The 217,845-nt window shown below is 44.0% G+C and overlaps 3 protein-coding genes and 2 long non-coding RNA genes across 9 annotated transcripts; 1 reads left to right on the top strand and 4 right to left on the bottom strand.

Moving 5' to 3' along the window:
• Positions 1 to 4,070: 4,070 nt before the first annotated feature.
• On the bottom strand, positions 4,071 to 78,294 carry LOC140720623 (uncharacterized). 3 transcript variants are annotated; one of them, XM_073035456.1, is made up of 4 exons: positions 23,333 to 23,445; positions 18,246 to 18,424; positions 16,863 to 17,013; positions 4,071 to 8,260 (listed from the first exon to the last, which is right to left on the bottom strand). In XM_073035456.1, exon 4 carries the CDS (start codon positions 7,853 to 7,855, stop codon positions 6,230 to 6,232), a length of 1,626 nt encoding a protein of 541 aa, XP_072891557.1. In that variant the 5' UTR covers positions 7,856 to 8,260; positions 16,863 to 17,013; positions 18,246 to 18,424; positions 23,333 to 23,445; the 3' UTR covers positions 4,071 to 6,229. The 3 variants fall into 3 exon arrangements, with proteins under 3 accessions (XP_072891557.1, XP_072891556.1, XP_072891558.1); XM_073035455.1 differs by lacking the exons at positions 16,863 to 17,013; positions 18,246 to 18,424; positions 23,333 to 23,445 and adding exons at positions 76,568 to 76,718; positions 78,140 to 78,294; XM_073035457.1 differs by lacking the exons at positions 16,863 to 17,013; positions 18,246 to 18,424; positions 23,333 to 23,445 and adding exons at positions 76,568 to 76,714; positions 78,140 to 78,294.
• On the bottom strand, positions 53,870 to 207,909 carry LOC140720587 (uncharacterized). Its single transcript, XM_073035420.1, is given in 8 exon segments — positions 53,870 to 55,250; positions 120,869 to 122,278; positions 160,000 to 160,070; positions 179,989 to 180,318; positions 182,399 to 182,609; positions 189,123 to 190,145; positions 199,969 to 200,066; positions 206,607 to 207,909. Coding segments are annotated over 8 exon segments (5,691 nt in total). The 3' UTR covers positions 53,870 to 54,005.
• On the bottom strand, positions 105,969 to 112,161 carry LOC140720629 (uncharacterized). 2 transcript variants are annotated; one of them, XR_012097229.1, is made up of 3 exons: positions 112,063 to 112,161; positions 110,652 to 110,761; positions 105,969 to 106,312 (listed from the first exon to the last, which is right to left on the bottom strand). It is a non-coding gene; the product is annotated as an uncharacterized lncRNA (long non-coding RNA). The 2 variants fall into 2 exon arrangements; XR_012097230.1 differs by having other exon boundaries at positions 112,085 to 112,161.
• LOC140720633 (uncharacterized) lies at positions 122,425 to 147,225 on the bottom strand. Of its 2 annotated transcripts, none has more exons than XR_012097234.1 (3): positions 147,106 to 147,225; positions 145,533 to 145,679; positions 122,425 to 122,668 (listed from the first exon to the last, which is right to left on the bottom strand). It is a non-coding gene; the product is annotated as an uncharacterized lncRNA (long non-coding RNA). The 2 variants fall into 2 exon arrangements; XR_012097233.1 differs by lacking the exon at positions 122,425 to 122,668 and adding an exon at positions 130,344 to 130,457.
• LOC140720626 (uncharacterized) lies at positions 168,311 to 170,259 on the top strand. The gene has a single exon (XM_073035461.1). The coding sequence runs from the start codon at positions 168,485 to 168,487 to the stop codon at positions 169,607 to 169,609; it is 1,125 nt and encodes a 374-aa protein (XP_072891562.1). The 5' UTR covers positions 168,311 to 168,484; the 3' UTR covers positions 169,610 to 170,259.
• Positions 207,910 to 217,845: the final 9,936 nt, after the last annotated feature.

Raw genomic sequence — 217,845 nt, 5'->3', positions numbered from 1 at the left:
TAAACGCAGGCGCGGCGTATCTCCTATTCGGGCAGCGGTGAGTAAGGGGCTGATCCCGGGGTTGTGTAAATCGGGGCCGACTGCAGAGGGAAAGGCCCGGGATCGAGCTCGGCCGGACGGCTGGAAGCTCGGGGCTCTCCGGTCCCGCAGCTCCGGTTTTAGCTTTGGGCCCGAACCCTGTGGGATCGGTAAGTTGTGGTTCCCCGAGCCGGAAGGATGCTTGGAACGAAGGGGATCTGTCTGTTTGTGTGGATAGAGCTGATAGGTGGATGTATAGGTGTGGGGTGAGTGAGCGGATGAGGGATGTGGGAGCAGAGTGGTGATCGGACGTTCTGTAACCCGGGGAAGAGAGGTCCCGGGACAAAATATGTTATTAACTGGGGAGAATCTGGGCAATTGGATGAGTCTGTTGGCGTGTCCTTCCAGGAAGCAGCAATTCTCTGTTCATATTAATTACTGTGCAATCTTGCTGTTAACATTGTGTTTGTTACAAAGCCCCAGAGTTTGGGAGCCCATGGGCTGCGACTGCAGATTGGGAGGGGGGGGGGGAAGGTCAGAGAAGGACACGGGGTTGCACAGATGGTTTGGATCTAGTGGGACATCCGGTGTTTGCAAAGGGAGAGAGAGTTTTAACCAGCGAAGCATGGTCAGAGGTGGAGGGGTACAGGAGCTGTCTGATAGATCGTTTTACAGTAATTGTATTTTTATATAATCTCACAGACGGTGACTGAGGAAGAGGCTTGTTGATGGAGGGTACCCGGAGGTGAGCAGGTCAGACACGGTATTAGGAGAGTGACAGTGATGTGATTTCCTGTGTCACGGGTACAGACAGTCGTCTCAAGTGAGGAGTTTGTGTGGAGATGCAGCTTCCCTGGAGGTGGAGGAAAGAGGACACACAAAAAGGTGGAACCAGCTGTGGGAAGACATGGTTTGTCAGGTCTGACGACGAGCTGAATGTACCATAACCTTCAGACTGAATCAGAAAATCATTCTGAGGGTATTTGAAATGTCAGAAGCAGGGGAGATGTGATCATATGTGCAGAGGGCAGGGGTTATGTCTACAGACCCTCAGTGAGATGGTTCCAGTTATAACGTGCAGGGATGAAAGCACAGTGTTTGGAGTCTGAATTTCCCCATGGGGATGAATAAAGTATCTATCTATCTATCTAGTTTTGCTGTAGCGTGGCAACATTAACGGAAGAAAACACAGGAACTTCACCAATTGCCAGTTGTTCAGCAGACGTGATCAATTGGTATATTTCCTTGACAGAAACAGATATTCCCAGTGGTGACAAAAGGGTTCAGTCTGGTTTATTTCAGGTTGGTGAGGGGTGTGGAGTTTTGAAATCAATGCCTTGCGGTGCCACCATCGTTAATTTAGCATGTCCGGAGTGGTGGATCACACAGCACGGAAACAGGCCTTTGGCCGGCCATACCTGTTCTGACCATCCACTCACTGTCTACACTTGTCCCATTTATCAGCACTTGGTTCATACCTGACTGTATCTCGGCAGTTTCAATGCTCATCCTCTTCATCAATGTTGTGAAGGGACCAGCCTCCACCACCGCCTCGGGCAGTGTGTTCCAGATTTCAGCTACCCTCTGAGTGAGAAATCTCTTCCTCAGATCCCTCTAAACCTCTTCATCCTCTGCTTAAATCTATGCCCTCTGATCGGAGACACCTCTGTCCTAGGATCGTGGCCTAGTTGGACATCAGTGAGGCCTTTGATAAGGTTCAGCATGGTAAGTTGCTGTGGAAAGTCAGATCACACGGGATCCAGGGAGAGCTGGCTCACTGGATGCACAGTTGTCTTGATGGTAGGAAGCAGAGAGTGATGGTGGGAGGCTGTTTATTGGACTCGAGGCCCGGGCCTAGTGAGGTTCCCCAGGGTTACACCCCATTGCTCTCATTACCCATTGATATTTAATTATATTTGCATTTGCACAGTTCGTTGAATTCTATGCTCCACTTGATCTTTCATTGATCCTGTTACTATTCTATAGATTTGCTAAGTGTTCCTGTAGGAAAAACTATCTCAGGGTTGCATGTGGTGACATATATGTACTCTGATAATAACATTTACTTTGAACATCAACCACTGCTACTTGTCATCTGGATCAGTAATTTGGTTAAGAATGTACAGGGTAAGGAAAGTAGGTTTGCAGCAAGTTCAAACAATTACTTTTTCTGAAAGATATTAAGTATAAACACTCCACTTTGTTTCCCTCTCCACACTCAACCACCCCCTCCCCCTTACTGTCTTCCCTCTCTGCCCCGTCCTCGCTCTCACCCTGACATTGGACATACGTTCAGGGTGAAAGTGAATTATTTCTGGGGAATCTGAAGGGGGATTCTTCACTCAGAGGTTGGTGAGAGTGTGGAATGAGCTGCCAGTGGAAGTGGAGAATTTGGGTTCGATTTAGACACTAAAGAGGAATTTGGGTGAGGACATGGATGGGAGGTGTATGGAGGCTCGGGTGCAGTTAGTTGGAACTAAGCAGTAACAACAAAAACAGATCAGCATGGACTAGAAGGGCCAAAAGGCCTGTTTCAGTGCTGCTGCTGCTCTCTGTGCCTCTAACAATATTCTCATTTGTAATTTCCACAATCAGTACTTTGCTACTTCTGACTGAACCCCGAAATTTACTCAAACAAGAACTGAAAGACTCTTGGCTGGCTACAAAAAGTGTTCATAAGCTGTGATACTTGCCAAAGGGGGTGTTACTCAGTACTGACCAAGCAGGGTGCCCAAACTTTTGTTTCTGGCCCTTTTCCTTTTTGGTTATTTTGAAATTGTAAAAGATGGAAATAAAAATGTAATCTTGCTTAAAATATTAAAGAAATGTGTCATCGTTAACTTTATGCCTTTTGTAATCAGGTCATCTTTTAATCACTTAGCTATTCACAGTAACAGAAATTTTGACCAGGGGTGCCTAAACTTTTGCATGCCACTGTATATATCCTGTGCCTTCCAGATTGCTTCCAAAAATTCCAGCCATTGCTGCTCTGTTTTCATCCCTGCCCATGTTTTTTTAGATCAATTTTGACCAATTTTTCTCTCAGGCCTCTCTAATTCTCTTTGTTCCACATCGACTTTAGCTTCTCCTTCACTAATGTCAGGGTGAATTTGAACATATTAAATTCACTTGCCCCTAAGTGTTCTTCGGACTTAAGTGACCTTATTAATTCCGGTTCATTACAACACCCAATCCAGAATAGCTGATCCCCAACTGGGCTCAACCACGAGCTGCTCTAAAAAAGCATGTTGTAGGCTTTCTAGGAAATTCCTCCTCTTGAGACCAACACCATCCTAATTTTCCGAATCACCTGCATGACAATCCCCATGACTGTCCTAACATTACACTTTTGGCAAGAGTTTTCTATCTCCCATTGTAATTTGTGGACCACATACTACTGTTTGAGAATCTCGAAACAATTCCCATCAGGGATTTTGTTTTACATTTGCTCTTCCTTAATTCTACCCACTGATATTCTACATCTTCCAACCCTGTGCCACCTCTTTCTCATGTTTTTATTTAATATTTTACCAACAGAGCTACACGACACTACAACCGGCTTGTTATTTCAAGAAAAATAAGTATCTGGGAAACAAGAGGACCTGCAGTTGCTAGAAATCTAGAGAGCTACACACAAAGTGCTGGAGGAGCTCAGCATGTCAGGCAGCATCTATGGATGGGAATCAACATTTCAGGCCAAGACCCTTCACCGGGACTCTTGATACCCACATACCTGGAATATCAACAAGCAAAGAAAATAGAAAATAGTGTGAAATAGGGAGAACCTTTGACAAAATTTAGTTTGAGGCTTAAGAAAACCTGCCAAACAGAGCTCAATAATTAACAAATACAACAAAGGCAATACTTTCATCAATACAGACATTGACTTTTTAAAAATAAAAAATCTTAGTCCCACTTCAATCAGTAAAATTTACAAAGATAAATAAGAACTTTAGAAAACTTCAGAAAACATTACTTACACTCAAACAGCACCTTAGACAGGAGGAAGAGGAATAACACGAATGAGAAAAAAATCACACAACAGTCAGATAAAACTTTTAAGTATATATTTTCTTCAAAAGTAAACAGGATTCAGCACTCCAAGTGTGTATATGCAATTGTGCTAAGAAGACCAGAAAACTTAAATGAGAGGCCAACTCAGAAAAATGAATAATCAATATGGAAGAAAACATTAACCAGTGGAATGAGTATGACCCTCCATGGGAGACATCCCAACGATCTGAGCAGACTAGATGGTGACAAGGAAGCATCGAGCACCTGACTGAGAGTTGGACACCTCTTCCCAGAAACAGAGGGATTCCTTGCAGAAATACAGGACAAGCTGGTTAACAAAAAAACTCACAAATACATACAATACAAACAAACAAGGCAATAAATGCAGAAAATGCCAAGAGAAACCAGACACAATCCAACACATTCCAGGATCCTGCAGCAGTTTAACTCAATCTGATTACTTATGCAGGTACAATCAAGTGGCAAATATCATTTACCAAAATCTTGCTTTAAAACACATACTCATGAATGACCTCCATCACCTCATTAAGGCACCATAATTTGAAGCCATATCCAGTTAGGGACAGAATCTCACAAGTTATATTATAATCAATACATTATAACAGACAGGTTAATCTAAAATAACTATCCGGATATAATATTACAGGATAAACAAGCAGGAACAACTGCTTCAATAGATATCACCATTCTCAACACACACGTGCCTCAACAAATGGGGAATCTCACAACAGGCATTGTCTGTGTAGGCAGTCAGACAACTGAATTATTTTCCGTCAAATGAGCTTCCAAATCTTGCTATTCTGTCATTCGTTGCCACGCCCCGCTGCTGATTCCCTTCTCCTCATCATACATTCTTATGCCGACCATTGTCCAGAGCCCCAAACTCTGCTCTGTGCGGACCTGCCTCTGGTTTCTGACCCTGCTTCGTTGAACATCCAACGGATGGTTTCCCATTCTGCTTTCAGTCTTTAGAGGACAGTGGTGTTTTCTAACAACCCTTTAGAAGCAGGGAAAATGGCCCAAAATATGGAAATGAGCCCTGATTAAGGAGGTTAACACCCAATGTCATTCTTCGTCAGCCCAGAGATTTGAGGGGTGAAGAACATCTTAGACAGAACTGCAATCCCTGCGACTTCTTCAGTCAGTAGAAAAATTAAGGGAAACCTCTTCACCCACAGCATGGTGACTGTTTGGACAGCAGGAGATGAACAACAGGGGAGGATTTAAAAGGACTGTCAAGGAACAGAATCACTGGCAGGGTCCAGCCGGCCTGAGTACACTAGTTGTGTTGTAAACTCACAGAGTTCCAAAGACAGAGTTTAAAATAGAACTGATTTATTTGTCTCAGACCCAGAATATTAAACTCCAGTCCCATTAAGGGTAAATATGCAGCAGAAGAAACTCCTCCCATGCCCAGTGACCAGGGTGCAGAACTGGGTGTGGTGAGCAGCAGCAATAATTGCAGAGTTCAGCACCAACAGTCAGTCTTGAAGTAGAATTCAGCAATGGTGATGGAGAAATATCCAGCATGCAGCTTACTGAAACTTTCTCCCCAGTGTGAACCCGGCGGTGAGTCACAAGCATAACATGCTGTAAGATTTCACTGCTAACGTAATGGCCTCTATGCAATGTTTCACTGCTGAGGTAATTGTTTCTCTGTAGCAGCAATATTTAGGTTATGACTAGAGATAACAGGGTTTGGGAATGTGGGGCTATCCAATGGCAGAAATGTTGTTCTTTCCTGTGAGTCTGGAAGAGAGAATTTCACCACCATTTGCTGGGGAGAGATGAGAAGACGTGAATGGAGAGAGTGGGCCCTTTTTCTTTCTTTTTGTTTTCTTTACTAACCCTATAGTCAAAGTAAGAATTATAAATCTCAATTGTTTAATCACATATTGTGTACAGTTTGTTATTTCAGTGTACTGATTTGGAACGGGACACATCATGAAGCATCCACCCAAATGAGATTTCTTAAGTTAGCTGGGCTGGGGAGCTATCACTCCAAAAGTTCAGCTGCTAGCCGAAGTGAGAGTTGCATAAGGTTAGATGACTGAGTGAATCGCTTCCCACTGTCTGAGCAGGTGAACAGCCTCTCCCCAGTGTGAACTCAATGATGCACATTCAGTTGATTTGGTTGAGAGAATCTTATGCAAAACTCTGAGCAGGAGATCATCCTCTATCCAGTGTGAACTTGCTGGTGTCTCTCCAGTTGAGATGACGAAGTGAATCCCTTCCCACAGTCTGAACAGGTGATTCGCCTCTCCCTAGTGTGAACTGAACGGTGTGTTTGTAGGGTGGATGACCGAGTGAATCCCTTTCCACAGTCTGAGCAGGTGAACGGCCTCTCCCCAGTGTGATTTCGCTGATGTACTTTCAGTGTAGATGACCGAATGAATCCCTTCCCACACACTGAGCAGGTGAACGGCCTCTCCCCAGTGTGAACTCGCTGATGTACCTTCAGTTCGGATGACTCAGTTAATCCCTTCCCACAGACAGAGCAAGTGAATGGCCTCTCTCCAGTGTGAATTTGCTGATGTCTACTCAGTTTAGATGACCAAGTGAATCCCTTCCCACAGACTGAGCAGGTGAATGGCCATTTCCCTGTGTGGGCTGACTGGTGTCTCTGCAGGTGAGATGACCAATTGAATCCCTTCCCACAGACAGAGCAGGTAAATGGCCTCTCCCCGGTGTGAACTCGCTGATGTACCTTCAGTTGAACTGACTGAGTGAATCCCTTCCCACAGTCCGAGCAGGTGAATGGCCACTCCCCAGTATGAACTGACTGGTGACTCAGTAGCTGGGATGACAGTGTGAATCCCTTCCCACAGTCTGAGCAGGCAAACGGCCGCTCCCCAGTGTGAACTCGCTGATGTAACTTCAGTTCGGATGAGCGAGTGAATCCCTTCCCACAGTCTAAGCAGGTGAACGGCCGCTCCACAGTGTGAACTCGCTGGTGAGCCATTAGGTTGGATGAGCAAGTAAATCCCCTCCCACAGACTGAGCAAATGAACGGCCTTTCTCCAGTATGAACTCTCTGATGTATCTTCAGATTAGATGACATAGTGAATCCCTTCCCACAGTCTGAGCAGGTAAATGGCCTCTCTCCAGTGTGAAATCTCTGATGTGCTTTCAATTCAGAAGACCAGTTGAATCCCTTCCCACAGTATGAACAGGTGAACGGCCACTCCCCGGTGTGAACTCGCTGATGAACCTTCAGTTCGGATGAGCAAGTGAATTCCTTCCCACAGTCCGAGCAAATGAATGGCCTCTCCCCAGTGTGAGCTCGCTGGTGAATCTTTAGCTTTGCTGACTGAGTGAATCCCTTCCCACAGTCTGAGCAGATGAATGGCCTTTCTCTAGTGTGAACTCGCTGATGGACCTTCAGTTCGGATGAGCAAGTGAATCCTTTCCCACAGTCCGAGCAGGTGAATGGCCGCTCCCCAGTGTGAACTCGCTGGTGTGCCTTTAGTTGGGATGAGCAAGTAAATCCCCTCCCACAGTCTGAGCAGGTGAACGGCCTCTCTCCAGTATGAACTCTCTGATGTATCTTCAGATTAGATGACATAGTGAATCCCTTCCCACAGTCTGACCAGGTGAATGGCCTCTCTCCAGTGTGAAATCGCTGATGTACCTTCAGGTGAGATGACCAGCTGAATCCCTTCCCACAGTCTGAGCAGGTGAACGGCTTCTCCCCAGTGTGAACACGCTGATGTAATTTCAGTTTAGATGAGAATGTGAATCCTTTCCCACAGTCCGAGCAGGTGAACGGCCTCTCACCGGTGTGAACTCGCTGGTGAGCCATTAGGTCAGATGACCTAGTGAATGCTTCCCCAAAATTCAACAGATGACCAGCCTCTGCCCACTATGAACTGACTTGCGTGTCCACAAGTGGGAAGACTGACTGAATCCCTTCTCACCCACAAAACAGGTGAATGGCCTTTCCCAGTGTGAACTTGCTGATGTACCTTCAGTTGAGAAGGCCGAGTGATTCCATTTCCACTGTCTGAGCAGATGAATCGTTCCACCCTGTGCAAAATGATGGGTGCGCCAGTCGGTCAGATGATTCAGTGAATCCTTCCCCATAGTCTGAACAGGAAGGATGATCGAGTGAATCCCTTGCTCCACTTCTTAAATATCTGGACAGAGACAGCAAAACTGGTGTGTTGAGCTCCAGATTCCTGTACACAAATTCCTTGTCATTTTTGACCTGTAAAAAGATTTACAATATCTGTCAATGGGTGCAGGACAACATTTCAGATGAGTTCACATAAGTTGTCAAGGTGTGATCTGGCATCACACTGTTACAGTGAAGTTCAACCCAAGTTGGAGAGAGAAATCACCTTCTAACTGGGCACAGTGCTGGTATCTGGAATGACCATCAAACTCTCTGATGCTCTTCCTGTCTCTATAAGAATGGGGCATTTCTGCCATCTCCAACCTGTGACCTGGCTCAGTTTGACTCTCTCCATTGATATTATTCCCTGTTCCCACTGAGCTGCATGGGTTCATGACCACACAGTAACTGAAACACTCTCACACAAATAGCTGGCAGTGTAGTGCATGCACCCACCACTCTCTGGGTAAAAAACTTACCCCTGGCATCCCCTCGGTATCTATTTCCAAGCACCTTAAAACTATGTCCTCTCGTGTTAGACATTTCAGTCCTGCAAATAAAACCTCTGGCTATCCACATGATCAATGCCCCTCATCATCTTATACACCTAAAAAATGCACTAAACATAGACAAGGTAATTAAACATTGCATGAGGATTTGTTGGAAGTATACAGAATTATGAGGGTACAGATAGCGTAAAGGCAAGCAGCTTTTTCCATTGAGGTTGTGTGGGATGACAACCGAGGTCATGGGTAAGCGGGGAAGGTGAAAATTTAACGGGAACATGTGGAAAAGCTCTTTACTGAAATGGTCGTGAGAGTGTGGAATGAGATATCAGCACAAGGGGTTCATGTGGGCTCAGTTTCACCATTTGAAAGAAGTTTGGATGGGAGCCTGGATGGTAGGGGTATGGAGGGCGATGGTCCCAGTCAGGTAGTTGCAATAGATACCTTAAATGTTTTTTTTAGCATTGACTAGATGGGCCAAATAGCCTGTTTCCATACTGAACTCCTCCATGTTTCTGTGACAGAGAAGCTGGCCAAACTTGTTTGGAAAGGAAAAGGTAGGAGTGATCGATATCTGAGGTCTGAACAACATCTGACTGGTGTCAAGAAAACAAACTCTCCCTCATTGTCACAAAAACAAAGGAGCTGATTGTGTACTACAGGAGGAATGGAGACAGGCGAACCCCTATTGGCATCAATGGATCTGGGGTTGAGAGGGTGAACAGCTTTAAGATCCTCAGCATAAACATCACCAAGGATCTCAAATGCTCCGTACATACCGGCTGTGTTGTGAAAAGAGCACAGCAGCACCTCTTTCAGCTCAGATGGTTGAAGTTGCTTGTTGTGGGCCCCAAATCCTAAGAACTTTCTACAGCAAGACAATAGAGAGCATGCTGACTGGGTGCAGCACTGCCTGGTATGGGAACTGTACTTCCCTCAATCGCAGGACCCTGCAGAGAGTGGTGCAGACTGCCCAGTGCATCTGTAGATGTGAACTTCTCACTATTCAGGAGATGTACAGAGACAGATGTGTAAAGAGGGCCCAAAGGATATTGGGGACCCAATTCACCACAACCACAAACTGTCCCTACTGCCACCATCCAGGAAACGGTACCACAGCAAAAGGACCAACAGGCTCCAGGACATCATCTTCTACCAGGCCATCAGACTGATTAATTCATGCTGATATAATTGCATGTTGATGTTATATTGACTGTTCTATGTATAAACAATATATTATAAATTACTATAAATTACACATTGCACATTTAGATGGAGAGTAACGTAAAGACTTTTACTCCTCATGTGTATGAAGTATGTATGTAATAAAGTCAATTCAATTTGACTCAATTTACCCTCTCCACTATCCGTTCAGTCACTCTGGCTCCCATTCCCCCTACAACTTATTTTAACCACTTCACCCTCTCACCACACTAGCTCCAGCAAGCCTTAATACCAGGATATTAGTCCCCTCCTTGTTCCATTCCCATAACTAATGAATCCCCTAACACTTATTTGACTTTCCTCTGCCAGGTAATCCCCCCAACAGTGTCTAAAGTGGTCCACCTGCTGTTGTGTGGGATGTCCGCAAGAGTACTCTTCAATGGCCTTTTAACCTCATTCACCTGCCTGTCACCCAGTTTCCTGCGTCCTGCACCTTGGGTGTAACTCACCTCTCTTCATGTCACATCTATCACCCCCTCTGACTCCCAGCTGATCCAGAATTCAACAATTTCAAGTCCGAGCTCCTTCAAGTGCAGGGCTACAAGCTGCAGCTGGATGCACATCTTGTAGGTGAGGGCATCAGGGACACTGGAAGTCTCTGCACCTTCCCTCCAATACCCCCTCTAATTTCTAATGACCAGTGTGCACATAAATCATGTACTGTGCTTAATTTTACCCAGTGACAACATGTGCACAGTGATTTTTATATAGTGAGGTATTCATTTTAAGAGCTAGGAAATCACTGTTGATAAGAGCTATGATCTCCTCTGGGTTTGATCGAGTTCATCTGCTTTCTCACACAAACTATGTAGCAGGACTGTAACAGGTAATGAAGGACTTTCTTACCAGAGCTTTTGCACATTGTGCATATGTGGTTTACTTGCTAAATTACGCTTTAAAAAGTCAGATTTCCAAATATCACTCCACTTCTTCCCACTTGTAAGTTCTACAGCAACTTTTGCATCGCCACAATACACACAGGTGACACCAGTTTCTAGATTAGACAAAAACATTTCCCCCGAACCCTCCTGATGAATTAAGGATATATTAAATAAAATCATTTTGAACCTATGTAACCTCTGGCTAAAAGAATAATTGGGACTGAATAGGAATATTTGAACCAAAGTAAACACTGTCTTCAGTGGTTAGCTAAGACAGGCTCATTATCAGTTCTCTGTGGCTTGCAGAGTGACATACTGAGCGATGATAATATACACTGTACCCTCATTAGTTGATAACATTATACATTGTACCCTCTTTTGAGTAAAGGGAGGAGGACTCTCTGATAAGGACAGGAATAAACATCTGCTTGTAATTAAGTCAGGGCCTTGCAAAGGGAATAACTGATAAGGACTGGATAGTATATCCATCTGTAATTAAAACCTTCAGTCAGCAAATTCTCTTATTTAATTAAGTTTGGAGCCAACAGACTTAGTGCGCGTACCAGTTCAAATAACATCTTGCAATAGGAATGTATGGGGCTTACTATGTATAAATATATGGCTGTAACCTGACTAAATCAGTCCACTAGTCAGATGGTGGCAGTGCTTACGTGCCTTCCCTTTGACAACGGGGTCTCAAACTCCTGCTGGAAAATGAACTGTGGTGACGATAAGAAGCTGGTCTCCCGAGTTTTATTCAACTTCAACATTTGGAGTCACAAACACGATCCCAATATAGGGAGTGCTGAGCAGATGGGCTGAATGAAGATGTAAAGTGGAACAGTATATTATCAGCAAGTTGGAGGAATAATACATGTGACAAAGGGATAGAGGTCTGTACTGCAGAAGGAACGCCAAAGGTTGGGAGACACTAAAAGCGGAGCGTGATTGGGTGGATGGGCACTAAAAAATGAGAGCAGGAAAAACAACGTAAGCAAACCAAGGCCGGCCCAGATAGGAGAGAAGGGCAGGAATATCAGTCTGAAGTTCGAACTGATAGGGACACAAGGGATCCCAAACCCATGTCTGTCATATCGACCCTGTTTGAGGACAGTGACCATGATGAGGAGTGGGCACTCACCGTACCTCTCCTACCTTACCAGGGGCCAAGTTCACCCAGTGCTCCCGAACCCCAATCCTCCCAGTACCCAGATACGGTGGCCACTCAGGTAAAACAGCGGCATAGGGAAGGGATGTCACTACATCCTGAGATCCAGAAAGGGAATACCGAGGATTATTCCAAGACAGGGAGCGAAGAATCCAATAAATCCCCAGAGTTAGTGACTCCACAAAGACAATTCCCACATGAATGCTGCCCAATCCACGAGCAGGAGGAGGGACAGCGCTCAGTGATTCCTGTGTATGCACCCTGGAAGCCTCAAGAAATGATAATGATCATGAATCAGGCCCCAGGTAGAAAAGAAAAAGCAGCACAGTTTGCTCAGTGTGTCCACAGTACTACACTAATGTTTAACATGACCCCGCAAGATTTATTCAGTCTCTGCTGCATGATTCTCTCAGCTGCTGAGGGGAGGAAATGGAAGGCAGAATTGAGAGACCAAACCTATCAGGAGTTACAGGCGGGAAACCATAATGAGAATGAACAGACAGACCAGATTATTCAAGCCCTGGAAAGGGCTCTCCAGCAACCTGTAAACATCACTAAAGTACTTGAATGCAAACCTAAGCCTGGGGAATCGGGACCAGACTATTGGGAGTGATTTGTGGCCTGCTACGGCACTTTCACAGGAGAGCAAGCCTGTCCCCCCAGTTTAATGCCCTACTGCTCCAAAACTTACCAACTAAGCCAACATGATTAAAACAGATAATATGGATTGGCCTGACAATGAACGAAATCGAATGTGACGAGCTTTGACATATTACTGGGACCTGATTTTCGATTCCTGATCAACCCCAAAAGGAACTAATATTTAAAGTGAACATGTTCAGCAGGAAGAAGGATGTGAATGGGCTATATCTGGGGATCAGAAATGGGAACAAAATCCTACCAAGGGACAGGTGGGGACAACAACCCGTTTAGAAATTGACAAGCAAGGATGCTTCCTACCGTGAGTACCACCCCTCAGGAAGAGCCCAATGTAATATTGACAGTTGCTGGAATTCCAGTTCTGTTTATGATTGATATGGGGCAACCACAACCACTCTCGATCAGGAAATAGTATCGGAAAAGGGATTCCAGCTATCAGACGCTACAATCACTTTGTCAGGGTTCAGAGGCACGGAACGTACGTATTCACGTACCCAGCCACTGCAGGTGGAATTCCAGGGGAACTAGTGTGAGGTTTCATTTACCGTCACCACCAGACGGGGGTGTAATCTCATAGCGAGAGACTTGCTCTGTCCGTTGGAAGTCGAGATTCTATGCACGGACAAGGATAGCACGCTGGAACTGCAAACAACTGATAGCTTCCTCTGATCACCCAGTGGTGGGCACTTTTTCTGGACTCCACTGCATTTGAATCCCGTCTGCCAGCGGCCGACTCTCATGTGACTCTGTGCTATGGCCCTACATGGTGCTCAGCTGAGGAAAGCTAATATTATGCACCCCTCGAGGAACAGAAATTCCCAGTCACGGTGAATGGAGAGGTTAAAGGAAGAGACGACATTGCATTTCTGGTCGAAGTTCCAGATTTCTTTTGACGACAGACAGGACTGGTGGTTCCCCATACCACCGTTAGGGTTTGCCCTGGGTTCAAGCCAAAGAGACTAGGGCTCCTTGCCTACACCCTGACAAAACAGGCCTCCAGCACTGAGGGAAACTGGCAAGACTTGGCCGCGGGCCAACTCCGATACTGGAAGGAGTCTGAGGTGAAGACAGGACATCTGGTAAGACATTCTTTTAATAGTGACCGAACCCAAGATGTTGTCCCCCATCTCTGGGCAATTTCAATCCATGAAGTCAGCCCTCCTGTCCGGATCACAGTGAAAGAAGGACAGACTCTCCCATCCATTCCGCAATACCCCCTCTAGCCCGTCTGGATCACAGTGAAAGAAGGACAGACTCTCCCATCCATTCTGCAATACCCCCTCTAGCCTGAGGCAACGTTTTATGAGGATGGAAACTCTTTTGTGGATCCAGCAGGAAAATGATATTCTGGCTATGCAATAGTGATGGACAGTGAAGTAATTGAACAGGCCTCTTTTGAAGCAGCTGTCTCCACCCAGAAGGCTGAGCTGTTTGCTCTGACTCGTGCATGTATCCAAGCAACAGACTAAAGTGGGAACGTTTACACAGACTCCCGTTATGCATTTGGAATTGTACATGACTACAGGGCTCTCTAGGAACATGGGGATTCCTGACTTCCTTTGGCCACCCCATTAGTAATGCCACCTTTGTAAAGAACTTACTCACCGCTCTACAGCTACCTCAAGTTATTTCTTTTCAGGGAAACACCTCTGTGGAGGAGTGCAAACTGTAGTCCCATATGAGGTGCCAGAAAGTCCCTGGCCTAAGTTTTCGGATCACCCAGCAGGACAGGTTTGTGTTCCTACATAGTTTTTACCAATGTCAGTCGACCAGAAACATGATTTTACACACCTGGGAAAGGAGGGAATGGTTGGTAACCTGTACCCTGCACACCGGGTACGACTCCCTAGACAGGTGGATCTTTTTCGTGTCTACAATTTGATTTTATTGAATTCCCTAGAGCACATTGCGACAGATACTGCTTAGTTATTATAGATGTGTTTAGTAGATGGATTGAAGCTATTGCAACTACCATTAATACTGCTGTGACTGTTGTGAAGGTATTATTAAGGGAAATAATTCCCAGGTACAAGCCAGAGATGCTGAGTTCAACAATGGCTCACACTTTATGGTGAAAGCAAACGAAGGAGTATGTAACAAACTAGCTATCAAGCAACAATTCCACTGTGTATACCACCCATGGGCCGCTGGCAGAGTGGAAAGAGCCAATGGCATTCTGAAGAGTAAACTGGCCAGGCTAACAGTGGAGACTGGACTCACTTGCTTGAAGGTCCGACCATTAGCCCGATTCCACATGAGGGTTACCCCACAGGGGAAAACAGGGCTGTCACCAGCTGAAATCATTTCTGGACGGCCCATGAGGACACCCTGGGAACAAAGTCTCAGGATTAAAGGCAAAGTGAATAAGAATAAGGAACCTTGGTTCTCGATGGATATTGGAACTCTGATAAAGAAGAGAGAGATGTATGACATGTGTAAGAAACAGGGAGCAAATAAGGTACTAGAGGAGTATAAAGAGTGCAAAAAAAAACTTAAGGGAGAAATCAGGAGGGCTGAAAGAAGACATGAGGTAGCGTTGGCAGTCAATGTGAAGGATAGTAAGAGCTTCCACAGGTATATTAATAGCAAAAGGATAGTTAAGGGATAAAACTGGTCCTCTTGAAGATCAGAGTGGTGGGCTATGTATGGAACCAAAAGAAATTGGGGAGATGTTAAATGGTTTTTTTGTATCTGAATTTACTAAGGAAACTGGCATTGAGTCAATGGAAATAAGGCAAACAAGTATTGAGGTCATGGAACATATACAGAGAGAAGAGGAGGAGGGGCTTGCTACTTTGAGGCGAGTAGATAAATCTCCAGGACCTGACAGGGTATTCCCTCGGACCATGAAGGAGACGAGTGTTGAAATTGCAGGGGCCTTGGCAGATATATTTAAATGTCATTATCTACGGGTGAGGTGCCAGAGGATTGGAGGATAGCTCATGTTGTTCCATTGCTTAAAAAAGGCTCTAAAAGTAATTCTCGAAATTATAGGCTGGTAAGTTTGATGTTGGTAGTGGGTAAAATATTGGAAGGAGTACTGAGAGACAGGATCGACAATTATTTAGATAGACAGGGACATTAGGGAGAGTCAACATGGCTTTGTGTGGGGGAGGTCAAGTTTAACAAATCTATTAGAGTGTTTTGAGGAGGTTACAAGGAAAGTGGATGAAGGCAAGGCAGCGGATGTTGTCTACATGGACTTCAGTAAGGCCTTTGGCAAGGTCCCGCATGGGAGGTTAGGTAGTAAATTGGATTAGACATTGGCTCAATGGGAGAAGCCAGAGATTGGTAGTGGACGATTGCTTCTCTGAGTGGAGGACTGTGACTAGTGGTGTGCCACAGGGATCAGTGCTGGGTCCATTGTTATTTGTCATCTTTATCAATGATCTGGATGATAATTTGGTAAATTGGATCAGCAAATTTGCTGATGATACAAAGACTGGAGGTGTAGTGGTCAGTGAGGAAGGTTTTCAAAGCTTGCAAAGGGATCTGGACCAGCTAGAAAAATGGGCTGAAAAATGGCAGATGGAGTTTAATACAGACAAGTGTGAGGTGTTGCACTTTGGAAGGAAAAACCAATGTAGAACATATAAGGTAGATGGTGGGGCACTGAGGAGTGCAGTAGAACAGAGGGATCTAGGAATACTGATACAAAATTCCCTACAAATGGTGTCATGGGTAGATAGGGTAGTAAAGAGAGCTTTTGATACATTGACCTTTGTAAATCAAAGTATTGAGTATAAGAATTGGAATGTTATGGTGAGGTTGTATAAGGCATTGGTGAGGCCGAATTTGGAGTATCATGTGCAGCTCTGGTCACCGAATTACAGGAAGGATATTAATAAGGTTGAAAGAGTGCAGAGAAGGATTATGAGGATGTTGCCGGGACTTGAGAAACTGAGTTACAGAGAAAGGTTGAATAGTTTAGGACTTCATTCCTAGGAGTGTAGAAGAATGAGGGGAGACTTGATAGAGGTATATAAAATTATGATGGGTACAGATAGAGTGAATGCAAGCAGGCTTTATCCAGTGAGGCTAGGGGAGAAAAAAAAAACAGAGGACATGGATTAAGGGTGAAGGGCGAAAAGTTTAAAAGGAATATAATGGGGGGGCATCTTCACAACTGGGTCAGACTGATACTGGCATAACAGGTTCTTCTGGGCACATTCTGTCTCACTCCCAAATATTTCCTACTTTCCTTTGTACTGGTACGTAATGTCTAAAGGACCAGTGTTTGAGTAAATGAGACTCACCAAACTTTCTCCTGACTGAATCACTGGAATCTCCGAGTCAGATGGGTTCTCTCCAGTTGATGCTCTCAATCCTCGGGCTGCTTCACTTGTTGCTGTTCCCTCGTCTTCAGTCATGATCTTTCTTCAAATAAACCTCTCACCACAGGTCTAACTTTAACCAGAGAGACAATGAAGCACATTAATAATGAAAAGGAGAACTAAACTTTTCTGCTTAATGTTACTAAGAACAAAACTCACTGAAATTTAAACACTGAAGGCAGATTTAATGAGCTCAGTGAAAAATCTTTTATTGTCCCTCACATGTCACAGAATGATATGGGATAAGAAGGAGCCATCATTCAGTCATGGTAAGACATAAGACACAGGAACAGAATTAGGTGATTCGATCCATCTGGTCTGCCCACCACTGAACCATGGCTGATGTTTATTCCAACACCATATTCCTGCCTTCCTCCTGTAACCCTGAAGCTACTCAGCAATCATCAATATGTTAATCTCTGTCATAAATATACCCAAATGGCAGCTTCAACCAACCTCTGTGGCAACAAATTCCACAGATCAGACATCATTTGGGCAAATTTTATTTCTCCTCTCAGTTTTAAAGGGAAGCTTCTTTATTCCAATACTGTGCCATCAGATCACAGTCTAATGGAAACATCATCTCCATGTCCACTGTATCCAGGCTTTTCAGCATTTGGTAGGTTTACTTAACCAAACATCCCCCACTACCCCCACTGTCCCCCTGAACTCCATTGAGCACAGGTCCAGAACCATCAAATGCTCCTCAAACATAACGCCGAACATTCCTGAGATTATTCTTGTAAACCTTGTTCGCAACAACTGTACTGAACACATTTCTAGGAATAACAAGCTAATTGGTACCAGGGTAATTTGCAGGGAAAAGTTGTGGTTACTTTACTGTTCTACTATCACAGAGTGAGCCATTTCCACTTCCACATTAAAAATGGTACATTTCAGGAAACATAAACCAATCCAAAGTGAATGTAATAAAAAGAAATTGTTATTACCAAACTGCTCAGCATGTAAGGAACAGCTGTGGGGAGAGGAACAATCTTTACAATTCAGGTTAATTACATTTTGTCAGGATGACTTCATTTTCAGTTTTTAGTGCAGATCTCCAGCAACTTGAGATTCTGCCCGATTTCCACCGCTTTATCCAGATCTGACTTCCACAAAATGCGAGTGATTTTAAAGGGCTGGGCTGCTGGAAGCACATTACCAGACCTGGTGTGATTGCAACTGTGTCTGACAGAGGCATAAATGGTTCTTCTGGGCACATTCAGTCTCACCAACTATTTCCCACCTTCTATTGTACAGGTATGTAATGTATAAAGGACCAGTGTTTGAGTAAGTGAGACTCACCAAACTTCCTCCTCACTGACTCACTGGGAACTCCAAGTCAGCTGATTCAGAGTTGTTCTCTCCAGTTGATGCTCTCAGTCCTCGGGCTGGTTCACTTGTTGCTATTCCCACATCTTCAGCTGTGGTTTGCTTCCAGTTGGGGTTTTTCTTCCAATAAACCTCTCACCGCAGGTCTAACACTAACCAGAGAGATAATGAAGCACATTAACAATGAAAAGGAGAACCAAACATTTCTGCTTAATGTTACTAAGAACAAAACTCACTGAAATTTAAACGTTGAAGCCAAATATAATAATCTCAGTGAACAATCTTTTATTGTCCCTCACACATCACAAAACAATCTGGGATAAGAAGGAGCCACCATTCTGTCATGGTAATACATAAGACACAGGAACAGGATTAGGTGATTTGATCCATCTGGGCTATAAACGTGCAGGAGCAATGTGTGGTTAAGTGCCATGCTCAAGGATACAACGCACTGCCTGGCCTGAGGCTCAAACTCATGACCTTCAGATTGCTTAACCACTCGGCCATGTGCACATCACAGAAACCACTCTCCCCCCTAGACTTCCCAGTCCCTCGGTAAAGCAGGCAGTGAAATCAAAGATCCCCAAAACCTGGGATGTTCTCATTACTCACCCACCCCAATCCAGGAGAAGACACAACAGCCAGAAAGCTCAACTGCAAATGTGACCAGCCTCAGGAAACGAGGCGAGTTGGGGGAAGTTAACGAGACTCAGTGACCAATGTCAGATCCCCCAACACAACATAGAGGAAGCATCCTGACCCAGCCAGGGACTCTAAGCACACACCATGTCATCTTGCATCACGTATTTGCTGCACAAATCACTCTCTCACCTAGATGGGGTCAGTTTTGCTGTGAGGATTACATTCCTTGACTTCTCTAGTGCCTTTAACACCATCCAGCCCAAGATCTTAAGGCACAAACTAACGGAGATGGGAGTAGACTCTCACATGGTGGATTGGATAGTGGACTACTTGACAGATAGACCTCAGTATGTGCGGTTGGGAGACTGTAGGTCTGACACGGTGGTCAGCAGCACAGGAGCGCCGCAGGGAACCATACTCTCTCCGGTCCTGTTCACCCTGTACACATCAGACTTCCAATATAACTCAGAGTCCTGCCATGTGCAGAAGTTCGCTGATGACACGGCCATAGTGGGGTGTGTCAGGAATGGACAGGAGGAGGAGTATAGGAAATTGATACAGGACTTTGTGATATGGTGCAACTCAAACTACCTGCGTCTCAATATCACCAAGACCAAGGAGATGGTGGTGGACTTTAGGAGATCTAGGCCTCATATGGAGCCAGTGATCATTAATGGAGAATGTGTGGAGCAGGTTAAGACCTACAAGTATCTGGGAGTACAGTTAGACGAGAAGCTAGACTGGACTGCCAACACAGATGCCTTGTGCAGGAAGGCACAGAGTCGACTGTACTTCCTTAGAAGGTTGGCGTCATTCAATATCTGCAGTGAGATGCTGAAGATGTTCTATAGGTCAGTTGTGGAGAGCGCCCTCTTCTTTGTGGTGGCGTGTTGGGGAGGAAGCATTAAGAACAGGGACGCCTCACGTCTTAATAAGCTGGTAAGGAAGGCGGGCTCTGTCGTGGGCAAAGTACTGGAGAGTTTAACATCGGTAGCTGAGTGAAGGGCGCTGAGTAGGCTACGGTCAATTATGGAAAACCCTGAACATCCTCTACATAGCACCATCCAGAGACAGAGAAGCAGTTTCAGCAACAGGTTACTATCGATGCAATGCTCCTCAGACAGGATGAAGAGGTAAATACTCCCCAATGCCATTAGGCTTTACAATTCAACCGCCAGGACTTAAGAACTTTTTTTTTTAAAGCTATTATTAATGCTTTTTGATTTAGATGCATATCATATTTTTACTGAGTCAAGTATTGTATGTAATTAGTTTTTGCTACAACAAGTGTATGGGACATTGGAAAAAAAGGTTGAATTTCCCCATGGGGATGAATAAAGTATCTATCTATCTATCTATCATCACAAAGTGAAGGGTAGGGCAGATTGACAGTAAACAGCCTCACGTGACCTGTTGGTGGGTCTCCCGTTTCAACTCTGCAGAAATAGACAGCCTGGGCTCCAGGTTTGGATCGTTCAATGCAGATTAAGTGAAGTCTACACATTTTTGACCAGACCAGATAATCGAAAAAATAAATGAGTAATTGGTCCTCAGTTCGGGGCTCACGGCCAACATCGGATCTCCCTGCTTGGGATCGGTCTCAATACTCACCGATGGGAACGCAATATCTTCAGCCCACAGACAGTGATCCCGACCCCTGGCTCCCCCACCCAGGAGGTGAGGACCCTTCCCTCGATCCCACAGATGATGCACTTCAGCACTGGGCGGAAAAGAAAACACCGCCCGGCCGGAGACAGTGAACATGCGCGAAGTGAGTGTCACATCATCCGGAGGGCAGGGCCTCGGAAACAGATGCACAGGTGCCGCCCATCTGCTGTTAAATGGGAGGGGCAAACGGGATCACGTGACCAGTCGGGTCTCCCACCCCAGGCAGAGTTTTCCAGCTACCCACCACTCTGTGTAAAGAAACAAACTTGCTGCTTACATCTCCTCTCACCTTAAATATATTAGACATTTCAACCCCCAGGAAAAATAGATTGTCTGTCCACTCAGAATCAGAATCAGGTTTATTATCACCGGTGTGTGTCATGAAATTTGAAAACCGTGCAGCAGCAGTTCAATGCAATACATATTATAGAAGGAAAAAAAACCCAAAGTAAAATAATAAAAATAAACAACTAAATTATTTACAGCATATCTGGAACCCTTACTCTTTGTGATTTTGATAAATGACCTGGATGAGGAAGTGGAGGGATGGGTTAGCAAGTTTGCTGATGACACAAAGGTTGGGGGAGTTGTGGATAGTGTCAGAGGTTACAGTGGGACATTGATAGGATGCAAAAATGGGCTGAAAAGTGGCAGATGGAGTTCAACTAAGATAAGTGTGAAGTGGTTCATTTTGTTAGGTCAAACATGATGGCAGAATATAACATTAATGGTAAGACTCTTGGCAGTGTGGAGGATCAGAGGGATCCTGGGGTCCCAGTCCATAGGACACTCAAAGTTGCTACGCAGGTTGACTCTGTGGTTAAGAAGGCATATGATGCATTGACCTTCAACAATCGTGGAATTGAATTTAGGAGCCGAGAGGTAATGTTGCAGCTAAATGTGACGATGGTCACACCCCAATGTGCACAGTTCTGGTTCTCTCACTACATGAAGCATGTGGAAACCATAGAAATGGTGCAGAGGCTATTTACACAGATGTTGCCTGGATTGGGGAGCATGCCTTATTAGAATAGTTTGAATGAACTCGGCCTTTTCTACTTGGAGCAACGGAGGATGAGAGGTGACCTGACAGAGGTGTATAAAATGATGAGAGGCATTGATCGTGTGGATAGTCAGAGACTTTTTCCCAGGTCTGAAATGGTTATGAAAAGACAGCACAGGTTGAAGGTGCTGGGGAGTAGTTGCAGAGGAAATGTTACAGATAAGTTTTTTTACTCATAGAGTGGTGAGTGTGTGGAATTGGCTACCGGCAACGGTGGTGGAGGTGGGTAGAATATGGTCCTTTGGAGACACTGGAGAAAAATAAAGAAATACTAGCTTAAAAAAATAGAGTGCTATGGGTAACCATGGTAATTCCTAAGATAGGGACATGTTGGCACAACTTTGTGGGCCGAAGGGCTTTTATTGTGCTGTAGGTTTTCTATGTTTCTGTGAATAAATTAAAAATCGTGCAACAAACAGAAATACTATACATTTTAAATGTGAGGTAGTGTTCAAGGGTTCAATATCCATTTAGCAATCGGATGGCAGAGGGGAAGAAACTGTTCCTGAATCACTGAGTGTGAGCCTTCAGACTTCTGCACCTCCTTACCTGCTGGTATCATTGAGAAAACTACATGCCCTGGGTGCTGGAGGTCCTTGATAATGGACGCTGCCTTTCTGAGACATGGCTTCTAATCCTCTGGTAATCTTATAAACGTCCATCCAGTCTCACCCCAGCCGGCACGGCTCCGGAGAAAACGACACAATTTTGTCCAACCTCTCGTTAAAGCTCAGGCCCTCTAATCCAGGCAATATCCTGGTAAACCTTTTCTGCGCCCACTCCAAAGCCCCGATATCCTTCCGAGAATGGGAGCGACCAGAACTGTATGAAACACTCCAGATGTGGTCTAACTAGTTTTATAAAACTGCAACAAAACTTCCCGACTTTTGAACTCAATGCTTCAACTGATAAAGACAACCATGCCATTTGCCTTCTTAACCACCCGATCAATCTGTGCAGTCTCTCTCAGGGAGCGATGAACTTGGAGTCTAAGATCCCTCTGATCATCAACACTGTTCAGGGTTTTGCATTTAACAGTGTACTGTCTCATGCATTCGACCTACCGAGCTGCCAACATGATCATCACTAATCAAATCTCACTGAGATTTCTCAGGTCCTGTTAAATTTATTGCCAACTGCACAAGTACGGGAAGGTACAGGGAGAGAGAAACACTGACTTGTGGCAGCATCACAGGCAAATACATTCAGATAAACACGGAACACAAATTATACATTATTCTGTCAGTAACAATACAGAAACATGTTTTACTTCATCCTGCTAATAGGACCAGAACAACAGGGGCTGAGCGCGGCTCATCTCAGACGGTTCGGTGTGAAGGTCTCACAACCCGGACCGACCCCGGCAGATTCTGTGAAGGAAGCGAGGCGAGGCTGCCAGTTCGGGAAAGTTCATCCCCTCCCCCTTCAGGTTTCACCGATCACTTTGTCTTTCTCTCTCCCTTCCCCACCCCCACCTTTTATTCTCCAGTCCTGCCGAAGGGTTTCGGCCGGTAATCTCGACTATACTCTTTTCCTGGATTCTGTCCGATCTGCTGAGTTCCTCCAGCATTTTGTGCGCGTTGCTCGCATTTCCACCATCTGCAGATTTTCTCTTGTTTGAGTTCGGGAAAGTTAACTCACCACCCAACGTCAGACCTCCCCACTCGGGACCGGCTTCAATACTCACCGAAGGGAAATTGTTGCTGCTGCCCCGCAGAGAATAATCCGTCTCCGGCTCCCCATCCAAAGGGGCGAGAATTCCCTCCCGATCCCAATCTCACCGCCGTCCCGCTTTCACAATGAACGAAAAAACAACACTGCCGTTCCCGAGAATGTGAGCATGCGCAATGTGCTTATTGCGTCACGGGCGTTGGGCGGAGCTTCGGAAAATGCTGACGATCTGCGGTAAAACAGGATCACGTGACTCGGTGACTGTTGCTCCCCCTTCACATATTGCCCGACCCACCGCCGCATTTCCCAAATTATTTCATTATTTCCCTATATCCTCTGAATATTCCCTGAACATCCTCTACATAGCACCATCCAGAGACAGAGAAGCAGTTTCAGCGACAGGTTATTATCGATGCAATGCTCCTCAGACATGATGAAGAGGTCAATACTCCCCAATGCCATTAGGCTTTACAATTCAACTGCCAGGACTTAAGAACTTTTTTTTTAAGCTATTATTAATGCTTTTTGAGTTAGTGATTTAGATGCATATCATATTATTACTGAGATAAGTATTGTATGTAATTAGTTTTTGCTACAACAAGTGTATGGGACATTGGAAAAAAGGTTGAATTTCCCCATGGGGATGAATAAAGTATCTATCTATCTATCTATATTATTTCCATATTTACACCAGACACGTATTTAGTTTTTCCCTCCATATCTTCCCCGATCCCTTTTCAGCCACCCCCAGGTCACAGAGTTCTCAGCGTTATAATTTCGATTCCCATCCCATCCCATCCCGACACACAATTCAGACCCACACAGGAAATGTGCGGGTTTCAGTTAAATCAGTCTATGTTTATAAACACTTAATTATTAGCCCAGCCGTTAAACCGATAAAGCTCGAGCACAGCAGCACGTCGGTGACGTAAAACACCGCACACGTGAGGGCACATCCCGGTGTGGGAAGCCCATGTGTGACGTCAGGCGAGTGGGGTGGAGCTGTGTGACGTCACCTGTGGGGGAGCGCTCGTATTTAAAAGCACCTTAATGGATTTTTCGGTGGGACAACAACATTAATCACGCGTTTCATCACTGAATCCAGTGTTGTGGGATGTAAAGTCCCCTGTTTTGTGTCCGGCTGTGCCGTGTTGTTGGTGGAGTGGGCAGCGTGGTGTTTGTCTCGATTCGGGTCACAACACCAGAATTGCCAGCGGGGTCCACACACAGTGTATTAGTCAACAGAAAACCTCTCGTCCCTGCAGTCTTTGTCTCCTGGTAAACTCAGCACCCTGACAGTGTGGACCATAGATACCCCTTCCTCTCAGAGTCAGGGGATCACTCAGACAGCTGATTGCTGAGAGGAATTATATTTATTGGTCATTAAAGTTCACCCAGATTCGTTTGGACGGATTTGATGTGGAGTTCGGGGTGTCACAGTGAAAGGGCCGGACGGCCGAACTCTCTCCGTTGTCCAAACATCCTTCCAGGTGAGGCGACACTTCACCTGTGAATCTTCCGGGTTCGCCCGTTGTGTCCGCTGCTCCCGATGCGGCCGCCTCTACACTGGTGACACCGGCTCCTCCGCAGTTGTGCGGGGTAGGGGTGTTTATTTGGGGGGGGCGGTCGACGATATTGTTCCCTTTTGTGCGGGAGGGGTGGGTTTTGGGGATTTGATGATCGGGATGCTATCTTTTTAATGCGGGGGTTGAGGTGGGAGTTTGATTTTTCTCTCTGAACGACTTTCATGCTCTTTCTTTGTTTCGTGGTTTTCCGGAGAAGAAAAAAAGCTCAAGAATTGTTTACGGATACCTGCTTTGATAATAAATTAACCTTTGAACTATCCGCTCCGAGCGGGACTTCCTGGTGTCCAAACATTTTCATTCCGATTCCCTCTGGGCAATCTATTGATGTTGAAAATGATCATAACATGATAAGGAATGGCTACAAGTGGCACATGCAACTCGTTCATTATCTGATCCAGAAACACGTTATGCCCAGATTGAAAAAGAATTGCTCAGCATTTTGTTTCCTTGTGAGGCATTTCATCAGTTTGTGTCAGGGCAATCTTTTGATGTTGAAAATGATCATAAACCTCTGATTGCATTGTTTTTTGCGGGAGGTGGGGTGGGAGTGTGGTTTTTCTCTCTGATAGATGCTGCCCGGCCGGCTGAGTGGTGGTGTCAGTGACCTCTGTATCAGAGAACAACACATCCTCCTGTGAGATATAAATGTCCTCACAGTGGGTTCGGATCAGCTGGCATATCTGGAGTTTGCAAAGGGAAAGGGAATAGGGAAGGGGCTGAGGAGAGAGAGTTTTAATCAGCAAACCATCGTCCGGGATGGAGGGGTACAGGAGCTGTCTGATAGATCGTTTTACAGTAATTGTATTTTTAAATAATCTCACAGATGGTGACTGAGGAAGAGGCTTGTTGAGGGAGGTTACCCGGAGGTGAGCAGGTCAGACACGGTATCAGGAGACTGACAGTGATGTGATTTCCTGTGTCACGGGTACAGAAAGTCGTCTCCAGTGAGGAGTTTGTGTCGAGATGCAGCTTCCCTGGAAGTGGAGGAAAGAGGACACACCAACAGGTGGAACCAGCTGTGGGAAGACATGGTTTTGTCTCCATCAGACCCTCAGTGAGATGGTTCCAGTTATAACGTGCAGGGATGAAAGCACAGTGTTTGGAGTCTGATTTAATCACTGATTCTGACACAGTGAGAGGGTTAGTTTTGCTGTAAGGCAGCAACATTAATGGAAGAAGACACAGAAACTTCATCAATTGCCAGTTGTTTAGCAAAAGTGATCAATTTGTATGTTACCTTGACAGAAACAGATATTCCCAGTGGTGACAAAGGGGTGCAGTCAGGTTTACTTCAGGTTGGAGAGGGGTGTGGAGTTTTGAAATCAATGCCTTGCATCGTTAATTTAGCATGTCCGGAGTGGTGGATCACACAGCACGGAAACAGGCCTTTGGCCGGCCATACCTGTTCTGACCATCCACTCACTGTCTCCACTGGTCCCATTTATCAGCACTTGGTTCACAGCCGACTGTATCTCGGCAGTTTCAATGCTCATCCATTTCGGAAATGTTGTGAAGGGACCTGCCTCCACCACCACCTCGGGCAGTGTGTTCCAGATTTCAGCTACCCTCTGAGTGAGAAGTCTCTTCCTCAGATCCCTCTAACCCTCTTCTCCTCTGCTTAAATCCATGCCGTCTGATCGGTGACACCTCTGTCCCAGGATCGTGGCCTAGTTGGGCATCAGTGAGGCCTTTGATAAGGTTCACATGGTAAGTTGCTGTGGAAAGTCAGACCAAACGGGATCCAGGGAGAGCTGGCTCACTGGATGCACAGTTGTCTTGATGGTAGGAAGCAGAGAGTGATGGTGGGAGGCTGTTTATTCGATTCGAGGCCCCGGCCTAGTGAGGTTCCCCAGGGTTACACCACATTGCTCTCATTATTCATTGATATTTAATTATATTTGCATTTGCAGTTTGTTGAATTCTATGCTCCACTTGATCTTTCATTGATCCGGTTACTATTCTATAGATTTGCTAAGTGTTCCTGTAGGAAAAACAATCTCAGGGTTGTATGTAGTGACATATACGTAGTCTGATAATAACATTTACTTTGGACGTCAACCATTATTGTCATCTGGATCAATAATTTGGTTAAGAATGTACAGGATATGGAGAGTAGGTTTGCAGCAAGTTCAATTACATTTTTCTGAAAGATATTAAGTATAAACTCTTCACTCTGTTTCCCTCTCTGCACTCAAACACCCCCTCCCCTTACTGTCTTCCCTCTCTGCCCCGTCCTCCCTCTCACCCTGACATTGGACATACGTTCAGGGTGAAAGTGAATTATTTTTGGGGAATCTGAAGGGGAATTCTTCACTCAGAAGTTGGTGAGAGTGTGGAATGAGCTGCCAGTGGAAGTGGAGGATGTGGGTTTGATTTAGACACTAAAGAGGAATTTGGGTGAGGACGTGGATGGGAGGTGTATGGAGGCTCTGGTGCAGGTAGTTGGAACCAGGCAGTAACATCAAAAACAGGTCAGCATGGACTAGAAGGGCCTGTTTCAGTACTGCTTCTCTCTGTGACTCGAATAATATTCTCATTTGTAATTTCCACAGTCAGTACTTTGCTACTTATGACTGAACCCAGAAATTAACTCAAACAAGAACTGAAAGACTCTTGGCTGGCTACAAATAGTGTTTACAAGCTGTGATACTTGCCAAAGGGGGTGCTACTCAGTAATGACCATGCAGGGCGCCCAAACTTTTGCTTCGGGCCCTTTCCCTTTTTTGTTATTTTGAAATATTAAAAGATGGAAATAAAAATGTAATCTTGCTTAAAATATATTAAAAAATGTGTCATCTTTAACTTTATGCCTTTTGTAATCAGGTCATCGTTTACTCGCTTAGCTATTCACAGGAACAGAAATTTTGACCGCGGTGCCCAAACATTTGCATGCCACTGTATATATCCTGTGCCTTCCAAAAACTCCAGACATTGCTGCTCTGTTTTCGTCCCGGCCCATGTATTTTTTGATAAATTTTGACCAATTTTTCTCTCGTGCCTCTCTAATTCTCTTTATTCCACCTGACTTTAGCTTCGCCTTCTCTAATGTCAGGGTGAATTTGATCACATTAAGATCACTTACCCCTAAAGGTTCTTTGGACTTAAGTGACCTAATTAATTCTGGTTTATTACAACACCCAATCCAGAATATCTGACCCCCAAGTGGGCTCAATCACGAGCTGCTCTAAAAAAGCATTTTGTAGGCATTCAAGGAATTCCTCCTCTTGAGACCAACACCATCCCAATTTTCCTAATCACCTGCATGACAATCCCCATGACTACTGTAACATTGCCCTCTTGGCACGCATTTTCTATCTCCCATTGTAATTTGAGGACCACATGCTTACTACTGTTTGGAGGTCTCTGTACAATTCTCATCAGGGATTCTTTTTTACATTTGCTGTTCCTTAATTCTACCCACAGATTTTACACCTTCCAACCCTATGCCACTTCTTTCTAATGATTTTATTTAATATTTTACCAACAGAGCCACACAACCCCACTACCAGCTTGTTCTTGGCTTCTTCTTTCAAGAAACATATAAGTATCTGGGAAACAAAAGGACCTGCAGATGCTAGAAATCTAGAGAGCTACACACAAAGTGCTGGAGGAGCTCAGCATGTCAGGCAGCATCTATGGATGGGAATCAACATTTCGGGCCAAGACCCTTCACCGGGACTCTTGATCCCCACGTATCTGGAATATCAACAAGTGAAGAAAATAGAAAGTAGTGCAAAATAGGGAAAACCTTTGACAAAATTCAGTTCAAGGCTTTAAAAAAAACTACCAAATAGAGCTCAGTAATTAACAAATACAACACAGGCAACAAACACTTTCATCAATACTGACATCGACTTCTTTTAAAATAAAAATATCTTGGTCCCATTTCAATCAGTAAAATTTAGAAAAATAAACAAGAACTTAAGAAAGCTTTAGAAAAGACTATTTACACTCAAACCCACTGAGATTAACACTACCTTGGACAGATGGAGGAAGAGAGATAACACACATGAAATAAAAAATATCACCGAATAGTCAGATAAAACTTCTAGGTATATATATTTTCATCAAAAATGAACTGGATTCAGCACTCAATGTGTGTATATGCAATTGTGATAAGAAATACAGACCGGAAATCTTAAATGAGAGGCCAATTCAGAAAAAATTAATCATCACTATGGAAGGAAACATTAATCAGTTGAACGAGTACGACCCTCCATGGGAGACATCCCAACGATCTGAGCAGATGAGATGGTGACAAGATTATATGTTAATCAATACATTATTTCAGATAGGACAATCCATAATAACCATCTGGATACAATATTACAAGATAAACAAGCAGGAACAACTCCCTTAATAGATAAAGCATTTCCCAACACACACATGTTCCTCGACCAGTGGAGCACTTCACCACAGGTATTGTTCGTGTCATCAGTCAAACAAAAGATTTTCTCTGTCAATCAGCTTCAAAATGTTTCTACTCTGACATTGCCACACCCCACTTCTGATTTCCTTCTCCTCGACTTCTTCACTCTGCAGAAAACTCAAAGGAAACCTCTTCACCACAGAGTGGTGTCTGTTTGGAATCCGTCACCACTGGATGATGGATCCAGTGGTGGATCTCACCACCCAGGGAGAGCAAGAGATGAACAACAGGGGAGGATTTAAAAGGACTGTCGTGGAACTGAATCACTGGCAGGGTCCAGCTGGCTTGAGTTGACTCACTACTGTACACTAGGTGTGTTATAAATTCAGTAAGTACCAGAGACAGAGTTGAAAATAGAACTGATTTATTTGTCTTAGACCAAGAATATTAAACTCCAGTCCCATTAAAGGTGAATGTGCAGCAGATGAAACTCCTCCCATGCCCAGTGACCAGGGTGCAGAACTGGGTGTGGTGAGCAGCAGCAATAATTGCAGAGTTCAGCACCGACAGTCACTCTCGAAATTGCATTCAGCAACGGTGATGAACAAATATCCAGCATGCAGCTTATTGAAACTTTCTCCCCAGTGTGAACCCGGTAGTGTGTCACAAGTCCTAAATGGTGTAAGGTTTCACTGCTGATGTAACGACCTCTCAGTAATGTTTCCCAGCTGAGGTAATGGTTCCTCAGTAGCAGCAATGTTTAGGCTGTGACTAGAGATAACAGGGTTTTGGAGTGCGGGGCTGTCCAATGACAGAAATGTCCTTTCTTGTGAGTCTGGAAGAGTGATTTTCATGGTCTTTTGCCAGGGAGAGATGAGAAAATGCAAATGGAGAGAGTGGGCCCTTTTTCTTTTTTTATTTGTTTTCTTTACTAACCCTCTGGTCAAAGTAAGAATTACAAAGCTCAACTGTTTAATCACATTTTGTTTACTGTTATTTCAGGGTACTGATTTGTAGCAGAGGACACATCACACAACATCCATCCAAACGAGATTTCTTAAGTTTAGCCAGGCTGGGGTCTATCACCCCTTATTTTAAGCTGCTAGCTGAAGTGAGAGTTACGCAAGTTTAATTCACTGAGTGAATCGCTTCCCATATTCACAGCAGGTGAACAGAATCTCCCCAGTGTCAACAGTGATACATATTTGGTGGATTTGGCTGAGAGAATTTTTTCCCAAAGTCTGAGCATGAAATCGGCCTCTACCCAGTGTGAACTCGCTGGTGTCTCTGTAGTTGAGATGTCCGAGTGAATCCCTTCCCACAGTCTGAGCAGGTGAACGGCCTCTCCCCAGTGTGAACTCTCTGATGTACCTTCAGTTGAGATGATGAAGTGAATCCCTTCCCACAGTCTGAGCAGGTGAATGGCCTCTCCCTAGTGTGAACTCTCTGATGTACCTTCAGATGAGATGACATAGTGAATCCCTTCCCACAGTCTGTGCAGGAGAACGGCCTCTCCCCAGTGTGAAATCGCTGATGTATCTTCAGTTGAGATGACGAAATGAAACCCTTCACACAGACTGAGCAGGTGAACGGCCCTTTCCCTGTATAGGCTGACTGGTGTGACAGCAGGTGAGATAACCGATTGAATCCCTTCCCACAGTCTGAGCAGGTGAACCGCCACTTCCCAGTGTGAACTGACTGGTGTCTCTGCAGGAAAGATGATTCAGTGAATCCCTTTCCACAGACTGAGCAAGTGAATGGCCACTCCCCAGTATGAACTAACTGGTGTCTCAGTAGGTGAGGTGACAAAGTGAATTCCTTCCCACAGACTGTGCAGGTGAACGGCCTCTCCCCAGTATGAACTCGCTGATGTACCTTCAGTTGAGATGAGCAAGTGAATCCCTTCCCACAGTCTGAGCAAGTGAACGGCCGCTCCCCAGTGTGAACTCGCTGATGTAACTTCAGTAGACATGACTGAGTGAATCCCTTCCCACAGTCTGAGCAGGTGAATGGCCTCTCTCCAGTGTGAACTCGCTGATGTACCTTCAGTTTATATGACCGAGTGAACCCCCTCCCACAGTCCGAGCAGGTGAACAGCCGCTCCCCACTATGAACTCGCTGGTGAGCCATTGGGGTGGATGATTGAGTAAATCCTTTCCCACACTCTGAGCAGGTGAACGGCCTTTCCCCAGTGTGAACTGACTGGTGTACCAGTAGGTAGGATGACTGAGTGAATCCCTTCCCACAATCTGAGCAGGTGAACGGCCTCTCTCCAGTGTGAACTCTCTGATGTATCTTCAGTTTAGATGACGAAATGAATCCCTTCCCACAGTCTGAGCAGATGAATGGCCTCTCCCCAGTGTGAACTCTCTGGTGAGCCATTAGGTCAGATGACCGAGTGAATCCCTTCCCACAGTATGAGCAGGTGAACGGCCTCTCCCTAGTGTGAACTCGCTGGTGAGCCATTAGGTCAGATGACCGAGTGAATCCTTTCCCACAAGTTCAGCAGATGACCAGCCTCTGCCCAGTGTGAACTTGCTGAGGTACCTTCAGTTGAAATGACTGAGTGAATCCATTCCCACTGTCTGAGCAGGTGAACTCCCATGTAAAATGAGAGGCATGCCAGTCAGTTAGATGATAGAGTGAATCCCTCCCCACTGTCTCAGCAGGAAGGATGATCGTGTGAATCCCTTGCTGCACTTCTTAAATATCTGGACAAAGACAGCAAAACTGGCGTGTTGTATTTGAGATTCCCGTAGACAAATTCCTTGTCATTTTTAACCTGTAAAAAAGATTTACAAAATCCATCAATGGGTGTAGGACAACATTTCAGATGAGATCACTTGAGTTGTCAAGGTGTGACCTGACATCACACTGTTACAGTGAAGTTCATCCCAAGTTGGAGAGAGAAATCATCTTCTAACTGGGCACAATGCTGGTATCTGGAATGACTATCAAACTCTCTGATGCTCCTCCTGTCTCTATAAGAATGGGGCATTTCTGCCATCTCCAATCTGTGACTTGGCTCAGTTTGACTCTCTCCATTGGTATTATTCCCTGTTACCACTGAGCTGCATGGGCTGCTGGCCCCACAGTAACTGAACACTCTGACGCAAATAGCCTTTGTTAACATGCAGATGGGAATCTCACACAAATATCTGGAAGTGCATTTCACGCACCCACCACTCTCTGTGTAAAAAACTTACCCCAAAATCCCCTCAGTATCTATTTCCAAGCAGCTTGGATGCCCCCTCATGTTCGCCATTTCTTCCCTGGGAAATTTCAACAACAGAACCATGGAACATTACAGCACAGAAACAGGCCTTTTGGCCCTTCATGGCTGTGCAGAACCATTTTTCTGCCTAGTCCCACTGACCTGCACCTGGGCCATATCCCTCCAAGCCCCTCTCATCCATATATCTGTCCAAGATTTTCTTAAATGTCAAAAGTGAGTCCGCATTCACCACTTCATCTGGCAGCGGATTCCACACTCCCACCACTCCCTGAGTGAAGAAGCACCCCCTAATATTCCCTTTAAACTTTTCTCTCTTCACCCTTAACCCATGACCTCTGTTTTTTTTCTCCCCTGGCCTCAGTGGAAAAAGCCTGCTTGCGTTCACTCTATCTATACCCATCATAATTTTATACACCTCTATCAAATCACCCCTCATTCTCCTACATTCCAAGGAATAAAGTCCTAACCCATTCAACCTTTCTCTGTAACTCAGTTTCTCAAGTCCCAGCAACATCCTTGTAAACCTTCTCTGCACTCTTTCAAACTTATTAATATCCATCCTGTAATTAGGTGACCAAAACTGCACAGAATACTCCAAATTCAGTCTTACCAATGTCTAATACAACTTCACCATTACATTCCAACTCTTATACTCTATACTTTGATTTATAAAGGCCAATGTAACAAACATCTGGCTATCCACACGATCAACATCCCTCATCATTTCATAAACCTTAAAAAGGCTCTAAACATAAACAAGGAAATTAAACATTGCTTTGAGGATTTGTTAGAAGTCTACAAAATTGAGGGTATAGACAGGGTAAATGCAAGCAGCTTTTTCCACTGAGGTTGGGTAGGATGTCAAGCAGAGGTCATGGGTAAGTGGGGATGGTGAAAATTTAACAGGAACAATTGGAAAAGCTCTTTACTGAAATGGTCGTGAGAGTGTGGAATGAGATGCCAGCACAAGTGCTGAATATGAACTCAATTTCTCAATTAAGGGAAGTTTGATAGGTACCTGGATGGTATGGGTATGGAGGGCGATGGTCCCAGTGCAGGTAGTTGCATTAGACAGCTTACATTTTTTTTTTGGCATTGACTAGAAGGGCCAAATAGTTTGTTTCTGTACTGAACTTCTCCATGTTTCTGTAACAGAGAAGCTGGCCAAACGTGTTTGGAAGGGAAAAGGTAGGAGTGACAATGGAGCAGCAATGGCTGGAGTTTCTGGGAGTAATTCCGGAGCTGAGTGACAGATACATCCCAAAGAAGTGGAAGCATTGGAAAGGCAGGAGGACACAACCGTGGCTGAAATGAGAAGCCAAAGCCAACATAAAAGCCAAAGAGAGGACAGACAAAAGAACAAAAAACTACTGGGAAGCTTTTAGGAACCAACAGAAGATGACTAAACAAAAAGTCAGATAAGCTCAGGGCTTGGACTGATGATTAATGAGTCAGTCATTAATGAGTCTTGGTAGCACCCAGCAGTCTGAGACATTTAGAGGAACAAAATATCCGAGCTCTCAATATCTCTTGAAACCCAAGTTTCCCTGCACCAGTTACCTTACAACTTTTATTTTGGCAGGCACATACAAACTCTACACCCTCACTTCCGAAGAACTCACACTTACAAGTACTCCTTTGCTAGAAAAACTGCCAGTCCCAATCCACACTTGTTAGATCTTTCTGATACCATCAAAATTGACCTTTCTCCAATTTAGAATCTCAACCCATGGTCCAGCCCTCTCCTTTTCCATATTTACTTGGAACCTAATGTCATTACAATCGCTAGATACAAAGTGTTCCCATACACTAATTTCTATCACTAATGCTGGATCATTTCCTAACAGCTTATTGCACACCTCTATGTTGGGAATACTACGTCCTGATTAAGGGCACATTTGACAAACTCTACCCCATTTAGTCCTTTTACAGTATGGGAGTTCCACTCAATATATAAAAAGTTAAAATCGCTTACTATATCAACCGTTGTTTCTAAGCATAGTCTGCGACCTCTACAAAGTTTGTTTCTCTAAATCTCTCAGAGTGTTGGGAGCAACAAAGTCCCAATAATGGCTACAATATCACAATTCCCTGTCCTGATCTCATCTGGATTTCCTACGATGCTTCGTGCATTGTGATAGACACAACTCAGCACAGTCATTGCACCACGTTCAACCTTTTGTCTGCTGACTCTATCTGAGCTCTGAACAACGTCTGTCACAGGGGCACAATTGAGAGCATTCTGACTGGCTGCATCACTGCCTGATATGGGAACTGTACCTCCCTCAATCGTAGGACTCTGCAGAGAGTGGTGCGGACAGCCCGACGTATCTGTAGTTGTGAGCTTCCCATTGTTCAGGACATTTACAGAGACAGGTGCGTAAAAAGTCCCAAAGGATTATTGTGGACCCAAGTCAACCCAACCACAAACTGTTCCAGGTGCTACCTTCCAGGAAATGGTACCGCAGCATAAAAGCTGGACGAACAGGCTCCTGGACGGCTTCTTCCACCAGGGCAACAGACTGATTAATTTATGCTGATACAATTGTGTTTCTGTTATAACCACTGTCCTATGTACAAACCATTTATTATAAATTACACATTGCACATTTTGATGAAGAAGTAATATGAAGATTTCTGCGCCTCATGTATATGAATGATATAAGTCAATTCATTTCACCCACTTCACTATCTGTTCTGGCATTCTGACTCCAATTCCCCCCTGCAAATTTAGTTTCACGACACACCCTCCCCACCACACACTAGCAACAGCAAGCCTTACCACCAGGATATTAGATCTCTGCTAATTTTAATCCCCAAACTAACAAATCCCCTATCAACCATTTGACATACCTCTGCCAGGTAATCCCCCCAACAGTTTCTAAAGTGGTCTACCTGTTGTCGTACGAGATGGCCTCAAGAGTACTCTGCGATGGATATTTAACCTCATTCCCCTACCTGACTCTCACCTAGTTTAATGTGTCCTGCACCTTGGGTGTAACTCACCTCTCTTGATGTCATATCTATCACCCAGATGATCCAGAATTCATCCATTTCCAGCTCCTTAAAGTGCAGGGTTACAGGCTGCAGCTGGATGCATATCTTGTAGGTGAGGGTATCAGGGGCACTGGAGGTCTCCCCACCTTCCCAGCAATGTCCCACCTACTTTGTAATGACCGGTGTGCCAAAACACCTTGTGCTGTGCAATTTTTACCCACTGACAACAACATGAGCACACTGAATTTTAAATAGGGAGGTATTTCTTTTAACAGCTAGCAAATCACAATTGATAAGAACTTTGATCTCCTCTGGGTTTGATCGAGTTCATCTGCACTCTCACATAAACTATGCAGCAGGCCTGTAGCGGGCTATGAAGGATTTTTTCACTGGAGCTTTTGTACATCATCCATATGTGATTTGCTTGCTAAATGATACTTTAAAAAGTCAGATTTCCAAATATCACTCCACTTCTTCACACTTGTAAATTCTCCAACAACTTTTGCATCGCAACAATACTGTAACACCAGTTTCTGTGTTGTACATAAATATATCCCCTGAACCCTCCCCCAAGTGACAGATGGTGGTGAACTCAGTGATGGCAATGCCAGTGAACATAAAGAGAAGGGCAGTAGTCTTTCTGTCTCATTGGAGTCTGGCACATTTGTGATGTGAAAGCTATTTGTTGCCCAGGACAAAGGTGCTTGATATCGTTATGTACCCAGAGAGAATGGGACAAAACATGTTCTCCCCGGTAGAAAAGTGCAGACCGAGAGGAGGTAGCTCAAGCAACACACACAAAATGCTGGAGGAACTCAGCAGGCCAGGCAGCATCTATGGAAAAGAGTACTAATGCTGAGTTCCTCCGGCATTTTGTGTGTGTTGCTTGGATTTCAAACATCTGCAGATTTTCTCTTGTTTACGATTGGAGAAAGAACAAAGGTGATTTTCTCAACTGATGATGTAAAAGATGTTTCTTCCCTTTCTCCGAGTTCCTAATCCTTGCATTTAGATAGCTGGAGCTCAGCTCTGTCCGAGAGATCCATCGGTTCCCATTCCCTCATCAGCCGGAAGCTCCCCGGGGCCCGCGTACGGATCGTGGGGCTGAGAGAGAGGGAAGAGAGCAGGACTGTCCCAGGATTGCGGACTATGATGTCCAGAGTTCACAGCAAATGTCCCTCAGTCGGTGTTTAAAATAGCAGCCCGGAAAATCATTCTGAACTTTCCCGATCCTCCTGAGGTCCTTTGTGTACGGCGCGCATGCGTGCTATTCGGCGACGTCATCGACCTTGATGCCTGCGCATTTGATCGTTGCTTCAGAGGCAGCGAAATTTTAAACCCAGGGGTTTATGGGTAATCAAGCTGCCATTAAACATTCCTGCTAGCAACGGTTTCATGTCCACACCGCAGGGTTTTTACTGTGTATCTGTTTTAACGTAGAAAGCGGCTCCAAAAACCAATATACTCAATATCAACAGGCATTCCATTTATTTGATGCTTCTTGCAAAGGCAGATATAAAACACAAGAGATTCTGCAGTTGCTAGAAATACAGACACACACACACACACACACACACACACACACACACAATGCTGGAGGAACTGTGCAGTTCAGGTAGCAACTAAGCAGAGGAGTACACAGTCTAGGCGTGCTGAAGGGGCTCGGTATAAACGTTCTCTATTTATTCCTCTCCATAATTGCTGCCTGATCTGTTGATTTCCTCCAGTATTTTGCAGAAATTAATCACCTTTTTTTTCCAATCAACCAGTTTCCAAATGTGTCTGATCTTTCATTTGTAGCCACATCCTGCAGGTTCGGTTTCTCTTCTTCCTCCTCCTTGTAAACCCCATCTCTTTCTGGAACCCCAAACCCCTGACTGGCAACTTGGTTTCTGACTCTGCTCCATCGAAGATTCACTCGCTAGTCTGCTGTCAGACTTCAGAGGTGCATTGTAACAACCCAGCAGTTCGAAGTGAAGACCTTTGAAATTTGTGAGAGTGACCTAAAACATTGAAAAGAGCGGAGAAGAAGGAGTTTAACCATCTTCGTCCAGAGCCCTGAAGAACGTCACAACCACAGTGAGCTCATCGTCTTATTCAGCCTGGAGAAAATCATGCAGGAAATTCATGCATGTGTATAAGATGATGAGAGGCATTGGTCGTGTGGATAGCCAGAGGCTTTTTCCCAGGGCAGAAACGGCTAACACGAGGGGAAATAGGTTTAAGCTGCTTGGAAGTAGGTGCAGAGGAGATGTCAGAGCTAAGTTTTTTTTAAGCAAACACTGATGTGTGTGTGTGTGTGGAATGCACTGCCCGCGATGATGGTAGAGGCGGATACAATAGGGACTTTTAAGAGACTCTGAGATAGGTACATGGAGCTTAGGAAAATAGAGGGCGATGCGGTAGGGTAATTCTAGACAGTTTCTAGAGTAGGTTACATGGTCGGCACAACATTGTGGGCCAAAGGGTCTGTAATGTGCTGAAGATTTCTGTGATTCTATGGAATTCAAGGTAAATCTCCTATCCCACGGAGTGGTGACTATTTGCAACCTGTCATCTCAGGGAGAGTGAGAGGGGAACGGCAGGGATAGATTTTCATAAACTGATACGGAACAGAAACATGGGCAGAAACCAGATGGGCCGAGTGGCCTCTCTAGTGCACATAGTGAGTGTGATAGAGACAGTAAGTACCTGACACACGGGATTTGATACAGAACTGATTTACCTTTCACAGCTCCACAATATTAAACACCAGTCTAGTTTAAGACTAACATCAGCAGATCAGACTCCTCCAATGCTCAGTGACCAGGGTTCAGTCCTGGGTGCGATGAGCAGCCGCAAGAACTGCAGAATCTGACAGTAACAGTCCCTCATGAACCTGCAGCTGCCTTCAGTCACCGTGATGGTTAAACATTTAACACGGAGCTGATTTGAACTTCCTCCCTGATGTGAAGTTGCTGGTGTTGCAGCAGCTGGGATGATTGAGTAAAACTCTTTGCTCACTCCGGACAGAAATGTGGCCTCTATTTATTGTGAACTCACCGGAGCATCACATGGTGGGTTAACCGAATGAGTCTCTTCACACACACAGAGCAGGTGAACGGCCGCCTCCCAGAGCGAAGCTGTCGGTGTATCTGCGATGGCCGACTGAATCCCTTCCAAAATGAGAGCCAGTGAATGACGTCACAGTGCTATCAACGTCATGGCGAAGTATCCAAACAGATCGCGGACATGGTCACGTGTTCGGGCTCTCCTTGTAGCGAGTGGGGCGCTGTCTTCTCCAGCATGTCCGCCTCCACATTTAAGCATTGGCCGCATTCAAGCGCTGGTGAACTGACAGATACAGCAGAACTAACGTGCTGTTGTGTCTGTGATTCCCATACACAAATCTTTTGAATTTTCTACACTGTTAAATGTTTACAAACTACGTCAGTGGGTGAAGGACAACATTGTCATCAAGATGGCGGCGCGACGACGCAGGGCGCAGCGGCCACTCCAGTAAGGAATATCCGTTATCTGTAAGTAGGGGCCGTGCACAATCCTGATTTGATTGAGACGGATGTGTGAAGCACGGAGGAACATCTGGCGAAACTTCTGACATGCCTGTGCTGCTGACGCTGCTACTGAGCGATCGGAGAGATCTCAAGAGAGGAAGGCCCCGAATCCTCGGCTTTGCCTGTTGCTTGGTGGCCGGAGCCGGGGTTGAAGCACTCGGCAGAGATGGTGCTCGGTGCTCGGTGTCGGAGGGCTGGTCGGAGGCACGAAGTTGTCGGAAGTTTTCGGACGGACTCACAGTTGGCTGTGCTCGGGTGCTTCCAGAGGCTGCATCGGGAAGTTTTGCCACGTTGGAGGTTTCTTCCTTCTGCCATCTGCGTGAGATGATGGGCTATCTGGGACTTTGAGACTTTTTTTTACCGTGCCCATGGTCTGCTCTTATCAAATTATGGTATTGCTTTGCACTGTTGTAACTGTATGTTATAATTATGTGGTTTTTTGGTCAGTTAGTCTTGGTCTGTCTTGTGTTTATGTGATATCATACTGGAGGAACATTGAATTTCCCCTTGGGGATGAATAAAGTATCTATCTATCTATCTATCTATCTATCTATTTCAACTCAGATAACTTTAGTCTCCTTGGTGCCTTCGGATAAAAACTCTGTTACAGCTCAAAACAAGTGGGAGGAACAAGATTTCATCTTCTAACTGGCTAAAGTTCCGGCATCAGGCACAATATCAAACTCTGCTTCCCTCTCTGTATCAAAATGGATCATTCCTCCCCTTCATCAGTCTGTGACTTGGCTCAGTTTGTCTGTCTCTTTCGCATTCTGAGCATGCGCCACACACCCACTGAGATCACATTTTATTTACACGGCTCTGACTGGAGACTTTCTGATTGTTATGTCCCTCCCGGCATTTGACGGTGGTAAACTCAGAGTCAGCAATGGTATTGAACATCGGGAGTAGGTGATTAGGCTTTTTCGTTGGAGATCGATAAACTGCCGGTAGTGTGTGTCTGGATGAGTGGGTCGTTTTCAGACTGGAAGGAGGTAGCGTTTGGAGTACCCCAGAGATCAGTCCCTGACCACAGTTGTTCACAGTTTAATGTCCTGGCGGAGGCAGCGAGATGTGAGATGTCCCAGTCTGCTGGTGAGGCAGAAAGAGTGGAGTTGGGGGAGGGGAGGCTATTCACATGCAATTCCGTATCTTTGCAATCAGTACATAGTGCACTGTGGGGCTGCAGTGGCGGGTTCCAATCTGCTAATTAGATTTGCTGACGGCACTGCATTGATCCGCCGGATCCCAAATAAAGAGGCAGCCTACAGAGAAGAAGTCATCACCCCGACACTATTGTGTCAAGAAAACAACCTCTCCCTCATTGTGACAAAAACAAAGGAGCTGGTTGTGGATTACAGGAGGAATGGAGACAGGGACCAAATTCAACATTTCCAAGACTGTTATTGACACAAAATGCACATTTCAATATTGATCATGACACAATGTATTTTATATATTGTTAATGACATAAAACATATTTACAGATTGTTACTGACAGAGAATCGTATAATTTATGTTCCGGGTGTTATCTGAATGTACTTGCCTGTGATGCTGCCACAAGTCAGTGTTTCTCTGTACCTGTACCTTCCCGTACTTGTGCACTTGGCAATAAATTCAACAGGACCTGAGAAATCTCAGTGAGATTTGATTAGTGATGATCATCTTGGCAGCTCGGTAGGTCGAATGTATGCGACAGTACACTGTTAAATGCAAAACCCTGAACAGTGTTGATGATCAGAGGGATCTTAGACTCCAAGTTCATCGCTCACTGAGAGAGACTGCACAGATTGATCGGGTGGTTAAGAAAGCAAATGACATGGTTGTCTTTATTAGTTGAAGCATTGAGTTCAAAAGTCGGGAAGTTGTGTTGCGGCTGTTACGAGCCTGCGGTCGTACTGCGACTGTTTCTTTAAGAGCGCCGGCGTGAGGAGGCGGGGCTATGACGTCAGTCACAGGCTGACAGCGGTAACTGTGGACTGAACCATAAGAGAGAGAGAGCGAGATAGATAGATAGATAGATAGATAGATAGATAGATAGATAGATACTTTATTCATCACCATGGGGAAATTCTACATTTTTTTCCAATGTCCCATACACTTGTTGTAGCAAAACTAATTACATACAATACTTAACTCAGTAAAAATATGATATGCATCTAAATCACTCTCTCAAAAAGCATTAATAATAGCTTTTAAAAAGTTCTTAAGTAGTTTACTTAAATACATTGAGTCTTAGCCCGGCACTTTAACATATCTTACTCCTGGCGGTTGAATTGTAAAGCCGAATGGCATTGGGGAGTATTGATCTCTTCATCCTGTCTGAGGAGCATTGCATCGATAGCAACCTGTCGCTGAAACTGCTTCTCTGTCTCTGGATGGTGCTATGTAGAGGATGTTCAGGGTTTTCCATAATTGACCGTAGCCTACTCAGCGCCCTTCGCTCTGCTACCGATGTTATACTCTCCAGTACTTTGCCCACGACAGAGCCCGCCTTCCTTACCAGCTTATTAAGACGTGAGGCATCCCTCTTCTTAATGCTGCCTCCCCAACACGCCACCACAAAGAAGAGGGCGCTCTCCACAACTGACCTATAGAACATCTTCAGCATTTCACTACAGACATTGAATGACGCCAACCTTCTTAGGAAGTACAGTCGACTCTGTGCCTTCCTGCACAAGGCATCTGTGTTGGCAGTCCAGTCTAGCTTCTCCTCTAACTGTACTCCCAGATACTTGTAGGTCTTGTAGGTACTTGTAGGTCTTCTGCTCCACACATTCTCCATTAATGATCACTGGCTCCATATGAGGCCTAGATCTCCTAAAGTCCACCACCATCTCCTTGGTCTTGGTGATATTGAGACGCAGGTAGTTTGAGTTGCACCATATCACAAAGTCCTGTATCAGTTTCCTATACTCTTCCTCCTGTCCATTCCTGACACACCCCACTATGGCCGTGTCATCAGCGAACTTCTGCACATGGCAGGACTCCGAGTTGTATTGAAAGTCTGATGTGTACAGGGTGAACAGGACCGGAGAGAGCACGGTCCCCTGCGGTGCTCCTGTGCTGCTGACCACCGTGTCAGACCTACAGTCTCCCAACCGCACATACTGAGGTCTATCTGTCAAGTAGTCCACTATCCAATCCACCATGTGAGAGTCTACTCCCATCTCCGTTAGTTTGTGCCTTAAGATCTTGGGCTGGATGGTGTTAAAGGCACTAGAGAAGTCCAGGAATGTAATCCTCACAGCACCTCTGACCCCATCTAGGTGAGAGAGTGATTTGTGCAGCAAATATGTGATAGCATCCTCCACTCCCACCTTCTCCTTATACGCAAACTGTAGAGGATCCCGGGCGTGCCTGGTTTGTGGCCTCAGATTCTGTATTATCAGCCGCTCCATGGTCTTCATCACGTGCGACGTCAAGGCAACAGGTCTGAAGTCATTCAACTCCTTTGGTTGTGGTTTCTTCGGTACCGGGATAATACAGGATGTTTTCCACTGTCTGGGTACTCTTCTCTGCTCCAGGCTCATGTTGAAGATGCGCTGTAGTGGTTCTCCCAGCTCAGTCGCACAGGCCCTCAGTAATCGTGGGGAAACTCCATCCGGTCCAGCCGCCTTGCTGGTACAGATCTTCCTCAGTTGACCTTCCACCTGTGCAGCCGTAATCCTGGGCGTGGGCTGTCGTGGTTTTTCGTGCTGTTCAAATGACCAGGAGACGCAGAAAATTCTTCAAGAAGGGTTAAACTTTAATTTGCAAATCAAAGTTGAGACAGTCATTGAGCTAGTCGCTGAATGCCTCCCGATTCTCGGATACAGCCGCTTTTTAAAGCAAACCTGGTTTAGCTGCATTAACATATCCAAGCGGTGCATATCACAGTTACTATTGTTTTTACCTATTGACTTATTTGTTCTAGTCGACTATATAGTTTTAATTACACAGCAGACATGTTCAAAGCAAAATATCCCTACATATTGTCTCTACATTGCTTTAGTTACACAGCCGACAAGTTCAACGCAAAATATCCCTACATATTGTCTCTACATTGCTTTAGTTACACAGCCGACATGTTCAAAGATCCCTGAGTTACTGTTCATTAACACATATTGTCTCTACATTCAATTGGATACCTGATTAGCATATATTGACACATCATTGTCCTTTAGCATTTCACACAGTTTTGGTTACACAGCAACTTCACAGCTGGCGACCGCTCCCAGCCACCTCTCCCTAGCATATACCAACACACCATAGTTTTTAGCATTAAGTTTTATACTCCATAATATTCATATTCTCCAATATATTTCCCCTTTGAGACCCCTCTGGGTCTCACACTCACACAGAGAGAAGACTAAGAGTCTGCGCACAAAAACCCCAATAAACTCAAGCACTTATTCCCAAATCTCGGGTTAAACTAAAATTTCCTGCGCCAAGACCTCAAAGTATTCTCTCCCTGTTACCCTGGGCCGCTGAGCCAAAAACCTGTCCCTTTGTACCTGAGACAGGGAAAAAGACTCAAAAGCCCTTACAATCTACTCCCACACTGTCGTTCTGCTCCTGTTCATCCTGCAGGTGTTGTAGGCTGTAACGATACATTTCCGGTGTTTCTGTCTCCAATACGCTAGCTTCGGCAATCGTCACGAGCATCGGAAACTGTTTGGTTGCAGCACGCACTACAAAAGATTTGAGACAAGGAAGAAAACAGCACAGCACAAATGCACAACTCAACAACACAATACTGACAGTTATTGCTACTTTAGTCATCCATGCTCCCCATCCTCCGAGTCTACTTTCCAACCAATCAAAGAACTGATGTCCGAACCCTGCATTCTGTTGGACCTCCATCCGCAGATTCCTTAACTTATCCATTGCTCGGGTGAAAGACCCTTCTGGGCTAGTATTGTTCGGTATGAAAGTGCAGCCTTGGTCTCCAAACATTACACACACACCCCCTTTCTCTGCCAAAAGCCAAACCAGTACCTGTTTTGCCACGCCACCCTGCTAGTTGCAGCTAGCTGTTGCCTTAAGGCCTCCAGTGCATCATCGGTGTAGTTGATGAACCTCTGTTGATTATAGTATATATAGTTTATCCATTCAACAGTTTTGCTTACCCCTATCACAGGTATGATAGCTTCCCAGTGAGCATCTCGTGCGGTGTCAGGCATGTTATTCGATTGGTTTGCATGCGGTAACTCATCAATGCTAACGGTAAAGCATCGACCCAATTAAGTTTAGTATCTGCACAAATTTTGTTTAATTTGGCTTTCAGGGTTCCATTAATTCTCTCTACCATGCCCTGCGACTGAGGGTGGTATACACATCCAAACCTTTGCTTTATCCTCAGCGCCTGTAGTACCAGTTTGACCACTTTCTGGATAAAAGCTGAACCATTGTCTGAGCTAACTTCTGTAGGTATTCTAAACCTGGGGATTACTTCATTTGTCAGGAATTTCACCACTGTCTTTATCATGTCTACGTAATCGATCATTAAATGTTTAAATGGTCCTTCAGGTACGGGAATGTGGCCTATTGGGGTTGTAATTCCCTTCCGAACATTATTTTGTGCACATACCTCGCACCGTGATAAGACAAAGTCCACTGAAGCCTGTAAATAAGGTGACCAAAAACCATCCTTCTTTATTTTCCTTATCACTTCCCCCTTTGCACAATGGTCAATCCCATGTGCTTCTGAAATCAGAATCGTCAGTAGAGGGGTGGGCGCTACCAACAAACCGTCTTCTGTGCTCCACAAGCCTTCCGGGTTCTGCTTGGCCCCCCTTTTTCTCCACATTGTCTGTTCTGCCAAAGTTGCCTTACCTTGTATTTCAATTAGGTCCTCTACGTCAGGTTCTGGAGTTAGGCTTACCTGGGGGGCAATGACGGCTGACGTACATCCAGACGCTTTTCTAGCTGCCTCATCTGTAGCTTGATTTCCCTTTGCTATTACATCGTTTCCTTTTTTACGTGCCTGGCATTTTACTATAGCCAATGCTTTAGGTTTCATTATGGCTTTTATCAAGTCTAGAATTTGCTGACAATGTTGTATGGGATCTCCGCTACTTTTTTAAAAACCTCTCTGCTTCCACACTGCCCCGAACAAATGGCATACTCCGTGAGCATATGCTGAATCAGTATAGATGTCTACTTTCTCACCTTCCATCATTTCACACGCAGCTGTCAGGGCTTTGAGTTCTGCTAGTTGGGCGGAACACGGTTGGGGACAGGACTCCATCCTAATAATCTTATAGCTCGACTGATCCTGCTGCACCACTGAGAATCCTGCGTGATTTCCATCATAATCCCTATAACAAGAGCCATCTACGAACAGAACCTTTTTATCTATCTCCTCTAGTGGTTCTGACCGTAAATCTGCTCTCAATTTGGCAAATGCCATCGTCTTCCCTACACAATCATGGGGTTCTCCTTCATAGTCCAAAGGGACAAAATCGGCTATATTACTGGTAGTGCATCTCTGTATAGTTATGTCAGGAAATGTCAATAGCATCTGATACGCTGCTATCCTGGCTGGCGTCAGCACAAATTTCCCTTTTTCCAGCAATTCTGCTACTTTGTGGTGTGTGTACAGAGTTACAGGATAGCCCAGGGTTACCGATGATGCTTTTTCATATGCATAGTACAGCGCCGCCAATCCCTGATAACAGGGTGGGTACCCCTGAGCCACCTCATCTAGTCTCATACTGTAGTATGCTATCGGCTGCTTTGCTTTTCCTGTGCCTGTCTCTTGTGTTAGAACCGCTGTAACATAACTCTCCTGTCGATTGGATACATACAAATAAAAAACCTTCTTGTAGTCAGGCAAAGCTAATGCTGGTGCTGACTGCAATTCCTGCTTAATAGTATTGAAAGCTATCTCCGCCTCTCCATTCCACTGTAAGCCGTTCTTCAAATTTGTATGTCCTGCTTCTTTCATTATCTTTCTTAAAGGTGCCACAATCTCAGCATATTCTCCTATCCAATACAGTGTCCTGCTTACACTGTTCCTCGCTGTGGGAGCAAATCAACAGGTCATCCACATACTGTAACAATGTACTTTCCAATGGCATGCCCTCTAGGTCTGCCTTCAATACCTGATTAAAAATGTGTGGTGAATGTTTAAATCCTTGCGGCATTCTGGTATAGGTATACTGAGCACCTCTGTAGGTAAATGCAAACAAATACTGACATTGCTCGGCCAGAGGAATGCTGAAGAAAGCCGAACACAAATCGATCACTGAAAAGTAACTTGCTTCTGGTGGAACATTAGTCAAAAGCGTGTGTGGGTTGGGGACTACCGCTGGCCAGTCCTCTACCACATCGTTTACCGCTCGCAAATCATGCACCAATCTCCACTTAGATTTATCTGTTTTTAAGACCGGCAACAACGGGGTATTGCATGGACTGTTTGTTCTTTTAAGCACTCCTATTTCAAGCAACCCCTGCACTGTCGACGCTATTCCCTCTTCTGCTTCTGGTCTTAGTGGGTATTGTGGTCTCCTGGGTGGAATTGCTCCCCTTTTTAGCCTTATTTCCACCGGACTAGCTGTTTTTATTTTCCCTACGTCCGTGTCATGCTGTGACCACAGAATAGACGGCAACTCATCTAACCTCTTATCTTTCTGCTGACCGCTTTCCTTTCCCAGCACGGGCATGTGTGATTGGGGAGTTATTTCGACCTCTCTCACTGTCCCTACCATATCTACACTTACCATTATTTTAATATAATTATTGTCTTCTGATATCCACACCTCTGGCGTGATTTTCCTCCACACTGTTATGGTTTCAGCACTCTTAACTAAACTTTAAACTGATATCCCTTATTTACCAACAACGTTACGTGGGGCGCCGCCTCCGGTATCCTGTATCATTTTTCTAAAAAGGTGTTCCACTTAACTTGTAAAGCTGCCCCTTGCTTTCCAATTATCACAGCCTCCCCTTCCAGGTTCTGCTGGGTACATGCCTCCAGGTGCCATCTCTCCTCTAAACTCCCTGTTCTGAGTCTCGTCAAAAATCACTGTACAATGTAGCTCAGATCTGGGCATTACAGCCCTGGGTAATATAGCCTGCACGCACTTTTTCCATTTTTCCCAGGTTTCCTGAATCTGGTCTGCGATGTCTCCTATCCAAAAGACATTAGCCTTCTTGTCTTCTCGCATTATCAACTGAGCCCCTGCTCTTTTCACACTCAGCCCATTTCTGGTGCATTCTAATTTTAATTCTAGTTTCAACAAGGCATCTCTGCCTAACAAATTAATCGGAGTTCCTTTAAATACTAGCACCGGCAAAACAATTTCTTTATTTCCCATTCTCAACCGCACTGGAGCCGTGCACTGTGTTAACTGTGTTTTCCCCGAGAACTCTACCGTCTTAATAAACTTTCCTGACATGGGAAGGTGAAGGGAATACTGTGGCTGTACACAAGTGTATGTGGCTCCAGTATCTATCATCATTGGTGTCAGTTGCCCTTCTAAAATAACCTGAACAATGGGTTCCTCATCTGCCTTCCCTTTGCCCATAGCTCCTCTGTCCCCCTCCTTGGGACTTCCAGTCCTGTCTGGGCTGTTTGAATTTAGTTTGTTCCTGATAGAACATTTGTGGGGATGCTCCCTCAAAGTTAATTATTGGCATGGGGTTTTCCAGCCCTTGTCTTACAGTATGATCGGTCCCTCCATATAGCGGTGTTTTGTCCAGCTCGATGGCTGTACTCGAACCGGCGGTTGTTGGCAGCATCTTTTTGTTTTTCTCTTTTTCCTTCTTTTTGAGTTCTTCGAGCTGCATTTGTATTAACCTTCTTTGCACCTCTTCCTGCTGCTCAGCCAACCTTTGTTTGTCTTTCCGGTATTTCTCAACCGCATGGACTACGTGGTCTCTAAATTCTTGTGGGATCTTTGACGTTAGCCCAACCATCTCCTCCAGTTTGGATTTTACTTGTGGTGGCATTGCATCCAAAATGCAATGTCGGAACAGTGAGGTCATAAATAAGCTATTCTCCACCTCTTGCTCAGTCTCCAGTCTCCACCTTTTCAACTGGTTTTCTACGTAGGCTGCTGGGTTTTCAGTGTCTCCCAGTGGATCCCCTTTTAAGGCTTTGGGGTCCACCTTGGGCGGATAAAGCTTTCTGAGGGCCTGCCATACCCTCTGCCTCACTCTGTCAAACCCGTCTCCATCAGTTCTCGGATCGTTCGAGCTTACTATGCCAGCCATTTCCATTAGTTCGTTAAATTTGGAGGTTCCCATCAACCTTATCAACAGTGCCTTCAAATCTCCCATAGCCAATAATCGTCCCGCTGTTTCTTCTTCAAAGGCTCTAATCCATTTCCCTGCTCCTTCATGTAAATTGGGCAGAGTGTTTTTCAGCCCTTCTAGGTCCTGCCCCAAGGGATATACTGCACTTGTCCTGATCCTTTAACTAACAACGGCATCATTCTTCCTCCTCCTTCCCACCTGCCCTTCTCCCTGCATGTTTACTGTTCCCGTCAGCAGGGGGCACTGCTTAGGGGTTCCTTCCTCATTATAGGGAGGGGGTTTTTCTGTTTCTTTCGCATCCGGGTACGGAGCCGAAGCCAGCTTCTCACCGTACCCTTCTCTCTCTCTAACAGGCTGTTTCTCCAGCACCTTAGTGTTTTCCTCGTTTGTAATCAATATTCTACCTGTCCTCCTCAGCCTTTCCCCCTCCGTTCTGAAGAGTTTTAGCACTTCCATCTCTCGTTCTCTTTTTTGCCCTCTTTTCTTAGATTTATCTTTTGATTTGTAATTCTTAACTAGTCCCTCCATTTCTTCGCACAAACTTACATCAAATGTTCCTTCTATTGGCCACTTTGTGATCAGGTTTTTGGTTCTTTTTTCCCATTTTTCTAAAGTTTTTGTGATCTCATTTTGAAAAAATGGGAATTTTTTGCTCAGAATCTCTAATGCTGTTCCTTTACCTGTCATGTTGTTCTCTATGTTAATGTATTTCAGAGATTCACAGTTTGTTTACTGGATAATATTATTTACTCTAATTCTATTCTAACACCTCGCCCGAGCAGACCCTTATCTCTTAAGGCGGTAAACACGAGGACTTTCTATTCTAACACCTCGCCCGAGCAGACCCTTATCTCTTAAGGCGGTAACCACGAGGACTTTCTATTCTAACACCTCGCCCGAGCAGACCCTTATCTCTTAAGGCGGTAACCACGAGGACTTTCTATTCTAACACCTCGCCCGAGCAGACCCTTATCTCTTAAGGCGGTAACCACGAGGACTTTCTATTCTAACACCTCGCCCGAGCAGACCCTTATCTCTTAAGGCGGTAACCACGAGGACTTTCTATTCTAACACCTCGCCCGAGCAGACCCTTATCTCTTAAGGCGGTAACCACGAGGACTTTCTATTCTAACACCTCGCCCGAGCAGACCCTTATCTCTTAAGGCGGTAAACACGAGGACTTTCTATTCTAACACCTCGCCCGAGCAGACCCTTATCTCTTAAGGCGGTAACCACGAGGACTTTCTATTCTAACACCTCGCCCGAGCAGACCCTTATCTCTTAAGGCGGTAACCACGAGGACTTTCTATTAACGTATTAACTTATTTGTACTTACCCTCACTGCAGTGTTCTTGAGCAATCCTCTGAGCCTCCTCCGTTAACCCCCAATTCTGCCAGATTCTTTGGACCGAAGAGACCCTTTGGCAGCGGTTCCACACTTCCGAGACTCCAAGACCTCCTCAAAGCCAACAGAATTCTTAGTCCAAATTGTCGCAAAAAGCGCTTTCCTTTTGTTTGGGTGCACCCTTAATTCTGTTAGCCTTGTGGGGGTCCCTAGCGGACCGGGAAGCGTTCCCAATCTGCCGTTTCCCTTCCGCGGGTCTCTATCCGATCCTGTTCGTGACGCCAATTATGTCGTGGTTTTTCGTGCTTTACAAATGACCAAGAGACGCAGAAGATTCTTCAAGAAGGGTTAAACTTTAATTTGCAAATCAAAGCTGAGACAGTCATTGAGCTAGTCGCTGATTGCCCACCGATTCTCGGACACAGCAGCTTTTATAGCAAATCTCCAGTTGCATACTGAACGTATATTATGTCCCTTTTGTTCCTATCAATTGGCTTAATCATGTTTTAATCTACATTTCTTAGCAACCTTTCTTTAACACACCATTGTCATCTTAAGACTGCAGTCTCCTACGAAATTGGGTACATGCATAGCAAATAATAAACTCAGAACTGAGCAATGTTCTAATCTGCATTTCTTTAGCTCTTTAGCTACACCTCTACATTCCTAAGATTTCATTCTACTAAATTGAGTACATGCATGGCAAATAGGAGCAAGCTCAGAACTGACTTCATAGTTTTGGTAAATTTATACTTTTATACTCCAATAATAGCCATCTGTTTTTGTTACTCATTTACCTTTCTATAATCAGTGCAAAATCTAACACTACCATCGGGTTTGGGCACAATAATGCAGGGTGACTCCAATCTCATTTTGAAGGCCTAATAATACCATTCTCCAGCATATACTCAATTCCCTGGTCAGCCAATTTACACTTTTCTACGTTCATGCGATATGGGTGTTGTTTAATCAGTTTGGCTTGACCAATATCTACATCATGTACCGTGACCGTGGTTTGCTTGGGGACATCGGGAAATAAATCTTTAAACTTCAGAATTAATTCCTTCAGCTGTTGTTGTTGCTTTGGCTGCAGATGAGACAACTTGTTAGCAATGTTTTCTGGAACAACCGAGTTCATTAGCCTAATTGGGACCATGTTTGGCTTGTGAAAAGTCTCAGACAAGTCAATTGTTTCATTCTCAGGGTTGCCAGATTCATATGTTTTGACAACACACAGATGGTACCTGCTTGTCAAAAAAGGCTTTATCATATTTATGTGTACCACCTGTGTTAGTTCAAGTCAGTTGGGTGTTTTAATAACATAATTCACATCATTAATTTGGGAGACTATTTCATACGGTCTATTGAATTTCGCCTGAAGTAGATTCGTCAGCATAAGGCAAGCACCTTATCTCACACCTGGTATTTTCTTTCGCGAGCCCTGTTATCAAACCAACACTTCATTTTGTTTTGAGAAATCTTTAAGTTTTTTCTTGCTAGACTACAGGCTAGGTGTAGTTTATTTTTGAACTTCAAAACATAGTCTAACGAGTTAACATGTACATTCCCATCAATCCACCGTTCCTTTTAACAAGGTCAAAGGTCACTCTGCGACCAAATACAAGTTCAAATGGAGTAAAGCCCAGTGATCCTGTACTGACTATCTTTCTGTGGACAAAAGCAAATGTCTTCCTTCATCCCAGTCTATTCCATTTTCAACACAATATGTCTTAATCATTGTTTTGAGGGTAGAATGAAATCTTTCTAAAGCCCCTTGTGATTCTGTATGGTACACAGATGATGCAATTTGTTTTGCTCCCAGTTCAGAAATTACCTGCTGGAATAATCCATATATAAAATTACATCCTTGATCAGACTGGATTTCTTTAGGCAAATCGAATAAAGTGAAAATCTTGGTAAGAGCCTTCGCCACAGTTTTAGCTTTAATATTTCTGAGAGGTATTGCCTCTGGGAATCTGGATGCAGTACACATAATAGTTAGCAGATACTGATGGCCAGCTTTAGTCTTTGGCAATGAGCCAACACAATCCACTATAACTTTGGAAAAGGGTTCACCGAATGCAGGTACAGGCCACTGGGGTGAGCTCATTAGGTTTACCCACAACTTGACAAGTGCCTTTTGGAAACTCTTATTCAGGGTAAACATAACTTTATGAGTTAAAGCAAACTGATCTGCTAATCCAGCAGATTCCTGCATAGTGGCAGCATTATTTCCATCTAAATACGTCTTTATGCCATCAGGGACTCACCTTCTGAATTCTTCAATTAAAACCAACTCTCTCAAGCTGTTAAAATCATCATTTACATGTTCAGATGTGCACCAGCGGTCAATACACACAAATTTCTCATAAGCAAATTCCGTATGTCTGGTTCACAGATTTCTTCAAATTTCTAAACTTTTGCCTGTCTGCTTCTGGGACCAACTCGTAAGCTTTGAGCACAGCCTGTTTCACTATGTCATAATGTGTGGTGCGTGACCATGTGGTTAAGGTGTTGAACTAGCGATCTGAAAGTCATAAGTTCGAGCCTCAGCCGAGGCAGCGTGTGTGTCCTTGAACAAAGCACTGAACCACACACTGCTCCTGCACATTTATAGCCCAGTGGCGATGATTGGGGCAGCATAAATAAATAAATAATAAGCTGCTTCAGCAACTGTCAAAGCAGAATAGGCTTGCTAAGCCTCCCTCTTAATTACAGTTTATAAGAGAATTTTCTTTCTGCTTTTCTGCCTCTCCAGCCTGAAACTGCCTCTGCCTTTCCGGAGCCTCCATCTTTAATTTTTCTAACTTGTACTGGAGCTCAAGCTCACTAGGTTTACTTTCAGGAAACACCTCCAACTCCTCCACTTTAAATACACCCTCAGATATATAATGTTCAGCTATTATCCTCTGCATCTGTGCCCTCCTCATTGTCAATTTCACCTTAGCAAGTATTGACGTTTTAGCAATACTCAACAACTCAATCCTTCTAGTGTCCTCTAATGCCTGAGAGGTTCACACTTCCAGATATCTATCAACATCTATTGCTGCTGATTTTCCACACACAAATAAATCAAAAGGGATTTCCCCAATGAAATCGATATTAAATCAATCCTTAAATTTGTTCATATCCCAGAAGCAGGCCCCATTTTGTTACAAACCGTAACACTTTAGAAACGAACCAGCAGCAACAGACTACTCCCAATGGCCACACATTTTAATTCCACGTCCCATTCCCATTCTGATATGTCTATCCATGGCCTCCTCTACTGTCAAAATTAATCCAAACTCAGGTTGGAGGAACAACACCTTATATACCGGCTGGGTAGCCTCCAACCTGATGGGATGAATATTGACTTCGCTAACTTCCGTTAATGCCCCTCTTCCACTTCTTACCCCATCACTGACATATTTAATTGTTTGCCTGTTTTCCATGTCTCTCTGGTGCTTCCCCCCCACCTTTCTTTCTCCCGAGGCCTCCTGTCCAATGATCCTTTCCTATCTCCAGCTCTGTATCACTTTTGCCAATCACATTCCCAGCTCTTAGCTTCATCCCACCCCCTCCGGTCTTCTCCTATCATTTCGCATTTCACCCTCCCCCCACTACTTTCAAATCTCTTAGTATCTTTCCGTTCAGTTAGTCCTGACGAAGGGTCTCAGCCTGAAATGTCGACAGTTCTTCTCCTTATAGATGCTGCCTGGCCTGCTGAGTTTCACCAGCATTTTGTGTGTGTTGTTTGAATTTCCAGCATCTGCAGATTTCCTCGTGAGTGTTATGTGTATAAATATAACTCTCAAACTATTGAGCTCAGGGGTAACAAGGCTTGGAGTCTTGAGATGGTAAAGTATGAAAGTTCAGTTCAACCACAGAATAGGTGATGAGAGAGAGATAATTGTAATCCAGGGTAAATGTTGAGAGAAGGCAATTATGTCGTATTCCACAGGTTCCATGGTGGTAAAACGAGCCCAACAGTCGCTGTAGATTTTATCTGTCATCCTTCCAAATCCACATACTAATAATCACCCGAAGTGACTTGTCATAAGGGGTATCGTCTTCAAATGAATTACCACACCACAGCCAGGCAAGGGTTGACACATGTGGTCTCCGCAGGATACCCCAAATCAGATCCACTCCTATGGATCAAATGAGGTGACAACCACACATTCAATGTACGGTGAATCGATAATTAGCCCACCCTTGTGGGCAAAGGAAAGTTCCAAACAGTGACCCTTGGCCACTAGTTCCCCGGTTTCGATTCTTCCATTTTTCCTCCTTCGTCTCCGTCTGACTCTGAGTCTGTGGATTTGCCTTCTTAATCTCTCTCTCTTAAAATGACAGTCTACAGCAAACAAAACCTAGGGATTCATAACAATGGCCACTCCCCATTGTGAGCTGACAGGTGTGCCAGTAGGTGGGATGACTGAGTGAATCCTTTCCCACATTCTCAGCAGGTGAACGGCTTCTCCCCAGTGTGAACTCGCTGATGTTTCTGTAGGTGGGATGACTGAGTGAATCCCTTCCCACATTCTGAGCAGGTGAATGGCCTCTCCCCAGTGTGAACTCGCTGGTGTCTCTGTTGGTTAGCTAACCGAGTGAATCCCTTCCCACAGACTGAGCAGGTGAACGGCTTCTCCCCAGTGTGAACTCGCTGATGTACCAGTAGGGTAGATGACTGAGTGAATCCCTTCCCACAGACTGAGCAGGTGAATGGCCTCTCCCCAGTGTGAACTCGCTGATGACTCTGTAGCTTAGCTAACTCAGTGAATCCCTTCCCACAGACTGAGCAGGTGAACGGCTTCTCCCCAGTGTGAACTCGCTGATGTACCAGTAGGGTAGATGACTGAGTGAATCCCTTCCCACAGACTGAGCAGGTGAATGGCCTCTCCCCAGTGTGAACTCGCTGATGACTCTGTAGCTTAGCTAACTCAGTGAATCCCTTCCCACAGACTGAGCAGTTGAACGGCCTCTCCCCAGTGTGAACTCGCTGGTGACTCTGTAGGTGGGATGACTGAGTGAATCCCTTCCCACAGACTGAGCAGGTGAACGGCTTCTCCCCAGTGTGACCTCGCTGGTGATTCCGTAGGGTGGATATATGAGTGAAGCTCTTCCCACAGACTGAGCAGATGAATGGCTTCTCCCCAGTGTGAACTCGCTGGTGATTCCGTAGGGTGGATAAATGAGTGAAGCTCTTCCCACAGACTGAGCAGGTGAATGGCCTCTCCCCAGTGTGAACTCGCAGGTGATTCTGTAGGTGGGGTATGTGAGTGAATCCCTTCCCACAGACTGGGCAGGTGAACGGCTTCTCCCCAGTGTGAACTCGCTGGTGACTCTGTAAATGAGATGACCGAGTGAATCCCTTCCCACATTCTGAGCAGGTGAATGGCCTCTCCCCAGTGTGAACTCGGTGATGACTCCGTAAACCGGATGACCAAGTGAATCTCTTCCCACATTCTGAGCAGGTGAACGGCTTCTCCCCAGTGTGAACTTGCTGGTGTCTCTGTTGGTGAGCTAACTGAGTGAATCCTTTCCCACATTCTGAGCAGGTGAACGGTTTCTCCCCAGTGTGAACTTGCTGGTGAGTCATTAGGTCAGATGACAGAGTGAATCCTTTCCCAGAAATTCAGCAGATGACCAGCCTCTGCCCGGTGTGGTGTGAACTAATTGGTGTGTCAACAGGTGGGATGACCAACTGAACCCCTTCTCACACACAGAACAGGTGAATGGCCTTGCCCAGTGTGAACTTGCTGACGTACCTTCAATTGTGATAATCGAGAGAATCCATTCCCACTGTCTGAGCAGGTGAAAGGCCTTTCTCCTGTGTAAATTACAGGCGTGCCAGTTGGTCAAATGACCAAGTGAATCCCTCCCCACAGTCTGAGCAGGAAGGGTGGTCAATTGGCTCCCTTGCTCCACTTCTTAAATATCTAGACAGAGACAACAAAACTGCTGTGCCATGTTTGAGCTTCCTGGAGATGAATTCCTTCTCATTTTTAACCTGTAAAAAGATTTACAAAATCCATCAATGGGTGTAGGACAACATTTCAGATGAGATTACTTGAGTTACCAAGGTTTGATCTGGTATCACACTGTTACAGTGAGGTTCAACGGAAGTTGGACAGAGAAATCATCTCCTGACTGGGCAGAGTGCTGGTATCTGGAATGACCATCAATTCCCTGATGCTCTTCCTGTCTCTATAAGAATGGGGCATTTCTGCCGTCTCCAATCAGTGCCTTGGCTCAGTTTGACTCTCTCCATTGGTATTATTCCTTGTTCCCACTGAGCTGCATGGGTTCCTCGCCCCACAGTAACTGAAACACTCTCACACAGTCTTTTTTGACGTGCAGCTGGGATCTTCTTTTATGTATTATTAACTTAAAGTGCCACAGTTTTAACGCCATATAAAAAATTCTGAAATGACTGGTTGGTTCGCACAGCTGTCAAAAGGGGTTAGAGTGAATTTTTGTATTATTTCAGGTTCTTGTCACAATCATAGAACATTTCAACACAGAAACAGGCCCTTTGGGCCATCTAGTTTGTGCTGAACTATTTAAACAGCCCACTCCCACACCTCCAGGTACCAACACAAACCTCTTAAATGTTGAAATCGAGCACGCATGCACCACTTGTGCTGGCTGCTCATTCCACAGCCGGATAACCGTCTGAGTGAAGAAGTGTCCCCTCATGTTCCCCTTAACATTTCACCTTTCACCCTTAACCCATGGCCTCTGGTTGTCGTCCCCCCCCCCCCCAATCTTCATGGAAAAAGCCAGCTTGCATTAACACTATCTGTGCTTCTCTATCACAATCAAATCTCCACTCAATCTTCTGCATTCCAAGGAATAAAGTTCTGATTTGTTGAATCTTTCCTTATAACCCAAGTCCTCCAGACATGGCAACATCCTTGTGAATTTTCTCTGAAATCTCTGAACTTCTTTTACATCTTTCCTGTAGGTAGGTGACCAAAACTGCACACAATACTCCAAATTAGGCCTCACCAATGTCTTCTAGGAGTCAACATAACATCCATCTATTGTTATCAGTACTTTGGTTCATGAAGGGCAATGGGCTGAAATCATTCTTCCCATCCCTATCTACCTGTGATACCACTTTCAGTGAATTAAGGACTTGTATTCCCAGGTCCCTTTCTTCTACAACACTCCTCCATGCCCGACCAGTCACTGTGAAAGACCTCCCTTGGTAGGTCATACCAAAGTGCAACAACTCACATTGGTCTGCATTAAATTCCATTTTCCATTTCTAAAACCATTTTCCCACCTGGTCCAGATCACACTGCAAGCCATGATAGTCCTCTTGCAGTCCGCTAAACCTCCAGTCTTGTTTTCATCCACAAATTTGCTGATACAGTTAACTACACTATCATCCAGATTACTGATATAGATGACAAACAACAACAGATCCAGCACTGATCCCTGTGGCAACCACTAGTCACAGGTTTCCAGTCAGAGAGGCAACCATCTGCTACCACACTCTGGCTTCTCCCAAAGACAGTGTCTCATCCGATTTACTGTCTCATCTTGAATGCTGAGTGACTGAACCTTCTTGACCAAGCTCCCATATGAGACTTTGTCAAATGCCTTGCTAAAGTCCATGTAGACAACATCCACTGCCTTGCCTTCATCCACTTTCCTGATAACTTCCTCGAGAGACTCTATAAGATTGGCGAGAGCCATGCTGTCTATCCTTTATCAGTCCACACCTATCCAAATACTTACAGTATATACTTGGTTCCTGCACACACAGTCCAATAACTTTCCCAGTTCTGATGTCAAGCTCACCAACATATAATTTCCTAGTTTATTTTTACAGCCTTTCTAGAACAGCAGAATAATCTGTCCTCCAATCCTCCAGTACCTCACCTGTCACTAAGGATGATTTAAATATCTGTGCTTAGGCCCCAATAATTTCTGCACTTGTCTTCCGCAGGGTCCTAGTGAACAACTTGTCAGGCCCTGGGGATTGATCCACACTAATTTGCCTCAAGACAGCAAACCCCTCCACCTCTGTAATCTGTACAGGGTCCATGAAGTTGATGTGGCTTTGCCTCACTTCTATAGACTCTGTGTTCATCTCTTGAGTAAATACGGATGCAAAAAAAATCTCCCTAAGTCTATGTTATCCCTTCATATGGATTACCATTCTGATCTTCCAGAGAATTATTTTTTTCCCTTGCAATCTTTTTGCTCTTAACAAGTCTGCAGAATCCCTGAGGATTCTCCATCACCTTGTATGCTGGGGCAACCTCATGCCTTTATTTCTTTCATAAGTGTTCACTTGAATTTCCTGTATTTCATAAGTACCCCATTTGTTCCTATCTGCCTGTACCTGGTATGCACCTCCTTTTTATTGATCTGGGAGAGGAAAGCCAAAGGGGTGATAGATCTGCATGGTGGGAGGTGGGGGTAAAGAGGGTTAAACTAAAGTTGCAGGGGGAATGGGAGCCTGAATGGTAGTGGAGAGGTTGTGGAGACAGATGTTGTTCAGGCCTCAGACAAAGTCAGGAATGAAAAAGTTGAGCATGGTGCAGTGAATATGCTGAGCCCTGTATATTTCAATACAAGGAGCAGCGTTGGAAAGGTGGATGTGTTCAGGGCATGGATCAACACCTGGAATTAAGATACTAGGATCTGGCAACTGTGGATTGGGACAGGCTGCTTTATGTCAAAGGTGTGCTTGGTAAATGGGAGGCCTTCAAAGCGAAATTTTGAAAGTAGTAAGCGGGTATGTCAGAATAAAAGGTAAAGATAGAAACTGTAGGGAAACTTGGATTGCAAGAGATATTGAGACTCTGGTAAAGCACAAAATGGAATTGCATAACAGGGATAGGCAGTCAGTTTCTTATGGAGTATAAGAAATGCAAGAGAACACATAAGAAATAAATCAGGATGGGTAAAAGAAGGCATGAGGTTGCTGTCACAGAAAAGGTGAAGGATAATCCTCAGGGATTCTAGTGATAGATTAAGAGCAAAGGGATTGCAAGGCACAAAGTTGGTCCTCTGGAAGACCGGAATGGCAATCCACGTGTGGAAACAAAGCAGATGGGGGACATCTTAAATATTTTTCCATCTCTATTTACTCAGGAGATGGACAAAGGGTCTATGGAAGTGTGGAAAAGCGGCATTAACCATTTCAACCCTGGGAAAATAAAAAAACACTACTCTGGCCACTCACACGCTCAATACCCCTCATCATTTTATACACCAAAAAATGTCTCTAAATATAAACAAGGAAATTATACATTGCACAGTCTACTTTCCACGATTCAGTACATTTACATGGACAGGTGTGTAAAAAGGGCCCAAAGAATATCAGGGACAAACAGGCCCAATTCACCACAACCACAAACTGTTCCTGCTGCTACCATCCAGGAAACGGTACCACAGCAAAAGGACCAAAAGGCTCCAGGACATCATCTTCCACCAGGTCATCAGACTGATTAATTCATGCTGATATAATTGCATTTCGATGTTATATTGACTGTCCTATGTGCAAACTATCTATTATAAGTTACTATAAATTACACATTGCACATTTAGATGATGTAAGGTGAATATTTCTACTCCTCATGTTTATGAAATATTTATCTAATAAAGTCAATTCAATTCACCATCTCCACTATCTGTTCTGGCATTCTGGCTCCCATTCCCCCTACAACTTATTTTAACCACATCACACCCTCCCCTGCTCACTACCACTATCAAGCCTTACCACTAGGATATTCCTCCCCTCTTGTTCTGTTCCTCTAACTAATGAATCTGACTTTCCTCTGCCAGGTAACACCCCCCAACAGCTTCTAAAGTGGTCCACCTGTTGTTGTGGGGGATGGCCACTAGAGTACTCTGCGATGGATATTTAACCTCATTCCCCTTCCTGACTCTCACCCAGTTTCCTGTGTCCGGCACCTTGGGTGTAACTCACCTCTCTTCATGTTATATCTATCACCCCCTCCAACTGCTGGATGATCTGGAATTCACCCATTTCAAGTTGCAGCTCATTGAAGTGCAGGGTTACAAGCTGCACATCTTGTAGGTGAGGGCATCAGGGACACTGGAGGTCTCCCCTCCTTCCCTCCAATACCCCTCTAATTTGTAATAATCTCCCCTCTAATTTGTAATAACCAGTGTGCAGATAAATCTTGTACTGTGCATTTTTTACCCAGTGACAATATGTGCACAGTGACACACTAGCAAATCACGTTCTGATCTCCTCTGGGTTCGATCCAGTTTATCTGCACTCTCACACAACCTACGTAGCAGGCCTGTAATGGGTAATGAAGGATTTTCTCCAAAACTTTTGCACGTTGTCCACAGGTGGTTTCATTGCTAAATTACGCTTTAAAAAGTCAGATTTCCAAATATCACTCCACTTCTTCCCACTTGCAAACTCTCCAGCAACTTTTGCATCACCACAATGCACGCAGGCATCACCAGTTTCTGTATTCTACATAAATATTCCCCCTGAACCCTCCCCCAATGACTGACGGTGGTGAACTCATTGAATGAAATCCCAATGAGTATGAAGGGAAGGGCAGTTCTCTGTCTCACTGGAGTCTGGCACATTTGTGATGTGAAAGCTACTTGTTTCCCAGGGCAAAGGTGTTTGATATCATTATATACCCAGAGAGAATGGGACAAAACATGTTCTCACCGGTAGAAAAGTCCAGAGCAAGAGGAGGTAGAGGAAGCAACACACACAAAATACTGGAGGAGCTCAGCAGGCCAGGCAGCATCTACGGAAAAGAGTACTAATGCCGATTTTCTGCTGATGTAAAAGATTTTGTTCCCTTTCTCCGAGTTCCTAATCCTTGCATTTAGATAGCTGGAGCTCAGCTCTGTCTGAGAGATCCATCGGTTCCCATTCCCTCATCAACCGGAAGCTCCCCGGGTCCTGAATACGGATCGTGGGGCTGAGAGAGAGGGAAGAGGGCAGGACTGTCCTGGGTTTGCTGGTCACGGTGACCGGATTTCACAGGAATTATCCCGAAGTCGGTGTTTAAGATAAAAACACGGAGAAACGCTCTTACCTGCAACCGACATTTTCAAGGCCTTCTGTGTACTGCGCGCATGCGTGATACTCGGGGACGTCCTCAGTCTGACGCCTGCGCATTTCATCGGCGCTTCAGCGCCGGCGAAATTCTTAACGCATGGCCTTATGGGTAATCACGGTGCCATTAAACATTTCTGCAAGCACCGGTTCAATGTCCATACCTCATTTTTTTTATCTTTTGGGTATAGAAAAAATCTGCAGCTGTTTTAACGCAGAAAGCGGCTCCCATAAGCAATATACTCAATATCAACGTGTATCCAATGCCAAAGTAAAATGCAGATATAAAACACAGGAGATTCTGCAGTTGCTGGAAATACAGAGACGCACACACACAAAACGCTGGAGGAACTCTGCAATTCAGAGAGCAACTAAGCAGCGGAGTACACAGTCTAGGCATGTGGAAGGGGCTCTGCCTAAACGTTTTCTATTTATTCCTCTCCAAAATTTCTGCCTGATCTGTTGATTTCCACCTGTGTTTTGCAGAAATTAACCACCTTTTTTTTCGATCAACCAGTTTCCAAATGCTTCTAATCTTTCACTTTTGACCACATCTTGCTGGTCTTATTCGTCCTCCTCCTCTGGACCCCATCTCTCTCTGGAGCCCCTGACTCAGGCTGGCAAATCTTCGGTTTCTGACTCTGCACCATCGAAGATTCACTCGCTAGTCTGCTGTCAGACTTTAGAGGTGCATTGTGTTGCGAGACCGCAGGTTCGTTTACTGTGAGTGTCGCTTTAAGTGCCTGAGTGAGGCGGGGCTGTGACATCAGACACACGGAGAGAGAGAACGTCACAACCACAGTGAGCTCATCGTCTTATTCAGCCCGGAGAAAATCATGCAGGAAATTCATGCAGGTGTATAAGATGATGAGAGGCATTGGTCATGTGGATAGCCAGAGGTTTTTTCCCCAGGGCTGAAACAGCTAACACGAGGGGGAATAGGTTTAAGCTGCTTGGAAGTAGGCACAGAGGAGATGTCAGAGCTAACTTTTTTAAGCAAAGAGTGGTGTGTGTGTGGAATGCACCGCCAGTGACGGTGGTAGAGGCGGATACAATAGGGTCTTTTAAGTGACTCTCAGATAGGTACATGGAGCTTAGGAAAATAGGTGGCTATGTGGTAGAGTAATTCTAAGCAGCTTCTAGAGTAAGATACATGGTCGGCACGGCAATGTGGGACAAAGCATCTGTAATGTGTTGTGCATTTATATGTTTCCATGAAATTCATGGGAAATCTCCTATCCCATGGAGTGGTGACTATTTGCAACCTGTCATCTCAGGGAGAGTGAGAGGGGAATGGCAGGGGTAGATTTTCATATTACTGATATGGAACAGAAACATGGGCAGGAACCAGATGGGCTGAGTGGCCTTTCTAGTGTACATTGTGAGTGTGGTAGAGACAGTTAGTACCTGAGACACGGGACTTGATACAGAACTGATTTATCTTTCACAGATCCACAATATTAAACACCAGTCTAGTTTAAGGCTAACATCAGCAGAACGGACTCCTCCAATGCTCAGATGAGCAGCCGCAAGAACTGCAGAATCTGACAGCAACAGTCCCTCATGAACCTGCAGCTGCCTTCAGTCACCGTGATGGTTAAACTTTTAACACAGAGATGATTTGAACTTCCTCCCTGATGTTGGAGCACTCAGACCGAAGATGTAGGGGAGAAGGAAAAAAGAGATAATAAAGTTGTTTGCACCATTAGGGATAAACAGAGAGAAAGGGGTGGAAAGTTTCTTGAATGCATCTATTTTAATGCTAGGAGCAAGGTAAGAAAGGTAGATGAGCTTAGAGTATGGACTGATAATTGGAAATATGATGTTGTATCTATTAGTGAAACATGGTTGCAGGAGGGGTGTGATTGGCAACTAAATATTCCTGGATTTTGTTGCTTCTGGTGTGATAGAATCAGAAGGGCAAGAGGGGGAGGTATTGCAATGCTTGTCCGAGAAAATATTACAGCGGTGCTTTGAAAGGATAGATTACAGGGCTCATTTCGGGAGCCTATTTGGGTGGAATTGAGGAATGGGAAAGGTATAGTAACACCTACAGGGGTGTATTATAAACCACCTAATTGGGAGCGAGAATTGGAGGAGGAAATTTGTAAGGAGATAGCCAATATTTGCAGTAAGCACAATGTTGTGATTGTGGGAGATTTTAATTTTCCACACATAGAAACATAGAAAATAGGTGCAGGAGTAGGCCATTAGGCCCTTCAAGCCTGCACCGCCATTCAGTATGATCATGCCTGATCATCCAACTCAGAACCCTGTACCTGCTTTCTCTCCATACCTCTGATCCCTTTAGCCACAAGGGCCATATCTAACTCCCTCTTAAATATAGCCAATGAACTGGCCTCAACTGTTTCCTGTAGCAGAGAATTCCACAGATTCACCACTCTGTGTGTGAAGAAGTTTTTCCTCATCTTGGTCCTAAAAGGCTTCCCCTTTATCCTTAAACTGTGACCCCCTCGTTCTGGACTTCCCCAACATCGGAAACAATCTTCCTGCATCTAGCCTGTCCAATCCCTTTAGAATTTTATACATTTCAATAACATCCCCCCTCAATCTTCTAAATTCCAGTGAGTGTAAACCTAGTCAAACCAGTCTTTCTTCATATGAAAGTCCTGCCATCCCAGGAATCAATCTGTTGAACCTTCTTTGTACTCCCTCTATGGCAAGAATGTCTTTCCTCAGATTAGGGGACCAAAACTGCATACAGTACTCCGGCTGTGGTCTCACCAGGGCCTTGTACAACAGCAGTAGAACCTCCCTGCTCCTGTACTCAAATCCTCTTGCTACGAATGCCAACATACCATTTGCCTTTTTCGCTGCCTGCTGTACCTGCATGCCCACTTTCAACGACTGGTGTACAATGAGTCCCAGGTCTCATTGCGCCTCCCCTTTTCCTAATCGGCCATTCAGATAATAATCTGTTTTCCTGTTCTTGCAACCAAAGTGAATAACCTCACATTTATCCACATTAAATTGCATCTGCCATGAACTTACCTACTCACCTAAACTATCCAAGTCACCCTGCATCCTCTTAGCATCCTCAAAGCTAACACTGCCGCCCAGCTTCGTGTCATCCACAAACTTGGAGATGCTGCATTTAATTCCCTCGTCTAAATCATTAATATATATTGTAAACAACTGGGGCCCCAGCACTGAGCCTTGCAGTACCCCACTAGTGACTGCCTGCCAATCTGAAAAGGTCCCATTTACTCCCAGTCTTTGCTTCCTGTTTACCAACCAATTCTCTATCCACATCAATAACATACCCCCAATACTGTGTGCTTTAAGTTTCCACACTAATCTCCTGTGTGGGACCTTGTCAAAAGACTTTTGAAAATCCAAATAGACCACATCCACTTGTTCTCCCCTATCCATTCTACTAGTTACATCCTCAAAAAATTCTGTAAGATTTGCCAGACATGATTTTCCTTTCAAAAATCCATGCTGACGTTGTCCGATTATTTCACCTCTTTCCAAATGTGCTACTATCACATTTTCACAACCAACTCTAGCATTTTCCCCAACACCGATGTCAGGCTAACCGGTCTATAATTTCCCGGTTTCTCTCTCCCTCATTTTTTAAAAAAGTGAGGTCACATTAGCCACCCTCCAATCCTCAGGATCTAATCCAGAATCTAAGGAGTTTTGAAAAATTATCACTAATACATCCACTATTTCTTGGGCTAATTTCTTAAGCACTCTGGGATGCAGACCATCTTGCCCTGGGGATTTATCTGCCTTTAATCCCTTCAATTTACCCAACACCACTTCCATACTAGCATGCATTTCCCTCAGTTCCTCCATCTCACTCACCCTCATTCCCTTACTATTTCCAGAAGATTATTTATGTCCTCCTCAGTGAAGACAGAACTGAAGTAGTTATTGAATTGGTCTGCCATGTCCTTGTTCCCTATGACCAATTCACCTGTTTCTAACTGTAAGGGACCTACATTTGTCTTAACCAATCTTTTTCTTTTCGTTATCTATAAATCTTTTACAGTCAGTTTTTATGTTCCCTGCCAGCTTTCTCTAATAACCTTTTTTCCCTTTCCTAATTAATCCCATTGTCCTCCTCTGCTGGACTCTGAATTTCTCCCAGTCCTCAGGTGTGCCATTTTTTCTGGCTAATTTGTATGTTTCTTCTTTGGACTTGATACTATCCCTAGTTTCCCCTGTCAGCCATGGGTGCACTACCTTCCCTGGTTTATTCTTTTGCCAAACTGGGATGAACACTTGTTGTAGTTCATCCATGCAATCTTTAAATGCTTGCCATTGCATATGAATGTTGAGGAACCAACTAGAGAGCAGGCCATTCCACATTGGGTATTGAGCAAAGAGGAAGGGTTAGTTAGCAATCTTGTCATGCGAGGCCCCTTGGGCAAGAGTGACCATAATATGGTGGAATTCTTCATTAAGATGGAGAGTGACATAGTTAATTCAGAAACAAAGGTTCTGAACTTAAAGAAGGGTAACTTTAAAAGTATGAGACGTGAATTAGCTAAGATAGACTGGCAAATGATACTTAAAGGGTTTACGGTGGATATGCAATGGCAAGCATTTAAAGATCGCATAGATGAACTACAACAATTGTTCATCCCAGTTTGGCAAAAGAATAAACCAGGGAAGGTAGTGCACCCGTGGCTGACAAGGGAAATTAGGGATAGTATCAAGTCCAAAGAAGAAACATATAAATTAGCAAAAAAAAGCGGCACACCTGAGGACTGGGAGAAATTCAGAGACCAGCAGAGGAGGACAATGGGCTGAATTAGGAAAGGGAAAAATGATTATGAGAGAAAGCTGGCAGGGAACATAAAAACTGACTGTAAGAGCTTTTACAGATATGTGAAAAGAAAAAGATTGGTCAAGACAAATGTAAGGACCTTTACAGCCAGAAACAGGTGAATTGATCATAGGGAACAAAGACATGGCAGACCAATTGAATAACTACTTTGGTTCTGTCTTCACGAAGGAGGACATAAATAACCCTCTGGAAATAGTAAGGGACCGAGGGTCTAGTGAGATGGAGGAACAGAGGGTAATACATGTTAGTAGGGAGTGGTGTTAGGTAAATTGAAGGGATTAAAGGCAGATAAATCCCCAGGGCCAGATGGTCTGCATCCCAGAGTAGCCCAAGAAATAGTGGATGCATTAGTGATAATTTTTCAAAACTCCTTAGATTCTGGATTAGTTCCTGAGAATTGGAGGGTGGCTAATGTAACCCCACTTTTTAAAAAAGGAGGGAGAGAAAAACCGGGGAATTATAGACCGGTTAGTCTGACATCGGTGGTGGGGAAAATGCTAGAGTCGGTTATCAAAGATGTGATAACAGCACATTTGGAAAGAGGTGAAATCATCGGACAAAGTCAGCATGGATTTGTGAAAGGAAAATCATGTCTGATGAATCTTATAGAATTTTTTGAAGATGTAACCAGTAGAGTGGATAGGGGAGAGCCAGTAGATGTGGTATATTTAGATTTTCAAAAGGCTTTTGACAAGGTCCCACACAGGAGATTAGTGTAGAAACTTAAAGCACACAGTATTGGGGGTATGGTATTGATGTGGATAGAGAACTGGTTGGCAGACAGGAAGCAAAGAGTGGGAGTAAACGGGACCTTTTCAGAATGGCAGGCAGTGACTAGTGGGGTACCGCAAGAGTCAGTGCTGGGACCCCAGTTGTTTACAATATATATTAATGATTTAGATGAGGGAATTAAATGCAGCATCTCCAAGTTTGCGGATGACACAAAGCTGGGCGGCGGTGTTAGCTGTGAGGAGGATGCTAAGAGGATGCAGGGTGACTTGGATAGGTTAGGTGAGTGGGCAAATTCATGGCAGATGCAATTTAATGTGGATAAATATAAGGTTATCCATTTTGGTTGCAAGAACAGGAAAACAGATTATTATCTGAACGGTGGCCGATTAGGAAAAGGGGAGGTGCAACGAGACCTGGGTGTCATTGTACACCAGTCATTGAAGGGAGGCATGCAGGTACAGCAGGCGGTGAAAAAGGCGAAAGGTATGCCAGCATTCATAGCAAAAGGATTTGAGTACAGGAGCAGGGAGTTTCTACTGCAGTTGTACAAGGCCTTGGTGAGACCGCACCTAGAGTATTGTGTGCAGTTTTGGTCCCCTAATCTGAGGAAAGACATTCTTGCCATAGAGGGAGTACAGAGAAGGTTCACCAGATTGATTCCTGGGATGGCAGGACTTTCATATGAAGAAAGACTGGATCGACTAAGCTTATACTCACTGGAATTTAGAAGATTGATGGGGGATCTTATTGAAACGTATAAAATTCTAAAGGGATTGGACAGGCTAGATGCAGGAAGATTGTTTCTGATGTTGGGGGAGTCCAGAACGAGGGGTCACAGTTTAAGGATAAAGGGGAAGACTTTTAGGACCGAGATGAGGAAAAACTTCTTCACACACAGAGTGGTGAATCTGTGGAATTCTCTGCCACAGGAAACAGTTGAGGCCAGTTCTTTGGCTATATTTAAGAGGGAGTTAGATATGGCCTTTGTGGCTAACGGGATCAGGGGTATGGAGAGAAAACAGGTACAGGGTTCTGAGTTGGATGATCAGCCATGATCATACTGAATGGCAGTGCAGGCTCGAAGGGCCGAATGGCCTACACCTGCACCTATTTTCTATGTTTCTGTCCACTGTCAACCCTTTAAATATCATTTGCCAGTCTGTCTTAGCTAATTCACGTCTCATATCTTCAAAGTTGCCCTTCTTTAAGTTCAGAACATTTGGTTCTGAATTAACTATGTCAATCTCCATCTTAATGAAGAATTCCACCATATTATGGTCACTCTTACACAAGGGGCCTCGCATGACAAGATTGCTAATTAACCCTTCCTCATTGCTCAATACCCAGTCTAGAATGGCCTGCTCTCTAGTTGGTTCCTCGACATGTTGGTTCAGAAAACCATCCCGCACACGTTCTCAGAAATCCTCTTCCTCAGCACCCTTACCAATTTGATTCACCCAATCTAAATGTAGATTGAAGTCACCCATTACAACTGCTGTTCCTTTTTTGCACGCATTTCTAATTTCCTGTTTAATGCCAGCCCCAACTTCACTACTACTGTTAGGTGGCCTGTACACAAATCCCACCAGCGTTTTATGCCCCTTAGTGTTACGCAGCTCTACCCATATCGATTGCACATCCTCCAGGCTAATGTCCTTCCTTTCTATTGCGTTAATCTCTTCTCTAACCAGCAACGCTACCCCACCTCCTTTTCTTTCCTGTCTATCCCTCCTGAATATTGAATATCCCTGGATGTTGAGCTCCTATCCTTGGTCACCCTGGAGCCATGTCTCTGTGATTCCAACTATATCATATTCATTAATAACTATCTGCACATTCAATTCATCCACCTTATTACGAATGCTCCTTGCATTGACACACAAAGCCTTCAGGCTTGTTTTTACAACACTCTTAGCCCTTATACAATTATGTTGAAAAGTGGCCCTTTTTGATTTTTGCCCTGGATTTGACTGCCTGCCACTTTTACTTTTCACCTTACTACTTTTTGCTTCTACTCTCATTTTGCACCCCTCTGTCTCTCTGCACTTGTTCCCATCCCCCTGCCACATTAGCTTAAATCCTCCTGAACAGCAGTAGCAAATGCTCCGCCTCGGACTAGGAGGAGGGACAGCCCTCAGTGATTCCTGTGTATGCTCCCTGGAAGCCTCAATAGAAAAGAAAAACCAGCACAGTTTGCTCAGTATGTCCACAGTACTATACAAATGTTTAATGTGACTCCGCAAGATTTATTCAGTCTCTGCTGCATGATTCTCTCAGCTAATGAAGGGCAGAAATGGAAGGCAGAATAGAGATACCAAACCTATCAGGCGTTACAGGTGGGAAAACATAATCAGAATGAACAGACAGACCAGATTATTCAAGCCTTGGAAAGGGCTCTCCAGCAACCTGTAAACATCACTAAAGTACCTGAAGACAAAACTAAGCCTGGGGAATGGGGACCAGACTATTGAGAGCGATTTGTGGCCTGCTACGGCACCTTCGCAGGAGACCAAGACTTTAATGATGGGAATCTGTCCCCCTAGTTCAATGCCCTACTGCTCCAATGCTTACCAACTAAGTTAGCCAACATGATTGAAACAAATAATATGGATTGGCCTGACAATGAACGAAATTGAATGTGACGAGCTTTGACATATCATTAGGACCCAACTTTCGAATCTCGATCAACCTCGAAGGGAACTAATATTAAAGGTGAATATGCTCAGCAGGAAGAAGGATGCGAGCGGGCTTTATCTGAGGAACAGAAATGGGAATAAAAACCTACCAAGGGACAGGTGGGGACAACAACCCGTTTAGAAACTGACAAGAAGATGCTTCCAACCATGAGTGCCAACACTCAGGAAGAGCCCAATGTAATATTGCAAGTTGCTGGAAATCCAGTTCCGTTTATGATTGATACGAGGGCAACCACAACCACTCTCGGTCAGGAAACAGTATCGGAAAAGGGATTCCAGCTATCAGACGCTACAATCACTCTGTCAGGGTTCGATGGTACGGAACGTACGTATTCACGTACCCAGCAACCGCAGGTGGAATTCCAGGGGAACCAGTGTGAGGTTTCAATGACAGTCACCACCAGACGGGGGTGAAATCTCGTAGGGAGAGATTTGCTCTGTCCATTGGAAGTCGAGATTCTATGCACGGACAAGGATATCACGCTGGAACTGTGAACAACTGAGAGCTTCCTCTGAACACCCAGAGGTGGGCACTTTATCTGGACTCCAGTACATTTGAACCCCTTCTGCCAGCCGCTGACTCTCATGTGACTCTGTGCTATGACCCTACGTGGTGCTCAACTGAGGAAAGCTAATATTATGCACCCCTCGAGGGACAGAAATTCCCAGTCATGGTGATTGGAGAGGTTAAAGGAAGAGATGGCATTGCATTTCTTGCTGAAGTTCCAGATTTCTTTTGGCGACAGACAGGATTGGTGGTTCCCCATACCACCTTCAGGGTTTGCCCTGGGTTCAAGACAAAGAGCCTAGGGCTCCTTGCCTACACCCTGACGAAACAGGCCTCCAGCACCGAGGGAGACTGGCAAGACTTTGCCGCGGGCCAACTTCGATACTGGAAGGAGTCTGAGGTGAAATCGGGACATCTGGTAAGACATTCTTTTAATAGTGACCGAACCCAAGACGTTGTACCCCATCTCTGGGCAATTTCAGTCCATGACGTCAGCCCTCCTGTCCGGATCACTGCGAAAGAAGGACAGACTCTGCAATCCATTCCGCAATACCCCCTCTAGCCTGTCCGGATCACTGTGAAAGAAGGACAGACTCTCCCATCCATTCTGCAATACCCACTCTAGCCCGTCCGGATCACAGTGAAAAAAGGACAGACTCTCCCATCCATTCTGCAATACCCCCTCTAGCCTGTCCGGATTACTGTGAAAAAAGGACAGACTCTCCCATCCATTCTGCAATACCCCCTCTAGCCTGTCCGGATCACTGTGAAAGAAGGATAGACTCTCCCATCCATTCTGCAATATCCCCTCTAGCCTGTCCGGATCACAGTGAAAAAAGGACAGACTCTCCCATCCATTCTGCAATACCCGCTCTAGCCCGTCCGGATCACTGTGAAAGAAGGACATTCTCTCCCATCCATTCTGCAATACCCCCTCTAGCCTGTCCGGATCACTGTGAAAGAAGGACAGACTCTCCCATCCATTCTGCAATACCCCCTCTAGCCCGTCCGGATCAATGTGAAAGAAGGACAGACTCTCCCATCCATTCTGCAATACCCCCTCTAGCCTGTCCAGATCACTGTGAAAGAAGGACAGACTCTCCCATCCATTCTGCAATACCCCTCTAGCCAGTCTGGATCACTGTGAAAGGACAGACTCTCCCATCCATTCCGCAATACCCCCTCTAGCCCGTCTGGATCACTGTGAAAGGGCAGACTCTCCCATCCATTCTGCAATACCCCCTCTAGCCCGTCCGGATCACTGTGAAAGGACAGACTCTCCCATCCATTCTGCAATACACCCTCTAGCCTGTCGGGATCACAGTGAAAGAAGGACAGACTCTCCCATCCATTCTGCAATACCCCCTCTAGCCTGTCCGGATCACAGTGAAAGAAGGACAGACTCTCCCATCCATTCTGCAATACCCCCTCTAGCCTGTCCGGATCACAGTGAAAGAAGGACAGACTCTCCCATCCATTCTGCAATACCCCCTCTAGCCTGTCCGGATCACAGTGAAAGAAGGACAGACACTCCCATCCATTCTGCAATACCCGCTCTAGCCCGTCCGGATCACTGTGAAAGAAGGACAGACTCTCCCATTCATTCTGGAATACCCGCTCTAGCCCGTCCGGATCACTGTGAAAGAAGGACAGACTCTCCCATCCATTCTGCAATATCCCCTCTAGCCCATCCGGATCACTGTGAAAGAAGGACAGACCATTGCAACCATTCCACAATACCCCCTCTAGCCTGTCCGGATCACTGTGAAAGAAGGACAGACTCTCCCATCCATTCTGCAATACCCCCTCTAGCCCGTCCGGATCAATGTGAAAGAAGGACAGACTCTCCTATCCATTCTGCAATACCCCCTCTAGCCTGTCCAGATCACTGTGAAAGAAGGACAGACTCTCCCATCCATTCTGCAATACCCCTCTAGCCAGTCTGGATCACTGTGAAAGGACAGACTCTCCCATCCATTCTGCAATACCCCCTCTAGCCCGTCTGGATCACTGTGAAAGGGCAGACTCTCCCATCCATTCTGCAATACCCCCTCTAGCCCGTCCGGATCACTGTGAAAGGACAGACACTCCCATCCATTCTGCAAAACCCCCTCTAGCCCGTCAGGATCACTGTGAAAGAAGGACAGACTCTCCTATCCATTCTGCAATACCCCCTCTAGCCTGTCCAGATCACTGTGAAAGAAGGACAGACTCTCCCATCCATTCTGCAATACCCCTCTAGCCAGTCTGGATCACTGTGAAAGGACAGACTCTCCCATCCATTCTGCAATACCCCCTCTAGCCCGTCTGGATCACTGTGAAAGGGCAGACTCTCCCATCCATTCTGCAATACCCCCTCTAGCCCGTCCGGATCACTGTGAAAGGACAGACACTCCCATCCATTCTGCAAAACCCCCTCTAGCCCGTCAGGATCACTGTGAAAGAAGGACAGACTCTCCCATCCATTCTGCAATACCCCCTCTAGCCCGTCCGGATCACAGTGAAAGAAGGACAGACTCTCCCATCCATTCCGCAATACCCCCTCTAGCCTGTCCGGATCACAGTGAAAGAAGGACAGACCATTGCAACCATTCCACAATACCCCCTCTAACCTGTCCGGATCACTGTGAAAGAAGGACAGACTCTCCCATCCATTCTGCAATACCCCCTCTAGCCTGTCCGGATCACTGTGAAAGAAGGACAGACTCTCCCATCCATTCTGCAATACCCCCCTAGCCTGTCGGGATCACTGCAAAAGAAGGACAGACTCTCCCATCCATTCTGCAGTACTCCCTCTAGCCCGTCTGGATCACTGTGAAAGGGCAGACTCTCCCATCCATTCTGCAATACCCCCTCTAGCCCGTCTGGATCACTGTGAAAGGACAGACTCTCCCATCCATTCTGCAATACCCCCTCTAGCCTGTCAGGATCACTGCGAAAGAAGGACAGACTCTCCCATCCATTCTGCAATACCCGCTCTAGCCCGTCCGGATCACTGTGAAAGAAGGACAGACTCTCCCATCCATTCTGCAATACCCCCTCTAGCCTGTCCGGATCACAGTGAAAGAAGGACAGACTCTCCCATCCATTCCACAATACCCCCTCTAGCCCGTCTGGATCACTGTGAAAGAAGGACAGACTCTCCCATCCATTCTGCAATACACCCTCTAGCCCGTCTGGATCACTGTGAAAGGACAGACTCTCCGATCCATTCTGCAATACCCCCTCTAGCCCGTCTGGATCACTGTGAAAGGACAGACTCTCCCATCCATTCTGCAATACCCCCTCTAGCCTGTCCGGATCACTGCAAAAGAAGGACAGACTCTCCCATCCATTCTGCAATACCCCCTCTAGCCCGTCAGGATCACTGTGAAAGAAGGACAGACGCTCCCATCCATTCTGCAATACCCCCTCTAGCCCATCTGGATCACTGTGAAAGGAGGACAGACTCTCCCATCCATTCTGCAATACCCCCTCTAGCCCGTCTGGATCACTGTGAAAGGACAGGCTCTCCCATCCATTCTGCAATACCCCCTCTAGCCCGTCCGGATCACTGTGAAAGAAGGACAGACTCTCCCATCCATTCTGCAATACCCCCTCTAGCCCGACCGGATCACTGTGAAAGAAGGACAGACTCTCCCATCCATTCTGCAATACTCCCTCTAGCCCGTCCGGATCACTGTGAAAGAAGGACAGACTCTCCTATCCATTCTGCAATACCCCCTCTAGCCCATCCGGATCACTGTGAAAGAAGGACAGACTCTCCCATCCATTCTGCAATACCCCCTCTAGCCCGTTCGGATCACTGTGAACGAAGGACAGACTCTCCCATCCATTCTGCAATACCCCCTCTAGCCCGTTCGGATCACTGTGAAAGAAGGACAGACTCTCCCATCCATTCTGCAATACCCCCTCTAGCCTGTCCGGATCTCAGTGAAAGAAGGACAGACTCTCCCATCCATTCCGCAATAGCCCCTCTAGCGCGTCCGGATCACTGTGAAAGAAGGACAGACTCTCCCATCCATTCCGCAATACCCCCTCTAGCCCATCAGGATCACTGTGAAAGAAGTACAGACTCTCCCATCCATTCCGCAATACCCCCTCTAGCCCGAGGCAATGTTTTATGAGGACGGAAGCTCTTTTGTGGATCGAGCAGGAATACGATATTCTGAATATGCGATAGTGACGGACAGTGAAGTAATTGAACAGGCATCTTTTGAAGCAGCTGTCTCCATCCAGAAGGCTGAGCTGTTTGCTCTGACTCGTGCCTGTATCCCAGCAACAGACAGAAGTGGGAACATTTACACAGACTCCCGTTAAGCGTTTGGAATTGTACATGACTACGGGGATCTCTGGGAACGTGGGGGTTCCTGACTTCCTCTGGCCACCCCATTAGTAATGTCACTTTTGTAAACAACTTACTCACCGCTCTACAGCTACCTCGAGTTTTGTTCTTCTCAGAGGGACGCCTCTGAGGAGGAGTGAAAACTGTGGTCCCAGATGGGGTGCCAGAAAGACCCCGACCTAGGTTTTTGAATCACCCCAGTGGGACAGGTTTGGGTTCCTACACAGTTTTTACCAATATTGGTCGATTATATACATAATTGTACACACCTGGGAAAGGAGGGAATGGTTGGTAACCTGTACCCTGCACACCGGGTATGACTCCCTTGACAGGTGGATCTTTTTCGTGTCTACAAGTTGATTTTATTGAATTGCCTAGAATACATTGCTATAGATACTGCTTAGTTATTATAGATGTGTTTAGTAGATGGATTGAAGCTATTCCAACTATCATTAATACTGCTGTGACTGTTGTGAAGGTATTATTACAGGAAATAATTCCCAGGTACGGCCTGGCAGAGATGCTGAGCTCTGACAATGGCCCACACTTTATGGTGAAAGTAAATGAAGGAGTATGTAACAAACTAGCTATCAAGCAACAATTCCAGTTTGTACACCACCCACGGGCTGCTGGCAGAGTGGAGAGAGCCAATGGCACTATGAAGAATAAACTGGCCAGACTAACAACGGAGACTGGACTCACTTGGTTGAAGGTCCGACCATTAGCCCGATTCCACATGAGGGTTACCCCACAGGGGAAAACAGGGCTGTCACCAGCTGAAATCATTTCTGGATGGCCCATGAGGACACCCTGGGGACAAAGTCTCAGGATTAAAGGCAAAGTGAATAAGAATAAGGAACCTTGGTTCTCGATGGATATTGGAACTCTGATAAAGAAGAGAGAGATGTATGACATGTATAAGAAACAGGGAGCAAAGAAGGTACTTGAGGAGTATAAAAAGTGCAAAAAAATACCTAAGGAAGAAATCAGGAGGGCTGAAAGAAGACATGAGGTAGTGTTGCCAGTCAAGGTGAAGGATAGTAAGAGCTTCCACAGGTATATTAATAGCAATAGGATAGTTAAGGGATAAAATTGGTCATCTTGAAGATCAGAGTGGTCGGCTATGTATGGAACCAAAAGAAATTGGGGAGATGTTAAATGATTTTTTTGTGTCTGAATTTACTAAGGAAACTGGCATGGAGTCAATGGAAATGAAGCAAACAAGTATTGAGGTCATGGAACCTATACAGATAGAAGAGGAGGAGGTGCTTGCTACCTTGAGGCAAGTAGATAAATCTCCAGGACCTGACAGGGTATTCCCTCGGACCATGAAGGAGACTAGTGTTGAAATTGCAGGGGCCCTGGCAGATATATTTAAAAGTAGTTATCTATGGGTGAGGTGCCAGAGGATTGGCGGATAGCTCATGTTGGTCCATTGTTTAAAGAAGGCTCAAAAAGTAATCCAGGAAATTATAGGCTGGTAAGTTTGATGTTGGTCATGGGTAAATTATTGGAAGGAGTACTAAGAGATAGGATTGACAATTGTTTAGACAGACAGGGACTTATTAGGGAGAGTCAACACGGCTTTGTGCATGGTAGGTTATGTTTAACAAATATATTAGAGATTTTCGAGGAGGTTACAAGGAAAGTGGATGAAGGCAAGGCAGTGGATGTAGTGGACTTCAGTACGGCCTTTGACAAGGTCCCGCATGGGAGGTTAGTTAGGAAGATTCAGTCACTAGGTATACATGGTGAGGTAGTAAATTTGATTGGGAATTGAGAATGGGAGAAGTCAGAGAGTGGTAGTGGAGGATTGCTACTCTGAGTGGAGGCCTGTGACTAGTGGTGTGCCACAGGGATCAGTGCTGGGTCCATGGTTATTTGTCATCTATATCAATGATCTGGATGATAATTTGGTAAATTGGATCAGCAGGTTTGCTGTTGATACAAAGATTGGAGGTGTAGTGGACAGTGAGGAAGGTTTTCAAAGCTTGCAGAGGGATCTGGACCAGCTAGAAAAATGGCAGATGTAGTTTAATATAGACATGTGTGAGGTATTGCACTTTGGAAGGAAAAACCAAGGTAGAACATACAAGGTAAATGGCAGGGTGCTGAGGTGTGCACTAGGACAGAGGGATCTAGGAATACTGATACAAAATTCCCTAAAAGTGGCATCACAGGTAGATAGGGTAGTAAAGAGAGATTTTGGTTCATTGGCCTTTATAAATCAAAGTATTGATTATAAGAGTTGGAATGTTATGGTGAGGTTGTATAAGGTATTAGTGAGGCCAAATTTGGAGTATTGTGTGCAGTTTTGGTCACTGAATTACAGGAAGGATAATACTAAGGTTGAAAGAGTGCAAGAGAAGGTTTACAAGGATGTTGCCAGGACTTGAGAAACTGAGTTACAGAGAAAGGTTGAATAGTTTAGGACTTTATTCCCTGGAGCGTAGGAGAATGAGGGGTGATTTGATAGAGATGTATAAAATTATGATGGGTATAGATAGAGTGAATGCAAGCAGGCTTTTTCCACTGAGGCTAGGGGAGAAAAAAAACCAGAGGACATGGGTTAAGGGTGAAGGGTGAAAAGTTTAAAGGGAAAATTGGGGGGGGGGGGGGGTGCTTCTTCATAACTGAGTCTGACTGGTACTGGCATAACTGGTTCTTCTGGGCACATTCAGTCTCACTCCCAACTATTTCCTACCTTCCTTTGTACAGGTACGTAATGTCTAAAGGACCAGTGTTTGAGTAAATGAGACTCACCAAACTTTCTCCTGACTGAATCACTGGAATCTCCAAGTCAGATGGGTTCTCTCCAGTTGATGCTCTCAATCCTCGGGCTGGTTCACTTGTTGCTGTTCCCTCGTCTTCAGTCGTGGTTTTTCTTCCAATAAATCTCTCACTGCAGGTCTAACTTTAACATGAAAGATAATGAAGCACGTTAACAATGAAAAGGAGGACCAAACGTATCTGCTGAATGTTACTAGGAACAAAACTCACTGAAATTTAAACGTTGGCAAATATAATGATGTCAGTGAACAATCTTTAATTGTCCCTCACACATCACAAAACAATACGGGATAAGAAGGAGCCATCATTCAGTCATGGTAAGACACAAGACACAGGAACAGAATTAGGTGATTCAATCCATCTGGTCTGCTCCACCACTCAACCATTCAATCATGGCCAATTTTTATTCCAACACCATATTCCTGCCTTCCTCCTGTAACCCTGAAACTACTCAGCAATCATCAGTATATTAATCTTCACAAATATACCCAAATGGCAGCCTCAAACAAATTCTGCGGCAACAAATTCCACAGATCAGACATCTTGTGGCCAAAAATTTTTTCTCATCTCAGTTTTAAAGGAAAGCATCTTTATTCTGAGACGGTGCTCTCAGATCACAGACTCTCTGTCTAATGGAAACATCCTCTCCATGTCCACTGTATCCAGGCTTTTCAGCATTCGGTAAGTTTACTTAACCATACATCCCCCCACCACCCCCACCGTCCCTCTGAACTCCATTGAGCACAGGTCCAGAACCATCAAATGCTCCTCATACATAACACCGATCATTCCTGAGATTATTCATGTGAACCTCATTAGCAACAACTGCACCGGACACATTTCCAGGAATAACAGACAAATCGGTTCCAGGATAATTTACTGGGAAAAGTTGTGCTTCCTTTACTGTAATACTATCACTCCATTTCCAGGTTAAAACAGGACCATTTCAGGAAATTTGTATTACAGATCCTAGGATACAGATCTTGTCTTGTCTATACTGGACCGACCGCCGTCGCTGGACTATAAACGTGCAGGAGTAATGTATGGCTCAGCTCTACTGCGTGGAGCTGAGGCTCGAACCATTCTCCCCCTAGACTTCCCAGTCCCTCGGTAAAGCAGGCAGTGAAATCAAAGATCCCCACAAACTGGGACGTTCTCCTTTCTCACCCACCCACTCCGGAAGAAGACACAACCGCCATAAAGCTCCAGAACAAATCTGAGGAGCCTCAGGAAACAAGGCGAGTTCGGGTAAGTTAATGGGACTCAGCGACCAAAATCACACCACGTGATCTGGCGTCACAAAGGGGAGGGCGGGGCGAATCTGCGGCACACAGCCTCACGTGACCTGACGGCGGGACTTCCATTTCAATTCTGTGAAAATAGACAGCCTGGGCTCCTGGTTTGGATCGTTCAATGCAGATTAAGTGAAGTCGACACATTTCTGACGAGCCCAGATAGTTGGGAAACAAATGAATTCCTGGCCCTCAGTTCGGGGCTCACGGCCAACATCGGATCTCCCCGCACGGGGTCGGTCTCAATACTCACCGATGGGAAAGTGATATCTTCGGCCCGCAGACAGTGATCCCGACGGAAGAGACGAAAGTCTTTCACGAACACACAGCCGACCCACTTCAGCTCTGAACGGAGAGGAAAACACGGTCCACCCGGAGACTGTGAACATGCGCGAAGAGATTGTTACATCATCGGGAGGCGGGGCCTCGGAAACAGACACGCAGATGCTGCCCATCTGCGGTTAAATGGGAGGGGCAAACGGGATCACGTGTCAGGATTCATTGAACCCCCCCCCCCCCCCCCCCCCCCCAGGCAGAGACTCCGGCTACTCATTAGTCTGTGGAAAGAAGCAAATTTGCCGCTCATATCTCCTCTCACATTTCAGCCCCCAGGAAAAATATATCCACTCTATCTATTCCTCTCGAAATCTTAGAAATGTCCATCCAGTCTCTCCCCAGCCCGCGCCGCTCTGGAGAAAACAGCACAAGTTTGTCCAGCTTCTCGTTATAGCTCATGCTCTCTAATCCAAGCAGTGTCCTGGTTAACCTCTTCCCCGCCCTGTCCAAAGCCCCGACATCCTTCCGAGAATGGGGGCGACCAGAACTGTATGAAACACTCCAGATGTGGTCTAACTAGTTTTATAAAACTGTGTTACGAACTGTAGCGTTTTAGAAACGAACCAGCAGCAATAGAGTTCACACTGGAGTCTGGTTTTGATGTTAAAACCACTCTCTTTATTAGTATCTACTTATAGTAGCTTAATGAAATAAAGGAAAGTTAACAGTGTTAGGTGTATACATGTGTAAATATAATTCCCAAACTATCAAGCGTGAGGGAACAAAGCTTAGAGTCTTGAGATGGTAAAGTAGGAAAGTTCAGTAATCCACGGAATAGATGATGGGAGAGAGATATTTGTAATCCAGGGTGAAACGTAGAGAAAAGGCAGTTACAACAAAATAACCGCCGACGAAGTTCTTATCTGTTGAATCCGTCCACATACAAGTTATCAGCGAAAGTGACCTGTCACAGGAATACCGTCTTCCGGGGGTTGCCACACAACATACCCAGGCAAGGGATAACACAAGATATTCCAAAACTCACTCCTCTGGATTATACGAAGTGTCAGCCACACACGTTCGTTGTGGGTCCGTGTACCGATGATCAACCCACTCTTGTGGGCATAGGAGAGTTCCAAGCCTCAGCTGCGACTAACTGAAGCTATCAGCTTTTCCAGTCTCTCTCTCTCTGTCTCTTTAGACTGGCCGACTGCCTGTCTGCAGATCGCTCTCTCTCTCTTATGGTTCAGTCCACAGTCAGCGCTGTCAGCCTGTGACTGACGTCATAGTCCCGCCTCCTTGGAGTCTGAGATTCCTCTGATCATCGACACTGTTCAGGGATTTGCATTTAACAGTGTACTGTCTCATACATTCGACCTACCGAGCTGCCAAGATGATCATCACTAATCAAATCTCACTGAGATTTCTTAGATCCTGTTGAATTTATTGCCAAGTGCACAAGTACGGGAAGGTACAGGTACAGAGAAACACTGACTTGTGGCAGCATCACAGGCAAGTACATTCAGATAACACACGGAACACAAATTATACGATTCTCTGTCAGTCACAATCTGTAAATATGTTTAAGTCATTAACGATATATAAAATACATTTTGTCATGATCAATATTAAAATGTGCATTTTGTGTCAACAACAGACTTGGAAATGTTGAATTTGGTCCCTGTCTCCATTCCTCCTGTAATCCACAACCAGCTCCTGTGTTTTTGTCACAATGAGGGAGAGGTTGTTTTCTTGACACCACTGTGTCGGGGTGATGACTTCTTCTCTGTCGGCTGCCTCGTTATTATTTGAGATTAGGCCAGTCAGTGTAGTGTCGTCAGCAAATTTAATTAGCAGATTGGAGCTGTGGGTGGCGACACAAGTCATGAGTGCACAGAGTAAAGTAGGTGGCAAGAAGCCAACCCTGTGGGGTATGTGTGCTGAGGGTCAGAGAGAGAGAGAGAGGTGAGCGAGCCCATACTTACCACCTGCCGGCGATCTGACAGGAAGTCCAGGATTCAGCTACACAAGGCAGGGTGAAGGCCGAGGTCTCTGAGCTTCTTGTCGATACTTCACGCCTTCGTATGGCTATTGCTCTGCCCATGACTGCAAGGAACTGCAGAGAACTTTGGAGAGCAGAGAACATCAGAGAAACAAGCCTCCACTCCATGGACTCTTCCTACACTTCCCATCCCTCGGAAAAGCAGGCCATGTACTCAAAGATCCTCACAATCTGGACATTCTTGCTGCAAACACGCTCCCCCATCGGGAAAGAGATACAAAAGCCTTAAAGCGCGTAACACCAGGCTCAAGGACGGCTTCCTGTCTGTGGTTATAAGCCAAATGAATGATAAAATGTACTCAGCCTCACAATGTAACTCGACGTGACTCTGCACCATATGTCTTGTGATTGTTTTGCCAGTTTCATTTTTCATTTTTGGAATCTTTTTTATTGATACATAATTGTCTACAGCTATAAAATGATACAAAACTTCAATAGATTAATATGTATACCATAATAAAGCTGAAAAAAATGATCGTAAAATATAAAAATGGAAAAATCTATATACAGAAAAATAAGGGAAAGAAGTACCCCATTTAACTCGGAAAGAAACCCACTAACCACAAAAAGGGGGGGGGGGGAATCCATTAGGAATGAATCCCCCGGAGCAATACGTTTGACCATCATCTAAATTTTTTTAAAAAGAATCATCAACCGTCATTTCATATTTATAAAAAAAATAAAATTGGACGGAAACCATATAGCATAATTCAAATTAAATGATAATATTTGGCAAAAGAACCCCATCTTCTCTCAAAATCGAATCGAGGATCATAAGTTCTACTTCTATTTTTTCCAAACTAAGACATAACATTCCTTGAGAAAACCATTCAATTAATGTAGGGGAAGAAATATCTTTCCATTTTAATAAAATAGCCCTTCTTGTCAGTAGTGTAACAAATGCAATTACATGTTGATCTGAAGATGAAATACCCTGAATATGATGTGGAGCTATTCCAAATAGAACAGTCAATCTATTAATTTGTAAATTAATTTTCAGAGCTTTAGAAATTGTAGAAAATAATGATTTCCAAAACGATTTTAATGAAGAACATGACCAGAACATATGTGACAAAGTAGCTACTTCAGTTTTACAACTATCACAGCATTTGTCTATACTAGGAAATATTTTAGATAGTCTCCCCTTTGTTAAATAATAACGGTGAACAGTTTTAAATTTAATTAAACAATGGTCGGCACATACAGAAGAAGAATTTACGTTTTTCAAAACTCGAAGCCAATCTTCATTAACAAAGGTCATATTAAGTTCTCTGTCACAATCTTGTTTAATCTTTAGTGATAGGTTCTCGTTTTGTAACAAAAACAAATGATAAATGCTGCCAATGGAACCTTTCACGAAGGGATTCAATTTCAAAATGGTATCCAAAAAAATCAGATTCTTGTAAATATGGAAACTTAGGTAAATATCGTAAAAAATGTCTAACCTGAACATATTGCAAAAAAATGTGTATGAGTGAGAGAAAATTTGTTAATTAACTCTTCAAAGATCATAATGGACCATCACAAAATAAATCTGTAAAAGAATGGATCCCTTTATTTTTCCATAGGAGAAAAATGGGGTCAGTTTTTGAAGGTTTAAATGAGAAGTTTCGATGTAAAAAACTAGTCATCTTAAATTGTTTAAAATTTTTAAAAAAACGAAACTGAACCCAAATCCGTAGGGATTGTTTAATAACCGGGTAAAGATTTAAATTTGGAATTTCAGAGAGCTATAAAGGGAATGGAGCTCCTAAAATTGAAGTTAAATAAAATTGTTCAACAGATTTTAATTCCAAATCAACCCATAATGATTTTTGGTTCTTATCAAGCAAATATAACCAAAAACATAATTGTCTAATATTCACAGCCCAATAATACAGGCTTAAATTAGGAAGTGCAAGTCCCCATCGTTTTGTAGATTTTTGTAAATGATAGCTATTAATTCTTGGTCTCTTATTGTTCCAAATAAAGGAAGAAATAAGAGAGTCAATTTGATTGAAATTTTTTAGTTAAAAAGATAGGTATATTTTGGAAAATATATAAAAATCTAAGTAAGATCATTTTCACAGCATGAATACGACCTATTAAAAAAAAGTAAGTGGATTCCATCTAGAAAATTGTGCTTCATGGAGTCCATTAAAGGAACTACGTTCGCTTTATAGAGATCTTTATATTTTTTTAGTAATTATAATACCTAAATATCTAAATGTATTAACAATTCTAAAAGGAATATCATTATATATACTAACAGGGACATTTAATGGAAACAATTCACTTCTTTCAAGTTGTTTATATCCAGAAAATTTAGCGAAATCTTTAAGTGTTTCCAAAAGATTAGGAATTGATTCCTCAAAATTTGAAATAAAAAACAAAAGATCATCTGCATAAAGAGAAATCTTATGTATGGTTCTATTCATAGAGATACCAAGAATACTTTTAGCTTCACGTAGTGTTATAGCTAAAGGTTCCGATACAAGATTAAATAATAAAGGGCTTAATGGACATCCCTGTCTAGTGCCACGAGAAAGTGAGAAAAGAAGACCTGCAGTTATTAGTAATGACAAGCTCAAGGACGGCTTCCTGTCTGTGTCTATAAGCCAAATGAATGTTAAAATGCTCTCGGCCTCACAATGTAACTCGACGTGACCCTGCACCATATGTCTATCTGCACTGCACTTTCTCTGCAGCCATAATGCTTTGTTACAGTTATTGTTCTGTCGTATATCAGCTCACTGTACTGTTGTAAAGTAGTGATCTGTGTGGATGGTACGTCAGACAAGATTTTCACTGTAGCTCAGTACATGATGAGAATAAACAAATTCCCCACTTTAATTGTGTGGAAATATTAGACAGACGGAGCTTCTGTTCTGGAACCTCAGAAGGAAACTTAACTGTTGTCATTTCTGTGGAATACAAATATATGGAAAATGCTTCAATCTCACATTACGGTCTGCGGTAACTGGGATCAGGTGACCGGTGGTGGGTCTCCCATATCAATATCAGAATCAGGTTTAATACCATCGGCATATGTCATGAAATTCGTTGTCCCTGCGGCAGCAGTAGAACCTAATTCATAACAATAGATTTTAACAATTGTGATTTAAAATAAGAATATGAATAAGAATAAAATAAGAATAGTACAAAATGAAAAAAAAAAGATGTAATAAACTATTTTAATTGTGTGGAACTATTTGACTGACCGGGTTGTTGCTTTGGAAATTTTGGAGTGAAGCATAACTGAACTGTAGACATTTATGAGAAGTGCAGATAAATACAAAAGGTTAAATTCTCACATAAATGGGTCAGACACCCAGAAACATCGGCAGCACTTCAGCAGGTAAAAACAGTGGAATGAAACATGCTGAAAATATTGCAGAAAAAAACATATTGTCCACCACAACGAGAAAACGTGACAGATCTGGATCTCACTGCCTTGTCTGAACGGGGAAAGATGAAGCTACACGTACACGTAAAGTGACCCGCAGATGCTGCAGATCTGCGGAAAAATGTCAACAGGAAACGGGATCAGGTGACGGTGGAGGGTCTCCCACCCCCAGACGGAGAGCCAGCTACCCACCACTCTGTGGAAAGAAGCAAACTTGCCGCTCACATCTCCTCTCACCTTAAATGTATTAGACATTTCAACCCCCGGGAAAAATATATCGTCTGTCCACTCTATCAATTCCTCTCGTAATCTGATAAACGACCATCCAGTCTCACCCCAGCCTGCGCCGCTCTGGAGAAAACAGCACAAGTTTGTCCAGCTTCTCGTTATAGCTCATGCTCTCTAATCCAGGCAGTGTCCTGGTTAACCTCTTCCCCGCCCTGTCCAAAGCCCCGACATCCTTCCGAGAATGGGGGCGACCAGAACTGTATGAAACACTCCAGATGTGGTCTAACTAGTTTTATAAAACTGTGTTACGAACTGTAGCGTTTTAGAAACGAACCAGCAGCAATAGAGTTCACAGTGGAGTCTGGTTTTGATGTTAAAACCATTCTCTTTATTAGTATCTACTTATAGTAACTTAATGAAATAAAGGAAAGTTAACAGTGTTATGTGTATACATGTGTAAATATAATTCCCAAACTATCAAGCGTGAGGGAACAAAGCTTAGAGTCTTGAGATGGTAAAGTAGGAAAGTTCAGTAATCCACGGAATAGATGATGGGAGAGAGATATTTGTAATCCAGGGTGAAACGTAGAGAAAAGGCAGTTACAACAAAATAACCGCCGACGAAGTTCTTATCTGTTGAATCCGTCCACATACAAGTTATCAGCGAAAGTGACCTGTCACAGGAATACCGTCTTCCGGGGGTTGCCACACAACATACCCAGGCAAGGGATAACACAAGATATTCCAAAACTCACTCCTCTGGATTATACGAAGTGTCAGCCACACACGTTCGTTGTGGGTCCGTGTACCGATGATCAACCCACTCTTGTGGGCATAGGAGAGTTCCAAGCCTCAGCTGCGACTAACTGAAGCTATCAGCTTTTCCAGTCTCTCTCTCTCTGTCTCTTTAGACTGGCCGACTGCCTGTCTGCAGATCGCTCTCTCTCTCTTATGGTTCAGTCCACAGTCAGCGCTGTCAGCCTGTGACTGATGTCATAGTCCCGCCTCCTTGGAGTCTGAGATTCCTCTGATCATCGACACTGTTCAGGGATTTGCATTTAACAGTGTACTGTCTCATACATTCGACCTACCGAGCTGCCAAGATGATCATCACTAATCAAATCTCACTGAGATTTCTTAGATCCTGTTGAATTTATTGCCAAGTGCACAAGTACGGGAAGGTACAGGTACAGAGAAACACTGACTTGTGGCAGCATCACAGGCAAGTACATTCAGATAACACACGGAACACAAATTATACGATTCTCTGTCAGTCACAATCTGTAAATATGTTTTAAGTCATTAACGATATATAAAATACATTTTGTCATGATCAATATTAAAATGTGCATTTTGTGTCAACAACAGACTTGGAAATGTTGAATTTGATACCTGTCTCCCATTCCTTCTCTAATCCACAACCAGCTCCTGTGTTTTTGTCACAATGAGGGAGAGGTTGTTTTCTTGACACCACTGTGTCGGGGTGATGACTTCTTCTCTGTCGGCTGCCTCGTTATTATTTGAGATTAGGACAGTCAGTGTAGTGTCGTCAGCAAATTTAATTAGCAGATTGGAGCTGTGGGTGGCGACACAAGTCATGAGTGCACAGAGTAAAGTAGGTGGCAAGAAGCCAACCCTGTGGGGTATGTGTGCTGAGGGTCAGAGAGAGAGAGAGAGGTGAGCGAGCCCATACTTACCACCTGCCGGCGATCTGACAGGAAGTCCAGGATTCAGCTACACAAGGCAGGGTGAAGGCCGAGGTCTCTGAGCTTCTTGTCGATACTTCACGCCTTCGTATGGCTATTGCTCTGCCCATGACTGCAAGGAACTGCAGAGAACTTTGGAGAGCAGAGAACATCAGAGAAACAAGCCTCCACTCCATGGACTCTTCCTACACTTCCCATCCCTCGGAAAAGCAGGCCATGTACTCAAAGATCCTCACAATCTGGACATTCTTGCTGCAAACCCGCTCCCCCATCGGGAAAGAGATACAAAAGCCTTAAAGCGCGTAACACCAGGCTCAAGGACGGCTTCCTGTCTGTGGTTATAAGCCAAATGAATGATAAAATGTACTCAGCCTCACAATGTAACTCGACGTGACTCTGCACCATATGTCTTGTGATTGTTTTGCCAGTTTCATTTTTCATTTTTGGAATCTTTTTATTGATACATAATTGTCTACAGCTATAAAATGATACAAAACTTCAATAGATTAATATGTATACCATAATAAAGCTGAAAAAAATGATCGTAAAATATAAAAATGGAAAAATCTATATACAGAAAAATAAGGGAAAGAAGAACCCCATTTAACTCGGAAAGAAACCCACTAACCACAAAAAGGGGGGGGGGGGGAATCCATTAGGAATGAATCCCCCGGAGCAATACGTTTGACCATCATCTAAATTTTTTTAAAAAGAATCATCAACCGTCATTTCATATTTATAAAAAAAATAAAATTGGACGGAAACCATATAGCATAATTCAAATTAAATGATAATATTTGGCAAAAGAACCCCATCTTCTCTCAAAATCGAATCGAGGATCATAAGTTCTACTTCTATTTTTTCCAAACTAAGACATAACATTCCTTGAGAAAACCATTCAATTAATGTAGGGGAAGAAATATCTTTCCATTTTAATAAAATAGCCCTTCTTGTCAGTAGTGTAACAAATGCAATTACATGTTGATCTGAAGATGAAATACCCTGAATATGATGTGGAGCTATTCCAAATAGAACAGTCAATCTATTAATTTGTAAATTAATTTTCAGAGCTTTAGAAATTGTAGAAAATAATGATTTCCAAAACGATTTTAATGAAGAACATGACCAGAACATATGTGACAAAGTAGCTACTTCAGTTTTACAACTATCACAGCATTTGTCTATACTAGGAAATATTTTAGATAGTCTCCCCTTTGTTAAATAATAACGGTGAACAGTTTTAAATTTAATTAAACAATGGTCGGCACATACAGAAGAAGAACTTACGTTTTTCAAAACTCGAAGCCAATCTTCATTAACAAAGATCATATTAAGTTCTCTGTCACAATCTTGTTTAATCTTTAGTGATAGGTTCTCGTTTTGTAACAAAAACAAATGATAAATGCTGCCAATGGAACCTTTCACGAAGGGATTCAATTTCAAAATGGTATCGAAAAAAATCAGATTCTTGTAAATATGGAAACTTAGGTAAATATCGTAAAAAATGTCTAACCTGAACATATTGCAAAAAAATGTGCATGAGCGAAAGAAAATTTGTTAATTAACTCTTCAAAGATCATAATGGACCATCACAAAATAAATCTGTAAAAGAATGGATCCCTTTATTTTCCATAGGAGAAAAATGGGGTCAGTTGTTGAAGGTTTAAATGAGAAGTTTCGATGTAAAAAACTAGTCATCTTAAATTGTTTAAAATTTTTTAAAAAAACGAAACTGAACCCAAATCCGTAGGGATTGTTTAATAACCGGGTAAAGATTTAAATTTGGAATTTTAGAGAGCTGTAAACGTAATGGAGCTCCAAAAATTGAAGTTAAATAAAATTGTTCAACAGATTTTAATTCCAAATCAACCCATAATGATTTTTGGTTCTTATCAAGCCAATATAACAAAAAACATAATTGTCTAATATTCACAGCCCAATAATACAGGCTTAAATTAGGAAGTGCAAGTCCCCATCGTTTTGTAGATTTTTGTAAATGATAGCTATTAATTCTTGGTCTCTTGTTGTTCCAAATAAAGGAAGAAATAAGAGAGTCAATTTGATTGAATTTTTTTTAGTTAAAAAGATAGGTATATTTTGGAAAATATATAAAAATCTAAGTAAGATCATTTTCACAGCATGAATCCGACCTATTAAAAAAAAGTAAGTGGATTCCATCTAGAAAATTGTGCTTCATGGAGTCCATTAAAGGAACTACGTTCGCTTTATAGAGATCTTTATATTTTTTTTGTAATTATAATACCTAAATATCTAAATGTATTAACAATTCTAAAAGGAATATCATTATATATACTAACAGGGACATTTAATGGAAACAATTCACTTCTTTCAAGTTGTTTATACCCAGAAAATTTAGCGAAATCTTTAAGTGTTTCCAAAAGATTAGGAATTGATTCCTCAAAATTTGAAATAAAAACCAAAAGATCATCTGCATAAAGAGAAATCTTATGTATGGTTCTATTCATAGAGATACCAAGAATACTTTTAGCTTCACGTAGTGTTATAGCTAAAGGTTCCGATACAAGATTAAATAATAAAGGGCTTAATGGACATCCCTGTCCAGTGCCACGAGAAACTGAGAAAAAAGACCTGCAGTTATTAGTAATGACAAGCTCAAGGACGGCTTCCTGTCTGTGTTTATAAGCCAAATGAATGATAAAATGCTCTCGGCCTCACAATGTAACTCGACGTGACCCTGCACCATATGTCTATCTGCACTGCACTTTCTCTGCAGCCATAATGCTTTGTTACAGTTATTGTTCTGTCGTATATCAGCTCACTGTACTGTTGTAAAGTAGTAATCTGTGTGGATGGTACGTCAGACAAGATTTTCACTGTAGCTCAGAACATGATGAGAATAAACAAATTCACCACTTTAATTGTGTGGAAAAATTAGACCGACTGAGCTTCTGTTCTGGAACCTCAGAAGGAAACTTAACTGTTGTCATTTCTGTGGAATACAAATATATGGAAAATGCTTCAATCTCACATTACGGTCTGCGGTAACTGGGATCAGGTGACCGGTGGTGGGTCTCCCATATCAATATCAGAATCAGGTTTAATACCATCGGCATATGTCATGAAATTCGTTGTCCCTGCGGCAGCAGTAGAACCTAATTCATAACAATAGATTTTAACAATTGTGACTTAAAATAAGAATATGAATAAGAATAAAATAAGAATAGTACAAAATGAAAAAAAAGATGTAATAAACTATTTTAATTGTGTGGAACTATTTGACTGACCGGGTTGTTGCTTTGGAAATTTTGGAGTGAAGCTTAACTGAACTGTAGACATTTATGAGAAGTGCAGATAAATACAAAAGGTTAAATTCTCACGTAAATGGGTCAGACACCCAGAAACATTGGCTGCACATCAGCAGGTAAAAACAGTGGAATGAAACATGCTGAAAATATTGCAGAAAAAAACATATTGTCCACCACAACGAGAAATCGTGACAGATCTGGATCTCACTGCCTTGTCTGAACGGGGAAAGATGAAGCTACACGTACACGTAAAGTGACCCGCAGATGCTGCAGATCTGCGGAAAAATGTCAACAGGAAACGGGATCAGGTGACGGTGGAGGGTCTCCCACCCCCAGACGGAGAACCAGCTACCCACCACTCTGTGGAAAGAAGCAAACTTGCCGCTCACGTCTCCTCTCACCTTAAATGTATTAGACATTTCAACCCCCGGGAAAAATATATCGTCTGTCCACTCTATCTATTCCTCTCGTAATCTGATAAACGACCATCCAGTCTCACCCCAGCCTGCGCCGCTCTGGAGAAAACAACACAAGTTTGTCCAGCCTCTCGTTACAGCTCATGCCCTCTAATCCAGGCAGTGTCCTGGTAAACCGCTTCTGCGCCCTCTCCAAAGCCCCGACATCCTTCCGAGAATGGGGGCGACCAGAACTGTATGAAACACTCCAGATGTGGTCTAACTAGTTTTAGAAAACTGTGTTACGAACTGAAACGTTTTAGAAACGAAACAGCAGAAATATAGTTCACAGTGGAGTCTGACTTTGATGTTAAAACTACTCTCTTTATTAGTATCTACTTATGATGTAGTAAGTTAATGAAATAAAGGAAAGTTAGCAGTGTTATGTGTGTATGTGTGTAAATATAATTCCCAGACTATCGAGCCTGAGGGAACAAAACTTAAAGTCTTGAGATGGTAAAGTAGGAAAGTTCAGAAATCCACGGAATAAATGATGGGAAAGAGATATTTGTAATCCAGGGTGAAACGTAGAGAAAAGGCCGTTACTTCAAAATAACCGTCGACGAAGTTCTTATCCGTTGAATCTGTCCACAGACGAGTTATCAGCGAAAGTGACCTGTCACAGGAATACCGTCTTCCCAGGGTTACCACACAACATACCCAGGCAAGGGTTAACACAAGATATTCCAAAACTCACTCCTATGGATTATACGAAGTGACAGCCACACACATTCGTTGTGGTTCCGTGTACCGATGATCAACCCACTCTTGTGGGCACAGGAGAGTTCCAAGCCTCAGCTGCGACTAACTGAAGCGATCAGCTTTTCCAGTCTCTCTCTCTCTCTTTAGACTGGCCGACTGCCTGTCTGCAGATCGCTCTCTCTCTCTTATGGTTCAGTCCACAGTCAGCGCTGTCAGCCTGTGACTGACGTCATAGTCCCGCCTCCTCACGCCGGCGCTCTTAAAGAAACAGTCACAGTACGACCGCAGGCTCGTAACAGCTGCAACACAACTTCCCGACTTTTGAACTCAATGCTTCAACTAATAAAGACAACGACTCCATTTGCCTTGTTAACCACCCGATCAATCTGTGCAGTCTCTTTCAGGGAGCGATGAACTTGGAGTCTAAGATCACTCTGATCATCAACATTGTTCAGGGTTTTGCATTTAACAGTGTACTGTCTCATGCATTCGACCTACCGAGCTGCCAAGATGATCATCACTAATCAAATCTCACTGAGATTTCTCAGATCCTGTTGAATTTATTGCCAAGTGCACAAGTACGGGAAGGTGCAGGTACAGAGAAACACTGACTTGTGGCAGCATCACAGGCAAGTACATTCAGATAACACACGGAACACAAAATATACGATTCTCTGTCAGTAACAATCTTTAAATATGCTTTATGTCATTAACGGTATGAAAAAATACATTTTGTCATGATCAATATAAAAATGTGCATTTTGTGTCAATAACAGACTTGGAAATGTTGAATGTGGTCCCTGTCTCCATTCCTCCTGTAATCCACAACCAGCTCCTTTGTTTTTGTCACAATGAGGGAGAGGTTGTTTTCTTGACACCACTGTGTCGGGGTGATGACTTCTTCTCTGTAGGCTGCCTCGTTATTATTTGGGATCCGGCGGATCAATGTAGTGCCGTCAGCAAATTTAATTAGCAGATTTGAACCCGCCACTGCTCCCCACAGTGTACTATGTACTGATTGCAAAGCTACGAAATTGCATGTGAATGGCCTCCCCTCCCCCAACTCCACTCTTTCTGCGTCACCAGCAGACTGGGGCATCTCACACCTCGCTGCCTCCGCCAGGACATTAAACTGTGAACAACTGTGGTCAGGGACTGATCTCTGGGGTACTCCAAACGCTACCTCCTTCCAGTCTGAAAACGACCCAGTCATCCAGACACACACTACCGGCAGTTTATCGATCTCCAACGAAAAAGCCTAATCACCTACTCCCGATGTTCAATACCATTGCTGACTCTGAGTTTACCACCGTCAAATGCCGGGAGGGACATAATAATCAGAAAGTCTCTAGTCACAGCCGTGTAAATAAAATGTGATCTCAGCAGGTGTGTGGCGCATGCTCAGAATGCGAAGGAGACAGACAAACTGAGCCAAGTCACAGACTGATGAAGGGGATGAGTGATCCATTTTGACACAGAGAGGGAAGCTGAGAGTTTGATATTGTGCATGATACCGGAACTGTGGCCAGTTAAAAGATGAAGCTTTGTTCCTTCAAAATGTTTTGAGTTGTGACAGTGTTTTTCTCAGAAGGCACCATGAAGACTCAAATTATTTCAGTTGAATTGTTGTCCTTCACCCACTGACGTGCTTTGCAAAATTTTAGCAGTGTAGCAATGTCAAAGGATTTGTGTTTGGGAATCCCAACACAACAACACGTTAGTTCCGCTGTATCTGTCAGTTCACCAGCGCTTGAATGCCACCGATCCTTGAATGTGGAGGCGGAGATGCTGGAGAAGACAGCGCCCCACTCGCTACAAGGAGTGATCCATTTGTCCATGTCCGTGATCTGATTGGATACACCGCCATGACGTTATAGCAGTGTGACGTCATTCACTGGCTCTCATTTTGGAAGGGATTCAGTCGGCCATCGCAGATACACCAACAGCTTCGCACTGGGAAGCGGCCGTTCACCTGCTCCGTGTGTGCGAAGAGACTCATTCAGTTAACCCACCTTGTGATGCTCCGGTGAGTTCACAATAAATAGAGGCCACATTTCTGTCCGGAGTGAGCAAATAGTTTTACTCAATCATCCCAGCTGCTGCAACACCAGCAACTTCACATCAGGGAGGAAGTTCAAATCAGCTCCGTGTTAAATGTTTAACCATCACGGTGACTGAAGGCAGCTGCAGGTTCATGAGGGACTGTTACTGTCAGATTCTGCAGTTCTTGCGGCTGCTCATCGCACCCAGGACTGAACCCTGGTCACTGAGCATTGGAGGAGTCTGTTCTGCTGATGTTAGCCTTAAACTAGACTGGTGTTTAATATTGTGGATCTGTGAAAGATAAATCAGTTCTGTATCAGGTCCTGTGTCTCAGGTACTTACTGTCTCTACCACACTCACAATGTACACTAGAAAGGCCACTCGGCCCAACTGGCTCCTGCAGTCTGTTCCATATCAGTATATCAAAATCTACCCCTGCCGTTCCTCTCTCGCTCTCCCTGAGATGACAGGTTGCAACTAGTCTCCACTCCGTGGGATAGGAGATTTCTCTTGAATTTCATAGAATCATCGAAATCTACAACACATTACCGATGCTTTGGCCCACAATGTTGTGCCGACCATGTAACTTACTCTAGAAACTGCTTAAATTACTCTACCGCATAGCCACCTATTTTCCTAAGCTCCATATACCTATCTAAGAGTCTCTTAAAAGACCCTATTGTATCCGCCTCTACCACCGTCGCTGGCAGTGCATTCCACACACACACCACTCTTTGCTTAAAAATCTTAGCTTTGACATCTCCTCTGTACCTACTTCCAAGCAGCTTAAACCTATTCCCCCTCGTGTTAGCCGTTTCTGCCCTGGGAAAAAGCCTCTGACTATCCACACGACCAATGCCTCTCATCATCTTATACACCTGCATGAATTCCCTGCATGATTTTCTCCAGACTGAATAAGACGACGAGCTCACTGTGGTTGTGACGTTCTTCAGGGCTCCGGACGAAGTTGGTTAAACTCCTTCTTACCCCCTCTTTTCAAAGTTTTGGGTCATTTTCACCAATTTTAAAGGACTGTGCCTCAGACAGCTGGGTTGTTGCAATTGTTACGTACCAGCAGCAATAGATACTAATGGAGTTTGGTTTGGATGTTATAACCACTATATTAATATCTACTCCAAATATGAAAGATTAAACAAAATAAACAGAAGTTAACAGTATTATGCGTATATATAGCTCCCAAACTATCAAGCTTGGGAAACAATGTTTAAAGTCTTCAGATGGTAAAGTGGAAAAGTTCAGTAATCCACGGAACAAGTGAGTGAGAGGAGAGATTTGTAAATCCACACGAACATGTAGAGAGAAGACAATTACGAAGAATTCCACACCCATTCCACACTGGGTAAACGAAATATCTGTCGCCGAAGATCTTATCCGTCGATTCGTTACGAAATCCACTTAGAAATATCACCAGGTGACAGTGGCAGGAATATCGTCTTCAAGTGGTTACCACAGAACACCCCGATTCCAGGTAAGGGCCAACAAAAGTGATACCACGGGATACTCCAGCAAATCCACACATATGGCTGATACGAAGTGACAGTCACACATCCGTTGTGCACTGCGTGCCGATGATCAGATCAACCCAACCTTTTGGGCATAGCAGTGACAAGCTGAAGTCTCTCTCACACACTCTCTCTCTCTTCCTCTCCCTCTCCCTCTCCCTCTCTCTCTTTCCTCCCTCTCCTCCCACTCTCCCCTCTGTCTCTCTGACTCTGCTGCAACGCGTTTGTGACGTCACAGCCCCACCTCCCTCAGGCACTTAAAGCGACACTCACTCCGCTGTATGTGTCAGTTCACCAGTGCTTGAATGCCACCGACCCTTGAATGTGGAGGCTGAGATGTTGGAGAAGACAGCGTCCCACTCGCTACAAGGAGCGCCCGAACACGTGCTCATGTCCGTGAAATGATTGGATACATCGCCAGGACGTTGATAGCAGTGAGATATCAGTTACTGGCTCTCATTTTGGAAGGGATTCAGTCGGCCATCGCAGATACACCAACAGCTTCGCACTGGGGAGCGGCCGTTCACCTGCTCCGTGTGTGCGAAGAGACTCATTCAGTTAACCCACCTTGTGATGCTCCGGTGAGTTCACAATAAATAGACGCCACATTTCTGTCCGGAGTGAGCAAAGAGTTTTACTCAATCATCCCAGCTGCTGCAACACCAGCAACTTCACATCAGGGAGGAAGTTCAAATCAGCTCCGTGTTAAATGTTTAACCATCACGGCGACTGAAGGCAGCTGCAGGTTCATGAGGGACTGTTACTGTCAGATTCTGTAGTTCTTGCGGCTGCTCATCGCACCCAGGACTGAACCCTGGTCACTGAGCATTGGAGGAGTCTGTTCTGCTGATGTTAGCCTTAAACTAGACTGGCGTTTATTATTGTGGATCTGTGACAGATGAAATCACTTCTGTATCAAATTCCGTGTCTCACTAGAGAGGTCCCTGCCGATGTTTCTGTTCCATATCAGAATATCAAAATCTACCCCTGCCATTCCCTTCGCACTCACCCTGAAATGACAGGTTGCAACTAGTCACCACTCTGTGAGAGGAGAGATTTCCCTTGAATTTCATAGAATCATAGAAATCTACAACACATTACAGACCCTTTGGCCCACAATGTTGTGCCGACTATGTAACTTACTCTAGAAACTGCTTAGAATTACCCTACCGCATAGCCACCTATTTTCCTAAGCTCCATGTACCTATCTAAGAGTCTCTTAAAAGACCCTATTGTATCCGCCTCTACCACCGTCGCTGGCAGTGCGTTCCACACACACACCACTCTTTGCTTAAACAAAGCTTAGCTCTGACATCTCCTCTGTACCTACTTCCAAGCAGCTTAAACCTATTCCCCCTCGTGTTAGCCGTTTCTGCACTGGGGAAAAAGCCTCTGTCTATCCACACGACCAATGCCTCTCATCAGCTTATACACCTGCATGATTTTCTCCGGTCTGAATAAGACGATAAGCTCACTGTGGTTTTGACGGTTCTCTCCCCATCTCCGCCGCATCTCCCCCCTCGCCCCTCTGCCCCTCTGCCCCTCCCCGCTCTCCCCCTCCCTTCTCCTCCCCCTCCTCCCCCTCTAAATCCCTTCCTTCCTCCCCTCCCCCCCTCTCCACCTCCTCCCCTCTACCCGTCCTCCCCTCTCCCCCTCCCCTCCTCTCCTCCCCTCCCGTACTCCCCCCTCCTCCCCACTCTCCCCTCCTCCCCTCCTTCCTTCCTCCCCCCACTAACCCCCTCCTCCCCTATCCCCCCACCCTCCCCTCCTCCCCTCCCCTCTCCGTCCCCCTCCAACCCTCTCACGCCTCCCCTCCCCTCCTCTCCTCCTGTCCTCCCTTCCCCTCCTCCCCTCCCCCATCAGCCCTCTCTCTCTCTCTCTCTTCTCTCTCCTCTTCCTCTCTCTCTCTCTCTCTCTCTCTCTCCTCTCTCTCTCCTCTCTCTCTCTCTCTCTCCTCTCTCTCTCCTCTCTCTCTCTCTCCTCTCTCTCTCTCTCTCTCTCTCTCTCTCTCTCTCCTCTCTCTCTCTCTCTCTCTCTCTCTCTCTCTCTCTCTCTCTCTCCTCTCTCTCTCTCTTCTCTCTCTCTCTCTCCTCTCTCTCTCTCTCTCTCTCTCTCTCTCTCTTTCTCCCCCCCCCCCCTCCTTTGTGTTTCACGTCACAGACCCGCCTCACTCAGGCACTTAAAGGGACACTCACAGTAAACGAACCTGCGGTCTCGTAACACAATGCACCTCTAAAGTCTGACAGCAGACTAGCGAGTGAATCTTCGATGGTGCAGAGTCAGAAACCAATGAGTTGCCAGATTGAGTCAGGGCTTTGGGGCTGCAAAGAGAGAGATGGGGTCCAGAGTTGACGACGAGGAGGAGGAATCAGACCAGCAGGAAAAGCTGCAAAAGAAAGATTAGAAGCATTTGGAAACTGGTTGATCGAAAAAAAAAATGCTGGTTAATTTCTGCAAAATACTGCTGGAAATCAGCAGTCAGGCAGCAAATGTGGAGAGGAATAAATAGACAAAGTTTAGGCCGAGCCCCTTCAGCATGCCTAGCCTGTGTACTCCGCCGCTTAGTTGCTGCTTGAACTGCAGAGTTCCTCCAGCATTTTGTGTGCGTGCGTCTCTGTATTCCCAGCAACTGCAGAATCTCCTGTGTTTTATAACTGCATTTTACTTTGGCATTAGATACAGGTTGATATTGAGTATATTGCTTATAGGAGCCGCTTTCTGCGTTAAAACAGCTGCAGATTTTTCTATACACACGAAAAAAATGAGGTATGGACATTGAACAGGTGCTTGCAGAAATGTTTAATGGCACCGTGATTACCCATAAGGCCATGCGTTAAGAATTTCACCAGCGCTGAAGCGCCGATGAAATGCGCAGGCGTCAGTCTGAGGACATCCCCGACTATCACGCACGCGCGCAGTACACTGAAGGCCTTGAAAATGTCGGGTGCAGGTAAGAACGATTCTCTGTGTTTTTACTTAAACACCGACTTCAGAACGATTCCTGTGAAATCCGGACACCGTGGCCAACAATCCCGGCACAGTCCTGCTCTCGTCTCTCTCTCTCAGCACCACGATCAGTACACGGGCCCCGGGGAGCTTCCGGCTGATGAGGGAATGGGAACCGATGGATCTTTCAGACAGAGCTGAGCTCCAGCTATCTAAATGCAAGAATTAGGAACTCGGAGAAAGGGAACAAAATCTTTTACATCACCAGTTGAGAAAATCACCTTTGTTCTACCTCCAATCACTAATATGAGAAAATCTGAAGATGCTGGAAATCCAAGCAACACGCACAAAATGCCGGCGGAATTCAGCATTAGTACTCTTTTCCATAGATGCTGCCTGGCCTGTTGAATTCCTCCAGCATTTTGTGTGTGTTGCTTGAGCTCCCTCCTCTCGTTCTGCACTTTTCTACCCGCGAGAACATGTTTTGACCCATTCTCTCTGGGTACATAATGATATCAAGCACCTTTGCCTTGGGCAGCAAGTAGCTTTCACATCTCAAATGTGCCAGACTCCAGTGAGACAGAAAGACTACTGCCCTTCCCTTCGTATTCATTGGCATTACCATCACTGAGTTCACCACTGTCAGTCGTTGTCTGATGTGTGTATTGTGGCGATGCAAACATTGCTGGAGAATTGGGGGAGGCTTCAGGGGAATATAGAAACTGAGTTCACCACTGTCAGTCATTGAGTGGGGGGAGGGTTCAGGGTAAATATTTATGTAGAATATAGAAACTGGTGATACTTGTGTGTATTCTGGTGTTGCAAAAGTTGCTGGAGAATTTGCAAGTGGGAAGAAGTGGAGTGATATTTGGAAATCTGACTTTTTTTAGTGTAACTTAGCAAGCTAACCACATATGGACAATATACAAAAACTTTGGTGAGAAAATCCTTCATTACCCATTACAGGCCTGCTACATAGGTTGTGTGAGAGTGCAGATGAACTGGATCGAACCCAGAGGAGATCAAAGTTCCTATTGACAGTGATTTACTAGCTGTGAAAATGAATACCTCTCTATATAAAATTCACTGTGCACATCTTGTCACTGGGTAAAAAAAAATGCAGTGCAAGACTTATGTACACACTGGTTATTACAAATTAGAGGGGGTATTGGAGGGAAGATGGGGAGACCTGTAGTGTCCCTGATGCCCTCACTTACAAGAAATGCATCCAGCTGCAGCTTGTAACCCTGCACTTTAAGGAGTTGGAACTTGAAACGCATATGGTGATTGATGGTCATTCCAGATACCAGCACTCTGCCGAGTCAGGAGATGATTTCTCTGTCCAACTTGGGTTTAACCTCAGTGTAACAGTGTGATACCAAATCAAACCTTGGCAACTCAAGAAATCTCATCCGAAATATTGTCCTACACCCATTGATGGATTTTGTAAATCTTTTACAGGTTAAAAACGGGAAGGAATTTGTCTCCAGGAATCTCAAACACGGCACAACAGTTTTGTTGTCTCTGTCTAGATATTTAAGAAGTGGAGCAAGGGATTCAATCGACCATCCTTCCTGCTCAGACAGTGGGAATGGATTCACTCGGTCATTTCAATTGAAGGTACATCAGCAAGTTCACACTGGGCAAGGCCATTCACCTGTTCTGTGTGTGAGAAAGGATTCTGTCGGGCATCCCACCTGTGGAGAAACCAGTCAGATCACACTGGGCAGAGGCTGGTCATCTGCTGAATTTCGGGGAAGGGATTCTCTCGGTCATCTGACCTAATGGCACACCAGCGTGTTCACACCAGGGGGCAGCCATTCACCTGCACAGTCTGCGGGAAGGGATTCACTGCATCATCCAACCTACAGAGACATCAGCGAGTTCACACTGGGGAGAAGCCGTTCACCTGCTCAGACTGTGGGAAGGGATTCACTCAGTCATCCCACCTACAGAGTCATCAGCGAGTTCACACTGGGGAGAAGCCGTTCACCTGCAAAGTCTGTGGGAAGGGATTCTCTCAGTCATCCAACCTACAGAATCATCAGCGAGTTCACACTGGGGAGAAGCCATTCATCTGCTCAGAATGTGGGATAGGATTCACTCAGTCATCCCAACTACTGGCACACCAGTCAGTTCATAATGGGGAGTGGCCATTCACCTGCTCCGTATGTGGGAAGGGATTCACTCAGTCATCCCACCTACAGAGTCATAAGCGAGTTCACACTAAGGAGAGGCCGTTCACCTGCTCAGCCTGTGGGAAGGGATTCACTCAGTCATCCCAACTACAGAATCATCAGCGAGTTCACACTGGGGAGTGGCCGTTCACCTGCTCAGAATGTGGGAAGAGATTCATTCAGTCATCCACCCTACTGAGTCATCAGCGAGTTCACACTGGGGAGAGGCCATTCACCTGCTCAGTCTGTGGGAAGAGGTTCGCTCACTCATCCACCCTACAGAGAAATCAGCGAGTTCACACTGGGGAGAGGCCGTTCAACTGCTCAGTCTGTGGGAAGGGATTCTCTCAGTCATCCATCCTACAGAGTCATCAGCGAGTTCACACTGGGGAGAAGCCGTTCACCTGCTCAGCCTGTGGGAAGGGATTCACTCAGTTATCCAGCCTACAGAGTCATCAGCGAGTTCACACTGGGGAGAAGCCGTTCACCTGCTCAGTCTGTGGGAAGGGATTCACTCGATCATCCATCCTACAGAGTCATCAGCGAGTTCACACTGGGGAGAAGCCATTCACCTGCTCAGTCTGTGGGAAGGGATTCACTCAGTTATCCAGCCTACAGAGTCATCAGCGAGTTCACACTGGGGAGAAGCCGTTCACCTGCTCAGACTGTGGGAAGAGTTTCACTCGGTCATCCCAACTACTGGCACACCAGTCAGTTCATACTGGGGAGAAGCCGTTCACCTGCTCAGTCTGTGGGAAGGGATTCTCTGAGTCATGCAGATTACTGAGTCATCAGCAAGTTCATACTGGGGAGAAGCCATTCACCTGCTCAGACTGTGGGAAGGGATTCACTCAGTCATCCAACCTACAGAATCATCAGAGAGTTCACACTGGGGAGAAGCCGTTCACCTGCTCAGTCTGTGGGAAGGGATTCACTCGGTCATCCCACCTACAGAATCATCAGCGAGTTCACACTGGGGAGAAGCCATTTATCTGCTCAGACTGTGGGAAGGGATTCACTCAGTCATCCACTCTACTGAGTCACCAGCGAGTTCACACTGGAGAGAAGCCGTTCACCTGCTCAGTCTGTGGGAAGGGATTCACTCGGTCATCCACCCTACAGAGTCATAAGCGAGTTCACACTGGGGAGAAGCCGTTCACCTGCTCAGTCTGTGGGAAGGGATTCACTCAGTCATCCCACCTACAGAATCATCAGCGAGTTCACACTGGGGAAAAGCCATTCACCTGCTCGGTCTATGGGAAGGCATTCACTCAGTCATCACAACTACTGGCACACCAGTCAGTTCACAGTGGGGACTGGCCGTTGTTATGAATCCCTGGGTTTCCTTTGCTGTGGACTGTCATTTTAAGAGAGAGAGACAGAGATCAGGATGCTGACTCAGTCTGACTTGCAGCTTGTTTACATCGCTCGTAGCTTGTTTAGTTTTAACCGAGGACACAGACACTCAGCGTCAGATGGAGACAAAGGAGGAAAAATGGAAGGATCGAAACCAGGGAACTAGTGGCCAAGGTTCACTGTTTGGAACTTTCCTATGCCCACAAGGGTGGGTTAATTATCGTTCACCGTACATCGAATATGTGATTGTCACCTCGTTTGATCCATAGGAGTGGATCGGATTTGGGGCATCCTGTGGAGACCACTTATGTGTTAGCCCTTGCCTGGGGTAATTCACTTGAAGACGATACACCTTGTGACAAGTCACTTTCGGTGATAATTTGTATGTGGATTTGAAACGATGATGGATAAAATCTACAGTGACTGTTCTCTCGTTTTACCACCGTGGAACCTGTGAAATTCTACATATTTGCATTTTCTCGCCATTTACCCTGGATTACAAATCTCTCTCTCTCATCGCCTATTCTGTAGTTGAACTGAACTTTCATACTTTACCATCTCAAGACTCTAAGCCTTGTTTCCCCCGAGCTCAATAGTTTGGGAGTTATATTTACTCACATTTATAAACTTAACACTGTTAACTTCTGTTTATCTTGTTTAAATTGCAATATTACAAGTAGATTCTAATAAAGATAGATTTAACATCAAAACCAGACTCCAGGTGTAGACTATTGCTGCTGGCTTGTTTCTAAAGCATTATGGTTCATAACAGATTTGGGGCCTGCGTCTGGGATTTGAACAAATTTGGGGGCTATCGATCGATTAATTATCGATTTGATTGGGGAAATCCCTTTTGATTTATTTGTGTGTGGAAATCAGCAGCAGTGGATATTGATAAATTTCTGTAGGGTGGATGACTGAGTGAATCCCTTCCCACGTACTTCCTCATCCAGGTCATCCACTCTTGGTCTTCCTGGAATCATTCTTTGAAACTTCTCCGGACCCACTCCAATACGAGCACATCTTTTGCTCAGATAATAAGTCGGAAGTACAGGTCGGAATCTGCTCACAATACACCAACAGTGATCTGCCCAATGCGTTATAAAGCTATAGTATCGCATCCTTGCTCTTATATTGCTAACATTGCAGTTGTCATCCTTAATCAACTCCATCTGCAAGCAAACCTTTAGGGCCTCTTGCTCAAGGACTCCCAAGCACTTATGCACCTCTAATTTTTTCAAGTTTCTCCCATTTTTTTTCTACACCCAATTACTTCTACCAAATATACATGACTTGCATACACTGTATTTCAACTGCTACTTTGCTGGCATTCTCCAGATCTATCGAAGTCCTTCTGCAGACTCCCGCTTTGCTCTAAACTACCTGTCCCGTACCTATCTTTGTATCAACTGCAATGTTCGTCACCAAGGTGTCAATTCCGTCATCCATATCATTCAGATTTAACATGAAACGATGCGGTCTCAATACTGATCCCTACAGAACAGCATTAGTTACCGACAGCAAAACAGAATTGCCCACATTATTCTGACTCTTTCTCCCTTGTCAGTACAAGTTTCTTTCCTGTAATTCCATGAGTTGTGATCCTGTTCAGCAGCCTCACGTGCAGCACCTTAGAAACATAGAAAACCTGCAGCACGTTACAGACCCTTTGGCTCACAAAGCGGTGCCGAACATGTCCTTGCTCTAGAAATGCCAAGGGTTACCTACAGTTCTCTATTTTTCTCAGCTCCGTGTACCTATCCAGGACTCTCTTAAAAGACCCTATCGTGTCCGCCTCCACCACCATTGCCGGCAGCCCATTCCAAGCACTCACCACTCTCTGTATAAAAAACTTACCCCTGACATCTCCTCTGTACCTACTTCCAAGCATCTTCAAACTATGCCCTCTCGTGCTAGCAATTTCAGCCCTGGGAAAAAGCCTCGAACTATCCACACGATCAATGTCTCTCATTTTCTTGTACACCTCCATCAGGTCACCTCTCATCCTCCATCACTCCAAGGAGAAAAGTCTGAGTTCACTCAACCTGTTCTCAAAAGGCATGCTCCCCTTTCCAAACAACATCCTCGTTAATCTCCTCAGCACCCTTTCTATGGCTTCCACATCCTTCCTGTAGTTTGGCGACCAGAACTGAGCACAGTACTCCAAGTGGGGTCTGACCAAAGTCCTATATAGCTGCAACATTACATCTCGGCTTTTAAACTCAAGCCTGCGGTTGATTAAGGCCAATGCACAGTATGGCTTCTTAACCACAGAGACAACCTACAGAGCAGCTTTGAGTCTCCTATGGACTCCGTCCCCAAGATCCCTCTGTTCCTCAACACTGCCAAGAGGCTTACCATTAATACTATATTCTATCATATTTGACCGAAGAAAATGAACCACATCACACTTCTTTGGGTTGAACTTCATTTGCCATTTCTCAGCCCAGGTTTGCAGACTATCAATATCTCCCCGCAACCTAACCCAACCTTTGTGTCATCAGCAAATTTACTAACCCGTACCTCCACTTCCTCATCCAGGTCATTTATAAAAGTCACGAACGGTAGGGGCCCCGGAACAGATCCCTGAAGCAGACCACTGGTCACCGACCTCCATGCAGAATATGACCAGTCTACAACCACTCTTTGTCTTCTGTGAGCAAGCCAGTTCTGGATGCACAAAGCAATGTGCCCTTGGATCCCGTGCCTCCTTACTTTCTCAATCAGCCTTGCATGGGGTACCTTGTTGAAGATCATCTGAAAATCCGAGCAAACAACATACACTGCCTCTGCTTTATCTATCTTGCCTGTTATTTCCGCAAAGTATTCCAAGAGATTTGTCAGTCAAGATTTCCTCGAAAGAATCCGGCTGACTGCACCGAGCTGCCAGAGCAAGTGGCAGGGACGATTGTAATCTAAGAGAAGTTTGCTTAGGTGACTGGATGAGAAGCATATGGAGGGCTATGGTCCAGGTGGAAGTTGTTGGAACTCGGAAGATTAATGCTTTAGCACGGACTAGACTGGCCGAATGGCATTTTCCTGTGTTGTAGTGTTTTATGACTCTTATGCCTTCACAATCTCTTCAGCTACCTCTTTATGAACTCTGCGATGTCTTATCTACCTTCAGGCCTTTCAGCTTCAAAAACACCTTCTCTCCTTGGTAAAAGCATGTATCCTCACTTCTGCCCCAGGTACTGCTGAATGTTTGGCATTTATGTAATAAATGTAACGACGCAACTGTAGTGGGTGACTTCAATCTGCAGGAGGATTGGGAAAGTCAGATTGGCGTGAGATCGCAAAAGAGGGGATGTATTGAATGCAAACGAAATGGCTTTTTAGAGCAGCTGATGGTTGAGCCTACTCGGGGAACTGCTATCTTAGATTGGGTGTTGTGTAATAACCCAGATCTTATGAGGGAGGTTAATGTAAAGGAACCATTAGAAGGCAGTGATCATAATATGATTGAATTCCTACTGCAATTTGTGAGGGAGAAGCACAGGCAAGATGCATAGTATCTCAATGGAATGAAAGGGAATTTCAGAGGCGTGAGAGAGGTGATTCCCCAGGTGGATTGGAGAAGGATGCTGGTGGAGATGACGCTAGAGCAGAAATTGCTGACGTTTCTGGGAATAGTTCATAATGTACAGGATAGATATGTCCCACAGACATAGTTCTCAAACAGCGGGGCTAGGCTATCGTGGCTGACAAAGGAAGTTAAGGACTGTATAAAAGCATATAAGGTATTAAAAGTGAGTAGTAGGTTGGATAATTGGGTAGCTTTTAACATCCAACAACAGGCAAATTTAAAATAAAAGCTATAAGGGGAAAGGTGAAATATGACAGCAAACTATACAATAATATAAGCCAGTTATAAAAATATATGAAAGGGAGGCGAGAGTTGATATTGGACCACTGGAAAATGATGCTCATGGGGTACAAATGGGGAAGAGATGGTAGATGAACTTGATAGGTACTTTGCATCCATCTTGTCTGTGGAAGACACCACCAGTGTGCCAGAGATCCGTGAGTGTCATTGCTATTACAAAGGAAAACGTGCTAGGCAAACTCAGGTTCTTAAAGTGGATAAGTCACCTGGACCAGATGGACTATATCCCAGAGTCCTGAGAGAGGTTGCTGGAGAGATAACAGATGCATCGGTCATGACACGTCAAGAATCACTTGATCCTGGCATAGTCCTGGGGGACAGGAAGATTGCAAATGTCAATCCACTCTTTGAGAAGGGAGGAAGGCAAAGTAAAGCAAATTATAGTCCAGTAGGCCTAACCTCAGTGGCTGGGAAAGCGTGGAGTCATAATAACAGTTGAGGTTTTGGGGTACTAGGAGACTAATGATATAATAAGACAAAGTCAGCATAGGTTCTGTAGAAGGAAATCTTACCTGACAAGTCTGTTACAGATCTTCGAGGAAGTCATAAGCAGGATGGACAAACGAGAGGCATTGGATATCATTTACTTGGATTTTCAGAAGGCATCTGATAAGGTGTCACACATGAAACTGCTTAACAGGATAAAAGTCAGAAGTAATACTGGCATGGATAGAGGAATGGCTGACAGCCAAGAGGCAGTGAGTGGGAATAAAAGGGGCCTTTTCTGGTTGGCCAGCAGTGACTTGTGTTCTTCAGGGGTCAGTATTCGGTCCGCTACTTCTCACATGTTTTGTCAGTGATCTGGATAATAGAACTGATGGGGTTGTGTGGCTCAGACTGTGGGAAGAGATTCACCACATCATCTCACCTAGTGACTCACCAGTCAGTTCACACTGCAGTGAGGGATTTCACCTGTTCAGTCTGTGGGAAGAGATTCACTCAGTCATCTAACCTACAGAGACACCATCATTTTCACACTGGGGAGTAGCTGTTCACCTGTCCAGACTGTGGGAATAGATTCACTCGATCTTTCAACCTACAGAGTCACCAGCGAGTTCACACTGGGGAGAGGCTGTTCACCTACTCAGTCTGTGGACAGGGATTCACCAAATCATCTCACCTAGTGACTCACCATTCAGTTCACACAGCAGAGAGGGATTTCACCCGCTCAGATTGTGAGAAGGGATTCACTCAGTCATCTGATCTGCTGGCATACAAGTGAGTTCCACTGGGGAGAGGCCTTCGACCTGTGAATGTGGGAAGGCATTCACACGATCATCTCATCTATTAAAACACCAGCGAGTTCACACCACTTAGAGGCCGATCGTCCGCTCAGACTTTGGGAAGAGATTCTGTCAACTGTCTCCACCAAGGCTGCATCATTGTGTTCCACTGGGGAGAGGCCATTCACGTGCTGTGAATATGGGAAGGGATTCACTCAGTAATCTAACCTTGTAACACACGACCGGGTTCACATTGGGGAGAAAGTTTCAATAAGCTGTAGGCTGGATATTTGCCCATACCCGTTGCTGAATGCAATTTCGACAGTGACTGGGGGAGTCTAGTACAAGAGGGCATGACTTAAGGTTTACAGGGCGCCCATTCAGAACAGAGATGCGATGAATTTTTTTTAGTCAGAGAGTGGTGAATCTGTGGCATTTGTTGCCACGGGTAGCAGTGGAGGCCAAGTCATTGGGTGTGTTTAAGGCAGAGATTGATAGGTATCTGAGTAGTCAGGGCATCAAAGGTTATGGTGAGAAGGTGGGGGAATGGGACTAAAGGGCAGATTGGATCAGCTCATGATGAAATGGTGGAGCAGACTCGATGGGCCAAATGGCCGATTCTGCTCCTGTGTCTTATGGCCTTATGTGATTTTTTTTCTCATTTGTGTTATTCCTCTTCCTCCTTCTGTCCAAAGTCGTGTTAATCTCAGTGGGTTTGAGTGTAAGTAGTTTTTTCTAAACTTGTCATTTCAGTTCTTACTTATCTTTGTAAATTTTACTGATTGAAATGGGACTAAGATATTTTCATTAAAAAAAGTCAATGTCGGTATTGATGGAAGTGTTTATTGCCTTTGTTGTATTTGTTAACTATTGAGCTCTGTTCGGCAGTTTTTTAAAGCCTTGAAATAAATTTTGTCAAAGGTTTTCCCAATATTGCACTACTTTCTGTTGTCTTTGCTTGTTGATTTTTCAGATACGTGGTTATCACGAGTCCCGGTGAAGGGTCATGGCCGGAAATGTTGATTCCCATCCATAGATGCTGCCCGACCTGCTGAGCTCCTCCAGCATTTTGTGTGAATTTCTCTCGATTTCTTGCATCTGCAGGTCTTCCTGTTTCCAAAATATTTATATGTTTAGTGAAATAACAAGCTGGTCGTGGGTTTGTGTGGCTCTGTTGGTAAAATATTAAATAAAATCATTAGATAAGAGGTGGCATAGGGTTGGGCAGTGTGGAATCTGTGGGTAGTATTAAGGAACAGCAAATGTACAAAAAAATCCTTGATGGGAATTGTATAGTGACCCCAAAACAGTAGTAAGTATGTGGTCCACAAATTACAATGAGAGATAGAAAATGAGTGCCAAAAGGGGCAATGTTACAATAGTCATGGGGGATTGCCATGCAGGAGATTAGGAAAATCAGGATGGTGTTGGTCTCAAGAGGAGGAATTCCTAGAATGCCTACAAGATGCATTTTTTTTAGAGCAGCTCGTGGTTGAGCCCACTTGGGGATCAGATATTCTGGATTGGGTGCTGTAATGAACCGGAATTAATTAGGTCACTTGAGTTCAAGGAACCCTTCGGGACAAGTGATTTTCGTATGATCAAATTCACCCCGACATTAGAGAAGGAGAAACTAAAGTCAGATATGAATAAAAAGAGAATTAGAGAGGCCTGAGAGAAAAATTGGTCAAAATTGATTTGGAAAGAACACGGGCAGGGATGAAAACAGAGCAGCAATGGCTGGAATTTCTGGAAGCAATCTGGAAGTGACGGGATATACACATCACAAAGAGGAAGTAGTATTCTTAAGGTAAGGTGACAAAACCGTAGCTGCTAAGAGAAACCAAAGACAACATAAAGACCAAAGAGGGCACAGAACAAAAATTACTAGGCAGTTAGAGAATTGGGAAGTTTTAAAAATGAACAGAATGCAACCAAAACCATTAAGAAGGAAGAGATGAGATACATAGATGAGCTAGCCAGTAATATTAAAGAGGATACCATTTTTAATTTCAGGTACATATTGTGTAAAAGAGAGACAGAAATGGATACCAAACCACTGGAGAATGATGCTGGAGAGGGAATAATGGGGTGAGGGTGAAAGGTGATGGCTGATGAACTGAATAAGTATTGTACTCACTCTTATCTGTGGAAGGCACTGGCAGGAATATGGAAGTCCCAAATGTCAGTGGTCAGAATGTGTAAAGATACGTTACTCGGGAGTAAGTAGAAGGAAAGGCAATGGGCTGTGAATTTTTTTTTACTGGAAGGAGAAATCGATATTCATGCCTTCAGGTTGGAGCTACGCAGGTGGAATATGATGTGTTTCTCTTCAACCCTGAGGCTGTCAAGTGGAGCAACTCCAGCCATTGCTATTCTGCCATCATCCCTGCCAGTGTCCCCTTCCAATCAACTTTGGTAAGCTCTTCTCCAGTGCCTCCGTAGTTCCCCTCACTCCACTAATAATGATGCATCTTGTTTTACCTTTCCCCTCTCAAAGTGAAGGGTGGATTCAGTCGTGTTATTATCACTGTATCCACATGCTCCCTTTACCAAAAGCTCCCCAATCAAATTTGGTTCATTCCAGAATTAACTTTTCCCTAGTGGGCACAATCGCAAAGGGAAGGTAGGTCACATCCGGAATTTTCAATTTAGCGGGCGATTTCCTCTGACGTATTGGGAAATCATGTACGAGGATAGTTACAGCAATGGCTTGCCATTGTTGTATTTGCCTTCTGCCGGGTGAGATTTTTTTTTAAGAGATCAACAGCTCTTAACCCAGCACGGATGGAGAGCATGCAAGGGTGCCGGCTGGATTCAAACTCAGGACCTCCCGCCACTGATGCCACTACGCCACCAGCCGGCTGCACAATTCCAAGCTGTTCTAAAAGGCATCTCATTGGTATTTTCCAAATTCCCTCTCCTGAAATCAAGCACCGATCTTATTTTCACAATCTACCTTCACCCACCCCACTCATGGACTATTTGTCTCACTCCCATCGGGGGTAGATACACAGCGTCCTCACCAGGACTACCAGCCTCTGGGACAGCTACTTTTCCCAAGCAGTAAAGCTGATAAATATCTCTGCCCACTAACCCATACTTCCACAACACCAAACACCTCTATCATTTCCTGTCTGTCATCTTATATGCAGGCATCCTATGCCGAGCGTCACTTTATGAACATACAATCAATCCGTGCACTGTATATAAGCTGTGGATATATGTTGTTACCGTTGTGTTTCTGTGTTGCATTGGAACCGGAGTAATAATTATTTCGACCTCATTTACACGTGTCTGCTGGAAATGGAATTAAACAACCCTGAATCTTGAAGAAACATTTCAGCAGGCTGCAGCGTCACATTTCTGTCTCTCAGCGTTATTGCGGCAGAGCGCCACCTGGTGACAATGGAGTCCACAAATCAGGGGGTCCTGTTATTGTGGTAAATCACCACGATAAGAATGGGTGTAGGGGCTGGACGCCAACTGCACGTGGATGAAGTGCCAGAGATGCCCCTAACCTCTCTCCTCACCACTAGTCAGGGTCCTAAACAGTCCTTCCATATGAGGCAACTTTTCAACATCGTGCTTGTTGGGGTCATCCATCGTTTCCAGTTTTGCAGGTGTGGCGTCCTCGACATTAGAGAGACCCGATGTAGTCTCTGCATTCTGCACTCTGTCCCGATGCGATTCTGCAGATTTTGGAGATGCAGAGTAACATACACAAAATGTTGGAGGAAGTCAGGAGGTCTGGTAGCTTCTATAGAGGGGGTAAAGCCAAAGAGAGATTTCCTGCCGAGACCCTTCATCGGGACTGGAAGTGGGGAGAAGCCGGAATATGATGGTGCGGGGAGTGGAAAGAGTCCAAGCTGGTAGATGATAGGTGAAGCCAGATAAGAGTGAAGGTGAGTGGATGGGGGAGGTGGGAGATGAAGTGAGACGCTGTGAGGTGGTAGGTGAAAAATGCAAAGGGCTGAAAAGGAGGAATCTGATAGGAGAGCAGAGCGGACAATGGGGAAGTAAAGGGGAACCAGAGGGAGACGATCCTCAGTGGAGAAGAGAGAAGTGAGGAGACAGAATGGAGGAGACTGGCGTGTGGGTTGATGAAATGAAAACGTTGAGATAGAAGTTAAAGATATCGATGTTCATGCCATTGAGGTGTAAACTACCCGGATGTAATATGAGTTGTTGCTCCTCCAACCTGAGAGTGCACTCATCGTGTTAGTTAAACAATGAAACGGAAGGGAGAGTGGATTAATAGTTTTCCCCTGGGATCCCTATTAACTCAATCCTCTCTCACCTTAAACCAGTCCTCTCTGGTTGTTGATTCCACAAAAATGGGGTAAAAGAAAAAAATAAACATAGAAAACCTACAGTATAATACAGGCCGTTCGGCCCACAAAGTTGTGCTGAGCATGTCCCTAAATTAGAATTTACGAGGGTTACCCATAGCCCTCTATTTTTCTAAGCTCCATGTACCTATCCAGTAGTCTCGTAAAAGACCCTATCGTATCCGCCAGCAGCCGGCAGCACATTCCACACACTCACAACTCTGAGTAAAAAACTTACCCAGGACATCTCCTCTGTACCTGCTCCCAAGCACATTAAACCAGTGCCCTCTGTGGCAGCCATTTTAGCCCTGAGGAAAAGCCGCTGACTATCTACACGATCAATGCCTCTCATCATCAGTTTGCTGATACATAACATTGAGGTGGTGGGATACAAGGCGGACTGAGGATGACCCAGATGGGAGATGTATATCACTGAAGCGGGGTTGGGGGTTGTGAGGAGACTGGACAGAGGTTGAACAAGATGAGCAGATGGAACCAGGTGGGAGAAGGGATCAAGGACGATCTCTGATGGTCCTCCAGCAACACATAGGTACTGAATGAATAGTACATACTATTGTACAAAAGATTCTAAAATGACAGAATTAGCAAAAATAACAAGAACTTTGCCAGATATACTTTGACCCTCAGCAAAATTTTATCAACACACCATAGAAAGTTTTCCATCCGGACACTTCACGCTTTGCATGGTAACTACTCCGCCCGTGACTGTCAGGAACAGCAGAGACCTTTGGATCCAGATCAGCACATCACAGAAACCATTCTCCCCCCTAGACTTCCCAGTCCCTCGGTAAAGCAGGCAGTGAAATCAAAGATCCCCACAACCTGGGACGTTCTCCTTTCTCACCCACCCCAGTCCGGGAGAAGACACAACAGCCATAAAGCTCCAGGACAAATGTGAGGAGCCTCAGGAAGCGAGGCGAGTTCGGGGGAAGTTAACGGGACTCAGTGGCCGACATCAGATTCCCCAACAGAACATGGAGGATGCGTGACCGCCCATCTGGAGATTGTGAACATGCACAAAGAGATCGTTACATCTGCGGTTAAATGGGAGGGGCAAATGGGATCACGTGACCGGTGGGGGTCTAACACCCCAGGCATAGTCTCCAGCTTCCCAGCACTCTGTGGAAATAAACAGACACCCCTCACACCTCCTCTCACCTTAAATGTATTAGACATTTCAACCCCCAGGAAAAGTATATCGGCTGTCCACTCTATTCCTCTCGTAATCTTATAAACGTCCATCCAGTCTCACCCCAGCCTGCGCCGCTCTGGAGAAAACAACACAAGTTTGTCCAGCCTCTTGTTATAGCTCATGCCCTCTAATCCAGGCAGTGTCCTGGTAAACCTCTTCTGCGCCCTCTCCAAAGCCCCGACATCCTTCCGAGAATGGGGGCGACCAGAACTGTATGAAACACTCCAGATGTGGGCTAACAAGTTTTACAAAGCTGCAACACAACTTCATGACTTTTGAACTCAATGCTTCAACTAATAAAGACAACCGTGCCATTTGCCTTCTTATCGATCCGATAAATCTGTGCAGTCTCTTTCAGGGAGAGATGACCACTGTTCAGGGTTTTGCATTTAACACTGTACTGTCTCATACATTCAGGGGTGCAGTGCTACCAGAGCTCACCGGAGAGCTGCTCCGACACCTCTGTAAAAAAGTCAAAATAAACAAGCACGGAATTTAACAACCCCGGATATTAAATAGAGGGAATTTTACGGAAGCGGGGGTGTTGGCTGGTGGGGAAAAATACCACTATTAGCATTAGGATATTTGATTGCTTTTGGTGAAATCCTGGAGCTGTGACTGTTTTTAATTTAGGTATTTGTGAAATTCCTTCTCGCTCGATCTGTTGTCCTAGGAAGCTGGGAAATACCTGCACAGAAGTGCAAGCATTTTTCTGCTCTTTCCAATGGTTACCATTGGATTTCAGGACGGAGCTATATTAAGCAAGGAATGAACATCGAAACCTAAGTTTTAAATTCAAAAACAATGAAAGAAAAATTCACTGCTCGCTTATCTTCGTCCTGATTTTGATCAAATACACAAGCTAATCATCCAAAATCCTCTTCAACACCTGGATAAATTTAGTTTTGTTTTACAAGCCAAATGGGAAAAAAGACATTTCTAGGCTTTAAGCTAATTTTATGTCATTTCAACTATCATTAATAGCAGATCAACCCCTTAGCCTCGCTCCACCAACTGTAGCTGATGGGAAAGAGGCTCTTTTTCTCTTTGTGTTGATAGGAAAAAGAGTAATTTAGTGAGGCAATGAATGAGACAAAACACATTTCCAAACCTCCCAAATGGTTGCTCTCCTCCCCTGTTAACATTTATCACTTCCAAAATACCAAATTTTCTATTCGTATAAATGCGATAATAATTTATGTAAAGATTCAAGCTTCTTTAACTTTTTATATATTTAAAGACTAAACAGGATCTGTTAAGGTTTAACCATGTAACACTCAATGTGTGACGATATTGTGAGTATCAACACTCACAGGTACACTTCCCGTCCAACCATTTCTTCGAGAGAAACTGTACGAGGCAGAGTTGCCAACTTACCACTTTTGAGACTAATATTTACCAATATTCGTGGCTTTAGCAATAGTTCATCAGAGGTTCTTTTTTCATACTTGATTACTTGGTTCCAATTTAGGTGGCTAAAAGTGTAAAAAAATGAATTGGTTTATTTCTGTTATTTTTATACCTCTGAGGAACACTGCTAAGCGCTGCGGGCCCTGCCGTCTGCTCTGACTCAGTCGTATTAGTGAGGCTACATCTGTGGTGGTTCGTGGATTACTCGCTAATCCTAAAGTAAATTTTTCTCACTAACAACCCTTTGGCTTCTAAGCAAACAAAGTTATTTTACTTGCTTGATAATTATATTCTATGATAATCAGTTAAGTGCAACCATGCAATACTTTGTCATATTATTAAGCATTATATGCTTAATTGTACCAGTTATACACTGAAATGTCGTGATAGGCTGTAATCTTGTTAATGTCTTAACTATCACTATATTTCTGTGGAGCTCTGGAATTCATATATTTCTTTCATCTTGGTTTACTGCTTGACATTATAGGAAACCCGATATCTGTCACACCCAATTTGTGTACCTGCACGAATGGGGCAAGGCAGATGCCCAGTACATGAAATGAACAGGTACACAAATTGGGTGTCACAAACTTGGGGTGATTGATAAGTTCGTGACCCAAGGTGGAAGGAGTCAATTTTACAAAACCTAGCAATTTTCAATTATGTGAAACAGAAATACCACAAAAGTTATTAACTTCAAACTTTCTGCATAATCATTCAAAGAGTTGAACGATACGTGCAGGTACCGAGAGCTGTATAACTTCAGGCCTTCTAACTTAGGCCACGAACTTATCAATCAACCAACCTACTCCCCCCGTGCAGCTCCGGCAGCTAAAAAATTGCCACTGCACCCCTGCTCCAGCCGTCCGGCAGAGCTCGGGCCCGGCCCTTTCCCAATGCAACCGGCCCACATTTACACAACACCGGGATCATTCCCTACTCACCCCTGCTCGAATCAGAGAACCGCCAAACAGCGGCAGTCCGCACCGCGCATGCGTTCAGCAGGCGTTTCTCCGCAGCGCCACCGGTGGCCGGAGGTCTGCTAATCGTTGCCGACGGCCGGTGATCCGCACAGCGCCTCCAGTGGCCGGAGGCCGGAGGGACAACGCAGAGGTAAATCACAAACACGACAAAGTCTGCAGATCCTAGAAATCCAAAGGAACACAAACAAAATGCTGGCCGAACACAGCAGGCCGGGTAGCAACGGGAATGGAAATCGGAATGAAAATGTTTGGACACCGGGAAGTCCCGCTTGGAGCGGATAGTTCAAAGGTTAGTTTATTATTAAAGCAGGTATCCATAAACAACTGAGTTTTTTTTCTTCTCCAGAGAACCACGAAACAAAAAAAAAGCATGAAAGTCGTTCACAGGGAAAAATCAAACCTACCCCACCACCCGGATCAAGAAGTACGGGATCCCAATCTTCAAACCCCAAAAACCACATCTCCCGCACAAAAGGGAACAATAATATCGACCCCCGAAAAAAACACTCCTACCCCGCACAACTGCGGAGGAGCCGGTGTCACCAGTGTCGAGGCGGCCGCATCGGGAGCAGCGGTCACAACAGGCGACCCCGGAAGATTCACAGGTGAAGTGTCGCCTCACCTGGAAGGATGTCTGGACAACGGAGAGAGTTCGGCCGTTCGGCCCTTTCACTGTGACACCCCGAACTCCACATCAAATCCGTCCAAACGAATCTGGGTGAACTTTAATGACCAATAAATATAATTCCTCTCAGCGATCAGCTGTCTGAATGATTCCCTGACTCTGAGAGGAAGGGGTATCTATGGTCCACACTGTCAGGGTGTTGAGTTTACCAGGAGACAAAGACTGCAGGGACGAGAGGTTTTCTGATGACTAATACACTGTGTGTGGACCCCGCTGGCAATTCAGGTGTTGTGACCCGAATCGAGACAAACACCACGCTGCCCACTCCACCAACAACACGGCACAGCCGGACACATAACAGGGGACTTTACATCCCACAACACTGGATTCAGTGATGAAACCCGTGATTAATGTTGTTGTCCCACTGAAAACTCCATTAAGGTGCTTTTAAATGCCCGCGCTCCCCCACAGGTGACGTCACACAGCTCCCCCCACGTGCCTGACGTCACATCTGGGCTCCCCACACCGGGATCTGTCCTCACGTGCGCGGTGTCTTACGTCGCCCACGCGCTGCTGTGCTCGACACAGTGAAATAGTGACAGGGTTGGGAGGTGAATGGTTGGGGCAACACGGGGCTGCAGAAGATGGAAATTAATTCCATAGAGGATGAACAAAGAGGTTAGAGAGTATTTGTTATAGAGAGTGCAATGAAGATTCACCTGACTGATCCCTGGGGTGGTGGGGTCATCATATGAAGAAAGATCAAATGTGACAACCCTTTCATTTAGAGAATCGAGGACTGAGAGGTGAACATATTGAAATGCACATCATTACCGGCTGAACCAGGGATCCCAGTCTCTGAAACAGGGATGGACTGTCTGGGACTGAGATGAGGGGAAATGTCTCCACTCCGAGGGTGGTGAATGGAAAGAAACATGTGGATAAGAGCAGCCGCCATCTTGTTGATGGTTACAGGAGCCGAATGGCCACCTCCTGCTGTTTCTCCCTTGATGTTTCAGTGTTCCTGTCCACTGAGTCCAGAGGAATGTGAACAGAAATTAGTGTTTATAAACACAGAACTGATTTAAATGAAACGTGAACATTTCCTGTTTGGGTCTGAATTATGTTTTGGACCTGGATGGGAATTGAGCCGTTGACTCTGTGACCTGGAGGTGGAGGGAAAGGGATCGGGGAAGATATGGTGTGGAAAAATAATCATGTATCTGGGGTAAATATGGAATAATGTGGGGAATGCGGTGGATGGGTCGGGCAGTGTGTGAAGGGTGGGAAACGGAGTCAACGGTTCAGGTGGGAGACCCTCCACCCGTCACATGATCCCGTTTCCTGTTCATGTTTTTCTGCAGATCTGCCGCATCTGCGGGTCACTGTTCTACGTGGACGTGTAGCTTCATCTTTCCCCGTTCAGACAAGTCAGTGAGATCCCGATCAGTCACGTCCTCTCGTTGTGGGTGGACAATGTTTCTTTTCTGCAATATTTTCTGCATGTTTCATTCCACTGTTTTGAGGTGCTGAAGTGCAGCCGATGTTTCTGGGTGTCTGACCCGTTTTTGTGAGAATTTAGCCTTTTCTATTTCTCTGCGCTTCTCATAAATGTGTAAAGTTTAGTTCAGCTTCACTTCAGAATTTCCAAAGCAACACCCAGTCAGTCAAATAGTTCCACACAATTAAGATATTTTATTATATCTTTAATTTTTTTCTATTTTTGTACTATATATATATATGTATATTCTTATTTTAAATCACAATTGTTAAAAAACTATTGTTATGAATTAGGTTCTACTGCTACCGCAGGGACAACAAATTTCATGACACATGCCGGTACTATTAAACCTGATTCTGATATTGATATGGGAGACCCACTACCGGTCACCTGATCCCAGTTACCGCAGATTGTAATGTGAGATTGAAGCATTTTCCATATATTTGCTTTCCACAGAAATGACAACAGTTCAGTTTCCTTCTGCGGTTCCAGAGCAGAAGCTCAGTCTGTCTAATATTTCCACACAATTAAAATGGGAAATTTGTTTATCATCATAATGTACTGAGCTACAGTGGAAATCTTGCCTGATGTACCATCGACACAGACAGATACATTACAACAGTATATTGAGCTGATATACGACAAAACAATAAAAGTATTATGGCTGCAGAGAAAGTGCAGTACAGATAGACATATGGTGCAGGGTCACGTCGAGTTACATTGTGAGTTTGAGTCCATTTTATCATTCATTTGGCTTATAACTGCAGACAGGAAGCCATCCTTTAGCCTGGTGTCACGCACTTTAAGGCTTTTGTATCTCTTCCCCGATGGGGGAGCGGGTTTGCAGCAAAAATGTCCAGGTAATGAGGTTCTTTGAGTACATGGCCAGCTTTTCCAAGGGAGGGGAAGTGTAGGAAGAGTCCATGGAGTGGAGGCTTGTTTCTCTGATGTTCTCTGCTCTCCAAAGTTCTCTGCAGTTCCTTACAGTCATGGGCAGAGCAGTAGCCATACAAATGCGTGAAGTATCGACAAGGAGCTCAAAGACCTCGGCCTTCACCCTGTCTTGTGTAGCTGGATCCTGGACTTACTGTCAGATCCCCAGCAGGTAGTAAGGGTGGGCTCCATCTCCTCTGTCTCTCTGACCCTCAGCACACATAACCCATAGGGTTGTCTCTTTGGCCCTGTCTTTTACTCTTTGTGCACCCATGACTTGTGTTGCCACCCACAGCTCCAATCTGCTATTTAAATTTGCTGACAGCACTACATTGATTGGCCTAACCCGAAATACTGATAACAATCAATCAAATGCCTTCTGACAAGGCTCGGTCCAAACAAACTTTTCACCCTTCTTCAGGAGATTGGTCAAAGGAAGAACAATAGCGGCAAAGTTCTTACAGAACTTACGATAATATCCATCCATTCCCAGAAACCTTCTAAGAGCCTTCTTAGCAGTCAGAATAGGAAATTGAGAAATTGCCTGGACTTTTGCCCGAACAGGAGCCAACTTGCTTTGACCAACATCATAGCCAAGACAGGTCACACTGGCATGGCCAAATTCACTCTTAGCCAAGTTAACTGTAAGGTTGTCCTAGGAAAACCTGTCAAATAGCTTTTCTACTGCAGAGATATGCTCTTCCCAAGTGCCACTCCCTGTAACTAAGTCATCAATATAGGTATCTGTGTGTTCTAACTCTCGAATTACAAAATCAATCATTCTCTGGGATGTTCCTGGAGCATTTTTGTATTAAGATATTGTATTCACACAAACCAGATGGAGTCAAAAATGCAGAAATTTCTCTACCTCTGTCCGTCAATGGAACACACCAATACCCTTTCAACAGATCAATCTTTGTAAGAAATTAGCTTTTCCAGCCTTATCGATGCAATCATCCACCCTAGGGATAGGATAGGCATCTGTTTTTGTTACTGCATTTACCTTTCTATAATCAGTGCAAAATCTAACATGACCATCAGGTTTGGGCACAATAATGCAGGGTGACTCCAATCTCATTTTGAAGGCCTAATAATAAAGTATCTATCTATCTATCTACCATTCTCCAGCATATACTCAATTCCCTGGTCAGCCAATTTACACTTTTCTACATTCATGCGATATGGGTGTTATTTAATCAGTTTGGCTTGACCAACATCTACATCATGTACTGCGACTGTGGTTTGCTTGGGAAGATCGGGAAATAAATATTTAAACTTCAGAATTAATTCCTTCAGCTGTTGTTGCTTTGGCTGCAGATGAGACAACTTGTTAGCAATGTTTTCTGGAACAACCGAGTTCATTAGCCTAACTGGGACCATGTTTGGCTTGTGACAAGTCTCAGACGAGTCAATTGTTTCATTCTCAGGGTTGCCAGCTTCATTTGTTTTGACAACAACACTCACAGATGGTACCGGCTGTCAAAAAAGGCTTTATCATATTTATGTGTACCACCTGTGTTAGTTCAAGTCAGTTGGGTGTTTTACTAACATAATTCACATCATTACTTTGGGAGACTATTTCATACGGTCTATTGAATTTCGCCTGAAGTGGATTTGTCAACATAAGGCAAGCAGCTTATCTCCCACCTGGTATTTTCATTCGCAAGCCCGCTTATCAAACCAACACTTCATTTTTTCTTGAGAAATCTTTAAGTTTTGTCTCGCTAGACTACAGGCTTGGTGTAGTTTATTTTTGAACTTCAAATCATAGTCTAACGAGTTAACATCAATCCACCGTTCCTTTTAACAAGGTCAAAGGTCACTCTGCGACCAAATACAAGTTCAAATGGAGTAAAGCCCAGTGATTCCTGTACTGACTCTCTTTCTGTGGACAAAAGCAAATGTATTCCTTCATCCCAGTCTTTTCCATTTTCAACACAATATGTCTTAATCATTGTTTTGAGGGTAGAATGAAATCTTTCTAAAGCCCCTTGTGATTCTGTATGGTACGCAGATGATGCAATTTGTTTTGCTCCCAGTTCAGAAACTACCTGCTGGAATAATCCAGATGTAAAATTACATCCTTGATCAGACTGGATTTCTTTAGGCAAATCGAATAACGTGAAAAACTTGGTAAGAGCCTTCGCCACAGTTTTAGCTTTAATATTTCTGAGAGGTATTGCCTCTGGGAATCTGGATGCAGTACACATAATAGTTAGCAGAAACTGATGGCCTGCTTTAGTCTTTGGCAATGGGCCAACACAATCCACTATAACTTTGGAAAAGGGTTCACCGAATGCAGGTACAGGCCACTGGGGTGAGCTCATTAGGTTTACCCACAACTTGACAAGTGCCTTTTGGAAACTCTTATTCAGGGTAAACATAACTTTATGAGTTAAAGCAAACTGATCTGCTAATCTAGCAGATTCCTGCATAGTGGCAGCATCATTTCCATCTAAATACGTCTTTATGTCATCAGGGACGCACCTTCTGAATTCTTCAATTAAAACCAGCTCTCTCAAGCTGTTAAAATCATCATTTACATGTTCAGATGTGCACCAGCGGTCAAAACACACAAATTTCTCATAAGCAAATTCCGTATGTCTGGTTCACAGATTTCTTCAAATTTCTAAACTTTTGCCTGTCTGCTTCTGGGACCAACTCGTAAGCTTTGAGCACAGCCTGTTTCACTATGTCATAATGTGTGGTGCGTGGCCATGTGGTTAAGGTGTTGAACTAGCGATCTGAAAGTCATAAGTTCGAGCCTCAGCCGAGGCAGCGTGTGTGTCCTTGAGCAAAGCACTGAACCACACACTGCTCCTGCACGTTTATAGTCCAGTGGTGATGATTGGGGCAGCATAAATAAATAAATAATAAGCTGCTTCAGGAACTGTCAAAGCAGAATAGGCTTGCTGAGCCTTCCCCTTAATTACACTTTGTAAGAGAATTTTCTTTCTGCTTTTCTGCCTCTCCAGCCTGAAACTGCCTCTGCCTTTCCGGAGCCTCCATCTTTAAGTTTTCTAACTTGTACTGGAGCTCAAGCTCACGAGGTTTACTTTCAGGAAACACCTCGAACTCCTCCACTTTAAACACACCGTCGGATACATAATGTTCAGCTATTATCCTCTGCATCTGTACCCTCCGCATTGTCAATTTCACCTTAGCAAGTATTAACGTTTTAGCAATACTCAATAACTCAATCCTTCTGGTGTCCTCTAATGCCTGAGAGGTTCACACTTCCAGATATCTATCAACATCCATTGCTGCTGGTTTTCCACACACAGATAAATCAAAAGGGATTTCCCCAATGAAATCGATAATAAATCAATCCTTAAATTTGTTCATATCCCAGATGCAGGCCCCATTTTGTTACAAACCGTAACGCTTTAGAAATGAACCAGCAGCAACAGACTACCCCCAGTGGCCACACATTTTAATTCCATGTCCCATTCCCATTCTGATATGTCTATCCACGGCCTCCTCTACTGTCAAAATTAATCCAAACTCAGGTTGGAGGAACAACACCTTATATACCGGCTGGGTAGCCTCCAACCTGATGGGATGAAAATTGACTTCTCTAACTTCCGTTAATGCCCGTCTTCCCCTTCTTACCCCATCACTGACATATTTAATTTTTTGCATGTTTTCCATGTCCCTCTGGTGCTTCCCCCCCACCTTTCTTTCTCCCGAGGCCTCCTGTCCAATGATCCTTTCCCTTCTCCAGCGCTGTATCACTTTTGCCAATCACCTTTCCAGCTCTTAGCTTCATCCCACCACCTCCGGTCTTCTCCTATCATTTCGCATTTCACCCTCCCCCCACTACTTTCAAATCTCTTAGTATCTTTCCGTTCAGTTAGTCCTGATGAAGGGTCTCAGCCTGAAACGTCGGCAGTTCTCCTTATAGATGTTGCCTGGCCTGCTGTGTTCCACAAGCATTTTGTGTGTGTTGTTTGAATTTCCAGCATCTGTAGATTTCCTCGTCAGTGTTATGTGTATAAATATAACTCCCAAACTATTGAGCTCAGGGGAAAAAAGGCTTGGAGTCTTGAGATGGTAAAGTATGAAAGTTCAGTTCAACCACAGAATAGGTGATGAGAGAGAGATAATTGTAATCCAGGGTAAATGTTGAGAGAAGGCAATTATGTCGTATTCCACAGGTTCCATGGTGGTAAAACGAGCCCAACAGTCGCTGTAGATTTTATCTGTCATCCTTCCAAATCCACATACTAATAATCACCCGAAGTGACTTGTCATAATTGGTATCGTCTTAATGAATTACCACACCACAGCCAGGCAAGGGTTAACACATAAGTGGTCTCCACAGGATGCGCCAAATCAGATCCACTCCTATGGATCCAATGAGGTGACAACCACACATTCGATGTACGGTGAATCGATAATTAGCCCACCCTTGTGGGCAAAGGAAAGTTCCAAACAGTGACCCTTGGCCACTAGTTCCCTGGTTTCGATTCTTCCATTTTTCCTCCTTCGTCTCTGTCTGACTCTGAGTGTCTGTGTCCTCGGTTAAAACTAAACAAACTGCACGCGATGTAAACAAGCTGCAAGTCAGACTGATTTGCCTTCTTAATCTCTCTCTCTCGCTCTCTCTCTTAAAATGACAGTCCACAGCAAACAAAACCCAGGGATTCAAAACAATGGCCACTCCCCATTGTGAGCTGACAGGTGTGCCAGCAGGTGGGATGACTGAGTGAATCCTTTCCCACATTCTCAGCAGGTGAACGGCCTCTCTCTAGTGTGAACTCGTTGATGACCCTGTAGGGTGAATGACTGAGTGAATCCTTTCCCACAGACTGAGCAGGTGAACGGCCTCTCCCCAGTGTGAACTCGCTGATGTACCAGAAGGGTACATGACTGAGTGAATCCCTTCCCACAGACTGAGCAGGTGAACGGCTTCTCCCCAGTGTGAACTCGCTGGTGTCTCTGTAGGGTGGATAAATGAGTGAAGCTCTTCCCACAGACAGAGCAGGTGAACGGCTTCTCCCCAGTGTGAACTTGCTGATGTACCAGTAGGGTAGATGACTGACTGAATCCCTTCCCACAGACTGAGCAGGTGAATGGCCTCTCCCCAGTGTGAACTTGCTGATGATTCCATAGGGTGGATAAATGAGTGAAGCTCTTCCCACAGACTGAGCAGGTGAACGGCTTCTCCATAGTGTGAACTTGCTGATGTACCAGTAGGGTAGATGACAGAGTGAATCCCTTCCCACAGACTGAGCAGGTGAACGGCCTCTCCCCAGTGTGAACTCGCTGATGTGCCAGTAGGGTAGATGACAGAGTGAATCCCTTCCCACAGACTGAGCAGGTGAACGGCTTCTCCCCAGTGTGAACTTGCTGATGTACCAGTAGGGTAGATGACTGAGTGAATCCCTTCCCACAGACTGAGCAGGTGAACGGCTTCTCCCCAGTGTGAACTCGCTGATGTACCAGTAGGGTAGATGACAGAGTGAATCCCTTCCCACAGACTGAGCAGGTGAATGGCCTCTCCCCAGTATGAACTTGCTGATGTACCAGTAGGGTAGATGACTGTGTGAATCCCTTCCCACAGACTGAGCAGGTGAACGGCTTCTCCCCAGTGTGAACTCGCTGATGTACCAGTAGGGTACATGACCGAGTGAATCCTTTCCCACAGACTGAGCAGGTGAATGGCTTCTCCCCAGTGTGAACTCGCTGATGTCTCTGTAGGCTGAATAAATTAGTGAATCTCTGCCCACAGACTGAGCAGGTGAACGGCTTCTCCCCAGTGTGAACTCGCTGATGTACCATTAGGGTAGATGACAGAGTGAATCCTTTCCCACAGACTGAGCAGGTGAACGGCTTCTCCCCAGTGTGAACTTGCTGGTGTCTCTGTAGGTTGGATGACTGAGTGAATCTCTTCCCACAGACTGAGCAGGTGAATGGCCTCTCCCCTGTATGAGCTTGCTGATGTCTCTGTAGGTTGCCTGAGTGAGTGAATCCCTTCCCACATTCTGAGCAGGTGAACGGCTTCTCCCCAGTGTGAACTCGCTGATGACTCTGTAGGTTGGATGACTGAGTGAATCCCTTCCCACATTCTGAGCAGGTGAATGGCTGCTCCCTTGTGTGAACTCGCTGGTGAGCCATTAGGTCAGATGACTGTGTGAATCCTTTCCCAGAAATTCAACAGATGACCAGCCTCTGCCCAGTGTGGTGTGAACTGATTGGTGTGTCCACAGGTGGGAAGACCGACTGAACCCCTTCTCACACACAGAACATGTGAATGGCCTTGCCCAGTGTGAACTTGCTGATGTACCTTCAATTGTGATAACCGAGAGCATCCATTCCCACTGTCTGAGCAGGTGAAAGGCCTTTCTCCTGTGTAAATTACAGGCGTGCCAGTTGGTCAAATGACTGAGTGAATCCCTCCCCACAGTCTGAGCAGGAAGGATGGTCAATTGGATCCCTTGCTCCACTTCTTAAATATCTCGACAGAGACAACAAAACTGCTGTGCCGTGTTTGAGCGTCCTGGAGACGAATTCCTTCTCATTTTTAACCTGTAAAAAGATTTACAAAATCCATCAATGTGTGTAGGACAACATTTCAGATGAGATTACTTGAGTTACCAAGGTTTGATCTGGTATCACACTGTTACAGTGAGGTTCAACCCAAGTTGGACAGAGAAATCATCTCCTGACTGGGCAGAGTGCTGGTATCTGGAATGACCATCAATTCCCTGATGCTCTTCCTGTTTCTATAAGAATGGGGCATTTCTGCCATCTCCAATCTATGCCTTGGCTCAGTTTGACTCTCTCCATTGGTATTATTCCCTGTTCCTGCTGAGCTGCATGGGTTCCTCGCCCCACAGTAACTGAAACAGTCGCACACAAATAGTTTTTCTTGACGTGCAGCTGGGATTTTCTTTTATGTATTATTAACTTAAAGTGCCACAGCTTTAACGCCATATAAAACATTCCTGCTGAAATGACTGGTTGGTTCACACAGCTGTCAAAAGGGGTTAGAGTGAATTTTTGTATTATTTCAGGTTCTTGTCACAATCATAGAAAATTTCAACACAGAAACAGGCCCTTTGGGCCATCTGGTTTGTGCTGAACTATTTAAACAGCCCACTCCCACACCTCTACCATCCAGGTACCAACATAAACCTCTTAAATGTTGAAATCGAGCTCGTATGCACCACTTGTGCTGGCTGCTCATTCCACAGCCGGATAACCATCTGTGTGAAGAAGTTTCCCTCATGTTCCCCTTAACATTTCACCTTTCACCCTTAACCCATGGCCTCTGGTTGTCGTACCCCCCAATCTTCATGGAAAAAGCCAGCTTGCATTAACACTATCTGTGCTTCTCTATCACAATCAAATCTCGCCTCAATCTTCTGCATTCCAAGGAATAAAGTCCTGATTTGTTCAATCTTTCCTTATAACCCAAGCCCTCTAGACATGGCAACATCCTTGTGAATTTTCTCTGAAATCTCTGAACTTCTTTTACATCTTTCCTGTAGGTAGGTGACCAAAACTGCATAGAATTCTCCAAATTAGGCCTCACCAATGTCTTCTAGAAGTCAACATAACATCCATCTATTGTTATCAGTACTTTGGTTCATGAAGGGCAAAGGGCTGAAATCATTCTTTCCATCCCTATCTACCTGTGATACCACTTTCAGTGAATTAAGGACTTGTATTCCCAGGTCCCTTTCTTCCACAAAACTCCTCCATGCCCAACCAGTCACTGTGAAAGGCCTCCCTTGGTAGGTCATACCAAAGTGCAACAACTCACACTGGTCTGCATTAAATTCCATTTTCCATTTCTAAAACCATTTTCCCACCTGGTCCCGATCACACTGCAAGCCATGATAGTCTTCTCGCAGTCCACTAAACCCCCAGTCTTGTTGTTATCCACAAATTTGCTGATCCAGTTAACCACACTATCATCCAGATTACTGATATACATGACAAACAACAACAGATCCAGCACTGATCCCTGTGGCAACCACTAGACACCCCCCTCCAGTCAGAGAGGCAACCATCTGCTACCACACTCTGGCTTCTCCCAAAGACAGTGTCTCATCTGATTTACTGTCTCATCTTGAATGCTGAGTGACTGAACCTTCTTGACCAACCTCCCATATGAGACTTTGTCAAGTGCCTTGCTATAGTCCATGTAGACAACATTCACTGCCTTGCCTTCATCCACTTTCCTGATAACTTCCTTGAGAGACTCTATAAGATTGGCCAGAGCCATGCTGTCTATCCTTTATCAGTCTACAACTATCCAAATACTTACAGTATATATCGGGTTCCTGCACACACATTCCAATAACTTTCCCAGTTCTGATGTCAAGCTCACCAACGTATAATTTCCTAGTTTATTTTTACAGCCTTTCTTGAACAGCAGAACAACATTGTCTGTCCTCCAATCCTCCAGTACCTCAACTGTCACTAAGGATGATTTAAATATCTGTGCTTAGGCCCCAATAATTTCTGCACTTGTTTTCCGCAGGGTCCCAGTGAACAACTTGTCAGGCCCTGGGGATTGATCCACACTGATTTGCCTCAAGACAGCAAACACCTCCACCTCTGTAATCGGTACAGGGTCCATGAAGTTGATGCGGCTTTGCCTCACTTCTATAGACTCTGTGTTCATAGCTTGAGTAAATACGGATGCAAAAAATATCTCCCCAAGTCTATGTTATCCCTTCATATGGATTACCATTCTGATCTTCCAGAGGATTAATTTTTTCTCTTGGAATCTTTTTGCTCTTAACATATCTGCAGAATCCCTAAGGATTCTCCTTCACCTTGTCTGCTGGGGCAACCTCATGCCTTCTTTTATTTCGTTCATAAGTGTTCACTGGAATTTCCTGTATTTCATAAGGACCCCATTTGTTCCTATCTGCCTGTACCTGGTACGCACCTCCTTTTTATTGATCTGGGAGAGGAAAGCCAAGGGGGTGATAGAGCTGCATGCTGGGAGGTGGGGGTAAGGAGGGTTAAGCTAAAGTTGCAGGGGGAATGGGAGCCTGAATAACAGAACAGATAGTGGAGAGGTTGTGGAGACAGATGTTGTTCAGTCCTCAGACAAAGTCAGGAATGAAAAAGTTGAGCATGGTGCAGTGAATATGCTGAGCCCTGTATATTTCAATACAAGGAGCAGCGTAGGAAAGGTGGATGTGGGGGACATCACGTGATGACGTAGGATCGAGACGCAGGGACCCAGCTCTCCCGTAAAAAGTTAATAAATTAATGTTTAAATGAAGAAAAGTTAGTCAATACTTTTTAAAAGTTACTTATAAACGTCTCCGGACTGTGTCAAGCTATGCCTCAAGGAAGGAAGATGAAGAAAACTAATACCGGGAAGACTACGCAAGTTGGAACAAGAACAAGGCCTACGTCTACCGAGGAACCGCGATCTCAGGTACATTATATCACCGGTGATACGGAACAGGAGATGGTGGCAACACCGGCCACTTCCAAAGGAAAAAAACATCGTGAACTGCGCAAACGCGAAGGATGGAGCATGCGCAAACGGGAGCAAAAAGAACTACAAAGCCCAGCTACCACTGCAACTGAAAGTGATAGCGAATCGGAGGGAGAATCAAATCTCTCGGAAGGATCAGCTGAAGGAGGTAAAAGTCCTTCTAGAAATATAGAAAAGACTTTGAGGCAAATAATGCGTAAATTAGACACATTAAAAGTAATTAAAAATAATCAAAAAATACTCGAAAAAAAAAATTACCAATATGGAGGCTATGCTTGATAAAATGACAAAGAGACAGGAAAAAATGGAAAAAAGAATTACGGACTTGGAAACTACAACGGAAGACATGGTTGAAAGAATGGACAAAATGGAAAAGGAAAATACTGCTTGGACATCAGAAAGAAAACAATTTATGGAAAAAATTGATAAGCTTGAAAATCTCAGTAGACGAAATAATATTAAAATTGTTGGACTTAAAGAAGATATAGAAGGAGAAGATCCAATAATTTTTTTTCAAAAATGGATTCCTGAAAAATTGGAAATGGAAAGAGAAACTCCAATTGAGATTGAAAGGGTGCATAGATCTTTAAGGTCAAGACCTCGAGCTGATCAAAACCCTCGATCAATTTTGATAAAATGCTTACGATACCAAGACAAAGAAAAGATCCTGAAGGCCGCTGCCCAAAGTGCCAAAAATAGAAACGGGCCACTGATGATAGCAGGGAAACCAATTCTTTTTTATCCGGATATAAGTCACAACCTGTTGAAGAGAAAGAAGGAATTTAACCCAGCGAAAAAAGCCTTATGGGAAAAGGGTTATAAATTTACAATGCGTCATCCAGCAACACTGATAATTTTTTTGGAGGACGGAAAAAAATTTTTTTCCGATTATCGAAAAGCGGAGGAGTTTGTACAAGAACTTCCATCTATTCGCTAATTACACATAGAGGCTTCCAAACGTAATGGATTAAAGATGAAGATAGACCCAAGGAACAGAAGTGATGGACATTTATGGATATTACAGAAGAGAAAAGCAAAATTTTAGAAATACTAAATGAGAACAGTATTTTTTTTTCTCTTCTTATATATATACTTTTTTATGTTGCGGGGGAGCTGGGAGGCTGTGGATCGGTTACTGCGGGATTCACGTGTGTAATCATGGCGGTTGCCATGACCCGTACAGCAGAGGGGGGTAATGTTGTGTCTTTTTTCCACAACATTAGTAGGGGGGTATTTTTTTTTTCCTTTATATTTTAATTTTTTTCTATCTTTTTGCCTGGATGATTGGTGGGGACACACATAGCAACATGGAGACTTTTATAAAGATTTCCCAGGATACCACGAAAGTGGAAAGATTAGGTATTATTATAGATTGAAAAGAAAAAGAATTTTAACATATATTTTTTTAAAAAATGAGAACTCCGTGGAGCATGTGGGGATCTTCCAACATCCAGGCATCCCCTTTTTTTTCTCTTTCTGATTTTTTTTAATAGGGATGTTAGGGGGAGGGGTTAAGGGGAGGGGGGCTGGGTAACACTTTTTTTTTTCCACGCACATTTATTCTGTAACTATTTGAAAACAATAAAAAAAGTTTAAAAAAAAAAGGAAAGGTGGATGTGTTCAGGGCATGGATCAACACCTGGAATCAACACTAGGATCTGGCAACTGTGGATTGGGACAGGCTGTTTTATGGCAAAGGTGTGCTTGGTAAATGGGAGGCCTTCAAAGCAACATTTTGAAAGTAGCAAGCGGGTATGTCAGAATAAAAGGTAAAGATAGAAACTGCAGGGAAACTTGGATTGCAAGAGATATTGAGACCCTGGTAAAGCACAAAATGGATTTGCATAACAGGGATAGGCAGTCAGTTTCTTATGGAGTATAAGAAATGCAAGAGAACACATAAGAAATAAATCAAGATGGCTAACAGATGGCATGAGGTTGCTGTCACAGAAAAGGTGAAGGATAATCCTCAGGGATTCTAGTGATAGATTAAGAGCAAAAGGATTGCAAGGCACAAAGTTGGTCCTCTGGAAGACCGGAATGGCAATCCACGTGTGGAACCAAAGCAGATGAGGGAGATCTTAAATATTTTTCCATTTCTATTTACTCAGGAGATGGACAAAGAGTCTATGGGAGTGTGGAAAAGTGGCATTAACCATTTCAACCCTGGGGGAAAAAAACACTCCTCTGGCCACTCACACGCTCAATACACCTCATTTTATACACCAAAAAATGTCTCTAAATATAAACAAGGAAATTATACATTGCACAATCTACTTTCAATGATTCAGTACATTTACACGGACAGGTGTGTAAAAAGGGCCCAAAGAATATCAGGGACAAACAGGCCCAATTCAGCACAACCACAAACTGTTCCTGCTGCTACCATCCAGGAAACGGTACCACAGCAAAAGGACCAACAGGCTCCAGGACATCATCTTCTACCAGGCCCTCAGACTGATTAATTCATGCTGATACAATTGCATTTCCATGTTATATTGACTGTCCTATGTACAAACTATCTATTATAAGTTACTATAAATTACACATTGCACATTTAGATGATGTAAGGTAAATATTTCTACTCCTCATGTTTATGAAGTATGTATCTAATAAAGTCAATTCAATTCACCGTCTCCACTATCTGTTCTGTCATTCTGGCTCCCATTCCCCCTACAACTTATTTTAACCACATCACCCCCTCCCCTGCTCACTACCACTAGCAAGACTTACCACTAGGATATTCATCCCCTCTTGTTCTGTTCCTCTAACTAACGAATCCCCGATCAGCCTTTTGACTTTCCTCTGCCAGGTAATTCCCGCACAGATGCCTTGTGCAGGAAGGCACAGAGTCGACTGTACTTCCTTAGAAGGTTGGCGTCATTCAATGTCTGCAGTGAGATGCTGATGATGTTCTATAGGTCAGTTGTTGAGAGCGCCCTCTTCTTTGTGGTGGCGTGTTGGGGAGGAAGCATTAAGAAGAAGGACGCCTCACGTCTTAATAAGCTGATAAGGAAGGCGGGCTCTGTCGTGGGCAAAGTACTGGAGAGTTTAACATCGGTAGCTGAGCGAAGGGCGCTGAGTAGGCTACGGTCAATTATGGAAAACCCTGAACATCCTCTACATAGCACCATCCAGAGACAGAGAAGCAGTTTCAGCGACAGGTTACTGTCGATGCAATGCTCCTCAGACAGGATGAAGAGGTCAATACTCCCCAATGCCATTAGGCTTTACAATTCAACTGCCAGGACTTAAGAACTTTTTTTTTTTAAAGCTATTATTAATGCTTTTTGAGTTAGTGATTTAGATGCATATCATATTATTACTGAGTTAAGTATTGTATGTAAGGAGTTTTTGCTACAACAAGTGTATGGGACATTGGAAAAAATGTTGAATTTCCCCATGGGGATGAATAAAGTATCTATCTATCTATCTATCTATCTATCTAACAGCTTCTAAAGTGGTCCACCTGTTGTTGTGTGAAATGGCCACAAGAGTCCTCTGCGATGGATATTTAACCTCATTCCCCCTCTTGATTCTCACACAGTTTCCTGTGTCCTGCACCTTGGGAGTAACTCACCTCTCTTCATGTCATATCTATCACCCCCTCCAACTGCTGGATGATCTGGAATTCACCCATTTCAAGTTGCAGCTCATTGAAGTGCAGGGTTGGTTACAAGCTGTAGCTGGATGCACATCTTGTAGGTGAGGGCATCAGGGACACTGGAGGTCTCCCCTCCTTCCCTCCAATACCCCTCTAATTTGTAATAACCAGTGTGCAGATAAATTTTGTACTGTGTATTTTTTACCCAGTGACAAGATGTGCACAGTGAATTTTATATAGAGAGGTATTCATTTTCACAGCTGGCAAATCACTGTCAATAGGAACTTACATCTCCTCTGGGTTTGATCGAGTTCATCTGCACTCTCACACAACCTATGTAGCAGGTCTGTAACAGGAAATGGGGAATTTTCTCACCAAAGCTTTTGCACATTGTCCATATGTGGTTTGCTTGCTAAATTACGCTTTAAAAAGTCAGATTTCCAAATATCACTCCAATTCTTCCCACTTGCAAATTCTCCAGCAACTCTTGCATCACCACAATGCACACAGGCATCACTAGTTTCTGTATTCTACATAAATATTCCCCCTGAACCCTCCCCCAATGACTGACGGTGGTGAACTCAGTGAATGAAATCCCAATGAATATGAAAGTAAGGGCAGTTCTCTGTCTCACTGGAGTCTGGCACATTTGTGATGTGAAAGCTGCTTGTTGCCCAGGACAAAGGTGTTTGATATCATTATGTAGCCAGGGAGAATGGGACAAAACATGTTCTCACCGGTAGAAAAGTCCAGAGCAAGAGGAGGTAGAGGAAGCAACACACACAAAATGCTGGAGGAGCTCAGCAGGCCAGGCAGCATCTACGGAAAAGAGTACTAATGCCGATTTTCTCAACTGCTGATGTAAAAGATTTTGTTCCCTTTCTCCGAGTTCCTAATCCTTGCATTTAGATAGCTGGAGCTCAGCTCTGTCTGAGAGATCCATCGGTTCCCATTCCCTCATCAACCGGAAGCTCCCCGGGGCCCATGTACGGATCGTGGGGCTGAGAGAGAGGGGAGAGAGCAGGACTGTTCCGGGATTGCTGGCCACGGTGTCTGGATTTCACAGGAATCGTCCCGAAGTCAGTGTTTAAGATAAAAACACGGAGAATCGCTCTTACCTGCAGCCGACATTTTCAAGGCCTTCTGTGTACTGCGCGCATGCGTGAAACTCAGGGACGTCCTCAGCCTGACGCCTGCGCATTTCATTGGTGCTTCAGCGCCGGCGAAATTCTTAACGCATGGCCCTATGGGTAATCACGGTGCCATTAAACATTTCTGCAAGCACCGGTCCAATGTCCATACCTCATTTTTTTAATCGTGTGTATAGAAAAATCTGCAGCTGCTTTAACTCAGAAAGCGGCTCCCATAAGCAATATACTCAATATCAACGTGTATCTAATGCCAAAGTAAGATGCAGATATAAAACACAGGAGATTCTGCAGTTGCTGGAAATACAGAGACGCACACACACAAAACGCTGGAGGAACTCTGTAATTCAGAGAGCAACTTAGCAGAGGAGTACACAGGCTAGGCATGCTGAAGGGGCTCTGTCTAAACGTTTTCTATTTATTCCTCTCTCCACAATTGCTGCCTGAAATTAACCTTTTTTTTCTGGTCAACCAGTTTCCAAATGTTTCTGATCTTTCTTTTGTAGCCACTTCCTACTGGTCTGATTCCTCCTCCTCGTAAACTCTAGACCCCATCTCTCTCTGGAACCCCAAAGCCCTGACTCAATCTGGCAACTCTTCAGTTTATGACTCTGCACCATCGAAGATTCACTCGCTAGTCTGCTGTCAGACTTTAGATGCGCATTGTGTTACGAGACCGCAGGTTCGTTTACTGTGAGTGTCGCTTTAAGTGCCTGAGTGAGGCAGGACTGTGACGTCAGACACAAGGAGAGAGAGAGAGAGGGAGAGAGAGAGAACGTCAAAACTACAGTCAGCTCATCGTCTTATTCACCCTGAAGAAATTCATGCTGGTGTATAAGATGATGAGAGTCATTGGTCGTGTGGATAGCCAGAGGCTTTTTCCCCAGGGCTGAAACAGCTAACACGAGGGGGAATTGGTTTAAGCTGCTTGGAAGTAGGTACAGAGGAGATGTCAGAGCTAAGTTTTTTAAACAAAGAGTGGTGTGTGTGTGGAATGCACTGCCAGTGACGGTGGTAGAGGCAGATACAATAGGGTCTTTTAAGAGACTCTCAGATAGGTACATGGAGCTTAGGAAAATGGTTGGTTATGTGGCAGGGTAATTCTAAGCAGCTTCTGGAGTAAGATACATGGTCGGCACAGCAATGTGGGACAAAGCATCTGTAATGTGTTGTGCATTTATATGTTCCCATGAAATTCAAGGGAAATCTCCTATCCCACGGAGTGGTGAACAGTTGCAACCTGTCATCTCAGGCAGAGTGAGAGGGGAACGGCAGGGAGAGATTTTGATATACTGATATAGAACAGAAACATGGGCAGGGACCAGATGGGCCGAGTGGCCTCTCTAGCGTACATTGTCAGTGTGGTCGAGACAGTAAGTACCTGAGACACGGGATTTGATAAAAACTGATTTATCTTTCACAGATCCATTGTATTAAACACCAGTCTAGTTTAAGGCTAACATCAGCAGAACGGACTCCTCCAATGCTCAGTGACCAGGGTTCAGTCCTGGGTGCGATGAGCAGCCGCAAGAACTGCAGAATCTGACAGTAACAGTCCCTCATGAACCTGCAGCTGCCTTCAGTCACCGTGATGGTTAAACATTTAACACGGAGCTGATTTGAACTTCCTCCCTGATGTAGGAGCGCTCAGACTGAAGATGTAGGGGAGAAGGAAAAAAAAGAGATAATAAAGTTGTTTAGGGATAAACAGAGAGGAGGAGGTGGAAAGTTTCTTGAATGCATCTGTTTTAATGCTAGGAGCATTGTAAGAAAGGTGGATGAGCTTACAGTATGGATTGATAACTGGAAATATGATGTTGTATCTATTAGTGAAACATGGTTGCAGGAGGGGTGTGATTGGCAACTAAATATTCCTGGATTTCGTTGCTTCTGGTGTGATAGAATCAGAAGGGCAAGAGGGGGAGGTATTCCAATGCTTGTCCGAGAAAATATTAGAGCGGTGCTTTGACAGGATAGATTACAGGGCTCATTTAGGGAGCCTATTTGGGTGGAATTGAGGAATGGTAAAGGTATAGTAACACTTATAGGGGTGTATTATAAACCACCTAATTGGGAGCGAGAATTGGAGGAGCAAATTTGTAAGGAGATAGCAGATATTTGTAGTAAGCACAAGGTTGTGATTGTGGGAGATTCTAATTTTCCACACATAGAAACATTGAAAATAGGGGCAGGAGTAGGCCATTCGGTCCTTCGAGCCTGCACCGCCATTCAGTATGATCATGGCTGATCATCCAACTCAGAACCTTGTACCTGCTTTCTCTCCATACCCCCGATCCCTTTAGCCACAAGGGCCATATCTAACTCCCTCTTAAATATAGCCAATAAACCGGCCTCAACTGTTTCCTGTGGCAGAGAATTCCACAGATTCACCACTCTCTGTGTGAAGATGTTTTTCCTCATCTCGGTCCTAAAAGTCTTCCTCTTTATCCTTAAACTGTGACCTCTCGTTCTGGACTCCCCCAACATCGGAAACAATCTTCCTGCATCTGTCCTGTCCAATCCCTTTAGAATTTTATACATTTCAATAAGATCCCCCATCAATCTTCTAAATTGTAGTGAGTATAGATATAGATAGATAGATAGATACTTTATTCATCCCCATGGGGAAATTCAACATTTTTTCCAATGTCCCATACACTTGTTGTAGCAAAAACTCATTACATACAATACTTAACTCAGTAATAATATGATATGCATCTAAATCACTAACTCAAAAAGCATTAATAATAGCTTTAAAAAAAGTTCTTAAGTCCTGGCAGTTGAATTGTAAAGCCTAATGGCATTGGGGAGTATTGACCTCTTCATCCTGTCTGAGGAGCATTGCATCGATAGTAACCTGTCGCTGAAACTGCTTCTCTGTCTCTGGATGGTGCTATGTAGAGGATGTTCAGGGTTTTCCATAATTGACCGTAGCCTACTCAGCGCCCTTCGCTCAGCTACCGATGTTAAACTCTCCAGTACTTTGCCCACGACAGAGCCCGCCTTCCTTACCAGCTTATTAAGACGTGAGGTGTCCTTCTTCTTAATGCTTCCTCCCCAACACGCCACCACAAAGAAGAGGGCGCTCTCAACAACTGACCTATAGAACATCTTCAGCATCTCACTGCAGACATTGAATGACGCCAACCTTCTAAGGAAGTACAGTCGACTCTGTGCCTTCCTGCACAAGGCATCTGTGTTGGCAGTCCAGTCTAGCTTCTCGTCTAACTGTACTCCCAGATACTTGTAGGTCTTAACCTGCTCCACACATTCTCCATTAATGATCACTGGCTCCATATGAGGCCTAGATCTCCTAAAGTCCACCACCATCTCCTTGGTCTTGGTGATATTGAGACGCAGGTAGTTTGAGTTGCACCATATCACAAAGTCCTGTATCAGTTTCCTATACTCCTCCTCCTGTCCATTCCTGACACACCCCACTATGGCCGTGTCATCAGCGAACGTCTGCACATGGCAGGACTCCGAGTTATATTGGAAGTCTGATGTGTACAGTGTGAACAGGACCGGAGAGAGTACGGTTCCCTGTGGCGCTCCTGTGCTGCTGACCACCGTGTCAGACCTACAGTCTCCCAACCGCACATACTGAGGTCTATCTGTCAAGTAGTCCACTATCCAATCCACCATGTGAGAGTCTACTCCCATCTCCGTTAGTTTGTGCTTTAAGATCTTGGACTGGATGGTGTTAAAGGCACTGGAGAAGTCAAGGAATGTAATCCTCACAGCACAACTGACCCCATCTAGGTGAGAGAGTGATTTGTGCAGCAAATACGTGATAGCATCCTCCACTCCCACCTTCTCCTTATATGCAAACTGAAGCGGATCCCGGGCATGCCTGGTTTGTGGCCTCAGATTCTGTATTATCAGCCTAGTCGATCCAGTCTTTCTTCATATGAAAGTCCTGCCATCCCAGGAATCAATCTGGTGAACCTTCTTTGTACTCCCTCTATGGCAAGAATGTCTTTCCTTAGATTAGGGGACCAAAACTTCACACAATACTCTAGGTGCAGTCTCACCAAGGCCTTGTACAACTGCAGTAGAACCTCCCTGCTCCTGTACTCAAATCCTTTTGCTATGAATGCCAGCATACCATTCACCTTTTTCACCACCTGCTGTACCTGCATGCCTCCCTTCAATGACTGGTGTACAATGACACCCAGGTCACCTCCCCTTTTCCTAATCGGCCACTGTTCAGATAATAATCTGTTTTCCTGTTCTTGCAACCAAAATGGATAACCTCATATTTATCCACATTAAATTGCATCTGCCATGAATTTGCCCACTCACCTGAGTCACTGGTGTTAATTACAGGGGACTTCAACCATGTGACTTTGGACAAGACACTACCTGCTTTCTCCCAGTATGTGGATTGTTACACCAGGGGTAATAGGACTATTGACCTACTGTATGCAAACGTAGAGGATGCATACAGTGCATCCCCGCTGCCTGCACTGGGGAAAGCTGATCACAACCTGGTTTTGTTACAGCCCAGATATAAATCAATCGTGATGAGGCATCCCACTACCACACGCTCTTTTAGAAAGTGGACTCCTGAAGCTGAACAGGCCCTGAGAGACTGCTTCGGTACTACTAACTGGGATGTACTGCAAGGGGGGCTCTGTGGGGGTGTTGAGGAGGTCACTGAATGCACAACGGACTATATTAATTTTTGTGTGGATGCCGTTGTTCCTGTTAGAACTGTTCGCTGCTATCCCAATAATAAGCCCTGGATCACTAGTCACATCAAAGGCCTCCTAAACCAGAAGAAGAGGGCCTTTAAAGATGGTGATCGGTTGGAGCTTAAAAGAGTTCAGAAGGAACTCAGAGTACAGATAAGGGGGGCAAAGGAGCAGTATAGGAGGAAGCTAGAACAAAAGCTGCAGAAAAAAAAGCATGAAGGAGGTGTGGGATGGGATGAAGATCATCACCGGATGCGGTGCAAAGCGGGGGGCAAACATAAGTGGAGATGTGGAGAAAGCGAACCAGCTGAACAACTTCTTCAATAGGTTCGACAGCACAATCTCATCCTCACCGCAGAACTCCACACCAGGCTTATTTCCCTCACAGGAAAATAGCCACTCACAGGAGACCTTGCACACGCCCAGGATTACGGCTGCACAGGTGGAAGGTCAACTGAGGAAGATCTGTACCAGCAAGGCGGCTGGACCGGATGGAGTTTCCCCACGATTACTGAGGGCCTGTGCGACTGAACTGGGAGAACCACTACAGCGCATCTTCAACATGAGTCTAGACCAGAGAAGAGTACCCAGACAGTGGATCCACAACCAAAGGAGTTGAATGACTTCAGACCTGTTGCCTTGACGTCGCACATGATGAAGACCATGGAGCGGCTGATAATACAGAATCTGAGGCCACAAACCAGGCACGCCCGGGATCCGCTTCAGTTTGCGTATAAGGAGAAGGTGGGAGTGGAGGATGCTATCACGTGTTTGCTGCACAAATCACTCTCTCACCTAGATGGGGTCAGTTGTGCTGTGAGGATTACATTCCTTGACTTCTCTAGTGCCTTTAACACCATCCAGCCCAAGATCTTAAGGCACAAACTAACAGAGATGGGAGTAGACTCTCACATGGTGGATTGGATAGTGGACTACTTGACAGATAGACCTCAGTATGTGCGGTTGGGAGACTGTAGGTCTGACACGGTGGTCAGCAGTACAGGAGCGCCGCAGGGAACCGTACTCTCTCCGGTCCTGTTCACCCTGTACACATCAGACTTCCAATATAACTTGGAGTCCTGCCATGTGCAGAAGTTCGCTGATGACACGGCCATAGTGGGGTGTGTCAGGAATGGACAGGAGGAGGAGTATAGGAAACTGATACAGGACTTTGTGATATGGTGCAACTCAAACTACCTGCGTCTCAATATCACCAAGACCAAGGAGATGGTGGTGGACTTTAGGAGATCTAGGCCTCATATGGAGCCAGTGATCATTAATGGAGAATGTGTGGAGCAGGTTAAGACCTACAAGTATCTGGGAGTACAGTTAGACGAGAAGCTAGACTGGACTGCCAACACAGATGCCTTGTGCAGGAAGGCACAGAGTCGACTGTACTTCCTTAGAAGGTTGGCGTCATTCAATGTCTGCAGTGAGATGCTGAAGATGTTCTATTGGTCAGTTGTTGAGAGCGCCCTCTTCTTTGTGGTGGCGTGTTGGGGAGGAAGCATTAAGAAGAGGGACGCCTCACGTCTTAATAAGCTGGTAAGGAAGGCGGGCTCTGTCGTGGGCAAAGTACTGGAGAGTTTAACATCGGTAGCTGAGCGAAGGGCGCTGAGTAGGCTACGGTCAATTATGGAAAACCCTGAACATCCTCTACATAGCACCATCCAGAGACAGAGAAGCAGTTTCAGCGACAGGTTACTATCGATGCAATGCTCCTCAGACAGGATGAAGAGGTCAATACTCCCCAATGCCATTAGGCTTTACAATTCAACCGCCAGGACTTAAGAACTTTTTTTTTTAAAGCTATTATTAATGCTTTTTGAGTTAGTGATTTAGATGCATATCATATTATTACTGAGTTAAGTATTGTATGTAATTAGTTTTTGCTACAACAAGTGTATGGGACATTGGAAAAAAGGTTGAATTTCCCCATGGGGATGAATAAAGTATCTATCTATCTATCTATCTATCTAACCTATCCAAGTCACCCTGCATCCTCCTCACAGCTAACACCGCCGCCCAGCTACATGTCATCTGCAAACTTGGAGATGCTGCATTTAATTCTCTCATCTAAATCATTAATATATAATGCAAACAATTGGGGTCCCAGCACTGAGCCTTGCAGTACCCCGCTAGTCACTCCTTGCCATTCTGAAAAGGTCCCATTTACTCCCACTCTTTACTTCCTGTCTGCAAACCAATTCTCTATCCACATCAATACCATACCCCCAATTCCGTGTGTTATAAGTTTACGCACTAATCTCCTGTGTGGGACCTTGTCAAAAGCCTTTTGAAAATCTAAATATACCACATCTACTGGCTCTCCCCTATCCACTCTAGTAGTTACATCTTCAGAAAATTCTATAAGATTCGTCAGACACGACTTTCCTTTCACAAATCCATGCTGACTTTGTTCGATGATTTCACCTCTTTCCAAATGTGCTGTTATCACATCTTTGATAACCGACTCTAGCATTTCCCCCACCACTGACGTCAGACTAACTGGTCTATAATTCCCCGGTTTTTCTCTCCCTCCTTTTTTAAAAACTGGGGTTACATTAGCCACCCTCCAATCCTCAGGAACTAATCCAGAATCTAAGGAGTTTTGAAAAATTATCACTAATGCATCCACTATTTCTTGGGCTACTCTGGGATGCAGACCATCTGGCCCTGGGGATTTATCTGCCTTTAATCCCTTCAATTTACCTAACACCACATCCCTACTAACATGTATTACCCTCAGTTCCTCCATCTCTCTAGACCCTCGGTCCCTTACTATTTCCGGAGGACTATTTATGTCCTCCTTAGTGAAGACAGAACCAAAGTAGTTATTCAATTGGTCTGCCATGTCTTTGTTCCCTATGATCATTTCACCTGTTTCTGACTGTAAAGGTCCTTACATTTGTCTTGACCAATCTTTTTCTTTTCACAAAGCTGTAATTTATGTTCCCTGCCAGCTTTCTCTCATAACCTTTTTTCCCTTTCCTAATTAAGGTCTCTGAATTTCTCCCAGTCCTCAGGTATGTCGCTTTTTCTGGCTAATTTATGTTTCTTCTTTGGACTTGATACTATCCCAAATCTCCCTTGTCAGCCACGGGTGCACTACCTTCCCTGATTTATTCTTTTGCCAAACTAGGATGAACAATTATTGTAGTTCATCCATGTGATCTTTAAATGCTTGCCATTGCATATCCACCGTCAACCCTTTGAGTATCATTTGCCAGACTATCTTAGCTAATTCACGTCTCATACCTTCAAAGTTAACCTTCTTTAAGTTCAGAACTTTTGTTTCTGAATTAACTATGTCACTCTCCATCTTAATGAAGAATTCCACCATATTATGGTCACTCTTACCCAAGGGGTCTCACACGACAACATTTCCTTCCTCGTTGCTCAATACCTAATGTAGAATGGCCTGCTCTCTAGTTTGTTCCTCAACATTCATATGCAATAAAACAAATTATTATCTGAATGGCCGATTAGGAAAAGGGGAGGTGCAACGAGACCTGAGTGTTATTGTACACCAGTCATTGAAAGTGGGCATGCAGGTACAGCAAGCGGTGAAAAAGGCAAATGGTATGTTGGCATTCATAGCAAGAGGATTTGAGTACAGGAGCAGGGAGGTTCTACTGCTGTTGTACAAGGCCCTGGTGAGGCCACAGCCGGAGTACTGTGTGCAGTTTTGGTCCCCTAATCTGAGGAAAGACATTCTTGTCATAGAGGGAGTACAAAGAAGGTTCAACAGATTGATTCCTGGGATGGCAGGACTTTCGTATGAAGAAAGACTGGATCGACTAAGCTTTTACTCGCTGGAATTTAGAAGATTGAGGGGGGATCTTATTGAAATGTATAAAATTCTAAAGGGATTGGACAGGCTAGATGCAGGAAGATTGTTTCCGATGTTGGGGGAATCCAGAATGAGGGGTCACAGTTTAAGGATAAAGAGGAAGACTTTTAGGACCGAGATAAGGAAAAACTTCTTCACACTGAGAATGGAGAATCTGTGGAATTCTCTGCCACAGGTAACAGTTGAGGCCAGTTCATTGGCTATATTTAAGAGGGAGTTAGATATGGCCCTTGTGGCTAAAGGGATTGGGGGTATGGAGAGAAAGCAGGTACAGGGTTCTGAGTTGGATGATCAGCTATGATCATACTGAATGGCGGTGCAGGCTCGAAGGGCCGAATGGCCTACTCCTGCACCTATTTTCTATGTTTCTATCCACGGTCAACCGTTTAAATATCATTTGCCAGTTTGTCTTAGCTAATTCACGTCTCATATCTTCAAAGTTGCCCTTCTTTAAGTTCAGAACATTTGGTTCTGAATTAACTATGTCACTCTCCATCTTTAAAGCTATTATTAATGCTTTTTGAGTTAGTGATTTAGATGCATATCATATTTTTACTGAGTTAAGTATTGTATGTAATTAGTTTTTGCTACAAGTGTATGGGACATTGGAAAAAAGGTTGAATTTCCCCATGGGGATGAATAAAGTATCTATCTATCTATCTATATTATGGTCACTCTTACACAAGGGGTCTCGCATGACAAGATTGCTAATTAACCCTTCCTCATTGCTCAATACCCAGTCTAGAATGGCCTGCTCTCTAGTTGGTTCCTCGACATGTTGGTTCAGAAAACCATCCCGCACACATTCTAAGAAATCCTCTTCCTCAGCACCCTTACCAATTTGGTTCACCCAATCTATATGTAGATTGAAGTCACCCATTATAACTGCTGTTCCTTTTTTGCACGCATTTCTAATTTCCTGTTTAATGCCATCCCCAACCTCACTACTACTGTTAGGTGGCCTGTACACAAATCCCACCAGCGTTTTATGCCCCTTAGTGTTACGCAGCTCTACCCATATCGATTCCACATCCTCCAGGCTAATGTCCTTCCTTTCTATTGCGTTAATCTCTTCTCTAACCAGCAACACAATCCCACCTCCTTTTCTTTCCTGTCTATCCCTCCTGAATATTGAATATCCCTGGATGTTGAGCTCCTATCCTTGGTCACCCTGGAGCCATGTCTCTGTGATTCCAACTATATCATATTCATTAATAACTATCTGCACATTCAATTCATCCACCTTATTACGAATGCTCCTTGCATTGACACACAAAGCCTTCAGGCTTGTTTTTACAACACTTATACAATTATGTTGAAAAGTGTCCCTTTTTGATTTTTGTCCCTGGATTTGACTGCCTGTCACTTTTACTTTTCACCTTACAACTTTTTGCTTCTACTCTCATTTTACACCCCTCTGTCTCTCTGCACTTGTTCCTATACCCCCGCCACATTAGTTTAAATCCTCCTGAACAGCAGTAGCAAATGCTCCCCCTAGGACTAGCAGAAGGGACAGCCCTCAGTGAATCCTGTGTATGCAGACTGGAAGCCTCAAGAAATGATAATGATCATGAATCATGCCCCAGATAGAAAAGAAAAACCAGCACAGTTTGCTCAGTGTGTCCACAGTACTACACAAATGTTTAATGCGACTCTGCAAGATTTATTCGGTCTCTCCTGCATGATTCTCTCAGCTGATGAGGGGTGGAAATGGAAGGCAGAATTGAGATACCAAACCTATCAGGAGTTACAGGCGAGAAACCATAATGAGAATGAACAGACAGACCAGATCATTCAAGCTTTGTAAAGGGCTCTCCAGCAACCTGTAAACATCACTAAAGTACCTGAATGCAAACCTAAACCTGGGGAATGGGGACCAGACTATTGAGAGCGATTTGTGTCCTGCTACGGCACCTTCGCAGGAGACCAAGACTTTAATGATGGGAATCTGTCCCCCCAGTTCAATGCCCTACTGTTCCAATGCTTACCAACTAAGTTAGCCAATATGATTAAAACAAATAATATGGATTGGCCTGACAATGACCGAAATCGAATGCGACGAGCTTTGACATATCATTAGGACCCAACTATCGAATCCCCATCAACCCCGAAGGGAACTAATATTAAAGGTGAATATGCTCAGCGGGAAGAAGGACGCGAGCGGGCTATATCTGAGAAACAGAAATGGGAACAAAAACCGACCAAGGGACAGGTGGGGACAACAACCCATTTAGAAACTGACAAGAAGATGCTTCCAACCATGAGTGTCAACCCTCAGGAAGAGCCCAGTGTAATATTGCAAGTTGCTGGAAATCCAATTCCATTTATGACTGATATGAGGCAACCACAACGACTCTCGATCAGGAAATAGTATCGGAAAAGGGATTCCAGCTATCAGACGCTACAATCACTCTGTCAGGGTTCAAAGGCACGGAACATACGTATTCACGTACCCAGCCACTGCAGGTGGAATTCCAGGGGAACCAGTGTGAGGTTTCATTTACAGTCACCACCAGACGGGGGTGTAATCTCGTAGGGAGAGACTTCCTCTGTCCGTTGGAAGTCGAGATTCTATGCACGGACAAGGATATCACGCTGGAACTGCGAACAACTGATAGCTTCCTCAGTTTCTGACCACCCAGGGGTGGGCACTTTATCTGGACTCCAGTACATTTGAACACCTTCTGCCAGCGGCCGACTCTCATGTGACTCTGTGTTATGACCCTACGTGGTGCTCAACTGAGGAAAGCTAATATTATGCACCCCTCGAGGGACAGAAATTCCCAGTCATGGTGATTGGAGAGGTTAAAGGAAGAGACGGCATTGCATTTCTTACTGAAGGTCCAGATTTCTTTTGGCGACAGACAGGATTGGTGGTTCCCCATACCACCTTCAGGGTTTGCCCTGGGTTCAAGCCAAAGAGCCTAGGGCTCCTTGCCTACACTCTGATGAAACAGGCCTCCAGCACCGAGGGAGACTGGCAAGACTTTGCCGTGGGCCAACTCCGATACTGGAAGGAGTTTGAGGTGAAAACAGGACATCTGGTAAGACATTCTTTTAACAGTGACCGAACCCAAGACGTTATACCCCATCTCTGGGCAATTTCAGTCCATGAAGTCAGCCCTCCTGTCCGGATCACAGTGAAAGAAGGACAGACTCTCCCATCCATTCTGCAATACCCTCTCTAGACTGTCCGGATCACTGTGAAAGAAGGACAGACTCTCCCATCCATTCTGCAATACCCCCTCTAGCCTGTCCAGATCACTGTGAAAGAAGGACAGACTCTCGCATCCATTCCGCAATACCCCCTCTAGCCTGTCCGGATCACTGTGAAAGAAGGACAGACTCTCGCATCCATTCCGCAATACCCCCTCTAGCCTGTCCGGATCACTGTGAAAGAAGGACAGACTCTCCCATCCATTCTGCAATACTCCCTCTAGCCCGTCCGGATCACAGTGAAAGAAGGACAGACTCTCCCATCCATTCTGCAATACCCCCTCTAGCCTGTCCGGATCACTGTGAAAGAAGGACAGACTCTCCCATCCATTCTGCAATACCCGCTCTAGCCCTTCCGGATCACAGTGAAAGAAGGACAGACTCTCCCATCCATTTAGCAATACCCCCTCTAGCCCGAGGCAACGTTTTATGAGGATGGAAACTCTTTTGTGGATCCATCAGGAAAACAATATTCTGACTATGCGATAGTGATGGACAGTGAAGTAATTGAGCAAGCCTCTTTTGAAGCAGCTGTCTCCACCCAGAAGGCTGAGCTGTTTGCTCTGACTCGTGCCTGTATCCCAGCAACAGACTAAAGTGGGAACGTTTACACAGACTCCTGTTATGCATTTGGAATTGTGCATGACTACACGGCTCTCTGGGAACATGGGGATTCCTGACTTCCTCTGGCCACCCCATTAGTAATGCCACCTTTGTAAACAACTTACTCACCGCTCTACAGCTACCTCGAGTTTTGTTCTTCTCAGGGGGACGCCTCTGAGGAGGAGTGAAAACTGTGGTCCCAGATGGGGTGCCAGAAAGACCCCGACCTGGGTTTTTGGATCACCCCAGCGGGACAGGTTTGTGTTCCTATACAGTTTTTACCAATACTGGTCGATTATATACATAATTGTACACTCCTGGGAAAGGAGGGAATGGTTGGTATCCTGTACCCTGCACACCGGGTACGACTCCCTTGACAGGTGGATCTTTTTCGTGTCTACAAGTTGATTTTATTGAATTGCCTAGAGTCCATTGCTATAGATACTGCTTACTTATTATAGATGTGTTTAGTAGATGGATTGAAGCTATTCCAACTACCATTAATACTGCTGTGACTGTTGTGAAGGTATTATTAAGGGAAATAATTCCCAGGTATGGCCTGCCAGAGATGCTGAGTTCAACAATGGCCCACACTTTATGGTGAAAGTAAATGAAGGAGTATGTAACAAACTAGCTATCAAGCAACAATTCCAGTTTGTACACCACCCACGGGCCGCTGGCAGAGTGGAAAGAGCCAATGGCACTCTGAAGAGTAAACTGGCCAGACTAACAGCGGAGACTGGACCCACTTGGTTGAAGGTCCGACCATTAGCCCGATTCCACATAAGGGTTACCCCACAGGGGAAAACAGGGTTGTCACCAGCTGAAATCATTTCTGGACAGCCCATGAGGACACCCTAGGGACAAAGTCTCAGGATTAAAGGCAAAGTGAATAAGAATAAGGAACCTTGGTTCTCGATGGATATTGGAACTCTGATAAAGAAGAGAGAGATGTATGACATGTATAAGAAACAGGGAGCAAATAAGGTACTTGAGGAGTATAAAAAGTGCAAAAAAATACCTAAGGAAGAAATCAGGAGGGCTGAAAGAAGACATGAGGTAGCGTTGGCAGTCAAGGTGAAGGATAGTAAGAGCTTCCACAGGTATATTAATAGCAATAGGATAGTTAAGGGATAAAATTGGTCATCTTGAAGATCAGAGTGGTCGGCTATGTATGGAACCAAAAGAAATTGGGGAGATGTTAAATGATTTTTTTGTGTCTGAATTTACTAAGGAAACTGGCATGGAGTCAATGGAAATGAAGCAAACAAGTATTGAGGTCATGGAACCTATACAGATAGAAGAGGAGGAGGTGCTTGCTACCTTGAGGCAAGTAGATAAATCTCCAGGACCTGACAGGGTATTCCCTCGGACCTTGAAGGAGACTAGTGTTGAAATTGCAGGGGCCCTGGCAGATATATTTAAAAGTAGTTATCTATGGGTGAGGTGCCAGAGGATTGGCGGATAGCTCATGTTGTTCCATTGTTTAAAGAAGGCTCAAAAAGTAATCCAGGAAATTATAGGCTGGTAAGTTTGATGTTGGTCATGGGTAAATTATTGGAAGGAGTACTAAGAGATAGGATTGACAATTGTTTGGACAGACAGGGACTTATTAGGGAGAGTCAACACGGCTTTGTGCATGGTAGGTTATGTTTAACAAATATATTAGAGATTTTCGAGGAGGTTACAAGGAAAGTGGATGAAGGCAAGGCAGTGGATGTAGTGGACTTCAGTAAGGCCTTTGACAAGGTCCCGCATGGGAGGTTAGTTAGGAAGATTCAGTCACTAGGTATACATGGTGAGGTAGTAAATTTGATTGGGAATTGAGAATGGGAGAAGTCAGAGAGTGGTAGTGGAGGATTGCTACTCTGAGTGGAGGCCTGTGACTAGTGGTGTGCCACAGGGATCAGTGCTGGGTCCATGGTTATTTGTCATCTATATCAATGATCTGGATGATAATTTGGTAAATTGGATCAGCAGATTTGCTGATGATACAAAGATTGGAGGTGTAGTGGACAGTGAGGAAGGTTTTCAAAGCTTGCAGAGGGATCTGGACCAGCTAGAAAAATGGCAGATGTAGTTTAATATAGACATGTGTGAGGTATTGCACTTTGGAAGGAAAAACCAAGGTAGAACATACAAGGTAAATGGCAGGGTGCTGAGGTGTGCACTAGGACAGAGGGATCTAGGAATACTGATACAAAATTCCCTAAAAGTGGCATCACAGGTAGATAGGGTAGTAAAGAGAGATTTTGGTTCATTGGCCTTTATAAATCAAAGTATTGATTATAAGAGTTGGAATGTTATGGTGAGGTTGTATAAGGTATTAGTGAGGCCAAATTTGGAGTATTGTGTGCAGTTTTGGTCACTGAATTACAGGAAGGATAATACTAAGGTTGAAAGAGTGCAAGAGAAGGTTTACAAGGATGTTGCCAGGACTTGAGAAACTGAGTTACAGAGAAAGGTTGAATAGTTTAGGACTTTATTCCCTGGAGCGTAGGAGAATGAGGGGTGATTTGATAGAGATGTATAAAATTATGATGGGTATAGATAGAGTGAATGCAAGCAGGCTTTTTCCACTGAGGCTAGGGGAGAAAAAAAACCAGAGGACATGGGTTAAGGGTGAAGGGTGAAAAGTTTAAAGGGAAAATTGGGGGGGGGGTTCTTCATAACTGAGTCTGACTGGTACTGGCATAACTGGTTCTTCTGGGCACATTCAGTCTCACTCCCAACTATTTCCTACCTTCCTTTGTACAGGTACGTAATGTCTAAAGGACCAGTGTTTGAGTAAATGAGACTCACCAAACTTTCTCCTGACTGAATCACTGGAATCTCCAAGTCAGATGGGTTCTCTCCAGTTGATGCTCTCAATCCTCGGGCTGGTTCACTTGTTGCTGTTCCCTCGTCTTCAGTCGTGGTTTTTCTTCCAATAAATCTCTCTTTGCAGGTCTAACTTAAACATGAAAGATAATGAAGCACGTTAACAATGAAAAGGAGGACCAAACGTATCTGCTGAATGTTACTAGGAACAAAACTCACTGAAATTTAAACGTTGGCAAATATAATGATGTCAGTGAACAATCTTTAATTGTCCCTCACACATCACAAAACAATATGGGATAAGAAGGAGCCATCATTCAGTCATGGTAAGACACAAGACACAGGAACAGAATTAGGTGATTCAATCCATCTGGTCTGCTCCACCACTCAGCCATTCAATCATGGCCAATTTTTATTCCAACACCATATTCCTGCCTTCCTCCTGTAACCCTGAAACTACTCAGCAATCATCAGTATATTAATCTTCACAAATATACCCAAATGGCAGCCTCAAACAAATTCTGCGGCAACAAATTCCACAGATCAGACATCTTGTGGCCAAAAATTTTTTCTCATCTCAGTTTTAAAGGAAAGCATCTTTATTCTGAGACGGTGCTCTCAGATCACAGACTCTCTGTCTAATGGAAACATCCTCTCCATGTCCACTGTATCCAGGCTTTTCAGCATTCGGTAGGTTTACTTAACCATACATCCCTCCACCACCCCCACCGCCCCTCTGACCTCCATTGAGCACAGGTCCAGAACCATCAAATGCTCCTCATATATAAATCCGATCATTCCTGAGATTATTCATGTGAACCTCATTAGCAACGACTGCACTGTACACATTTCCAGGAATAACAGACAAATCGGTTCCAGGATAATTTACAGGGAAAAGTTGTGCTTCCTTTACTGTTATACTATCACTCCATTTCCAGGTGAAAACAGGACCATTTCAGGAAATTTGTATTACAGATCCTAGGATACAGATCTTGTCTTGTCTATACTGGACCGACCGCCCTCGCTGGGCTATGAACGTGCAGGAGTAATGTATGGCTCAGCTCTACTGCGGGGAGCTGAGGCTCGAACCATTCTCCCCCTAGACTTCCCAGTCCCTCGGTAAAGCAGGCAGTGAAACCAAAGATCCCCACAACCTGGGACGTTCTCCTTTCTCACCCACCCCAGTCCGGGAGAAGACACAACAGCCATAAAGCTCCAGGCCAAATGCGAGAAGCCTCAGTAAACGAGGCGAGTTCGGGGAAGTTAATGGGACTCAGCGGCCAAAATCACACCACGTGATCTGGCGTCACAAAGCGGAGGGCGGGGCAAATCTGCGGCACACAGCCTCACGTGACCTGACGGCGGGACTTCCATTTCAACTCTGCGGAAACAGACAGCCTGGGCTCCTGGTTTGGATCGTTCAATGCAGATTAAGTGAAGTCGACACATTTCTGACGAGCCCAGATAGTTGGGAAACAAATGAATTCCTGGCCCACAGTTCGGGGCTCACGGTCAACATCGGATCTCCCCGCTCGGGATCGGTCTCAATACTCACCGATGGGAAAGTGATATCTTCGGCCCGCAGACAGAGATACCGACGGAAGAGACGAAAGTCTTTCCTGAACACACAGCCGACCCACTTCAGCTGTGAGCAGAGAGGAAAACACCGTCCACCCGGAGACTGTGAACATGCGCGAAGAGATTATTACATCATCGGGAGGCGGGGCCTCGGAAACAGACGCCAGATGCTGCCTATCTGCGGTTAAATGGGAGGGGCAAACGGGATCACGTGTCAGGATTGGCGACCCCCCCCCCCCCCCCCCCAGGCAGAGACTCTAGCTACTCATTAGATAGATAGATAGATAGATAGATACTTTATTCATCCCCATGGGGAAATTCAACCTTTTTTCCAATGTCCCATACACTTGTTGTAGCAAAAACTAATTACATACAATACTTAACTCAGTAAGAACTAACTCAAAAAGCATTAATAATAGCTTTAAAAAGTTCTTAAGTCCTGGCAGTTGAATTGTAAAGCCTAATGGCAGAGGGGAGTATTGACCTCTTCATCCTGTCTGAGGAGCATTGCATCGATAGTAACCTGTCGCTGAAACTGCTTCTCTGTCTCTGGATGGTGCTATGTAGAGGATGTTCAGGGTTTTCCATAATTGACCGTAGCCTACTCAGCACCCTTCGCTCAGCCACCGATGTTAAACTCTCCAGTTCTTTGCCCACGACAGAGCCCGCCTTCCTTACCAGCTTATTAAGACGTGAGGCGTCCCTCTTCTTAATGCTTCCTCCCCAACACGCCACCACAAAGAAGAGGGCGCTCTCCACAACTGACCTATAGAACATCTTCAGCATCTCACTGCAGACATTGAATGACGCCAACCTTCTAAGGAAGTACAGTCGACTCTGTGCCTTCCTGCACAAGGCATCTGTGTTGGCAGTCCAGTCTAGCTTCTCGTCTAACTGTACTCCCAGATACTTGTAGGTCTTAACCTGCTCCACACATTCTCCATTAATGATCACTGGCTCCATATGAGGCCTAGATCTCCTAAAGTCCACCACCATCTCCTTGGTCTTGGTGATATTGAGACGCAGGTAGTTTGAGTTGCACCATATCACAAAGTCCTGTATCAGTTTCCTATACTCCTCCTCCTGTCCATTCCTTACACACCCCACTATGGCCGTGTCATCAGCGAACTTCTGCACATGGCAGGACTCCGAATTATATTGGAAGTCTGATGTGTACAGGGTGAACAGGACCGGAGAGAGTACGGTTCCCTGCGGCGCTCCTGTGCTGCTGACCACCGTGTCAGACCTACAGTCTCCCAACCGCACATACTGAGGTCTATCTGTCAAGTAGTCCACTATCCAATCCACCATGTGAGAGTCTACTCCCATCTCCGTTAGTTTGTACCTTAAGATCTTGGGCTGGATGGTGTTAAAGGCACTAGAGAAGTTAAGGAATGTGATCTTCACATTAGTCTGTGGAAAGAAGCAAACTTGCCGCTCACATCTCCTCTCACCTTAAATGTATTAGAAATTTCAACCCCCGGGAAAAATATATCGTCTGTCCACTCTATCTGTTGCGCTTGTAATCTTATAAACGTCCATCCAGTCTCACCCCAGCCTGCGCCGCTCTGGAGAAAACAACAAAGTTTGTCCAGCCTCTCGTTATAGCTCAAAGTGACCTGTCACAGGAATACCGTCTTCCAGGGGTTACCACACAACATACCCAGGCAAGGGTTAACACAAGATATTCCAAAACCCACTCTTATGGATTATACGATGTGACAGCCACACACATTCGTTGTGGATCCGTGTACCGATGATCAACCCACTCTTGTGGGCATAGGAGAGTTCCAAGCCTCAGCTGTGACTAACTGAAGCGATCAGCTTTTCCAGTCTCTCTCTCTCTCTCTCTCTCTCTCTCTCTCTCTCCCTCTCTCTCTCTCTCTCTCTCTCTCTCTCTCTCTCTCTCTCTCTCTCTCTCTCTCTCTCTCTTTAGACTGGCTGACTGCCTGTCTGCAGATCGCTCTCTCTCAATTATGGTTCAGTCCACAGTCAGCGAAGTCAGCCTGTGACTGACGTCATTGCCCCGCCTCCTTGGAATCTGAGATCCCTCTGATCATCGACACTGTTCAGGGTTTTGCATTTAACAGTGTACTGTCTCATACATTCGACCTACCGAGCTGCCAAGATGATCATCACTAATCAAATCACACTGAGATTTCTCAGGTCCTGCCAAGTGCACAAGTACGGGAAGGTACAGGTACAGAGAAACACTGACTTGTGGCAGCATCACAGGCAAGTACATTCAGATAACACACGGAACACAAATTATACGATTCTCTGTCAGTAACAATCTGTAAATATGATTTCAGTCATTAACAATATATAAAATACATTGTCTCATGATCAATATTAAAATGTGCATTTTGTGTCAACAACAGACTTGGAAATGTTGAATTTGGTCCCTGTCTCCATTCCTCCTGTAATCCACAACCAGCTCCTGTCTTTTTGTCACAATGAGGGAGATGTTGTTTTCTTGTCGGGGTGATGACTTCTTCTCTGTCGGCTGCCTCGTTATTATTTGAGATTAGGCCAGTCAGTGTAGTATAGACAGCAAATTTAATTAGCAGATTGGAGCTGTGGGTGGCTATGGAAGTCATGGGTGCACAGAGAGTAAAGGAGAGGGCAAGGTGTCACTCCTGTGGGGTATATGTGCTGAGGGTCAGAGAGACAGAGGAGATGGAGCCCACTGTTACCACCTGCCGGCGATCTGACAGGAAGTCCAGGATCCAGCTACACAAAGCAGGGTGAAGGCCGAGGTCTCTGAGCTCCTTGTCGATACTTCACGCCTTTGTATGGCTACTGCTCTGCCCATGACTGCAAGGAACTGCAGAGAACTTTGGAGAGCAGAGAACATCAGAGAAACAAACCGCCACTCCATGGACTCTTCCTACACTTCCCCTCCCTCGGAAAAGCAGGCTATGTACTCAAAGATCCTCACAACCTGGACATTCTTGCTGCAAACCCGCTCCCCCATCGGGGAAGAGATACAAAAGCCTTAAAGCGCGAACCACCCGGCTCAAGGACGGCTCCCTGTCTGTGTTTATAAACCAAATGAATGATAAAATGGACTCGGCCTCACAATGTAACTCGACGTGACCCTGCACCATATGTCTATCTGCAATGCACTTTCTCTGCAGCCATAATGCTTTGTTACAGTTACTGTTTAGTCGTTTTCATTTTTTTAAATTTTTAGAATCTTTTTTATTGGTACAGAATCTTGTACAGCTATAAAATGATACAAAACTTCAATAGATTAATATGTATGCAATTAATAAAGCTGATAAAAACTGATCGTAAAATATAAAATTGGAAATTATTTACATATATATAAAAGTATTTGGAAAAAAAGGAACCCCATCTAACTAGGGGGAAAAATCCAATAACTACACACATTTGACCATCATCTAAATATGAAAATAAGAAACATCAACCGCCATTTCGTATTTATAAAAAAAATAAATTTGGAAGGAAACCATACAGAGTAATTCAAATTAAATGATAATATTTGGCAAATGAACCCCATCTTCTTTCAAATTCGAATCGAGGATCAAAAGTTCTACTTCTATGTTTTTCCAAACTAAGACATAACATTCCCTGAGAAAACCATTCAATTAATGTAGGGGAAGAAATATCTTTCCATTTTAATAAAATAGCCCTTCTTGTCAGTAGTGTAACAAATGCAATTACATGTTGATCTGAAGATGAAATACCCTGAATATGATGTGGAGCTATTCCAAATAGAACAGTCAATCTATTAGGTTGTAAATTAATTATCAGAGCTTTAGAAATTGTCGAAAATAAAGATTTCCAAAACGATTTTAATGAAGAACATGACAAGAACATATGTGACAAAGAGCTAATTGAGTTTTACATCTATCACAGCATTTGTCTATACTAGGAAATATTTTAGATAGTCTCTCCTTTGTTAAATAATAACGGTGAACAATTTTAAATTGAATTAAACGATGGTGGGCACATACAGAAGAAGAATTTACGTTTTTCAAAACTCGAAGCCAATCTTCATTAACAAAGGCCATATTAAGTTCTCTCTCCCAATCTTATTTAGTCTTTAGTGATAGGTTCTCCTTTTGTAAAAAAAATAAATTATAAATTCTGCTAATGGAACCTTTCACTAAGGGATTCGATTTCAAAATGTTATCCAACAAATCAGATTCTTGTAAATATGGAAACTTAGGTAAATATTGCTGTTAAAAATGTCCAATCTGAACATATTGCTGAAAATGTGTATGAGCGAGAGAAAATTTGTTAAATAACTCTTCAAAGGTCATCAATCGACAATCACAAAATAAATCTGTAAAAGAATGGATCCCGTTATTTTTCCATAGGAGAAAAATTGGGTCAGATGTTGAAGGTTTAAATGAAAAGTTTCGATATAAAAAACTGGACAACTTAAATTGTTTAAAATTTTTTAAAAAACGAAACTGAACTCAAATCCGTAGGGATTGTTTAATAACCGGGTAAAGATTTAAATTTGGAATTTTAGAGAGCTGTAAAGGTAATGGAGCTCCTAAAATTGAAGTTAAATAAAATTGTTTAACAGCTTTTAATTCCAAATCAACTCATAATGATTTTTGGTTCCTATCAAGCCAATATAACCAAAAACATAATTGTCTAATTTTCACAGCCCAATAATACAGTCTTAAATTAGGAAGTGCAAGTCCAGCATCTTTTTTAGATTTGTGTTATTGATACTTATTAATTCTTGGTCTCTTATTGGTCCAAATAAAGGAAGAAATAAGAGAGTCAATTTGATCGAATTTTTTTAGTTAAAAAGATAGGTATATTTTCGAAAATATATAAAAATCTAGGTAAAATCATCATTTTCACAGCATGAATACGACCTATTAAAGAAAAAGTAAGTGGATTCCATCTAGAAAATAGCTGCTTCATGGAGTCCAATAAAGGAACTATATTCGCTTTATAGAGATCTTTATGTTTTTTAGTAATTATAATACCTAAATATCTAAATGTATTAACAATTCTAAAAAGAATATCATCATATATACTAACATGGGCATTTAATGGAAACAATTCGCTTTTATTCAAGTTAAGTTTATATCCTGAAAATGTACCAAAATCTTTAAGTGTTTCCAAAAGATTAGGAATTGATTCCTCAAGGTTTGAAATAAAAACCAAAAGATCATCTCCATAAAGAGAAATCTTATGTATGGTTCCATTCATAGAGATACCGAAAATATTTTCAGCTTCACGTAGTGTTATAGATAAAGGCTCCAATACAAGTTTCAAAAATTAAAGGGCTTAATGGACATTCCCGTCTAGTGCCACGAGGAAGTGAGAAAAAAAGAAGACCTGCAGTTATTAGTAATGACAAGCTCAAAGGCAGCTTCCTGTCTGTGTTTATCAGCCAAATGAATGATAAAATGGACTCGGCCTCACAATGTAACTCGACGTGACCCTGCACCATATGTCAATCTGCACTGCACTTTCTCTGCAGCCATAATGTTTTGTTACAGTTATTGTTCTGTCGTATATCAGCTCAATGTACTGTTGTAATGTATCGATCTGTGTGGATGGTACGTCAGGCAAGATTTTCACTGTAGCTCAGTACGTGATGATAATAAACAAATTCCCCATTTTAATTGTGTGGAAATGTTAGACAGACTGAGCTTCTGCTCTGGAACCACAGAAGGAAACTGAACTGTTTTCATTTCTGAACTGAACTGAACTGTTGTCCAGCCTTTCGTTATAGCTCATGCCCTCTAATCCAGGCAGTATCCTGGGAAACCTCTTCTGCGCCCTCTCCAAAGCCCCGACATCCTTCCGAGAATGGGGGAGACCAGAACTGCATGAAACACTCCAGATGTGGTCTAACTAGTTTTATAAAACTGTTGTTACGAACTGTGACGTTTTAGAAACGAACCAACAACAATAGAATTCACACTGGAGTCTGGTTTTGATGTTAAAACCACTTTCTTTATGAGTATCTACTTGTCATATAGTAACTTAACGAAGTAAAGGAAAGTTTACACTGTTAGACGAGTTAGCTATGGGACATTGGAAAAAAAATGTTGAATTTCCCCATGGGGATGAATAAAGTATCTATCTATCTATCTATCTATCTATCTATCTAAGTGCCTATATGTGTAAATATAACTCCCAGACTATCCACCCTGAGGGAATAAATCTCAGAGTCTTGAGGTGGTAAAGTAGGATAGTTCAGTAATCCACGGAATAAATGACGGGAAAGAGATATTTGTAATCCAGGGTGAAACGTAGAGAAACGGCTGTTACTTCAAAATACCGTCGTCGAAGTTCTTATCCGTTGAATCCGTCCACATACGAGTTATCAGCGAAAATGACCTGTCACAGGAATACCGTCTTCCAGGGGTTACCACACAACATACCCAGGCAAGGGTTAACACAAGATATTCCAAAATCCACTCCTATGGATTATACTAAGTGACAGCCACACACATTTGTTGTGGTTCCGTGTACCGATGATCAACCCACTCTTGTGGGCATAGGAGAGTTTCAAGCCTCAGCTGCGACTAACTGAAGCGATCAGCTTTTCCAGTCTCTCTCTCTCTCTCTCTTTAGACTGGCCGACTGCCTGTCTGCAGATCGCTCTCTCTCTCTTATGGTTCAGTCCACAGTCAGCGCTGTCAGCCTGTGACTGACGTCAATGCCCCGCCTCCTTGGAGTCTGCGATCCCTCTGATCATCGACACTGTTCAGCAAATCTAATTAGCAGATTGGAACCCGCCACTGCAGCCCCACAGTGCACTATGTACTGATTGCAAAGCTACGAAATTGCATGTGAATAGCCTCCCCCAACTCCACTCTTTCTGCGTCAGCAGCTGACTGGGGCACCTTATATCTCGCTGCCTCCGCCAGGACATTAAACTGTGAACAACTGTGGTCAGGGACTGATCTCTGGGGTACTCCAAACGCTACCTCCTTCCAGTCTGAAAACGACCCACTCATCCAGCCACACACTACCGGCAGTTTATCGATCTCCAACGAAAAAGCCTAATCACCTACTCCCAATGTTCAATAGCATTGCTGACTCTGAATTTACCACCGTCAAATGCCGGGAGGGACATAATAATCAGAAAGTCTCTATCACAGCCGTGTAAATAAAATGTGATCTCAGTCGGTGTGTGGAGCATGCTCAGAATGCGAAAGAGACAGACAAACTGAGCCAAGTCACAGACTGATGAAGGGGAGGAATGATCCATTTTGATACAGAGAGGGAAGCAGAGAGTTTGATATTGTCCCTGATGCCGGAACTGCGGTCAGTTTGAAGATGAAGTATTATTTCTCCAAATTGTTTGGAGCTGTGACAGTGTTTTTATCAGAAGGCACTATGGGGACTAAAATTACCTGAGTTGAAATGTTGTCCTTCCCCTCATGGCATTGCATGGAGTAGACGTGTTTCTCGAACAGCTTCGTTCTTTTTAAGTTACTGAATCCAATCTGCGTTGATGTCTCGTGCTAAAACTTCTGGAAAAAAGAAGAGGATCCTTCTGTGACTGTGGAAGCTATTGCGGAGCTAATTCGGAAGCTCAGAGCGAAACGTCTGAACCACATTCGGATGTGTGTTTAAAGGTTACCACAGAGCTTAAACGAATTGAGATTCTGCTGCAGACTATTCAAAACACTTTGCAGGAACAGACTACTCAGATTCAGGAACATGAAGATGCTTTAACGAGACTCGATACTAAGACGGATGAGTTGGGGAAGTTCGGAGATAAACAATCGAAAATCGTTGAATCTCTAAGACGAAAGATTGTTGCCTTGAGAATAGATCAAGAAGGAACAATATACGTATTTTGGGTCTTCCTGAGTTGGTCGAAGGCAATCGACCTTCAGAATTTTTTGCAAAGCTGTTGGCTCGTATGTTTTCTGATGTTTTGGAGACTCCGCCTAGAATAGCCCGGGCACACCGAGCCCCAGTGTTTAAATCCTCTTCTCAGCAGAAACCTCCACCTGTGATCATTGCGTTTCTTGAAAAGAAAAGTTACTATAATTCGCCATCTTGTCCGTTAGGTATGATTAACTTTGAAGATGATAAGATAAGGCTGGTCGTTGATTATTTGCCCGGGGTATTAAATGAACGTTTTATGTATAAAAAAAAGTCATGGCTGCGTTATATAACGAAGGTTATAAACCTTCACTAAATTACCCCGCTCGTCTCAAGAACATTTTGAAAAATGAAATGTTGTCCTTCATCCACTGACAAGCTTTGTAAACTTTTAACTGTGTAGAAAAGTCAAAGGATTTGTCTATGGGACTCACAAACACAACAGCTCGTTAGTTCCGCTGTATCTGTCAGTTCACCAGCGCTTGAATGCCGCCGATCCTTGAATGTGGAGGCGGAGATGCTGGAGAAAGCAGCGCCTCACTCGCTAAAAGGAGAGCTCGAACACGTGTCCATGTCAGTGATCTGATTGGATACATTGCCATGACGTTATAGCACCGTGACGTCATTCACTGACTCTCATTTCGGAAGGGGTTCATCCGGCCATCGCAGATACACGGACAACTTCGCACTGGGAAGCGGCCGTTCACCTGCTCCGTGTGTGCGAAGAGACTCATTCAGTTAACCCACCTTGTGATGCTCAGGTGAGTTCACAATAAATAGAGGCCACATTTCTGTCCGGAGTGAGCAAAGAGTTTTACTCAATCATCACAGCTGCTGCAACACCAGCAACTTCACATCAGGGAGGAAGTTCAAATCAGCTCCGTGTTAAATGTTTAACCATCACGGTGACTGAAGGCAGCTGCAGGTTCATGAGGGACTGTTACTGTCAGATTCTGCAGTTCTTGCGGCTGCTCATCACACCCAGGACTGAACCCTGGTCACTGAGCATTGGAGGAGTCTGTTCTGCTGATGTTAGACTTAAACTAGACTGGCGTTTAATACAGTGGATCTGTGAAAGATAAATCAGATTTTATCAAATCCCGTGTGTCAGGTACTTACTGTCTCTATCACACTCAAAACGTACACGAGAGAGGCCACTCGGCCCATCAGATCCTTACCCATGTTTCTGTTCCATATCAGTTTATGAAAATCTACCCCTGCCGTTCCCCTCTCACTCTCCCTGTGTGACAGGTTGCAACTAGTCACCACTCCGTGGGATCGAAGATTTCCCTTGTATTTCATAGAATCATAGAAATCTTCAACACATTACAGACGCTTTGGCCGACATTGCTGTGCCGACCATGTAACTTACTCTAGAAACTGCCAAGAATTAAACTACCGCATAGCCACCTATTTTCCTAAGCTCCATGTACCTATCTAAGGGTCTCTTAAAAGACACCATTGTATCCGCCTCTACCACCGTCACTGGCAGTGCATTCCACACACACACCACTCTTTGCTTAAAAAACTGATCTGTGACATCTCCTCTGTACCTACTTCCAAGCAGCTTAAACCTATTCCCCCTCGTGTTAGCCATTTCAGCCCTGGGAAAAAGCCTCTGGCTATCCACACGACCAATGCCTCTCATCATCTTATATACCTGCATGAATTCCCTGCATGATTTTCTCCGGGCTGAATAAGACGATGAGCTCACTGTGGTTGAGACGTTCTTCAGGGCTCTGGACGAAGTTGGTTAAACTCCTTCTTCCCCGCTCTTTTCAACGTTTTGGGTCATTTTCACCAATTTTAAAGGACTGTGCCTCAGACAGCTGGGTTGTTGCAATTGTTACGTACCAGCAGCAACAGATCACTAATGGAGTCTGGTTTCGATGTTAAAACCACTCTCATTAGTATCTGCTACAAATATAAAAGATTAAATGAAATAAACAGTTTATTTGCGTATATACAGCTCCCGAACTATCAAGCTTGAGAAACAATGCTTAAATTCTTAAGATGATAAAGTGGAAAAGTTCAGTAATCCACGGAATAAGTGAGTGAGAGGAGAGATTTGTAAATCCACACGAAGTTGTGGAGAGAAGGCAATTACGAAGAATTCCACACACATTCCACGCTGGGTAAACGAAATAACAGTCGCCGAAGATCTTATCCGTCGATTCGTTCCGAAATCCACTTAGAAATATCACCAGGTGACAGTGGCAGGAATATCGTCTTCAAGTCGTTACCACAGAACACCCCGATTCCAGGTAAGTGCCAACAAAAGTGATACCACAGGATACTCCAACAAATCCACACATATGGATGATACGAAGTGACAGTCACACATCCGTTGTGCACTGCGTGCCGATGATCAACCCAATCTTTTGGGCATAGCAGTGACCAGCTGAAGTCTCTCTCACTCTCTCTCTCTTCCTCTCCCTCGCCCCCGCCCCCCACTGTCTCTGCTGCAGCGCGTGTGTGACGTCACAGCCCCGCCTCACGCAGGCACTTAAAGCGACACTCACAGTAAACGAATCTGCGATCTCGCAACACAATGTACCTCTAAAGTCTGACAGCAGACTAGCAAGTGAAACTTCGGTGTTGCAGAATCAGAAACCAAAGTGTTGCCAGCCTGAGTCAGGGCTTTGGGGCTCCAGAGAGAGAATGGTCTAGAGTTTACGAGGAGGAAGAGGAAGAGGAAACAGACCAGCAGGATATGGCTACAAAAGGAAGATCAGAAAAATTTGGAAACTGGTTGACCCAAAAAAAAAGATACTGCTGGTAACCAAAAGATCAGGCAACAATTGTGGAGAGGAATAAATAAACAACTTTTAGACCGAGCCTCTTCAGCATACCTAGACTGTGTACTCCGCTGCTTAGTTGCTGCCTGAGCTGCAGAGTTCCTCCAGCATTTTGTGTGTGAGCGTCTCTGTATGTCCAGCAACTGCAGAATCTCCTGTTTTATATCTGCATTTTACTTTGGCATTAGATACACGTTGATATTGAGTACATTGTTTACGTGAGCCGCTTTCTGCGTTAAAAGAGCTGCAGATTTTTTCGATACACCCGAAAAAAAATGAGATATGGACATTGAACCGGTGCTTCAAGAAATGTTTAATGGCACCGTTATTACCCATAAGTCCCTGCGGTAATAATTTTTGTCAGGCACTGAAGAACTGATGAACTGCGCAGGCGTCAGGCTGATGATGTCCCCGAGTATCACGCATGCGTGCAGAACACAGAAGGCTTTTAAAATGTCGGATGCAGGTAAGAGCGATTCTCTGTGTTTTTATCTTAAACTCCGACTTCGGGACGATTCCTGTAAATTTCTGACACCGTGGCCTGCAATCCCGGGACAGTCCTGCCCTCTTCCCTCTCTCTCAGCCCCACGATCCGTACACGGGCCCCGGGGAGCTTCCGGCTGATGAGGGAATGGAAACCGATGGATCTCTCAGACAGAGCTGAGCTCCACCTATCTAAATGCAAGGATTAGGAACTGGGAGAAAGGGAACAAAACCCATCTGTGGACACTTTCTGGAGGTCCAAGATACGAATGTTCCACGACCGCTGGACTAAGTGTGTAAATGTAGGAGGGGACTATGTTGAAAAATAGATGTGCTAGATTTTCTAAAATTGACTCCTTCAACCTTAGGCCACAAACTTATCTATCACCCCTTTTATATAGGGAAAAGCAGTATAACATTAGATGATCATCACCATAAGATGAAAGTTTAAATCTTAGCCTTTGTTTTAAATTAACACTTAGTCTTTCCTGTGATTAGAAAATAGGAATCTTGGCTAAATTACCAGACATAAAGTATGGTGAGGTACAGTGCTAGCATTGTAGATTAGCAAGGATTCTACTTCGGGTTGGACTTCCAGAGCACACTTACTGGATATCCACAGGACAGTATTGTCGAAGACTAAGACAGTACTTTCAAATAGAATTGGAAAGGAAATGAGAGCTTTTACAACCTGGTCATTTGCCACCTCTTCTTGTGATTCTGCTCCTAAATGTGAAGACATGGAGAAGTGAGTTTAAAATTATGCCATCGAACTGGTTGTAAGAATGGACCACACCTATTGGTCCTCATTTGCTTTATTCAGAGCCTTGTCAATGGCATGAATAACTGAATAAACATTTCATTAGAATGGGGTGGATTAAACTGAATATATAGGATCTTTAAATTATACCCCTTCCCACTTATTATTTTTGCTGGAAAAGAGATGTTGAAATTCTAAGTAATCCTGACTAAAGTGTAATATGGTTTTAAAAAAAGCTCAAGGTCAAATAAGTGTGAGACATTTGTAGAGCATTTTATAGGAAGGAACATTAAAGACATTCATCATTCATGCTGATTTTTCCTCCCAGCACTGCCGCAAATACACAAACCACCCCACCTCCCTTCAGATCTACTCCGGGCTGTGGCTGATGAACCAGTCAAGATTAGCAGTTCACCATCTGTGGGGAAAAATTGAGTCCAAATACCTAATAAGTTTGGGATGTGTATATTCATCTCCCAATTTATGATGTAGGAGCATTGATATTATGCTGCTTTGTATGTAAAATATACAATCCTCTTTGTTCAAATCTTTATTAGCTAGTGAACTTACAAGTTTGCTTCAGGGAGTTAAGCAATTTAATTTTAAACAATAGCATGAATTGACAAATGTTACCAATTTTAAATAGCAAAAAGTTTATAGTATTTTTTTTCCTGGGAAAAAGACTTTGGGTCCGAAGTTTGAATAATGTTATGATGTGACTGCATTTTTCGAAAGAAAAGAACAAAAATTGTAGTTATCCAAATGCAGAAAGGTTAATCCTACATTAAATGTGAATTGCGATTAAGAGATCCAAGATAATGTGTATTTAATAAAATAATTTAAATCAAATTATTGCTTTAAATCTACATTATACATTCAAGAATGCATTTTAGGTAGCTCAACACCTCATGCAGGTCAGTCAGGTATCTCTGCTCCCTTTAAACTTGCACGTTTCTGTTTCCCAGATGCTTTTGAAACTTACTTTGACCTTATTTTCTGAGCTCCTTTTAAACTTGCAGGTTATGTGGAACACATCATTCTGTAATGTGATGTCTAAAAACAGTGATTTGGAAGTGAGGTATGATGTATTAATATGAGAACATCTAATAATACAGAAAATCTGCTCGTCCGACACCCAAGACCCAACCATGGCAGGTTCACTAAATTTTACTGTGGTTAGTCACAGGTTTGGAGGGCTGTCGCCTGAAAGTAATGATCATTAATCACCATCAATGTAACATAGTTCACACTAAAAATAAAAGCAAAAGGGAGAAATCGGCCTCTGCAGCACCTTTTTTTTTAGAGCGCTCAGTGGTTCATTTGAAATCAGGTCCAGAATTTACCTGCACTTCTGATGGGAAATCTGTTGGATGTGTTTCTGACAAACATACACCCAAAAAATGTTATGAGTCAATGCACGAAGTGGATTGAACGCCAGCACTTTTGAACAGTGTGTTTCAGCCTATTCTGTTTCAATCTTTATGAAATGTAAAATAATCTGAAAGGTCTAGAACTTGATAGAGGTCTAAAAGATTACGAGAGGCATGGATAGGGTGGATAGTCAGTACCTGTTTCCCAGGGCACCAATAGCAAACACCAGAGGGCATATGTATAAAATTAAGGGAGGGAAGTTTAGGGGAGACATCAGGGGTAAGTTTTTTTTACACAGAAGGTTGTGAGTGCCTGGAATGACTTGCCAGGGGTGGTGGTGGAGGCTAAAACATTAGGGGTATTTAACAGCCTCTTGGACAGGCACATGGATGAAAGAAAAATGGAGCGTTACGGGGTAGTGTGGGTTTAGTACTTTTTTTTAAGGTTTATATGGGTCGGCACAACATGGAGGACTGAAGGGCCTGTACTGTGCTGTAGTGTTCTATTCTATGGCTCTAAAATCTTTTACATCACCAGTTGAGAAAATCATCTTTGTTCTACCTCCAATCACAAAGAGGAAATCTGTAGATGCTGGAAATCCAAGCTACACAAATTGCTGGAGGAATTCAGCATTAGTACTCTTTTCCATAGATACTGCCCGGCCTGCTGAGTTCCTCCAGCATTTTGTGTGCGTTGCTTGTTCTACCTCCTCTTGGTCTGGACTTTTCTACCGGTGAGAACATGTTTTGTCCCATTCTCTCTGGGTACATAATGATATCAAACACCTTTGCCCTGGGCAACAAGCAGCTTTCACATCACAAATGTGTCAGACTCCGGTGAGACAGACTACTGCCCTTCCCTTCATATTCATTGGCATTGCATTCACCACTGTCAGTCACCTGGGGGAGGGTTCAGGGTGAATATTTAAGTATAGTACTTTTACCTCTGTGTATTGTGGTGATGCAAGAGTTGGTGGGGAATTTTCGAATTGGAAGAAGTGAGTTGATATTTGGAAATCTGAATTTTTAAAGCATCATTTAGCAAGTAAATCACAGTAGGTGGTTTGCAAAAGCTGTGGCAAGTAAATCCGTCATTAACCACTACAGACCTGTTACGTAGGTTGTGTGAGAGTGCAGATGAACTCGATCAAACCCAGAGATCAAAGTTCTTACTGACAGTGATTTGCTCGCTGTTGAAAAGAATACCTCTCTATATAAAATTCAGTTTGCACATGTTGTTCTCACTGGGTAAAAATTGTACAGCACAAGATTTTTGCACACACTGGTCATTACAAATTAGAGGGGACACTGGTGGGAAGGCGGGGAGACCTCCAGTGTCCCTGATACCCTCACGTAGAAGGTATATATCCAGCTGCACTTTAAGGAGTTGGAAATGGAAATGGATGAATTCCGCATCATCCGAGAGTTGGAGGGGGTGATAGATATGACATGGTGAGTTACACCCAAGGTGCAGGACACAGGAAACTGGGTGAGAGTCAGGAAGGAGAATGAAGTTAAATAGCCACCGCAGAGTACTCCTGTTGCCATCTCATACAACAACAGGTGGACACTTTACAAACTGTTGGGGGGGATTACCTGGCAGAGGAAAGTCAAAGGGGAGATGGGGGATTTGTTAGTTAGGGGAACAGAACTAGAAGGGGACTAATATCCCAGTGGTAAGGCTTGCTAGTGCTTCCCTGTTGGGTGGGTAGTTAAACTAAAGTTGCAGGGAGAATTGGAGCCAGAATGACAGAACAGATAGTGGACAGAGTGAATTGAATTGAATTGACTTTATTACATACATCCTTCATATACACGAGTTGTAGAAATCTTTATGTTACGTCTCTGTTTAAATGTGCAATGTGAAATTTATAATAGTTTATAATAAATAGTATGTACAACAGGACAGTCAGGATAAATAAAAGTACAATTGTATCAGCATGAATTAATCAATCAGAGGGCCTGGTGGAAGAAGCTGTCCCTGGGCCTGTTCATCCGGGCTTTCAGGCTGTGGTACCGTTTCCCAGATGGTAGCAGCTGGAACAGTTTGTGGTTGGGGTGACTCTGGTCCCCAATGATCCTTTTTACACAGTGGCCCTTTTTACACACCTGTTTTTGTCAATGTCCTGAATAGTGAGAAGTTCACATTTACATTTGTGCTGGGCTGTCCGCACCACTCTCTGCAGAGTCCTGCAACTGAGTGAAGTACAGCACCCATACCAGACAGTGATGCAGCCAGTCAGGATGCTCTCAATTGTGCCCCTGTAGAAAGTTGTTAGTATTTGGGGCCCCATCCCAAACTCCCTGAACCGCCTGCGGTGAAAGTGGTGCTGTTGTGCCTTTTTCACCACACAGCCAGTATGTACAGACCAGGTGAGATCCTCGGGTTGTGTATGCCAGGGAACTTAAAGCTGTTCACCCTCTCAACCCCAGATCCTGGGTCAGCCTGTCTCCATTTCTCCTGTAGTCTGCAGCCAGCTCCTTTGTTTTAGTGACATTGAGGGCCAGGTTGTTTTCTTGTTACCAAAGAGAAGTTGTTCAGACCTCAGGGCATGAAATTATGATATTGTAGCCATGACTTGGACTTGCTTGCGCCCAACAGTCTGAGGGAATTCAAGGAACAAATCTGTAGAAAGATTGTGTACTATGCCAAGAAACAAAGGTTGATAAAGTGTTACGAACCCCGTAACTGGGTCACTTACCAGCAAAGATAGAGAGGTCCGTTGAAGTCTGATGGTACTATTTTAACAGTATTTATTGGTAAAAGTACACCAGCATAATATCAATGTAAACATACAGACACTATACGTCGTCAATACTAGATCTAAAAGTGCGGGTATAATAATAATCAATAAGAAATAAGCTCTTTCGTTGTCTAGGGGATAATGTATTGTCCGATGGAAATATCAAAGGTCATTTAGTTCATGCAGGCTGCAGCCTTTGGTTGGAGTCAAGAGAGGGATTTTTGAAACTTGCCAGCTTTTCCTTTTTATGATGTCGATCCTTCCAGAGTTCCGTTGGTGTTGGTTTCTCCTTTTAGCTAAAGCCGTTCTTCCGTGGTAAGGCCCACCAATTCCTTGGCAAATGGAAAAGGACGCACGCGGGCCCCCCACCGGCTGTCACTATTAAACGCTGTCACGGGATTTCTTAGCGTTTCTCCTGGTGAGTCTAAAGGGGTTGTTCCCCAGACCCTCTTTTATCCTTACTCACGGGGTCTCAGATATCAATCAGGTTGGGATGATGCAATCCCTCAACCAGCCCACTCTGGTCATCCCCTGAGGGCTTCAATGAATAGTACAGTACTCAATACACAATTCCGTCTCCAAGAGACAATGGCCAATATCCGTGGCTTTGTATCGCCGAGGCCAGGACACATTCCAAACGTCTCTCTCTCATTTCCTGGGTCCCCAGACCCAAATTAATAGTGATCTTGCGATTCTCGAAAAGGAGGGGGCTACTTTGTACCCTTTGGCTCCTCAGAGTTGTGGCACGTTCGTAACAAAAGTGAGTGATTTTAACTTTCCATTTATTGACTGGACTCCCATGCTGTAAAAGGACTAGATGGGGTAGAGTTTGTCAAATCTGCCTTGATCAGTATTTAAAATTCCCGATGTAGAAGTGTGCAATAAGCTATTGGGAAGTGATCCAGTGCTAGTGACAGAAATTAGTGTATGGGAACACTTTGTATCTACTGATCATGAGATTCCAAGTAAATACAGAAAAACAGGGGCCTGGACCTCTTTCAAGATTCTAAATTGGAGAAAGGCCAATTTTTATGATATTTGCAAGGATTTGACAAGTGTGGATTGGGACAGGCTGTTTTTTAGCAAAGGAGTACTTGGTAAGTGGGAGTTCTTCAGAAGTGAAATTTTAAGGATGTAGAGTCTGTATGTGTCTGACAAAATAAAGTTGAATGGTAACTAGTGCAAGGAATCTTGGTTTTCAACTGTAAAGGGGATTTCATCTTTTTCTTTGTTACTGTGTATGTAATCAAAATGGCTTCATTGTTTTGTTAAAAGTAGGAATGTTTCTTTGTTGCGAGAGAGTGCTGGAAGCTTGTTTGGGTTAAAATTTACTGATAACGAGAATTGTATTCCTTTGTAAACCAATTGGGATTAATGTTGTTTTGCTTCTGAGTCTGTAAGCTATTGTTGGCGGGCTTTTGGGGAAATCGGCGCGAGGGGGTGAAAGAGAGAGGACGCGATGCTGTAAACGAGGTGAGGAACGGACCCCAAGTGGGGGGGGGGTCCGAGGCCAGGAGGTACCCCGAGGAGAGGAGATGAAGCTAGATGTGCTTGGTGGACCACTTCGGGTGGTCCTAAGCTGCGGGTCGAGGAGTTCGGAGGGGATCGTATGGTGGCCAGAAGACTTCAGTAATTGAGCTCCAACGGTTGTGCAGGAAGTGGTTTGGACTTTGATAAGTTTGGCGCCTTTTTATTTTTTTTCCTTCATATATATTGTATTGTTATTAATAACTTAGTTTTAGTAACCTTTATAAATTGTACTCATTTAATCGCATATGGTGTACTGTCTGTTTATGGCGAGGCGGGGACATCACACAGCATCCACACATGCTGATTACCCAGTTTGGCGGGGCCGAAGGCTGCTCCCCCTAGAAGAGAACAAGCTGAGCGAGCCTGAGGCGACCCAGGGGGTTGCACAACAGATACTGAGGCCCTGGATATCTCATTCCTCTAAATGCCATGGACTGTTGGGTGCAACCAAAACTCATTAATGACAACCATTTCATAATTCCACTCCCAAACTCATCTGACTTTCCTTTAGTTGTCTTCTGTTGGATTCTAAAAGTTCTTTTGCTCTTTTGTTTGCCCTCTCCTCAGCTTTTATGTTGGTTTTGGATTCTCATTTAACCCACAGTTGTGCCCTGCTGCCTTTCCAATGCTTCCACATCTTTGGGATGTATCGATCACTCAGCTCTTGAATTGCTCCCAGAAACTCCAGCCATTGCTGCTCCATTGTCACTCCTACCTTTTCCCTTCCAAACAAGTTTGGCCAGCTTCTCTGTCACAGAAACATGGAGAAGTTCAGTGGAGAAACAGGCTATTTGGCCCATTTAGTCAATGCCACAAAAACATTTAAGCTCTCTAATGCAACTACCTGCACCGGGATCATCACCCTCCACACCCCTACCATCCAGGTACCTGTCAAACTTCTCTTAATGGTGAAATCGAGCTCATATTCACCACTAGTGCTGACATCTCATTCTACACTCTCACGACCATTTCAGCAAAGAGCTTTTCCAAATGTTCCCATTAAATTTTCACCATCCCCACTTACCCATGACCTCTGGTTGTCGTCCCACACAACCTCAGTGGAAAAAGCAGCTTGCATTTACCCTATCTATACCCTCATAATTTTGTTTACTTCTAACAAATCCTCAAAGCAATGTATAATTTCCTTGTTTATGTTTAGAGCCTTTTTTAGGTTTAGAAAATGATGAGGGGTATTGATCGTGTGGATAGCCAGAGGTTTTTTTCCCAGCGTTGAAATGGCTAACAGGAGGGGGCGTAGTTTTAAGGTGCTTGGAAATAGATACCGAGGGGATGTCAGGGGTAAGTTTTTTTACACAGAGAGTGGTGGGTGTGTGTAATGCACTGCTAGCGGTGGTTGTCGAGGCGGATACAACAGGGTTTCTTAACATTCTCTTCGATAGGTACATGGAGCTCAGAAAAATAGAGGGCTATGCACTAGGGAAACTCCAGGCAGTTTCTAGAGTAAGTTACATAGTCGGCACAGCACTGTGGGCCAAAGAGTCTGTAATGTGCTATAGATTTCTATGATTCTATGAAATTCAAGGGAAATTTCCAAACCCACGGAGTGGTGACTAGCAGAGAATAGTGAGAAAGTTACTGGAACGTATGTGCAGGAACCGGAAATATAAGTATTTGGATCGATGTGGACTTATTAAGTATAGACAGCATGGCTTTGTGCATGGTAGGTCATGTCTAACCAGTCTTAGAGAGTCTCTCGAGGAAGTTATCAGGAAAGTGGATGAAGACAAGGCAGTGGATGTTGTCTACATGGACGTTAGCAAGGCACTTGACAAAGTCTCATATGGGAGTTTGGTCAACAAGGTTCAGTCACTCAGCATTCAAGATGAGATAGTAAATTGGATGAGACACTGTCTTTGGGAGAAGCCAGAGTGTGGTAGCAGATGGTTGCCTCTCTGACTGGAACCTGTGACTAGTGGTTGCCACAGGGATCAGTGCTGGATCTGTTGTTGTTTGTCATCTATATCAGTAATCTGGATGATACTGTGGTTAACTGGATCAGCAAATTTGTGGATGACACCAATACTGGTGGTGTAGTGGACAGTGAGGAAGACTATCATGGCTTGCAGTGTGATCTGGACCAGCTGGCAAAATGGTTTGGGAAATGGAAAATGGAATTTAATGCAGACCAGTTTGAGTTGTTGCACTTTGGTATGAGCTACCAAGGGAGGTCTTTCACAGTGACTGGTCGGGCACGGAGGAGTGTTGTAGAAGAAAGGGACCTGGGAATACAAGTCCTTAATTCACTGAAAGTGGTTTCACAGTTAGATAGTGATGGAAAAAAAGATTTTAGCCCATTGGCCTTCATGAACCAAATACTGACAATAGATGGATGTTAAGTTGACTTGTAAAAGACATTGGTGAGGCCTAATTTGGAGTATTCTGTGCAGTTTTGGTCACAAACCTACAGGAAAGATGTAAAAGAGGTTCAGAGATTTTAGAGAAAATTCACAAGGATGTTGCCAAGTTTGGAGGACTTGGGTTATAAGGAAGGATCGAACGGGTCAGGACTTTATTACTTGGAATTTAGAAGATCGAGGGGAGATTTGTTTGTGATAAGAGAGGCATGGATAGTGTAAATGCAAGCTGGCTTTTTCCACTGAGATGGGGAGGGACTATAACCAGTGGCCAGGGGTTACAGTGAAAGGTGAAATGCTAAGGGGAGCATGAGGGGAAACTTCTTCACACAGACAGTCGTCTGGGTGTGGAATGAGCAGCCAGCACAAGTGGTGCATGCGAGCTCGATTTCAACATTTAAGTGGTTCGTGTAGGTACCTGAATGGTAGGGGTATGGGAGTGGTCAATTTAAATAGTTCAGCACATACTAGTTGGCCCAAAGGGCCTGTTTCTGTGTTGTAATTTTCTATGACTGTGACAAGAACCTAAAATAATACAAAAATTCACTCTAAGTCCTTTTAACAGCTGCGGACCAACAATTCACCTCAACAGGAATTTTTTATATGGCGTTAAAACTGTGGCACTTTAAGTTAATAATACATAAAAGAAGATCCCAGCTGCACGTCAAGAGACTATTTGTGTGAGACTGTTTCAGTTACTGTGGGGCGAGGAACCCGTGCAGCTCAGTAGGAACAGGGAATAATACCAATGGAGAGAGTCAAACTGAGCCAAAGCACAGATTGGTGATGGCAGAAATGCCCCATTCTTAACAGAGACAGGAAGAGCATCAGGGAATTGATGGTCATTCCAGATACCAGCACTCTGCCCAGTCAGGAGATGATTTCTCTTCCAACTTGTGTTGAACCTCACTGTAACAGTGTGACACCAGATCAAACCTTGGCAACTCATGTAATCTCATCTGAAATGTTGCCCTAAACCCATTGATGGATTTTGTAAATATTTTCACAGGTTAAAAACGAGAAGGAATTTGTCTCCAGGAATCTCAAACACGGCACACAAGTTTTGCTGTCTCTGTCTAGATATTTAAGAAGTGGAGCAAGCTACCTACCTACTTCCAAGTGACATCTCCTCTTCACTCGATCATCCTTCCTGCTCAGACTGTGGGGAGGGATTCACTCGGTCATCTGACCGAATAGCAAGCCTGTCATTTTACACAGGAGAAAGGCCATTTACCTGCTCAGACAGTGGAAATATATTCACTCGGTCATCTCAACTGAAGGTACATCAGCAAGTTCACACTGGGCAAGGCCATTCACTTTTTCTGTTTGTGAGAAAGGATTCAATTGGTCTTCCTACCTGCGGACACACCGTCAGTTCACACCACACCGAGCAGAGGTTGTTCATCTGTTGAATTTCAGGGAAAGGATTCACTCAGTCATCTGACCTAATGGCTCACCAGCCAGTTCACACCGGGGAGCGGCCGTACACCTGCTCAGTCTGTGAGAAGAGATTCACTCACTCTTCCACCCTATGGAAACACCAGCTAGTTCACACTGGGGAGAAGCAATTCACCTGCTCAGAATGTGGGAAGAGATTCACTCAGTCATCCAACCTACTGGTACATCAGCGAGTTCACACTGGGGAGAAGCCGTTCATCTGCTCAGAATGTGGGAAGGGATTCACTCAGTCATCCACCCTACAGAGTCATCAGAGAGTTCACACTGGGGAGAAGCCGTTCACCTGCTCAGAATGTGGGAAACGATTCACTCGGTCATTCCAACTACTTGAACACCTGCGAGTTCACACTGGGGAGAGGCCATTCACCTGCTCAGAATGTGGGAAAGGATTCACTCAGTTATCCACCCTACAGAGACATCAGCGGGTTCACACTGGGGAGAAGCCGTTCACCTGCTCAGAATGTGGGAAAGGATTCACTCAGTCATCCCACCTACAGAGTCATCAGCGAGTTCACACTGGGGAGAAGCCGTTCACCTGCTTAGACTGTGGGAAGAGATTCACTGATTCATCCAACCTACAGAGGCATCGGCAATTTCACACTGGGGAGAAGCCGTTCACCTGCTCAGTCTGTGGGAAGGGATTCACTCATTTATCCAACCAACAAAATCATCAGCGAGTTCACACTGGGGAAAAGCCGTTCACCTGCTCAGACTGCGGGAAGAGATTCACTCATTCATCCACCCTACAGAGTCATCAGCGACTTCACACTGGGGAGAGGCCATTCACCTGCTCAGTCTGTGGGAAGGGATTCACTCAGTTATCCAACCTACAGAGTCATCAGCGAGTTCACACTGGGGAGAAGCCATTCACCTGCTCAGTCTGTGGGAAGGGATTCACTCAGTTATCCAACCTACAGAGTCATCAGCGAGTTCACACTGGGGAGAAGCCATTCACCTGCTCAGTCTGTGGGAAGGGATTCACTCAGTTATCCAACCTACAAAATCATCAGCGAGTTCACACTGGGGAGAAGCCGTTCACCTGCTCAGAATGTGGGAATCGATTCACTCAGTTATCCCACCTACTTGAACACCTGCGAGTTCACACTGGGGAGTAGCCGTTCAGCTGCTCAGAATGTGGGAAGGGATTCACTCGGTCATCCCACCTACTTGAACACCTGCGAGTTCACACTGGGGAGAAGCCATTCACCTGCTCAGAATGTGGTAAGAGATTCACTCAGAGGTCTGAAGATGGCGCTCATGGAGTAAACCGCTTCTAGGCTTTGCTCCAAACCTTTTACATCTTTTTAACCTACAAACACCCCTTAAAGGATCTTTTTATACTTATTCTAAAGGGGTCCAAACATACAGAATTTTTCTTTTTAACTATTTGAATTATTCTCAACTTGCTGAAATGTCTAGAGCAAAAGAATCGAAACAGACGAAAGAACCGATAACTTTAGAATCAATTGTGAAGCTTATAGAAGACAAATTTGAAGAACTGGAGAGGAAAATAACCGTAAAGTTTTTTCGGTTTGATGAGCGTTTGAAACTAGTTGAAGAAAAGCTCCAGACACTTTCACTGGAATCACAAAAACAACAAGCAAGTATTTTGGCTCTTGAAGAAGCCGCTCGCAAGAAAGATCGTATAATTGAAAAAATACAAGAAGAGCAAACTTCGACTTCTCAACAGATGGATCGTTATAAAGTTAAAATTACTGATTTGGAAAATCGCTCTCGAAGACAAAATCTTCGATTAATTGGGATTCTGGAAAAATTTGAGAGCGGTGATCTTACCGTTTTTTTCTCTAAATTTCTAATGGATGTCTTGGGTCCAGAGGTACTGGACTCTCCCCCGGTAATCGATGGGGCACACCGTATCTCCCATTTTCGGTCGTATTCAAGTTTGAAACCACGACATGTAATTCTTCGGATCCATTACCCTCATACCAAAGAAAGTTTGATTCGGGCGGCTCGAAAAAAAGGGATGATCAGCTATCAAGAGTTCAAATTTCGCATTCTGGAAGATTATAGCCCTGAAGTCTTAAGGGCGAGAATGGCTTTTAGATCGGTTATGTCGAAATTTCACCAGAAAGGCTGCAAGCAAGCGCTGTTATTTCCAGCACACTTGAAAGTCACTCTTGATGACGGAACTTTTCGGCTGTTTAAATCTCCAGCGGATGCTCAAAATTTCCTGGAACAATGACATTCTATCGGGCTGACTAATGTAATTTAGCCTATAGATTTGGATCTGTTACAGAATGATGTTTGGGTTTTTTTTGGGTATGGCTTACATGTATTTCTTATTTCTTTTTGCTCGGTTCATTTGGACTATTATTTTTCCATATTATTAATCTATTAGCATTGAAAATAACTTATTAGGGTTTTTTTTCTCCTTTTTCCTTTTCTTTTTAAGCTGATATACGCTTTTTTATACTCTTAATATTTAAATATTAAGATTTTTAAGAAAAAATAAAATGTCGTTTCTTCTTCCCGGCAGACTTCAGTGCTTGGAACATCATATCTGTTTAGATGTGTTTGAAAATTTTAAACTTTCATTTAAAATACCAAACAAGTATTAGTCATCTATGGGTTTTATCGTTTTAATTCTTTTTTAACCCTTTTGTTTCTATACATTTATAATACTAATTTTATATTTTAACTTTTGTTATACCAACCCTCTCTTATAATGTGGGTTGTTTGTATTTTTTTTTAACTTTGTTGCGTCTGAGTTGCCGTCTTGAGACACGGGGGTAATTTTAGTATTAGATTGCTTGCTTGCCTCTTTTTGGCTTTTTTTCTGGGGTTTTGAGGGTGGAGGGAGGGGGAGTTTTCTATCTTTTTTTTTTGCTTGCTTTCTGCTTAGTTTTATTTCATGGGCTTATATGAAACTACAAAAATGGTCGCAGTGCCGTGACTTCTGGTTTCTCCTTGAACTTACTTCCTTCTTCCGGGTTCATCAGTTCACTTTTTTTTCAAACTTATGTGTTAATTGTAATAAATATTGTCAATATGGATAGGACTATTAACTTTGTTTCTTGGAATACTAATGGTTTAAATCATCCGATCAAACGGAAAAAAACATTCAAAGTATTCCATAGAATGAATGCTAATGTTATTTTTGTACAAGAGAGTCATGTAAGGAAGGTGGATAGTCAATGGTTGTTTAGGTTTTGGAAGGGCCAACAGTATCACTCAAATTCGCAAGCCAAAGTGAGAGGTGTTTCTATTTTTATAGATTCATCAACTTCTTTTATACATCATGAAACAATTTCAGATCCGCAAGGTAGATTTTTGCTTATTACTGGTCTACTTTTTAATCAAAAGGTTGTTTTAGTTAATGTTTATGCTCCAAATACTGATTGTCCTGAATTTTTTAAATATTTATTTACATCCTTTCCTAATTTGAATCAATATAGATTAATAATGGGTGGGGATTTTAACTGTTGTTTAAACCCTTTGATGGATAGATCCAAGCCCACCCAAACTCTTCCGAATAAATCGGCTTCTCTTATTAACTCTTTTATGATTGATTCAGCTATTTGTGAAATTTGGCGCTTTTTACACCCTAACGACAAAGAGTTTTCATACTTTTCCCATGTTTACCATAATTAGTCAAGAATTGATTACTTTTTCATTGATCACCATTTACTTACAGATGTTATGGATTGTAAATATGACTCTATTACCATATCTGATCATGCACCTTTGAAGTTATCTATTAAGATGACGGATTCATATATTAATACTAAAGGTTGGAGGTTTAATCCTGTTTTATTGCAGGATCCTGAATTTGTCAACTTTATTAAACAGCAAATTGATTTGTTTTTCACAACAAATTTTACAGCAGAGATCTCTAGTGGAACTTTGTGGGATACTTTTAAGGCATATATTCGTGGACAGATTATTTCATATTCTGCTGGAGTTAGGAAACGAACTAATTCTAAAATATTAATACTAGTTGATAAAATTAAAGCAATTGACAAGATTTATTCAATGACCCCTAGCAAAGAACTTTATAAAGAAAGAGTGGAACTTCAAATGGAGCATAGCTTACTATTATCCTTCTCGATTGAAAGTCAGTTAATTAAATCAAAAGCCCAATTCTATATATATGGAGATAAGTCTGGTAAATTACTAGCTAATCAATTGAAAATTGTTTCAGATAAACGACAGATTACTAGGATTCGTAAACAAGATGGTACTTTGACGATCGATCACAAAGAGATAAATAAAGCCTTTCAAGATTTTTATAATTCCTTATATCAATCAGAATGTACTAAGGACTCTTCTATAATAAATTAATTTTTAAGGAAATTGAATATTCCAAAAGTAACTGTTGAGGATAGTGTATTTTTGGATACACCTATTATGGAGTCTGAAATAGAAAAGGCTATTTTTCAATGAATTCTTGTAAAGCTTCTGGTCCAGATGGTTTTTCTACAGAATTTTTTAAATCTTTTTCTTCCATACTTTCTCCTTGGCTTTGTAAAATTTTTAAAGATGCATTAAGTATAGGTAAACTACCACAATCTTTTTATGAAGCTTCTATTTCTTTAATTCTTAAAAAAGATAAAGACCCTACTGAATGCGCATCCTATCGGCCTATATCCTTGTTGAATACAGATTTTAAGATTTTTAGTAAAATTTTGGCTATTAGATTAGAAAATATATTACCTCGAATTATTTCTGAAGATCAGACTGGATTTATTAAAAATCGCTATTCATCTTTTAACATTAGAAAATTAATTAATATTATTTATACCTCTTCATCTAAAATACCAGAATGTGTCATTTCTTTAGATGCCGAAAAAGCATTTGATAGAGTCGAATGGCAATATTTATTTAATACAATGCAACATTTTAATTTTAGTTCAAAATTTATATCATGGATTAAATTAATATACCATAAACCCCTAGCTTCGGTTTTTACCAATAATCAAAGATCACCTTTTTTTCAGCTATTTTGTGGTACAAGGCAAGGTTGTCCTTTAAGTCCTTTATTATTTGACATTGCTTTAGAACCCTTGGCTATAGCTATTCGTGAATCACCCAATATTTTCGGTATTACCCATGGGGAGATGATGTATAAGGTATCATTATATGCGGATGACTTGTTATTATATATATCTGACCCTGAAAGATCTATTCCGGCTATTTCTTCTTTGCTCGCTCAATTTAGTAACTTTTCTGGTTATAAATTGAATTTTAATAAGAGTGAACTATTTCCATTAAATATGCAATTTCCAATTTATAATCATGTACCATATAGAATTGTTACAGATTATTTTACTTATTTAGGTATTAAAATTGCTAAAAAAACATAAAGATTTATTTAAAATTAATTTTCTACCTTTAATCGATCAAATTAAGCAATTTGCTAATAGGTGGTCTCCATTATCTTTGTCTTTGGTAGGCAGAGTTAATGCCATTAAGATGATGATACTACCTAAATTTTTATATTTATTTCAAGCATTACCAATTTTTATTCCTAAATCTTTTTTTTGATATGGTTGACTCTAAAATATCTTCTTATTTGTGGCAGAACAAAAATCCTAGACTAGGCAAAAAATATTTACAGAAGCCTAAGAAGGAGGGCGGCTTGGCTCTACCAAACTTAAGATTTTACTATTGGGCAGTTAACATACGGTATTTAATATTCTGGACACAAGAATCGACTACAGCTGCTTGCCCACAATGGGTAAATTTGGAATGTAAATCTGTGCAAGATTTTTCATTGATCTCAATCTTAGGATCTTCACTTCCTTTTTCGTTATTTAAAATGAATAAACAGATAACTAATCCCATAGTCAAGTATACATTACGAATTTGGTTTCAATTTCGTAAATCTTTTGGCTTGAATAAGTTTATGCTCTCATGTCCTATAATATCTAACTACTTCTTTCGGCTTTCATCTATAGATCAAGCTTTTCTATTATGGAAAACAAAAGGTATAACATGTTTTCGTGATCTGTTTTTGGATGATAACATTATGTCCTTTGAACAGCTATCTAATAAATATAATTTACCTAAAACCCATTTTTTTAAATATTTGCAAGTCAGAAATTTTCTGTATAATGAATTAAAGTCTTTTTTGAAAGAATGTCCATTGGACATTACAGAAAGAATTTTAGCCCTCAATCCTTGTCAAAAGGGTTTAGTAGCTATCATTTATAATATGATTATGAGTGTACAGCCAGATGTATCAGAAAAAATTAAGTAGGAATGGCAAGAAGAATTGCATTGTCCTATATCTACTGAGCAATGGGAAAATTTTTTATCATTGGTAAATTCATCCTCTATTTGTGCTAAACATGCCCCAATACAATTTAAGGTTGTACATAGAGCTCACATGTCTAAAGATAAACTTGCTCGATTTTATTCTTATGTTAATTCAACTTGTGACAGATGTCATTCTGATGTTGCTTCATTGACTCATATGTTTTGGTCTTGTCCTTGTTTACAAAATTATTGGAAAGATATTTTTAATATTATTTCAAGAGTTTTAAATATCAATTTCCAACCGCATCCTTTTACTGCAATTTTTGGTTTACCAATGATAGATAATAATTATCTATCCGCTTCATCTCAACGATTGATTGCATTTGTTACATTAATGGCTAGAAGATCTATTTTACTGAATTGGAAAGAAATTAACCCTCCAACTGTATTTCAGTGGTTTTCTCAAACTATTTCTTGTCTGAGTTTAGAAAAAATTAGAAGTGTGGCTTTTGATTCTTCAGTTAAATTTGAGGAAACTTGGAGACCATTTTCATATGAGTTAAATGGTCTGATCCTAAACCTTACTGTTATTATCCTTAATTATTTGGATGGAGGTTCGGAGTTATCGGCACTACTGTATGTATTTAACATTATGCAATTGCCCATGTTGGTTAGTTTTTTAAAAAGTTTTCTTTTAGTTTTTTTGGGTTTTTTTTCTCTTTTTCGATTCTTTTACATTAATACTATGAGTTTGGGAGGCTTTATGTATTGATTATTACATATCTGATTGTCTATTTAAACTATTAATTATGTACTCTCAAACGTTTTGTATTCATATTTCACTTATGCTTTTCTTAAAATTAATAAAAAGATTTAAAAAGAAAGAAAGAGATTCACTCAGTTATCCAACCTACAGAGTCATCAGCGAGTACACACTGGAGAGAAGCCGTTCACCTGCTCAGTCTGTGGGAAGAGATTCATTGATTCAACCAGCCTACAGAAACATCAGCGAGTTCACACTGGGGAGAAGCCGTTCACCTGCTCAGAACGTGGAAAACGATTCACTCAGTCATCCCACCTAGTTGAACACCTGCGAGTTCACACTGGGGAGAAGCCGTTCACCTGCTCAGAATGTGGGAAGGGATTCACTCAGTTATCCAACCTACAGAGACATCAGCGAGTTCACACTGGGGAGAAGCCGTTCACCTGCTCAGTCTGTGGGAAGAGATTCATTGATTCAACCAGCCTACAGAAACATCAGCGAGTTCACACTGGGGAGAAGCCGTTCACCTGCTCAGAACGTGGAAAACGATTCACTCAGTCATCCCACCTACTTGAACACCTGCGAGTTCACACTGGGGAGAAGCCGTTCACCTGCTCAGAATGTGGGAAGGGATTCACTCAGTTATCCAACCTACAGAGACATCAGCGAGTTCACACTGGGGAGAAGCCGTTCACCTGCTCTGAATGTGGGATGGGATTCACTCAGTTATCGAAGCTACAGAGTCATCAGCGAGTTCACACTGGGGAGAGGCCGTTCACCTGCTCAGTCTGTGGGAAGGGATTCACTCGGTCATCCAACCTACAGAGACATCAGCGAGTTCACACCGGGGAGAAGCCTTTCACCTGCTCAGTCTGTGGGAAAGGATTTACTCAGTCATCCCAACTACTGGCACACCAGTCAGTTCACACTGGGGAGTAGCCATTGTTATGAATCCCTAGGTTTTGTTTGCATTGGACTGTCATTTTAAGAGAGAGCGATAAGGCGAATCAGTCTGACTTGCAGCTTGTTTAGTTTTCTTTCTTTTTCAATCTTTTTATTAAGTTTTTCAAAAGCAATTCATAATGTTCTTAGTAGTACAAAGGGAGTGGGATTACATTGTTGGCAATTAACATATGAAAAAAAACTATAAATATCACCAATATAATTGACCTCCCAAACCCCTAATAATACCAAAATAGAAAGAAAAGGGAAAAGAAAACAAATTGAAATCAAACAAAAACTAAACTAAACCAAACTGAAACTAAACAAAACAAAGCTGGGCTATTCAATTATGTCAAATAAAATCATTAATGTCGTCAACTCCGCTCCTCTACTCAAATCAATGGATAAAGTAAACGAATCAGAAGAAGTCAAATTACATTCTATGGAAGTGTTGAATAAAAGGCCTCCAAGTTTCTTCAAATTTAACCAGGGGGTCAAATGTACCACTTCTAATTTTTTCTAAATTTAAACAAGATATTGTTTGGGAAATCCACTGAGCTGTAGTTGGAGGATTCGTCTCTTTCCCGTTCAATAGAATAGATCTTGTAGCCGTTAAGATAGCAAATGCAATCACCCGCCAAGCTGCAGAGGACAAATCAATCCAAAAATTGCAGTAATAGGATGAGGTTGTAAACCTATGTGTGAAATTTAGAGAATATCTCAACAATATTTTTTCATAATTGTTCCAATAGAGAGCAAGACCAAAACATACGAGTTAGAGAAGCGACCTCAGAACTACATCTATCACAGATCGGATTTATATAAGAATAAAATTGGGCTACCTTATCCTCAGATATATGTGCCCTATGTACCACTTTAAATTGAATCAACGTATGTTTGGCACAAATAAAAGAACAATTAACTAATTGTAATGTTTTTTCCCCATTTCTTTATAGGTACGGAGAGTTGAAGTTCCTTCTCCCATCCATTTTTAATTTTCTCAGATATATCTGGCTGTATATTCATAATCATACCGTAAATGATTGCTATTAAACCCTTTTGATAAGGATTTAAGCCTTTTTTCCCATAACAGTTGGATATGAAAGCAGAAAGGTCGGTAACATCGTATTTAAAAAATGTCTGATCTGTAAGGATCTAAAACATGTTGCTTTTGGGCAAATTATATTTAATAGACAACTGTTCAAAAGACATGAAACAGTTATCCAAAATTAAATTACAAACACATATTATACCCTTCATTTTCCAAGCCATAAAGGTTTGATCCATGACAGAGGGTTAAAAGAAAAAATTAGATATAATAGGATTTGATATAAAAAAATTATTCAAGCCAAGGAATTTACGAAATTGAAACCATATTCATAATGTATGTTTAATTGTAGGGTTAACCATTTGTTTATTCAATTTAGAGAGAACCAAGGGAAGTGAGCTCCCTAAGATGGAAGCCAATGAAAATCCTTGTGCCGAATTGTGTTCAAGATTAACCCAATGAAGACTAACATTCAAATCCACTTCTTACGTCCAAAATATTAAATATCGAATATTAATTGCCCTGTAATAAAACCTTAAATTTGGCACTGCCAAGCCACCATTCTTTTTGGATTTCTACAAATATTTTTTACTTAGCCTAGGATTTTTATTGTGCCATTTTTTAGATGAAATTTTAGTCAATAGTATCAAAAAAGGATTTAAGAGAAATGATTGGTACTGCTGGGAAAATATATAAAATTTTAGGTAAAATAATCATTTTTATAGCATTAATTTGGCCAATCAATGATATAGACAATAAGGACCATCTAGTAAACAATAGTTTGACCTGATCAATTAAAGGTAAAAGATTAACATTAAATAAATCCTTGTGTTTTTTTTTAGTAATTTTAACACCTAGATAAGTAAAATAATCCGTAACTAATCTAAATGGTAAATGTCTATAGATTGGAACTGACAAATTTAAAGGGAAAAGTTCACTCTTATTAAGATTCAGTTTGTAACCAGAACAGTTACTAAACTGAGCGAGCAGGATATAAAAGCAGGATTGGATTTGTCAGGATTCGAAATATATAATAACAAATCATCTGCATATAATGATAACTTGTGTACCACATTCCCGCGAGAAATGCCAAATATGGAAGGAGAGTCACGAATAGCAATAGCTAAAGATTCCAGGGCAATGTCAAATAGCAATGGGCGAAGAGGATAACCTTGCCTAGTGCAGCCAAATAACCGAAAACAAAATCTTATATTATTGGTAAGTACCGAAGCCATAGGGGCATAATATATCAATTTAACCCAAGATATAAATTACAAACTAAAATTAAATTTCTCAAGCGTGGTAATTATGTATGGCCGTTCAACTCTATCGAATGCTTTCTCGGCATCCAATGAGATGACTCATTCTGGAATTCTAGATGAGGGAGTATAAACAATATTCATCAATCTCCTAATATTAAAGGACAAATAGCGTTTTTTAATAAATCTGGTCTGATCGACCGAGATACTTTGAGGCAATACATTCTCCAATCTAGTAGCCACCATTTCCGCCTCCTGTTCAGGGGTGCTGCATTTACCTGATGTGCAGGTTCGAGATTCCCACACGTGGGACCTCGGGGAATTGCACAGACGCGAAGAGGCCCGGGGGGGTGGGGCGTTCCTCAGTCTGGGACTCCAGTGTCCCGGGGTTTGCATTTTTCCGGAGAGAATCCTTTTGCTCCCTTTGCAGAGGACGGTGCATTCGGCGGTCTGGCCGATATAATGATGTTAAATTGACAGATCCCTCAGCAGTGACGCTGGATCTGCAGCGTTCTCGGTCACGGCCCTGCAGTGCGATTTGATAATCATCGGTTCCCCGATGCAGAGTGACGGTGAGAAACGGGACTGATTATTCAACCAGTCACTTGTTGTCGCCAGTCAGTTGAATCGGAGGCAACTTATTTATTCCTGCACGTTGGCAGCTCACACATTGTTTAATTTACATTTGTCATGATGGAATCAATAAACCGCTGTAACTTCCTGTTCTGGTGCCGGACGAGTTTTATTTGAGGTTTCTGCTGCCCCCCGCACCCTGTGCACTGCAACAGTGGGTCGGAGCTCCTCACACTGACACAGTAGCGTCTCAGCTCCAGGCTGAGGGGGGTCGGACCGGCTGAGCCTGGGTGCCCAGTATCTCATCTCCACCAAAGCCCCTTACTTGCTAAATGACCCTCTCCTGCCCCCCGCTGACAGTTAAAATCGATGAGATTCCACCCTGCAAACGGTTAATATCAACCGTGAGTACACTGAGGTCCCAAGTACGAGAGGGATGGGGGATGAAATATCGGCGTCAGACACGGAGTGAAGCTCTCTCCACAACGTCCCATAACACACTCCCGGGGTCAGACACAGAGAGAAGCTCCCTCCACACCGTCCCATCACACACTCCCGGGGTCAGACACAGAGAGAAGCTCCCTCCACACCGTCCCATCACCCACTCCTGGGGTCAGACACAGAGTGGAGCTGTTCTGATAGCGCTGGGTGAAATCGAGAAAAAACTGCTTTATGAAGGTCGTGAGTTACTTGGAGTTGGTTTGAAACGTCTCTTGGACATCTGAATGAGAGCGGCTGGGTTAGTGTGAAAGCTTCGTTTGGAGTTTTTCTGCCAGTTTGGACTGGGTTCGTTGACGGTTGGGAACAGCGTAGCTCCCAGCTGTGGCCGCTGGCAACTCGCTGGGAAGCCGGGTCGCTCCAAAAACCGGAGACAAACGCTGTCGTTCCCCCACTGACATCGGGACAACCTCCTTCCATCTTTATCGTCGTGACTCTCGTTTGGTGCAGGCGCCGAAGCATCGTTTGAGACGTCTCGACCTCTCACGGCCTGGAAGTTCTGCAGGACTAACGGAGCCTTTCCTGGCGTTGGAATTTCTGGCACTGAGCCAGCAAGGTACTGTCGAGTACAAACTTTTCCCGCCAGTTACTCAACTCGCTCCAGGACTTTATAAGCAGCACCACCACCGTATCATTCTCGATTCGGACACAGAAGCAAGATGCCGGACCGGTCTACAGGGAGTCGCAGCCCTTCGGGGAGTTATGCAAAGGCGGCTGCCTCTCCAACCTCGGACAACGCCCTGTTTCGGTCGGTGAAAGTGGAACGCGGGGTGCAATATATTTTGCGTCCTTGAACTACCCTGGAAAAGTGCGCGGAGGCTATGGAGGACTTGTTGGGGAGAGATGGTGTTTTGGCCACTGAGAAAGAGTTCGGGAAGGCAGTGTTTTATCTGAGGAATGATGAGTTGGTGCATTGGGCTATCTATCTATCTATCTATCAGTAGAGGGATCACGGTGGAGAACATCTTTTTACAGATGGAGCTGGTGACAGCTCCCACACAACGCATCGTCCTCGGTCACGTACAGCCTTTCATCCCCAACGAGGACCTGCTTCCTGCACTAGCACGCTTGGGGCAAGTATGGTCAGAAATAACTGCCATCAGGCACAAATTCAGGAGACGCACCCTCCGTACCGTAATCTCTTTCCGGCGAGAGGTATTCATGCAGCTGGAAAAGGGGGACGAAGTTGAGGGCCGGTTTACTGTCCGGAACGAGGGGGTAGATTATCAGGTGTATTGGAGCTCTGAGCGCCCACGGTGCCATGCGTGCGGGCAGGTGGGGCACTTTCGGAGGGACTGTCCTAGTACCCGAAACCCTAGGGAGTCCACTTCGGGAACTACTGCCCCTGCTAGCTCTGCCCCGATCCCATTCCTGCTCCTACACCTGTGCCGGCCCCTGACCCTGTCTCTACCCCTGTCCCTATTCCTACCCCTGTGCCGGCCCCTGCTCCTGCCCCTGTGGATCAGGCGGCTGATCCTGAGGCTACGTGCAGGGGGGTTCAGGCGAGGGACGGGGCGGAGCCTGTGCGGGGAAGGAAAGTGAGGAAGAAATCCAAACACATGAAGAAGTCGGCCCCCGAGACCGCAGAGCTCACGCTCATTTAGGAGATCTAGGCCTCATATGGAGCCAGTGATCATTAATGGAGAATGTGTGGAGCAGGTTAAGACCTACAAGTATCTGGGAGTACAGTTAGACGAGAAGCTAGACTGGACTGCCAACACAGATGCCTTGTGCAGGAAGGCACAGAGTCGACTGTACTTCCTTAGAAGGTTGGCGTCATTCAATGTCTGTAGTGAGATGCTGAAGATGTTCTATAGGTCAGTTGTGGAGAGCGCCCTCTTCTTTGTGGTGGCGTGTTGGGGAGGAAGCATTAAGAAGAGGGACGCCTCACGTCTTAATAAGCTGGTAAGGAAGGCGGGCTCTGTCGTGGGCAAAGTACTGGAGAGTTTAACATCGGTAGCAGAGTGAAGGGCGCTGAGTAGGCTACGGTCAATTATAGAAAACCCTGAACATCCTCTACATAGCACCATCCAGAGACAGAGAAGCAGTTTCAGCGACAGGTTACTATCGATGCAATGCTCCTCAGACAGGATGAAGAGGTCAATACTCCCCAATGCCATTAGGCTTTACAATTCAACCGCCAGGAGTAAGATATGTTAAGTGCCGGGGTTGATTGTATTTAATGTATTTAAGTAAACTACTTAAGAACTGTTTAAAAGCTATTATTAATGCTTTTTGAGATAGTGATTTAGATGCACATCATATTTTTTACTGAGTTAAGTATTGTATGTAATGAGTTTTGCTACAACAAGTGTATGGGACATTGGAAAAAATGTTGAATTTCCCCATGGGGATGAATAAAGTATCTATCTATCTATCTATAACTGAGCATTTTTGCTTTCTTTCTGGATAGTGCGCCTGAGGGCGCCTCCGCTCTCAGTGGGAAGGGTTCTGGTGCTGAGGCCCAGTCTGCTCCCGACATGAAGCTCACTGTATCTGGTCTCAATTTGAATGGTAGCTGGGGTTCTCTCCGAAGATAAAACACTCTCGCAGTCTTCAGCGATGGGAGATATACGGTGAGTTTCCTGTAGGGAACCCATACCATCCCGGGGGACGAGTCCGCTTGGCCCCTGGAGTGGCAGGGAGGGGTATACATGAGCCACCTCAGCTCCAGCTCTAGCGGGGTGGCGATCCTGTTGGTCTCGACCTTCCAGCCGGAAATGGTAAAAGCTCAGGATGTCGAGCCCGGCCGCCTGCTCCATCTGGCTGTGCGCCTGGATGGTGAACCTCTGCATTTCATCAACGTGTATGCCCTGAGGGGCGGGGTGATGCAGACGCGCCTACTCCCTATTCCGTCAGCTGTCCACTCTACTGAGCTCCCTGGATCCTGGGGGTGGGGACTTCAAATGTACCTTCGAGGTGGAGAACCTCTGCAATCTGCAGCGCGACACAGCGTCGGCAAAGAAGCGAAAGGAGTTAGTCGGCCCCTTTGACTTGGTGGACGCCTGGCGGGATCTACATCCTGACTCTGGAGCCTTCTCGAGAAGGTCTAGAGGGGGAGATTCCCGAATAGACCGCCTCTGTGTCTCTCAAGCGTACAGCTCCCCCGCGACGGCAAACTGCATGCGGCAAATGTCGTCCTCGAACCATCACCTTGTGTGGATGGAATTTGTCCCCGGCACTCTGAGGCGTCGTGGCATCAGCGCCGGACTCCGGAGCGAAGGGTCCCGAGTTCAAAGCAAGCCGGCTCCCTTGCACGCTTTCCATCCGTGCTGGGTTGAGCGTCGAGCTGGCAACTCGACCTCGTAAAAATAAAACTGGAGAATGCTACAGAAACGCCATGAGCAATCACCGGAAAGATCGGAGCAAAAAGCTTGTCATGACGGCGCCCGATGACTCCACCAGGAGTTAAGGACATTCTTCTTCTTCTTCTTCTCTGAGCTGGGATCCAGGCACTGGCACTGTAAGAACCAGCTGCTGGAGGAAAGCCGACTCCGAGCGTTCTTGGTCGCCTGGAGGGAAAGGTCGCCGGGAGTACACTGAGACTGAGCGGTTTGAGAGAACATTGCTTGACCTAGAGTATCGGAGGGAGTCGTGACAGTCACGTGACAGCACTGCTCACTACCTGGTCGAAAGGCACGTCACCTGCCAATCAAGGTTTGACCCCTCCTCGCCAATCAATGCGCTGTTACGGACCCGCAGGTTTCGTTCACTGTGGACTGTCACTTTAACAGAGCGCTTCAGTGAGGCAGGACTATGATGTTGTTCACTGACCGACTCGCAGCTTGTTTACCTTTAAAACAAGGACACAGACAGTCACGGTCAGGAGTCGGAAGAAGAGAGAGAGAGAGAGGAGCGAACCTGGAAAAGGCAGCAGTTCCAGCTTGTCGAAGCTGGGGATTTGGAACTCTGCTACACCCACAAGGGTGGGGTGATCATCGATCCGGTACACATCGGATGAGTGGCTGTCACTCCGTACAATCCAAAGGAGTGGATTTGGGAATGTCCTTTGGTACCACTCGAAGTTACCCCTTGCCTGGGTGTGTGATGTGGTAACCCCTTGAAGACGGCATCCCTGTGACAGATCACTCTGGTGGTAATCCGTGTGTGGATTTGGAACGGCTCGACGGAGGATCTTCCACCACTGATATTTATTAATTACCACCGTGGAACCCGTGAAATTCCCCGTAATTGCTTTTTCTCTCTACGTTTTACCTCTCATTATCATCGCTGTGTGTATGTTATGCTGTGCTTGCCAAACCATTCAGAGCACGTCTGCCTTTCTTTAGCTCTGTATAGACACATACAAATAGTTAAGTGTAAGACTTCCATTAAGATATATTACTTTCCTTCTCACTCTGTTACATGTAATGCTTGGCGAGTGGCGTGGATCCGAGGGGTAGACTGTATTGGAGGGGGTCGTGACTGTCACGTGACAACGCTACCCACTACCTGGTCGGAAGGCACGCCACCTGCCAAATACACACCTCACCACTGGCCCCTTTAATTAGCCTTGTACTTGGCCTCGAGCAATTGGCCTTTGTAATCGGCTTAACTCTGCTGGCACGGAGCCTTTGGCCCCTCTGTAGATTACCTGCGCTGGACCCTCCATCCCTGTGCACTATAAAGGGTGCCACGTGTGCTTTCCCTTTGCCATCTTCAAGGGACCACCCTGCTTCACTCCAGGCTGAGAACCGTGGAACGGCGCTGGAGGAATTGTTAGTGAGTTGTGCGTTGAATAAGATGGGAGCGTTGATTACTGTCTTTAATAACACAGAGCTGTGCCTGCACAGGGTCAAGGGCTGGCGGATATCGTATAGAATTTTCCCTTGTGTGTTTGCGGGTGTGCGCGCGTGTATTTTGTTCCCAGGCGATTTCCCAACGTTCGTTAGTAATTGTCCGTGTGTGTTTTATTGCCGAACCGACTTTCCCCACGACTGCTGTAAATTGTGCGCATGTGCCTGTTGCTTCTGTTGCCGTTTTCCCACGTTTGCCTTTTGTAAATAAAATCATTTTCTGTCCAAAGTCCTTGCTTCTGAGACATATCGAATCTGTTTCCCCACTTACAACATTTGCTCAGCCAATTTACATTTTTCTACGTTCATGCAATATGGGTGTTGTTTAATCGGTTTGGCTTGACCAATATCTGTGTCATGTACTGAGACCGTGGTTTGCTTGGGAACATCGGGAAATAAATCTTTAAACTTCAGAATTAATTCCTTCAGCTGTTGTTGTTGCTTTGGCTGCAGATGAGACAACTTGTTATCAATGTTTTCTGGAACAACCGAGTTCATTATCCTAACTGTGACCATGTTTGGCTTGTGAAAAGTCTCAGATGAGTCAATTGTTTCATTCTGAGGGTTACCAGATTCATAAGTTCTGACAACAACACTCACAGACGGTGCCTGCTTGTCAAAATTAGGCTTTATCATATTTATGTGTAACACCTGTATTAGGTTACGTCAGTCGGTCGTTTTAATAACATAATTCACATCATTAAATTGAGAGACTATTTCATATGGTCTGTTGAATTTCGCCTGAAGTGGATTCGTCAACATTGGAAATAGGCAAGCACCTTATCCCCCACCTGGTATTTTCTTTTGCAAGCCGACTTATCAAACCAACACTTCATTTTGTTTTGAGAAATCTTTAGGTTTTGTCTCGCTAGACTACAAGCTTGGTGTAGTTTATTTCTGAACTTCAAAACATAGTATAACAAGTTAACATGCACATCCCCATCAATCCACTGTTCCTTTAACAAGGTCAAAGGTCCCCTCACTCTCTGACCAAATACAAGTTCAAATGGACTAAAGCCCAGTGATCTCTGTACCGACTCTCTTACTGCAAACAAAAGCAAATGTATACCTTCATCCCAGTCTTTTCCATTTTCAACATTTTAATGTCATAATCATTGTTTTGAGGGTAGAATGAAATTTTTCTAAAGCCCCTTGTGATTCTGGATAGTACACAGACGATGTAATTTATTCAGCTCCCAGTTCATAAACTACCTGCTGGAATAATCCAGATGTAAATACACGTCCTTGATCAGACTGGATTTCTTTAAACAAACCAGAAAATGTAGAAAACTTGGTAAGAGCCTTCGCCACAGTTTTAGCTTTAATATTTCTGAGAGGTATTGCCTCTGGGAATCTGGATGCAGTACACATAATAGTTAGCAGATACTGATGGCCAGCTTTAGTCTTTCGCAATGGGCCAACACAATCCACTATAACTTTAGAAAAGGGTTCACCGAATGCAGGTACAGACCACAGTGGGGCACTGGGGTGACCTGATTAGGTTTACTCACAACTTGACAAGTGTGACAGTTTCTGCAAAAGCTCACAACATCTTTCCTCAGATTAGGCCAGTAGAATTATTTCGTAATCCTGTTTACGGTTTTATTCACTCCAAAATGGCCACCTAAGAGCAGACTGTGGGCCAAAGTTAAAATTTCAGCCCTATAAACTAAGGAACTACAACTTGGTGAACAGTTGCCCATTCCTCACTCGCTGGTATAGCAGGTGGCCTCCACTTCCTCATTATCACTCCATCCTTGAGATAATACCTTACTGGCACTTTCTTAATCTCATCATCTGAGAGAGCTGTTTCTTTTAAAGCTTCAATCTCAGGGTCTCGGTTTTGTTCTGCTATAAACTCGTCTGCGTCGGCAGACATTTTAGCCAAACTTCGAGTTCCTGTGCAGGAAGGATAAATGTTAAAATCCATCTGTGGGTCGTCAGTGGTTGGGTTAGTTGTTAACTGCACTGCAGGAACAACTTTGCCATCTGTCAGATCATTCCCTAACAGCAAAGTAACATCTTCCACCAGTAAACTGGAGCATAATCCGATCTTAACAGGTCCCGAAACCAACCCTGACAGTAAACTTACCTTGTGCAATGGCACAGAAACCATGCCGCCCCCAATGCCTTTAATAAGATTTACCTCACCAGTGTTAGACTCATCACCAAAATTTAGAACGCTGTCTAATATAAGTGACTGAGAAGCCGCAGTATCTCGAAGAATTTTCACTGGTACTGGGGTTGACCCTTCCTTTACTAATACAAACCCATCTGACATAAAATGATCGAATTCCTTCTTATCTCGGTCAGACCTCTCAGACTTTAACTGAGCCTCAATATGTTGATCAGGACCCTGTGGGTTTATAGGTGCTTCAACATACAGAACACAGGCATTTGGGACTGCCTCCTTTTCCTTTTTCTTCTTCAGGACAGAACAATTAGCCATCACATGACCAGCTTTCTTACAATAGTAACAAGTGACCCCAGAATATTTCTCCTTCAACTGCTTCCCTTCATCCTTACTCTTATCACTAGTCCCAGCTTTAATTTCTGGTTTACCCTGGTGATCCCTGCTACTCTTTTGGAAGCTCTTATTCGGGATAAACTTAACCTTATGAGTTAGAGCAAACTCATCTGCTAATCTAGCAGACTCCTGCAAAGTGGCAGCATCCTTTTCATCTAAATATGTCTTTATGTAATCAGGGACGCACCTTTAGAATTTTTCAATTAAAACCAATTCTTTCAAGCTGTTAAAATCATCATTCACATTTTTATATGCGCACCAGCGGTCAAAACACACAGACTTCTCAGAAGCAAATTCCATAAAAGTCCGGTTCACAGATTTCCTCAAATTTCTAAACTTTTGCCTGTATGATTCTGGGACCAACTCATAAGCTTTGAGCACAGCCTGTTTCACTATGTCATAATCAGCTGCTTCATCAACTGTCAAAGCAGAATAGGCTTGTTGAGCCTTCCCCTTAATTACACTTCGTAAGAGAATAGGCCAAACCTCTTCTGGCCACTTTAAACTCTGAGCAACCTTCTCAAAATGCTGAAAGTATTTATCAACCTCTGCGTCATCAAATGGAGGGACCAATATAACTTCCCAACTGGCCTCAAATTTATCACCAGAGACCAAGGCTAGACTCCTTTGCTGCAAACTCTTTATCTTTTCCAGCTCGAACAGCCTCTGTCTTTCTGTTTCCTCCCTCTGTTTTTCTGCCTCTTCTCTGTTTTTCTGCTTCTCGAGCCTCAAACTGCCTCTGCCTTTCCGCAGTCTCCAGCTTCAATTTTTCTCACTTGTACTGGAGCTCAAGCTCACTAGGTTTACTTTCAGGAAACACCTCCAACTCCTCCACTTTAAACACACCCTCAGATACATAATGTTCAGCTGTTATCCACTGCATCTGTGCCCTCCTCATTGTCAATTTCAACATAGCAAGTTTTAACCTTCTAGCAAAGCTCAACAACTCAATCCTTCTGGCGTCCTCTAATGCCTCAGAGGTTGGTGATTCCAGACATCTATCAGCATCCATTGTTGCTGATTTTCCATACACAAATAAATCAAAAGGGATGAAATTGATAATTAATCAATATGCCCCAAAATCTGTTCATATCCAGGACACAGGCCCCAATTGTGTTACGAATCACAACGTTTTACAAACGAACCAGCAGCAATAGACTATACCTGGAGTCTGTTTTTGATGTTAAAAATATCTTTATTAGAACCTACTAGTAATTTAGTAACTTAAGCAAGATAAAAGTTAACAGTGTTATGTGTATATATGTGTGTAAATATAACTCCCAAACTATTGAGCTCGGGGAAAACAAGGCGTGGAGTCTTGAGATGGTAAAGTGTGAAAGTTCAGTTCAATCACGGAATAGGTGATCAGAGAGATCTTTGTAATCCAGGGTAAATGTTGAGAGAAGGCAATTATGTCGGATTCCACAGGTTCCATGGTGGTAAAACGAGAGAACAGTCACTGTAGATTTTATTTGTTGTCGTTCCAAACCCACATACGATTTATCACCGAAAGTGACTTGTCACAAGGGGATTCGTCTTCAAAAGAATTACCACACCACATCCAGGCAAGGGTTAACAAATCAGTGGTCTTCACAGGATACCCAAAATCAGATCCATTCCTATGAATCAAACGATGTGACAACCGCACATTCGATGTACGGTGAATCGATAAATAATCCACCCTTGTGGGCATAGGTAAGTTCCAAACAGTGACCCTTGGCCACTAGTTCACTTGTTTCAATCCTTCCATTTTGCCTCCTTCATCTCCGTCTGTCTCTGAGTGTCTGTGTCCTTGGTTAAAACTATACAAGCTGTGAGCGATGTAAACAAGCTGCAAGTCAGACTGATTCACCTTCTTAATCTCTCTCTCTTAAAATGACAGTCCATAGCAAATGAAACTTAGGGAATCATAACTATGGCCACTCCCCATTGTGAACTGACTGGTGAGCCAGTAGTTGGGGCGACTGAGTGAATCTCTCCCCACAGACTGAGCAGGTGAATGGCTTCTCCCCAGTGTGAACTCGCTGATGACTCTGTAGGTGGGATAACCGAGTGAATCTCTTCCCACATTCTGAGCAGGTGAACGGCTTCTCCCCAGTGTGAACTCGCTGATGATTCTGTAGGTTGAATGACCGAGTGAATCTCTTCCCACAGACTGAGCAGGTGAATGGCTTCTCCCCAGTGTGAACTTGCTGATGTTTCTGTTGGGTGGATGAATCAGTGAATCCTTTCCCACAGACTGAGCAGGTGAACGGCTTCTCCCCAGTGTGAATTCTTTGATGAATCTGCAGGTGGGCTGACTGAGTGAATCCCTTCCCACATTCTGAGCAGGTGAAGGGCCTCTCCCCAGTGTGAACTCGCTGATGATTCTGTAGGTTGGTTGATTGACTGAATCTCTTCCCACAGACTGAGCAGGTGAACGGCTTCTCCCCACTGTGAACTCGCTGATGTCTCTGTAGGTTGGATAAGTGAGTGAAGCTCTTCCCACAGGCTGAGCAAGTGAACGGCCTCTCCCCAGTGTGAACTCGCAGGTGACTCTGTAGGTGGGATGACTGAGTAAATCCCTTCCCACAGACTGAGCAGGTGAATGGCTCTTCCCCAGTGTGAACTCGCTGATGTACCTGCAGGGTGGATGAATGAGTGAATCTCTTCCCACATTCTGAGCAGGTGAACGGCCTCTCCCCAGTGTGAACTCGCTGGTGTCTGTGTAGTTGGGACGACTCAGTGAATCTCTTCCCACATTCTGAGCAGCTGAATGGCTTCTCCCCAGTGTGAACTCGCTGATGTCTCTGTAGGTGGGATGACACAGTGAATCCCTTCCCACATTCTGAGCAGGTGAACGGCTTCTCCGCAGTGTGAACTCGCTGATGACTCTGTAGGTGGGATGACACAGTGAATCCTTTCCCACATTCTGAACAGGTGAACGGCTTCTCCCCAGTGTGAACTCGCTGATGACTCTGTAGTTGGGATGACACAGTGAATCTCTTCCCACATTCTGAGCAAGTGAACGGCTGCTCCCTGGTGTGAATTCGCTGGTGAGCCATTAGGTCAGATGACAGAGTGAATCCTTTCCCAGTAATACAGCAGATGATCAGCCTCTGTCCAGTGTGGTGTGAACTGACTGGTGCCCCCAGGAGGGAAAACTGAGTGAATCCTTTCTCACACACAGAACAGGTGAATGGCCTTGCCTAGCGTGAACTTGCTGATGTATCTTCAGTTGAGATGACCGAGTGAATCCCTCCCCACAGTCTGAGCAGGAAGGATGGTCGATTGAATCCCTTGCTCCACTTCTTGAATATCTAGACAGAGACAATAAAACTGGCGTGTCGTGCTTAAGCTTCCTGGAGACAAATTCCTTCTCGGTTTTAACCTGTAAAAGGATTTACAAAAACCATCAATGGGTTTAGGGCATTTCAGATGAGATTACATGATTTGCCAAGGTTTGATCTGGTATGACACCATTACAGTGAGGTTAAACCCAAGCTGGACAGAGATATATTATCTCCTGACTGGGCAGAGTGCTGGTATGTGGAATGACCATCAATTCTCTGATGCTCTTCCTGTCTCCATACGAATGGGACATTTCTGCCATCTCCAATTTGTACCCTCGCTCAGTTTGTCTCTCTCCATTGGTATTATTCCCTGTTCCTGCTGAGCTGCATGGGTGCCTGGCCCCACAGTAACTGAAACAGTATCACATAAATTGTTTTTCTTGACGTGCAACTGGGATGTTCTTTTATGTATTATTAACTTAAAGTGCCACAGTTTTAATGCCAGATAAAAAATTCCTGCTGAGATGAATTGTTGGTCCACACGTCTGATAAAAGGACTTAGGGAGAATGTTTGTATTATTTCACGTTCTTGTCACAGTCATAGAAAATTAAAACACTGAAACAGGCCCTTTAGGCCATCTAGTTTATGCCGAACTATTTAAATTGCCCACTCCCATACCCTTACCATTCAGGTACCTACACGAACCTCTTAAATGTTGAAATCGAGCTCGCATGCACCACTTGTGCTGGCTGCTCATTCCACACCCAGATGACTGTCTGTGTGAAGAAGTTTCCCCTCATGTTCCCCTTAACGTTTCACCTTTCACCCTTAACCCATGGCCTCTGGTTGTAGTTCCACCCCATCTCAGTGGAGAAAGCCAGCTTGCATTTACACTATCTATGCCGCTCTATCAAAATCAAATCTCCCATCAATCTTCTACATTTCAACAAATAAAGTCCTGATCTGTTCAATCTTTCATTAAAACCCAAGTCCTCCAGACCTGGGAACATCCTTCTGAATTTTCTCTGAACTCTCTGAACCTCTTTTACATCTTTCCTGTAGGCAGGTGACCAAAACTGCACACAATACTCCAAATTAGGCCTCACCAATGTCTTCTGCAAGTGAACATAAAATCCATCTATTGTCAGTACTTTGGTTCATGAAGGCCAATGGGCTAAAATCTTTTTTTCCATCACTATCTAACTGTAATACCACTTTCAATGAATTAAGGGCTTGTATTCCCAGGACCCTTTCTTCTACAACACTCCTCCGTGCCCGACCAGTCACTGTGAAAGACCTCCCTTGGTAGGTCAGACCAAAGTGCAACACCTCACACGTGTCTCCATTAAATTCCATTTTCCATTTCTCAAACCATTTTCCCAGCTGGTGCAGATCACACTGCAAGCCATGATAATCTTCCTCACTGTCCACTACACCACCAGTCTTGGTATCATCCACAAATCTGCTAATCCAGTTAACCACACTATCATCCAGATTACTGATATAGATGACAAACAACAACTGATCCAGCGCTGATCCCTGTGCAACCACTAGTCAGAGGCCTCCAGTCAGAGAGGCAACCATCTGCTACCACACTCTGGCTTCTCCCAAAGACACTGTCTCATCCGATTTACTATCTCATCTTGAACGCTGAGTGACTGAACCTTCTTGACCAACCTCCCATATGAGACTTTGTCAAGTGCCTTGCTAAAGTCCATGTAGACAACATCCACTGCCTTGCCTTCATCCACTTCCCTGATAACTTTCTCGAGAGAGTCTGTAAGACTGGTTAGATATGACCTACCATGCACAAAGCCATGCTGTCTATACTTAATCGGTCCACATCTATCCAAATACTTATATATCCGGTTCCTGCACATAATAACGTTCCAAGAACTTTCCTACTAGTGATGTCAAGCTCACCAATGTACAATTTCTCAGTTTATTTTTACAGCCTTTCTTGAACAGCAGAACAACATCGGCTGTCCTCCAATCCTCCAGTACATCACCTGTCACTTACGATTATTTAAATATCTATGCTTGTGCCCTGACAATTTCTGCACTTGTCCTCCGCAGGATCCTGGGGAACAACTTATCAGGCCCTGGGGATTGATCCACACTAACTTGCCGAAAGACAGCGAACACCTCCACCTCAGTAATCTGTACAGGGTCCATGAAGTTGATGTGGCTTTGCCTCACTTCTATAGACTCTGTGTTCATCTCTTGAGTAAATACGGATGCAAAAAAAAATCTCCCACATCTATTTTGTCTCCTCATATGGATTACCATTCTGATCTTGCAGAGGATTAATTTTTTTCCATTGCTATCTTTTCGCTCTTAACATATCTGCAGAATCGCTGAGGATTCTCATTCACCTTGTCTGCTGGGGCAAATTCATGCCTTCTTTTATTTCTTTCATAAGTGCTCACTTGAATTTCCTGTATTTCATAAGTACCCCATTTGTTCCTATCTGCCTGTACCTGGTATGCACCTCCTTTTTATTGATCTGGGAGAGGAAAGCCAAACGGGTGATAGAGCTGGGAGGTTGGAGTGGTTGGGGGTGGGGGAGGTTAAACTAAAGTTGTAGAGGGAATGGGAGCCTGAATAACAGAACAGAGAGTGGAGAGGTTGTGGAGACAGATGTTGTTCAGTCCTCAGACAAAGTCAGGAATGAAAAAGTTGAGCATGGTGCAGCGAATATGCTGAGCCCTGTATATTTCAATACAAGGAGCAGCATAGGAAAGGCGGATGTGTTCAGGGTATGGAACAACACCTGGAATTATGACACTAGGATCTGGCAACTGTGGACTGGGACAGGCTGCTTTATGGCAAAGGTGTGCTTGTTAAATGGGAGGCCTTCAAAGCAAAATTTTGAAAGTACAAAGTGTGTATCTCCTTGTCAGAATAAAAGGTAAAGATTTATTTATTTTATTTCTTATGTGTTCTCTTGCATTTCTTATACTCCATAAGAACCTGCCTGCCTATCCCTGTTATGCAACTCCATTTTGTGCTTCACCAGGGTCTCAATATCTCTTGGAAAAAAAAGGTTCCCTACAGTTTCTAAGAAATGCAAGAGGACACATAAGACATAAATCAGGATGGCTAAAAGATGGCATGAGGTTGCTGTCACAGAAAAGATGAAGGATAATCCTCAGGGATTCTAGTGATAGATTAAGAGCAAAAGGATTGCAAGGCACAAAGCTGGTCCTCTGGAAGACCGGAATGGCAATCCACGTGTGGAAACAAAGCAGATGGGGGAGATCTTAAATATTTTTTCATCTCTATCTACTCTGGAGATGGACAAAGGGTCTATGGGAGTGTAGAAAAGCGGCATTAAAATCGTGGACCCTGTACAGTTTAAAGAAGAGAAGTTATTTTGCTGTTCAACATTGAACACCATACATAGAAATCTACAGCCAATTCCTGGCCATTCAGCCTACAATGTTGTACCAACCATGTAGCTTACCCTAGAAACTGTCCAGATTTCCAATAGTGCATAGCCCTCTATTTTTCTAAGCTCCACGTACCTATCTAACAGGCTGTTAAAAGACCCTATTATATCTGCCTCGACCACCGCAACTGGCAGTGGATTTCATGCACGCACCACTCTCTGTATAAAAAAAAACTTACCACTGACAACCCTTTGGTATCTATTTCCAAGCATCTTAAATCTATGTCCCTTCATGTTAACCATTTCAGCCCTGTGGAAAAAACCTCTGGCTATCCACACATTCAATACCACTCATCATCTTATACGCCTAAAAAAGGCTTTAAATATAAGCACAGAAATTATACATTGCTTTGAGGATTTGTTAGAAGTATAGAAAATCATGAGGGTATAGATAGGGTAAATGCAAGAAACTTTTTCCACTGAGGTTGGGTGGGATGACAACCAGAGGTCATGGGTAAGTGGGGAAGGTGAAAATTTAATGGGAACATTTGGAAAAGCTCTTTACTGAAATGGTCGTGAGAGTCTGAAATGAGATGCCAGCACTGGTGCTGAATATGAGCTCGGTTTCACAATTCAGAGAAGTTTGATAGGTACCTGAATGGTAGGGGTATGAAGGGCGATGGTCCCAGTGCAGGTAGTTGCATTAGACAGCTTAAATGCTTTTTTCAGCATTGACTGCATGGGCCAAATAGTCCATTTCTGTACTGAACTTCTCCATGTTTCTATGACAGAGAAGCTGTCCAAACTTGCTAGGAAGGAAAAGTTAGGAGTGACAATGGAGCAGCAATGGCTGGAGTTTCTGGAGCTGGGAGCTGAGTGATCGATACATCCCAAAGGAGTAGAAGCATTAGAAAGGCAGGAGGACACAACTGTGGTTAAAATGAGAAGCCAAAGCCAACATAAAAGCCAAAGAGAGGGCAAACAAAAGAGCAAAAACTATTCAGAAACTTTTAGAAACCAACAGAAGACAACAAAAAAAAGTCAGATGAGTTCAGTGAGTGCAATTATGATTAGTCATCCTTAAAGGGTCTTGGTAGCACCCAACAGTCTGAGACATGTCGAGAAACAAAATATCCGGGGCCTCAATATCTCTTGAAACCCAAGGTTCACTGCACCAGTTCCCCTTCAGCTTTTATTTTGGCAGGCACATACAAATTCTACACCCTCAAAATTTCACTTCTGAAGGCCTCCCACTTGCAAGTACTCCGCTGCCAGGAAACAGCCTGTCTCAAACCACACTTGTCATAATCTTTCTGATACTATCAAAATTGACCTTTCTCCAATTTAGGCTCTCAACCCGTGGTCCAGACCTCTCTTTTTCCATATTTACTTTGAATCTCATGGCATTATAATCAGGAATTTCTGTCACCACCCTGGATCATTTCCCAAAAGCTCATTGCACACTTCTACACCGGAAGTTTTATGTACTGATTAAGGCACATTTGACAAACTCTACCCCATCTAGTCCTTCTACAGTATAGGAGGCCCAGTCAGTATATGGAAAGTTAAAATCACTTACTGAATCAGCATTTGTTAATTGGCATGGACTGCGATCTCTCTACAAATTTGTTCCTCTAAATCCCTCAGACTGTTGGGTGCAACAAAGTCCCAATAATGGCTACAATATCATAATTCCCTGTCCTGAGCTCATCTGGCTTTCCTACGATGCTTCTTGCATTGTGATATACACAGCTCAGCACATTCATCGCACCATGCTCAACCATTTGATTGCTGACTCTGTCTGCGGTCTGAACAACATCTGACTGGTATCAAGAAAACAAACTCTCCCTCGTTGTCACACAAAAACAAATGAGCTGATTGTGGACGACAGGAGGAATGGAGACAGGATAACCCCTATTGACATCAATGGATCTGCGGTTAAGAAGGTGAACAGCTTTAAGTTCCTCGGCATAAACGTCACCAAACATCTCACATGGTCTGTATGTACCGGCTGTGTTGTGAAAAGAGCATAGCAGCACCTCTTTCACCTCAGATGTCTCTTTAACCTAAGGACTTTCTAGAGGAACACAATTGAGAGCATCCTGACTGGCTGCATCACTGCCTGGTATGGGAAGTGTCCTTCCCTTAATTGCAGGAAACGGCAGAGAGTGGTGCAGACAGCCCAGCGCATCTGTAGATGTGAAATCCTCACACTATTCAGGACATTTACACAGACAGGTGTGTAAAAAGAGCCCAAAGGATATTAGGGAACCAATTCACCACAACCTCAAACTGTTCCTGCTGCTACCATCCAGGAAACGGTACCACAGCAAAAGGACCAACAGCTCCTGGGACATCATCTTCCACCAGGCCATCAGACTGATTAATTCATGCAGATACAATTGCATTTCTATGTTATATTGACTGTCCTATGTACAAACTATCTATTATAAATTACACATTGCACATTTAGAAGGAGATGTAATGTAAAGTTTTCTACCCCTCATGTTTATGAAGTATTTATGTAATAAAGTCAATTCAATTCCATTCACCCTCTTCACTATCTGTTCTGTCATTGTGGCTCTCATTCCCTCTACAACTTATTTTAACCATATCACCCCCACCACCACGCTACATCTAGCAAGCCTAAGATATTGGTCGCCTTTTGTTCTGTCCGGCTAACTAACGAATCCCCTATCACCCCTTTGATTTTCCTCTGCCAGGTAATTCCCCCGACAACGCTTTCTAAAGTGGTCTACCTGTTGTTGTGGGGGATGGCCACAAGATTATTCAATGATGGCCATTTAACCTCATTCCCCTTCCTGACTCTCACCCAGTTTCCTGTGCCCTGCACCTTGGGTGTAACTCACCTCACTTCATGTCACATCCATCACCCCCTCCAACTGCCGGATGATCCGGAATTCATCTACTTCAAGTTCCAACACCTTAAAGTGCCGGGTTACAAGCTGCAGCTGGATGCACATCTTCTAGGTGAGGGTATTGGGGACACTGGAGGTCTCCCCTCCTTCCCTCCAATATCTCCTCTAATTTGTAATAACCAGTGTGCACATACATCTTGTACTGTGAATTTTGTAGCCAGTGACAACATGTGCACAGTGAATTTTATACAGAGAGGTATTCATCTTAACAGCTAGCAAATCACTGTCGATAGGAACTTTGATCTCCTCTGGCTTCAATCCAGTTCACCTGCACTCTCACACAACCTATGTAGCAGGCCTGTAACCGGTAATGAAGGATTTTCTCACCAAAGCTTTTGCATATTGTCCATATGTGGTTTGCTTGCCAAATTATGTTTAAAAAGTCAGATTTCCAAATATCACTCCACTTCTTCCCACTTGCAAATTCTCCAGCAACTTTTGCATCACTACAATGCACACAGGTATCACCAGTTTCAGTATTCTACATAAATATTTCCCCTGAAGTCTCCCCCAAGTGACTGACAGTGATGGTAATGGCAATGAATATGAAGGGATGGGCAGTGGTCTGTCTCATTGGAGTCTGGCACATTTGTGATGTGAAAGCTACTTGTCGCCCAGGACAAAAGTGTTTGATATTATTATGTACCCAGAGAGAATGGGACAAAACATATTCTCACCGGTAGAAAAGTCCAGAACAAGAACACACACAAAATGCTGGAGGAACTCAGCAGGCCAGGCAGCATCTATGGAAACGTGTACTAAAGCTGAGTTCATCCAGCAATTTGTGTTGCTTGGATTTCCAGCATATGCAGATTTTCTCTTGTTAGTGATTGGAGGAAGAACAAAGGTGATTTTCTCAACTGGTGATGTAAAAGATATTGTTCCCTTTCTCCCAGTTCCAAATCCTTGCGTTTAGATAGCTGGAGCTCAGCTCTGTCTGAGAGATCCATCGGTTCCCATTCCCTCATCAGCCGGAAGCTCCCCAGGGCCCGTGGGGCTGAGAGAGAGGGGAGAGAGCAGGACTGTCCCGGGATTGCGGGTCACGGTGCCCGGATTTCACAGGAATTGTCCCTCAGTCGCTGTTTAAGATAAAAACATAGAGAATCGCTCTTACCTGCACCCGGTATTTGCAAGGCCTTCTGTGTACTGTGCGCATGTGTAATACTTGGGGACGTCATCAACCCTGACGCTTACGCATTTGTTCGGTGCTTCAGCGCAAGCGAAATTTTAAATGCACGGCCTTATGGGTAATCACACTGCCATTAAAGATTTCTGCAGGCACTGGTTCAATATACATACCTCATTTTTTTCGTGTGTGTATAGAAAAATCTGCAGGTGTTTTAACGCAGAAAGCGGCTCCCATAAACAATATACTCAATATCAACGTGTATCCAATGCCAAAGTAAAATGCAGATATAAAACACAGGAGATTCTGCAGCTGCTGAAAATACAGAGACGCACACACACACACACACACACACACAAAACGCTGGAGGAACTCTGCAGTTCAGGTAGCAACTAAGCAGCGGATTACCCAGGCTAGGCATGCTAAAGGGGCTCGGTCTAAACGTTGTCTATTTATTCCTCTCCACAATTGCTGCCGGATCTGTTGATTTCCACCAGTGTTTTGCAGAAATTAACCACATTTTTTTCGGTCAACCAGTTTCCAAATGTTTCTGATCTTTGTTTTGTGGCCACATCCTGATGGTTTGATTCCTCCTCCTCGTAAACTCTAGACCCCATCTCTCTTTGCAGCCCCAAAGCCTGACTCAGTCTGGCAACTCTTTGGTTTCTGACTCTGCACCATCGAAGATTCACTCGCTAGTCTGCTGTCAGACTTTAGAGGTGCATTGTGTTACGAGACCGCAGATTCGTTTACTGTGAGTGTCGCTTTAAGTGCCTGAGGGAGGCGAGATAGTGACGTCAGACACAAGCGACTGCAGCCTGCTTCAGACTTGAGAGAGAGAGAGAGAGAGAGAGAGAGAGAGAGAGAGAGAGAGAGAGAGAGAGAGAGAGAGAGAGAGAGAGAGAGAGAGAGAGAGAGAGAGAGAGGGAGAGCGGGAAAGAGAGGGAGAGAGAGAGTGAGAGACTTCAGCTTGTCACTGCTATGCTCAGAAGATTGGGTTGATCATCGGCACGCAGTGCACAACGGATGTGTGACTGTCACTTCGTATCATCCATATGTGTGGATTTGCTGGAGTGTCCTGTGGTATCACTTTTGTTGGCCCTTACCTGGAATCGGGGTGTTCTGTGGTAACCACTTGAAGACGATATTCCTGTCACTGTCACCTGGTGATATTTCTAAGTGGATTTCGGAACTAATCGACGGATAAGATCTTCGGCGACTGTTATTTCGTTTACCCAGCGAGGAATGTGTGTGGAATTCTTCGTAATTGCCTTCTCTCTACATGTTGGTGTGGATTTACAAATCTCTCCTCTCACTCAATTATTCCGTGGATTACTGAACTTTTCTACTTTACCATCTTAAGACTTTAAGCATTGTTTCCCAAGCTTGATAGTTTGGGAGCTATATATACGCACAACACAGTTAACTTCTGTTTATTTCGTTTGATCTTTTATAGTTGGAGCAGATACTAATGAAGATAGTGGTTTAACATCAAAACCAGACTCCGTTAGTGATCTGTTGCTGCTGGTACGTAACAATTACAACAGCCCAGCTGTCTGAGGCACAGTCCTTTAAAATTGGTGAAAATGACACAAAACGTTGAAAAGAGCAGGGAAGAAGGAGTTTAACTAACTTCGTCCAGAGCCCTGAAGAACGTCACAACCACAGTGAGCTCGTCGTCTTATTCAGCCCGGAGAAAATCATGCAGGAAATTCATGCAGGTGTATAGGATGATGAACTGCAGAATTTGACAGTAACAGTCCCTCATAAACCTGCAGCTGCCTTCAGTCACCGTGATGGTGAAACATTTAACACGGAGCTGATTTGAACTTCCTCCCTGATGTGAAGTTGCTGGTGTTGCAGCAGCTGGGATGATTGAGTAAAACTCTTTGCTCACTCCGGACAGAAATGTGGCCTCTATTTATTGTGAACTCACTGGAGCATCACAAGGTGGGTTAACCGAATGAGTCTCTTCGCACACACGGAGCAGGTGAACGGCCGCTTCCCAGTGCGAAGCCGTTGGTGTATCTGCGATGGCCGACTGAATCCCTTCCAAAATGAGAGCCAGTGAATGACGTCACCGTACTATGACGTCATGGCGATGTATACAATCAGATCACGGACATGGGCACGTGCTCGCGCTCTCCTTGTCGCGAGTGGGGCGCTGTCTTCTCCAGCATCTCCGCCTCCACATTCAAGGTTCGCCGGCATTCAAGCGCTGGTGAACTGACAGATACAGCGGAACTAACGTGCTGTTGTGTTTGTGATTCCCATACACAAATCCTTTGACTTTTCTACACTGCTGAATTTTACAAAACACTTCAGTGGGTAAAGGACAATATGTCAGCTGAGATAATTTTAATCTCCATGGTGCCTTCTGATAAAAACACAGTCACAACTCAAAAACATTTGGGGGGACAAGACTTCATCTTCTAAGTGGCCACAGTTCCGGAATCAGGCACAATATCAAACTCTCCGCTTCCCTCTCTGTATCAAAATGGATCATTTCACCCCTTAATCAGTCTGTGACTTGGCTCAGTTTGTCTGTCTCCTTCGCATTCTGAGCATGCGCCACACGCCTACTGAGATCACATTTTATTTACGCGGCTGCGACTAGAGACTTGCCGATTATTATGCCCCTCCTGGCATTTGACGGTGTTAAACTCAGCGTCAGCAATGGTATTGACCCTCAGGAGTAGTTGATTAGGCTTTTTCGTTGATGATCGATAAACTGCCGGTAGTGTGTGGCTGGATGAGTGGGTCGTTTTCAGACTGGAAGGAGGTAGCGTTTGGTGTACCCCAGAGATCAGTCCCTGACCACAGTTGTTCACAGTTTAATGTCCTGGCGGAGGCAGCGAGATGTGAGATGGCCCAGTCTGCTGGTGACGCAGAAAGAGTGGAGTTGGGGGAGGGGAGGCTATTCACATGCAATTTCGTAGCTTTGCAATCAGTACATAGTGCACTGTGGGGCTGCAGTGTCGGGTTCCAATCTGCTAATTAAATTTGTTGACTACACTACATTGATCGGCCGAATCCCAAATAATAACGAGGTAGCGTATAGAGAAGTCATCACACCGACACAGTTGTGTCAAGAAAACAACCTCTCTCTCATTTTGACGAAAACAAAGGAGCTGGTTGTGGATTATAGGAGGAATGGAGACAGGGAGCAAATTCAACATTTCCAAGTCTGTTATTGATACAAAATGTACATTTTAATATTGATCATGACACAATGTATTTTAAATATTGTTAATGACATAAAACATATTTTTATAGATTGTTACTGACAGAGCATCGTATAATTTGTGTTCCGTGTGTTATCTGGATGTACTTGCCTGTGATGCTGCCACAAGTCAGTGTTTCTCTGTACCTGTACCTTCCCGTACTTGTGCATTTGGCAATAAATTGAACAGGACCTGAGAAATCTCACTGAGATTTGATTAGTAATGATCATCTTGGCAGCTCGGTAGGTCGAATGTATGAGACAGTACACTGTTAAATGCCAAACCCTGAACAGTGTCGATGATCAGAGGGATCTTAGACTCCCAGTTCATCGCTCCCTTAAAGAGACTGCACAGATTGATCGGGTGGTTAAGAAGGCAAATGGCGTGGTTGTCTTTATTAGTTGAAGCATTGAGTTCAAAAGTCGGGAAGTTGTGTTGCAGCTGTTCCGAGTCTGCGGTCGTACTGTGACTGTTTCTTTAAGAGCGCCGGCGTGAGGAGGTGGGACTATGACGTCAGTCACAGGCTGACAGCGCTGACTGTGGATTAACCATAAGAGAGAGAGCGATCTGCAGTCAGGCAGTCGGCCAGTCTAAAGAGCGAGACAGACTGGAAAAGCTGATCGCTTCAGTTAGTCACAGCTGAGGCTTGGAAATCTCCTATGCCCACAAGAGTGCGTTGATCATCGGGACACGGAACCACAACAAATGTGTGTGGCTGTCACTTCGTATAATCCATAGGAGTGGACTTTGGAATATCTTGTGTTAACCCTTGCCTGGGTATGTTGTGTGGTAACCCCTGGGAGACGGTATTCCTGTGACAGGTCATTTTCGCTGAGAACTCGTATGTGGACGGATTCAACGTCGTCGGCGGTTATTTTGAAGTAACGGCCCTTTCTCTACGTTTCACCCTGGATCACAAATATCTCTCTCGATTCATTTATTCCGTGGATTACTGAACTTTCCTGCTTTACCATCTCAAGACTCTGAGCTTTTTTCCCTCAGGCTCAATAGTCTGGGAATTATATTTACAGATATATACACATAACACTGTTAACTTTCCATTTTTTTTAAAGTTACTACATCATAAGTAGATTCTAATAAAGAGAGTGGTTTTAACATCAAAATCAGACTCCACTGTGAACTATTTGCTGCTGTTTCGTTTCTAAAACGCTACAGTTCGTAACACAGTTTTATAAAACTAGTTAGACCACATCTGAAGTGTTTCATGCAGTTCTGGTCGCCCCCATTCTCGGAAGGATGTCGGGGCTTTGGAGAGGGCGCAGAAGAGGTTTACCAGGATACTGACTGGATTAGAGGGCATGAGTTATAACGAGAGGCTGGACAAAGTTGTGTTGTTTTCTCCAGAGCGGCGCAGGCTGGTTTGAGACTGGATGGATGTTTATTAGATTACGAGATGATTAGACAGAGTGGACAGACGATATATTTTTCCTGGGGGTTGAAATGTCTAATACATTTGAGGTGAGAGGAGATGTGAGCGCAAGTTTGCTTATTTCCACAGTGTAGTGGGTAGCTGGACATCTGTCTGGGGGTGGGAGACCAATCCGGTCACGTGATCCCATTTCCTGTTCAAGTTTTTCTGCAGATCTGCAGCATCTGCGGGTCACTGCTCTACGTGTCCGTGTAGCTTCATCTTTCCCCGTTCAGACAAGGCAGTGAGATCCGGATCTGTCACGTCCTCTCGTTGTGGTGGCCAATATGTTTTTTTTCTGCAATATTTTCAGCATGTTTCATTCCACTGTTTTTATCTGCTGATGTGCAGCCAATGTTTATGGGTGTCTGACCCATTGATGTGAGAATTTAGCCTTTTCTATTTCTCTGAGCTTCTCATAAATGTGTGCAGTTCAGTTAAGCTTCACTCCACTACTTCCAAAGCAACAACCCAGTCAGTCAAATAGTCGACACAATTAAAATAGTTTATTACATTTTTAAAAAATATTTTTGCATTATTTATATAATTTAACTACTTAAAATGTATATTCTTATTTTAAGTTACAATGGTTAAAATCTATGGTTATCAATTAGGTTCTACTGCTGCCGCAGAGACAACGAATTTCATGGCATATGCCGGTGCTATTAAACCTGATACAGATATTGATATGGGAGACCCACCACCGGTCACCTGATCCCAGTTACCGCAGATCGTAATGTGAGATTGAAGCATTTTCCATTTATTTGTATTCCACAGAAATGACAACAGTTAAGTTTCCTTCTGAGGTTCCAGAGCAGAAGCTCAAACTGTCTAATATTTCCACACAATACAAATGGGGAATTTGTTTATTCTCATCATGTACTGAGCTACCGTGAAAATCTTGCCTGACGTACCATCCACACAGATCGATACATTATGACAGTACATTGAGCTGATATACAACAAAATAATCACTGTAACAAAGCATTATGGCTGCCGAGAAAGTACAGTGCAGATAGACACATGGTGCAGGGTCACATCGAGTTACATTGTGAGGTCGAATCCATTTTATCATTCATTTGGCTTATAACTGCAGACAGGAAGCCATCCTTCAGCCTGATTGTACACCAGGTACAACTTTAAGGCTTTTGTATCTCTCTGCCAAAGTGGGAGCAGGTTTGCAGCATGAATGTCCAGGTTATGAGGTTCTTTGTGTACATGCCCTGCTTTTCCGAGGGAGGGGAAGTGTAGGAAGAGTCCATGGAGCGGAGGCTTGTTTCTCTGATGTTATCTGTTCTCCATAGTTCTCTGCAGTTCCTTTCAGTCATGGGCAGAGCAGTAGCCATACGAAGGCGTGAGGTATCGACAAGAAGCTCAGAGACCTCGGCCTTCACCCTGCTTTGTGTAGCTGGATCCTGGACTTCCTGTCAGATCGCCGGCAGGTGGTAAGAGTGGGCTCCATCTCCTCTCTCTCTCTGACCCTCAGGGACACATAACCCACAGGGTTGTCTCTTTGTCCCCCTCCATTACTCTCTGTGCACCCATGACACTGTGTTGCCACCCACAGCTCCAATCTGCTTATGAAATTTGCTGACAACACTACATTGATTGGCCTAATCTCAAATAATAACTTTCAATTGATCAAATGCCTCCTGACAAGGCTCGGTCCAAACAAACTTTTCACCCTTCTTCAGGAGATTGTTCAGAGGAAGAGCGATAGCAGCAAAGTTCTTACACAACTTACGGTAACATCCATCCATTCCCAGAAACCCTCTAAGAGCCTTCTTAGCTGACAGAATAGGAACTTGAGAAATTGCCTGGACTTTTGCCCGAACAGGAGCCAACTTGCTTTGACCAACAACATAGCCAAGACAGGTCACAGTGGCATGGCCAAATTGACTCTTAGCTAACTGTAAAGTTGTCCTGAGAAAGTCTCTCAAACGGCTTCTCTACTGCAGAGATATGCTTTTCCCAAGTGTCACTCCCTGTGACTAAGTCATCAGTACAGACATCTGTGTGTTCTAACCCTCGAATTACAGAATCAATCATTCTCTGGAATGATCCTGAACCAGTTTTCCTTCCAAAAGACAAAACATTGTATTCATACAACCCAGATGGTGTCACAAATGCAGAAATTTCTCTACCTCTGTCCGTCAATGGAACACACCAATACCCTTTCAATAGATCAATCTTTGTAAGAAATTAGCTTTTCCAGCCTTATCGATGCAATCATCCACCCTAGGGATAGGATCGGATTCGGTTTTTGTTACTGCATTTACCTTCCTATAATCAGTGCAAAATCTAACACTACCATCAGGTTAAGGCACAATAATGCAGGGTGAGCTCCAATCTGATGCTGCAGGACTAATAATACCATTTTCAGCATCTATTCCATTCCTTGCTCAGCCAATTTACACTTTTCGACGTTCATGCAATATGGGTGTTGTTTAATCGGTTTGGCTTGACCGATATCTACATCATGTACTACGACCGTGGTTTGCATGGGAACATCGGGAAATAAACCTTTAAACTTCAGAATTAATTCCTTCAGCTGTTGTTGTTGCTTTGGCTGCAGATGAGTTTTTCTGCCTCCTCTCTGATTTTCAGCCTCTATAGCCTCAAACTGCCTCTGCCTTTCCGCAGCCTCCATCTTTAATTTTTCTCACTCGTACTGGAGCTCAAGCTCACTAGGTTTACTTGCAGGAAACACCTCCAACTCCTCCACTTTAAACACACCCTCAGATATATAATGTTCAGCTGTTATCCTCTGCATCTGTGCCCTCCTCATTGTCAATTTCAACATAGCTAGTTTTAACCTTCTAGCAAGACTCAACAACTCAATCCGTCTGGCATCCTCTAATGCCTCAGAGGTTGCCACTTCCAAACAATAATCAGCATCCGCTGCTGATTTTCCACACACAAATCAATCAAAAGGGACTTCCCCAATGAAATCGATAATTAATGACTACACCCCCATAGCTGTTCATATCCCGGATGCAGACCCCAATTTTGTTACGAATCATAAAACTTTAGAAACGAATCAGCACCAATAGACTACACCTGGAACAACACACACAAAATGCTGGTGGAACACAGCAGGCCAGGCAGCATCTATAAGGAGAAGCACTGTCGACATTTCAGGCCGAGACCCTTCGTTAGGACTGCCTGAGTCTGCCTGACGAAGGGTCTTGGCCTGAAACGTTGACAGTGCTTCTCCTTATAGATGCTGCCTGGCCTGCTGTGTTCCACCAGCATTTTGTGTGTGTTTGAATTTCCAGCATCTGCAGATTTCCTCGTGGAGTCTACACCAGGAGTCTGTTTTTGATGTTAAAACTATCTTTATTAGAATCTACTTATAATATAGTAACTTAAGCAAGATAAACAAAAGTTAACAGTGTTATGTGTATATATGTGTGTAAATACAAATCCAAAACTATTGAGCTCGGGGGAAACAAGGTCCGGAGTCTTGAGATGGTAAATTATGAAAGTTCAGTTCAACCACAGAATAGGTGATGAGAGAGATATTTGTAATCCAGGGTAAATGTCAAGGGAAGGCAATTATGTCGAATTCCACATGTTCCATGGTGGTAAAATAAGAGAACAGTCACTGTAGATTTTATCTGTCATCCTTCCAAATCCACATACTAATTACCACCCAAAGTGACTTGTCACAAGGTGTATCGTCTTCAAATGAATTACCACACCACACCCAGGCAAGGGTTAACACATCAGTGGTCTTCATAGGATACCCCAAATCAGATCCACTCCTATCGATTAAACGAGGTGACAACCACACATTCGATGTACGCTGAATCGATAATTAACCCACACTTGTGGGCATAGGAAAATTCCAAACAGTGACCCTTGGCACCTATTTCCCTTGTTTCGATCCTTCCATTTTTCCTCATTCATCTCCGTCTGACTCTGAGTGTCTGTGTCCTCAGTTAAAACTAAACAAGCTGCAAGTCAAACTGATTCACCTTCTTAATCTCTCTCTCTCTCTTAAAATGACAGTCCACAGCAAACAAAACCTAGGGATTCATAACAACTGACTGGTGTGCCAGTAGTTGGGATGACTGAGTGAATCCTTTCCCACATTCTCAGCAGGTAAATAGTTCCTCTCCAGTGTGAACTAGCTGATGTCTCTGTACGCTGGAAGACCAAGTGAATCTCTTCCAAAATTCTGAGCAGGGGAATGGCCTCTCCCCAGTGTGAACTCGCTGGTGTTCCAGAAGGTGGGATGACAGAGTGAACCGTTTCCCACATTCTGTGCAATTGAATGGCTTCTCACCAGTGTGAACATGCTCATGTCTCAGTAGGGTGGAAGATTGAGTGAATCTCTTCCCACATTCTGAGCAGGTGAATAGCTTCTCCCCAGTGCGAACTCGCTGATGTCTCTGTAGGTCAGATGACTGAGTAAATCCCTTCCCACATTCTGAGCAGGTGAACGGCTTCTCCCCATTGTGAACTCGCTGATGTCTCTGTAGTTGGGCTGACTGAGTAAATCTCTTCCCACATTCTGAACAGGTGAATGGCTTCTCCCCAGTGTGAACTCGCTGATGACTCTGTAGGTTGGATGGATCAGTGAATCTCTTCCCACAGACTGAGCAGGTGAATGGCTTCTCCCCAGTGTTAACTCGCTGATGACTCAGTAGTTGGGATGACTCAGTGAATCTCTTCCCACATTCTGAACAGGTGAATGGCTTCTCCCCAGTGTGAGCTCGCTGGTGTCTCTGTAGGGTGGATGAATGAGTGAATCTCTTCCCACAGACGGAGCAGTTGAACGGCCTCTCCCCAGTGTGAACTCGCTGATGACTCTGTAGTTGGGATGACTGAGTAAATCTCTTCCCACATTCTGAACAGGTGAATGGCTTCTCCCCAGTGTGAAATTGCTGATGACTCTGTAGGGTGGATGAATCAGTAAATCCTTTCCCACATTCTGAGCAGGTGAACGGCTTCTCCCCAGTGTGAACTCGATGATGACTCTGTAGTCTGGATGACTGAGTGAATCCTTTCCCACATTCTGAGCAGGTGAACGGCTTCTCTCCAGTGTGAACTCGCTGATGTCTCAGTAGGCTGGATAACTCACTGAATCCTTTCCCACATTCTGAGCAGGTGAACAGCTTCTCCCCAGTGTGAACTCGCTGATGTACCTGTAGGTTGGATGACTGAGTGAATCCCTTCCCACAAACTGAGCAGGTGAACGGCCTCTCCCCAGTGTGAACTCGCTGATGTCTCTGTAGGGTAGATGACAGAGTGAATCCCTTCCCACAGACTGAACAGGTGAATGGCTTCTCCCCAGTGTGAACTTGCTGATGTCTCCGTAGGTTGGATGGATCAGTGAATCCCTTCCCACAGACTGAACAGGTGTATGGCTTCTCCCCAGTGTGAACTCGCTGGTGAGCCATTAGGTCAAATGACTGAGTGAATCCTTTCTCAGAAATTCAACAGATCACCTGCCTCTGCCCGGTGTGAACTGACTGGTGTGTCCACAGGTGGGAAGACCAAATTAATCCTTTCTCACACACAGAACAGATGAATGGCCTTGCCCAGTGTGAACTTGCTGATGTACCTTCAATTGTGATAACCGAGTGAATCCATTCCCACTGTCTGAGCAGGTGAACAGCCTTTCTCCTTTGTAAAATGACAGGCTTGCTATTTGGTCAAATGACCGAGTGAATCCCTCCCCACAGTCTGAGCAGGAAGGGTGGTCGATTGAATCCCTTGCTCCACTTCTTAAATATCTAGACAGAGACAACAAAACTGTTGTGCCGTGTTTGAGATTCCTGGAGACAAATTCCTTCTCGTTTTTAACCTGTGAAAAGATTTACAAAATCCATCAATGGGTGTAGGGCAACATTTCAGATGAGATTACTTGAGTTGCCAAGGTTTGATCTGGTATCACACTGTTACAGTGAGGTTCAACCCAAGTTGGACAGAGAAATCATCTTCTGACTGGGCAGAGTGCGGGTATCTGGAATGACCATCAATTCCCTGATGCTCTTCCTGTCTCTATAAGAATGGGGCATTTCTACCGTTTCCAATCTGTGACCTGGCTCAGTTTGACTCTCTCCATTGGTATTATTCCCTGTTCCTGCTGAGCAGTATGGGTGCCTGGCCACACAGTAACTGAAACAGTCTCACACAAATTGTCTTTGTGGATGTGCATCTGGGATTTTCTTTTATGTATTATTAACTGAAAGTGCTACAGTTTTAACACCATATAAAAAAAATCCTGCTGAGATGAATGGTTGGTCCGCACAGCTGTTAAAAGGGGTTAGAGTGAATTTTTGTAATATTTCAGGTTCTTGTAGAAAAGTACAATGCAGAAACAGGCCCTTTGGGCCATCTAGTTTGTGCTGAACTACTTAAACTACCCACTCCCACTCCCACATCCCTACCATCGAGGTACAAACACAAACCTCTTAAATGTTGAAATCGAGCTCGCATGCACCACTTGTGCTGGCTGCTCATTCTACAGCCGGATAACCGTCTGTGTGAAGAAGTTTCCCCTCATGCTCCCCTTAACATTTCACCTTTCACCCTTAACCCATGGCCTCTGGTTGTAGTCCCACCCCATCTCAGTGGAGAAAGCCAGTTTGCATTTACACTATCTATGCTGCTCTATCACAATCAAATCTCCCCTCAATCTGCTACATTCCAAGGAATAAAGTCCTGACCTGTTCAATCTTTCCTTATAACCCAAGTCCTCCAAATTTGGCAACATCCTTGTGAATTTTCTCTGAAATCTCTGAATCTCTTTTAAATCTTTCCTGTAGGTAGGTGACCAAAACATCACAGAATACTCCAAATTAGGCCTCTTTTACAAGTCAACATAATATCCATCTATTGTCAGTATTTGGTTCATGAAAGCCAATGGGCTAAAATCTATTTTTCCCGTCACTATCTAACTGTGATACCACTTTCAGTGAATTAAGGACTTGTATTCCCAGGTCCCTTTCTGCTAGAACACTCCTCCATGCCCGACCAGTCACTGTGAAAGACCTCCCTTGGTAGGTCATACCAAAGTGTTCCAACTCACACTTGTCTGCATTAAATTCCATTTTCCATTTCTAAAACCATTTTTCCCAGGGGGTCCAGGTCACACTGCAAGCCATGATAGTCTTCCTCACTGTCCACTACACCGCCAGTCTTGGTGGTCATGAATCTGCTAATCCAGTTAACCACACTGTCATCCAGATTACTGATATAGATGACAAACCACAACAGATCCAGCACTGATCCCTGTGGCACACCACTAGTCACAGGTTCCAGTCAGAGAGGCAACCATCTGCTACCACACTCTGGTTTCTCCCAAAGACAGTGTCTCATCCGATTTACTATCTCATCTTGAATGCTGAGTGACTGAACCTTCTTGACCAACCTTCCATATGAGACTTTGTCAAGTGCCTTGCTAAAGTCCATGTAGACAACATCCACTGCCTTGCCTTCCTCCACTTTCCTGATAACTTCCTCGAGAGACTCTATAAGATTGGTTAGACATGACCTACCATGCACAAAGCCATGCTGTCTATACTTAATCAGTCCACATCTATCCAAATACTTATATTTCCGGTTCCTGCAGATACGTTCCAGTAACTTTCCCACTATTCACTACCAGTCACCACTCCGTGGGTTTGGAGATTTCCCCTGAATGTCATAGAATCATAGAAATCTATAGCACATTACGGACCCTTTGGCCCACAGTGCTGTGCCGACTATGTAACTTACTCTAGAAACTGCCTGGAGTTTCCCTAGCGCATAGCCCTCTATTTTTCTGAGCTCCATGTAACTATCTAAGAGAGTGTTAAAAGTCCCTGATGTATCCGCCTCGACAACCGCTGCTGGCAGTGCATTCGACACATCCAACACTCTCTGTGTAAAAAACCTACCCCTGACATCCCCTCGGCATATATTTCCAAGCACCTTAAAACTATGCCCCCTCCTGTTAGCCATTTTAACGCTGGGAAAAAATCCTCTGGCTATCCACACACTCAATGCCCCTCATCATCTTATACACCTAAAAAAGGCTCTAAACATAAACAAGGAAATTATACATTGCTTTGAGGATTTGTTAGAAATAAACAAAATTATGAGGGTATAGATAGGGTAAATGCAAGCTGCTTTTTCCACTGAGGTTGGGTGGGATGACAACCAGAGGTCATGGGTAAGTGGGGAAGGTGAAAATTTAATGGGAACATGTGGAAAAGCTCTTTGCTGAAATGGTCGTGAGAGTGTAGAATGAGATGTCAGCACTAGTGGTGAATATGAGCTCGATTTCACCATTAAGAGAAGTTTGACAGGTACCTGGATGGTAGGGGTGTGGAGGGTGATGATCCTGGTGCAGGTAGTTGCATTAGAGAGCTTAAATGTTTCTTTGGCATTGACTAAATGGGCCAAATAGCCTGTTTCTCCACTGAACTTCTCCATGTTTCTGTGACAGAGAAGCTGGCCAAACGTGTTTGGAAGGGAAAAGGTAGGAGTGACAACGGAGCAGCAATGGCTGGAGTTTCTGGGAGCAATTCGAGAGCTGAGTGATCGATACATCCCAAAGACGTGGAAGCATTGGAAAGGCAGCAGGGCACAACCGTGGGTTAAATGAGAATCCAAAAGCAACATAAAAGCAGAGGAGAGGGCAAACAAAAGAGCAAAAGACCATTCGGAAGCTTTTAGAATCCAACTGAAGACAACTAAAGGAAAGTCAGATGAGCTCTGGAGTGGAATAATGAAATGGTTGTCATTAATGAGTTTTGGTTGCACCCAACAGTCCGCAGCATTTAGAGGAACGAGATATCCAGGGCCTCAATATCTCTTGAAAACCAAGATTCCCTGCACTAGTTACCATTCAACTTTTATTTTGTCAGACACATACAAACTCCACACCCTTAAAATTTCACTTCTGAGGAACTCCCACTTACCAAGTACTCCTTTGCTAAAAAAACATCCTGTCCCAATTAACGCTTGTCAAATCCTTGCAAATATCATAAAAATTGGACTTTCTCCAATTTAGAATCTCAAGAGAGGTCCAGGCCTCTGTTTTTCTGTATTTACTTGGAATCTTATGATCAGTAGATGCAAAGTGTTCCCATACACTAATTTCTGTCACTAGCCCTAGATCACTTCCCAATAGCTTATTGCACACTTCTACATCGGGAATTTTACATACTGGTTAAGGTAGATTTAATAAGCTCTACCCCATCTAGTCCTTTTACAGCCAAGGAGTCCAGTCAATAAATGGAAAGTTAAAATCACTCACTTTATCAACCTTTGTTTCTTGGCATAGTCCGCAATCTCTCTACAGATTCGTTCCTTGAAATCCCTCAGACTGTTGGGCGCAAGCAAGTCCAAGTAATGGCTACAATATCATAATTTCATGCCCTGAGGTCTGAACGACATCTGTTTGGTAACAAGAAAACAACCTTGCCCTCAATGTCACTGAAACAAAGGAGCTGGCTGCAGACTACAGGAGAAATGGAGACAGGCTGACCCAGGATCTGGGGTTGAGAGGGTGAACAGCTTCAAGTTCCCTGGCATACACAACACCGAGGATCTCACCTGGTCTGTACATACTGGCTGTGGTGAAAAAGGCACAACAGCACCACTTTCACCGCAGGCGGTTCAGGAAGTTTGGGATGGGGCCCCAAATACTAACAACTTTCTACAGGGGCACAATTGAGAGCATCCTGACTGGCTGCATCACTGTCTGGTATGGGTGCTGTATTTCACTCAGTTGCAGGACTCTGCAGAGAGTGGTGCGGACAGCCCAGCGCATATGTAGATGTGAACTTCCCACTATTCAGGACATTGACAAAAACAGATGTGTAAAAAGGGCCACTGTGTAAAAAGGATCATTGGGGACCAGAGTCACCCCAACCACAAACTGTTCCAGCTGCTACCATCTGGGAAACGGTATCACAGCCTGAAAGCCCGGATGAATAGGCCCAGGGACAGCTTCTTCCACCAGGCCCTCTGATAGATTAATTCATGCTGATGCAATTGTACTTTTATTTATCCTGACTGTCCTTTTGTACATACTATTTATTATAAACTATTATAAATTTCACATTGCACATTTAGACAGAGACATAACATAAAGATTTCTACAACTCATGTATATGAAGGATGTATGTAATAAAGTCAATTCAATTCAATTCACTCTGTCCACTATCTGTTCTGTCATTCTGGCTCCAATCCTCCCTGCAACTTTAGTTTAACCACCCACCCCACAGGGGAGCACAGGCAAACCTTGCCACTAGGATATTAGTCCCTTTCTAGTTCTGTTCTCCTAACTAACAAATCCCCTTCACCCCCTTTGACTTTCCTCTGCCAGGTAATTCCTCCCAACAGTTTCTAAAGTGGTCCACCTGTTGTTGTGTGGGATAGCAACAAGAGTACTCTGCAATGGCTATTTAACCCCATTCTCCTTCCTGACTCTCACCCAGTTTCCAGTGTCCTGCACCTTGGGTGCAACTCACCTCTCTGCACGTCATACCTATCACACCCTCCGACGCTTGGATGATGCAGAATTCATCCATTTCCAGCTCCAACTCCTTAAAGTGCAGCTGATATACACCTTCTACGTGAGGGCATCAGGGACACTGGAGGTCTCCTCGCCTTCCCACCAGTGTCCCCTCTAATTTGTAATGACCAGTGTGTGCAAAAATCTTGTGCTGTACAATTTTTACCCAGTGACAACAACATGTGCAAACTGAATTTTATATAGACAGATATTCATTTCAGATCACTGTCAGTAAGAACTTTAATCTCCTCTGGGCTTTATTGAGTTCATCTGCACTCTCATACAACCTATGTAACAGGTTAATGAAGGATCCACTATTTGTGATTTTCTTGCTAAATGATGCTTTAAATTTCAGATTTCCAAATATCACTCCACTTCTTCCCACTTGAAAATTCTCCAGCAACTCTTGCATCACCATAATACACACAGTATTGTACATAAATATTTCCCCTGAAGTCTCACCCAGGTGACTGACAGTGGTGAACTCAGTGATGGTAATGCCAATGAATATGAAGGGAAGGGCAGTAGTCTGTCTCACTGGAGTCTGGCACATTTGTGATGTGAAAGCTACTTGTTGGCCAGGGCAAAGGTGTTTGATATCATTATGTAGCCAGACAGAATTGATGAAAGCATGTTCTCACCGGTAGAAAAGTGCAGACCGAGAGGAGGTAGAACAAGCAACACACACAAAATGCTGAAGGAACTCAGCAGGCCAGGCAGCATCTATGGAAAAGAGTACTAATGCTGAATTCCTCCAGCAATTTGTGTAGCTTGGATTTCCAGCATCTGCAGATTTCCTCTTTGTGATTGGAGGTAGAACAAAGATGATTTTCTCAACTGGTGATGTAAAAGATTTTAGAGCCATAGAATAGAACACTACAGCACAGTACAGGCCCTTCAGTCCTCCATGTTGTGCCGACCCATATAAACCTTAAAAAAAAAGAACTAAACCCACACTACCCTGTAACCCTCCATTTTCTTTCATCCATGTGCCTGTCCAAGAGGCTATTAAATACCCCTAATGTTTTAGCCTCCACCACCACCCCTGGCAAGTCATTCCAGGCGCTCACAAACCTCTGTGTAAAAAAACCTTACCCCTGATGTCTCCCCTAAACTTCCCTCCCTTAATTTTATACATATGCCCTCTGGTGTTTGCTATTGGTGCCCTGGGAAACAGGTACTGACTAACCACCCTGTCTATGCCTCTCATAATCTTTTAGACCTCAATCAAGTTCTAGACCTTTCAGATTATTTCACATTTCATAAAGATTGAAACAGAATAGGCTGAAACACACTGTTCAAAAGTGCTGGCGTTCAATCCACTTGGTGCATTGACTCATAACATTTTTTGGGTGTATGTTTGTCAGAAACACATCCAACAGATTTCCCATCAGAAGTGCAGGTAAATTCTGGACCTGATTTCAAATGAACCACTGAGCACTCTAAAAAAAAGCTGCTGCAGAGGCCGATTTCTCCCTTGTGCTTTTATTTTTAGTGTGAACTATGTAACATTGATGGTGATTAATGATCATTACTTTCAGGCGACAGCCCTCCAATCATGTGACTAACCACAGTAAAACTTAGTTAACCTGCCATGATTGGGTCTTGGGTGTCGGACGAGCAGATTTTCTGTATTATTAGATGTTCTCATATTAATACATCATACCTCACTTCCAAATCACTGTTTTTAGACATCACATTATAGAATGATGTGTTCCACATAACCTGCAAGTTTAAAAGAAGCTCAGAAAATAAGGTCAAAGTAAGTTTCAAAGGTAAGTTTCAAAGGTGGGAAACAGAAACGTGCAAGTTTAAAGGGAGCGGAGATACCTGACTGACCTGCATGAGGTGTTGAGCTACCTAAAATGCATTCTTGAATGTATAATGTAGATTTAAAGCAATAATTTGATTTAAATTATTTTATTAAATACACATTATCTTGGATCTCTTAATCGCAATTCACATTTAATGTAGGATTAACCTTTCTGCATTTGGATAACTACAATTTTTTTCTTTTCTTTCGAAAAATGCAGTCACATCATAACACTATTCAAACTTCGGACCCAAAGTCTTTTTCCCAGGAAAAAAAATACTATAAACTTTTTGCTATTTAAAATTGGTAACATTTATCAATTCATGCTATTGTTTAAAATTAAATTGCTTAACTCCCTGAAGCAAACTTGTAAGTTCACTAGCTAATAAAGATTTGAACAAAGAGGATTGTATATTTTACATACAAAGCAGCATAATATCAATGCTCCTACATCATAAATTGGGAGACGAATATACACATCCCAAACTTATTAGGTATTTGGACTCAATTTTTCCCACAGATGGTGAACTGCTAATCTTGACTGGTTCATCAGCCACAGCCCGGAGTAGATCTGAAGGGAGGTGGGGTGGTTTGTGTATTTGCGGCAGTGCTGGGAGGAAAAATCAGCATGAATGATGAATATCTTTAATATCCCTTCCTATAAAATGCTCTACAAATGTCTCACACTTATTTGACCTTGAGCTTTTTTTAAAACCATATTACACTTTAGTCAGGATTACTTAGAATTTCAACATCTCTTTTCCAGCAAAAATAATAAGTGGGAAGGGGTATAATTTAAAGATCCTATATATTCAGTTTAATCCACCCCTTTCTAATGAAATGTTTATTCAGTTATTCATGCTATTGACAAGGCTCTGAATAAAGCAAATGAGGACCAATAGGTGTGGTCCATTCTTACAACCAGTTTGATGGCATAATTTTAAACTCACTTCTCCATGTCTTCACATTTAGGAGCAGAATCACAAGAAGAGGTGGCAAATGACCAGGTGGTAAAAGCTCTCATTTCCTTTCCAATTCTATTTGAAAGTACTGTCTTAGTCTTCAACAATACTGTCCTGTGGATATCCAGTAAGTGTGCTCTGGAAGTCCAACCCAAAGTAGAATCCTTGCTAATCTACAATGCTAGCACTGTACCTCACCATACTTTATGTCTGGTAATTTAGCCAAGATTCCTATTTTCTAATCACAGGAAAGACTAAGTGTTAATTTAAAACAAAGGCTAAGATTTAAACTTTCATCTTATGGTGATGATCATCTAATGTTATACTGCTTTTCCCTATATAAAAGGGGTGATAGATAAGTTTGTGGCCTAAGGTTGAAGGAGTCAATTTTAGAAAATCTAGCACATCCATTTTTCAACATAGTCCCCTCCTACATTTACACACTTAGTCCAGCGGTCGTGGAACATACGTATCTTGGACCTCCAGAAAGTGTCCACAGATGGGTTTTGTTCCCTTTCTCCGAGTTCCTAATCCTTGCATTTAGATAGCTGGAGCTCAGCTCTGTCTGAGAGATCCATCGGTTCCCATTCCCTCATTAGCCGGAAGCTCCCCGGGGCCCGTGTACGGATCGTGGGGCTGAGAGACAGGGAAGACGGTAGGACTGTCCCGGGATTGCTGGCCACGGTGTCAGAAATTCACAGGAATCGTCCCGAAGTCGGAGTTTAAGATAAAAACACAGAGAATCGCTCTTACCTGCAACCAACATTTTCAAAGCCTTCTGTGTTCTGCACGCATGCGTGATACTCGGGGACATCATCAGCCTGACGCCTGCGCAGTTCATCAGTTCTTCAGTGCCTGACAAAAATTATTACCGCAGCGCCTTATGGGTAATAACGGTGCCATTAAACATTTCTTGAAGCACCGGTTCAATGTCCATATCTCATTTTTATTCGGGTGTATCGAAAAAATCTGCAGCTCTTTTAACGCAGAAAGCGGCTCATGTAAACAATGTACTCAATATCAACGTGTATCTAATGCCAAAGTAAAATGCAGATATAAAACAGGAGATTCTGCAGTTGCTGGACATACAGAGACGCTCACACACAAAATGCTGGAGGAACTCTGCAGCTCAGGCAGCAACTAAGCAGCGGAGTACACAGTCTAGGTATGCTGAAGAGGCTTGGTCTAAAAGTTGTTTATTTATTCCTCTCCACAATTGTTGCCTGATCTTTTGGTTACCACCAGTATCTTTTTTTTTGGGTCAACCAGTTTCCAAATTTTTCTGATCTTCCTTTTGTAGCCATATCCTGCTGGTCTGTTTCCTCTTCCTCTTCCTCCTCGTAAACTACAGACCATTCTCTCTCTGGAGCCCCAAAGCCCTGACTCAGGCTGGCCACACTTTGGTTTCTGATTCTGCAACACCGAAGTTTCACTCGCTAGTCTGCTGTCAGAATTTAGAGGTGCATTGTGTTGCGAGATCGCAGATTCGTTTACTGTGAGTGACGCTTTAAGTGCCTGAGTGAGGCGGGGCTGTGACGTCACACACGCGCTGCAGCAGAGACAGAGGGGGGGGAGAGGGAGGGGAGGGAGAGGTAGAGGAAGAGAGAGAGAGAGAGAGAGAGAGAGAGAGAGAGAGAGAGAGAGAGAGAGAGAGAGACTTCAGCTTGTCACTGCTATGCCCAAAAGATTGGGTTGATCATCGGCACGCAGTGCACAACAGATGTGTGACTGTCACTTCGTATAATCCATATGTGTGGATTTGTTGCAGTATCCTGTGGTATCACTTTTGTTGGCCCTTACGTGGAATCGGGGTGTTCTGTGGTAACCACTTGAAGACGATATTCCTGCCACTGTCACCTGGTGATATTTCTAAGTGGATTTCGGAACGAATCGACGGATAAGATCTTCGGCGACTGTTATTTCGTTTACCCAACGTGGAATGTGTGTGGAATTCTTCGTAATTGCCTTCTCTCCACAAGTTCGTGTGGATTTACAAATCTCTCCTCTCACTCACTTATTCCGTGGATTACTGAACTTTTCCACTTTATCA

This window comes from Hemitrygon akajei, unplaced genomic scaffold (assembly GCF_048418815.1).
Source record: "Hemitrygon akajei unplaced genomic scaffold, sHemAka1.3 Scf000045, whole genome shotgun sequence".
NCBI lineage: Eukaryota > Metazoa > Chordata > Chondrichthyes > Myliobatiformes > Dasyatidae > Hemitrygon > Hemitrygon akajei.
This window is presented reverse-complemented; position numbering and strand designations above follow the sequence as displayed.

What these genes read in the sequence shown, in the direction of transcription:
- LOC140720626 (XM_073035461.1), top strand. Translation starts at nt 168,485, where the DNA reads ATGGCTCACCAGCCAGTTCACACCGGGGAGCGGCCGTACACCTGCTCA.
- LOC140720623 (XM_073035455.1), bottom strand. Translation starts at nt 7,855, where the DNA reads ATGGCTCACCAGCGAGTTCACACCGGTGAGAGGCCGTTCACCTGCTCG.